The following is a 288,358-nucleotide window of genomic DNA, read 5'->3' on the forward strand; positions in this document are numbered from 1 at the left end:
CATATATCAGTAGCATCGCTCTAGGCGCGGGCGCACCAGACCCACATCGATCGCCGACATCCGAGCGCCACTGAGCGCCAGAGGGGACATATGACGGACATTCATTGTAAGGAAATTATTCTTTAGCTTTAGCTTGTAGCTACTTACTATTAATTAATATTTAATAGTTGTTAAATTAAATGTAAATTACCGTGTTAGCTTGATATTATTTATATATTTGTTTATTTATTTATTTATTTATTTGAAAACATAATATGCAGCATTACAGTTGAAACCAAATCACTGTACACATCAGATTATAGAATATGTAATGTATTTACACAATTTAGGAAAATCAGATCACAATTAACTTTCGTCCATCATGTTACAGTACCGCAGACACATCTGACACACAACCATCCATCGGCTTGCAAACATATCACATTCTGGTGCCCATGACAGAAGGTGATAGAAGCGAGTTCAACTGCCTTAGATCTCACAAATCTGGTGAGTTTTTATGTGCTACAGTGCGTGTACGAGTAATTGGTACTGCCAAAAGGTTGTGAGTTCGCGGTCTCAGGAGATTTTTGGACACAAATGGGCAGCGAGTCTAACAATTCTTCCTATCAGCTCAGGACAGTCTGTATCGCCACGTAAAATTCCGCATGCTGTCACTTAATTAGGCCACTGTGGCCGTATTTCAGGCAGCATGTTCTTTGTTGGAATTGCAAAATTTTGTAAAATACTTACCTATCCTAAATATTACCCGGTCTATCGTGAGACATCCTTTAACTTACTGGAATCGGATGTTGACATCCGACGTTATGGAATTCGGGTCGAGAATAATATTTCAATATTTAACCATCGCAAGCCAAGTGCCAAGTATTTTGATTACCTCCATTAATATTCCATTTAAATCTAGAACTGATATAAACAGAAAAACTGCGTATTATTCCGGTTACGAATGGTTTTCCAAATATGTACAATTATGAACGGTTCTGCATAGCAGAGCGGGAAAACTGAGCAGTTATCGTGGGGCTAAATACCGATATCTAAATACGTACAGTTGGATGGACTTGTTGATACACGGAAATCATATGTACCTACAAAGTAATAAAGAGAAAGCTATGGTCAAAAACAATTCAGAAAAAGTAATGCAGATTATACAATAAAAGTCAATGACCCGGGTAAAACATTACAATTTCTTATTTGAGTCTCAAGTACTGAAATAATAAACTGGAAAAGTGTGAGTCGGACTCGCCCACCAAGGGTTCCGGACTTTTTAGTATTTGTTGTTATAGAGGCAACAGAAATACATCATCTGCTCATCAAATTTCAACTGTCTTGGTTGGTTTTCAACTGTCTTATCACGGTTCATGAGATGCAGCCTGGTGACCGACAGACAGACGGACAGTGGAGTCTTAGTAATAAGGTCTCGTTTTTACCCTTTGGGTACGGAACCCTAAAAAAGTATACCGCTTGTAAGGGTGCAGCGTAAAAATTCATAGAGTTGGGTCAAGAAGTGAGATGATTCGTTCGAAAACATCTACCGTAAAACGGGGTGAGTAGGTTTCGCGGGGAGAGGTGGGTTATGAATGGGGAGAGAAGGTTTCAGAGGGGGGTGAGAAGGGATATTAAGGCTACTACTACAAAAATAATGTATTCAAATTTAAAATGGAGCTATAGTAATATGCATAATAAAAAAAATCGACCCAATAATCTTCCAAAATCACCTTTGTATGAAAACTCCTCTCACCCCAAATACGAGGCACTACGGGGTGAGGTGGGTTTTCCTCTTTATCGTCAAAGTTATGAAATGGAACTACCCAAAATAAAATAAAAACTAAAATACAAACGTCCGGAACACTTATTATATTCAGTTTTCATATGTAAAAATAAAATGTTATCGAGGTTTGAATTTCAGTTTTGACCCTACTCACCCCATTTTACGGTAATAACATTTTCACAATAAATGAATAATTTATAAAAAATATTGGTAATATAATTTATTATTTTTAGGTATTTCGAGCCTATCGTGCCCTACTTCTGGGCAAGGGGCTCCCCCCAATCTCTCCACTAATCTCTATCCAGTGTTGTGTCTGGCCACTCCTTCAAGAAGGAGTCTGTTCATCCCACCATCGCCGGCGGGGTCTGCCAGATCCTCGATTCGAAGTTTCGGGCCCCCACTCAGTTGTGATTTTTCCCTATATCGGCATTCGGCACACGTGAACAGCCCAGTCCCATCCTCCCGAGCTACATCGACGATTTGGGTCTTATAGCGCAGCGTGGTGTTCCAAACTCGATGCACCAATTTAACACCTAATATGCTACGCTCCATGGCTCGTTGGCAAACCCCGAGTTTTGACTTCTGAGCGTTAGTCAAAGTAAATGTGAAATAATTCATTATCTGATTTCTTCTTCTTCAATTTAAGAGGTATCCTCTTGTCGGTGGAGTATTTTCCATTTCTCCCTCTCATAAGCCATAGCTTTGACCTCTTGATACGACACGACACCAGCTTTTTCTTTTATTTGGTCTGCATAGCTACGTCTTGGTCTGCCCCTGCCTCTCTTTCCTTCTATCTTGCCTTCTATGATGGTTTTAAAGAAGTTGTCGTGCCGATATGCCGTAACAAATGTCCAATAATTTTCCCCGTCTGTTGTTGATGGTGTTCAATAGCATCCTCTTCTCTTAACAGATTTAACCGTTCATTTAATTTTTTTGCGTCGCAGTGTACAAGTAGCATGTAAACCTTTATTAAAATAGCCGACAAATCAAACAGGGTACGCGTTATGACGTAATTGTAGGCGAGCCGCGCCCGCGGCGACGCGACATCGCCCCACGGTGCGCTTGCGCAGCTCCTGTAGATTTAACCGACTCCAAAGAAAGAGCACGTTAGTATTTTTTTTTACAGATTTGCAGTTTTATACACTTTTTTACATTCCTGTACCTTTGCGGCGTACTGTTTACCTGTACCGTCTGCGCGCATCGATTTTGTCGCAGCGAATTCGTTGCGCGCTCGCGTTGAGATCGTTACTCGTTCGCTTTGAATTCTCGATTCCAACTCTCCCGGTAATCGTACTTAAGTTCTTACATTAGTTGCATGATTTATAATAAATATATATAAGAAAATATGGACCAACGTAAGCACACTCAAGTTGCAACCGATCAGCGACACTGAGAGGTTCTATGAATAAATTAACTGTCTCATGTGGAAATTACCTATTTCTCATTCTTTGCTTTCGACATGTCCGCGAAGGGGCTACTGAGGGCCTACCGCGAAACACGTTCGACGTGTTGCCTCCCTGTCACACTTACGTACGAATTTACAAGTGCGACAGAGAGGCAACACGTCGTACGTGGTTCGCGGTAGGCCCTCTGGTTACCTATTTACTGTGTTTACGCTTTCTTTGATTTTCAGATTGATTATACATAACTTTATACCTATCATTATCATACTGTTAAGATAAAAATAGTTTATTCAAGTAGGCATATTACAATGCGCTTATGGACGTCAAATAAAGCTACACCGGCTCCAACCCTACACCTCTGCCTCGAGAAGATTTAAATTCCCCCTCAATTGGAGGAGGGTATCCCAATATGGGACCGGCAAACTACTAAAATACTACTTACAATGCGTTTCGAATAGCATTGGGACTATCAAAAGTAGTCGAAACTCCACGTTCGCTACATTCCCTATCGGCCCCTGACTCTTACCAACGTCCCTAAAAAAAAACGCTGTAAATCATTGACTACTTACTCGCAAAGAGCAAAAACAAAGCCATTATTTAAGCAAAATCATGAAATTTGACTTTAATAAGACCGTCTTAAAATACCGATGCCTTTTTTCATTCTGCAGTACAATGACACATCACAGACGCACCGCCCGCGAGTCCCGCGACAAAGACTGTCCACTCCCGCGCAGATAAACGTCACAAGTGGATTTAAAAGGAAGATGTGAGCGGGTTTTCGGACCTTAAATATGAATAAATAAAATTTTCAAATTATATTTTTATATTTACCTATGGCTCATCCGACTATCGTAATCTAGGATCTATTGACAACTTTATTCTGAACAAGTTTCTAACTATTTGTCACGAAGTAGTTCAAAATACGAAAGTTCGCAAGAAATTTGGTTTTATAAAAATTTCTTAAGTTCTCACGTGTATTTTTGTAGGTACTTCCCAAAAGTTTATTAAGGCAATTTATGTAAGAAAGGAATTGGCCTCCGGGTCGGTTATTTTGCGGCACCACCAATTGACAACCACCAGAAATAAATCATTTAATTAACCAACGAAGTCGCTAGAATTTAATTCGGGAAAAAAATACTACTTTTTCACCACACCAGCTCGGAAAGGCTTACTTTGCACTTCAAAAACTGATAGCAAAGTTGCATTTTATTCACATGTGAGGCAAAGTAATCAAATGCAAATTTTGAGTTGTTTTCTTATGTTTGCTGGTAGAATTTACTTTTAAATTATGATTTTGGATGATAAATATTTAATAACATTCATTTGGATTTGATTTGGTTTGATTTTGTTTGATATTTTACATTTAATAATTGCTTCGGGTTGGTGTGGTGAATTTTTTTTTGTTTTATACATCTAAAAACCCATGAGAGTGTTCTTTTTGTGCTTTAAATATGTAAAATAGTGTGATACATACAGCTTTTATTTGGTAACATACTAAAAACTAATACGTGCCGACATAATTTAGCTTTTTAACCGACTTCAATTTCATAGAAGGAGGTTCTGTATTCGGTCGTGGCTATCTTTTTTTTTTTCTATGTACGTTCACCGATTACTCCGACATCCGATTTGAGTAATTATTTTTTTGTTTGAAAGGAGCTACCTCCAAGTTGGTCCCATATTAATTTGGTTCTGTTCTGATAATGGGATCCATAAGGAATTGAGGGAACTCCTCAATTTTTAAAGGCACATGCATGGTGATTTGGGTATTTTCTTAAGCAACTCGAGCATTTTCTCCCGAGAACCACCAATTTGATGAGGTAGACCTGATGATGATGATTGTTTTGATGACGATTTTTAATGTAGTATGTTCTGCGATTACTCGCCGCACCTGTGATCCGATTTGAGTAATTATTTTTTTTGTTTGGAAGAAGTTACCTCCAAGGTGTTTCCTTATTATTTTTGGTTCTGGTCTGATGATGGAATCCATGAGGAATTGAGGGAACTCCTCAATTTTTAAAGGCACGTGTAAAGTGATTTCGGTGTTTTCTGAAGTAACTCGGGCATTTGCTTCCGAAAACCACCAATTGGATGTAGTGCAACTGTAGCCTTACCATGAGTTTGACACTACCCCCGATCAGTAGCCTTACCACGAGTTTGACATTCGCTAACGTCTACGTAACTTACTTTTTATGCATCTCGCTCGCACTAACATGTTAGTACGAGCAAAGACATATGTAACTTCGTATAAGACGAATAAAGTCTAAGGAAAAAACGTGCCTCGGAATTCAAGTGACAGTCATTCTCGAATAGATGGCGCACACACCTTTAGCCTATCCTCGGCTAGATGGCGTGACGACACCGTTTCATATTTAACAATTTTAACACATAGATATCAGTGAATGAACATGGATCAAAATGATATAAAAATAATAAAATCATTTATTCATATACACGGTGTGGCCTGTAACACGAGCAAAGAATTAAAACATAGATTGTACTCCTCAAACGGTGACACTTTTGTTCAACAACTTTTAAAAATTATGAAGTATTTAGACTCCCTATTTTTCATACAAAATAAATATTGTCTTCAATGGACGCCATCGCCACGCCATATCATTGTGATTGACGTTGCTTGTCACGCCTTAAACATAACAAAATTCGCAATACATTGCGTCTTAGTATAAACTTTAAAGTGTAATAAAAATCAAACCACAAGTTATTTTTAAAAGTCGCTGAACAAATGTTGGTCAGTATGAGGAGTACAGCCTACAGTTTAATTTTTTGCTCATGTTACAGGCCACACCCGGTATATACATTTTTTGATAACTTTATACGTTTTCATTTTGAGTTTTAGTCGTGTGTCGATAGATGGCAGTAAATTTACAGTGACTACAAAATGTACAATGACAGGACCCCTCTATACTATCTATTCTTTTTGGTACGAGCGAGATGTAAGTTACACACACGCTAGCGAATATCTTCTTCCTCGCGTTATCCCGGCATTTTGCCACGGCTCATGAGAGCCTGGGGTCCGCTTGACAACTTGTCCCATGATTTGACGTAGGCACTAGTTTTTACGAAAGCGACTGCTATCTGACCTTCCAACCCAGAGGGGAATCTAGGCCTTATTGGGATTAGTCCGGTTTCCTCACGATGTTTTCCTTCACCGAAAAGCGACTGGCAAATATCAAATGATGTTCGTACATAAGTTCCGAAAACCCCATTGGTACGAGCCGGGGTTTGAACCCGCGACCTCCGGATTGAAAATCGCACGCTCTTATCGCTACCCAACTAGCAAAATCACGCTAACAACAGTCTCTAGACTACAATTTTGTCGCTCTTATATTGATTTTATATCATCGTATAAGCCCGGGTTTGGGCACAAAGCATAAGCGTATTTATTTTAATATCGTTCTAATATCAGTCTAATTGAATGTTGTTTCCATTCACAGTAATCTTTTTCAAAACTATATTAAGCTGCTTTAGGCTAATATCGCTTTTACGTAAGTATCTTGTAAGCCTACATAGGCTTATATTGGTCGAACGTAAGTATCTTGTAAGCCTACATAGGCTTATATTGGTCGAACGTTAGAATCTTGTAAGCCTAAATAAGCTTATTTTGGTTTGAAACATTATATTTGTGAAGTATAAATATACGGGTGAAATTAACTGCAACGTGACAAAAACATAATTATTAGTGTAAGTGTTTATCAAACTTTTTATGAATTATGTTTAAATATAATAACGTGCTGTTTATCATCGTCTGTTTATGTTTCAGGGTAAGTATTCACATGGGAAAATATTATTTATTGTAAAGTAGACCCTGTTTTACACTTCAAACTTCATGCGCCTACTCAAATATGGTATTTGAATATTTTTATAATTATTTTATTTCTTTATTTTGTATTGATAGTCAGCCATTGATGTAGGTGTATTTTTCAAGCGCACTATTAGAGTATTTTAAGCATTCTGAAAACAAATGATGTGGCCATGTTGAATAAATTACGGTTCCTTGCTTTACTTATACTAACAATAGTGTTCCCAAAAACGATTTAAGATCAAACCATCTTATATTGATCTTCTCTTTTGTGATATAAGTGTCTTGAACTTATATCACTCTAATATCTTACTAAAGTGCTGCTGTTGATCTTATTATAGCTTTAAATAAGATCAGAAAAGTACGTACTTACAGTGTTCTTATGCTATGTTGATATTAGTCTTACATTCTTACAATAGCATTTAGAAATCTAATATAAAATCAAATGAACTAAGAGAATGAGGATATAAGACCAGGTACTCTCAAGTTCAATGAGACTTCGTAAATGTTGTTGTAAGAGCAAGAGGCTTATAATAGTATTATGCTATGTTGATATTAGTCTTACATTCTTATAATAGCATTTAGAAAGTCTAATATAAGATCAAATGAACTAAGAGAATGTGGATATAAGACCAGGTACTCTCAAGTTCAATGAGACTTCGTAAATGTTGTTGTAAGAGCAAGAGGCTTATAATAGTATTATGCTATGTTGATATTAGTCTTACATTCTTATAATAGCATTTATAAAGTCTAATATAAGATCAAATGAACTCAGAGAATGTGGATATAAGACCACGTACTCTCAAGTTCAATGATACTTCGTAAATGTTGTTGTAAGAGCAAGAGGCTTATAATAGTATTATGCTATGTTGATATTAGCCTTACATTCTTATAATAGCATTTAGAAAGTCTAATGTAGGATCAAATGAACTTAGAGAATGTGGATATAAGACCAAGTACTCTCAAGTTCAATGAGACTTAGTAAATGTTATTGTAAGAGCGAGAGGCTCATAATAGTATTATGCCATGTTGATATTAGTCTTACATTCTTATAATAGCATTTAGAAAGTCTATTATAAGATCAAATGAACTTAGAGAATGTGGATATAAGACCAGGTACTCTCAAGTTCAATGAGACTTAGTAAATGTTATTGTAAGAGCGAGAGGCTTATAATGGTATTATAAAATGCTCTTATATACATATATAAGACTAGGTAATAAGACTAAACTTACTAAAGTGCGTATTAGCTTGTCTAAGACTAATATAAGAGCGATGATAAGTTCAAAACAAAAATAAGAGCGCTATAAGCTCACTACTCTTATAAAGTGCACAATCTGAGACTTTTTTGCTAGTTGGGTAGGCCACCAGCGCTTTTTTTCACACGCACACACTAGCACACGCTAGCGAATATATCAATGTCAAACTCGTGGTAAGCTGGTAAGGCTACTGAACGGGGGTTAGGGTTAGGAGTTAAGGGGTCGGGGAATGGCGGTTGAAGGGTTGGTGGTTCAGGGTCGAGGGGTTCCTGGATCAGGGGTTGATGCGTTGTGAGGTTGAGTGATCGGGGGTTGAGGGATTGGGTCAGTGGCGGGGCGGAGGATGTATTTAGTGTAGGTAGTGACAGAAATTATAATTTTCCAGACGGACTAGAGAAAATTCTTGATTACATATTTAATATTTATTAAAGTAATAGCTACACGAATTTAGTGTTAAACATGATCTTATTTTTCATTCATGCGTCGCGCTCTTAACAGTGCGTTAAAACTAAAAATGGAAAAGTAAAAACTTTTTACAAAAAAAAGAAAACCGACTTCAAAAAGGATGAAATAAAATATTATCCTATTGTAAGTCTATGCGTTACCAACTGATATGTTTGAAGTCGGTGCCAAGCCAAGTAGTAACAATACCTGGCTATAAATCCCATTAGAACTGTACTAATAACTATTATAAATGTGTAAGTAATTCTGTCTGCCTCTTTCAAAAATACGACGACAAAAAAACGCATTGGATTTACACTAATGTGCCGACAAACATGGTACGGACTGCGCCAAGAAGGTTTGATCGTGTGTTCTGAGGTGTGTTCTTAGGTCCAGTCGACGTCAATGATATGTTTACACTTTTGCACCTTACTCCTTTGTAATAAGGCGAAAAGTGTAAACATATTTTTAACGTCGACTGTACCTACAGAAAGTACGTTCATTGTCGTCTTGTAAGGCAATCCAACGTAGGTACCTACATCCTTATCGAAACGCACCAAAATCATGGTATGCTTCAAAATTTGGCTTGGCACCGACTTCAAACATATCAGTTGGTAACGCATAGACTTAAAAAAGGATAATATTTTATTTCATCCTTTATGAAGTCGGTTTTCTTTTTTTTGTAAAAAGTTTTTATATTTCCATTTTTTTATGAAAGTGTTGTTTAACTCTGTTATTTTGACTGGCAAAATCGCTGTTTTGCCTAAAATTTGTGTAACACAGTTCTCATTCCCCTTAAGTTACTTACGACGTTTTTCTTTTCTTGTCTGTGGTTTTAATTTATGCGCAAGACCGTGGCTCGCAAAGACGGAATTTTTCAAAATGCCACGCAACGTCCATCGGTGGAAAAAAAGGCTTATGCTTTACGCAAATTGCGGACAAACTTGCTTTGTTTAATGGAAATAAATGATAAAAGGTGGAATTGTAGACGTGAACGATTGGATACAAGATTGTTGTGTGGGTAAAGATGAACTTGAATAAGCATAGAGGTAGGAAGGCCTAGGTACCGATGGGTCGATGAGGTCCAGAAAGACCTGTGTGACATCCAAGCGGCTGAATGGCGTCAGATCGCACAGGACAGGGACGAATGGCGAAATCTAGTGTTGGAGGCCAAGATCCACTTCGGGTCGCTGAGCCTGCGAAGTAAGTAAGCATAGAGGTAGCTAAAATTTAATTTAGATAGGTACAATTTCTTCAGAAAAACATTATGTTTAATTTTAAATTACATACAGGGCGATCCAGGAGACGTGAGGAGGATGAACCCTTCGCATTCAGTAAATCGGCCTGATTCGAATCGAAGTTACAGCAAAAATTAGTTCTAACAAATATGGATTGGATACGATATAAAAGTGACATTTCTTCAAACCAAAACGACAGTTTTGACACTGACATGTGCGATCCATATCGTATCTAGAGCAAATTTTTGCCGTAGGTATATTCGAGTTCGAATCAGGCCGAAAAATTACGTAATCAACTGTTTTGTACCAGTATTAGAGAGATTAAGGTTAATGAATATTTTTTAGTATTGAAATGTTATTTAAATCCTCCTGTATACGTGCTTACCTATAACGCCACTGCGCAGAAAATATAGACAAAATAGGTACATAGGAAAAGTAAATACTCTTGGCATTAGGAAAAATACGCGCCTATGTCTTAACCATTCAAATAAAAACACTAATACCAACACTCATCCTTAAACCGCATAAAAACGCCGGAGAGAGTCATAAAAGTAAAAAAATACCAAGTATTTTCTAACAATTGAAACCGGTAATTCAATAATAGCGAGTACAAGTAGGAATACCAATAATGCGGCAACATGACAATGGCGTCAGAAATAGTTCCCAATGATTTTTGAGCGAGGCGAGGCAATCGTTCATGCAAGCCAGCGGCGTTAGCGGTCACATTTTTATCCCTTGTCACCATGCCTGTCACGTTCTAACAAGTATGTAGGTGCCAAAGTGACGGGCATAGTGACAGGCGATAAAAATGCTGCGCCCGCAGTACGGATATGATTGTCTTGTATAAGTGACAGTGTGATAAAAGTGTCCGCCACTTTCAATGCCGCGGTATTAAAAAGCGATGGTTATTTTATCACGTGGATAAAGCCGACCATAATACGCCTACAGGGGGCCTAGCCAAGATGACATATAGGTATATTATATATGTATATCTCCACCACCAAAAGTGATGGAAGTGGTACTTCGTTCATAACAATTGATTTGAACAGTTTGGTTTTATTTTTCCGTTTCAGTAATTATGATTATATTGATTATGTTGCATATTGTACGGTCAAGGAATTTAATTTCAGTAGATACCGTTTCATACCTTGTCACAGTGAAAATAGTTACTTATAGTATGACGTCCTTATCGACTTTCATATTGATTGTCACTGTGACAAGGTACGAATTGGTATGGAAATTAAATTATTTTTTTGTACCTACGCACGATTATTTTCTATAAAAACCATAATTCATATCATTCCATATTATGACTAGGCGTTATAAACATAACTTTATCTACGCTGCGCTTAGCCATCCAATAAATAAAAATAAAACCGTATCTAAATATATACGTATGAGAACTTAATATAATAATTATGTAATCAAACAAAAAAAATCATCAGAGGTTAAAAACTAAGTTTTCAACTTGCTAATTTTCTGTTTCTGGTGTAAAAATTCACAGTACTTAAATAACTTGTAGGTATCCTAACAGTTGCCAAGCGATCGAAACAGCAACCCAGTTGTCTCCGGATTTATGGCTCGTCACTTAGACAATAAATAGTGATTTTCGCGTTTGTCTTCGACGTGCAGACCTAGGACGTAAAGTTGCGCGGTTGGAAAATTGAACAGGTTTTACTTTGAGAACAGGGTATAGTTTGATCATAAGCTTTTTCTGCTGTTTCCATTTTATTTTTTAATTAAGTGTGGTAAAAATACACTTTACGTGTAGGTGAGCGAAAATCCATCGGGAAATTATCGTAGAAAAATAGCAACTATAACGCATCTAGGCAGAAATAAGTTGGTGAAATTAGTAGCTTGTGTGTGTGTGTAAAAGTCCGATCAGCGTTTAATAGCACGACAGGAGTAATGTGCGGTGCGCATCAGAAATAATTAATGAATACGTTAACACGTAAAAAAAAAACTGTATAAAACACGGCAAGCCTTGGCACTCATGGCGCTGGTTTTCAGCGGGGACCTGATTTACAACCTAAGTAAAATATACATAGATACCGACAATTGGGGTGAATAGGGATGGCTGGGGTGAATACGGACAAAACATAAAATGTGATTTACCTGACAAAACAAATTGGCTGTACCCATACAAATTGTATCATACAAAACCTACGATTATCTTCAATACGATTATAATTCAGCCGCATTCGAGGGAAGCCAGTATTGTCAAACTGGTTTAACTTGACAGACATTCAGACGTACTCTATGCATAACCACTGATGAAACTTACCGTCTCAATTCACGTCAGCCATCCCTATTCACCCCAGTTGACGGTATATACCTAATCACCATTGACTTAATCAAAGCCGTACTTTTAGCGATAAAATAATGCTACTACGCTTCAGACACGAAAATTTACTAGAAATTCAATTTTAAAACATCTCATCATACTAACCGCGTGCGTTTACGTTCTACGTCTCCACTCCCGCAAAGCACGTACCCATTGTACGGCGTATAAGGCTCAAGACGTCTCGATATTTTTATACCATACTCCTTTGTGCGAGAACAGGTATTTATAACTGTTATTTGTACCAACGGTTCCGCGTCGCAATTGAGACCGCAGTACGTTAGGTCCGTATTGTTTCCTGAATTTATGCGTTTGGTTAAAGTTATGGTTACTGATGAAAAATAAACTTGTCTTTGAAGTTACCGATTTAAAGACAGGAGTTACGAGAAGACATCTTTATTTCTTCGAGTAGAAACTGTGATAGCGCGGTCTACTTTTAAACTGCAGCCTGGCGTGGATCACTCCGCGATTTCATCGCGTCGCAACAAGTAGCTACAAGTACATCCGTCCCACACCAATTTTGGTGGCTAGCTATAAGCCGCGCGCTTGCGCTTGCGCCACCTGGCGGTCATATCTGTCCTAATCGTAACAGACGCGTTTTGTTAGAGAGTGAATCTTCTGTAGGTACCTAGTTTTTATTGTGTGCAGCGTAGGTTTGGTATAAACCTACCAAATAATTACAATACCTACTGGTAGGATTGACCTAATACTGCCAAGCAACCAATGAACAGCTTTCATGCTTTCTTATCAAACTGCACCAGAAGGGCTAAAATGGCCGGCTCTTTATCATTTGTCATCATGCCTGTCACGTTGGTTGTTCATAACTGTGTTCCCAGGACAGCACTATATTCTAATCACTGTTTTGTTATGTGCATGAAACTTTTTAACAAGCTACCAAAAACGTTAAGAGAACTACCTGTACATAAATTTAGAAATAAATTGATGAAGCTATTGACTGATAAAAGCTATTACAGTGTAAAAGATTTCTTCTCTGAAGATATACAGCCAGATTTGTAGTACATAGTTTTAAGATTTTTGCATGCTAGTACAATCTGTATAGTACAAATAGCAGAATAAGCAACCAATTGTCACTTACCACCTAAGACACTATTATACCTACTTATTCTTTGCAAATAAATACTTATACTTATACTTATACGTTCAACAAGTATGTAAGTGCGAAAGTGACGCATGACATGACAGGTGATAAAAACGCGACCATGATACTGCTGCAGGATTCGGCAGTGTGTTGACGCTTTTAAGATTTGATTTGGCACCGACTTCAAACATATCAGTTGCTTTGCTAGCATACAAAAGGGATAATATTTAATCTTATCCTTTTTAAAGTCTGCTTTACTTTTTCTAAAAGTTAAAAAAAAGTTAATTGTACTCTGAGATATGCAAAGATTGTAGGTACTCTTATCCCACAGTAATATAAACCGACAAATATAGTAAATATACCACTTTATCCCCCTAAGTAACATAGTTTATGAGTTATGAAATAGGAGATAGGGGAAAAGGGCATGGAATGAAATCGCATACTATGCTGTTTTGTTTAAAGGTGGCGACAATGCGTGATTAGGGCTAGTATACACTGGGCGGCTTTTTTATGAGAGAAAAATAGTTAAAAAAAACAGCTTATCACTACACCTTATAAAACAAAGTCCCCCGCCGCGTCTGTCTGTTTGGTTTGTGTGTTTGTATGTTCGCGATAAACTCAAAACTACTGAACGGATTTTCATACGGTTTTCACCTATCTAAAGAGTGATTCTTGAGGAAGGTTTAAGTGTATAATTTGCTAACCCGTGCGAAACCGGGGCGGGTCGCTAGTTTATAAGATACCTAAATCACACATTGCAAAACCTAAGACGTTTGCACTTAAGTCAATTCTACCATCCAACCAACAGCTCAACATTTGCAAATTCATGCACTTTGTCACTCTTGTGGATAAAATATAACTTTTTTATCAGATTTTAAAGAATAAAGAGAGCCTTTACGAGCTGGTTACGTTACGAGCAAAATTAGGTAATACAGCTCAGAACAATCCGCGCACTGATCCGAAGATAGATGCTTCGACTTCTGGATCACTGGTGTTAATAATGATTTAGGATTAATACAAAAAGCGAAAGTTTTAAATGTTAAAGTCTAATTAAGAATACACAAGAACAAGAATGCAACATTAACGTTGGTATTCGAGTTAAAGCCCTGTATTAGGCGAAATCATAATATATGTATAGTGAATATTTCACGCATTATAATGAACATGGCATTATCTAGTCAGGAACATTTCCTCATCGGCGCAATATTCACCTTTTATCCCCTTCTATCTATCTTATAATGAGAGGGATGCAGTATAGGTGAGAAAACACAAGATATTTAATGCGTTTGCTCTCGCTGTACTCTCGAAGTATCTAGTGATGTATTTCTGGGTACAATCCGGATTCATAAGAATTAAATATTGGGAAATTTATATATTAAAAAATGTATTGCACAAACAAAAATGTAAAAATGGCGGCCTTAATGCCTAAAGGCTTTCTCTACCAGTCAACCATTGGTGCAAACAGACATACCTATATGTTGGTGCAGGAGATATTCATAAATTACAAGGAGAAATTTAACCGTGAAGTCAAATATTATAGGTATGTAAACAAAATTTCTTGTGGAATTATACTTTATTGGGTACAAAAACATGTCAAAAAACAATAAATAATAACAACTTCAAATTACAATGAATCTATATACAAACTATTCTAAAATAAAACTACACTAAACTAAACTAAATAAAAAAGGCCCCTGCGGCAAGGTTCCAAAGAGGCTGACTAATACGTTACCCCGCTGAACTGCCAGACTGTGAACAAATTAAATTAGACTTACTACTAAAATATGATTAAATACTACTACTTATATGATAATACAAAAGACAATCTAACTAACATATATTATTACAGATACAAAATGGAGAACATGTTTGAAAAAAAAAATTCGTAATCGGGATTATTCCCTGGGCCCATCCCATCACTACTCGCATCGCAATATTTGAGAGTAATCCGCAAACAGGTAATAGTATCCAAGACGAGATAAAGAAAATATCAAGACTATTATAGCCCGTCGCATGCACGTCGCTCGCGAGTCGGATTAGGGAGGATACGACTTGAGAGATTTTTAAATGATGATTTCTTAATTTTTAATTTATTTTATTTATTTTGTATTTATTGGTTCACCAACAATTGTTTACACATTGTTAAATCATATAAAACACGTAACAATTAACTATGGACTCAATAACTAATATAATAGAGTAAACTAAAACTTACACCCACCTTTGTTACTTCTTCCAGAACGGCTGAGATGGCCGGCTCTTTATCATTTGTCACCCTATTTTTTATCTTTTATTTATGTACATAATTACTTATAGGTTGTATTTTCCCACTATTTCGCTGTATGCAGCCAGCATGGCTGTGAGCAGGATAACAGTCAAGATTTATATGTATAGCGCGTAATATTAATTTTCTGCTTTAACTTTATGTCAATTGCACCATTCTTCCAAGTTATTTGATAAATAGAAAATTAGGGCTCACGATAGTTCCCAATTATGTCACGTCGCGCGATTTTGCGTTTAGTTACATTACCCTGGATCTCACACTACAATAAATAAATAAGGGCAGGTCCACACTTCGCTACCCGCATCCCGCTGTATCTTTTGTACTTCGCATCCGCGGCTGTCACACGCCGTGCTGCGAATTAACGCCACGGTTGTTATTGAGCTTACCGAGGCACTGAGTCCAGTACTGAGCTGAACTAGGATAAGATTTAGTAAACAAAAAACGTTTTTGATACAAGCTTTTATCGCTGACTGTACTTTTCTTTCAACGGGCAACTAAATACTCATCAAGTCAATTTTAACAAACCCAAACACAGTTCCTATGGCCACCTCCTGTGTCCATCATCAAATTAGTTCAATGGTGCCATAATGTTATTGCACTATCACCCAACTTACATTATGTATGTGAAGTTTCAGCTGAGTCAAATAAAGGATGACTCACGTTAAGGATGACTCACGTTAGACCGGGCCGTGGCCGGGCCGGAGCTTCCGGAGCTTCGTTTTCTATGGAAAACATCACGTGATCACCGATCAGCCGTCATAGAAAATGACATGTCGGACGCCCCGGCCCGGTCTAGCGTGAGTCATCCCTTAGACCGGGCCGTGGCCGGATCTTCCGGAGCTTCGTTTTCTATGTAAAGCACCACGTGATCACCGATCAGTCGTTATAGAAAATGACACGTTGTGATTGTTGGGCGCCCCGGCCCGGTCTAGCGTGAGTCATCCCTAATGACAAGTGGGTCTAATTTAGTTTGCAAGATTTGACCCGAACATACGTACGTACAAACATTGCAATAAAAGCTTTGTAATGTAAATAATTCTCTTTTGTGATTTTAGAGGGCAGGCAGTATGAGCCTTTGGAAATAGTAAATTAATTAATCTTAGGTGATTTAAGTTACACAATTAGTCAGTTATCATCAAATATGATCATTCATCACATGCCCAAACCCCGAACATGCCCACTCCTAATATACGTCCTGGATGCAATACTAATAAATATAACCTGTTGGAGAAGGTCGAGGAGAACATTCACGATGGTGACCTTAAGGGCTGATTTAGACGATACGGGAACTCGCATGCGAGTTTCATACCATTGCGGGTTTTGATCGGTCGGTTGAATTGGACGTAACCAACAGTCCGCAATGTAACTAAAATCGCATGCGAGTTCGCGCACCGTCTAAAATTCTAAATCAGCTCTAAGGGTGGAACCCGCTTAATCTTCTACAACGACACTCTGACACCTAATACACCCGAAACCGCGGCCGCTCTACACTCCAAACACCCGCCAGGCCCTATTTTCGTGGACCCTCCATCTGACCCTTCGGCATGTCTCCAAGCCACTGACAAAGACATTTTAGCAGCTCTGCTATCGTTTCCAAAAGGCCTAGATAGAATTTCCCCTTAGCATCTGATTGACCTCACCAATCATGGCAGCGGTGTACTGGTGAGCACCTTGTCTCCAGCATGAGTTGAGTATTTTCTATCTATTTTTTTAGCTGTGCTAGTTTATGTACCTGTATTGTAATGTAACCTTTTCTCTGGTTTAGCTAATCGTTCGTCTCGTCCACTTCGGAATACGGGGCAGGGTAAAGTGGCGGCCTTTGCCCACGCCGCTTATTACTGCATCTTATGTTAGTGGGAATTTTTGCGTTCCTCTGGTATTCCAATTTTGAGTTTGAAATGAACTAGCCGCTTGCTATACAGTTAAATTGTGCTATGCTACAAGGAAGTAACGTATCTCGAGAGTGATGTCAGTGATGTCCTAAGAAAGTAATGGATGCTTTTATCAAGATGGTTTTGGATTGGTTGTCTATCTCGCATGTTGTATTGAACCGATTTGGGTCGGTAGGTACCTACCTACATCAGTCAGCATCAAAATCGGTTCAGTCAGTATCGGATGAGACCACGCGTCAAAAGTATAACAAAAAGCGATATCGATATGGCTCTAGGTAGGTATATGTAAAAAAACCGGCCAAATGCGAGTCGGACTCGCGCACGAAGGGTTCCGTACCATTACGCAAAAAACTGTAAAAAATCACGTTTGTTGTGTCGGAGGCCCACTTAAATATTTATTTTATTTTGTTTTTAGTATATTTGTTGTTATAGCGGCAACAGAAGTACCTACATAATATGTGAACATTTCAACTGTCTAGTTAGTCTTGTCATTCTAAAATCACGGTTCTCGAGTTACAGCCTGGTGACAGACAGACGAACAGCGGAGTCTTAGTATTAGTAATAGGGCCCCGTTTTTACTCTTTGGGTACGGAACCCTAACAATTAGGCTGTACCTAATAGATACATTTGAATGCAAAATGTTATCTCTACTCTATTTGAAAAAATATTTCAGGGTGGCAGATACTTTTGGCGCGACATCCGCTACTATTGAATGTGATACTTACTATACTATTTATTTCGTAAATGTCATGAAGGTGTAATATCTTGAAATGGATAGGTAGAACATAATTATAATTAGGTACTCGATTACCCGTTTAAGGTCTACGGTGCCACATACAGACACACATAGCGGTCAAATTTATAACAACAATTTTTGCGTCGGAGGTTAAAAATAGTTTCTAAAAAACTAGCCAATTATAGAACTTCAATATGCACAATACTCAGTAAATAAAATAAAGGCCCTTAAAGAGCCTATTCTTCAAGCCCCTCATTAATTGTTGGTCAATTAAAACGCGCCTGTCTGCCTTAATTCACGTTCCGTTAAATGAGACGCATAAATTAAACAATCGTTGAATGAAGCGATTGAACGTTAATGTCGACGACAATTCTCCTTTGTGACGGAAATGGGTGTGTGTTAGAGATACATTCATAATAGAGACTGGTTTTCTCATAAAATCGGTTACTTCTTAACCACCGATTCAAAAGAAGGGTGTTATAATTTTGATCGCTATGTCATCTATGTGGCACCGTAGGTCTTCAACGGGTAAACCGATTTGGATGCGTTTTTTTTTATGTAAAAGTCAGTTTTCTAGCATTGATTCTTAGACATATTTTACCAAACACCGAAAAAAATATAGTGGGCCACGAAAGGTTTTGGAATAAGGGATTAAATGAGCGGTTTTTTATTTTCAATTCAATATTTCTATTCAATTTTGTAGAAATTATTGTCTAGGTAATGTCAGTTTTTTAGGGTGAGGTTAGGGTAACTACTCAAGGGCCTAAATAAGTCCTTTATTAAATGTACCTCTTACAAAGGGACAAGTTATCGATAACCGCTTTAAAGAAATCACATGTCTGGACTTTAGTCAGGAAATTCCATTTTTCCCTTTAAGCCACTAATTTACTTCCATCCCATAGCAACCCTACTCCTAACCCTCCAGCCGACAGTTTCAAAGACTTTCTTAGTAGGTAGTCGATCCTTTCTCTATTACTTACTTGTCTATATACTTAGCGTTTGTCGATGGCCTTAGAAATACAGGTCCAAGGAAACGTTGGACCAGAATAATGGTTATGGGAGTAAGTGATGTAAAGTTGTGTGTAATTTAAGTGTGTCTGGTTTCCGGTATGCTTGAGACCTTAATGCAATTTAAAGATTGTTATTGTTATGAGGATTTTGAGATAATACAGGCCAACATTGTTTCTAATCGTCCTTAACTGCCCGATTCGAACTTTAAGATACGTCAATTAATACATCTAGAAACGATATGTAATATTAGATATGTCAGTGTCAAAAGTGACGTTTTTGTTTGAAGAAACGTCACATTTGACACTGACATATCTAATCCATATCGTTTCTAGATCTATTAATTGACTTATCTTAAAGTTCGAATAGGGTCGTCTTGTGCATAAAGTTGTTTTATTTCTTGTCTCTAAAGGTAACATTCGAATGGCGAATGCCTCATTCATTTTGATGTTTTAATTATGAAACTTGTAATTCCAAGTATAATGAAATATCAATTGATCATTACTGTTTTTCACTGAAATCTTAACATTTGATAATCACAATATTTCAAATAATAACATGAATATACCTATAACAAGTGTTTGCTAAAATGCAATTAGAGTCAAAATAACCCACAAGTATGTGAGTAATTTAATTTTCAGATAATAAAAACAACACAGTATAAAGTCGGTTAAAAAGGTGTTTAATTCGATTGAAAAATTGTCATAAGAATATACGAGTGTTTATTTAAATCATAAGTTAACAAGATCAATATTAATTTAATGCGTGAGTATTTAATAACGGAGCAAAGATTCTAAAAAAAACAACGACCAGCACTTACATCCTAATTCAACATTTAATGAAGATAACGACGAAGATGAAAATTAATAATCGCGTCGAAAAAAGGTAAAATAATGAAATTTAATCGCGTTGGACCCGTTAATTAATTAGGTGCACAAAACGCGAGAGTTTAAAGTGTTATACATATATATGAACTTAATCGCGCTAAAATAAGATTCAAGGAAAAAATACAAAAAATGCACTTTAATCGTAATTGAGTAGTTAATGAAGATAACGACAAAATTGAGGCAGTTTGAAGAATGTATAATTCACACGTACACCGGTAGTAGGGAGATGAGTGAGATGAGTGTAATCGGCGGCTGATAATGGCGGGAGATGCTGTGATCCATTTATCGCAGCATCCGATAATGTAGCGTCGGCAAAACAGCAAACGGCAAACGAAAAAAATATATACCAGGCGGCCAGGCCAAGGCGACAATCGATTGGCATATTGTTTGGGGCCAGGATGACATACTATGCTAAAAGTTACGTAGCTATTTCTGTACATATTTCTCTTTCGATTGGCGTTTTCTATCAACGATTGTCATCTTGGCTAGGCCCCTGGTCATCAGCAGATCCATTATATTTATTATTTACTGTTAGCAATAACTTCTACAGCTTCTACTTATACTAACCTAACCTAAGGGCTGATGTAGACGGCGCTCGAACTCGCATGCGATTTTAGTTACATTGCGGACTGTTGGTTACGTCCAATTCAACCGACCGATCAAAACCCGCAATGTAACTAATGAAACTCGCATGCGAGTTCTCGCATCGTCTAAATGAGCCCTAACCGTTCGACTCATTAAGTGAAGGAAACAACACCCTTAACAGAACCACTTTGTGAAATTGCAAATTACATGCTGACGCTACCGGCAATCTTCAGCAAGTAATCAACTCATAAATTTCTGACCACATTGAAAGTAAATGAATAAACGTCTTAATTATAATATAAAATAATATGCATTAATCTCGCCAGCTAATCAATTCTTGGATGGCTCGGTAAGATTTTAATTGATTTTGATTTATTTCATCGCACAGGAAGCGAGGGAACTAAATTGGACTATTTTAATTTAAGTAAGCACATTACTAATTGGTTTTGTAATTAAAAGTTATATTATATTTAGAAATTAGAAGTGCGTAAGAAAAAATAAGGCATATATTACACACAAGCTAAAATCTATTGGCAATTAAATAGCTTAATCGTCTCTTAAAAGCAGAAGCCAACGTTATAAAGTTCGATTGTAGAAAAACCACTAAATATTTTCAATAATTCATTTTGAATACCACCAATATCATCAGTTTTAGGTTCTGATTTGACCAAAATGGAATTTCACTTGAGACTATACGGTAAACTTGCAACAAAAAATCTTATTAGAATACTACTATTAATTGGTAAAATCATTCCATAGTGACGCAAAATCTTAGTAAAATGACTTAAATTTGAATGGGGAAATCACTCCACAGTGAGGCAAGCCAAACTATTATCAGTTTATCACTATCACTACACCTTATAAAACAAAGTCCCCCGCCGCGTCTGTCTGTTTGTGTGTTTGTTTGTTCGCAATAAACTCAAAAACTACTGAACGGATTTTCATGCGGTTTTCACCTATCAATAGAGTGATTCTTGAGGAAGGTTTAGCTGTATAATTTCTTAACCCGGCGGGGCGGGTCACTAGTTACAAATATAAACATGAAACCTGGTTGAAATATTTTTAATTATCAAATTATCTCCACGATAGCACACCGTTAAGCAGCATGAGCATTATTTACTTATTCTAATGTATCCAATTAAAAACATTCCCAGAACAACGTGTGCGTTTTTATGCGTGTGCGCATCCAGATCATTATACTTTTAATTAGGCCTCACGCTGCGTCGCTGATTGAAAAATCTCGTATGTGGCAGGCCTTATGTTGCTCCAAGATTTGTTACACACGTTACGCTTTTTGTTTTAAATATTGATGTTATAATGATGGATAAGACTAGACAGTGGCAGTTACGTTATATATCATTGTCTTAAGGCAATGCGTGACCATCCAAGATTCTCATTAAAGAGCAACACAAATAAAGCTTAATGAAAACTGACACTACGAACAAAAAAGCTATTATTGAACTACGAATAAAAACAATCGCGCTAATCACGCACACAGCCGCAGTTGTTTTACGCATACATAAATAAATAAATGAAGACAGGCAGGCAGGTGGAGTCACTGATTCTTCGCAGATAATTTGCCTAACTGGTTCTTACTCTGACACATTACATTACCACGGAACGGTTTTGCAGCGTTGGATTAGCACTGCGGCGAAACCATTGCTGCTTGCATCGGTGTTGATTATTAACAGTTTCTTTAGAAAACTGCAATGGATCTATTTTTTTGGGATTTTGCTTAAGCTATTTGTGTAGTATAATGAAAATGATATTCGCTGGTCAGTAGCCCCTCGTCCGGTGATAAGGGAGTCTCGCGACATTTAATTATTATGATTATGTATATTACAGGGAACATTGTGGCTCTTTGTTCACTGGAACATATTATGTAGGAGGTTTATAGTACAGGCTTTTGTAAAACACGAATGATAAGATTTACATAATGCTGTGGTTTAACAAGACCGCGCTATGTATTCGTGGGAAGCCGACGAGATGTATGAACTGTGTAGAATAAACGACTAATATAAAGCTTATAAAAGTTTAACACCAACATAATACATTAATTCTATTAAACAAATATTAAATATTATTAAGGTTACCTGGAAGAGATCCCTTAAGGGGATAAGTTCGCCTTTGTACACATTTATTGTATTCTCTCTGTGGTATGTACTTTGTTTTGTGTAATACAGTGTTTACTACTGTGTTTAATATTGCAATTTTCATTGTATAATGGACACAAAAAGGAAATATGAGCCAAAATATAAAAAGTCGTGGAGATTCTTAAGAATATCCTATCCAGCTATGGATATCTTTTGGCTGAATGAAGATGACTTTCGGTTTAAAAGTCGAACGCCTGAAACACTGCCATAGCTGAACCGATCGCTATTGTTAATTTTAAAACAGCACAGCCTTAACTAACAATGAGGCAAATTTCATTAACAACAGAACAGCGTTCCCACGTGTTTTAATAAATAAAGCATTATCTGCAATAATAACTCGGTTCGATTGAACTGAACAATGCGCGGGACGTGTGGGCGAGCTGCTGCGGTGTAGCTGGAGCTGGTATTACTCCCATCCCTTGTCGGTACACGTACGGTCACCACCGACACAATAATTAAGACTTCATTGTAGGACGTGATAACTATTTACATTTTCAGAGACGGTTTTGGCTGTCCTTACGTTATCACAATGCGAATTGCGAACTTCGCACACACCTTTGAATTTCTTCAGAGATTCAGATTCTCCATGCAGGGAGTTTGCGTTCACCGAAGAGCCACAGTCAAATATTGCCAAAAGTAGGCAGTAAATTCATAAGATTTATTGAGGCATTCAGCTTCTCGTTTGAGTCGTTTCAGTTAACAAACTTGATGTTCTTATTACGGTCAACTTAACTATTCTGGAAAAAAATCACGTTCCCGAATTTTAAACTAAAACACATGACAAGCAATTTCCAAAAATATTTAGCTCTGTGACTAGCAAAAGATCTGTCGCCCTCTTCTATGAGGTGAACGTACTGGTGCTCGATGCGGTCCCAGTACATGTCATCTTGGAACTTAAGTCATTGTCAATAGAGGTGACAGCAAGGTGCCATCTATTGGGCATTAGCATGTTGAGCACTAGTACGTTTACCTTATCTATTACAAGTAACGTAACCACTGTGGTATTATCCTCTCTCACCGAATAACCATCGCAAGAAGCCTATAACATTGGCTGATTTAATTGTGGCCAGCGTTAATTGGCCATTGTCCGGCCATATTGGCCGTCCGCTGCACCCTATTGTCTCCGTTATCGACTGATGCTATACTTGTAAGGATTGAGTTATCAAACTTGTTTAGCAGAATGGGTACTTTTAAATGTTTGTTTTACTTTATTTTGGTGTCCAGCTGGAACGACCTAGTCGCATAACTTACGGCCTTGTCGGATTAGCTTTTGATATAATATCTACTCAATTTTTTAACAACAGCTTTTCAATATAGGTATGCAACCTCTAAAAAACGGTGATCCAATAATTTCATTCATGTTTGATCAGTATTATAAATTTATAATCCGAGGTAAATGCCGTGGAAATTTAATCTCAACAATACTGGTACAAAATTAGGACAATATCATTGTTACATGCACCGGCAATGTACTGTTGTCGGCTAACTAGGCCATAGAGATTATCTGACACGTACAAGTTAATAGCGGGAAAGTTCACCTTTGCGGCCTTCTAATTATTTTAAGTTTGAATATTAGCCTGCGCCGGCGACTTCAATCGCATAAAACTCGTTTAAAATTTTCAAATATATGTCAGTCCCCCCTTTGGGGTTGAATTACAAATAAAAAATTCTTAATGGAGTTATACAACGTTTGAAAAATATATTAGACCTAATATTATTACTGTACTTCAATACTACTATCAAGCTGTGTGTTGTTTATCAATATCTAAGGAGCTGTTTTATGGAGCGAGCGAGCGAAGTTCTTATATTCAACTTGGTACACATCTGTCAGCAAGTGTCACGTCCGTTCATTTTGAAGTTTCTTATTTTCTCATAGTTTCCGCGATAACTTTATTAAAGATCTTTATAGAATTTCGCAAAGTTATGTAAAATGTAATTCTGTCCACTACCTGTTTTCTCGCAGCGAAGTTCGCTGAACTGAAAATGAAAAATGAAAAATGTTTATTGTGTTAAACAGTACAATTTGAATACAATTACACTTGAGTCCTCCTTGTAAGTATATGTATACCTGTATCAGGAGAACCCGCTCTGTATAAATGTATGTCGGTACATAATTTTAATTCAGCTTAATTATGCTATATTTTTATTAATAATTAAATATATTTTTTGTTTTTACTATCAACTATACGATAGGGTGTGTGTGTGTGTGTGTGTGTGTGTGTGTGTGTGTGTGTGTGTGTGTGTGTGTGTGTGTGTGTGTGTGTGTGTGTGTGTGTTGTGTGTGCTTCAGTTTATAAGTAATTCAGTTTCATTATAATTAAGGGATTCTAACCATCTTTTTACAGTCATTTTACATTTAGATAGCGGTAAGTGATAAATTGATAGTTTATTGTTGAACTGAAAATAATAATTAAAAAAACACTACCTATTGTTTGATTTCACGGAACCAACGTAGTTTAAATCCAACGGACTCTTTAGCCCATTATTCTTTCTTTTTAGCCAGTATTCTGTCAGTCAATAAATACATTTTTAATTCATTGTGTAAGAGCTTAATACTGTTTTGAAGATAACAAGTGCTAAGCCGCGTCGAGACACGTGCCATTATTGACAGGCTTCGGATCGTGTGATATCTGTCACAATATTGTTTAAGCATCCGTTTATAATCCGATTTAATCAAACATTGTTTGACTTCAAAGAATTAACCGTTGTCTTAATATCGCTTAAGTTAAAAAGGGCGTTCCAAAGGCTCTCTTTTACTCTAATTAAGGCGCAATTAGGGTGACAGAGAAGTTGCTCGTACGAACTTCAATTTTCGCGGTGCGGTGCAGAAAAGTGACGGTTACGTAAAGCTATTTTTTTAACCCTTCTGTTAAACCTGACCTACGCGGGCAAGGTGCTCAAATTATATGCACACACTCTTTATCATCATCATCATTATTCTTAAGAGCCTACTGGCTCTTGTCGGTGGAGTAACCGCCATTCCGTTCTCTCTGCCACTGTTTTGAGCTCCTGATACGTCACTACGTTGATTTTCTCTTTGGCCTGGTCCATATACTCATGTCTCGGTCTTCCTCTGCCTCTCTGCTTTTCTATTCTGCCTTCAATTATAGATTTCATGTAAGTAGCGTGACGTATCAGGTACACAATCTTATCCTCTCAATAAAAATAATTGTTCCCATCATTTTGATTTCATCACCCGTTTAGATATTTCATCTGCTGACTGTAATATGATTTTTCACCTTACGACATTCACATTACTTACACTAAACATACACGAATTAAATTTATACGACACCTTAGTTCAACCCTATTAAAAAAGAAAATGAGAGACAATTAACCCCTTGGGCAGGGTTGGCACAAATTCAAAGCTGACGGCCGCCTCCTAATGAGTTGTTAGAGCCGTGCCCGCTGAAAAACCGCACTGCCTGATTTCTAGGGATGGGGAAATGTCGATAAAACTTTAAAGGTTGTTAGGATATGTAAAAGAAATCAAATGATACGAATATATCAAAAATAATTTCGGGACTGGACGCTGAGGTTGTGATATTCGATCGGGCTCCTACAATGGGGTGGGCAACTGTCAAAAGTTTGCATAGATGGCGCCATCATAGCGTGTCCCTTTTTCTATGAGATTTATTGGGTTAAAGGGCTGGCATCTATGGCATAAAAAAAAACAAAAAATTGACACAATTCTAGGGATCAACAGGGCAAGCTATTTGTACATGGTTACACTCACTCACTCACAATCATAGCGGATTCCTAGAATAATGCGACTAAATTATTTGTCATCTTCTGATGTTTTTCAAATAGATTTTTATATTTTTGCAGTTCTCATTCAAATTCTGTAGTAGGTATAGACGACAAAAAAATAACAAAGCCTTTTAGGTAGGTACTGGTGTAGTAGATATCGGGCGATTGTTGAATATGCTTTTTTTGTACTTTAAACGATGTAACGTACGAGCTGTGAACGTCCACTGTCCCATCTGAAGTACAAAGGTTATTTTTCTAAGTTCTTCCTTCTATCGATACCTTATTTACCTAACCCCTGCCCATCCCTATCACGCGTCCATCGCTCGGATGCATAGTATTGCATAGTGCCACACGGCCGCAGTAATTGGTCTCCGCCGCTGATTTTTATCTTCAATTATTGAGTTTTCACGCCAATTAAAATATTATCTGGCTTCCGGTGGAAGCGTTTGTGCTAGCCGATCTACGGTCATTCGATTTTAAGTGCTTCATTTTATAGTGCAATGGCTTTCCCGCTTCTAGTTCGCTTTATGGGTTCTTTAAAAAAAACGATGTTTTCTATTACTTTAAGGTTGTATTTTGAAAATGTTATTAGTTAGTATAGTCGGTAGTGACCTAAGAAGCAGGAGGTCCCGGGTTCGATTATATAAGGGTATTTATTTGCGTGTTCCTCAAGAATATTTAATTTTGTTCCTGACTAATGGATGTTTTCTATGTAGGTATTTAAGTATTTATATGTATAGTAACAGCACCAGTCATGGGACATTTAAGAGGAAATTTGGAGTATTTATGCTATTTCCCTTGTACATGTAAATGGTCTTCCGCTTAGCGTGTTAAAAGATGAAAGTCCTATCCGCCTTTCATGTTTTAGGCGTGTTGTATCAAAGATACTGCAATGAGTTTCCACATAATTAACAAATTAAAACTATGCTTTTTTTCTCCAGTCATGGACACCAAAGCTCCAGTAATGGGCCCCCGGTAATGGACGTGGATCCAGTAATGGGCCCCCTATAATGGACATTGCTCTATCAGTATAAAATATTGAAATGGGGAATAAATTATGGCAAAAAAATAAATTTTTGGTATAAGCTTTTATCGCTGAATGTATTTTTCTTTCCACAGCCAATTATTATTGTATTAGATTCATCGAGACAGTTCTAATATACCCAAACACAATTAGTTAGGGTTTATTGCGATAAAGTTCCCATGGCCACCTCCTGTCTCCATCATCAGATCAAGTCCATGTTATCATAATATTGCATTATCATCCGATTTGCATACTTAATTACGTACTTACACAAAATTTCAACTGAATCGGAAATCGAAAAGTGGGTCAAATTCAGCTACCAAGATTTGACCCACACTAACTAACAAGGCAAGTTAAATAAAAGTTTGGAAAAACGATATTAATTTATCCTAAGTCCGAGAATACCTCCTGGTTGACATATTTCGTAACTACATTTTTTCATGGGGAAAACTCATTTATTGTAAAATAAGTGTTATAAAATGAATACAAAACTAAAATTAAGTACAACTAAAAACTAAAGCTAAAAACTAAAAATATTTATCAAAACTTTGCGCCCTTGGTAAGGTGCCCATCACGCAGGCAGCGTTCCTGCGCTGGATTGCTATGGCCAATCTTTGCGCGAGAAAGCTGCCCACGCGAGGGTCACCTGTGGCCTGCCTTAGGCGTTTGCTGAGCTCCTTGTGGAGCCCCCGAGCCCCCCTACCCCACGGACCTAGAGTCTCGACGCCGAAGGCTACAAATTCGTAGTGTGCGCCGAGACAACTATATTTATTAACCTTGGAACGTTCTCGGACGTCAGCCGCCGCCCCGGCCTGTTTACTGGTGGCTGAAATGTAGGACGCCGCCAGCGTGTCTGCGCAGGTGGCGTCCCACACCAGCGCGCGGCCCAACCGCCAGGGGATCAACGACATCCCGTCGGGGCGCTTGCCGTCATCCCTTGCGATCTGGGGCTCCAGAGCCGCAGGGACGTCGGCGCTGACGAGCGCTCTCCTCAGGATGTCGTTAAGCGCGGCATGACGGGATAGGCGGCCGGCGCCCGAGGAGCAGGCGAGTCCGTGGTGGCCAAGGCGATTAACAGGGGCCCCACAAGAGGCGCAGCTATGGTCTACACATACATCGGCCCCGACCCGGAGTCCGATGGCAATTCTTAGTGTGTTTGGCTCTATGAATGTGCCGGTGTGGGGTGATGGGTAGGCGTGTAGCCATTGTCCAGACTCTGGTCTGGACACAGCTAAGAGCCTTGCGCGGTCCCTTCCCGACGAACTGTCAACTAGGGATTTCATGACGGCGGTGCAGGCCAAGTTGTCCCAGGCCCTTTGCCTCTCGGGTCTAGGTGGCACATCTCGCAGTTTGGCTAGCCAGGCATTCCTGGCCTCATCCAAGCACGCGATCTCGCAGTTTGTTGTTTTAAGGATTTTACCTGCGAGATCAGACGTGCTATGGATTGAGGACAAGAATGCCGGCAGAGCAACACTCGATATTTTGCGTGTTCCTAAACCGCCAAACCTAATGGGCAAAGAAGCCTGGGTCCAAGCTGGTTCGTTAAAACGGACATTCAAAATCGATTCCAGTTGTGACTTTAGGAGACTATCGATAGGTTGGACTAAATTAGCGACTTTCCAGATAGGGCAGCAACGGAGCAAGTACGTAAATTTGGGAACCAACAAACAAAACTTTAAAATAAATAAGGCTGAATGGCTACTAATTTTGATTAAGCGGTCTGAATTAACACGAAATTTAGAAATAGATTTGGCCAAAACAGACGGAATAGCTTCATCGAAAATGGGGGAACCGAGAAGGTGGAGATTATCTTTTGATAAGATTTTAATGTTTGGGGCTAAACTTGAAAAACTTTGAAGTACCTGGGGTGCTAAAGAAGGTTCTAAGTTTTCGGAAATGTACAATTCACATTTGTCGAAGTTAAGTTTCAGGCCGATCTCGCTAAATTTCTGTATAACTAGGGATAAGTCTGCCAGGACCGATTGTGAGTCTCCGCCGATGGTGCCGTCGTCCAGGTACCAAACATTCAGTTTGGACGTGAGACTATGGATAGCTGAATTGATGGCCAGACTGAATATGGCGGGGCCCAGAGGATCGCCCTGCTGGCAACCCACGGCAGAGAGAATTTCGTTACCCTTGTGAACTAATTTGGACGGACTATGATAACATTGGAGTAAAAGGTTATAAATTTCAGGTACATGAATTTTGATTACACTAAGTAGGGTATCTCTGTTGACAGAGTTGAAGGCGTTTTTGACATCTATTTTTAAGAGAACCTCACATGAGTCTGTTTGGACAAATGTGCGTACGGCATGGACTGCGGCCTCACAGCCCCCGCGAGTGCCGAAACCAACCTGCACAGGCTCGAAGAGTTTTTGTAGTTTAGCACGAGTATGTCGCACGCACACTTTGGCTGCTAACCGCCGGAAAGTGGAACCAACAGCAATTGGGCGCACGCCACCGTCCTTCTTTGAAAGGGCTATGAGGTTGGCTCCATAAATAACGGCAGATAACGTAACTACATTTTACTTCTGTATTGTTTAAAACATGAAATTATGGCATGGCAAGCATCATTATGTCAATTGTCCCATCATAGGAGGTATGCAGTTTTACAGCTCCTATAATGGGATTGGGCCAAATACCACTATTTTTTTACATCTGTGGAGTCACAACATAGTGTGTTGTATACCTTATCTCATGGTAAATGCAATTAACAAAACACATTCTAGTTTTCATCAAGTATTAATTAATTAAAATTTAATAAATTAACTCACCTCTCTTAGCGAAGTTGTTAAGAATTTTTAGTGATATTTTTTTTCAGTGGCACGACTACTTTTGGGTTGACGCACATTTCTTAAAAAATAACCGAATTTAATAAAAATTCAAACATAATCAGCTCTAGGACTCTTATTTATGATAAAAATATATCCAGTGTTTATAAACTACTTTTATATACTTATTTTAGAGGAATTGTGTTTTTTTGTCCCATTACTGGTTCCGTGTCCATTATAGGGTATACTACTATATACATTTATATATTATATACCGTCGTCTATAGTCTGTATCTTTAGGTATTTAAATAAAAGTAAACAAAATCTACCCTCAAATAGCTCCTTAAGCCAGTTGAGGGTAGATGAAAACATTACATGATCAAATAATGTAGGTTAAAGTCAGGTCGTTCAGTGACTGATCCAGGCGGTTTATTTGGTTGCTTAGCCAATAAATGTTCTCACTGCCCGAAAATGTACAAATTGTTTGTTTACTTTTATTTAAATACCTAAAGATACAGAGTATAGTATCCACAAGCCAAGCCCATTGAGTTTACTGTGGGACTCATCTCCTTCTAAGTCGGTCCCTCACCGCTGAGGATCGTGACTCCGCTTGCTAATTTTTCCTATGGCAGCTCTCCACTTCATGGGACTCGTACTGTGGAATTATATTTATTTAATTAAAATTCTTATTCTAAATCTATGGCAAAGTGCATAAGTAAGTAGTAAATGTATGAGTATGAATACCTATAGAAGATTGCGACCAATAAATACAATGTAAGGTATCGAAAGGGGTTCAAATGTTGCACACTTTATCGATATCGACATTAAATTGAATGAGCATTTAATTGACTAGTTGGTTTAAATGTTATTTATTTCGATTACAATGTAGACTTTAATATAATGACGCGGCATTTCCATTAATAGTCTAGAATGCTATTTTAATTGATTCTGAGGGATTGATAGGCCATTCTTTGGCTGTCACATTGAGTCAGTCTTTTGTAAGTCTGTATTACTTCATGTGAACTTAGCTCTTTCATTGTATTTGTGTTATATTAAATTCTATCTATATACATCGTTGTCGGGTACAGTCAAAGAATTCAATTTCAGATTCATTTCGTATCTTGTCACAGTGACAATCAATATGAAAGTCGCTGGAGACTTCATACCATTGTCACTGTGACAAAGTTCAAATTGGGTAGGAAAATAAATTCTTTGACTAGATACAATACAGCCCAAGTTTTAATGAACTTAGGTGGGTACTATGAGACTATTTATTTATTGCATTAATTGTCATTACATAGCAAATGGGGATGGCTGGTCGAATTTTACAGAGATGGCGCCACCATAGGTTCTACTTGTCGATCCTACGATTAGTTTCAAATTCTTATTTTTTTTAGAATTTATGGCGTTTAAGCCAAATCTTATAGAACAAATCTATGCTGGTGCCATCTATAATAACCTTAGACAGTTGCCAACCCCATTGTTTAACTTTAATATCTTAGTTTGAGCGCAGGAAATAATAAAAAAGATAATATGTTAATAGGTTACAATGTAACATAGGTTAATATGTAAATGCCTGAATAAAAACATAGTTTTCAATTAATTCTATAAGTAACATTATCATCTTAATATTAATTTAAGGTGTAATTCTATGGTCCTTAAATGAATACTTAGATGATAATTTTACTTATATAATAATACACCTTCGAAACAATTCGGTTAATGCCATAGGGTACAGTCGAGTTCAAAAATATCTTTACAAGCCAGTCTTCCAGAAATATATGCATGGACACGACCTTATTGTCAGTGTCTTAGAGGCGTGTGAAAATATATTTTTTTTTGAACGTTGGCTTGTAAATATGTTTGTGACCTCGACTGTACCAACAGATATATAGGGGGGGTAAAAATGGTATCATTTACTTTTTTTCGAAAAACCATCAACTTTTGGGTTATTTAGACTCAGAATCACGAGTACTATTAAATGAGACAAAGAGAAAGTGTCCTCAGTTTTTCATAAAAATTTTGGGTGTCAGGTTCTAACGGTCCATGCAAAATATACTTATGTGAAAATGCGTTACAAAACTGAAATTTTTTTGGGACGCATTTTTTTCATCTTTAATCGATATAGTCCTATTCTGAGTAGAAATAACCCAAAAGTTGATGGGTTTTCGTAGAAAAGTAAATGGTACACTTTTAAGTGAAAATGCCCATATGACCAACGAAAACGACCGTTAAAGTAGGTTAACCACCCGACAAACACATTCGTAAACTCTCTCGCCAAATATTTCATCCAATTAAATGAGAAATTACAGAATTCGGCGTGAAGAAGAGCAATTGGGTATTTTATCGCGCGTTGACACGTTCCGTCCACCGCGACGCGACAAAATATTCCGCGCGTGCCGATATAATCGGCAGGAATATCGAATTCTATCGACTGCGGTACTAATGGAATAGATTAGCTTAGACAAAGAAACTCTTAGTTACGTAATAAGTTAGGTGCTGATAGGAATTTTTCAACATGTGGTAGAGTTAGACCAAGAAAAGTCTGCAGCGATTTTGATAGCCCACTCAGTGCAAGTGTTATTTATACGTCATAATTTCATAGAAGTGTGACGTTTAAATAACATCTGCATTGCGTGGTCTAACTCTAAGATATCACTAATGTTTGAGAATTCAGTAACCATAAAACAAATTACGCCTACTTTACGCATCTTACTATTATTTCGTCTAAGAATGAGATCCCTAATTGTTGTGAACTTTACTGAAAACTGAAACCGTTAGAAGACCTGATTCCCTGTTACCTAAGGCATTGACAGTGCCATATAGATAATTTTAATCCCTCTTAGGTACCTTAATTGATTGACATCATTGTACTAAGCAGGGGCAGTACTACTTTAAATTACAAAAAAAAAAAAATAGCCACCACCGAATACAGAACCTCCTCCTTCTATGAAATTGAAGTCGGTTAAAAATAGGAAACCAGCGCTTGGAACCAAATTCTAATTTGCTTTCTGGAACACAGTACCAGTTGATTTCGCAAATTAAGTGCCTACCTCTATAATACAAAAAAAAATAAAGCTCGCTAAGGGTAATACAACGGATCACCATTTGTTGTGCTGAATGTGTGAATCTTGGTGCCTAACGTGTGTTAAAATGTAAATTTTATTGTAGGGTTGACTATAGCGTTTTTTTTCCAATAACTAAAAAAGCAGATCGACTTCTGTCCGAGTTCCAATAGTACCCCCACCGCCCCCTAACATTCGAAGCTCGCGTGAACGATGCCATCTCCCAGCCCGGAATCGAATACATTATCTCGGGCGAAAGAATCCCCCCGCATAATTTGTCGATACCCGTGCGATATGGTAACGAGAAATGAGAACAAATAGTAGGGCTGTAGCAATGTGGAATTTGTATTGAGGTTTTTGTTTTGTAATATTGTTCGATTTAGTGTATTGTAGGAACTTGAAGAAGAATTTAAAACGTTTTAATGACAGTAGGTATTATTGCCCGTCCCAAAAAATACCTACATTTGTATTATTAAGGGGCCCACTGATTAACAGTCCGCCGGACGGTATCAGCCTGTCAGTTAGAACAAAATGTTGACAGTTCCGAACAACTGACAGGCCGATACGGTCCGGCGGACTGTTAATCAGTGGGCCCCTTTAGCGGTAACACGAAGTCGGGGCTTTTCTTCTTAAGCTTTGTAAAATAGGTTCATAAAAGCTGTCAGCTCAATGCGATTCTTCGTATCCATCACAATCGAATCTGTTTACGATTACCATTCGATTCAATCGAACTATCGAGTCCATCGACAAAGGTGTTAAGAATATATATCGTTTTGCATTTCTCAACCGCATTTGCCAATCAATTTTAGACTTTAACATTGTGGAAATAAGGTTGTCGTTTTGTAGGTTTTCGGGATTATAGAATAAGTTTGTAAGCGTGTTGTAACTATAAAACTGGTGAAAAGCGCTACTCTACTAAATATATCAGGATTATTCGAATAGAATACAATCAAATGGAATAAAGCAATGAAATCGGACGGTTTGTATAGATCTATATGGGTACTAAAGTGTACTTTTGATTGCATTAGAGAGTTCATAGAACCTGTGAGATTAACGGGCTTTCAATACAGCATAACAATTCTAAAAGATGTCAAATGGTAGGTATTTTGTATGTTCTGATCAGTAGATCAGTATTCAGTAGACAGTAAGTTTATTGTTACGAGAGAGGGTTTGAATTGAACCAACGACTAACAGTTTGGAAGCCACTCCTTCCATCGAAATCACAAGCACTTAGTTAAACTTGTCGACATACAGTTAAAAACTTTGGTCACAGTGTCAAATTGCAAGACTTTGATAGTCATAATAGATAAAACAATCCTGTCAGTAACAGAATAAAAAAACTATACCCATCCTTCTTTTTGAGGTTGGATCTAGCAAAAGGAAAAGACAATATGATATTCTCTGTCTATGTTCCACTGTTAGGCGACTCTTAAGGGGCCCACTGACATATTAGACTGTCAGTTGTTCGGAACTGTCACTTTTTGTATTTGACTGACAGGCTGATATCGTCCGGCGAACTGGTAATCTGTGGGCCCCTATACCAAACTACAATAAATAATACAAGATGTGCGAGAAGCTTTATCAAGATCCGGGTACCTTATGCAAAGTGGAGGGTAAGTAAATTGGTACTCTATCTTGAAATTAAGCAAACAAAAAACACTTTTCCCATAAGAACCAAAATTAATAAATCTCTGTCTATTCACCGACCGTATAGAACGACAAGAAATTGTAGAAATTAAAAAATGGCAACATCGTAGTTTTGTCCCTTTCAAAACAATCTAAGAAGAAAACGGGACGACACTAAATTGTTGGCAACAATTTGTTGCCACTATTTAGTTTCTACAATTTCTTGTCGGTCTATAAGTTCTCACAGAGAGTGACGTCATAAATATTTTCAAATTGTCATCATAAATATGTAGTATAATAAAAGATATCTTCGCGAATCAAACATTCTCTGCTACCTTTCGATCGAACTGTCGATGCTTATGTTATGTTAATGGAGGAATGCATTATGCAGCCATGAACCAAAATATTTTCTTGACTTTTTTATTCAAGTACAACTAATATCAGAAAGTTACCGAATCTATAACATATTTATAACAGACGAAATAAATTTACCACTGTGTTACCACTAAATCTCATCATCTATTAACCATCTTTCATTGAAATTTAACCGACTGATTAACATTTTCATTCGAAGCTGTCAAAGAAAACGTAGATTTTTATAAAACGTGATTTAAAAAATCATTGTTTGCCAAATGTTTGATGACAGGGCATTTTTAGTTTAATATTTTTACGTGATATTGTTATTTTGAGATGTACGAGTAAAGACTCACACGCTAGACCGGGCCGTGGTGGGGCCGAGGCGTCCAAGATGTCATTTTCTATGACGACTGATCGGTGATCACGTGGTGCTTTCCATAGAAAACGAAGCGCCGGAAGCTCCGGCCTGGCCCCGGCCCGGTCTAGCGTGAGTCATCCTTAAGTACCTATACCTATGTAGTCTGAAGTAATTTTTGTGCAACACTATTTTTTAAGAAGCAATTAATTAGATGCGAAGCTTTTCTGTTGCATAACGCCATCCTCAGTTCATCACTATTAACATAACATTAGAGTTAAGTATATTATAGTACTATCTAAGTATTTATGGGCTTCCTATACCCCAGTGTGGGAAACTCCGGATTACCATACGTTATAAATTGTGCCGAAACACGGGATGGCTAATTTGTTTAATTTAATCTGTTGATTATGATACTTTATGGTGTTACGTAACGGTGTTTCATAGTGTTAAAAGATGGTAGCTTATTTAATTGAGTGAAGTAGGTATTTTTTTATAGATATGGAGTAAGCACAAACCTTATGCTAAGATATTATTAAGTAAGCTATTAGTGTAGATTTTGTAAATCTTCACTTCGAACGAGGAGGCCGATTTTTAGGGTTCCATACCTCAAAAGGAAAAAACGGAACCCTTATTAGGGTTCCGTACCTCAAAAGGAAAAAACGGAACCCTTATAGGATCACTCGTGCGTCTGTCTGTCTGTCTGTCTGTCCGTCTGTCACAGCCGATTTTCTCCGGAACTACTGGACCAATCAAGTTGAAATTTGGTACACATATGTAAGTTTGTGATCCAAATACGGACATGTAACGTAAACAAATGAATTTTAAACATGGGGGCCACTTTTGGGGGGTGAATGAAAAAATGAAAAAAAAATAATTTTTCAAACTATATCATGTTACATATCAAATGAAAGAGCTTATTGTAAGGATCTCAAATATATTTTTTCTATAATTTTCGAATAAACAGTTTAGAAGTTATTCAAGAAAATAGGCAAAAAATGACCATTCCCCCCCCCCCCGCCCTTATCTCCGAAACTACTTAGTCTTAAATTAAAAAAAAAATACATAAAATAGGTCTATACCTATAGATGACAGGAAAACCTATTAGAAATGTACAGTCAAGCGTGAGTCGGACTTAATTACAGTTTTTGATCCGACCCCTACGGATTTTTTAAAGAGATTTCACTCACGTTTCACATAAAAAATACATTGTTAACAGTGCCGGATTACTTAGAGTAGTAGTTTTCTTAGAGTAATAATTTTCTGATAAGATAATCATTTTAAATATTTAACGGTCTTACCTACTTACGAGTAATTGTAAGGTCAAATAAAAATAATGTTTAAAAAAATATGTTAAATTGAGAGCTAGCTCAAAGTTTTTTGTACTCGTCAACTTTAATGGTTGAATTAATAAAGACTTCGTAGCCAATAAGCAAAACAACCACGTGCTTACGGCACCACGTTCAGGGGGGGCACCAAAATGCCAGGTTGAAAAAGGTGAACAAATTTTAAAATTAGGGACAGACACATCGTTTTTACCGCACGATTTTTTTAGCTGTCCAAAAGCTAATTTGCAAAAATAATGGCGCGTAATTCTTTGGGAAACAATCGGTCGCAGTAGAAGAGTCGTGATTACATGCATAGATTCGATTTCAACCCACTCTTTTGCGGTTCGGCGTTAGGTCTTATGCGAGGCCTTCTGCCTTACGGCAAAGTTGATCTTCTGCCTTAATTACACTTGGGCGTGGATCCAAATCCAAGCTTTCCTCTTTCGCAGCTGGGCCTACTGCCTTTCTCACACTTCGCCAATTCAATTCCAAGCTCTCTGCTTTCTTGCATATTTTATGCATGAAAACAACCTCGCTGAGACCCTTAAATATCGAGCCCTATGCGAAGCTAGGCTGATAGAAAACTGGCCCACCCCTTCTCTGTATGAAATCCTGGATTCGCGCCTGGTTGGGACTATAACTAAAATTGCGTTTTTATAACGAAACATTTTCGCGCTCGCTTCGCTCGCGTTTTCAATAACTTTATAAGGTATGATAAAGGTTACATTCGGGTGGCGACTGCAGCAACATTACTCTGTTGCAACGTTACTGCTGCAGTACTGTCAACTTCCGTGATAAAATTATGTGACTGATTTCCATACTAAAAGTAAAAATGTACAACTGTCTATCATATTGCGTTTTTATATCGAAAAATTTCCGCGCTCGCTTCGCTCGCGTTTCTATTACTTTTTAAGCTATGATAAAGGTGACATTCGGGTGGCGACTGCAACAGCATTAGGTACTCTGCTGCAACATTACTGCTGCGGCACTGTCAATTTTCGTGATAAAATGATGTGACTGATTTCCATTCTCAGCTGTAATGCGGCAATGAACTTCTCTCAATTTACCAAAAAATCAATGTAATCTTGATGACTAGGGAGAGGGGGCACCTAGAAATGCTTAGGGCATCAAAATATCTTAATCCGGCACTGATTGTTAAAAATTGTGTAATATACGGAACCCTTCCCAAGTAACACACAAGCAGGATAATAGAGTAAAATTATCATCTTATTCAAATTAAGATTGCATAAATTTTGTGTATAAGCGGTGGAAATTACTAAATTCGGAATAAGAAAATATGTGGGCCTAGTGGGGCCTAAATGCTGAATAAATTTTGCATAGTATCGGTTTTGCATATTAAAGCTGAATAATACTTATTTCTTACACAGTTAGTCAGACATTATTCAGCTTAAAGCATTTGTGGTTACTAAAAGCTGCATAATAGCAGCATTAGCAGCAATTAGCTGTATATATTTTGTGTCGTGAGATATTAAGCAGACAATATTAAGAAAAATGTGATAGTGGCTACTAAATGCTGAAAAGAAGCGTCGGTGAAGACTTTCAACTGTATAAAAGCGGTTGCAGTTTCTGTTTTAATGCTAGTTTTTGAATAAAGGTGGACGCTATTACTGGAAGCTGTAATGAAATCCACATATTATTTGTTATTCAGTAGCTGCATATATGGGTTAGTTATGGCTTTTATAGACATAACGTCTGAATAATAAATACTAAAACAACACTTATACTTAAGTTATAGCGATTTTAGTACACATATACTATCTTTTCTTGCTAAAAGCTGCAAAATGAACGCAATGAGCAGCGCTATTCAAACTACTGCTTAGTATCAACAAATGCGCGGTGGAGAGGGTTCCGTAGCTTTATAAGTTTATACACGGTCAACCGTGCTACTTGAGCCTGTTTGCTTTGAGCTTGAGCGTGTTTTTATTTTATTTTGAACGCATCTTGCGTATTTATTCTTTAATCCAACCATTATTTAAAAAATCGAGGTTTAGTTTTCTTAACAATTCTCTTCGATTGGTTATTTTACACAAGATGCATTGTCGTTTTAATGACGTAAAACAATTGCTAGCTACCATCGTAAACACTGTTAACTGACCATTTGCATACCTTACTGCAACGAGATAAAGTTTACCAATGGTCATTTAAGGTTGTTGCTAGTTTGCAAACAAGGTGACAAATGCTAGTTATTGATATTGTTGCATTAAAAACTTGTAGACTGGACTGGGTATGTGAAAAATAAAATAATCACCCCCATTAAAATATAGCGAAATCGGTTCTCCTGTCGATTTTGAACGGACTGTTTTTAGGTTTCAAGTGGGTCTACTCATACCCATCCCACACTATACTCGTACTCATACCTAAACAATACTGCCCGTACCAAACTATACTTGTACTCATACCCGTGATACCCGCTACTAATATACCCGCACCTTCGCACCTATACCATATTCATATTCATACCATACTCGTAACCACACCATACTCATACTATACACATCTTCGTACTCACTTCGTACATCTTTGCGTATACCTTTACCTACTACATATTTGTCGGAACTAGTGATGTGCCGGCGAGAAATTTCTCGTTCTCGAGAATTCCTTCCCCTGGAAATCCTCAGCGATTCTCGAGAAATTTCTCTTGGACGGAAATTTCTGAGAAAGTACATATAATCAAAACAATATCAAATTTCATATTTTTTTAATTTATAACTGTTAGTGATTAATAACTATGCGTAAGGTATTCGAACCAATTAGACGACACTAAATGCCAACTTCTCTTTGTTCTCGAGAAGTTTCCGAGAAATTTCTCGGGAACGTACTCCATAGAAGCTTTCCAGGAGAAAATTTCCGGATTGAATATTTAAGAAAAAAATACTGGTTATTTCGAGTATTATTGTTTAGAAGCTCAAATAGTCTGGATTTATGTTATATCTGTATATAACATAAATTGGCACTGTTGGCTTGATAAGTTGGTTTCTGCCACATGAAATGAACGTTTTAAGCGATAATTTAATTTTGTTCCCGAGCAATTTCTTGAAATTGTTCTCGACTACATTTGGCGTTCATGTAAAACAGCCAATCCATACCGATATTATTATACATAAATGCGAAATTGTGTCTGTCTGTTACCTCTTCACGCTTAAACCGCTGCTGGACCGATTTGGACAAAATTTGGTATGGAGATAGATTGGGCCCCGGGAAAGGATAGTTTTTATCAATCATCATCATCATCACGCAGACGAAGTCGCGGGCAGTTGTGCAATTATAATTCAAAAAATGTTTTGTTTTATAATTGCACAACTGCCCGCGACTTCGTCTGCGTGATGATGATGATGATTGATAAAAACTATCCTTTCTCGGGGCGCAATCTTTTAAATGAACGGTAAATATTGAATAAAACATATTTGAAATATTTGGCAGAGAATCATGGTCATGTCATGAACTATCTCAGGTACCTAGTTTATAAAACAAAAGAAAGCCGCCAAACTTTCCTGTACCCTGTACATAACGCTTATCGCCAATAATACTCCATTGTTTTATTTGCATGTGATTTTTTTTGAATAGGGAAGGGTACAAATGCTTTTTTCTCTCAGTGTCATCAATGCTTAGAAAGTGGGCGGTTGTGACAAATCAAATGTGTTAATAAATTAAAATTAAAAAGGTAAACTGTTTGAGTAAGTACTTTAGAACTTTGTCGGACGATGGATGTATCTAAGACGTGTGTTCATTTTGTGATGCAGTGTATAGATGCAAAAATATCACAAGATTTGGTACGGCATGTGATAAATTGCGAAAAAAGTCCGGTTGAAGTAAAACACGAATTAGGAAAGAAAGAACCTGAAGTGATTAATCAATCTGGAGTGTTTTGGATGAGCCCATATTACAGGGAATACATTTAATGAGGTAACCTTTAATGTGTTTTTCCAGTAGCTAATACATAATAAAATAGCTAATACAAAATTAAAGTACTTTCTCGGAAATTTCCTTTCGAGAGAAATTTGTCGAGAAGCTTCTCGCGATATTCTCTTGTTTCCGAAACTACTCGAGAACTGCCCATCACTCGTCGGAACTGATAACGGAAAAAATAACTGTGTAGTCTGCCGTGCCCCCAGATTTATCATATAACTTTAATATTATATCGCGTTTATAATATTAGTAGGAATAGGAAGTAGGATTGAATATTGCCCGTGTTACATACCTATAATGTTTCTCATCCAACTAGTGAGGATCTATGTGGTTTTTACCATTTGTGTATAGAACCCTAATATGCTTTAAGATTGCGAAAACAATTACTATTATACTGATGTTATTCAAAACTTGTTGTTCTAAAACCATTATTATCTAACATGTGGCTTAGTAACGCGAATAATGTGAATGCCTATTCAGAAATTTAGCACATAATAGCTGTGGCAGCAGCTTATATTCAGCACAATCGGACGCCATTACGGTTGCTCATATTCTAACCTCTAAAATTAAATAGGAATTTAAGATGAACTGAAAAACCCATTTATATTCATTTATAAAACTAGTTTTACCGTAGCATAACTTGTTAAAGTACATTTTCTATCACTAAAACATCTAAACACCGCAAAAAAATTACAAATTTAAAAGTGGAGTACTACATTTTCTATATTTACTTTCTAAACAGTGCATTATTTACGCGGCGCTTTAAAATTTTAAATAAAATGTATATATATATTAACAGTAAAGTCGCATGCGCAATGAAATTGATGTTATGTAAACATCAAATCAATATATGGGTAATGTCCTCCTTATTTTGTATTCACTTCAGACACTACACTTTGACACGAGTTCACAAATTAAAATGGAAGACAAATCATACACAAATAGCTGAATATATTTTCTGTAACAATGCACTTTTGAACCAAAAGCTGCATAACGTGTGACTAACTGAGTCATTCTATACAAAGCTGGATAACATTGGTTTAAAAGCGGTATAGAAGCTTTTGACAGCCTCTATACAAGTGTTATTCAGCGATTCAATGTGTGGGCACACACTTATACAGCTATTACCTTACTGTTATTCAATAATAAGCGGCGTGGGCTAGCCCACTTTGCGCCCAAACCTTCTGTATAACGTCTGTATAAGCGCTTATACAGACGTTATACAGCTACCTTATTCAGCATACAGTACGGAATGCTCTATTATTCAAACAATATTCAGCTACTTTTGTGTTACTTGGGTTGGAACGCGAGTCCGACTCGCACTTGGCCGGATTTTTTAATTTCGAGCGCACGATTTCGTCACTCGAAAATCTGTAAAAAACGGCGAATTGTTATTTTTGAAATACGAGCATTAGAAATTGGGAATGTAGTGGTATATACCACTCGTTTACAAATCTATTATAGTAGAATTTTAATGCAGTAGTGGAGATATTGAAGGAAGCCACGGGTGTTCTAACTCATTGGTACGAGCCAGGATTTGAACCCGCGGCCGCGACCTCCGGATTGTAAGACTGACGTCATATCCATTCGGCCACCTCTCCACTTAAAACCAAAATATTACTTTGCTAATCCGCGAAAAGATAACGTGCTAGTCAATCAGTGCTAACCCGTTATACCTACTTACTTGCGTATTTTTTACATGCAATTAATGTTCCCACCCTCCCACCGCAAAAATAAATACGCAAATAAATATAACAAACCACCACCAAAAGAACAATACTGGACACGTGTTTCACCTCTCTACGAGGCATCCTCAGGAGATGACGGTCCGACGCCCGGCAACGGAAACGGTTTCCGTAATATATTGGTTTTAATTAGTATGGATTTCCGCAAAGTAACGCCTGAATCTATTCACCACCTCTCTACTGTTTACGAGTATGTCATGAAATGTCATAAATTGTTTTAAAGTCCCAATAGTGAGCTTAAAGTTACGTAAACTACACATTTAAGAACCTATTTAATATGTGTATTTCATCAATTGCAGATTACCTTTCACGTACAACATATGCTATCAATCTAGTATTTCTTTTTATATGTAAACAAAATGATTTGTTTCACAAAACAAACCCTCCATAATAGCAGTATCTGCAGGAAATAGAACAATTGTCGGCGCTGGCGCAGCGCAGTCCGTAGCGCGGGAGCCGCGGTAATGTCTATGGTTAACTCTCAGGTTAGAGTGGACATGCCTTCAAACAAGCCAACAATTGTCTATTACCATCACAGAATGTTCGGCCCGATTGTACAGTTCGTTTTATTTAGCTTTTACAAAGGTACAATAATCTTGACGTGTATATTTATTGAAAAACACTTTTGAAAAATAAGTCACGGCAAATATTTAACAATTATGAATCATATAACATTATTTTGCTTTCATAAAAGTAATAGTTACTGATTTTTAAAAAGCGTTTTTCAGTTAGAAGACACGGCAAGATCGCGTAGTATTTTTATAAGGCTAAACAAAACGAACTATAACAATGCTTATAAGAAGTAACAGCGGTACGATACTGATCTTTCAGTGTCAAAAGTGACGTTTTTTGGTTGAAGAAATTTCACTTTTGACACTGACAGATCGGTATCGAACCGCTGTGACTTCTTATAAGCATTTTTCGAATCGGAGCGATTGATATAACCTTTGACATGTGAAATCGTGAGTGTAAACCTCGGTTGTGGCGTACAGAGCAGAAAAACTGGCAAAATTGTTTTTATATTTACATCGGCAACAGTTCATACAAGTGCCCAAACACCTGTCAAACTTAATCCTGAGAATCCCTCAGAGGGCTTCTTCCACGAAAAACGAAATATCGTTACCTGCCTCTCTATCGCTCGCGCTATGAGCGATAGAGAGGCAATAAAGCGATTTCGGCTCGGTTTTTCGCTCGGGCCTCTGTTGATCCTCCATATCCAGTCTTCCCATCGATTCGTGCGTAATTCAGTCGCGTACAAACATACAGTTGAACAATATAGTATAATAGAACAACGGACGGACGGACGGTCACGTGCGTCCGGCAATCAGTATAGATTGCCTTCGATTTGTGTGGCCTAGTGTTTGTTCTTAGACCTAGGCTTTAATCCCGAAAGGGCCAATGTGTATTACAATCTGATTGAATGGAGATTGATGCTTTTATTAAACAAATAAAGTACCGTAAAACCAGTAACTATAGTCCCAAAGCCCACAACTATGGTAGGTAAAAAATGAACTCTAATATCTTCGTTCAGGAGTGTCTAGGTATTTATGAAATAAAACTATTGAAATGGATTATATCGCGTATATTGAATTCATACTACATCCCATAGCATAGCATAGTTTTATTTCATGAGTAACTATGTATCGCGGTCTTAGAGAATATAACCAAACGGAGTGGTCATTAACAGGCGTTCCCCTCTGTTGAAAATAGGCGGCCAATGGTCAACAACATGTCAAACACATGTATGGACTGACGTATAACTGACATGGCAATTTTTACGTTACGTATACATTTGATGTGCCCCTCCCCCGCAAAAAACGGCAGACTATTTTGTACCGAAAATTATAGACATGGCGTCTCCGTATGGTTATATCCTCTAAGATCGCGGTAATCGAAGACAATATTATGTGTCTATTTACTTAGTAGAATTTTGTAGTTTTAGAGCAAACAATTGTATAAATAGGAGAAAAAACTGCAAAATAGCGGTAGCCTCCCAAGTAACACACAAGCAGGATAATAGAGTAAAATTATCATCTTATTCAAATTAAGATTGCATAAATTTTGTGTATATGCGGTGGAAATTACTAAATTCGGAATAAGAAAATATGTGGGCCTAGTGGGGCCTAAATGCTGAATAAATCTTGCATAGTATCGGTTTTGCATATTAAAGCTGGATAATACTTATTTCTTACACAGTTAGTCAGACATTATTCAGCTTAAAGCATTTGTGGTTACTAAAAGCTGCATAATAGCAGCATTAGCAGCAATTAGCTGTATATATTTTGTGTCGTGAGATATTAAGCAGACAATATTAAGAAAAATGTGATAGTGGCTACTAAATGCTGAAAAGAAGCGTCGGTGAAGACTTTCAACTGTATAAAAGCGGTTGCAGTTTCTGTTTTAATGCTAGTTTTTGAATAAAGGTGGACGCTATTACTGGAAGCTGTAATGAAATCCACATATTATTTGTTATTCAGTAGCTGCATATATGGGTTAGTTATGGCTTTTATAGACATAACGTCTGAATAATAAATACTAAAACAACACTTATACTTAAGTTATAGCGATTTTAGTACACATATACTATCTTTTCTTGCTAAAAGCTGCAAAATGAACGCAATGAGCAGCGCTATTCAAACTACTGCTTAGTATCAACAAATGCGCGGTGGAGAGGGTTCCGTAGCTTTATAAGTTTATACACGGTCAACAGTGCTACTTGAGCCTGTTTGCTTTGAGCTTGAGCGTGTTTTTATTTTATTTTGAACGCATCTTGCGTATTTATTCTTTAATCCAACCATTATTTAAAAAATCGAGGTTTAGTTTTCTTAACAATTCTCTTCGATTGGTTATTTTACACAAGATGCATTGTCGTTTTAATGACGTAAAACAATTGCTAGCTACCATCGTAAACACTGTTAACTGACCATTTGCATACCTTACTGCAACGAGATAAAGTTTACCAATGGCCATTTAAGGTTGTTGCTAGTTTGCAAACAAGGTGGCAAAACTTGGCGATATAAGAAAAACAAGAAGACTTTCGTAAATAATTAATATATTATATCGAACAACACCGGTAAGTAAACGTGAGCGACCGAACATCGTACTACTAGCGACACATGGCCAGTTTAGGAACTAAACATAAAAACTAAAGCGCTGTCTATGACAGCAGTCTAATCAGCCAATATCAAATTTCTATATTCAATACTCCCACTAAATTTGAAATGGCTAATGCTATTTAGTACAATTACTCACAGTACATATTTAACTAAAACAAAACTATAAACCATTAACAGAACAACTTCTTGACTGTAAACAAATAAAATTACAATACTGAAAGTATCTGATCTCTAATGTTCATAAACTGAACAGCCGGTAAAGCCTTGGTAAAAATGTCCGCAAGTTGTTCTGAACTAGGAACATATTTAATATCAATCAACTTTTGTTGGACCTTCTCACGAATGAAATTAAATTTTACATCTATGTGCTTACTTTTCTTATGAAACACTGGGTTATTTATCAGCTTTATAGCACTTTGATTGTCCATACACAAAGTTGTACAATTCATGTCAAAGTCTATGTCTTTAAAAAACTGCTTTAGCCATAAAAGATTTTTGGCTGCTTCACAACCAGCCAAAAATTCAGCTTCGCATGTCGATAAGGCCACACAGGGCTGCTTCTGACTAGCCCAAGAAATAGGCCCACCGTTTAACATGAACAAGTAACCCGTAGTTGACTTTCTAGTGTCTAAATCCCCGGCATAATCTGAGTCTGAATAACCAACTAAGTCTGACTGCTTTTCATATCTAATACAAACATCTTTTGTTTTTATAAGGTATTTGATTATTCTTTTTACTTGAGCTACATGCTGCAAACTAGGATTGTTAATATATCTACTTAAAACATTAACACCAAAGCATATGTCAGGCCTAGTTGCATTTGCCAAGAACAATAGCGAGCCAATAGCTTCACGATATGGAAAGTCAATCCTATCATTTTCAGTTTCATTTTTTTGAATAGGCACGTTAACATCAACAGGTGTATTGCATGCATTAGCAGTATTCATATTGAACTTACCTATTATCTGCTCGATATATCTTTTCTGATGGACACAGATAGCGCCATTGCTCTTGACTATTTCTAATCCTACATATTTGTTCAAATCAATTTCTTTAATTTGAAAACCTGTCTTCAAATGGCCAACAATCAGGTCCAAAACTCTAGTAGACTCAGACATAACCAGAGCGTCATCAACATACAAGATTAACAGTGCTTTCACTTTCTCAAAATTACCTACAAAAACACAACTATCTGCCTGTGATTGTTTGAAACCAAATTTCACTAAAAAATCTGTAAATTTCTTATTCCAGCATCTGGACGCTTGTTTCAGCCCATAGAGGGACTTCTCCAATTTGCATATCTTATTAGGTGCTGGTGCTTTAACACCTTCAGGCACTTCCATGAATATGTCCTCTTCTAGGACTCCATATAAGAATGCTGTTTTAACATCCAATTGTCTTATATTCCAATTCAATTGAGCAGCAATGCTTAGCAATATTCTAATAGATTCATATCTGGTGGTTGGTGAAAAAGTCTCATAGTAATCAAGACCTTCAATTTGTGTAAAGCCACGAGCGCAAAGGCGGGCTTTATATCTCTCTACTTCACCATCTTTATTTCTCTTAATGTTGAAAACCCATTTAGACGTTATGGTTCTATGATCTTCTCGGTCGACAAAACTCCAGGTGTTATTCTCACGATGGGATTCCAGCTCTTCAGATATAGCTTTCAGCCATTCTTTACACTCTGGGCTGTTGATAGCATCATTATAAGTCACTGGTACATCTAAACTACCTGACAGATTCACTTCAAAATTACAATCTCTCCTGGATCTCAAGTTTTATGGCATGTCATGGCTTAAATTTTCTTGTTCAATTTCATGAGGTGGCACATAAGTCTCATCCTGTTCATTAGCATCATCATAAGAGGTATCCACAGCATCATCAGCCTCAGCCTCTTCTGGTGCCACCCTTACTATCTCAACTTGTTCAGAATTATTTTCACTCTCTGCATCATCACCAAATCGAAGTGACACTTCAGCTTCACTTTTCTGAAAATTTGGTGTGTTATTTTCATCAAATATAACATTTCTTGACACAGTCACTCTTTTCGTTTCTGGATTATACATCCTGTAATTTGTGTGTTCATATCCCACTAACATCAATTTCCGACTTTTACTCTCTAGCTTCGTTCTTAATTGATCTGGTACATGAACATAACCCACACATCCAAACACTCTTACATGATCTAAACTTGGTTTCATATCAGTCCATAGTTCATAAGGTGTGACATTTGGGGTTTGACTTGAAGATGTGCGATTCAATATATATACAGCACAACTAACTGCTTCTGCCCAAAGATCAAGGGATATGTCACGAGCATATAGCATAGACCGAGCGTTCTGCATAATCGTTCTCATCTCACGTTCGGCCCTTCCATTCATTTCTGGTGTGTATGGTGCAGTCAATTCATGCACGATGCCTTCACTATCCAGATATTCTTTAAAAGCTTTATTCTTAAATTCACCGCCATTGTCAGTATGCAACACACGCACACTGTGCAAGAATCTATTCTTTATTATAGCATTGTACTTCTTGAAATATTCTAAAGCATCACTCTTGTTCTTAAGAAAGTACACATGTCTATAAGCTGTGGCAGCATCTTTGAATAATATGAAATATTTCATACCTTGTACTGAGGGCTCGCTCATGGGCCCACAGAGATCACTATAAACCATGTCACCTGGCTGCAGTGGACCTCTGCTGGACTTCTGGAATGGTCTCCGGGCTTGTTTTCCGTATGCACAACCCTCACACACAAAACTGTCACAATTAGTTAGGTCCACACCGTTTATCATATTATTCTTGCACATTTTCTGTATTTCTTTAATGTCCATGTGACCTAAACGCTCGTGCCACGTACGCAAGTCCGATTTTTGCACCAAGTTACACTGATTTAATACAGTCTTCACTTTCACTTCATATAAGTTATTTCCTTTTAAGGAAGCACACATAACTTTTTTACCGTCCAGATAAATAAACGCATCAGAGTCTTTTTTCACAATTTCATAACCTTGTCTTGTTATCACACCTTCAGAGATCAAATTTCGATGCATTTTAGGGGCATATAAAACACCTTTTAAGATACTGGTCTCCCACTGACCATCAACCCATTTATTCAACAAGATGTCTCCCTGTCCAGCAACTTCTACAACTTCCTTATTGCCCAATTTCAATGGGGAACCTCTGTACTCATGTATTTCTGTAAAATATTCCTTTTTGAAAGAAATATGGCCAGAAGCGCCACTGTCCAATAGCCACTTGTCATCTACATCGGGTTCTTTGCACTCACAGTGAGTAACATTGAAGGCTAACATGTCACCTTTTCGCTGACTTTTCTTCGGAGCTCGACATTCTTTTGCAAAGTGACCACGAACGCCACAGTTGTAACAAGGGTAACGATGCCCTTGTCCCTTACTTGAATCTTTCTTACTTGAACTAGGAGTTGAGTTAGAAGCGGTAACCTTTTTTTTTATCTGTTTTGAAACAAATAAAGCGGTTTCAACATTTTCTTCCACATTTAAGCTCGCCTCCTCGTCCAGTAGACGTGCAGTCAAGTTTATTATACTTTGTGACTTCGGATCAAGAGACATCCATGCTTGACGTAAAGATCTGAACTTCGGGGGAAGAGTACTCAAAATCTTCGTCATAATTGCAGTATCACTGATTGTCTCTCCACTCTCCTTGAGTTGTTTGGCCAAGCTTTCAACTTTAGCGATATGCTGAGCTATGCTATCCGTAGGGCTCATTTTGTATTGATAAAATCTCTCATGAATCATCATTTTCGTAAGCTCAGACTTTTGCTCATAGATAGATTCGAGTTTGGTCAATATTTCTAGTGCGGTCCCGCAATTTTCAATAAGCGCAATTTGGTTAAGATGCATGGCCGATGTCATGATAAACATCGCCATCCCATCATCTTTGTTCCATTTTGTGGCATTCGATTCTGGCTTAACCTCATTTATATCTAAACCTTTCGCTCGTAATGCGCACATAATTTGAAACTTCCATTGCTTGAAATTCGTTCCATCGAATTTTTCGACTTTTCCAGTAACCTCCATTTTTGTTCACACGCCGCCGTGTTTTGTTTTTTCTTCGAGGCACTTTTTCACTGAATTTACTTTACCGTATAACTATTTCTTTGTTTAACTATCACTCGCGTGAGCAGACAGCCCATAACCACTTGGCGATATAAGAAAAACAAGAAGACTTTCGTAAATAATTAATATATTATATCGAACAACACCGGTAAGTAAACGTGAGCGACCGAACATCGTACTACTAGCGACACATGGCCAGTTTAGGAACTAAACATAAAAACTAAAGCGCTGTCTATGACAGCAGTCTAATCAGCCAATATCAAATTTCTATATTCAATAGCAAATGCTAGTTATTGATATTGTTGCATTAAAAACTTGTAGACTGGACTGGGTATGTGAAAAATAAAATAATCACCCCCATTAAAATATAGCGAAATCGGTTCTCCTGTCGATTTTGAACGGACTGTTTTTAGGTTTCAAGTGGGTCTACTCATACCCATCCCACACTATACTCGTACTCATACCCAAACAATACTGCCCATACCAAACTATACTTGTACTCATACCCGTGATACCCGCTACTAATATACCCGCACCTTCGCACCTATACCATATTCATATTCATACCATACTCGTAACCACACCATACTCATACTATACACATCTTCGTACTCACTTCGTACATCTTTGCGTATACCTTTACCTACTACATATTTGTCGGAACTGATAACGGAAAAAATAACTGTGTAGTCTGCCGTGCCCCCAGATTTATCATATAACTTAAATATTATATCGCGTTTATAATATTAGTAGGAAGTAGGATTGAATATTGCCCGTGTTTATACCTATAATGTTTCTCATCAAACTAATGAGGATCTATGTGGTTTTTACCATTTGTGTATAGAACCCTAATATGCTTTAAGATTGCGAAAACAATTACTATTATACTGATGTTATTTAAAACTTGTTGTTCTAAAACCATTATTATCTAACATGTAGCTATTCAGAAATTTAGCACATAATAGCTGTGGCAGCAGCTTATATTCAGCACAGTCGGACGCCATTACGGTTGCTCATATTCTAACCTCTAAAATTAAATAGGAATTTAAAATGAACTGAAAAACCCATTTATATTCATTTATAAAACTAGTTTTATCGTAGCATAACTTGTTAAAGTACATTTTCTATCACTAAAACATCTAAACACCGCAAAAAAATTACAAATTTAAAAGTGGAGTACTACATTTTCTATATTTACTTTCTAAACAGTGCATTATTTACGCGGCGCTTTAAAATTTTAAATAAAATGTATATATATATTAACAGTAAAGTCGCATGCGCAATGAAATTGATGTTATGTAAACATCAAATCAATATATGGGTAATGTCCTCCTTATTTTGTATTCACTTCAGACACTACACTTTGACACGAGTTCACAAATTAAAATGGAAGACAAATCATACACAAATAGCTGAATATATTTTCTGTAACAATGCACTTTTGAACCAAAAGCTGCATACCGTGTGACTAACTGAGTCATTCTATACAAAGCTGGATAACTTTGGTTTAAAAGCGGTATAGAAGCTTTTGACAGCCTTATTGTTAGTGTTATTCCTTAGTGTTATTCAGTGATTCAATGTGTGGGCACACACTTATACAGCTATTACATTACTGTTATTCAGTAATAAGCGGCGTGGGCTAGCCCACTTTGCGCCCAAACCTTCTGTATAACGTCTGTATAAGCGCTTATACAGCTACCTTATTCAGCATACAGTACGGAATGCTCTATTATTCAAACAATATTCAGCTACTTTTGTGTTACTTGGGCTAAAGTACATAGCAGCAGTATAAGCAGTTATCCGCCTATATAGCACACTCTACCTCACCTACTAGTAAATGCACACAACCCGCCCAAGTTTTTAGGGTTCCGTACCCAAAGGGTAAAAACGGGACCCTATTACTAAGACTCCACTGTCCGTCTGACCGTCTGTCCGTCCGTCTGTTTGTCACCAGGCTGTATTTCACGAACCGTGATAGCTAGACAGTTGAAATTTTCACAGATCATTTATTTTTGTTGCCGCTATAACAACAAATACCTACTAAAAACAGAGACAGAACAGAAATAAAATTAATATTTAAGTGGGGCTCCCATACAACAAACGTGGTTTTTTTGCTGTTTTTTGCGTAATGGTACGGAACCTTTCGTGCGCGAGTCCGACTAGCATTTGGCCGGTTTTTTATAAAATCGCATTAACCATGCAAATGGTAAGGCTTACCCGTAAAGATCTCATTTCTCGTCCCATACATATGTTAATGCGAGCCATTGCTCACTAAATCGATTCCATTCGGTCAACCATTCGTTCAGCCATTCGTTCACCGGTCATCAATCAACTTGGCAAGATTGAACGAGGAGCCGGTAGGAACAATATTTATCTATGCTTTTAGTGTTTGCTTACTTAATCTGTAAAGTGTTTTATGATTTTTTTATAAACCATAAAATTTGCTGCAGTCATAAAACTACATCTTTTTAGGGTTCCGTACCCAAAGGGTAAAAAGTGTAAAAACGGGACTCTGTTACTAAGACTCCACTGTCCGTCTGTTCGCCAGTCTGTCCGTCTGGCTGTCTGTCACCAGGCTGTATCTCATGAACCGTGATGAGTTGAAATTTTCACAGATCATGTATTTCTGTTGCCGCTATAACAACAAATACTAAAAAGTACGGAACCCTCGGTGGGCGAGTCCGACTCGCACTTATCCGTGCTTATCTTTTTTTGCAGTCAAGGCAATCTTAAATACGATCTTTTTGACTGATTTTCAATCTTTTGAAGTTAGGTACACATTGACATCAATATCGATGACGTTTTGTATTGTTCTACCAATCAGTACTCTATTCAAATACTCAAATAATTGCCAAATACAGATGTAGTGCATAATTTTCCATCGTATTATCGCGGAAACGTTCGTATTTGTCATGCTAGTTCAGTCAACCTCAGTACTTTATGTACAGACTGACTGAAATAGCAAAACACGTTCGTACGTTTCCGTTAACATACGATGGAAAACAATGATGCACTACATCTGTAACCTAAGTGACCCACACACTGTAATAGGGTGGGTATTTGACTGTATTTAACATAAATTATTTTCACTTCTCATGCTCAAAAAGTGCACCTTTATGTCGTGCGTAGACGACATAAACGACGTAGACGCATTTTATGATCTAGAGCATAAAAGTAAAATTTTCTTCTAAGACTAAGGTAATCGGTCTCAACAGCCGAACGGTTAAAACATATTGCACAATTTTACTGAGCAATAAAATTGTGTAGATGACAAAACTTGATATATTATTTTATTTTTGCTTCAATTTATTAGAAATCCGTATTTTCTGTCATTAAATTTAGTAAATCACATAAAATAGGAGTCGATTATCGTTCAAAAATGCTCCGAAATGTTTGACTTGGCAGAAAACCAAGCGTCTGAAACTCTGATCACATGTTGAAAATTTAAAAAATAAAATTAAAAAGTTAGTTGGCGGGAATTGGTTATGTATTATGTTCTTTCGCTTTACGACAATTTCGTGGTGTAAATTGCCGTGAAAAATATAATTTTATTTTCCTCGCAATCGAAGTGAAAAGCAGAGTGTACAACAAGGGCATAAATGTCCATTTTTACCCTCGTCTACTATTTTTTGGTCTTCGGGTAAAAATGGGTCACTTTATGCCCTTGTTGTACAATCTACTATTACACCATGCATGAAATAAAGCACCAGAATATCAATAGAGAAACGTAGACAGCAATTATTTTTAGACACAATTTCTCTTTTAAAACCCGTGTAAAACTATAAAGAGTAGGTAATTTGATCGTTACGTCACATGCTATTTAGTGCATCATATGAATACCATAGAAGAAAAATCGTTTTGACAGTTCGAAAAAAGAAACTGATTTGACTAGTAGTCAACTACTCTATTTAAAATTCGAACAAGATATAAAACAATCCCGCTTTCTAACGGCCATCTAATCATCGCCAATTATTAGTCAGTCCAGTTACCCCCACATAGTATGGTTAATACATACATGATGAGGGTTATTAGGTAAGACGGCTCGGAGCGGTAGCAGCCATGTGCCAATCTTTTCCTGGCAAGGTAGGCTTACACCAGCATGTTCAATTATTTACTTTAATGGTTAGATATAAGGGATTAAAATTTTTATATGAATTTAGCCTCGATCTTTGTCAGCAGTAGGGTTGTATGTGACGGTACATACATGATGAAAGTTATTAGGTAAGACAGCTCGGAGCGGTAGCAGCCATGTGCCAATCTTTTCCTGGCAAGGTAGGCTTACACTAGCATGTTCAATTATTTACTTTAATGGTTATATAAGGGATTAAAATTTTTATATGAATTTAGCCTCGATCTTTGTCAGCAGTAGGGTTGTATGTGACGGTACATACATGATGAGGGTTATTAGGTAAGACGGCTCGGAGCGGTAGCAGCCATGTGCCAATCTTTTCCTGGCAAGGTAGGCTTACACTAGCATGTTCAATTATTTACTTTAATGGTTATATAAGGGATTCAAATTTTTATATGAATTTAGCCTCGATCTTTGTCAGCAGTAGGGTTGTATGTGACGGTACATACATGATGAAAGTTATTAGGTAAGACAGCTCGGAGCGGTAGTAGCGAGGTGCCAATCTTTTCCTGGCAAGGTAGGCTTACACTAGCATGTTCAATTATTTACTTTAATGGTTATATAAGGGATTAAAATTTTTATATGAATTTAGCCTCGATCTTTGTCAGCAGTAGGGTTGTATGTGACGGTACATACATGATGAGGGTTATTAGGTAAGACGGCTCGGAGCGGTAGCAGCCATGTGCCAATCTTTTCCTGGCAAGGTAGGCTTACACTAGCATGTTCAATTATTTACTTTAATGGTTATATAAGGGATTAAAATTTTTATATGAATTTAGCCTCGATCTTTGTCGGCAGTAGGGTTGTATGTGACGGTACATACATGATGAAAGTTATTAGGTAAGACAGCTCGGAGCGGTAGTAGCTATGTGCCAATCTTTTCCTGACAAGCTGGGCTTACACTGAATGGTTCTTGTTCATATATTTACTTGTGATTTGAGATTTTTATTGGCCTTTCCTTTGTCGGATCTTGAGACTAATAAATGTCTACAATATCAGTTGTATGTGCCGGTTAACACATACATGATGAGGGTTATTAGGTAAGACGGCTCGGAGCGGTAGTAGCGATGTGCCAATCTTTTCCTGGCAAGTTAGGCTTACACTAGCATGTTCAATTATTTCGTTCAAATGAATATAAGTTCGATATAGTACAGTCGACGTCAAAGATATGTTTACACTTTTGCACCTTACTCCTTTGAAATAAGGCGAAAAATGTAAAGATATCTTTGACGTCGACTGTACATCTATGGGATTTAGATTTTAATTAGATTTTAGTCTCAATTTGTGTCAAATATTGGGTAAGCGTGTTGATAAAGGATTAAGGTTTTTATTTGCCTTTTTATGTGCCCGATTTAGTGACTTAACTTTTGGTACCTTCAGGATCTATAATAGAATATTATATTCTGGTTAATACATTCTTGTTGCTGGAAAATAAAATGGCCCAACTATCAAAAAAAAAGTTCTAAAACTGTAGCTTGAGGGCAAATGAAAGTGAAATTGACAGTATTGAAAGTTTCATAATGATAAAAACATTAGATTATGTATAAGGGAGAAGTAGAAGTGGGAGTTGGAAGGGGTAGACCTCGGCGGACTTTCTCTGATCAGATCGAGGAAATCCTGAAGAAATTCCAAGTCAAGAGCACCCTAAACCGGCGAGCGTGTATGAGGAATGTTATGAAAGTGAAGGAAGCGAAATAGGTATGTCAGGATCGGAGCAAGTGCCTCTGCCTACCCCTCCGGGAAATAGGCGTGATTATATGTATGTTTATATGTATGTAAAAACATTAGCTTAAATCATGGAAGTATAACTTGATTCTTGAAGCATAAAAACCATTTATTAAGTATGCAAGGGCTTAACGTTTACGTAAATGTTGGTTTTATAGCGTTTCCCTACAAGAAACTGTCACGCGCAAAAAGCGCCCATGTAAGCCTGGCTGTGGCAATCTACTATTAAAAGGAGTCAACGCACCCGTATGTGTGGCCGCAGAACAGTGCAGAGGGTGCACTTTGCAGGATAGGTTGATTAAAAAAAAGTCCTCGTTTAAAGTATATACCTATATATAGGTAAGTAAATATTTAAATAGGTATTTTTAGTTAAAATATCTGTGTTAAATGTGTTTCTTTAATTTCTACAAAAATCTGTTTTTTTTTTAATAGAGAAAGAAAAACCTATTCACCAAAATAATTATAAATGTGAAATAATGCCAAGTTTGTTAACGGTTTAGCTATTAAAATAAGTGAGATCTATTTGACAGTTTTTAGGGTTCCGTACCCAAAGGGTAAAACGGGACCCTATTACTAAGACTTCGCTGTCCGTCCGCCCGTCCGTCCGTCCGTCTGTCACCAGGCTGTATCTCACGAACCGTGATAGCTAGACAGTTGAAATTTTCACAGATGATGTATTTCTGTTGCCGCTATAACAACAAATACTAAAAACAGAATAAAATAAAGATTTAAATGGGGCTCCCATACAACAAACGTGAGTTTTGACCAAAGTTAAGCAACGTCGGGAGTGGTCAGTACTTGGATGGGTGACCGTTTTTTTTTTTTTGCTTTTTTTTTGTTTTTTTTTTTATATGGTACGGAACCCTTCGTGCGCGAGTCCGACTCGCACTTGCCCGATTTTTTTTGGTTTTCTTTTGGTAAGCTAAATGTAATATGATTATTTTCACAGCTCTTGGATCTCAAACGAATAGTATAGTAAGTAGTTATAGAATAATATAGTAGTGTTAGTGTGACTACTCAAAACTCCAAATCAATTATTTTATAAAAGTTATTTGTTTTAACCGCTCGTGCTAATATTGATACCCGAGCAAGCGAAAGATTCCAAAATTGAACCACTAGCGAGTGGTTCGAAAAATGGAATCTTGTGCGTTGCGAGGGTTTCAAAGCGCGAGGGATAAACAAAATTTGCCCCCGAGTGAAACACAAAATTTTTAAACACACCAACCTGAAGTAAATATTAAATGTAAAATATTAAACAAAATCAAACCAAATCAAATCCAAAATGTTATTAAATATTTATCATCCAAAATCATCATTTAAAAGTCAATTCTACCAGCAAACATAAGAATACAACTTAAAATTTGCATTTGATTACTTTTCCTCATGTGACTAAAACACTTATTTACATGTGAATAAAATGCAACTTTGCTATTCCTAAAAAGCGGTGAATTCGGAGGTCGCCGTGGGCTCAAATACATCTGCAAAGAAATTCAAAGGTGTATGTGAAGTCCCCAATCCGCATTGGACGTGGGGACTACTTATTATAGCCCAAGCCCTCTCGCGCATGACAGGAGGCCGGTGCCCAGCAGTGGGACGTATATAGGCTGAAATTATTATTATTATCTTCCCTAATAGCACTTTCTGTCACCGTAATCTGTGGCGCAGGTATGTGGCATGTAACAACAGCTACTGTTTACCAGCTCAACCGGCTAACCACTATGAGCGACAACTTGCGGAACTGTATACAGAGTGGTTAATACCACCTAGGATTAAATACGGCTACGTTTATAGAGCTGTTAATACCATACAAAGTAATAAATGTTACATTTCTAAATAAATTAATGTGCTAAACTTCCAAACATGTCTACCAACATTTTACATGACAGCTACTCCATGTAAAAATGAATTGTTATACGGACCAACATTCGAGGCTAGAAGTAGTTTATATTTATAGTTATAGTTACCTAGTCTTATGGTGATGTTAATAAACGCGCTAAATGCCTAAATTTATGCACTTGCGCCATCCCTTTAACCCGGGGTTAACCAGTTAAACCGTTAACCCAGTGTCAAATTGTACTGGTAACCATGGTAACTCCAGGTTTAACCGGTTAACACCGGGTTAGTGTTTGGTGCAAGTGGCCCAGGGCTAAGGGGAGTTACCATGGTTACCAGTACAATTTGACACTGGGTTAACGGTTTAACCAGTTAACCCCGGGTTAGTGGGAAGGTGCAAGTGGCGTTAATAGAATCAATTAATCTTCGCACTCACTATAATAAGCTCCAAAGATGCGTAAACATAAATTGCACAGTAAACATAAACATGTGGAAACATAACAATAAACAAAGTTAACAGCACCAGCAAACATGGAGACAACGAGCGATAGCCATCGTTATGACAACTAGGGTTGCCATTTGTGGGGTTTTAGTGGGACAGGCTTATTCGTTTGTATTTAAATATGTCATTGTGTGACATTGTATGCCAAGAGACCCATTCCGATTTGTCTATGGGCATATTCACTTAACTGTGCGCCTTTAACGGCCGGTTAGCAATCGTTACAAAACTGACGGTCAATGTCAAATCCCATACATTTTGTCAGGAATGTAACGGTTAGACGTTACTGAAACACGACTTAAGTCGCGCTTTAAAGTGCAAGTTAAAATGAAAATGCCCCTATTCGTTACGGGTTTGATCATATATTGATACCACGTTTAAAATCGCTCGCGCTAAATGCGAAATTAAGTAAAAATTGAGCGTAAGATGCGCGTCAATCACCCACACGAGCGCCAAGGTCGTTCCAATCCATAATAAATTGCTAAATTAGGATCAACCTCCAGGGCATTACTGTTTAACTGTAAAAATTAAAAAATGAGCGATTTCGCGTAATTTTTATGAGGAAAGTGGAAATGTATATAGATAACAAATATTACAGCTCCTGTAAATAAAGAACCCGAATTCAAAATGCAGTGTAGTTTAATTTAGACTTAAATACACATACCTAATTCTAAGATTCGAAATAGCGGACACAATTAAGAACTATTTGCTGGTGTTTCTACACCACAGGAAACTAAATCAGTTGCTCCATGATTAATGGAAACATCCATTTGTGTGCTATGTCATTAAAATCCATTCGAATTATTTATCCCTTGTAAATCCCTAAATCATTGTCACCCTACCATAACAGTAGCAGTGCTCGAGAAGTAATGCGACTGCTTCTGCGGAAAATGTATGCAAAATGTCCATAAGGTGAGACTTTCGATTGAGCAAACGTATGGACATGTGTATGTATTATTTACATGTTTATGTATTACTTAGATGGAAGAATGGTTTATGGTGACAGGGTAATTGTAGAATACGGACGTAGAAACTGTATGGTCATGTTGTGATTGCGAAATTGACTGCAAAATGTCCGTATTGTAATTTAATAACTATGGAACTATAGTTACAGGCTGGCCAAAAATACGTTACATTTTTTTAAGGATGACTCACGCTAGACTGGGCCGTGCCTTGCAGACCAAGGCGTCCGACTTGTCATTAATTTTTTCTATGACGGCTGATCGGTGATTACATGGTGCTTTCCATAGAAAACTTAGCGCCGGAAGCTCCGAAAGGCCCGGTCTAGCGTGAGTCATGCTTTACACGTCTGTTATAAATTGTTATTAAATTTTAAACTAACACGAAACGTATTATCTTTAAAATATTCGGATCTATGATACACAAACGCAAACGTTTGTTAAAAATTGTCAACGATATATCGCGGAAAAAAAACTCAACGTGTTTTTGTAGAAACCCACAGTTGTGGACTGCCAACCATCTAAAAGTGGTGAAGATGGAATTGTGACAGTAGACGGTGACATTAATTTGCACAATAGGGTATTTGACTACTAGTCAGATCAGTTTTTTTTTCCAACTGTCAAAACGATTTTACTACTATGGAATTTATATGAAACACTAGCATGTGACGTCACAATCAAATTTACTACTCTTCATAGTTTTATACGGATTTAATTTAAATTGTGTCTACAAATAACTGGTGTCTACGTTTCTCTATTAATCTTCTGGTGCTTTATTTCATGCATCTCTTCTTCTTCTTACTCGCGTCATCCCGGCATTTTGCCACGGTTCATGGGAGCCTAGGGTCCGCTTGACAACTAATCCCAAGAATTGACTTAGGCACTAGTTTTTACGAAAGCGACTGCCATCTGACCTTCCAACCCAGAGGGGAAACTAGGCCTTATTGGGATTAGTCCGGTTTCCTCACGATGTTTTCCTTCACCGAAAAGCGACTGGTAAATATCAAATGATATTTCGTACATAAGTTCCGAAATACTCATTGGTACGAGCCGCGACCTCCGGATCTTTGAACCCGCGACCTCCGGATTGCAAGTCGCATGCTCTTACCGCTAGGCCACCAGCGCTCTATTATTTTATACCACGCTTTATTTCATGCATGGTGTAAAATAATTTAGTTTCAATACAGTCAAATGTAACCCTATTACGAATAAAAAATTGAGTCAACAACCCTACTCACTATCAATGCTCTCATACCAGAGCCTCTACCATCAGTTTTTACATTGACATAACGCTCACGTCTACGTAATTTACTTTCTGTACATATCGCTTGCACTATTGCTCGCATATGCGAGTACGAGCGAGATGCATAGAAAGTAAGTTACGTAAACGTGAGCGTTATGTCAATGTCAAAACTGGTGGTAGCCGTACTGCACTACCTGCAGTTATGTAAACCACTAAGTTCTGAAGCCTCGCAGCATTCGGACTGCAAGTTTCTGATCTTGATTTAATACCGTGAAGCTATCCAACTGTACCCTAAAAGCTGGTCCAAAAATTAATTTGAATATTCTATCTTTGTTCAGGTGTACGTAACTATTATTTGAATGACGTATTTCTAAGGCTAAATAATTTTTATGAAAAAATCAACAAAAAGAACATTGGTATATTCTTAATTTCATATTGAAATCGTAGACCATAGTTGTGTAGTAGTTGTAGTAATCACTTTATTGTACACAACGCAGGTTTACACAAATAAATTACAGTAATGGAAGTACAAAGGCGAACTTGTCTTTAGTTGTCTGGAATATAATTGGGTGGATTTGCGATATTGATTAGATACTCTTCTGGATATTAATTACCTACTCGCAATACCTACATTTCGTCCAACAACCAGAAATTATAAAAGAAAGCTCTGGGTCATAACCGCGAAAATCGAAGTTCGCAAATTGCGGGCATTTTTCTCTGTCACTCTTATTACGCCTTCATTGGAGTAAAAGAGAAAGATCCCCGCAATTTGCGAATTTCGGTTTTCGCGGTAGCCCCTCTGCTTAAGTTAAGCTAAAGCTTTTAGGAACCACGAGGCCCATTCTGTAAATCAAATACTTACCTTACTTACCTTTACTTCACTGTCGCAGTGACCCAAAAAGGATCTTGGCCTCTGAAGCCGACCACTGACTAACAGTCCACCGGACGATATCGGCCGGTCAGTTGTTCGGAGTTGTCAAAATTTTGTTCTAACTGACAGGCCGATATCGTCCGGCGGCCTGTTAGTCAGTGGTCGGCTTAATACAATCTGCCCTATTCTGCGCCACATCACGCCAGTTCGGTATTCCGAGGGTGGATCGGGGTTTTAGGATTTCGTCACTCCAGCGGTATCTGGGACGGACGTTTTCACCTGGGTCACATCCTTCTTCTCAAAACTAGATTATCTCTAATCTCCAGTGACCAGTCGTGTGGCTTTGATCTCGCCAATTTATATTAAGCACTACAATCAGCCTCTAGCTCTCTATTGGCACATTATCAAGACAAATTAATATCGAATCAAAATTGTTGTTTAAACTGTGAATGCCGCTCGGGGCTTGTCGTGTGACGTCACGTGTCCTGTTTGCTTTGCCGTTGTCGCGGTACAATAACCACTGGTTGCGTACCACCTATTAACTGCACCTATAGAGCTGTTAATACCACAGATAATTTATACTACTAATATCACAGTAATGTAATGTGCAATTAAACGAGTGTGCCATCACGTATATGAACAGATTCCATGAGTGCGGAAAAGGCTGGCTACAAATGAAAAGCGTGCCGCCAGCAGGCCCTTTTGGGGGGCCTTTTTGGGGGCCCTTGTGGGCACATTTCGACTCATTATTTCATGAGATAAATTATCTACCCTAATCTAATCATCAGGGTATTTCGTGCTATCCGCCCTGTCAAGAGCAACATTTTGCCTACTCAAAAGCTTTTTCGAAACTTAAATAATGTATGGAAATATTAACGTGACCTTTCGTAGTATCTGTCATCCCGATACAATTTTACTTTTCATTTGGCGTTTATAGTCTGTGTGAAAAGAGAAGAGTCGTGGAATGTAAGGGAGCCCATATTTCACGACTCTCTTTCCGCACAGACTCTATCAATATACGGTTGTCGCCTTGGCTAGGCCCCCAAGTGTTACCAGCTCTATATAAATGTAATCGATGGCAATTAGATTGTCAATGGACAAGTGTCGCGGACCCGTCGGGCTGCGGTTAAGAAACGCTGCTTATAATTATGAGATTGCAGCTTTCCTCGCGATTTGTCGCGCGACAGGTCGGGCGACATGTTTAGTTAGGAATCTGGCCGTATTGTTATTCAGGAGATAGGATTGTGTAAGGTTGAATCGGTGCCAAATAACGATTATATAGCTACAGACTTCCTGCTTTTTGTTTCTTCATTTTTTATTCTATATTCAGAGAAGCGCTGGTGGCCTAGCGGTAAGAGCGTGCGACTTTCAATCCGGAGGTTGCGGGTTCGAACCCCGGCTCGTACCAATGAGTTTTTCGGAACTTATGTACGAAATACTAGTCGCTTTTCGGTGAAGGAAAACATCGTGAGGAAACCGGACTAATCCCAATATGGCCTAGTTTACCCTCTGGGTTGAAAGGTCAGGTGGCAGTCGCTTTCGTAAAAACTAGTGCCTACGCCAATTCTCGGGATTAGTTGCCAAGCGGACCCCAGGCTCCCATGAGCCGTGGCAAAATGCCGGGATAACGCGAGGAAGATGATGATGATTCAGAGAAACAATAGGTATAAGTTTACAGCTGCAGGATGCCAAGACACTTATACTGTTAATACATAGTCAGTGTCATAAACAAACATACATATCTCAATAATCTTAAATTAAACATACATATGTATAACTAAGTTACATAGGTAGAGATTGCGAAAGACTGCAGGCAGATGCTGGATGCGGCAAGCTGAAGACAGGGCGCTTTGGCGCTCTTTAGGGGAGGGCTATGTCCAGCAGTGGACTAATATAGCCTGATGATGATGATGATGATGATAGGTAGAGATTAAAAAAAAATCCTGATATTAAGTAACATAATTGATCGACGAGATAACTGCCGCTTTTCGGATAACATCCTATACTCGCACCTAACGGAGTTACCAGTTCCGGGTTTGATTTTGGAGTATCCGTCTCCTAGAAGAGAAAAAGTGAGAATTATAACAGTTTTGAATGATTCACGGTTAGTTTCACTAGACTTATATCGACCGGGATATGGACCGTGATTACCTACCCGCTATCATCAGTTACCCGTGAACAAGATGCATGTAACTGCGTCGAAATATCGGGAGCTCTAAAACAATATAAAAGGTAATCACGGCTCATATAAGTCTAAAGTGAGAATTACTTCTATTTTATCAATTCTTATCTCCTGAATCATCTTCCGTTCGAACTCACGTCCTAAAGTGTCCTAACCCTAACCAGGCTTCTAACCACTACGCTTACCTGCTAATAATACTATTCTACCGCTACCGTTGATTATCAAACGGAAGCCATTTTAATCATACATAAACGACTTATTTCCACGTGAAAACTACCCCACTTACGACCTTTTAGCTTAAGATTCTAATGTGTAAGAAAGGGCGTAAGTGCCATATTTAAACATGTATACTTAAGACGTTTTATCGAAGGAAATTGGTGAACGTGCCTCGATGAGATAGCGATGGCTGATCTTCAAGAATGGACCAATTATCCTGTTTGCCTTAATAACTGGAAGCTACGCGTAAATCGGAACGGGATAGGAACAGGATATATTTTATCTGTGGTAACTTTGGTAAGGTGTTGAAGCAACTTCTAAAGCGCTGTAATTTTAAAAATGGCTAAACCTTGAATAATAAAATCATTAAATGTACAAATTACTCAAAAATATGTCCCATAGTTCTTAATTCGCTGACATACGAGCTATGGGACATATTTAATATTATCTACATACAGAATGTATACGTATTAGGCATATTTCGAAAATAATTCAAAACAACTAGTTTAATTTAGATGTAATCATTATAATAGTCGGTCTTGTTTCCCTTAATAGTGGTTGCGTGTCTAATCATATTAAAAGCTTATACCAGCTTAGTTAACTTTTGTCGTAAAAGACAAACAATCAAGATATTCTAGATTACTACTTTTACTATTCTAGTTATTCAGTTTCTAATCAACAGGAATTTTAGGGGCATATTTTAATAACAGGCAGAGAGTTCCTATATCGATAAATTAAATTATCGATGCTTCTCTCATATATACTCGGGCTCGCCTCCAGCTTTATGTGTAAGTGTATTTTTGGTATGACTTTGGAGTCGATGATAAAGTTTACACAAAGCATACCTATTTTAAATGATCGCTAGGTTAGAAAAAACAATGATGAGTGATGTTACAAAATTCTTTTAAAATAAAGAAGAAGGGAATTGCACTATATTTTGTTTTATGTTTATACTTTTAACAAAATTATATTTGTACAAACTAACCACAGAGGGTTCACTATAATATGTATAAGAGAAAAGCATCGATAATTTGATGTTGTTGATATAGGAACTCTCTACCTGACATTAAATTTTACTCCTGCAATTCTGATGTTAATTAATCAATTTTACTTGCTATTCTATTAGCCGGCCTAAGTACTTTCGTTGTTATTTTTTATATACCTTGTCACCTGGCCGCGTAGCCAAGATGCCGATCGCTTACGCTCCGAAGCGATCGAAACGCAACTGTCACTGTCGCACTAATATGGAAGAGTGATAGAGAGACATAATGCTTTTCGTTGTCGAAGCGATAGCGATTGTAACCTTGGCTAGGCCGGCTGGACACTCCGTTTCTGAAGAACCACAACCCCATAGATACTGTAGTCCCTCAAGAAAACTAAAACAAAAACAAAAACAATGAGAATATACACATATATTTTAAATATTATAGTTTTTAATAGAACAACACATTACACAACCCTATTGTTGAGAACACAACAACCCACGCATCCAATAAAGAAACTCTTATCTCACTCCTAATCTGGAAGCCAGTAGGAGTAGCGAAAATGACCACCATTTCAATAATCTACACAAATATTATCTAACAGCATAAATAACAATATATAAGTCAGAATGCGCGGAAACCTAACGTCACATAAATTTGTAACGCGTTCACCCGCGCTTAAAGACCGAGCCTCCGGCCTTGCTTCTAAACTGTTGTCTTCTCCCATCCCATCCACTTCTACTCTATTTTCATCTTTGACTACGTAACTATTAAGTTCAGTTTCGTTTGCAACGTTAACGTCTCCACATATTTCATACGTGCCTATTACTCCATTTCTATCGCCCTCAGTAATTTCAACTCATAAAGTTCGAAATTCATCTCACTATCTCACGTCTTTTGTTTTTAAAGCTACTGTAAACTAAGTTTAGCTTACAATGGAATCAGCAACTTGTAGCCCCAGGATAATAGTGTTTAAATTATTGCCTGGTAGCGTTATTCGCTTGGAATCATTCACTATCTGCGATCTGGCCGATTCTGACATACTTTAAGGGCTGCCTCACTGATTTTCCTCGCTTTAATGATTCATGATTTACGAGGACTTATGAGGAATTTGTTCCTTTGTTTATGTTTATATCTTGATGAGTGTGAAGGTTTAAAGTGAATTTCTTTGGCTCAAGGCGTTCCAATGAATGTTGAGTGAATTTATGCGAATGTGAAAATAATCATTGATGATTAAGGTGGTCGTAATTAATTTATTATGATATAAATCATTTGGGTGATAACAAACAAGGTTTTGAAGATCGTCTTAATTGTCTTGTCGTAAATTGCAGTATACTTTTCACGTGTGTGGCCTGTGTTTTGCAGAAAAATATTGTTGACGTTTATTACGGTACTTCATTCAAAAATATTGCTACAGGAGTGATAAGCAGTTTTATTTAAATATTTTTTTGTATGTGTCTTTATGTCTATAGAGTATAAGTGGTGGCTAAGGTGATCAAAAATGATGGTCAAATGATATTATCTGACGAACGGCTATAGTATAAAGTGGACGAAATTAGCACGGGTCCGAGTTATACAATTTACATGGGCTGAATGTGAAGATAATTAAATAAACCTATCTAGATATGTCTGTCTTTATGATATGTTTGAACGTGCGACTCTTTTTCATATATTAAAAAAAATATTAATAGAAAAAATATATATATTCATATGCGCAGGCCTTTTTCTTAGTCGTCCGCTGAGCACTTTTAAAATAGCATTAAAAATGCCATACACCTTCTACTATTGAAAGTATCTCATCCAAGTTAGCAGCCAGCCCTAATAAACGATAATTTCCTGCATTGTGTCCAACAAAGCTGCGCAAGCGATTGATTTGCATAGCAGAGCGTTTATTGCATTTTATTAGCGCTATTCCACCGTCTCCGCAGGGAGCCGGCGGTCCATACACACCGGCGCCTCGGGCGCCCCGGGGGTGAGGATATTGTGAAATGATTGTGAAAATGTTGGGGTCTATGTAAATTAGGTTACAAGTGAATGTGACAACGCTTTGAGTTTTGATGCTAGGAACAATATAAATGACAAGATTGTCGTTAGGTTACAGTTTACAGTTCTAGCGGTTGTAGTGTAGAGGACGAAGTTATCGCGTGATAATATGATAGAGTAAACGGTAGCTATTATATTAGCACCGCTTTACAGAAACATACGCATGCTTTGTCCTTCTATTTTGATTTATCAGACGCCAGCTGGTTCTCTCTGAAATAAATGAGGCATTTAGCTTGTCATGACTTTCTGGAAATGTGAAGGTTTAGTAATATATTTTTTCACTCTAAAACAAACATCTAACCCACTGGATGGATCCCGTTCCAACATACAAGAAGTTAAACTTAAACTTGAAAACGTCACTGTTGTTTACTACCAAAACCTGAAGTTATATAATAATCTTGTAACCGACTTAAGACTCGCATGTTTAACTGCTGTTTAGCGTGCCAAGACCACCTTTAAGGCACCTTTATAAGACAAAAGGCTGATTAAGTATACAATTCGAATGTACTTACGTCTGTATTCTACTGAGCGTTGCAAACTGCTATTGTCCCTGGCAACCCATTAAGGGTTATCTTAAGGCTTTATTTAAATTATTAAACGCGTTGAAACGTGAGTGCATAATATACTTTTTTAATGTCGAGTTAAGAGTCAAGGTGTTTAACATTGAAGATGGTAGTTGCTATTTTACTAATGCGTTTTAGCTTTTTGCCACTTGGACACACATTTTCCAGCAGGGAAAAGTTATTTGTGTGTTTTTATTTAACTATTGTGGAACATCAAAACTTTGATGATATATGTTGAATATAATGTGTTACTCTTTTCACCACAAAATAAGACACAATGACAAAAATTACCCCAAAACTAGGGCAAAGCAAGGTATTTTCTAGGCGTTATACATAGATAGAAAATTGTGTCTACCAGATTAGAACAGTTACATATTGTGGAAGTCATATTATGTTAGGTAGGTACCATGTAATAGTCGGTATTCTCGTAAATTTTTTGCTGGTCTTCGAATATAAGCTCTTGAATTATGAAAACATATAAAATTTGTCGGCTTTTACTATTGTTAAACATTTTTTAATTTACCTTATAGGTACCTACCATACGTTTAAATAACCATATAAACGCATTATTCTACCTGACGCAAACGAACAAAAACACTACCATTTTCCCTAATGTCAGCAAAAACAAAGTAACACAATATAAATTCGCTTTTAATAAGACATTAGTACAAGTAATTGTCCAAAGGTTTTTACCCGTTTAAGCACTTATCGCCGGTGATGTTCGCGATTCTGTTGCTAAGTAAAAAGGACGTATTTTCGTATAAATGGCACAGCGGTTACGTCGTTTTGGAGTTGTGATCAAGATCAGCACCTGTGGCTTGAATCATGCGTACGCGCCATTACTTTGGGAGGTAGATCATTTATAAGGTGCTACTATGAGAATTCGACTGTAAAGGCTGATGCAAAAAGGTCGTTTTTAAGGTTCCGTACCCAAAGGGTAAACCGGGACCCTATTACTAAGACTTCGCTGTCCGTCCGTCTGTCCGTCCGTCCGTCCGTCTGTCACCTGAATGTATCTCACGAACCGTGATAGCTAGACAGTTGAAATTTTCACAGATGATGTATTTCTGTTGCCGCTATAACAACAAATACTAAAAACAGAATAAAATAAAGATTTAAGTGGGGCTCCCATACAACAAACGTGATTTTTGACCGAAGTTAAGCAACGTCGGGCGGGGTCAGTACTTGGATGGGTGACCGTTTTTTTTGCCGTTTTTTGCATTATAGTACGGAACCCTACGTGCGCGAGTCCGACTCGCACTTGCCCGGTTTTATGTTTTGTTTGAAGGTTTGTACAGCCACCACATGGGATTGTTATGCCATTTAGTGTTCTTGCTAAATTGGAAATTTTGCAGCGTAAGTATTGAACAATTTAGCTGGGACTCTAAATGGCGCAACAATCGCGGAGCGTGATGGTACTGACAATCTCACCTTCCTTACGATATCACTTATAACTTGGATTTGACGAATTTGATCTTCAGATTTGATGGTTAATAAAAAAGCAATCTTAAGTTTTGTACATTTTTGTAAAATGTATCCTTTGTGAGATAAATAAATTTGTATCTTTAAAGTTCTAGCAATTATGCCAAGTAACATATAAATAGCATGTTACCGCAGAATGCTGAATTTATCTGGATGAATAAAAAACTTGACGACCACCTTGAATCTACAATATTTTGGAGAGTAGAGGCGATTTACACCGTGAAGTCTCCAAGTGTCAGGGTCAAAAACAAAACTGTGTTCGCGTCTTTCCTGTAGACATACTCAAGTGTTAAGGACTATTAAGGTTAATTTTCTTATTTAACCCTTATCCACGTGAAAAGGTCAAGAAAAATGTACAGTTCGCGCGAACAGTCGAAAACGCTAGTTTTCTCTCCTGTGGGCGATGGTTAACAGCTTGTGGGCATGTAAGTAATGATTTTATCACAGTTCTCTGAATAAAAGGAGGACCTTTTCACGTGGATAAGGGTTAAACAAGAAAATTAACCTTAATAGTCCTTAACTCTTGTGTATGTCTACAGGAAAGTCGCGAACACAGTTTTGTTTTTGACCCGTCAAGGTAGTATGAAGCTAGCTATCAGTAGCGGCTCGTGGGTATGTTTGCTAGGCAACTCGAACCAAAAACAACACCTACTTATTCTAACGAACCTAACATTAGGTACCATACTTCTTTTTTCTATATAGGTAGGTACCAAGAAATTTTAGGCAAGCCGGTGGGAATCGAGTTGTAAGGAGACGCCGCCGCTGCTAGCTAGAAACATCTTGGTTACCTACTTTTGAATACGGACCGTCGATGTGCTAAACTCACTTTAAATCGAGTTCCCGTAGTACCACTCTTAATTTCCCAACGATCGCCCCCGGTACAGATTCAAAATAACAATAATTTGGCAAATTTATTCCGATGATCACCTTTTGTTCCCAGTAATGAGCGGGTACACTCGGCCGAATTTAAAATACCATTAACTCCGTAATGTCTCGAGAAATTTATCGACAGCGCTTATACAGGACCGTCGTGGGACGTATTCGGATGTTTTCATTATTTTTTCGTTATATCGTCATTGTATTATATCATAAAATGGTAAACTGAATATTTAAGTCATAGTTTCTTGTTTTTTGACAAGTTAAGTTTTTAGATGGTACGATAATATGATTTGCTCTTTTAAATTTCGTTTGCTTTACATATTTATTTTAACTTAAAATGACCGTGACTTAATTTTTTTAAGGATAAATTTAGGTTAGTTTATTTAGATAGTTCGGTCTCGATATTTGATTTTCAAGTCATTTAGGGTACCTATTATGCTATGAAATGTCCAATGCATGGTATAATAATATACTCCGCCTGGTACTCCATTCCGAGATTCGCGTATGACCTACCTGACACGCGCCTACGTCATCATGCTGTTTACAGGTTCTCAAACTTTGAAATGTGGGAGAATTTTAACCAACGGTGAAAATTATTTTAACGGCATTAATTTTAAGTTATTCATGTAGAAACATAGTAAAATAAAACAAATCTAATGTATTAAATTAAACTTTATTTATCTATACAAGACAAACGTTTGAAAAACTAATTCACAGTTACACATTAATTACCAAGCTTACGGCGTGAAAAGTTTGGAAAACACTGCGACTGCTGACACTGAGCGAGAAGGAAATAACAATCAACACGCGTTCGACAAGGATGACGGTCAGGGCATGAAGTTATCTAGATCCGAATTGTCAAATGTGCACAGCGCTATCCTGTGTTGCCAGTACAGTGGAAACTGGATAAGTGGAACCTGGGTTAGTGGAAAACCTCTTTAAGTGGACCCAAGTTCTCGGTTCCAGTCCCTTGGCAACGAATTACCTCTATAAGTGGAATTTTGGGACCTCTATAAGCGGAATCCATTTTTTCGAAAATTTCTTATTTTTACCTCTGTAACTGGAAGCAGCCGTCTCCGAAACCTCTATGAGTGGAATAGCTCGGCGTTATAAAATTTGTATTTTTAATAAACCGTCACAAGGAGGGTAGTTTGTTTCGTTAACATTATGGTTCGTGTTTTAACTACGTATTTTGTATGAGATCACACATCGTTCAGTTTTTTTTGCATTAAAGTACAATCGGTACATTGATTTATTTAACCATACTGGTTTCTCTTGCATAAATAAATATTAGGAGTGATTTTGTTTTTGTAATTTTGAAAATTGTATACGAGTAGGTACTGTGGATTATTTACAGTATTGCTTTTTTTAAAGTCAGGATTACATACCTATTTTTGTTAATACATACATATCTACATACATATTTAATAAAAGATGATTATTTAAGTCTTGATCATACCATACGTGACCTCTATAAGCGACATTACTAGCATCCACAACCTCTGTTAGCGAGAGCCTCTGTAAGTGAGAAAATGTTTTATTTGAACCTGGTTTAGTGGAAAACTGGATAAATGGAAAACCTGGATAAGCGGAACTAAACAGCCGGTCCCTTGCGATTCCACTTATCCAGTTTCCACTGTAGTATAAACAGAATTACCCGAAAGTCTGAAATTTCTTTCGTGAATCGGAAAATATTGCTAACGAGTAATTAAAAATGACGTGTTATTGTAAAATTTAAGCTAAAATACATATAAATGAAAATTATAAAATTATAAAGAAATATTTTAACTTATTAACCATAGGTATAATGTACCCATGTAACATGTTATGTTGAAATAAAGTGGCAATGTTATTGTGACGTAGGCCCGTGTCACTCTGGGAATGGAAGACCATGTTTTATTAGACCATGGTCCAATGTAAAGATTTGGCTGTGCTCTTTTGAACAGTCTTTTCAATGATGTGTATAATAGGGTCATACACAGCTGTTTTTTCACATAGGTAGCTGTAATGAATGCACAAATTAATTTACAGTCTATACCAAGGCGCTTAATACATATTACATAATACATTATTATAGTGTAATGTGTACGAGTATATACCCAAAGTTAAAGACAATAAAACCTACTTTTCTGATTGAATTCTTATCCACAAAAAAGGGCACTTAGGTTTCTACACACAAACTGTGTATGACCCAAAATAATGTTGCGTGTAGGGTTGGCATACGTTCGGATTCGTCCGGACATGTCCGGATTTTGACCCTTTGTCCGGATTGAGTCCGGACGTGGCATGTGTCCGGATTTTTAGGAATGACCTTATAAAAATAAAATGCGCGCCCGGGGAGGGGGCTACGGGATCGCGCGAAGGGAAAGGGAAAAGTAGATCCACGATACAGTACACCGCAGAGAGCAGCGCGCCGCCGGGGCGTCGTTCAAGTTACGCCAAATCTCTGCTACAAGAAATGTCCGGATTTTTAGGGTGATGTCCGGATTTTTATCAGGACATTTAATTCTTCCATATGGCAACCCTAGTTGCGTGTAGGTATACAACTCAAGAACGATATCACAAACTGTCATTAATCAATCCCGAATACGGCCCTGCTCGATTAAGTGTCTATAATTTGTCGGGTTGCTTTGGTATTGTGCGTTGATTGTAGCGTTAAGATTTTACGGCTTTTTTGTTTTTTTTTTATCTGTAGTGGCCAGCAGGTTTTTAAAATGTTTAAGTAAAAATAAGTAGAGAGTATCAGAGATGGTCATAAGCGTTAGATAATATACAGGGCGAATCCAAATGGGACAGTATCTATGGGTTTAAATAGTTTTGGCGATGTATACTTAGTTTTCTTAGGGCCACTTGCACCATTTACTAACCCGGGGTTAACCCGTTAAATCTGGAGTTACCATGTTTACCAGTACAAGTTGACACTGGGTTAACGGTTTAACCGGTTAACCCCGGTTTAGTGGGATGGTGCAAGTGGCTCTTGGTTGTTTAGAATTGGCTTTGTAATTTTTGTGTAATTATTAATTACCCTTTCCTTAGTATTAAACATGTATTTCTCAGGAAGTGATTATTCTTGTAATCTTTTGAGAAATAAACATCTTAAGACGAAACAGGAGCTGAGTTTTAAATATTTTAGGTAAATATACCCGTCTCGCTAACGGAAGCGGCACCTAAAAGTAGGACAAGGCGAAAAATCCTGCGTAAAAATCTCAAAAATCGAGGTTTCGTACTCCTCTGTTTCCTCCTCCAAAACTTAACCAATCGTAACCAAATTTGGAAATCTAAATGATTATAAAATTATCTGTGTCGGACCGTTTTGCTTTTTTAGCTAATTGATATCAGTTTTGAATGCCACGCCTCTCATTGCGGCATAGTCAATTAGGCCATTTTGGCCATTTTTGAAGGGCTCTAGCGCCCTAAAAAACAAAAATATCAAAAAAAGCAAAACGGTCCGACACAGATATTGACAATATTAATCTGTGTTGAAAAAATCATTGCTCTAGCTTCAAAAACCACGGAGGAAAACGAGGAGTACGTTTGTATGGAGAAATGACCACTCCCGTTGGCTCTTAAACCTAAACCTTAAAAACTAGGACTTACTAAACTTATTTATGATTTTCGGAAGCTTATTTGTTAGCGCTGTGGGCCCGTGTCCCGAGCATTAAGTTTAAAAAAAACCACTACAGCATAGCGAAATCAACTTTAGCTGTCAAAATCGAGACAACATTTTTGAGACCAATGAACCGGTACTACAAAATACCTATAAGTACCAATGAATATGAGAAGGGCTCTGGTCAACATAACTACGTAATACTCCGTGGTCACTATACACGTTTTCATATAAATTCCATATTAGCAAATCGTATTGACAGTTCTAAATAAAACCGGGCAAGTGCGAGTCGGACTCGCGCACGAAGGGTTCCGTACCATAATGCAAAATAAAACAAAAAAAAAGCAAAAACAAAAACGGTCACCCATCCAAATACTGACCACTCCCGACGTTGCTTAACTTTGGTCAAAAATCACGTTTGTTGTATGGGAGCCCCATTTAAATCTTTATTTTATTCTGTTTTTAGTATTTGTTGTTATAGCGGCAACAGAAATACATCATCTGTGAAAATTTCAACTGTCTAGCTATCACGGTTCGTGAGATACAGCCTGGTGACAGACGGACGGACGGACGGACGGACGGACGGACGGACAGCGAAGTCTTAGTAATAGGGTCCCGTTTTACCCTTTGGGTACGGAACCCTAAAAAGAAGCTGATTTGACTAGTAGGAAAGTAGCCAATTGTCTATCTTTCTATTCTTTTCTCTATAATAATTAGTGATAATTCTAAAATCCCCCATTTTTAAGTATGATGCAATGTCCACCTGTTTGCGGTTTGTTTTATGTTTAATTCATGGTGATAGCAAACGCCATGGATGAACTTAATCAGTATCTATACATGGCTTAGATCAGACTGGCTAATTGTTGTAGGAAACGCTGTTAAAACGCTGATTTAGATTTTTATATAGCGATGACAAATGAGTTTCATGAAATGGATGAATTAGATGGAGCTTTTTCTGTTGAAATTTATTTTAATACACGAAAGTGTGTAATGCTCAAACAATCTTTTATAGTTTAAGGGCTAATATTTTCTCTCTTTTAGATGCTATGTCTAAGAATCTAACGGCGTTCGATTAGTATTATGTGAGCAAATCATTATCTGTTTTACATCTTCCGAAGATAAAAATGCTTTGAACTTTTCGTCCTCATGCAATAATATGTACTATGCATCAATAACATTTATATGTAGAGTCACGTAGAGTTTAGAGTTAATTTTTGTCTCTCGAAGTCTAAAAGTAATGTTTTGCTTTTTAATTAGAAATTTTCTTTCAGTCATTTTATTTAAAGTGGTTAGTGTAATTTCAGAGTGAAGTGTACAATCTTCTCCCACATAATCTGTACCATACGGTCACGGCTCGCCCATTATAATTCGATTTTATTATTATGGGAAACCGACTATTAATGCGTATACCTACGCATCATCTCCCATACCATACTAAGCGCGTTATAAGAGCATTCTTTACGACATTGTTGTTTAATTGCGATTTATAGGAAAAACATTGTTAATAGCTACGTGAAACTTTGGTATTAGCCAGTAATTGTCGTTATTTAGTAAGGTTAATAAAAATATGGTTATATAATTAGAATTTGAAGCGGGGAGATTAGGTTATTAAAGACGGTTTTGAGATTTGATGAGATTTCGTAATTTGATATTGAGTTTTGTACTTTTACGTATTTGAATTATACAAAACCAGTGCCGGATTAAGATATTTTGATGCCCTATGCATTTGTAGACCATGGCGCCCACTCTCCCTAGGGTCATCAAGATACATTGAATGTTCTTGGTAAATTGAGTGACGTTCATTCCCGCATTACTGCTGAGAATTAAATTTTCAATCCATCACATCATTATGTCACGGAAATTGACAGTGCTGCAGCAGTAACGTTGCAACAGTAATGGTGACATTCCATTTCTAACTGCAGCTGCAATACTGTCAATTTTACTATGGAAATTGACAATGACAGCGACGCGTTCAGTACCGGTAGTGCAGCTGCGGTTAGAAATGGAATGTTACCATAATGTTGCTGCAGTCGCCATCCGAATGTCACCATTGTCAAAGTTGGCTTAACCTTTAAAATGTTATTAAAAATGCGAGCGTAGCGAGCGCGAAAATTTTACGATAGAAAAAACGCAATTCTATAGACAATTGTACATTTTTACTAGTCCTAACCAGGCGCTGATCCAGGATTTCATACAGGGAAGGAATAGTTTTCTGTCAGCCTCTATTAGCTTCGCATCACAGAGAAGACTGGAAAGCTTAGGAGGCCTTTGTCGGAGACCCCGACAACCTGACTAATGAAAATTAAAAATCAATGATAAAGAAACAAAACAAAACTATAACTGAGTCAGTGATTAAGGCTAATTGTATTGTATTGAATAGCTTCGCATAGGGCTAGGTTGTTTTCATGCAGAGATGCAAGAAAGCAGAGCTTGGAATTGACCAATGGTGAAGTGTGGACGAGGCCGAAGGCCTAAGTAGTTCCGCATAAGGCTGGACGTCCGGAGGGTCCGTTTTGTAACAAAACTAAGCAGATTTTTGTGTTTAGGTACCAAAATCTTTTCTTTTGCAGAAGGAAAACAACTAAAGTCGGACAAGCTAATTCTGCACGGTATTTGCAATGGATAATTAAAGTCAAAAGGAAATGTCAGCGTTAATGTCAATTTTATATAAAAATCTATCGTAATGACACTCCTCCACTGCATGTATTCTATTTATATATTTTTTTGACGACCGGTCTGGCCTAGTGGGTAGTGACCCTGCCTATAAAGCCGATGGTCCCGGGTTCGAATCCTGGTAAGGGCATTTATTTGTATGATGATACAGATATTTGTTCCTGAGTCATGGTTGTTTTCTATGTATTTAAGTATTTATATATTATTATATATAGCGTTGTCTGAGTACCCACAACACAAGCTTTCTTGAGCTTACCGTGGGGCTTAGTCAATTTGTGTAAAAATGTCCTATAATATTTATTTATTTATTTATATAGGTGGAAAGTTAGCTTAAACGGCCTCTACCTGAATTGTTTTGTTTCTTCCTACAACTTCAAACCTGAATGGTTATTATGGTCATAGTTGCCAATACATATTTTATCACGAGAATAACGCCATCAGGTACGTCTACTTAAAGGATGACTCACGCTGGACCGAGCCGGAGCTTCCGGCGCATCGTTTTCTATGGAAAGCACCACGTGATCACCGATCAGCAATCATAGAAAATGACGTGTTGGACGCCTCGGCCCGGGCCCGGCCCGGTCTAGCGTGAGTCATCCTTAAAACTGTAAAATTAAAAATTTACAAACTGCACGAAATTCAAACAGCTGCCGAATTAAATATAAATTTCCAACCAAAAACAATTTTACAAACCAGTCTTACGAACAATCCGACATCAGTACAGTTATTACGTCTATCGGAGCGCGTGCGTCGAATACAAATGTTTATTATGCCGGGAAAAAGTAGCCATTGTACGCCCGGGGCGTCTCTTCTGAAGGAGTCGCGTCCGTGTAATGCACAGAGAAGTCTGTGGAGAAGCTTGTTTGGTATTTATATGTACCTGCTTAATAAATGTATTGTATGGTATCAAGAAAGAAGAAGGCACGCACGGCGCCTCGTAAGCCTCAGTGTGGTACCGCCGAACCGGGTAATTCTGGCTTGCGGTTTACTACACATAGTAAGGCGCTGTATGTATTGCATTACACCGCCACGGCTGCTGAAGTGGTGGAGTATGTAAACCAGAAGACCGGTTACACGCTGAGGGTGTGGTGCGCGTGCCGCGACCGCTGAAGGGGACCATCGAGTGCGCCGACTTCTGGCCGAAAGGTGTTCGGAGGTTCCGGGGCAAACTGCCGAATCCGACACAAGAGCAGCCGATGCAACAGAGCCACGCCGTTTTGTCGCCTAAATTGTGTTTAGTTTTAAGTTTATAAAATATATATGTATGTTAATCTGTAAGGTATTTGTAATATGGGCCTTGTTGCCTGATTAAAATTTCTAAATAAATAATAAATGGGTGTACAAATGTTTATTAGGCCTGGAAAAAGTAGCCATTGTACGCTCGGGGTGTCTCCGTCTGAAAGCGTTGAAGTGGATGTTGCTTAAAACATTTATATTTAACATAATGAAAAAGTAGGCCCATTTTACGCTTCGCTAAAAGAGTCGAGTCGATTGTCAATTCTCACCAGTGGTAAAAAACACGCATGAAAAAAAAAATCTGTCGTTAATAATCGATCCCCTATTAGGAATCTGTCGATTGATATGTAATTAATTATTACCATGCACAAATAATTATAATATAAACTATTTTTAAACATGATCAATCGGCTCCATATATTTTCTGAGCGCCTGTCGTCTCAGCGCGCTTTGGGCCAGCATTGTGGCACAAATGTGATCAAATTATAAAGAGTGGCGGTTGCCCGGGGCGCGCTCCTGCCTCCACAGCCGATTGCAGATATCACAGTCAGAGCAACTAGGGAACGCGTAAGCTCTTCAGCTTAACGCCGGTTCAATTCCGGCTGCGGCCACCGGTAGACTTGGCCACTCTTTCTTTAGTATATGATATCTATTTCAGTTTATAATCACAGTCAGAGCTATGAACAATGAAATAACGTGTCTAGACTGCCGCTAGTCTGACCAACCAAAATGTGATAAGATTTTCATCATAAGGCACTGATTCGAATACAGTTTTTATATTTCAAAACCCTGAAATGGCGTTGAAAAACTAGAATAAGTCATAATAAGATGTTTCATAAGCTTGCATTCAGTAAACGATTTACTTACATGTCAAAGTAAAAATTGCATTTTGGATACCTACTCTAGTTCACAAAAAAATATTCTTTGCGCGACTTTCCTCTTGGAAACAATCCAACTTAAGGATGACTTACGTTAGACCGGGCCGCGTCCGGGCCGGAGCTTCAGGGCCGGGGCATCGTTTTTATGGAAAGCATCACGTGATCGCCTTTCATTTATTTTTATTTATTTAAATATGAAACAAACGGTCATACAAAAAATATTGTTACAGTTTCTTCTCTTAATCTAAACCTATAGTTTCCATTTTTATTAAACATATATTTATATAGAAGCACGAAAAAGTACCTATCTTGGCTTAAGTTCAGCTGATTAGTAAGAGGTTACACTGAGTTTGCGAAGTTAGAAAACTAAGTATACATAAAACTCAATGAAGTACTTGTTCTACGTTTTCAACAACTATTGAATAAGTATCGACATACATGACATGACATATATTAATACTTAAAATTTTGACAAATCGCGTTAATTTACACACTAATAGTCCTGAATTTTTTTTTTATTGAGCTTATGGTACAGTGAAATATGTCTAAATTTTTTACAATATTATTATCATTATAGAGTGCACATGCTCGCTTAATAAACATATTTTTAGAATAGTTAGGTAGTTCTACTACGTGGGATGGAGAATAAATGTTTGAATCTATGACGACATCGGCGTTCTTTATTACCTGGGACTCTTATACATATGTCTTTTAACATGCTAGGGGCATCAATATGACTATTTATTATTTTATATAATAGAACAGAATCAACGCAGTCTCTTCGACACTCAAGCGACTGCATTTTATGACGGTTTAAGGATTCCACATAATCTTTGTATTCAATACCGCATTTAAAATCAAGGGCTTTTAGGAACTTTTTTTGCAATCTCTCTATCCTGTCAATATGAATGCTGTAATGGGGTTTCATGGCATAGAAAGGCAAGCGCCGGAAGCTCCGGCCCGGACACGGCCCGGTCTAACGTGAGTCATCCTTTAAATTGACGAGTCTGTCCCACCAGTCTGTTACTATCTCCTGGGCAGGCGCGAATAATCGCAACACGAGAATTATAAAGGTATTATCTCTGCTTTTATCGAGTTTTTCGGTTATGGGTTTATCATACGCCACCGAAGGCGTATGAACAGTCGACGTCAAAAATATGTTCACAATTTTGCATCTTACTCCGTTGTAATAAGGCGAAAAATGTAAACATATTTTTGACATGGATTGAACAATGGACTCAAAAAAAAAGATTTTATGTAAGAGTAGCAATTACGCTATGGTGTTATAAAGGGCTTGTTTTTGTTGTGGTTGTTTAAAGAAGGGATTTTTATTGTATTTGTTGGTACCGAAAGTATGATACACGAAAAATATTTGAAGAAGATCTTACACAGATCGACCTAGCCCCAAATTAAGCAAAGTTGTACGTGTACTATGGGCACTAGGCGACGATATACATATGTACTTATATAGATAAATACATACCTACCTACTTAGAGATAAATAGATAGATATGTCGTTGGGGATATCCTAACTAAAAATTTGATCATATTTATCATAATTTTATTTTTTCTAGAATGTTCTCGAATATTCGACAACGTTCCAGAATGTTCTGGACTGTTCTAGAAATGTCTAACCTCCGAGACCCGACACCTCACCAGGTACAATTTTTGTAGGTATATATCTATTTAAACATTATTGCACTTAATAGATAACATTCATATTTCTTTCTTCTTTGATATGAACCAAACGCATGTTAGCAATATAATCGTCATAATTATGCGTTGCATAATGATTTAGTGCTCGTAGATTTAAGGCCAACCACTAATTTATAACAATACCAGTGTTACATTATAATCGTAGACTACCACGTCCAGACTACGAGGCCAACGCACGTACACTGACATCGAAATTATATCAGAATGATGTCATTTAGTTATCGTGCGTCTCGCTCGCGCTAATGCTAGCAACAAATACGAGCGAAAGGCACGATAACTTAATGACACTTCATTGACTTAATGAGGATCGGCAATTGTGCCCTCTTATTAAATTAGTATGGTATATCCAATATGTGGTGGCCGCGATAATTACAGATACATGATTCGTACAAGATTATCATTATTTATTTTTATTTAAACTGCAATATACCTAGGTATCCATCATATAGTTAAAACCAAACACTTCACATAAGAATAACACAAAAATAAACACAAACTATAAAATAAAGTACACGTGCAGAATCTAAAAGGTAAATGATCAATCTTTGTAACTGTTGCCATAGACAACATAAAGTACCTAATGGTCACTGTATTCATTGGGCACACCTTACGCATATGTATGTCAGACGTTGAGTACGTTTACTTACGTATTACCAAAGAGAATTAGTATAGAGGGGTCCTGTCATAGTAAGTTTTGTAGTCACAGTAAATTTACTCCCATCTATCGACACACGACTAAAACTCAAAATGAAAACGTATAAAATTATCAAAAAAATTTATATATATGGATTAATTATTTTATTATTTTTATATCAATTTGACCCATGTTCATTCACTGATATCTATGTGTTAAAATTGTTAAATATGAAACGGTGTCGTCACACCATCTAGCCGAGGATAGGCTAAAGGTGTGTGCGCCATCTATCAGAGAATGACTTTTTCTTGATTTCCGAGGCACGTTTTTTCCTTAGACTTTATTCATCTTATACGAAGTTACATATGTCTTTGGTATTACTAGGTATATGTAGTATTTACAGTCTTATGGTCACATTCCATTTCTAACCGCAGCTGCACTACCGGTACTGAACGCGTCGCTGTCATTGTCAATTTCCATAGTAAAACTGACAGTAATGCAGCTGCGGTTAGAAATGGAATGTTACCATTACTCTAATGCAGGTGGTCTCCAAATACGAAAGCATTTATAGCAAATTAAATATATTAAGAACGGGTCACTCACGTATTTTAAGTCGAAGAACGCAAGCTCCTAATGACACTCCTCGGTACGGAGTGAAACATGTCGAGCGTTTTTCGACTTAAAATACGTGAGTGACCCGTCCTTAATATATTTAATATGTCTGTGTCTCACGGAAGTTTTGTCATTTATAGCAATTTTAGTAAATACAAAATTTACTAAAAACTATACACTAACTAACTATACCATGCTTAAATAAGCATTCAGGCTCAAAAGTATTAAGAACAATATATCACTATATAAATTGAAGGGATGTTTTGTGACACGGCACTTTGTATGGTTAGCTCAGTTTGACGTTTTTAGGATTGTCTCGAATATAGTGTAGTTTTGTTCTATGGCAAGGAAGTCTTTGATGTAGCAACAATATAAATGACAGGCATTCAGCCAATAAGAAACAAATTGAAGCTGATGGTGTTGCTACTTCAAATTAAATCCTAAATTTATGGAATAATATTAGTAAATATTTAAATCAAAAACTCAATTTATAAATACAAAATAGGTTGAAATATGTTTAAATAATTAAATATGATTTATTTCTTTAAGTTATACTTACATAAAAAATTATTCCATGAATTTCATTAGTTACTGTTATTTTGATTGTGTCATCCCAGGGACAGAATGACTTGAGATCATTTCCTGGCTGGTTTTCGCCCTGGATGGGCATCTTTTATACATAGAACAGTGAAGCGAAGTACATCATGCTCTGGTAGCATCGATCAGAGGCTTGGTTATGCGGTAGCCGCTGCATCCATGAGCTAGGGAGCTCATGCTGTTGTTATTTTTGCCACAAACAGTAAGTAGAATATGATAATATATAGATGTCCTCAGGTGCAACTCCTTGTTGAATCTTTGTTTGACCATTTCGCTTTGTTTCCAGTCTGCTGGTAAAACAATGTGGTTGGGAGGGAGTATCAGAGCTGTGAGATGAGTCCACTCTAGGAATTTCCAGCTGGTGAGAAACTTAGATCATATAATGTCTCTTAGGTTAGCAGAGCACATGCTTCTAGTTATTAATCTTGAATTGTTTCTTTCAGCTGACTGGGGGTTTTGTTTTTATGTTACTATGTATGTGAAATCAGTTCGCATATCAGAGTATGGAAGTCTGTCCATATTCCTAAAACTTCAAGTGTGTCTGGTGAGCAATTCGCCATAAGAATTTCGCTCTTCTGCTGGATGGAGGTGACGTCACCTTCAAACTGAGACCTTAGTCCTTCGGTGTTGCTCTGCGGTGTCGGGTCGGTGTCGCTGCTGCTGCAAATCGGCTCCGGCACAGCGGAGGATGACACGTCGGGCTTGAACTGGTGGAACAGTGTTATGAGGTTGGTGTATGTTTTCCTTCCACCCTAGAAGCATTTTCCAAATTTAAAGTTAAAGAATTTAGTAGAATCATATGTGATGGCAAATGATAATTTAGGGACTAACAAATTTAGATAGGTCTGCTTGTAAATCATTTTAGAACCATTTCTGGCACGACCCAGCTCTGTCGTCTGACATTATTAAAATAAGGTGCTTATGTTAGCTTAATGATTTACATGTAGAATAACTGCCCGTGTTCGAATTAGTAATAAATGATGTGTCACAAAATCTAACTTTCATTTCATATCCTTTATGGCCCTGAATAGCTGATGGAAATAAGTTTAGCACCTGCTTGAGCTTTTGGTAAGATTTAGTTTTTATTTAATTTAGTAACTTTAATTGTCCGTGAGTTTCCTCTGGGAGAGCCCCTGCCGGGCAAGGAATATTCACGTGACAGTTTACAACATAACTGACTACACTGGTTTGACCTGAAACGATTAACAATGTTCTTAAAAAAGTGTCAACCGCTCTAAGCAGTTTTGTTGTTTTTGTAAACATCCCTTCAATTATATCCTTACTTTAAGGCCTGCTAGGAATTTTCTAAAATATTATGCATTTAATAATGATAAGGCGTTTTTGTATTCGTATTGACCGCAATGAGTAAATTACTATTTTTATGGCACAAAATAAGCAAGCGTGCTGTGTGTAAATAAAAGTGTTTCGCAAAAATAAAATAATGATAAATAAAAAAATGAGAGAATAAACACTCTGCTGTTATTTGTAGCGCCGAGTTCTAAGTTCCAGGCACCATCTCAACCCAAGATGCGGCAAGCGATAACCAGTCTTCATTAGTTTCTTATCTTTGGATTTAGGTTATAATAAATATGTGATAGTTGCACGGATCTACGTTAGTGATGTCTCAGTTAATGTGGGAACTGAGGCAGTCAGCAACGCTAATAGAATAAGGGACGCCGTACAGTAAGCGGGGATTTTCACGTGTCTACTTTTACTTTTTTTTTTAAATCATTAAGTTTTGGGTTCTTTCTAATCAGAATCTCAAGGACTATTGATTTAAAAAGGAAAAAAAAGGGTCCCAAAAATAAAGTCAGTTTTGTGACGCATTTTCACAACCATTATTATTACAATTTTGTATGGACCGTCTGACTGACAGCCAAAATTTATTACAATAACTGAGGACATTTTTTTTCTTTGTTTTAATCAATAGTCCTCTTGATTCTGAACAAAACCACCCAAAAGTTGTTAGTTTTTCGAAAAAATAAATAAATGTAGGTAAGTAATAAATAATAAATATTATAGGACAAGTTTACACAGATCGACTTAGTCCCACAGTAAGCTCAATAAGGCTTGTGTTGTGGGTACTATACGACGATATATATAATATACACATATATATAAATACTTATATACTAACATAGAAAACATCTATAACTCAGGAACAAATATTTGTGATGAACACACAAATAAATGCCCTTACCAGGATTCGAACCCGGGACCTCCTGCTTCGCTGCTTCGTAGGCAGGGTCACTACCGACTAGGCTAGGAGGCCGTTAATTTAATAAAGTAAGTACCATTTTTTCTACAAACCTAAAGCACATTTTAAGATACTTACACAAAAATGGCGACGGAATAAAGAAAGCTAAATTCACCAGCGAAGGGAGACGCGAGACGTTGAAATTTTGTTTATAACTATCTCACTCATTTAATACATATAACTTATCATACAAGTACAATTAACAGAGACCATATCGCATGTGGTTCAATGGAAGCAGCGAACAACTAAAGAAGACCTAATAATGGTTTTGAACCAGTTTCCGATGTTTGATTACTTATTCTGCGACAGTGTACTCGTAAGATGCTAATCTGAATGAGGCCGAAGATGGACATAGGAACTCTGTAATACTGATTTATTCCACCAAACAGCAAGGAACCATTTCGACATGAAACACTTTGCGCACCGTAACTTTGTATTAAAACGAAGTACTTATTTGAGAAAACGCACATATAAATATTTCATCTGATTGACAACCAAAATTACAGCTCGCTCAATATATTTATTTAATTACACAAACGGGTCTACCGCGACATAATTTCATTGTTTTTACCTTAAATTCCGACGTTCCGTGACTCGTTCGTTCGTTGGTCTTTCCGTGACCACAGCTGGTGCAACTCTACTAAAACGTCGGAATTTAAGGTAAAAACAATGAAATTATATCGCGGTAGACCCGTTTGAGTAATTAAATATGTGTACAAAACGCGAGAGTTTAAAGTGTTATAGCTCGCTCAGTGTCCGCTGCCCCCACCCAAACCGGGCGCACTAACGGCCCACAATGATGTATTGTGGCTTCGAGTCAAAGGTTCTATACCATTAACATTTTATAATTTGTTTATCCGCTTGCTAAGTCGCCGATGCGCCGAGTTGATGGTGGACAAATGTTTGGTGAGATTTTTGGTAGCAAAGAAGCGTACATTTTGTCACAGGTGAACGAATGAAAATACATGAACCATACATAAATAAAAAACATACATAAATATATATATTTTTATGACATGTTTCCCTTTAATCAATTATATTTTAGTAATATCTTAAATTAAGCAAGTTTGTATTTAAATTTTTATGTTTCACAACTATATGAACCATGTTGCTTGAATAAAAATATATATTATAATAATAAATAATTTATTAACGTCAAAAAAATACGAATACCTACATGAAAAAAGATACAGAAGGACTCCAAAACGGGTTCCGCTCAGCATAATGCCACGGTTTGATTTTCAGCGAGGATCTGACTTACATACCTACTAATACAGGTAGGTATCAATAATTTAAAAGTTTAAAAATAATATTCCAGCTACTCACAACATTCACATTGTAAGTAAGTTGCATAAAACTTATTTGCTCATATCGAGTAAAATGTAGGTAAACTTACATTCACATGAACATTAAAAAATCAAATACCACGCAATATGTCAACCATGTACCTACAAAAAAGCAATACAATACAAAAAGCAAGCATATGGCATAGTCTAATAAAACATGGTCTTCTATTCCCACAGTGACACAGGCCTACGTCACAACAACATGGCCGCTATATATAGCGCTATCGCATATTATCATATAGCGCTGTCGCATGATGACGTAGGCTTGTGTCAGTTAGGTGACCTAGAAAAGACGGGAATGGAGTACCAGGCGGAGTATATTATTATACCATGGCATATGGGAGGTCAATTGTGGCAAAAATAAGATGTAATCGAAAATCCTCTAGTTACAATCACTATGGATTACAATGTAAGTAAAAATATTTACTTAAATTCTATTAATAAAAGTCTTGAATATTTTTAATGAAATATAATAATAAACTATTGTTGTCTTATTTTTACTCACGTCTCATTTTAAGCCCACATGACCTTATAAGAGTTTTCGTCAGCTAAACAATAGGTTTAAATATTTTTTTTTAAATATCGTAATGCAATGTTGGTCCAAACATTGTACCCAACAGGTATGCTAATGACCGTGGCCCATTGGCCCCAACATTTAATCAAACATAGTTTAAGGTCCACGAAACAATCAATTTGTCAAGCCGCGTTGGCTCTAATGCCTTTTTATTTATTAATATTTTATAACCTAATGCCGGTTTTGACAAGGCATTACACGAAGTCAAATTGTATGTCAGAACTATTAAGATACTTTGGTGTACCATCATTTAGAAAGCAAGATGTATTTACGATTATCATTCTTTTTCTGAACTTGGTTATAAGGTAAGTTCATTTTTAGAGTTCCGTTCCCAAAGGGTAAAAAAACCCTATTACTAAGACTCCGCTGTCCGTCTGTCTGTCACCAGGCTGTATCTGATGAACCGTGACAGTTGATATTTTCACAGATTATGTATTTCTGTTGCCGCTACAAATACTAAAAACAAAATAAAATAAATATTTAAGTGGGGCTCCCATACAATAAACGTGATTTTTTTGCCGTTTTTTGCGTAATGGTATTTAACCCTTCGTGCACGAGTCCGACTCGCACTTGGCCGGTTTTTGGTTCACACGTTCTTTATCTCTATTTGATACGTTCTAAATACGTATGGCAATTCAATTGCTTATTTACGTCACTTAAGATATCTTCTTGAGGGAGCAATATTTTTAGCAGTAGGCCAAATGACTTGGCTGAATGTCGATTAAATATAGGCTAAGATTGCCAATATGAACAGTATTTAGGTGAGAATATTCAACAGAACTACGTTTAACAATCAATATACAGGTATATTGAATGAAAATTTAACTTTTTACTTGTAATATATTTTATAAACTTGCTTTTTAAACTACTGACGCTTGCATGTGAAAAAATCGTAATCACACTTCACAAATAAACTCCCGAACACCAAAAGAAATCTTTTCACAATAAATTGCGTCAAAAATCCAGTTTCACTTCCCATTTATTTTAAAGTAGCATTTCTTTTAACACATTTAAATCGATTTAATACAGTCATCAAAGCGGCATCGAAAGAAAAAAATCGAGTACAATCGATGCGGGATCGGCTTAATCGATTCAGTAAAACAATTTCATCGGACGACATGCGACTGCATATGCAGATGGGATTCTCACGTTAAATATGTGCGATTCGATATATGAATGCGATTAATAACTATTTCTTGTACTGGCTATTGGATGTACCTACCTACATGTACGTACGTACATGGTTAGGATAAGTAATAAATAATAGTTGTCGTTTCGTTGCGATGATTTGGAATGAAAAAGACCTGACAAGTGCTAGTCGGATTCTCCCACCGAGGGTTCCGTAATTTTTAGTATTTGTTGTTATAGCGGCAACATAAATACCTACATCATCTGTGAAAATTTCAACTCTCTAGCTATCACGGTACATGAGATACAGCCTGGTGACAGACGGACGGACAGACGGACAGCGGAGTCTTAGTAATAGGGTCCCGTTTTTGCCCTTTGGGTACGGAACCCTAATAAATAGAGTAGTGCAAATAAGGTAGGAACAATAACGTATAATGTAGTGTCCCGCCGTGGTTGGGCCTGTCCCAATAGTTGACATGTTCGTCCTTTATTCAGAGCAATCGAGGTTAAAATGGGCTGTCCAATGTTAGGATTAGGCTGACAAACAGGTTAACCTTATTGGAATCTAAACAAAAGCTATGACACTATTAACAAATCATATTTTGAGAATATCGGTTACTTTAGTTAACATAAAAATCCATTTCATAAATAAAACTGTTTTCTTAAGGCGCTCTTATACTCGAGTTTTACGTTTTCAAGGGGGTGAAGCAGACGCGTGGTAGAGCGGGCAGGCGGGCGCCCCGCGCGGCGCACCGCACCATTCCCGCGCAGCACGTCTACGTCCTTATTCTGACGACATCGGTATTCTGAATTGTCAGTTCCGGGATTTTTTCCGGCAATTAATATTGAATAAGATTTATTAGCAAATTCGAATTTTGATGAGTACTTAATGAAATTAAAAATGGTAGGTAAGACGGTGAGTGTAAATAATTATTAATTATATATACAATATAAGTGTATACCGCGACAAACTGAGAATCTAATCAAATGATACCAAATTATTATGAGACAAATAATAGTTCTTACTAATAGACATTAAAAATGTAATAGAGCTAGACCAAGAAAAGTCTGCAACGATTTTGATTGCACACGCAGTGCAAGTGTTATTTTAAACGTCAAACTTCTATGAAACTATGTATAACACTTGCACTGCCTATGCTATCAAAATCGTTGCAGACTTGGTCTAACTCTAGCAGTCAATTTCGGGCAAGTAGGTAGTGAAAATAAGGAAGAATACTAGCAAAGCTAAGATAATTTAGCTATCTTCACAAAAATAATTATAACAATTTATAACTCTAACTGTAATTACTTACTATTTTTCTAATTTTGAATTGACGAGTAAAAGTCAAGCATTTAAAGATTGTAATGACAAAAAACACTTCTACTTCGACATTCGAGTTAGTTAATAACTCAAGAAAATAAAAAAAATCTGCGGAAATAATTCGTATAATTTTGAAAATTGGCACAGTTATACCTTGTGGTGTCCAGATAACCATACTTAATGTCCTCGAGCTTAGCGGGTGTGCTGAGGGTGTAGGGGGGAGGGGGGTGAAGGTACCTTTTTCATATTTTTGCTCATATCTCGAATATCTGTACGAATCGCATAGGTACAAAACAATAACAAAAGTTTTAACATAAAATTTCCTACAAATTTGGATCTTTTTATTTTTACGTTACGATCAATACTTTAGGGTTGTTAAAGTTAACAAAGAGATAAAAAGTTGATTTAAGAAAACGTTTCGTCGTTTCAAATATTGATCCTAGAGAAAAGTGTTATGTTTTTCGTAGAAAATTGTATGCCGATTATTTATTTACAAGAACATTAAGAACTTACTTTGCTATGAGCCTTATTTTACGAATCATTTACGAAAACCTAAAAATAGGGACCTGGAAATTGATTCTAATTAACTTACCCCCTTTAATACCTCTTTAAATATTGATCGTAGCGCAAAAGTGTAAGAACAAGAACCTTTTTTGTGGACAATTTTATGTTCAATATTTATGTATAATATTTTTTGCAACGGGCCACCGTTTACGAGTTATTTACGAAAAACTAAAAAAAAAGTGACCTGTGAACTGATTGTAATTAACTTTCTTCCTTTAATATCGTTTTAAATTTGATCTTAGAGAAAAAAAGTTCAAGATGTTTTTGGAGAAAATTTTATGTAAATTATTTATTAATTAAAACCTATTTTGATATGGGACACCGTTTACGAGTTATTTACAAAAAACTAAAAAGGGACTTTAAAGTTGATTATAATTAACTTACCCGCTGCTTTGTCTTTTTTAATATTGATCCTAGCGAAAAGTTCTACATGTTTAGTAGGAAATTTTATGTTTATTATTTATGTATAAGATGCAATGAGTCACACTTTTCAAATTATTAACGAAAACATACAAACAATGAACCTTAGAATTTATTATAATTAACTTTCCTTCTTTATTATCTTTTTGAATATTGATCCCTGCGAAAAGTGTACTGAATCTTTTTGGTACAAAATTTTGTGTAGATTATTAACGTTTTATAACTTTTTTTGATATTTACGAAAATCTAAAAAAGGGGACCTTAGAATTGATTATAATTGAATTTCCCGCGTTAATATCTCTTTGAATATTGATCCTAGCAAAAAATTGTACTAAATCTTTCTTGTAGGCAATTTTATGCAGATTACTTATGTAATAGAATATTTTTTGCTATGCGCCACCGTTTAAGAGTTATTTACGAAAAACTAAAAAAAGGGTCCTTTAATATCAAATATCTCACTTCCGGTCAAGAATTCGATCAAGCAACCAGCAAATTCGGATTCGGCGGGGTCTAATTAGGTTAAAAAACCCGGTTGCCAAAAAGTAATACGATTTGCCAAATGAAATCGATTTTATGAAAAATATGACCAGTCTAAAATATTTGAATCCTGTATATCTATGTTTAAAAATTATTCAATTTGATTAATTTTATAGCTTTTTAAAATATGTTTACACAATTTATCAATCGTGACTGAATTCCGGATTGGTTAGATGGGTGTGTGCCTTTGCTGCCCAACTTGCTATAAAATGACAATATGACGGACGAATGTCTGAAATGTCACCGTATTTAAGAATTATTTTGCTTTTCTTCGCAAGTATGTTGAAAAACATTGTGTGTATAACATATTTGCATATTTATACTGTGATTACCCATTTTATGAAACGTCCGCTAAACTAGCATAGGTCCGACGCTGACAGTGGTCACGGGCGTACTGGCGTGAGGAATGGGCGCAAGGTATTTCCGCGTAGGATGTAATTTAGTAGGCAAAATGTTGAATTCATCAAATGATGAATGAAAAAATTAACGTATCGATAAAAGGACAAGCAATAATGAAGATTTACTTAAAAGCTATCGACTGAAGTAAGTTTCATATACATTTTCGTCGTAGTACTTCTAACATAAGGAAATAAAGACAGTGTTAGGCATGTTTTCAACTTAAGATTCTATCGAGAAAATAATGAGCCGTCGTGTTTCTGACAAGCAATAACGTACTTCAAGGACTGAAGTTATACATACTAGAAAATAATGCATGAAATCCTTGTAAAAGTCTGTAAATATGGTGACAAAAAAGCGCATTTTACTACACACCGCGCCTTAAGCATCTCGTACCTACATTTAAATTTTGTCAAATAATGCTATTGGATAATTATACTTTTTAGTTAGGATCAAACATGCCAAAATAAATATTTTTATATGGGGCGCAGGAATGGAAGCCGCCATTTTAACGACTTCTGGCAATTACTATTTAATTGGTAGGCAAAACATATCAACAATTCAACATAAAAATCAAGTTCTTTTCACTGTCGAAAGAAAAGTGATTTGCAAAAGTGAGTACGCGTGTGTGTGTGTGTGTGTGTGTGTGTGTGTGTGTGTGTGTGTGTGTGTGCGTGAGTGCGTGCGTGCGTGCGTGCGTGCGTGCGTGTGTGTGTGTGTGGTACTCCTCACCTAACGTTTGAAATAAGAATCCTTTAGACTCAGCAACGTACCTGCAATCCCGATATACATATATATGATAATCCGTAATAGCTCCCGTATTCCATTCGATAGCAATTAGCAGAACAAAACGAAGCAATATTTACATGGCACGCTTCAATAAATCATCCGGTTCACTTTCCTAAATTGATATTGTAATCCGTTCCCGTTGTTTTGTTCCTTTGCGGGAATAAATGAAGACGTTGTGATGCGGGTTCGTTAAATTGCTATCTCCGTACCCTGTTCCGTTGTGGAGTCGGTGTTGGAATTTATATATTTTACATGTTCAGATTTAATGTATATTTTACCACATAGATTGTACATATCTGTTATATTGTAGTAGTTACTTATTTCAATATTATGAATATTTGCTGACTACATTTTTGAATATAGGTACTTTACTTAACATAGAATTCAAAACTTAAAACTCGCGACATAATTATATTGGTAGATGACACCATCTGACACCTGGACTGGGCTGGACATGTCTGCCGCATGCAGTCATGCATCCTGAAAGGTGGGCCAAAATGGTTTCCGTGTGGGACCCACGGAACAACAAAGATGGTGCTGGCCGGGGTGCAAGACTGCGCACATGCCGAAAAGGAGATGGCGGGACGACTTGGACGCATTTTATCCGGATTGCCGGGAAACTACCAACGACAGTTGTTGAGCGGAGGAAACGAGAGGAGGCCTTTGCCCAGCAGTGGGACACTAAATTAGGCTAACAAAAAAAATCGGGCAAGTGCGAGTCGGACTCGCGCACGAAGGGTTCCGTACCATATAAAAAAAAAAAACAAAAAAAAAAGCAAAAAAAAAACGGTCACCCATCCAAGTACTGACCACTCCCGACGTTGCTTAACTTTGGTCAAAAATCACGTTTGTTGTATGGGAGCCCCATTTAAATCTTTATTTTATTCTGTTTTTAGTATTTGTTGTTATAGTGGCAACAGAAATACATCATCTGTGAAAATTTCAACTGTCTAGCTATCACGGTTTGTGAGATACAGCCTGGTGACAGACGGACGGACGGACGGACGGACGGACGGACAGCGAAGTCTTAGTAATAGGGTCCCGTTTTACCCTTTGGGTACGGAACCCTAAAAAGATGACACCATATGGTGAGTTTCTGTACTTATAAAAACATAGGTATACAAGAAAAAGATATATTACAAATACTTTAAATAACGACGTGGGTAACTTAAGTTGGGGCACTGGTATATAAATTTCTCATAGAAACTAGCGGCCCGGTTCGAACTTTAAGATACGTCAATTGATAGATCTAGAAACGATATGGATTAGATATGTCAGTGTCATATGTGACGTTTCTTCAAACAAAAACGTCACTTTTGACACTGACACATCTAATCGATATCGTTTCTAGATCTATTAATTGACGTAAAGTTCGAATCGGGCAGTAGGTTAAAGTTACTATTAGGTATCTACTTGCCACATTAAAAAAAATGACAAAATATAGTTTTGAGTAGCCAATTGTAAATTATTCTCTCCGCACGCCTCTCCACATCTCCCCTATTCCCACTTATCGTATTCCCGATACAAAATGGAGAATCACGATGAACAGAAGCTGACTTATGTCCTCCACCGTGATATGTTCATCTCAACAATAAATACAGGAGGCCAATTATACAGTATCGGCGTTATGATGGAGGCCGTTGTTAGGGTGGGGGGGATATATAGCGCTGTTAGCGGTTGAGATAGCTGAGATAGGTTTATTGTATACTGGGTAGTCTTAAAGCCTGGGAACTCAAGGAAGACTACGAATAAACGATTATATGCTTTGAGCCCGTTGAGTTCTCCAGTGCTGAATGAAATAAGTTACCAGGGAAATAAGATAGGAAACAAATAAATAGAATATGCCCACTAATTGACTCTGTCCTGATAGTTGCTTTGTTCGATTTTTAGGGTTCCGTACCCAAAGGGTAAAAACGGGACCTTATTACTAAGACTCCACTGTCCATCTGTTTGTCTGTCACCAGGCTGTATTTCATGAAGCGTGTTAGCTAGACAGTTGAAATTTTCACAGATGATGTATTTCTGTTGCGGATATAAGGCCGTTTTTTGCGTAAATGATACGGAACCCTTCGTGCGCGAGTCCGATTCGCAATGGACTGGTTTTTATTCCAAGAGTAAGGTGACATTACGACATTACTGCGGCTGCGTTAATGCCACCGTTGTATCTCTCAATGTCCTAAATAAAATTAGTGACGTTCGGTGCCGGATTATTGTTGTAATTATGACGTTCCGTCACTCATTTTATCAATAAAATTGACGGCTTCAGCAACGACGCCGCAACAGTAATGCAGTTGACATCACCTTAATGCAGCTGCGGTTGACATCCGAACGTCACCTTAAATATAAAAGTAACAAAGTCTTAGAAAGAACATACATAGTCAACATTAATCCACATCAAGACTAAGCAACTTTTTCCACCCCGTTTAAGGCACGAAGACGCTCCAACAATAACAATAAAAACAATGTTCTTATTTAGCGCGCGCCATCTACCGGTAGCCCGACATGGCCGGCAAAAACGGGGCGATTGTGCGGTAACGCCGGTAACGAGCGACCGTTGTTCGAGCTTGGAGTTTTTGCTGCGTACGCGCATCCTGGTTTGCCATAAAGTCTGTTGGGATGCAGGGGTCCGTGATGAGGGTTCCCGGTTTTAGAGTCAGACCTAGGAAAGTTTGCAACGATTTTGATAGCCCATGTAGTGCAAATGATATTTATACGTCATAATTTGATAGAAGTTTGACGTTTAAAATAACACTTCCACTGCGTGGGCTATCAAAATCGCTGCAGACTTTTCTTAGTCTAACTCTAATTAGTTGGTCATTACGAGTAGTATCATAATATTACATACATGGGATGGAAAATTACTGCTCAATATTGGTAGAAATTGCGGATTTTTTTATGGGTAAATAGGGAAGTTAGTAGATTTCGTGTCGCTATGCGAAAGAGATCGTAGATCGTAGGGAGACCTTATAAAACTTTTTAGTAATGTATAATAATAATTATGTGAGTACGTAAAATTAGGTAAGTAATAATTTCACGCTCGATATCACAATATGTACCTACTATATTAGGGGAGACCGAGGTGAGTTGTGACAGAGGAGAGTTGTGACAATGTCGATTTTTTGGAATCTATTAACTAAAAACTAGGTCGCAATAGCGCGCGTTTATTAGTTCAAGTTGCGAGCTTACAAACGCACACTGTTGCGAGCTCACTAACAGTTATTAGATTCCAAAAAATCGACAATGTCACAACTCTCCTCTGTCACAACTCACCTCGGTCTCCCTTAGGTATGAAAACATCACAGTAAGACATTGAAGTAGGTAAAATGGGAGAAGAAAGGAATAAAAGTCAAATCGTCAACTCATCAATTTTCGTCATTTCAAAAGTTATTTGCCGGATTTACAAATTAAAACTAATAATCTCAATGAAGTGAATATTGAGCGTGGTATGTCAATAGGCCGTGGTATTATGAAATGGCACGGGACCCTCCACAAATTAGTAATATGAATCCTCTTTCCCCTCATCTCATAATTGACATCGATCATGCTTCTAATATGACGTCATATTTGGTATCAATCATGTGATAGTTACCTTAAACGGCTCTTATTATTTGTTTTATCTGTTATATTTAATCTTTTTATTGCGAGATTGATTTTTCAAATGTAACTTGAAACATAGTTGCGTTTCAGATATTCTTTGGTGGAAAGTTTGCACGAAATTAGGAAAAGATTGTTGCACGTAATACATAACTCTGTATAGTGAATTTTCGGCCAGAAAAACATTCATTTACGTTATAGCCAACCATACAATCACAAAAAATTGGGAAATTTGAAAACTAGTTGACGAATGGTGATCATCCTTAAAAATTAAAAGCCAATAAGTATTAAATGATGATGCCACGAAATGGGAAATGATTTTGATTATTACCTAACCCTCTGTGACGTACGTTATATTGATTAATTTGATTAACTAACGCTGTAAATACATAATATTGATTCTCGACTAGAAAAAATTTGATCAGTGTAGTCAACCAAAAATACTAAATTAATTGGCAAATTTACAAAAGTTGATCATTAATGATGACAATTTAATCATGAACATTTAAATTACTGTCCCTTTGGTGGTTGTAGGTCAGATTATTTAATTAAAAGCAAAATTATACATATACTCACTACATTTATAAAGTAATTCATAGGTATAAGTACTTTAATGATAATATTTCTATTACTTATAATTAGCTCATGAAAATTGAACATTACTTTTACGAGTAGTATCTACCGTGTAGGTATCTTTATCATGATAATAACCAGGTACATCTAAGTGAGCATCTCCGCTGGACTTAACATTTCTAAATAAGTAAAATTGCAAAGTAAAAGTTTAGAAACATCCTACATTAAATCTAATGGACTTCAATTATACCTTTTAAAGCTAATCAATGTTCAAATTGATTCAGAGAGACTGGTTCCTATTAATAAGCACTCATGTCTAAATCACAAACTTAAATGCGCATATCGGCAAAGTCCTGAACTAAGAACTCTTCATACATAATCAGATAAGTTTCAAGTAATCAACGCCACTCTTAACAGCAATGCTAACTTTGTACATTCATTAGCAGTTACATAGACGGATAACTTCAACCCACCTAATGCTATTGAAGTAAAAACACAATTTAAAATTCCCGCGTAGTTGGAAAAACAAATGTGTAACACTGATACATATCAAAGTGCGGTTGGTAATTGAAACTACATATTTGTACACAAAGTGAATTCAGAAGCTGATGTCCTACCTAAAATAGCAGAGAAGTACGTAAGGCAAAATGTGCCAAGTCACGAGCTGCAGCGCAAAGAGTATTAAATCACTACGTTTTAAGAGTCGGCACTCTCGAACAAGCCTTGAACCGAATTATGAACGTACATTGTGCCAACACAACAAATACAGGCTTACATAGCTCTCATCCAGGCCATAATTGTTAAGAAAAACACACAAAATACAAGGTCAATACTACCAACCCAAAAAAACAACGCTAGGGCTCGACACTTCCAGTACCTACTGTTTATCGATATCGATAAATGTGCGATACGTGCTGCTGTATTTACTGTACTACCCGTAACAGTACATTTTGAGAATCACGTGGATTAATAAAATAAAAAAAACATTATATAAACAATTTTATTTTACATGATAAAAATAACATAGTTTATTATTCAAGTAAGCATATTACAATATGCTGAATTCGCGCGCATTCTTTTTTAATCTGGTCCCTTTTTATTGAAGGCACTGGATGGAGAATGATTTCCACAAATGAACCTGTTTCCATTCAGCTTTTGAATAGGTAAATAAATACGCCAAATCCTCATTTCCTGTTAGCTTTGCCCATAATCGACATCTGAAATAAAGAGATTATCGATAAATTGGTCGTACACTATTCGTGTCTTAGGTCACTTAGTTTTTTACTCTTCATTCACAAAATATTTTCGTTTTGATCATGGATTGTACACGACTAAAACTAATTCGAACTAATTAAATTAGTAACTGTTAACGACTCAAAGTAAAAATGAAAATATTACATACAAACATCAGTTTACCGACCTGTTCGGATCAAGTGGAAATCTGGCCAAAAATACGTCAGTAGTTAGTCTTCTTACACGCCCACCACAAACTTCACATTTCCTTAAAGATTTGGGCCCCATTTAAATAACAGCTAAAGTTATTTTATCTAAATCACAATAAAACGTATTTCCACGTTCATGACAATTTAAAATGACGTTTTACTACCGATCATACCAACCTAAAGAAAAGTAAGTATAATACGTCTATGTTAAATTAAAGCAAGTATGGTATGTGCTACCAAAATGCAACAGCAGTTATTTTAATTCGATAAGATTATTTCTATGCCTCAATGTTGGTAACAAGTACGTTCCTAATTTATCATAGTATGGGGTGTCGATGGGCTGCTGCAGCGTTTTACGATTATCGCTTGTAAATATTTTGACATTGATAGACTAAATTACACCTACCCGAGACTCCTTTTGTATTGGAAATTTTGAGAGGTAGGTCTTACATATTTTCAAATAAGTAGGTAGTTTTCATTTTAAGTGTTATGAAACAACTCTGTTATAGGTAACATCTTTGTAAATAAACCTACCGTCCGGTAACCTAGAGTAGGCCAAGAAAGGTACGCTCGGCTAGTATGGCGGAATGGAAATAATTAGTAATAGCTGAAATTTTCGGTGTACGGGACAGATAATAAATCTAGTGATTACGTCGACACATAATCCAAATAAATATATTACATTTAGGTATTTAAAAAAAAATGTAAAAATATAAAAAATCACAGAAAATTTGTAAAAAATATTAATAACATTTTTTTAAATTATACTCATAGATAAATATTTGCTTTATGACATTAAGCATGAATCACACAAAAAATAACTCTGTATCCTACATTTAAAGTAAGTAACCTACGGTTATTATTAAATTCAGTATATTTCCGTCCTCAAAAATGGTAATAGGCTATTTTTTCTCTCATTATTTCCAAATTACAATAAGTACAAGCGTTGCAATTTAATCGTACACTAAATAATACCGTATGGTGGGTTTTATGGGGTTGTGCATTAATTGCCTGGTTAAAAATGGTAATAGATCAATATCATATGGGATTTTCATTATGAGTTCTCTTTCGTCGAATACTGTAAAAATCGACTTGAAATATGATTCGTAACACAAAAAACCATCAAAAACATTATCGTTGCTTTAAAGTTGCCGCGCACGAGCCAGCGAGCTGACGCGATTGGTCGTTGCATGGAGCGGGGCGACGGAACGATGAAACTTCCATCGCCCCGAGCGCGAATATTTAAAAAAGTATTTAGTATATTTACTATTTACTCGGTCAAAATATATGTACCAGTGAACGTAAAAAATATGGGAGACTAGATCCGAACTAATTATCAGCTTTAATCTGGGCAAGAGTGCTGTAAATAAGAAAGTAAATTTTACCTAATTGCAGGCTTTCCGTCTTTGCGTGCGCGTTAAATTTAATACAATAATAGGCCAATTATATAGGGCTATTATACTGACACACACCCAATTTGATAGCAGAAAAAGACGCGAAATTAAAATTTTCTTAGGGAAATCAAATCTTCGCGCCTATAAGTTTAAACCATTTAAGGTTCAATAGCGGTCATTTAAGTACCACCCCTCACCACTAAAATGTAATTATCAAAAACGACAGTTGCTAATGTTCCCTAAAGTAAGCATTTCTAGTTATTGCTGCAATACAGTGGTACCGGGCACCTTGCGACGCAAGGCCGAGCAGGAATCGCAAACCTTAAAATATTTGCACTAATTAATTGAGTTAGGATTTTGTTAGTACTCTTTAATTGAATAGCAAAAAATATAAGTTATGTATGAGAAATACCGTTTTTAGTCGATTATTAATTGAGTAATTATTGTTAAACTTATTTTTACCGTCGTGTGGTGTCGGTTAAAATTTCACTAGTAACATCATTTGGCGACTAGGGCAATAAAAGTCGACACCATAACCAACAAATTAACAAACAACAATAACCAACAAATTAACAAACAACAAAAATTTGCAGTAATATTCCAAAACTCGACTGAACGCAAGCGCACCGAACCGTGTCGCTCCCCTGACGCGACTCAGTGTCACAAAACGTAAGGCCGTGGTATTAACGTCAGCGGATAGCTGAGCGGCGAGCGGTGACTGCAGACGGCAATAAGGTGTTCAGTTAATGTTTTTATAATTTGAAATGACTTCGTTTTCATGTAGAAATAACCAAACAGACTTTAGAAGCATTTAATATTTTATTTGTGGCCGTATAAATTATGTTTTATTGGTAAATTAACTACAATTATTCATATTTGTGGATAAAACAATATACATACTATAATTAATACTAAATTAACATTAAATAAATACATTATTTATGACATAAAAATACATTGCGCGTATTTAACTACTTAGCACTGTTTAATTACGATACTTGTAAGCAAGTAGTAAAGTATATGGCTCCATCCTATCCTGTACCACGATATACAAGCGATAACATTTTTGCGACAGTTTTGTATAGATAATGGATTTGTCGCTAGAAAATTACGTTATCGAGATAAAAGTCAGGTCTCTGAGCGCTATTGAAACATTAAATGCTTTTTACTTATACATGTTTTAAATTTGCCGCGCTTTTTCTAGTCAAGCTGAATGTGTTTCACTATAGAATAGTAATCGAATTGGTTCAGATTTAACGTTTAATGCATATAAATAACATAATTAGTAAATAACATAATTTTGGACTAAGTACATTATACATGACATCAGGCTTTGGCGCACCGTGACCCTGAACGGCGCGGTAATGTGTTACGGCTGTTAAGTGAAGTCCAGACGGGATGATCAAATCGACCGATTTGATCAGAAATGAAATTGGGGTCAATCTCCAAATTAAGCAACAATTAAACAACTGTACCGATATTTGGAACCTCAGAATAATATACCCGGCCGGATACCGGATAGTAACTTTGCTTGATTTCAGAGTAAACAAATTGGATTTAAGAAACAGTCACTGTCATATTGTACATTACTCGTTTATTATTTCAAAACAATTTAAACATCCACTCACTTGCACGCGTAGGTACCTACTCATTTCGAACATAGAAATGAGTCCGCGCCAACGTTCACCACGAAACAGGTTAAAACCTGCACAATGCGCACCTAAAAACCGAAATGTAGATATTGTTAAATTTAGTTTGTAGTTAATTAGTTTTTTGGTGTAAGTGTATGAACCAAGGTCTGAAATAAATGATTTTTTATTTTTTTTATTGTTCCGCCGGCCGAAGATTCGGCGGTCGGATACCGAATATTTGGCCGACGGTCAGGCCGAATATCCGGTATCTGACCAAACAACTATCCATTGCATCATTTGCATCTCTAATTGAGAGTGGCAACACTGTCGTAGGTCGTATTGCCCTTTTCTAGCATATACGTCCCTCGCTCCTACACTCCCACCACACAGGCAGGTTGCTTTGTCAGTTATACAAGGCAAATTTTCAAGTCATTGGCTTGCTGTTTTTCCATCTGGAAGGTCGTGAAGCTAAACTGCTGGTGAGTTTTTGAATTTGTACCTCAGTTTAGCTGACTATATTGAAATAGTTATTTATTTTACAAGGGGGCAAAGTTGTTGTTTAACCGCTCGTGCTAATATTGATACTTGAGCAAGTAAAACATTCGAAACATGGAATCTTGAGCGTTGCGAGGGTTTCAAAGCACGAGGGTTAAACAAAATTTGCCCCAAGTGAAACACAAAATGTTTCACCATACCAACCCGAAGCAAATATTAAATGTAAAAATATCATACAAAATCAAATACAAATGAATGTTATTAAATATTTATGATTTAAAAGTCAATTCTACCAGCAAATATAAGAAAACAACTCAAAATTTGCATTTGATTCCTTTGCCTCACTTGTGAATAAAATGAAACTTTGCTCTCAGTTTTTGAAGCGCAAAGTAAGCCTTTCCGAGCTGGTGTGGTGAAAAACAGTTTCTAACGGCTTATGCCGCTCGAAATAAATAATTAAATTTTTCACGCCACTGTTCGGAAATGTGGCAATAGATGGTCTAAAACCAAGCTGGAAAGTAGGCAATAGCTGTAGCACCTGAACCACCACTACTACAATGTTTCATTGTTATCATCATCTGTCATTGGTGACAGTTCGCTACAGCAATGAGTATAATTTAAAACATAAAAATCAATAAAAGGTCTTTTTTGGCGCTACTTTTTCCTTCAAAAATAAATTTAGGTTATTTATAGGACCAATATCTTGTTAAAAAAAAAAGAAATGTCAAACTATTAATTCATTCAGTCAGTTCATTCGATTCACGCTTAAGGCGTTTTTTACTTTTGTAGCTGTTTGTGGTTTTTTAGCAAAAACGCTTCTAAGTTTAGAGTCGGTTTGAAGCAAACAACAGAAAAACGCCTCTTAAATGTGATAAAAAAGAAAAAAGGCGGGATCGGAAAATTCACACTGAATTGGATAGTACTATAAAATATAAGAAACACGTATCTACGCTCGCTATAAAAATGAGTTCTTCTAGTGAAGAAAATGATATTCTTACGCTGACGCCTACCGAAATTCAAGAGACAGCACAGGCAGTGGCTAGTAATTTGCTACCAGAGAAATCGCGGGCTAGTACTTATAGTTATGCAAATGTTTCCTTATTTCCTCGCAGTAGTCGTGAAAAGCACTATGTAATGCCTCGGCCGGAAACGCTAAAGATGGAGTCGTATTATTCGAGGGCCTCCACCAACGTGTCGGCCCTCAAACTCACTCGTCCATCTTTTAGCGGTTTTACGTCGTCTCCTACAATGTACTATAGTTGTCCGTTAAATTATCTAGCAAATAAAAACGATCCGGAATAGTGATGTGAAAGTGCAAGAGGATATTACAAAGAGAGATGCCTAAGAGTACCATACCATAATGAATACATGTGTCTTAGCTGTATATTGTATTGTTATAAATAATGTTAAAAATGCTTTATGTTGTTAATGTGTTCCAAATTGTGCCGTTTTGGCATTAGCTGTAAGGTGCAATTTGTTATTTGAAATAAATAAATAAATACAATAAATGTTAATTTTACAAAATGTACCTATCAAATTGTATACTTTACTAAATATCTCTCTCCTCACATGTGTTACAATAAAGGGTGTACGTACTACATAATTAATTAAACACTCATAATATAATTTTATATTACATACACATAATAAGTATATCATAGGATAATATCCTATACATATTATGTATAATCACATTGGTTTGGCGTCTTCCCACCACCAGGCGATAACAAACATGTTTCAATATTATTCGTAGGTTCCGAATATCGGTACAGCTGTTTAATGACAGCATTTACACAAAAATAAAACGCTAATTAAATAACTTATTATCATATCCGGAACTACAAATGCAACGGATAGTTGTTTGGCCGCATACAGGATACCGGATGTACGGCCTGACCATAGGCCGAATATTCGGTATTCAGCCGCCGAATATTCGGCCGGCGGAAATATACCTACATTCCGGTTTTTCAGGTGCGCATTGTGGAAGTTTTGACCTGTTTCGTAATGAACTTTCGCGCGGACTCATATAGGTCTATCACTAGGTACGAAATTAGTGCGCAAGCTAGTGAATGGAACGTTTAAATTGTTTTAAAATAATAATCGAGTACGATTATATTCCGATATCAAGCATATAGTTACTATCCGGTATCCGGCCGGATATTAAAATAAGGGCGAGATAGGATACCGGATAGTAACCGAATATCCGGTTCATCTCCATTCGGAACCTAAAGTTTTAATCCTGCATGGTGCAAACATGTATAAATTTGAGACAATGACTTGAAAATTTGTCTTGTATAACTGACAAAGCAACCTGCCTGTGCGGTAGGAGTGTGGGGGAGAGAGGGACGTATATGCTAGAAAAAGACAATACGACCTAGGGGCTGTCCATACATGACGTCATCTATTTTTGACGATTTTTGTCCCCCCCCCCCCCCCCCCCTAAAATCATCCAAAAATCATGCTTCGAATGACACCGTTTCCTCCTGCGTCATGCTACAATCATCCGATGTCCAGACCCGCCAAAATTTGAAATGACTTAAATTTATTAATAGCCCCCTACGACAGTGTTGCCACTCTCAATATTATTTATTCTTAGGTTCCGAATATGGTGCAAGGAGTAAGGTGCAAAAGTGTAAACATATATTTGACGTCGACTCTTATTATGCTATGTTATACTTATTATGGAACTTAGGAACATAAACTATGAATAGAAAGAGCACGAAATAGTCAATATAATACGTTTGTTGAAAAAAAAAGTCTACAGACGCTTAGGCGCGAAGGGTTATTGTCTCATAGAAAATTTGAATTTCGCGCCTTTTTCTACTGACAAAGTTGTTGGATAGACGTTAATATCAAATGAAAGAGTGGGCCTACACACTTCGCTGTGACAGAATGTGAAGGTGTCACCAAAACTGTCAAATGACTACGATAATAAGTATTCCTTTTATAATGCCACTCCACACTATGCCATTCTGAAATTAAATAAGACGATAGATAGTCATTCGCAATTTTTATTTTTGTAGTGGGTCATAATTGACGTATATAATTACGAATATAATTTGAACATCAACCAATATTAAAATAATATTGGAAATGATATCAGTTATTTTTAATCAGCTATCATTCACGCGCGCGTTCATTTTGCTCAGACTTGGCCGCACAAATATTTGGTGCGAGCGAGACGCCCGCGCACGTTCGAATTGGCCTGTCACTTGTAGCAACTTGTAGGTAAGTACATACTATCCACGCGTCCTTGGCACGAACTCCCGCCACCGCCCGCATTGAAACTGTCCCCGCGCGCCGCAAGGAAATGTAATCCTTAGCATTAGCGCAAAGAGTTCAAATTTGGTAGTTTCATTTAGCGAATTTGTTAAAATGCACATATTTATTACATTGACCATATTTTTGTGTGATTATGTATTGAATATCACTTTGAACGTTATCAGAACAAAGTCTGCAAGAAATTATATCTATAACCATTTTTTCTAGCATGTTTAAGGCGTAAATATATATACAAGTGATACAAATAATATTGATGTCGGATTCTCGGATAAATAGCTTAATGAGGTAGTTTTATGGTAATTCAATCAAAGACCTAATTATTACTTTTTTTTTATATCAAGTTACGACGTATATCCGTGAGGCCCCGCCATTTATTGAATGAGTTATTTTCCGTGTTAATATTTTGACTGATTCCATTGTCGACTCATTATAAATATTATTTTCGTCACGTTTACGAACTAAAAATACTATTACTATTTTTAACAAACAAGAACGGCTCTTTTTTTTAACTATTTTTTTTTACCTACTTCCGGACAGAAAGTTGGTTGGATTCGAAAATAAAGTATCTTAAAATGATCTAAAGAACAGGAATAAAAAAAGAATTGCCTATTACTAATTAATGTTTAACGTAACCGTATCTTTACTGGAAGTTCGACAGCAGATTACTAGTACTTAGGTATTATAAACAGCAAAAATATATCCACTATAAAACCTAAATCTCGAATTCAAGCCATCAATTAGTTAATGTAGGGATGCGGTTTTTGATACGCCACTTATTGTAGAGATTGCTGTAATCAATACTTTTCTCCAGATCCATCGTTCTTCACTATGCGAATATAATATATGCTTTGTGAAATTATTATAGGCCATGTATCACTTAATTAGATGTGAAAATTTCTTTTTTGGCAAAGATGGGAAGATGAATAATGCACCGATTGCACACCGCAAGTCAGAAAAAATATTATGAAAAACTCATACAATTCGTAATTTGCTGCAGACTGAAGCACGGCTGGCACAATAATATGGCATAAGCGGAAGCGGACCAAGACCCGCTACGTCTCATCCCTTCCACCGCCTCAGAGCACTAACAACTAGGCTCTCTGTCATCACATAGATCAAGCCTCGGTATGCGGCCGTTGCTCTGTCGCACCGTTTGGCAATACTGAACCCTCAGCGCAGAACGGGTTAACCGCCGTAATCACACGTATACACTTACTACCTTTCTTAATTATAAACTTTACTTAACTGGTAAGCGTGTATTTACTTATTTCAAAGGAAGACCTAGTTTAGAAGTAATTATTTCGTTCTGTTAGTTATTTTTAAATGAGCTTGAGCGGATGTTGTTAGTTTGTACTGGGTGCTAGAATGGATATGATTTGTTAGTAGTTTATAAAATACCTATTAAAAAAGTACCTGTAACATAAAGTACTGTGAGTCAAGCGGTGCTCTTTACAAACTCTCATCATCGCGAGGAGAGGGATTTTTCATCTATGAAATATTTTAACAAAAATTTTATCTTTTACCTCGAAGATAAATTTTGCGGTTTCAAAGCGTTATTGATGGTAAAGGGTAGGTAACCGACGTAACCGTAGCTTATTGACTCTTTAGAGTTATCACATGTGCGTTGCTAATTGCTTATAATAATAATTATTGCTTATTATATTGTTATTGCTTTGATCAGCGACGGAATATATACAGTAAATGTTAATGAATCGTTCACCACATTATTTAAGTAAACATTTTGGTAAGGACAAATTTATTTATCGACAATCGTGGAGACCCTACAATATTTAATTAACAAAGAAAACCTTTTTAACCGTTATGACAGCACTTTTAATATGAAGAAAATAAAATGTCACACTTAGCGAGATACGATTTTTCAAAAGTAACCAGACTGATGTCATTCAATTTGGCACTTGTAATGGATAAAACGAAGAGGGTGACCATAAATGGCGTAAATAAATTAAAACTTTATTTTAAACAGTATTAAAATTAATTAAAGTTAATCTCACAAATACTGGTACGGAACAGTTGCTTATAATTTACTGTATGCGTAGGCTTGATCCTGCTCACGTCTCATGAATCATTATACACGAAGCTCTCAGTATATTTTTGACTGAAAAAACGGATTAAATTAATGACCGACACTTATCTAACATATATCACTAAAAGTTATATCTTCTCTATACATGAATGTACCTCGCCCGCAACTTTTATTAACCCGCTACACAATTTCTCGGTATAAAAAAAATTGCGATTAGGCAATAAAAGTTGTCAATATGCGTGCCGTACGTCGAGTCGCTCACGGCACAATTCCCGTGGGGTTATTTTTGAGCTCTAATCAGACTTATATTGTTATTCTAGTTTTTTTTTTTTAAAGTTACATATTTACTTATTATTTAACAAAATATACAACTAAACCTATTACAAATTAAAACTTATACCTAAACACACTCGATCAATTAATAAATTGACTCTAAATTAAACTAAATTAAAACTAAGCTACATAAAGCCACAACCGAGAACTCAATCAAACAACCCGTCCCGCGCCCTTCCAGATGCAAAGGTGCCCATCACGCTCGCCGCGTTGCCACGCTGGACCGCGATAGACAGCCTCTGCATCAGGAATGACCCGGAACGAGGGTCATGACCTCCCTCCCTCAAACGTTGCCCCAACTCACTCAAAAAAAATTTGGCCTCGGCACACCAACACCCGGACGTCTCCACTGCCAAAGGGACAAAAAGATATTTTGTTAGCAGGGCCGAGTACTTATCGCGCTAAGTTCTAGTTTATTGGCTTAGATAAAGAGGTTCACTGGTGGCCACTGGTGGCCTAGCGGGGTTTGCTGGTGGCCTAGCATAAGAGCGTGCGACTTGCAATCCGAAGGTCGCGGGTTCAATTCCTGGCTCGTACCAATGAGTTTTTCGGAACTTATGTACGAAGTATCATCGTGAGGAAACCGGACTAATCCCAGGCCTACCTAGTTTACCCTCTGGGTTGGAAGGTCAGATGGCAGTCGCTTTCGTAAAAAACTAGTGCCTACGCCAATTCCTGGGATTAGTTGCCAAGCGGACCCGAGGCTCCCATGAGCCGTGGCAAAATGCCGGGACAACGCTAGGTAGAAGTTTGGCTTACCTACATATATAAATACATATATCTCGCACAATAGCCAGATATTAACGGTCTAGCTACCGTAAGTTGGCCATACTCTCAGCATTATCCGATACTGCCATTAGAAACTTAATAGCAAATAACCAATAAATTTATCGCGGTAGCCAATAAATCATAAAACGTATATGCTACTGGGGTTAAAACATCCGTTAGGGCCGACCTATACTGACACGTTTAGGCGCTACGTTGTAAAGTTACTTTGATAAACTATGATATTGCTTGGATTGGTGTGAATAAACACACGCGGGAAATAAAGTAATAATTAGACAGTGTTAACGGGTCATACAGTATGTAAACCTAACGCGGTACAAACCCCGGCTCGTCTCAAAGAGTTTTTCGGAACATTGTACGAAATATCATTTAATATTTACCAGTCGCATTTTGGTGAAGGAAAAAATCGCGAGGAAACCGGACTAATCCCAATAAGGCCTAGTTTACCCTCTGGGTTGGAATGTCATATGGCAGTCACTTTTGTAAAAAGTAGTGCCTACGCCAATTCTTGGGATTAGTTGCAAAGCGGACGCCAGGCTCCATTTAGCCGTGGCAAAATGCCGGGACAATGCGAGGAAGATGAAGACAGTATGTAAACCTACGAAAATCATATTTTAAAACCATGGTTGAAGAAAACCGTCATTGTACCTCAAATGGAAAGTTTTTTAGTAGCTTCCGGGTATGTTTTGTGGCATTAAATTATTTAATCAATTTCTGAAGTACCTACCTACTTTTTTCAGTCGGTTCATCATCATCATCATCATTTCAGCCTATATACGTCCCACTGCTGGGCACAGGCCTCCTCTCATACGCGAGAGGGCTTGGGCTATAGTCCCCACGCTAGCCCAATGCGGATTGGGGACTTCAGTCGGTTAAAGTCCTGTAATTTGCCTTTACCCTGATTTTCCGTGAATTGCAACTTTGATAACACGGTTTGCTTAAGATTAAATATGCTGTATTAAGTAGGTATACATCTAGTCCTTACTCACTCGCTCTCCTACACCTTTCACTCATACACGCACCCACACACACACACATATACACACCCTAAAATCATACAACTTATCACCCTCTCTCACACATCATTTTAACTAGGTTTAGTTACTGTGTCCCACTCTTTTGTAAGCCCCAAGATATAGGCTCAGCCTAGTTTGGGGCTTACCGGACACCTTTGTGCATGCGTATTTTATTATAAATAAAAATTATTCTTATTCTTATGTACCTACATACAAATGATGTAAAGGAGAAAAAATCTAATAGGTACAATTTTTTTACTTTTTGTGTTTTGTATGCGAATAAAACTTAAACTGTAAAAAAAAGTGACTTTGCTCTCACATAAACATAACCTACTTACGGCCCAATATCGTAATAAGACCAGTAAATCGTGTCGTATCTTAAGTCCTTTACAAAGGTCCGCGGCGGCATAAAAGAACAATATCCACTCACGAAACCAATCAGGCGGCACGACAAGCTCTTAAATGATAAATAAACCTTTATAAAGAATTAAAGCACAAAAGGAAAAGTGCGGAACGGTGGCCATTAGCATTTTGCTACTGATGGTTTCGTTTTGGATGTGATAATGATTAAAAATAAGTACTTTAAGACAGGAAATATAACTATTATTATGTTAGGACACAATTTATCTTCTCTTGTAATGATACAATTTCCATATAAGTTGATCGAATTAATTTAAAAAAGTAAACCCTAAGGTTAGATAACCATTTTGTGTCAAATGTACCGGGAAACTTGTTCTAAAAACACTTTTTTTAGCTGTACATTTATAAATCGCTGGTAGGGCAGCGGTAAGACATGCAACTTCCAGAAGGAAAAATGCTCATGGGTTCGAATCTCAAGTCACGTTTCAATGCTTCTGGTAACTTTTATATGAAATACCTTTGATATTCAATTTACCAATAAATTTTTGGTGCAGGAAAACATCGTGAGGAAACCAGAATAATCTCAATAAGGCCGAGTCTTCCATTAGATTGGAAGGTCAAAAGGCAAATGCTTTACTAAAAACTGGTGCCTATACTATTAGGCTTGAAATTAGGTTGCAAAGCAGAACGCAGGATATATTCGCTCGCCTGAAAAAAAGCGGACAACACTAAGATGACATACGAAATATAACTTCAAAATGTCCATCTTTCGCACCCGTAAGCCGTAGGCATTAGGCCTTTGTGCCAGACCAGTTTGCAAACCTGTCGGGCTTTCGCAAGCCATTCAGGTCGGCCTACAATGTCCGAGCGTGTAGCAGGTGCTTTACTATTTATAACCTCTGCAGGATTGTTTGCTATTTGTTATGTAACAACAGCATCCTTTTATGTTTGGGTTTAGGTAGTTACTTACTTTAGTTAAGGAATTGTGAATCTGAGAACCTACACATGTATCTACATAGTTATGTTATTTTACGTATGACAAGCATACATTAGATTATTACATACTTAACGTGCCTTCATCTAAGTATGTACTTCCTTTAACAATTTCGTGAGGCATAACAGTCATTAAAAACTTTCAACCTCATTTTGACCACTTTAGGGATTGAATTTCTCTGATCCCTCTGTTAGTGGAGCTCTACAACATTTCAATTAAATTAAATACTCATTTATTTCAGATCATATTAACAATCCATAGAATTTGTTAGTTTATCTTAAGCTACGTACCTAATAACTATAGTGTTATTATTTACATACAGCCGTATTCGAACAATGAGATACGTCAAATACTAGATATTGAAACGATATGGATTGGATGTGTCAGTGTCAAACAAATGTCAAAAGTGACGTTTTTGTTCGAAGAAACGTAAATTTTGACACTTGTTTGACACTGACATATCCAATCCATATCGTTTCAATATCTAGTATTTGACGTATCTCATTGTTCGAATACGGCTGATAATCACTTATTAACCTTCACTAAAAAGGAACTGCAGATAATACAGGTCGCCCAGTCAGAACCACCAGGTGCCTCCATATTCAACAGTCGTATCTATCGGATAATGTTACTGTCAGAAAGCTTTAAAGAATATGTCTCAAATTTCAAGTTCCTATCTTCAAAGGTTTAGGCTATGCGTTGTCTATGAGCCTTTCTATGTCGGAACAGTTTTATGCCTATAAATTGCTTATTTAAAATACGACATGTCTATTCGACCGGACAAATACACGGTGTGGCCTGTAATACGAGCAAATAATTAAAACATAGATTGTACTCCTCAAACGGTGACACTTTTGTTCTACAACTTTTAAAAAGTATGAAGTATTTAGACTCCCTATTTTTCATACAAAATAAATATTATTTTCAATGGACGCCATCGCCACGCCATATCATTGTGATTGACGTTGCTTGTCACGTCTTAAACATAACAAAATTCGCAATACATTGCGTCTTAGAATAAACTTTAAAGTGTATTAAAAATCAAACCCCAAGTTATTTTTACAAATCGCTGAACAAATGTTGGTCAGTATGAGGAATACAGCCTACAGTTTAATTTTTTGCTCATGTTACAGGCCACACCCGGTATATACTTCACACCAAAATACATAGCCATCCAAAGGGGGGAACGCAGCCAGCCTTATGGGAACCCTTCCACAGCGATCGGATCTGGGTGATCTAGCCTAATATGGTTAGGTCACCCATGTTATGTTTTATTTATTTTTTAGGTATTAGTTTTAGTTTTGTAGGTAGTTTTTATTTTAGGTTACTTTTTACTATAAGTTTGATATTAATTTATTTTGCCAAAATTAATTTACTATATTTCAAGGTTTACCAGATTTTAGGCACAAAATTGGTTAATAGTAGATTAATGACTTCTTAGTGGACAAAGTCGCAGGCATACGCTACTACTAAACTGACTGAATCAAATTTCATTTAACGTTCCTTCCAAAATCAATCAATCAACATGAACATGCAAATTTTGTATAACGCCAAACCAATCTCAAGTTTTCAACAATTCAATCATTCATGTCAATTTGTTTTATATGCACACCGATGAAGTTAATTAAAAGCCTGTAATAAATGTGTTTATTTTTAAAGTTGACCGGTAAATAAATGTTGAACATCGATCTTGGGCCCTAACCGCGTGTAAACGCTACCGAAATGAAATGCAGTACTAACATTAATGGCTTGAAAATAAAAGTCGACAAAGATTGTATTTATAGGCTTTAAAAGCCGGACAAGTGCGAATCGGACTCGCGCACGAAGGGTTCCGTACCATTACGCTAAAAAACGGCAAAGAATCACGTTTGTTGTAAGGGAGCCCCACTTATTTATTTTATTCTGTTTTTAGTATTTGTTGTTATAGCGGCAACAGAAATACATCATCTGTGAAAATTTCAACTGTCTAGCTATCACGGTTCATGAGATACAGCCTGGTGACAGACAGACGAACAGACGGACAGTGGAGTCTTAGTAATAGGGTCCAGTTTTTACCCTTTGGGTACAGAACCCTAAAAGAGGTAGAGTCGGACCACGATAACTCTGCATGGTATTTTAAATGATAAAGTGTGGAAATGTCATGATTAAGATCAAATTTCTATGAAAATATGTCGTTTATGATAACACTCCCTCACTTTGACATGTTCAATTCCATCCAAAGCGAGCTCGGACGGACTCTAGCATTAAACGTTAGTTGAATGTACTAAATACGCAAGTAAGTATAACGGGTTAGCACTGATTGACTAGCACGTTATATTTTCGCGGATTAGCAAAGTAATATTTTGGTTTTAGTTTTAACGGACTCTAGCATTTTGTTACGTAGGGGCTGTTCATAAATTACGTCATCGTTTTTTGACGTTTTTTACCCCCCCCCCCCCCCTTAAATCATACAAAAATCATGCTTCGAATGACCCCGTTTCCTCCTACGTCATGCTACCATCATCCGATATCCAGACCCCCCCCCCCTAATTTGAAATGACGTAATTTATGAATAGCCCCGTAGATAATTTGTAAGCTTTTAACATTCGTAATTAATTTTGGTCATATTGTCGCAATATTTTTGATCTAATACAATTAATTTCATAGGCGTAACTCTAAGAAAAATATACGGCTCGATTCGGGAAATGAATTAGAGATTATCTAGATACGATATAGTAAAGCTATGTCACGTTCCACGGCAAAAGGTACCTTATGGCGGCTGCCGCCGCGATTCGGGGAATGAATTAGAGATCGATTCACTAGATATGAAATAGTAAAGATATCTTTACTATATCGTATCTAGTTAATATCTAATTCATTTCCCGAATCGCGCCGTTTGTTGTAAAAATAAAGTCTAATAAAAAAAAAGTGTAATTAATTAATACTTATTAATACTCCACAACAGATAAATTATAAAATATGCTTTAGCAATTACATTTTCTCTACATCAACCTTATCTAAACATACTTGATACTTGAAGCGCACGCAATCTTAATACGCCCAGTTTGCATCAAACCAGTTAAGTTGACGACCCGTAGACAAGCCTAGCATTTCCACCGACAATCTAAAGTATTTTGCATTATTTTATTGTCAAACACATAGCTTAATACAAATTAAACTTAATGTATATGACAGTAAGATGCAGTTTCTAATAGGATGGGTGCAGATTGCATTTTGTTAAGATAACGTTTGCATTTGCAACTTGGGAGTTACTTTAAAGTAAAGGATACGGTATTTAATGTTTTTTTATTTATTTTGGTAGTAAGAGAGGTAAAATAGATAGTTGAAAATAATCTTGAATTGCAATAAAATGGTATGCATTTATTCCTCCATGTCATCGATATTAGAAATCTAAACTCTCTCGAAGTAGAACCAACATGAAAAACCTTTTTATGTTATTATGTTATCTTTACAAGAAAGCATGTTTATTTTTTAATTTTATTATTAAGGTTTTAAAATTCTGTTAGTCACATCCCGCGGCTATATTTCACTAGTGTCATTCTATGGAACTTGCTAACCATGTAAACAAAAGTCACTAGTAAATTCATCATTCAGAGACAATTTCAAAATGGCGGTTTGTTTACATACTTAGCAAGTTCCATAAAATGACGCTTTAGCTATTTTATATTAAACTATAGTGCTATGGTATGCAGGGAAACGATATAACTATATAATTACAACTGAAAATAAATGAAACTTAGACATGCTTTCGTGATTTTTATCTATATGATCGGCGGCGGCGTTTGCCAAAAAATCGGCGGCGGCGGCGTGTTTTCGGCGTGAAATCGGCGTGACCTTGACTTTCAGGTTTCTTAAAAAAAACATTAAGAGCCCATCAACGTGCACACTAGCGCCACTGCTAAATAATAGTGATTACCTATTTAAATTTAACGAAAGAAATTTAAAAAATGGGGCCGCTACGTACTGTATTTTGTATTTAAGTACCTTTTGAATACATCTAACTAGTTTTTATGTTGCTGGATTCGTCGATCTATGAGCTCAAAACAAAAACGGCCGTTTTAACTTAACCTGTTGAGATGCCCTTGCAAATATTCCGTGTGATTTTTTTGATATCTCTTGATTAAAACGTGTAAAAATTCAATGTAAAAACTACAGTTTAGCGTTAGGCCTTTCTTATAATTAGAAAACTTAAATCAACCGTTAAAACAATTGCGTATAGGCGTATTGTCAGCCTGATTGGTAAAGACATAAAACAGACAACAACACACTCGGTTTCAGACTTCAATTGAAAGTGAGATAATAAACATCCCACCCAAAACACAACTCAACAACAACGATTTAAGGTTTATTTTTCCTTATTAACGTTTTATCGGTTATCTCAAGGTAGGAAAGTGTTAAATCGCGGTGATTATTTTGATTGCGCGGTGGCTGGCGAGGAATCTCGTGTGCTTTAATTGCTTTTAGAGGAGATCTGTTAGTGCGATTGCGTCTGTCCATTAGTATCTGACCGGGAGCCTGGAATACTCCTTTGTCTTGTGGGTTTTTAGATTTTTTTGCAAGGCTTGGTTCAGGCTGTTCTGAATTTGCGTATTACTCAGTTGCGTTGCATGTTGATCGGATTCTGGATTTTCATATATGATAAGTTGCGTACCTAGTTATCGCTTTATATCAAATAGTTATTAAGCAAAAAAAAAAACTTACACATTGAGATTATTTATTTATTTATTTAAACTTTATTGCACAAAAGAAAAACTTATCGTACAAAAGGCGGACTTAATGCCAAAAGCATTCTCTACCAGTCAACCTTAAGGCAAAGCAGAGAGATTGTGGGCGGTGCAACTGCTACTACTACTAATAAAATTTAATATAAACCGCAAATAATCGCGATAATAATAATAAATAAATATGTTGAAATAATCGCGGTTCAAGCGTACGTATCCATTAAAACAAAATAAAATCAACGCGGTGTACTGTTGATGTTGATCAGATTAAAAGTTTTTAGGGTATTTTCGATTAAGTAAGACAAAAAAAAAAACAAAATTATATGATGTAGAGGTGCATACCTTGTCCCTCGGGATACACAATTGTCGTGAAGAATAGGGCAGAATAGGGCAGAGTGGCGCTCTCTTGTGTTAGAGGCTAAGATACTTTTTGGGTCACTGAGCCAGTGAAGTAAGTAAGAGGTCCATACTAAACGACATTAAAATAAATTTGTCTGTTACTTAGAAAACATCGACATCTATCAGCTGAAATTGAAATTATAAGTCTATTACTGTTTGTGCTTGTTTTCGTTGATCACATACTAAAAATTGTTCAGTATGACACCTACTCGTATATGTACATATATAGCTAAACTTTAAAAGAACACGCTGTATCAGTGTGTAGGTACATTAGCTCTGACGTGTTGCCTTTCAGTCGCACTTGTAAATTCGAACGTAAGTGTGACAAGGAGGCAACAACATGGTTCGCGGTAGGCCCTCTGAACGAATCCTAAAAGACAAGGTATATTTGTAAAGTGTCAAGATGTTTTAATCGAACATCGGCATTTGAGATAATTGAAATAAATAAATAGTTCATACATTTAATTGGAGTTATGCGTAATTATGTCTAAAAGGGTAATTTGTATTAATTAGCTTTTAAAGTAATTAAATGGCTATGTAGCTATGTAAAAAATAACGTGTGAAGGTAAAATAATGGTAAATACCTAGGTTGTTGATTATTTATCCGTCGCTAAAATCAATCAATGAGGTAAGTTTGTACTTACTTATTTTTAAGGTAGCTAAATAGGCAATTAAGTCGACTAATGCCTTTAGATATAAAATCTATAATAAGAACTTTCCATACAAAATATTGTTAAGCCTTGTAAAAATAAGCTTGCGTTACGTGCACATTTTTTTGCCCAAATCTTTTCGAAGAAAGATGTGCTCAGCAAATGAACGTTGATAGGCTGTTTACAATAATGATGATAACATCTAAACGTCTTATTTTGCTTGACATTTTACATATTATTTTCGCTTGACATTATATTATAATTAGTGCATGCTCCATCTCTTCTGATTTTATATTTGTATGCCAAATGGCAAAACATAGTGAAACATAAATTATTGTATAAGATCTTTATTTAACCTATGTTTACAAATAAATAAATTTTGATTTTGATTTTTGATTTTATCATCCAATATGGATAGGTAGTTACAATAAAAAAAAAACTCATTAGTTTCTGACTTCGTTGATTCGGAGACCTAAAACGAAACGACATCAATTAGACACGAAAATTCAACCATTATATATTCTGTTGCAATTTCGCCAATTGCAGACTTTAAGACTATCCCTACTTTCAGATTATCCCTACTTATGCGTGATTACTCAACTATTACCATCTATTTTATTCAACATTGATTGATAACGGTCACGCGCGCGCTTCCCGCGCATCAACAGCGTTTTTAAGCGCTCCATAATAAAATAATTAGTTTAACTGGTTTAAAATATGATTTGTGACTCGTAACTTATACTAAAACATACCTAACAACTTAGTGGATCAATAACAATAAGTGTAATAAAAAATATAAGTCGCAATAAAGTACAAAGCACAGAAAACCCGGTCCGTCTCAGTGAAACGTGTAAGTGTATTCAAAATCGCCCGCACTTACGCCCTTTAGTATACACAAGCTAGCTGCATAGTGACGGCGAGGGATTTCCAGGAATCGCCGCGAACTTTGGTGAACTTTATCGCTAGTGCAACATTCCTTTGGCAATTTGGCACCATGAGTACCTGTGACGAATGCCGAAGACCAGTGAAACTTGCTGAAAAGCTTGTATGTTGCAAATGCAGCTCACTATACCATTTCATTTGCGTGAACCTAACTGCATCTTATTTTAAAAAGAACTCAAAAACGAACTGGACGTGCGTAAAGTGCACCCCTACCGCCGCCGGACAGACGCCGCCTGTCAGGACCAGTTCACCTGATAACAGAGCTGCAGAGGAGCAACATAATCAACCGGAGGACATGAGTTCGCTGATATCAGAAATCCGCCTACTGCGTGACGACATGGCTGAACTTCAAAAAGATTTTGCAAGTCGCTTTGATTCTTTAACCGAAAAACTCCATGCCTATGACGCGCGCATTAGCCACCTAGAAGAAAAGGAAAAGGAGAACGTTCTACTTAAAGCCCAAGTTGCAGACCTCCAGAACCAACTGAATCAGCAAGTTCAACACACACTCAATTCGGAACTGGAAATTATAGGCCTCCCTGAGACCCAAAGTGAGAACCCGTACCACATGGTATTGACTACAGCCTCAAAGCTGGGAATGGCCCTCGAAATGGAGGATGTGAACTACGCGTCGCGAGCGGGACCGCCGCGCCGCAGCGGCGATAAGAGCAACACTCAACCACGATCGTTAGTAGTTTCCTTTGTGCGGAGGGCGAAGAGAGAAGAGTTTCTGAAAAATGCTAGAATCCGGCGCTCATCGCTTAATAGCAAGGATGTTGTTCCGGCAGAGCCCGAGAGGAAAATGTATGTAAATGAGCGGCTGACTAGTGACAGTAGGCATTTATTTCGAGACGCACGAGCTTGGGTCAAAGAGCATGGATACAAATACTGTTGGACACGCGGAGGGAAAATATATGTTAGAAAGCACGAAGACAGTGATGGAAGCCCAGCCATACAGATCAGATCGGATGCAGATCTTCAGAAATTGTCAGGAAAACGAGACGAATAACTTAAGTAAGATACCTTATATTTGGTGGTTTGTTGTAGCTGGTTTTCTCCCATTAATAAGATTGATATTACATTATTTATATCCAATATCAAAAATACTCTACTTGGAATCGAATATACATACACAATACACTATCCTAACACTTAATTATACAAATACACATATTTCAAAAACACATAACTTAAAACACACATCTAGACCTACAACACACATTATTCAGGGTAAATATTTATTACTTCTAAGGGACGACGCTCATAATACATCATGGCATTTTCTGCTCAGAGCACTACTATTCCTAATTTTCATTTTTTCTCTATGGCTGCGCTAGATTTCATGACTGAAATAGACAATTCTTTTAATATTGAATGCCATGAAATTCCAACTCCCGAAGAATGTAGTCCCTTTATCACGAAATATACATTTAAACTTCTTCATGTAAACATTAGGAGTATGCAACGGAACTTTGATAACTTCTTGTTGATATTTTTCAGATTAAACATTACTTTTGATGTAATTATCTTTAGTGAGTGCTGGATTAACGATAATTCTACGATTAAACAAATCGAAGGATATACATCATTCTGTACGAAAAAATACATAAATAAATCCGGCGGGGTAATAGCTTATGTTAATAACAAATGGTCACCAAACGTCTCGGAACCAGATATAATTGAAGCAAACTGTTTAAAGATAGAAGTTCCAAATATTTTTACTGTTCTAGGCTTATACCGGTCTCCGTCATTTCTTAATACTGATAATTTTATTTTGTCCCTAGATCAGCTCCTTAAATCTGTTAGTCGAAATCCCTGCCTTATATTGTCCGGTGATATAAACATTAACATTTTAGATGCCGCATCAGACGAAGAACATGTATCCAATTACTTGGAACTGCTTACTTGTTATGGGCTACTGCCGTACATAAACAAACCGACACATGGTAAAACCTGCATAGATCACATATTCGTAGAAAGCACATCTGAAGCTGAATCGGTCGTTTGTTCTACTGACCTCACTGATCACAGTTTGATTATGATAGGCATTAAAACACAACATCAGAAAAACGCAGCTCTGAAAAGATCAAAACTGAAAGTTGACTATGCAGGGCTTTATAAAAGTCTTGAATCTGTAGAATGGTCTCCCCTTGGAGACACTAAATCGGTCGACGACGCCGTGTCTGAATTTTCCACTATAATCTTAGATGCTATCTCCAAAAACTCTAAACTCGTCAAAATAAGCCGTTCCAAGTTTTGCATACATCCGTGGATGACTCCTGGACTCATTAGGTGCTCAAAACAGAGAGACAAACTCCATCTCATTTCCAAACAATTCCCGGAGGATGATAATAAAAAACTTATTTACGTAAGATACCGCAACTTTTTCAATAACCTTCTCAGAAAGATAAAAGCTGAATACCATAAAAAAGAACTGACAGCTCACCAAAAGTCTCCCAAAAAGTTGTGGCAAACCATTAATAAAATTACCCATCGCAATCCATCAGCACCCGCGGCTCAAGATCTGACCAAAATTGAAAACAATGAAAGGGATTCATTAAACATTTGCAATGAGTATTTTTCCTCAGTCGGGCAAAACCTTGCAAACAAAATACTCGTACAGGAGAATGAAACCGAAGAGTCTCTTGCAAATAAGCTCAAAATGAATTGGTCCCCATCGAACTCTTTATTCATGTCCCCAACAGATAAACAAGAAATCCTTTGCCTCATTCAAAAATTAAACCCTGACAGCTCCCCGGGGCTAGACAACATAAACAATAAAATTTTGAAAGCCATTGCCCCAGTGATTGCGGAACCGCTTGCTGCGATATTTAACTTGAGTATTGAGACTGGTGTTTTCCCTTCTGCTTGGAAAGTAGCAGCAGTGGTACCGATTCATAAAGGAAGCACAAAAGACATACCCAGTAACTATCGGCCAATATCTCTATTAGGATCTGTTTCAAAGCTCTTAGAGCGAATTGTTAGCAAAAGATTAGTGGCTTATCTAGAAACTAATTCTCTGCTAACAAATCGACAGTTCGGCTTCCGTAAAGGATTATCAACAGAAGATGCAGTGTCGACGCTAACAAAAACAATCTCAAAGCACTTGGACGAGGGGCGGGCCTGTGTCGGAATCTTTCTGGATTTAGCAAAGGCATTCGACACAGTTTCCGTTCCCATCCTGCTGAGAAAACTGGAAGCATATGGAATCCGCGGCAAAACATTACATTGGTTCTTCAGTTACCTGACTAATAGAAGCCAGTGCGTTAAAATCGGAGAGCACTTAAGTGATGTAAAACCAATATCGTTCGGTGTACCACAGGGCAGCATTTTAGGTCCCACCCTCTTTCTCTTATACATAAATGACATATCGAGTATCCCAGTAAAAAATGCCGACGTATTGTGTTACGCCGACGACACGGCTATAATTTTCCACGGCCCTTCTTGGGATACTGTCATTGACACTGCCGAAAACGGAATTTCTCTAGTATCCAAGTGGCTGAAGCAGAATCTTCTCACCCTGAACACATCAAAATCCAAGTTTCTTTGTTTCCATAAAACTTCTGCATCATCTCCAAGACTTCAGCGTAATCTTAAAATCCATAGACCTAATTGTCTTTCCCTTGTAACTCCAGCTCAACACTGCAATTGTGACTTCATGTCAAGAGCTAGTTCAATTAAATACCTCGGAATTTTAATAGATGATAAACTTAACTTCAGAGGGCATATGATTGCTGTCTCAGGAAGAGTAAGGAAACTGATATATACAATGAAAATACTCCGTGAGTCTGCTAACCTTTGCCTACTTAAAACAGTTTATTTGGCCCTTGGACAATCAGTAATAAACTACTGTATTCTGGCCTGGGGAGGCACCACATCGACAAACCTTTTAAAACTTGAAAGAGCACAAAGAGCAGTTCTAAAAGTAGCCCTGAGAAAGCCAATTAGATATCCCACTGTTAATTTATACCGTGAAGCTCAGGTACTCAGTGTCCGAAAGCTATATTTATTAAGAGTCGCGTTACATGTACACAAATCAGTCTTAAACTTGCCCAATAATACATTACTTAAATATCGAATATTCAAAATACCTATCACCTCAGTCAAGACTTCATTTTCTCACCGCTTTGCAATCTTCCTGTATCCCCGTATTTACAATCGCTTAATTAGGCTCTATAAATTTCAGGAAAACTCAGTAATTCAAACAAAAAAACTATTATTAAACTGTTTGATGCACCTATCCTACTCAGAGACTGAAAACCTCATAAGGATACCATATTGATACAAACCTTCATACTCATATGGACATAAACATACGCACTCAATCACACACATACACACACAACACATCCACATTCACAAGCACCCACACATACACACACACAATCATAAATTAGACTAGTGACTTAAATTTCTTTTTATTATGTTAAGTCATTCTTTTTCCTTCTCAGTTTGTTTTACGTTCCTTTCACAGTGTTCAGTATTACCTGCTGACTAGCTTTGTATACATTCTAAATGATAAAACTAGTGTAATTCAGTTTTGTAATAGTCTCACTGAAATACTTTATAATTATTACCTTTAAGGCTTGGCCACACACAGAGCGCGACGCAGCGCCGCGTCCGCGCCGCGTGATGCCGACGCGAAGCCTGGTCAAACAGGGCGCGCGCCGATCGCGCCGGCCTCACGCTCTCAACACGCCCTCAAGGCGCGCGTGAACGCGGCGCGGCCGCGCGGGAACGCGGCGCACCGCTCGCTGCCTACGTCCGATGCTACTGACGTGACCTTGCGCGACGCGGCGGGCCGCCGCGTTCGCTCGGCGCAGCGCTGCGCACGCGCCGCGCGGACGCAATGGGCCGCGCGGCGCGGGGCGCGACAGAAGCGGGGCGTGATACCGGCGGGACGCAGTCTGTTTGACGTCGGTAACCTGTTAGCATGTGCCGCGGTCGCGCGGCGTGGACGCGGCGCTGCGTCGCGCTCTGTATGTGGCCAAGCCTTTACTGTTATATATTTTTTAGATAGTATTCTAAAGTGTCAAGCTCCTCCACAGGACAGGCGTTGCCTAGTGTGGAGGTCAGTAAAAACTGTACCTTTGTGAATATTCATTAGAAAATAAACATTTTATTATTATTACTTTATTATTATTATAACATCAAATTATACAAATAATGAAATCATAATCAACATTTACAATACTGCATTGAAAACGGGGCTAAATGAATAAATTACCGTATCTGTTGTATCTCACCGAACAAACGAGTCTAAATAGGCGAGCGACGACGCGGACAAATTGACGGCCATATCGCACCTATACACGCCGCCCGGGGCGACTTGATACTTGATAATGTCGTTCATAACGTCAAAAAGTGTTCGCACTATCGCGCTTGAAGATTTATTGGGCGCTGTTCCGGACGAGATAGTTGACAGATTGCGATTAGATTCAAATTATTTGGTACGTATATTAAATGTGTAATACGCGTGTATTAAAGTAGCACACTTTGTATGGAAATAAATGACGTGATATGTTTTTATAGGAAAGAGATATTTTTTACAGTGGTCTCATAAATAGCTGTCAAGTCAACATTTTTACGGCATTAAATTACGTGCGAACGTAATTTTAATTATTCAGTGATGATTATTCCAAGATTTAGATAACAGACAAACAAGAGTTACTTTCACATATAAATATAATCTAGTAAGGATTCATCACAACATTTAGGTTTCGGGTCCATTGAGGTGTCGGGTTTGAACCCTGGTAAAGGCATTTACATACCTACTTATTATGTAACACATAAGTGTTCATCATATATATTTGTTCCTGAGTTATGGATGTTTTATATGAAATTGAGTATTTATCTATGTGCGGGTCTAGGTCGATTTCTGTAAGATTGTTCTATAATTTATTTATAGCAACGTTCAGCACAACATTCAATCAATTACCTAGTTCTCTTTACATACCCAGCACCAACTTTGCTTCTCTGTTTGGCCTAAAGGTTGACTGGTAGAAAAGCCGTGCGGAATTAAGTCCGCCTTCCGTAACTGTATATTTAAGACCGCGGCCGGCAAAACGTCCCACTTTGTCGCTTGCCATAAGGACGAGATTTGCATGTATCTTAATACAGATAACCTGACAAGGCGTCATTGTGCAATAAAGTTTAAATAAATAAATAAACATTCAATCAAAGTATCAAACCCTCGCGATCCCCACGTATTAAGTGCGGAAACAATAGGGGGATCATGCACAAGCGGCTCAATTGGCCGGTTGTAATTTCGCCCCATTGTCTATATTGCCCCCGCGTCTCCTGTCTCACGCGTCCCCCAGGGGACGTCGTTACGCTCTTTTTATGTCAGCGGAAAACCATTATTACTTAATTTATTGGGTTACTTGAGAATTATTGTAGCTTTAAAAGGTTTTTTTTTTAATTTTGACTTTTGTAAAATATTTTATTTTTCTTTTAGATATTTATGTACCTGTAAGATGTCGCTGTTTACTTATTTATTTTAGTCAAACCATAGGCATAAGAAAAAAAAAACATTTCAATGTACATATATACTAGTTATTTTTATGTAACAAGTTTTATTGCTTTTATGATATTTTATTCTATTCTATTCAATCAACGTAGGTAAGAAGAATGTAGTAACTAAGAGTGACACATGACACAATAGAGTCCAAAGTTTTGACCCCAGAGTCACGGCTTTCGGCTTTTCCGCTTCCTTTTTGAGGGCGCCTTAAGCCCAGGTCTTGCGGGCAGAAAGGTATTGGGTCCTATTGGGTTAACTTCTAATGCAGGTTAATATTAAAACTGACAAAATATCTAGGTCCTAAACAAGATGCACTTTATTCTGTACCAACAGTAAGCGAGATGCCAGGGATGCCTTCGCAAGCATTGCAGTAATAAAGTATGAAATGCTTCTGATTTAGTAGACCCGCCCCGGCTTCGCACGGGTTAACAAACACTTAAACCTTCCTCAAGAATCACTCTATTGATAGGTGAAAACCGCATGAAAATCCGTTCAGTAGTTTTTGAGTTTATCGCGAACATACAAACACAAACAGACAGACGCGGCGGAGGACTTTGTTTTATGAAGTGTAGTGATTAGCAATTTTCAAAATAACCCGCTTTCAAATGTTATCCCAATGCACCTTAGTGCAGTAGACAAAAGTGCAACCGTCAGGTTATACGGCAACGTCATATCAGTCACTAACCTAGCTCAGAACTAATTATAGTCTTAGGCCTACCTACCTCAATACGCTAGAGCTAAGCCTAGCTCAACATAATCCCGGATTATAATGACACGAGATAACTCCAGATACGCTATGAATATAATTGGTAACACTTCCAAGAACAAAAAAGCCTATGTTACACGTACTATGAATGTTGTTACGACTTTTTAATTTTGAGCTGTATGTAGGCACTTATAGGAACAAAATAGTGTAAAACATATGTGTTTCTTATATACTTATGACGTTTTGTGTTTGAGCTGTGAGTAGGCACTTAAGCTCCGAGGAGATGGACTTGTGATTTTGCTTTAATAAAGAGGTTATTATTGCTAGGTTTTATTGGAAATGGAACTGCTGTTTAGTTGCCATTTTGTTTATTAAATTAAATCGCCATGCCTGAATGATTTTATTAGAGTAGGTATACTTACAAATATAAATCATTTATTTTCATTAATATTTACAGTCAACACTTATGGTATTCAGGAAAAAGATTTGCGCACAGCCGCTAAACGAACTGAAATTAAATTTGGTTTAGAAATAGTTTCAGTTGGGGGAAAGGATACAGGAAAGTTATAATCACGAAAATAATCAACCATACAGACGAAAGCGCGGACAGAAACTAGTTTTATATCATGGTATAATAATATACTCCGCCTGGTACTCCATTCCCGTCTTTTCTAGGTCACCTAACTGACACGGGCCTACGTCATCATGCGACAGCGCTATATGATAATATGCGATAGCGCTATATATAGCGGCCATGTTGTTGTGACGTAGGCCCGTGTCACTCTGGGAATGGAAGACCATGTTTTATTAGACTATGGTTTTATATAATGTATTTTATTTTGATTATAGGTAAGTACTTATTGCATAAGTCCCTAGCAAAGTTTCATTTAGACGTAGTTTCATATAAAGTTTTAATTTTATTACATCAACGGATACCACACCCAGTTTTGATACGGTTTACCGGTAAAGGATATATCATTCATTCATGTGTTTGTAATTAATTTCCGATTACGCTAGAAACCTACCTATTTAACTTATGCAGACTTCAGAATTACTCTTATTAATTAAATATACATAGCTAAATTAAATTACCTTAAATCAGAAGAGATACCTCTTGCCTGATAAGAATCGTAACCGGTCATCTTTTTGTATTTTTTTAACGATATTTTCTGCTTTATATTATACAAATATGTAAGTTTTTCCGTATTCGTAAAAGAAACAACCACCTAAAGAACATCTTACTCGTAACACCCCGAACAAGATCAATCAATATACCTATATTTCAAAAATATTACCATTCAGTAGGTACGCAAGTATTAACACAAAAAAAGACAATAATAACTAAATATTATCTCTTACCTCCGAACATATGTTACCATAGCAAAACGTTACCAGTCACAATCGAAAGCCGAGATTGACAAATCAATCAAGGCACGAATCAACCCAAAGAACAATAACATGGACATACGTGAACAAACGTTTCCATAGCAACCATACGTACCAATAACAACCGGATAAATCCACGATTGACAATCGTCCGAACAAGCCTTAACGACTCAGGGTTGTCCACAATTGCTTCTACTAATTTAAAGGTGCGGTACCATATAAAGAGCATGGAGTGTTAAGAATCGCCTGTGATCGGCGTTTGTATGAGGCTTAAGAGTGCCTGACGAGCGGGTTAACCAAATAGGGTTGGCGATGTGGTGAAAAATTTGCTCTTCAACCCTTTAATTGGGTGTCGCCTTGTTTTACATACGGGTGACAGTGGTGGGACAGGTGGCGAGCAATTTTATTGTGTTTTTGAGATGTTTGCCTATTACAACAAGTGACTGGGATTCTAGGACTGCCAAAGTAATACAGTAAAAAAAAATATTTCTCCTATTTCATTCTTGCTTTTTACCTACTTTATTTATTGTAAAAGTATAAGTTCCAAACACTTTTAATGTCGCGCGAGTGACTAAAATTACGTGACGGTTTACCGTCTTTTTGGCTTCAATTTTGAATATTTTTTTCGGGTTTCATGTTCGTGTTGTCACGGCTAACGTAGCACAAGTTACAGCGTAATAAAGCATTTTTTTATCTAGGACAGGGGTCTCCAAACTTTTTTACCTGAGGGCCATATTGCGCCTCGGAATTTTCGCGCGGGCCACCGTCGGCGCCGAGGGGGGAGGGGGGTGTATGTGGTTGCTGCAGAACTGATACTGATAGGGCTGAACACCTGGAGCCTGGCTCCCGCGGGCCGGATTGGACCGCTATCGGCGGGCCGGATTGGAACGCTTCGCGGGCCGGATTTGGCCCGCGGGCCGGGGTTTGGCGAGCCCTGATCTAGGAGATCTATTTAATGGTCAACGTTTGACCTTCATGGCCAAAAATGGCCGTTGTCAATTCACATCTTATTTTAATACCATCTATACATAGTGTTGTTTGTACTTTCAAATTACATAATACATAGTTACTAGTCTTTTTGTTTACTACCTATTCTTACAATGACCACAGAGTGGCAGTCCAGCTTAAACGGGGATTTGGCAGACCACGTCGGCGATGGCGAGACGAGCTAGACTCCTTTTTTTTAAAGAATGGCCGAAGACTCTTCAAAACAGGGAGGAATGGAAAAAACGGGGGGAGGCCTTTGTAGTTGGACACAACAAGCTCTCAATAATAACTTATTCATAATCATATTATCCGCCAAACAGCATGTCTGTGTGTATCACACTTTACAGGGTTGTCACTGATTTGCGGCAGAGACATTTCTTTTAGCGCTGATGTGCCCTGATTGGGATATATGAGGTGTTCGCTTGGATTTTTTTTTCATTCTCATACTAATGAGCGATCGTTAGGGCTGCCATTTCATTGATTTTGTCGTTTTTCTAAAGCTCAATAGCAAGGTGTCAATAGGAAGTTGTCTATAGATTATTTTGCACAGCACAAGCGACTAGTACCTATAAAGAAAAATCAAGTGTGTAGTCAGTGTTTGAACTGGGATTCCAATCGGTAAGGTATTAAAAATATTAAAATATTAAATTTTATGGGTGCATTACATTTGTTATAATTACTTTTGATATATTATAGTTTGATATATCGTTATTTAGAATAACGTAATAAATGGCATACTACCGTACAATAAAATACTCTAGGAAAAAAAGTGGTTTAGGTTAGGTTTGTACTGCGGCCCCCGCAGAACGAAAACCGTGAAAAAGTTGGTTAGGTAGGTTAGAACTGCGGCCTCCCTAGAATGAAATAGCTAGCAAAAGCAGTAGTCTGCGTACTAGTTATAAAAAGTATGTAAAACTTTACGTTATCAGTAAATGAAATATGACAAAAAATGTTATACAATATATGTATTTATACTTGATAACATTGTATGAAGTATTACGTTATACAAAAATATAATATAACAAATGTCATTATAAAATATGTCTATATACTATTTGAAAATTATATTACATTAGGCATTATATCAATGACAGTTCAGATGAAATCACAATATAATAAAGGAAACGTATAATAAAAATTACATTATAACATACAATAATATATCAAGTGGCGTTATAACAAATGTATGATAGTTTTTTAATAATTATATTAAGCATTACACACCCAAATTTTATTATCTCTAAAATCGGCACGATGGTCTAAGACCACAACCATAGGTATTTCTTATCAGTAATCAGTTTTTTGTTTGCTAATACGGACAGAAACCATTCAAATACAAGTAAATCAATAAAATAACACATAAATGATCATTCCATAATAGTCAACAATAAGAACATTAAAAAAGTTATAAACAAGCAAACAAAAATGAAGAAATAAATACATTATCAAAAAGTTACAAGTAAATTGTAAATTGCTTGTATAAATAAAAAGAGATATCAAAATAGTTATGATTTGGTTCGGAATTACATACAATCCATACAATAAAATACCTACACATAATATCAGTTACGCTACCGGTAGTGGCAGTCCAAAATTAAACTTTAGTTTTTGATGTTTCTTCTATGACTCAATTTAATTCTCCAAAAAACTCCAAAAAGTTGCTCTAGTTCTAGAAAATTTCAGGGCAAGTTGGTTCGAAAATTTTCGATCCCTATACAAAAATATGCGAAACTTTACGATTTTACTCCAAGTGAAAATTTCGCAGTTTTGTACCTGTAAGTATAACAACAAGATAATTGCCTATACCATTCCATTTTATAAAAACACATTTCTATTTTCCCCACGTCTATTAAATCGATAAATTAGCATAAGGAAATAATCAGTCGGATTTGTTACAACGGTTACATTTGACGCGGTCCCGTTCAGAGAGGAAGCTGACTTCATGTGATCTATTAATTTTAGACTGGTGCACATAAAGATTAAATCTAGATAGTAATGTATTTTATAAAGATAAGTGTAGACTGGGATGCTGATTTGATGCAATTCTTTCACGTTTTCACGGATAAAACAGACATAAGGACCCATGCCGATGATAGGGTCGAGTGGAGAATACGAGGGGAGGCCTTTGCCCAGCAGTGGGAAACCGGCGAACTGCGAATAGGACTCGCGCACGAAGGGTTCCGTACCATTGCGCACGTAAAAATCACGTTTGTTGTATGGGACTTATATATTTATTTTATTTTGTTTTCAGTATTTGTTGTTATAGCGGCAACGGAAATACACCATCTGTGAAAATTTCAACTGTCTATCTATCACGTTTCTCGAGTTACAGCCTGGTTACAGACAGACAGACTGACGGACAGACGGACAGCGGAGTCTTAGTAATAGGGTCCCGTTTTTACCCTTTGGGTACGGAACCCTAAAAACAACAAAGTTATGGTATCAAATATATATTTTTTTAATTTAATTTATTTATTTGATTAATTAAAAATCAGCAAGTTTTTGGTCAAGCGGTGATATTCAAAACGCTGGATTATCTCCGTGATCTCACATTTAAAGTCGAAAAACCCACCAGTATGTTCCAGTCTTAAGCCCGGGAAATCACAGCATGACTGATAGAGTGATAAAGTCGACAGCTTCCTTCGCAGGTGCGTACGCGCATGGATCACTTACATCTAGACGACGCATGTGAGATGAATTATATTGCATTCATATTTACATAGACGCCAGCGTAATAGGTACTTAATTTAGTATGAGAGCGCAACCCTTTATGTCACTTGCGTCCACGTTTGCGATATGTATGTAAAAGTAAATTGTGTGTTTCAGCACTATTGCTGATGCGCTATTCTAGAAATAACATACTGCCCGATTCGAACTTTAAGATACGTCAAATAATAGATCTAGAAACGATATGGATTAGATGTGTCAGTGTCAAAAGTGACGTTTTTGTTTGAAGAAACGTCACATTTGACATGACACATCTAATCCATATCGTTTCTAGATCTATTAACTGACGTATCTTAAAGTTCGAATTGGGCCGATAGACTGTTCTTGAATACCTACAAGTGCGTGGAAAACTATAAAATGACGATTTTCATAAGACCTATTTTTTGGAAGGCCGTCAAAATGAAGATTATGTCACACCATAAATAAACCCAAATCTATTAACATCTCATACATCAGAATTCGCTTAGCAGTTTCGACACTGCGGTGGAACACACGAAAAAAACTTACCTACCCACACTGTTACAATCAGCTAAAATCAGACCCTTTCCTTTTGACTTTTTCGTAGTCGAGAAAAAATAGTGTAGCTTTTGTTTGGATATCTTCAGGGTTTTAATATTAGTTTTATAAAACGGTGTCTGTATGTAGTAGTCTGTGATACGTGCACATTGTAGGTACACGAGTGTGTCCGGCAACTTTCATATGGGAAATTACGAGGTAGGTGTGAACTCCAATATAGTAGGAAAGGCCGGTTTGGAACGAGACTTAGAAACTAATAACCCTTTGTGTGTATGGCAGTGGCCGTCAAGCGTATTCGCTGTGCAAGTTGAAGATAATTTCGCCTACTTTTCTTTCAAGTTCGCCAACCAGCGATATTATTTTACTCACAATTCAAGTGAAAAGCAGAGTGTATAAACTCAGGCATAAATATCCATTTTTATCCTCGACTAAGTATAATTGGTCTTCGCTGCGTTCGGATCAAATTGGACCAATTTTTGGTCCGACCAATAAATTTCCTCGGATAAAAATGGATCGCTTTATGTCCTTGTTGCACAATATACTATTTAATTGTCGTAGTGCCATATGCGTAGCTATGCGCCTCCTATTCTATCCTCATTGACAAGAGATTAGAAACTCACTACAAAGTCCGGTAATACGATTTCATACCTGTAATTTAATACGCTGGTCATTCTGGTGGCTAGATTATGCTTTAATTGACCTTTTAAGGTCACTAGAAAACAATTCTTGGTAACAATATGTACCTATGAAAAACAACAAGCTTTTACGAAGATTTTATAGCAAGACTAAGACTGTTATCTAGAAACTAGAAACTTAATTTACGGTCACTTTGCCAATACAATTTTGCAGCCGTGAGTAGTTTTTATGACACTGTAACCTAATGAGAATTAGATAATAAACTTAAGTGGTGTCCATACAAAGTGTAACAAAATACTGATGAATTCAACTTTATCTTTTAACGGTTAGGTGATGACTCATGATAGAACGGCTCGGGTCCGGGTCCAGGCGTACGACAGTTCGCTGCTCGGTGCTCGGTGATCACGTGATTCTATGGAAAACAATGTGTCGGACGTCACGGCCAGGACCCGGACCATTCTAACGTGAATAATCCTTGGATTAGGATAAGGATTTGTATCGTATTCGATCTTTATTTACAGGAAAATCTGCTTTTATTTTCAATGGGACAGGTCATGGTGATGGTCAGTGGTCATGGTGGTTGTCATGGTGATGGTGACTTTTTAAATAAATAAAAAAAAAAATGTTTATTGCCAAAAAAACGAAATCTTACAGTATAAGTACATTATAGCTTACAATAGACAATTATTAATACTAGCAAGTTTTACAAGTGCAGGACAGCCTTTCTTTTGGTACATAGGCAATGGGCACCAGTCTCAGGTTTTGCTAGATTGGTGGTATTATCCAGCCCTGATTTTCAGCCTGATCCCTCTGGTCGGAAGGCGTTTGGCGCGACTGTGTGTGCGTGTGTGTGTGCGTGCGTGCGTGTGTGTGTGTGTGTATTTTAGCAATAACACCGCCTGTTGTTTACCTCTGCGTGTATTTCTGTTTTCTTTTGTATTGTTTTCTTTTATTGAGGTGTGCAATAAAGAGTACCTATACTAGCGACCCACCCCGGCTTCGCACGGGCTAACAAACTATACATTTAAACCTTCCTCAAGAATCACTCTATTAATAGGTGAAAACCGCATGAAAATTGGTTCAGTCGTTTTTTAGTTTATCGCGAACAAACATACAAACACACAAACAGACAGACGCGGCGGAGGACTTTGTTTTATAAGGTGTAGTGATTTGTATTGTATTGTACGAGTATTGTAATAGGGTTAATGGTAACCTTTTTTTGAGCATTGCATAAAAGTTATTCCTCAAAATTGGGTGTGTAATGCTTAATATAATTATAAAAAAAATATCATCCATTTGTTATAACGCCATTTTATATATTATTTTATGTTATAATGTAATTTTTATTATACGTTTCCTTTGTTATATTGTGATTTCATCTAAACATTCATTGCTATAATGCCTATTGTAATATAATTTTTAAATAGTATATAGACATATTTTATAATGACATTTGTTATATTATATTTTTGTATAACGTAATACTTCATACAATTTTATCAAGTATAAATACATATATTGTATAACATTTATTGTCATATTTTATTTAATAATAAGATAATAACGTAAAGTTTTACATAATTTTTATAACTAGTACGCAGGCCTGCTTCTTTTACTAGCTATTTTATTCTAGGGAGGTCGCAGTTCTAACCTAACCTAACCAATTTTTTCACGGTTTTCGATTCTGCGGGGCCCGCAGTTCAAACCTAACCTAAACCACTTTTTTGCTAGGCATTTTATTCTAAGGAGGGTCAAAGTTCTAACCTAACCTAACCCTCTTTTTGCTAGGTAATTATTTGTTTGTGCGGAGTCGCAGTTCCAACCTAACCTAACCCATTTATGTCAAGCAACTATTATGCCACACATATAATTATGTGATGTCACTTGTTATAATAAATAATATGCTTTAGAGTATATAATCATTATGGCAATGTATATTATACCAAGAGTAAATATACCTTATGACCATTATACCAATTATAACATTATGTATACCGTTAACTAGATATTACGGTAGTATGCCATTTATTACGTTATTAAAAATAACGATATAACAAACTATAATATATGAAAAATAATTATAACAAATGTAATGCACTCCTCAAAATTAAACAGTTTTTTTGGCTCTCCTGAAAAATCGCATATTGTCCTCTAGACCCATTGAGCCTACGTTAGTCGATATTTTATGTACAATCAAAACGGTAACCGGCCATCTTTCTCGACATGCAAATACTAGTCTAACAGTCCAAGTCTAAATAGATAGCAAAAACGTTAGAAGTCCTAACAAAGGCGAATTTGAATCGAAGCAAAAACTGAAGAGGCGGCCACACCGGTGCGCCGTTGAGAAGTACTGTGCGGGGATATTCCCACATTGGTGTAGTTTACCAATGTTGTCGACACAGGTAGTACCGGATTAAGTGTGTGTTAGCGCTCCAACCTATTTGGTATAGCGCCGCATAAAAGCTGCCAGTCGGCCCGGATTCTACGTCAAACTACTTATTCGAATTTCGAATATAATATGTCATTTTGTCAATAATTCTTGTAATATAACAGAATAAATATTAAGTCAAAGTCGCTCAACGAGCTATGGAGAGGGCTATGCTCGGAGTTTCTCTACGTGATCGAATCAGAAATGAGGAGATCCGTAGACGAACTAAAGTCACCGACATAGCCCACCGGATTAGCAAGTTGAGGTGGCAATGGGCAGGCCACATTGCACGCAGAGAAGATGGCCGATGGGGTCGAAAAGTGCTCGAGTGGAGACCACGGACTAGCAAGCGCAGCGTAGGACGTCCACCCACAAGATGGACAGACGATCTTGTTAAGGTCGCCGGAAGACGCTGGATGCGGGTCGCTTCCAACCGGCACGTATGGAGGTCCAAGGGGGAGGCCTATGTTCAGCAGTGGACGTCTTATGGCTGAGATGATGATGATGATGATGAAATATTAAGTTATAGTTTACTAATTGATTTTTCATGATTTCAGTATCTACTGTCGGTCAAAATTTGTTCGGGTTGCTGGTGAACAGTGTGCCAGCTGAGTAGACGCTGACTCTGGCCAACATTAACTAACGTACCTACCTATCCATACTAAACAAATATAAATAGGTACCTAGCGATCTGAGCGAACTGACAGTTTATTACTAATATACAACAATTGGTACAAATACGTGTAGGCACTCGACGAAGACGTGTAGGCATGCGACACTAACTACGAGTATATTATCAATTGATTGATTGATTTAGTGCATGAATCCCTTAAACTTCGTCCACTTACTGGCTTTTCTTAGGTATCGCCTATAGTATTAGTATCGATAATTATGCGAATTAGGGATGTACCGACTAGTCGCCGACTAGTCGGGAAAGCCGACTATCCGGCCACATTTGTAGTCGGTGATTAGTCGGCGACTAGTCGGCAAAAATGGCCGATTAGTCGGCACTTTATTAGTGAAAGAAAAACAGAAAAAAAAGAAATCAACTGTCAATATTTACCATATTTTTTATGTTTATTTTACTAAAATACCTATTCAGGGTGCATCGAAAACTTTTGTTCATATAATTGACCGTTTAATCGTTATCGTATGTTGGTGGGCTAGTGTTTTCCTCTACAGGTCGATCTCAACTGATTCTCGCGTTCATGTGCAAGTTCGATAGTAATGTTTTTTTATTATTATTAAAAACTGAATAAATGGTGGAGCCATGAGGAACTATTAATGTTATTGCAAAAATTTAGAGACTTAGGGCACGTTGCACGTAAAGACGCTGACCACAGGGGATAGGTTCTTAACCGGCGACAACGTACGAGAAATAGAGCCTTGGAAATACCTTCTACAAGCTGTACTGACGGTCTGCTCAGGATCGCAAAATAAAAGAACTAAAGACAGAAATTGAACGAGGATTCTTGTGAAGGTCTTTGAACGTGTAGAGAACACCTTTTAGCCAAGCTAAATTATGATGAATAGCGCAACCCTTGAGCAAAACTATTGTTTTTCACCTGAACTTATACGAAACTAATGATCTGGCCGACTAGCCGACTAGTCATTCGAGCGCCGATTAGTCAGCTAGTCGGCTAGTCGGCCAAATCAATACTCGGTACATCACTAATGCGCATCAATCATTTACACTGGTGAGTGATACGGGAAAAATCCCACTTCGGTTATTATCGACAACTTACTTTACCACAACCAGAATATTTGTGTCATATGGGTAAATTTATGTCATAATCACCTAGATTTCTGTTATCTCGTCTCATTAGTCTAGGCATGGTATAATAATATACTCCGCCTGGTACTCCATTCCCGTCTTTTCTAGGTCACCTAACTGACACGGGCCTACGTCATCATGCGACAGCGCTATATGATAATATGCGATAGCGCTATATATAGCGGCCATGTTGTTGTGACGTAGGCCCGTGTCACTCTGGGAATGGAAGACCATGTTTTATTAGACTATGAGTCTAGGTAGTTATATATATTAGAGTATTTCATGTTATATAATTATTACTCTAGATATAGCTTTTAATTACTCCTCAGGTACCTATAGGTTAACTGGAAGAGATCCCTCTTAGAAATAAATTCGCCCTTGTACTATATTTATGTTCTGTCTGATGTACCTGTATTCCTCTCTTCCGTACAATAAAGTGTTACTTACATATTTACTTACTTATTAGTTTATCCGTTTGTATTGTCTTACATTAGTCTAGCTAGACTATACATTTTTATACATGTTTGTAATATCTTATTTCATTAAAAGCAGCGTGTGTGTCGACACCAATGTAAAACGAGAACGTCGTGGTTCCATCCCGATATCGGGATCGTCAGCGATCTATGTAGATCCGGCATTTACATACGGAACCTCCATTATTCCGCAAATTCGCGACGGCATATTTTAAATACAGTTCGATAGTGGGATTTGCACTATCTAATACTACAGGTGGCTTAGATATAAAACTTAAGGCAAGTTTGTTTGATACAAATATGGCTAAATTGTATGTCCATACAAATTTCGTAGTTTTTTAGGGTCGTACCCAAAGCGTAATAACGGAATCCTATTACTAAGACTTCGCTGTCCGTCTGTCCGTCTGTCTGTCATAAGGCTGTAACTCATGAACCCTAGCTATCACGGTTCATGAGTTACAGTTGAAATTTTATGAGATGATGTATTTCTGTTGCCGCTATAACAACAAATACGAAAAACAGAATAAATAAATATTTAGGAGGGGCTCCCATAGAACAAACGTGATTTTTTTACCTTTTTTTGCGTAATTGTACGGAACCCTTCGTGCGCCTTGCACTTGGCTGTTGGCACTTGTTTCTTAAATATTGTTGAAAACAAGTTTTTAAAGAAGAATAAATGTTGAAGTTTGAATTGTGCTTTATAATAAATGCATGGCAATAAATATATATGTCGCAGTAAGATAGATAAAGCCGTTATTGACCGAAGCGAAGCGAAGGTCTACGTTTTGACTCGGGCATTTTGCTTTCGTATGTCCGGATGTTCTCCTCTACAGGTCGCAATTCTTAACCGATTCTCATGAAATTTTGTGACCAGATTCTATGACTAAATAAAATTTTTTTGTCAATCCGGTTTTTGGAAATTTTTAAAAATGGCGGAATCGTGATACCTGTCGCCTAAACAAATAGTCGTATCGATATCATAAGAGTTTTTTCTTTTTGATATATGTTTATAGATTAAATGGCCAAAAATTCAGAAACTTTGTATCGCTGGTTTCGGCGGTATTTAGATATTTAGTTTTTACTTGAGAATGAGTAGCTAAATTTCGTCAGCTTTAGTAAGAACTATCATGGCGCATTTTGCAAACGTTCGCTTTTTTGTTTGCATAGGGAGGTCCCTGGTTCCATCCCCAGTAATTGTATGCTGCTACATAACTTTTTGTATTTTTTTATACTTAAATTTCGTATCAATTGTTGTTCTTTTTTTTTTTTTTTTGTAAAAATAAAAAAAAAATCGTATTTTTTATTTATCAAGCGCGGGCTAAGCGCATTCGTTTATTATTTGCAAGAGATGATGGCTTTTTGCGCATAAAGAAAATTTGATTCTTGAATATACGGCGCCATACCTTTGGCCTATGCTCGTCTAGGTGGCGACACCATTTTATATTTAACAATTTTTACTCATATCAGTAAAAGAACATGGGTCAAAATCATATGGCGTTCTAAAAATAAGAAAAATCATTTATCCATACATATATACATTTATTGATATATTTTTTTTCATTTTCATTTTAATCCTGTATCGAAAGATGGCAGTAAATTTACTGTGACTACAAAATGTAGTATGACAATAACCCTCTACTACATATAGGGACCGTGCGCGTTGGAGGGTCTGCCATCTTGTGGCCTGAATCGGAAACATGTACATTGCCAAAACAAGTTCTACCATCTACCGTTCTTGTAGGTACGTTTCCTTATGCATAGTAGGTTCTGTCATCTTGTGGGCTACATCGGAAGCATAAACGTCACATTTACGCCTCACGCCAAAAATCTGACGGCTCCTATGCTACCCCCTATAGTTCACGCACGCCCACTATAGGGACCGTGCGCGTTGGAGGGCCTGCCATCTTGTGGCCTGAATCGGAAACATATGTGCACATGTACATTGCCAAAGCAAGTGCTACCATCTACCGTTCTCGTAAGTACGTTTCCTTGTGCATAGTAGGTTCTGCCATCTCGTGGGCTACATCGGAATCATAAACTACTCATCTACGCTTCGCGCCAAAGATCTGACGACTCCTGTGCTGCCCCCTATAGTTCATGCACGTCCCCTATACACTTTATTCTCTTTAGATTAGATATTTAAATTCTTACTCGAGAATAAGTAACCAAATTTCGTCAGCTCATCTAAATGCTATCATAGGGCAGTTGGAAAGACGCTTACAAGCAAGGATATGGGATAGGTACCCGGTTCGATCCCCAGTAAATGCAATTTTTTTTATTTATTTTTTGCACTTAAACATCGTATTGCTGATTGATCAAGCGAGCGCGAAGCGCGAGGTAAGCGTATTCGTTTGAGTTTTTGTTTGAACATTTTTTTAGCGGTTTTAGTTCAAGGGCATGGCTGTTCCAGGAGTCAATTTCCACTTACGTTTATAGCATGGGCGGTCACCATCCATAAATCGGAGGGGTTAACATTGCCTAGGGTAGTGGTCGACCTTGGGCTCAGGGAACTAGCTGTAGGTTGCTCGTACGTTGCGCTTTCCCGGGCTCAAAAAGAATAGATAGTATAGAGGGGTCCTGTCATTGTAAATTTTGTAGTCACTGTAAATTTACTGCCATCTATCGACACACGACTAAAACTTAAAATGAAAACGCATAAAGTTATCAAATAATGTATATATATGGATAAATGATTTTATTATTTTTATATCATTTTGATCCATGTTCATTCACTGATATCTATGTGTTAAAATTGTTAAATATGAAACGGTGTCGTCACGCCATCTAGCTGAGGATAGGCTAAAGGTGTGTGCGACATCATCAAGTTGAAATTTGGTACACATATGTAAGTTTGTGACCCGAATAAGGACATGTAACGTAAACAAATGAATTTTAAACATGGGGGCCACTTTTGGGGGGTAAATGAAAAAATGAAAAAAAAAAATTTTCAAACTATATCATGTTACATATCAAATGAAAGAGCTTATTGTAAGGATTTCAAATAATTTTTTTTTATAATTTTCGAATCAACAGTTTAGAAGTTATTCAAGAAAATAGGCAAAAAATGACCATTCCCCCACCTTATCTCCGAAACTACTAGGTCTAAAATTTTGAAAAAAATACATAAAATAGGTCTATACCTATAGATGACAGGAAAACCTATTAGAAATGTACAGTCAAGCGTGAGTCGGACTTAATTACAGTTTTTGATCCGACCCCTACGGATTTTTTAAAGAGATTTCACTCACGTTTTACATAAAAAATACATTGTTAACAGTGCCGGATTACTTAGAGTAGTAGTTTTCTTAGAGTAATTGGTGATAATTTTCTGATAAGATAATCATTTTAAATATTTAACGCTCTTACCTACTTACGAGTAATTGTAAGGTCAAATTAAAAATAATGTTTAAAAAAAATGTTAAATTGAGAGCTAGCTTAAAGTTTTTTGTACTCGTCGACTTTAATGGTTGAATTAATAAAGACTTTGTAACCAATAAGCAAAACAAGCACGTGCTTACGGCACCACGTTCAGGGAGGGCACCAAAATGCCAGGTTGAAAAAGGTGAACAAATTTTAAAATTAGGGACAGACACATCGTTTTTACCACACGATTTTTTTAGCTGTCCAAAAGCTAATTTGCAAAAATAATGGCGCGTAATTCTTTGGGAAACAATCGGTAGCAGTAGAAGAGTCGTGATTACATGCATAGATTCGATTTCAACCCACTCTTTTGCGGTTCGGCGTTAGGTCTTATGCGAGGCCTTCTGCCTTACGGCAAAGTTGATCTTCTGCCTTAATTACACTTGGGCGTGGATCCAAATCCAAGCTTTCCTCTTTCGCAGCTGGGCCTACTGCCTTTCTCACACTTCGCCAATTCAATTCCAAGCTCTCTGCTTTCTTGCATATTTTATGCATGAAAACAACCTCGCTGAGACCCTTAAATATCGAGCCCTATGTGAAGCTAGGCTGATAGAAAACTGTCCCATCCCTTCTCTGTATGAAATCCTGGATTCGCGCCTGGTTGGGACTAAAATTAAAATTGCGTTTTTATATCGAAAAATTTTCGCGCTCGCTTCGCTCGCGTTTTCAATTACTTTATAAGGATATATGATAAAGGTGACATTCGGGTGGCGACTGCAGCAACATTACTCTGTTGCAACGTTACTGCTGCAGTACTGTCAACTTCCGTGATAAAATGATGTGACTGATTTCCATACTAAAAGTAAAAATGTACAACTGTCTATCATATTGCGTTTTTATATCGAAAAATTTCCGCGCTCGCTTCGCTCGCGTTTCTATTACTTTCTACGCTATGATAAAGGTGACATTCGGGTGGCGACTGCAACAGCATTAGGTACTCTGTTGCAACATTACTGCTGCGGCACTGTCAATTTTCGTGATAAAATGATGTGACTGATTTCCATTCTCAGCTGTAATGCGGCAATGAACTTCTCTCAATTTACCAAAAAATCAATGTAATCCTGATGACCCTAGGGAGAGGGGGCACCTAGAAATGCTTAGGGCATCAAAATATCTTAATCCGGCACTGATTGTTAAAAATTGTGTAATATACGGAACCCTTGGAACGCGAGTCCGACTCGCACTTGGCCGGTTTTTTTAATGCTAGTGGTAAAAATAACCAGGTTTTTTTCAAATAGGTAGGTTAGGGTTATTTTTTTTGATGACCCTAAAAACGAAACTGCTCCCAGAGATAGGTAGGTTAGGGTTATTTTGTTTTTTGATGACCCTAAAAACGAAACTGCTCCCAGAAATAGGTAGGTTAGGGTTATTTTTTTTTGATGACCCTAAAAACGAATCTGCTCCCAGAGATAGGTAGGTCTGAGTTATTGGCTGACAGCGTTTGGTTTTTTACTTGTAGTTTTTTAGATTATGCTTTAATTTTAGTGTTTTTGATATTTGTTGTATGTGAAATACCTACAAGTAACAAATATAATTACTACACTATTAACATGCAGTAACAAGAAAATATTATCCTAGATATTTAAAAGAAAGAAAACTATAAGGAAAAGATTAATTTAAAAATATTAAAAATAGGCGATTGCGGAAGAAAACCATTGGGAAAATATGGGAACGGAGTAATTGCTACCGAGAATGAATGATTTCGGGAAATTATGGGCAACGCAAAATATGAGAACGGAGTAATTGCCTCGAAGAAAAAATGATTTTCGGAAATTATGGGCCACACTCGCGAGTCCACGAAGCTTCTTAGTTGCAGTTTACAGGTAATGTTGGTTTCCTAACATAAGTAGAGTTAGACCAAGAAAAGTCTGCAGAGATTTTGACACTGGCACAAATAACATTGGCACTGTGTGTGCTGTCAAAATCTCTGCAGACTTTTCTTGGTCTAACTCTATCCACTTTTCTATACAATTAGTATGGCGACGTGTATACTTAAGGGGCATCGACCGTACACTGAGATCGGGATGATATTTTTATCATGTTATTTAGTAGTCATCGTGCGTCTCGCTTGCGCCAATACATGTACGGACAAGAACGAGTGAAATGCACGATAACTAAATGACATCAGTTAGATGTCTTTCTGATATCAGTGTAAGTTTGAATTGGCCTGTTAGCCAAAAATTGTTTCGTATGTCCATATGTTCTACTCTACAGGTCGCATATCTAAACCAATTCCCGAATTTTGTAAGCAATTGATAGTTAAGTTTTTATGGTCAAATTAGATTCTCTAAATTCTTCAAAACAACGGAACCATACATTTATTCAGTTTTAAACTCTGCTCGCGAGGTCTACAGCTCACAGAGCCACTAGTATAGTTATAACCCTAGGGATATAATTATATGACGTAACATAGTTATATGAAAGCGATTCATTACTATCTTACTAGATATATAACTATAATAGGAACGTCTTTAGTTTAGTGATATAGTTATATTACTGGATTAAGTTTAGTGAAATAATTGTAGGTAGGAGTGCGGCGGTGCGGCGGAGGTATAGTGATATCCCTAGGGATATAGTTATATACCGTATAGTACGTATTATAATCATATTATTTCAATTATTTCACTAAACATAATCCAGTAATATAACTATATCACTAAACTAAAGCCGTATTATAGTTATATATCTAGTAAGATAGTAATGAATCGCTTTCATATAACTATGTTACGTCATATAATTATATCCCTAGGGTTATAACTATATAACGGCTTTATCTATCTTACTGCGACATATACATAATTATGCACAAAAATGATTACAATGTCTCGGTACTCGGCTGTCTGATTTATTAAAAAAGAAAATATTTCAATATAAGTAAGTACCGACAATTTGAGTCGAAGATGTCGATTCGATAGCGACTGATTAATCGCTTCATTAATAAATCGGCTTTGATAAGATATAAAAAGGAATAAAGAATAATAAATAAACAGATGCGATCGAGTAAGATCCTTACTCGGCTTAGGTGAAACAATGTGGTTGGTTGTTTCGTTATCATATATAGAGATGTTATTACCATCGTTTTTAAGACGAAAGTGGACGATCGCCCCGAATCCGTTTTTAGGGTTCCGTACCCAAAGGGTTAAAACGGGACCCTATTACTAAGACACTGCTGTCCGTCCGTCTGTCTGTTGTAATTTTATAAATAGGTAATTCGCAACTCGTGTCGATTTAAAACACTCTTTTCCGTCATATTTTAAAATTCGCCACTCGTCGCGAATATCCTACGAGTATTTCGCACTTGTATCGTAATGGACGGTCAGCCAAGAAAGTGGTCTACCACTTTTCGGCTCTATCAATCAGGTGATAGAGTCGAAAAGTGGTAGACCACTTTCTTGGCTGACCGTACTATAATTTGGCACAATAGAAGTTACGCAGATCAGTCACCGAAATGAACTTCAAGACAAATCACATACAATATGTGGTGCATAATTATTTTCCATCGTATTTTCACGGAAACGTACGAACCGTCTTGCTTTTTCAGTCAGTCTCGGTACAAAAAGTACTAGATCGAATGAAGTAGCATGACAAATACGAACGTTTCCGAGAAAATACGACGGAAAACAGTTATGCACTACATCGTACCTTTTACTACGTCATTTCATACTATACTTGCCGCAATGTGTGGCGAGTCAAGTCATAATGCCATTTCTTTCACTCTTGGTTGGTCTTAACAAGGGTAAAGGAGATAGCATTATGATCTCAGTAGACAGTTGGTACTGCGGCAAATATAACAGTAATCTGTTTAATTTACATTTCTTAACTTTAATGTCCTCGTAATATGAATAATAACAGACATAAACCCGGCGATTTCCTATGTTTCGAAGGATACATTGTGATTGAATTACATTATAAAATAAATATAATGTTCTGAGGTTATATTTTCAATTTTAAATCTATCATCAATAGCAGTAAAATGTTGTAGTTATTCCCCAGCAGTGAATATTATCTAGGAAGCCAATACAGACTTCCATTGCGAGATAAAAATGATATCTAAAAGATGTCAGTCGCGCGTGCATCTCGCTCGCGCCAAGACATGGACGGAGAGCGAAATGCACGCGCGACCACAGTATAAATAATAGTACTACGTCGGTTGAGAATACGTTTGTACCATATCCATTTTTGGCAAAATCGTTTTTTAATTATTTCTAAAATAGCAAAAAATTAGCTATAATTGACAGTAATCGGTTTTTTTTTAAAACTATTTTTGAAAAATGTTGTGCCATATCCGCATTTTGCTATAGGATAATTCCACTCTTTTAACAGAAAATTATCACAAAAGTGTGACATATCCAAAATGATTGTGTCATATCATACATTATACATTGTACGTTTAACATTTACTCATCAAAAGCGAATATGGTAATATTATAAATGCTTTTATTTTATGATTACCACTATATTTACAATATTTGTATGGTTCTCTAAATAGTAAATATATGTGCCTAAATTATAAATGAGTTCAATATTTCCTAAATGTAAATGTTGCGAAAAATATTTTTTTTACTTCTTTTCGCTCTCCTGTAAACCAATGTAAGTGGCGTATTGGCACAAACGTATTCGCACCCGACGACTACCGTACAGAAAGGAAACATCCTACAAAACCGAACTTGGGTCAGCGGTTCAGGGTCGAATCATGCTGTCCCTTTCTAATATATGGCACTATCCCTTTCGGCTATTTAGGGTTGTCAAAATTCAAGCCATTATCTTATCTGTGGTCGTGCACGCAAAGGGACGGCAAGTTGTGTCCTAATAATTGCTCGGAGCAATGCTGAGCCGAACGGAGTCGAGTTTGTCCGAAGGGAGGAGTTTCGCACACTGACAACATTTAAATATCATTATGATGTTACAATTGAAGTTTGAATCGGCCTCTAGGAAATAAAACCCTTTGCCACGCCACATAATCTGCCGTAAAAGTAAAATAGCATGTTTAATGTTAACTGTCAGCCCATGCCAACAATGTCCATAAATCTTCATTATAGGTATTAGGTTAGTAATGTAAAGATGTTCTATGCGGATGTAGAACTGTCTAAAGTAAATGTGTGCATATCTAATGAAGAGTCATTCATATTCATACTTTCCCGCGCTACTAAACTATGTAATTAAGTCCGGATCACGCTTGACTGCACATTTCTAATAGGTTTTCCTGTCATCTATAGGTAAAGATCTATTATGTGTATTTTTCAAAATTTTAGACCCTTACTTAGTTTCGGAGATAAAGGGGGGGGGGACGGTCGGTCGGACAGACATACAGATGCACGAGTGATCCTATAAGGGTTCCGTTATTTCCTTTTGAGGTACAGAATCCTAAAAATGCTAAAAGGTGACTAAAACTTCGGTAAGGCTCCTTATTACATACCTAATACACAGAGAAAAGGTTAATTTAATTTAACCAAGCACGTATATCAAAATAGCTTTTTAACTTAAGAGTATGACAGTGGTTATGACTACTCTATACGAACATCTAAACTCCCAAAACCCAGGCTCCAAATGCGTCGCATACCTTAGTCGATTTTTGTACAAAATTGATTACCAACTTACGAGGCCCGATAGATCTCCACCTTGTTGATACGTGTTCTTAACGACCCTCCGGACGCCTTAGAATGTTTACAGAGAAACACTTTTTTTCTCTTAATAGCATAATTAACTTTTAAATTTACACTTTATATGGATTTGATACTATCGATACTTAAGAGTTTATTAAAGATTATTATTGTGGTATTTTCATAGATTCCGGTAAAATGAAAACAATTAACATTTATAAGTTTATCTAGAGATCAATAGTACCTAACGGTATAATTGGATTGAAGTATTTTTCAATATACTCCCAAAGAATTTAAATACAATTTAAATGGCCATTACGGGCTTCGACTATCCATCGCGTTTTTGTCACAATCCGTGCATGATTGGCGTTCTCAATTGTCAATTGACTGACCGGGTCTTAGAACAGGTGGCATTATTGTTTGTACGCCTATTTCCTGTAATCTGGGGATTGCATCTCTGTAGCCACGATCTGCAATGAAGATGTCCTGTGGCTGTAACCAATCACGCATTCCACGAAAACATTATCTAACTCATTCACGAGAATTCTGGCATCATTGTTGTTAGCATTGTTGTTAGAATTTATTAATTCTGACATTTCGCACGAGTTCTTTATGCCGTTCGGCATTTGAATTGGTCTCGGTACTTCATAGATAAGAGACGATAATTATCAATACTACGTAATTAAGTATATTTAAAATAGTCATATTTTAAAAACTAGTCATTAATTAATTTTGCAACTTCACACAGTTGAGCAGAGTATTAGAGGCTATATTTACACAAAATTTCAGCCAAATCGACCGAACGGCCATTACCGATCATTTTGTGCGGGGTTCTTTCTAGCAATAACCAGGCAACCTACCAGGCAAATTTGTATGGCAGCGGCTATGGCTATCTCTAGCTTGTGATTCTTAAAGTCAGTCAGTCAGTCAGATTCTTAAAGTTGTCAATAGAAATGACAGCAGGGTGTCATCTATTGGGCATTAGCATGTCGAACATTAGAACGTTTTCCTTACATATACATAGAGTACTTATATGTAATAAAAAAACTCTGTAGTGTAGTAACTACCAAAGTCAATCTTTTATAATCAACCCCGCACGAGTTTATTACAAAAACTTATTATTATCCCTTTGTAATGATATCCTAGGCCATTACTCAGGTCTAGCCTCAGAAAGTCAATTATTATCTAACACAGTAGCTCGTAATTCCCGGCCTGGACGAAATCATAAATAATTCCAGTTATATAACAGGTTTCATTAAGACTGCAGTAAATCAGGCTACCTGCGATGCGCCGGCGCGGGTAGCGTTGGGAAAACAAACATTGTTGCAGTGCGAATGAGGGAATTATACAAATTGTTTATGCGAGCGCAAATGAGAAAAAAAACGTAGCTTAAGGCCTATAGATATATAACGTAGCGTAGCTTAAACGTAGCGTGGTGGAGATAGGTGATTTATGTCTCCTGGAAAATCGGCCTGGAGACAAAACCTTGTGTTAATCGTATATAGGAAACGCCAACTGAAATTTAAATACCTAACGTATGGAAGTAGGTAGAAACGGCCCGATTCGAACCTTAAGATACGTCAGTTAATAGATCTAGAAACGATATGGATTAGATATGTCAGAAAGTCCAATTAGCGTTATTCATAAATGCTTTATATATAAGCTAGCCGGCGTATTATGGATAGATTTATCCATCTTTATCTGGATAAATAACTGTCACTTTTTAACACCGTGGGATGGAAAGTGACGGACACCGTTTTATCACGCTGTCACGTAGACAACAACGACCATCATATCATTCATATCCGTACTGAATTGGCTATGAATCGTTTGTCTTAATCTGTCATTTTGACTTTTGTATTTATAAGGCATAATACATAATTTAAGGGATAAAACATAATTTAACGAATTCAGGCTCGTATAGTTTTATGAATAAGGTAAGCCCTTACTCAATAAGGTCTCAACAGATACTAAAATCCTAAAGATCTTAATTGCAAACATTATGGCCAGGATAATATAATATAATTAAACGTCAAGCATTGATTGCAAATAGCTATAAAGCCCGCAAGATTACTTTCCAAGGCACCGCCGATCAGTACGGTTACCATCAGTTTGTCACTGACATAAACGCCGTCGAGAACGTAATTTACTTTCTATACATCTCGCTCGCACGCGCATATTAGTGCAAACGGGATGTATAGAAAGTAAATTACGTTCTCGACGGCGTTTATGTCAGTGGGAAATTGATGGTAACCGTACAGAAATCTTTCAGAATAGCTAAGTACTTCGCTAATTCTTCTCCACCAACTCGGAAGCCGATTTTGTTTCAAAATGTTGACATGATTTTCATCTTGATGCTCTGCCGGATACATTTAGTAGTTGCACTAACCACAGTTAACAGACTGATCAACGTCACGCAGCAGAGTTCTATGAAACTTCCCATATAATAGAATTTAGGGAACGCTTTTACGGAGGCGGTTTGGTGCAACCGACCCTTAGAATGGGCCAAAATAACGAGCGAATGAGCACGGATCACCCGAGGCAGAGGTGACCAAAAAAATGATGGCAAGGTGACTTGACCCCGTATACAATATGCCAATCGCTAACGCTACGTAGCGAACGAAACGCAACTGTCACTGTCACACTGTCGATGGCGAAGCGTAAGCGTTGTCACCTTGGCTATGCCGCCTGGCCTCATTTTGTGGCTACTGGCGGAAGCATGAAAAAGCCGTGACGAGTGGCGGAATGAATGAATGAAATCGTTTATTCACAATGAACATATGGTATTATAAGATCATAAATTACAAGCATTGCGATCCATGATACATTCAGTCTAGGCAGACGTGTGAAAACAGTTGTCAGTGATTAGATCACTCTGTCATTTAAAGTTTATGAAGACAAAGAACACAAGACAAGACAACACAAAGAAACAGAAGACAGGGGTCGTCTTTGACCAGCAGTGGGACACAATATAGGCTATAAAAATGGTTTCGTTTTATTTTGATATTGCCTTGTGTCCGTGCGCTGATTAGTGAGTGAGATTAGGAGTCGTTTCATAAGGCATCTCTCTCGAATTTATGGGAACGCGTGAGATGCCTGACGACACTACTCAATAACAAATAAGAATAATATTAAAACCATATCAATTTGTAAAAACAGAATTGGCTTCTCGTGTATAAACTCCTTTTATTACCACAATTACTCGACTTAAAATATTCCCTCAGAGGCTAATTACTGCTTAATTATAGGAGAAATTCATTATAGGAACTTTAGATTAAATTGGCTCAATAAGAAAGACTTTGAATATTTTGAAATTGTCAAGGGTAAGAGTTTGAGTTTATAAAGAGTCTTTAATATTTTCAAGCGTTTCGTTGTTTTTATGATATAAAGTATTATATATCACTGTTGTTTAAATATCGGTGAGATGTACTTGTACAAGAAAATTTACTGCTTGTCAAACAAAAAAACTGTACTAAATATGTTTAGAAACTTGACTATATGAATCTAGGTAAAGCCTTTGATAATGATGAAATGTAATGAAAGTTTTAGTCCGATTTTTTTAATTTGTTGCCGATTTGTATTTGAATAGTAGGTATTACATATATATTATCTTATGTAATTATCAGGGCAATTTTATTGATGTTAAAAATTATTCCATAATATTTTCGGGACTAGTTGTGATTTCGTATTTATTCCACCCAGAATGAGAAGCACTTCAGCCAATTTTTCTCCAAATCCAACGAAAAAAAATGGACAACAAAATAAAAATGGGAACTTATTTAATTTGCAGTCCGTACACGATGTCTAATCTTTTTAGCTATTTGTGTTCTGCGAGTGGATGCAGATATTAAAAGAATATATCTTCCAGTGTGCCTCAGGGCAAGGTATTTAGTATCACTATGTTTCTACTGAGAATGGTTCGCGTTCAAAACTAAGTGATGTGGGAATGATGTTGGGTAAAGTGGTTTCGTTTTCACCTTCAAATTATAAATTAAATAGTGTAGATTAATGATTAATTTGGCTGGAAGAAATTGCTCTCTAGTGATAAATAGTTTTGGTTTATAATAAAATTATTTTTTTTTAAATTATATTTTGTAATCTGAAAACTACCGCTGGACACCATGTACAAAAAAATCACAAGGACAATTTAAAAAAATTTAAAGTTATTATAAACCAAAACTATGTATGTAAAGAAAATGCACGGGATCCATAGGCTACGGTGACCGCTTACCCTCAGACGAGCCGTAATTATACTTGTACGTCATCGACGTATTATAGAAAATGTTTCCTAGGAAAAAATAATGTCTAGGCAAAAAGTGCGTAACATAAATCTAATAGACAAAGGAATTAATCAAATTAGACTTAAGATAATTCATAAAGGCGTGTAGAAAACAATAAATAATATGGGCACAACAATAAATAAAGGGTGTGACCCGTCTGATGTGACCTCAAGGGGTTAATCTCTTGGGGTTGCCCTATAAATCATGTTGCATTTGATTTGATTAGGGTTGTCACAGTGGACTATGTTTTTATTTTATTTTTGTTGAGTTAAACTAGGGTTAAAATAATGTCAATAGTTTTATATGATTGGTGGTATCTACTCGAATAGATATTGTCTTCAGACAAGGAAGACAAAATCTAATGAATAGAAATATCAAATTATATCAAAACATGGCAATGTGATGTGATTTCCACCGATAGTCATCAAATTGCTTAAATGTAATAGATACTCAATACGTACCTGAGCGTTTCTTTTATTTTTTTGCCATTTTTATATATTGTGACCTTTTTTGCCACTTTTGTGTTATTTCTACTTAGAATCACGAGCTCTTTCGATCCTAAGGGATAACAAAATGTCCCAGAGTTTTTTTCCTATTGTGTTACCATTTCCCCATGTACACTTTGTATGGCGGTAACAAAAAGGAAAGTTTGAAAAATGTATGGAAATTTTAGGACACTTTTTTTCTTCTATAAGGATGAAAAGGGCTCGCGATCCTGACTAGAAATAACACAAAAGTGGCAAAAAAAGGTCACAATATATAAAATGGCAAAAGATAAAAGAAACGCTCACCTATTAACTAAACTCTAGGTATGTAAGAAAAATAGATACACGGATTAAAAATATTTAGGAACATATAAAACATTATCATGTCATCCCTTAGCAACAAAGTAGCGACAACCCTAACAGCAATAACTCATGCAGCTGACACAGATGGCGCCGTCAAAATGGCCGCCATGATTTATCCGGCAGCATCGCTATGCAAATCGCTACTTGCTTCATAGATTTTTAATTGGACAACATTCGAGAAATAAAAGCTGGTTTGAGGTTAACGCACACATGTCAACTCGGTCGGTGACTCTACTATACTCTGTATCTTTAGGTATTTAAATAAAAGTAAACAAATAATTTGTACATTTTCGGGTAGTTATAACATTTATTGGTTAACCAATACAAAACCGCCTGGATCTGTCACTGAACGACCTGACCTTAATCTATCTGTTTTGATCATGTAATGTTTTCATCTACCCCCAACTGACTTAAGGAGCAATTTGAGGGTAGATTTTGTTTACTTTTATTTAAATACCTAAAGATACAGACTATAGGGATATCAACGAATAGAATAACTATAGAAATCTGAGTAGAGCTCACAAACGACCCCACGGGAATTGTGCCCTGAGCGACTCAACTATATGTACCGTAAAATCAGGTAACAATAGTCCTTAAGTACAAATATGTGACGTCCCACGGTCAAAGGTACCTTATGGCGGGTATGGAGTTATGCATACCCCAGTAATCTACAATAAATAAGCTATCGATAACACAAAAGATCAACCTTCTAGGTTGCGTAGTTACAGAGATATGATTTTTTGAAAATAATGTTGTGAAATGAGCAACTTTACGATAGAGAAGTTTTAAGTTTAGCCGCCTAAAAAACTATGTTCCTGAAGTAAGTTACATAGTTGACTACAAATAATAATACCTTATATATCTGAGATTAAAAAAATATTGCGACTTGTTCTGTAATGCAAATAGAAACTTTTGATATCGACTGATTTATGTGTATACTAACCAATCTCTTGAAAATAAAGTTTTATTTCATTTTCACGATTGATTGCAATGAGCTCTCAAGATTTAAATTTTATCTATTAGAAAACGTCACTGACAGACAGTTTAAGCAAAAAACAATACCGATTTAGAGGTGAAAATGTATTTTCTGACTTTTTCATATAAAATCACAAAATTGAATATTTTTACTTTTAATGTGACACACAATCAATTTTTCTGAGCACATATGAAAGAAATTCTGTCATTCAAATGAAATAAATCCTAAAACCCCAACTAAATACTATATTTAACCCCTTATGCCACTTTAAACTTACATAACAATAACAGTATTTGCTCCATACATTTACGAAAAGGTACCTTATGGAAATAAATCTAATAATACATCACTACAAAATATCAATCATATTACAGTTTATCTTTTATGAATAGAAAATATTAATTTACATTAAACTGCCCCAAATTTAATTAGTTCTTCGTCATAATAATCTCAAAAAAGACCAATAATTTGTATGTAATGAAAAGGTACCTTGTGATTAAGTTACATGATGAGGCATGATGATGATGGAACAGTTAGGATAAACTAATAATATTTTGGTAATGGTATAAATCGTCTATTTCTTATCAATAATATATTTCGGTTGCTATTGAAGATAAGCGGCATTGAGGTTCAATGACCTCAGATATTCCATAAGGTAATGCGTCGGGTATTGGCATTTTTCAGCAAACCAATGGCTGATTTACTGCATCCGACCAAACCAAATCAAGATTATTCTAGTTAAGAAAGACTTGACGAGAGTAACTTTGGTATAATAGCAGGCTACTTAGATTTGTGATGTCGGTCGATGTACGGTTATAATATTTGCGAGGCGCCCCAACCAGAACTGAAATTATCAAATTAGTTTTGCAGAATGCTAATACAGTTCTCTACCAAACTTCTTTTCCCGTATTGACTAGTTTTTTTGGGAATTTTCAATCTTTTTTCCATAAGGTACCTTTTCTACTAAACTCTGAGACGACATTACTAGGCTTATAACTAACTTATAACAAAAATAAAAACAGGTAAACAAACGTTACGCATTAAGGTTTCAGATCACACAATAAAAAAAAATTGAGCATTTTTTCACCTCTTTACAAAACATTTCATATCTCCGAAACTAGAAACCCTCATAAGGTACCTTTTCCCGTGGAACGTCACATATGATCCCGTTTTCATAACAAGCCTTTATGATTTGTACTCGTTACATTTATTTTGGAGCTTAGATATTAATCTTTCTATACCTATTATACGTATATACTCAACATAATTTGAAAAAAATATTTATTCATATTTTACTGGAACCTGAATTTGGACCATAGTTAAAATTACCAGATTTTACGGTACTGAGTGCATGTTGACAACGTCAAATTTTAATATGCCGCGCAAGAGGTTTCACAAATATAATTTTATTTTAACTAATCAAAACTTATGTATTAACCAGTCACAACTTTTTTGTTGCGGGAAATGGTGTATTGGGTTATATTCAAAGCTACGTCCAGGGTATATTTATGGAGAAGGGATAACTTTCAGTGATATGTGTCATAATTATGGTTCGTTTTTCGAAGTAAAAAATGTACTGAGAGCTTCATCTATATATACTCGTACTTCGTCCCTGAGGGATATACGTACAGACGTGTCTGTCGGATATGTATATGGCAGATGAGTTTGCTCAACGAATTAATTATATGTGGAGAATTATACTTGACAGATAACACATCGGTACCTGGTAATGTGTGCGATTACCTTTCAAAGAATTCACGATCCTTGTACACCAGTCTAGTGGGTATACAATTACATATTAAATTTATTTGGTTGGTAATAGTGTTCATCTCTACGTAACCAGTTTTATATACGTTTTACTATGCCTATTTTATGACTCATTTACATTTTTTACAGTATAGATAACCTCTCATATGTGTGTGGTGGTAAAAAAATGCAAATAAATTACAGAAAAATCGGTCAGGATCTTAATAAGTACACAGCGAAGAGGTTGAAGACTGCACTATTTTTACTATCAATTAAGTTTTTTTAATGATAGTTTACTTTGGGTTGCCACGATAAACAATTAGTGTTATTTATTAGGATACCATTCAAATGAAAAAAAAAACCCTAAATGCTAGAGTCGGTCTAAGCTACCTTCCAGTCGGTAGCTTAGACCGACTCTAGCATTTAGGGTTTTTTTCGTACAAAGTAAGGATTGTCATTATAAATGTTAACGTTGAGTGATTCTAGTTTAATTAACTATCGGCCTAGGCATCAAATTGGATGCCGGCATTTAATGAACAGCCTAGGCGTCCAATTAGCTGGCTAATTTAACCAATTCGCTGCGACATTAAGACATGACACGATCAAAAATACACTAATCCAATTGTTTGCCTCTTACGCCATTTACAAGCCCAACTGTCAATTTTCTGCTACTATCCCATTCCCTCTGTCAGTCGGTGCATAACTCATAAATTGAGCCTATTAATTGATATCATAAAGGGTTAGGGGTTACCCTCGTAAGGGTGGGGTGGATTCCGTTTGATCGGTTTTGTTTTATTGTTTAATGAGGGGATGTTTGGCGGTGTTCATGTAGAAACAAAAACGTTAAATCTTTTGACATGAACAATGTGAACATTCAAGTGATGTATTGATAGTCTTAGAGGATATAACCAAACGGAGACGTCTTGTCTGTAATTTTCGATACAAAACAGTCTGCCGATTTTTGCAGGGGAGGGGCAAGTCAAATATACCGGGTGTGGCCTGTAACACGAGCAAAAAATTAAAACATAGATTGTACTCCTCAAACGGTGACACTTTTGTTCAACAACTTTTAAAAATTATAAAGTATTTAGACTCCCTATTTTTCATACAAAATAAATATTATCTTTAATGGACGCCATCGCCACGCCATGTCATTGTGATTGACGTTGCTTGTCACGCCTTAAACGTAACAAAAATCGCAATACATTGCGACTTAGAATAAACTTTGAAGTGTATTAAAAATCAAACCACAACTTATTTTTAAAAGTCGCTGAACAAATGTTGGTCAGTATGAGTAGTACAGCCAACAGTTTAATTTTATGCTCATGTTACAGGCCACACCCGGTATGTGTAACGTAAAAATATCCATGTCAGATAAACGTCAGTCCATACAATGTGTATGACCATTGACCGCCTATTTTCGACAGAGGGGAACGCCATTTGGCTATATGCTCTAAGATTGATAGTATTTGCTAGTGTCATATACCTAGTGGTTTTTGTTGCTAGAAATTGTAATACAAAAATATCGAAGTGAGTAGTAGTTTTACATACAAAACCTGTTAAAATAATAAAATAAAAAACCGGGCAAGTGCGAGTCGGACTCGCGCACGAAGGGTTCCGTACCATAATGCAAAAAAAAAAACAAAAAAAAGCAAAAAAAAAAACGGTCACCCATCCAAATACTGACCACTCCCGACGTTGCTTAACTTTGGTCAAAAATCACGTTTGTTGTATGGGAGCCCCATTTAAATCTTTATTTTATTCTGTTTTTAGTATTTGTTGTTATAGCGGCAACAGAAATACATCATCTGTGAAAATTTCAACTGTCTAGCTATCACGGTTCGTGAGATACAGCCTGGTGACAGACGGACGGACGGACGGACGGACGGACGGACGGACGGACGGACGGACAGCGAAGTCTTAGTAATAGGGTCCCGTTTTACCCTTTGGGTACGGAACCCTAAAAAGAGTACACACGTTTTCATTATTAGGTACCTAGTGAGAAAAATTAACTTTCCATTATTGAGAACTTCAAACAATCGTACCTACCTACCAGATAAATATAGACAAAGACTAAATTTGGACCTGTCCTATTTAATAGATATGACGTAACTGGTGACCAAAGAGCTGGCGGCTACCACGCACGACGTATCTACATTGCGATCTTAGAGGATATAACCAACGGAGACGCTATGTCTAAAATTTTCGGTACAAAATAGTCTGCCGTTTTTTGCGGGGGAGGGGCACATCAAATGTATAGGTACGTCATGTCAGATAAACGTCAGTCCATACATATGGTTGACAAGTTGTTGACCATTGGTCGCCTATTTTCGACAGAGGGGAACGCCTGTTAATGGCGGCTCCATTGTTAATTACTCCGAGATTGCGATACAGCGAGGAAATGCCGCCAGCATCCTTGGTACAATGCCTCAGGGGCCTATTTTAGATTTAAGCTAGTTATTAATTTCGTTTAGTAGTACCACTGTATTATTGTATGTAAATAAATGATTTTTCATCGCATAGTAAAAAAAAATAGATATGTACATAAATCTACATTAATTTTTTTTTTTTTTGAAAAATGAAAAAATGTTTATTTGTTAACACAGAGGGTACAGGTGTAAAGGTTGAAGTCTTCTAGTAAGTATAAAATACTTGTGACAGAAGACTCCGCTCTTCCATAATATCTAGGGCTTAGAACTTAATTAACAAATATAGGTAATATACAATATTGTTATCTAAGAAAAAATAATATAATTAACTTATTATTGGGAATATTAACTAATTAGCTTCTGCTATTTCTAATACAATTTAATTAGTTTTGTTTTGTATAAATTATAATCTAGTACAAAATATCCTAAAAATGTGTGTGTGTGTGTGTGTGTGTGTGTGTGTGTGTGTGTGTGTGTGTTTGTGTGTGTGTGTGTGTGTGTGTCTGTGTGTGTGTGTGTGTGTGTGTGTGTGTGTGTGTGTGTGTGTGTGTGTGTGCGCGCGTGCGTGAGTGTGAGAGTGTGAGCAAATGTACGTCTAGTTTATATTTGGTGGGTATATAGTTATATGTTATATGTTATAGTTATGTGTTATAATAAGAGAGACTCAATTTCATCATAGCTTTGTGTTTTTAACCAATCTGTCACAACTTTTTTACATTTAAATAGCTGTAAAGGATAGATATCTAGTTTTTTATTAATTTTGTTATATAGGTGAGCTGAAACTTTACTGAACTGAATCTTGGCAAATCGTGATTTGGTAGGAGGTATCGGTGCTACATTTTGTTTACGCCTCCCTGTAGTTATGAGATTAGGGTTGTACGGTAAGGCCTTATGTAATTTTAAAATTGATTGTAGGACAAATAGTTTTCTAATGGAAAGTAATTCGGAAATTTTGTAAAGCTCATTAGTAGGGTATCTGTAAGGTTTGAAATACATGACCTTAATTAAGCTTCTCTGTCCTCTCTCTACTTCAAGGAATTTTGTTTTTGCTGCCCCTCCCCAAACAGCAATACAGTAGCACATTATAGATTGGGCTAGAGCAGTATATAGTTGGTTGAGTAAAGGTCTAGAAGCTACGTGTCTTAGAGTTTTAAAAATCCAGTTGAGTTTCCTAATTCTATTATTTACATATTCAATGTGTGAGTACCATGATAGGCGCTGGTCAATTATAATGCCAAGGTATTTAGTAGAGCTAACTTTTTCTATTTGCGTGCAATTACAATCATATTCAATTTGCAACACTATATAGGTGAAAGTACAGAATACGCACGTCCACGCCATACGCACTGCGTTCATAACCTCAAATGCGCGTGCGCACATAAGTTACGTACTGATTAGGCTCGTCTGCCAGAAATGGCTCGCGATTACTATTATTTTTCCTTAGCGAGTAAGGATTCCTGCTCGGGCTGAATATAACGACACCGCCATTTTCGTAGTGTAGAGTTGACAAGATAATAGAAATGTCTATAGGCAACGATCTAGAATAACTATAGGGGGCGTGCATGAACTATACGGGGCAGCATAGGAGCCGTCAGATTTTTGGCGCGAGGCATAAATGTGACGTTTATGCTTCCGATGTAGCCCACAAGATGGCAGAACCTACTATGCACAAGGAAACGTACGGACGAGACCGGTAGATGGTAGCACTTGCTTTGGCAATGTAGATGTGCACATATGTTTCCGGTTCAGGCCACAGTTCATGGCAGACCCTCCAACGCGGTCATGGTCCCCTTATTTATGGAGAAAGGATAACTGTCAGTGATACACTGTGTCAGATAAAGAGCTGTGGACTGTATTTGAAGTCAATAATGAACTAAGAGCTTCGTCTACCTAGTACCTACATACCGTCCCTGTCTACATAATTTAAGAGTACCTATAAATACCATAATAACCTACCAATGTTGTGTAAGTATTACCACGCCACCCAAGCTAACTACGGTTTGTTTTTCAAATTTCAGATTTTTTACACAGAATCGTTACTACCAAAGGTCTTGGCAATAGATATAAAAACATATCTTAAATAGCTCTTGCCATGTCGTCACGTTTTCGTATTTTTTACGGTTACATATCAGAATACCGAAAATCGATTTACCTAATGTTGAATCACCTATGCTCGTTTCACCTATTTTTTGAAATACCTAATGATCAATTAACCTAAGCTCATAACACCTAATGAACGAATTACCTATTGCACGTTTCACCTACAATTGGTTTACCGAAGCTCAGAATATCTATGCTCGATTTACCTAAAGTTGAAACACCTAATACTCGAAATACCTAAAGCTAATATACGTAATACACGAACCACCTAATGTTGATATACCTAATGCACGAAATACCTAAACTCGGTATACCTAATGATCGAATTGCCTAAAGTTAACATATCTACTGCATGAATTACCTAAAGTCGGTATACCTAATGATCGGATTACCTAAAGTTAACATACCTAATGAACGAAATACCTAAATTTGATACACCTAATGCACGAAATACCTGGCCCCTATTTCACCAACGTGACAGGTGCGACAATTCGACAAATCTCATTGTTGCTGACGTCACAGGCATCCATGGGCTACAGTTATCGCTTACCATCGGGCGGGCCGTATTCCTGTTTGTCACCATCATTGTATTATTAAAAAAAAAATTATTATATCGGCAAAAAACAGGTATTTCTCTTGCGATGTTTATGATGATAATGATGACAATTGTCACAAGATTTTAAAGAACTTTCGGTAATTCTTGACAGCAAATGAATTCTGTGTCGGAATTACGTGACAATTGTCGTATTTCTTGTGACAATTGTCATTAGCTTCGCAAAATAAGTACTTATTAACTGGCGATATATCGCCACCACGCCACTATAGTGCAGTTTTTTTTAAATTAACATGTTGGTGGCAAACAACCACACCGCCCGTCTGATGGTAAGCGGTTACCGTAGCCTATGGAGGCCTGTGACGTCAGTAACAGTGATGTCGACAATTGTCGGACCTGTCACGTTGGTGAAATAGGGGCCTGAAGTCGATGCACTTAATGAACGAAATATGTACCTAAAATCAAAAATATAATTATTGTTTAGTAGAATATACAACATATGGTATATTTTTTTTTGCCAAATCATTCAATTGGCTTACTATTTTTTATTATAATATAAGGTCTAGTCATTTGCCAGAGTCGAGATAGGTGCGACGACGAGCAAAGCGAGGAGGAGCGTGTTAGGTTAACTACGACCGTTAAACAGTGCCAAAACCGACTTTTATTCATCGTCATGATGTTAACTTACAAAAATTAAGTTTTTGATAAGATAAGATAAGATAACTAATTTTGTATTACACTTACGAAATCATTCTACTACCTATAAAGTAGCGTTTCAAAAAGTGTATTTTTAAGTTGTTATCCAAACAAACAGTTTCTACTGTAAGGTTGGGAAATCACACGATTTATTGGGTGGAGTTGCCACTTGATCATTCGGCAAAATGATATGAATTTTGTACTAGGTATAGAGACTTTAGGTATTCCGTGCATTAGGCATATCGAAATTAGGTAATTCGTTCAGGAAGTATATCAACTTTAGGTATTTCGTGCGATAGGTTTAACATTTTTAGGTATTTCGTCCATTAGGTAAATCAAGTTTAGGTAAATCGTTCATTAGGTATATCAGCTTTAGGTGTAACGTCCATTAGGTATATCAGCTAAAGGTGATTCCTGCATTAGGTATAATAACTTTAGGTGAAACGTGCAGTAGGTAAAACGTGCATTAGGTATATCGTGCATTAGGTGTTTCGTCCATTAGGTTATTTGAGCTTAGGTATTATAAACTTAGGTCAGTCAATGTTTAGGTAAAATTATCGATAGGTAATTTAAAAATAGGTGAATCAAGCATAGGTGATTCAACATTAGGTAAATCAGTTTTCGGTATTCTGATATGTAACCTTTTTTACTGTGTTAGTGTAAACTAAGCAACTAGGTAGTTTTAATATAATTAAATTAATTTACAGCAATTATTCCATACCATAAATAAATAAAAAATACAGATTTAGTTTTTTTTTTAATTATAGGCAGCTTTTTTAAACAATGAGTAATAAATTTAAGTAGCTAGGACACATGCCTATTCTATAACATTCCAAAGGCAACAATATAACCTCTGCGGACCAATCAGGAAACGCGCACATGTCAATCACCAATTACAGCGCAGTTTGTCTCGCGCCACTCGCGGCCGATTGCTGAATTACAATTGAATTCGAATTCGAATTGTGCCGTTCGATTCTTTCGATGTCCGTTATCTTTTTAAAGTGTCTCCTTATACGTTTATTCGACTGAATTGTTTTAAACTAAAGTGTTGACTTAAATAGGTCCGCAAAAAATAATCTGTATATTTCAAAGGAACTAAAACCACCTTCATCTAAACTAAACTGTGTCATTGACAAGTCAATTAGAGTTTGGAGAAGTTATGTAGGTTCTTGGCTGATTTATAGGTATAACACTTTAAACTCTCGCGTTTTGTACACATATTTAATCCTATATATTATATATTTTGTCTTTCCGTGACCACAGCTGGTGCAACTCAGCTGAAATGTCGGAATTAAAGGTAAAAACAATGAAATTATATCGCGGTAGACCCGTTTGTGCAATTAAATATGTGATTTATAGGTATTCAAATGATTACCTGCCTACTCGTATATTTTTTTAAGTGTCATACAAATCCACTGCCAAAAAGCTACCATACAATCGAACGGTTGTAACTTTAAAACGACGTGCTACATATAATAAAAATTGTTATAAAAAGAAAATAGAGCGACTAGTTCTCATTCTCATTCTCTCAATCCGAAAATTATTGTTTTTTTTATTTAATACGAGTATTTTTTAAAGTTTTTCGTTCTTTTTTGATAACGTCGAGGTTTTTCGCACTTACCATACCTACTGATTAAAAAAAACTTTAAACCCCAGTCATGCTGAAAGTACCTAAAGAAGGGGTGGAAAGACTTCATTATACTTAGATTTCCATTTTAATTATACAATCACATGCCATGGGGTTATCCATCATGGGATTTGAACAAGGCCCCAAGGTCTGTGACAACAGATTGAACTATAAGTTTAGTCAGGTTAGAACTCATCTCTGGTACAGATTAGGAAATTTAAAATAGTTCACTGATTAAACGCTCTACGCCTTTGGGGCCAATGTCACTAATGTAACTTTTTGATGATCATAATTGAGTCTGTTTTCTTGAGACTGCATATTATTTATTTAAATAATTGTATTAAAATCATTAAAAAAGTCATAAATTATATTAAATGTCGAAGTAAAATTTGATTGAGTCTCCAAGACTTTGAACAGCTTCAACAGGCTTCACACCTTACTTCAGGGGGCTTACCGCGAAAACTGAAATTCGGAAATTGCGGGGATCTTTCTCTTTTACTCCAATGAGGGCGTAATAAGAGTGACAGAGAAAGATGCCCGCAATTTGCCAACTTCGATTTTCGCGGTTATAGCCCTGAATAGCCATATCGGCATCTGCCAGCCGAATGCACGGAAATGCATCTTATTCATGAAATATATATTGTATTTCAGATTTTGTTGGTTTATATGTGTAATATTTTTGTTAAATAGTCGAGAATGGAGCGCTACTATCTTTCTTTCCTTTATCAAATGCTTATTTACTGAAACCAAAATATTATTTTGCTAATCCGCGAAAAGATAACGTGCTAGTCAATCAGTGCTAACCCGTTATACTTACTTGCGTATTTTTACATGCAATTAATATTCCCACCCTCCCACCGCAAAAATAAATACGCAAATAAATATAACAAACCACCACCAAAAGAATAAACCTCGACACGTGTTTCGCCTCTCTACGAGGCATCCTCAGGAGTTGTTGACGGTCTGACGCCCGGCAACGGAATGACCTGTCTAGAATGGTCGGCCATATTTATACCTTGACCACTCCCCCCCTACCGTGCAAGTGTGAGTGAGATGGAAAAATTCGTAATAACGGCGATGACGCAACATTCAATTGTTCGTTAAGAATCATGCCCCTATTGTTGTACCTAATTATTTCCAGTTGTTCCAGAACACCCAAACGCAATCCCTTTTCGCAAACATGTAAAATATCAAAAGAATGATTCTCAGATAAAGTGTGACCTGTATCTAATAAGTGCTTTGCAAAATTGGACTTCTCTGGATGGTTATGTCTATATGACGCAACATGCTCTTTATACCTAGTAGTGAAACTACGGCCCGTTTGCCCCACATACACTTTATTGCAATCGTCACAGGTAAGCTTATAAACTCCAGACTTTTTCCCATACTCGATCGATTTTTCTGATTCTCGATTTCTTTATATTTATTTGCGTATTTATTTTTGCGGTGGGAGGGTGGGAATATTAATTGCATGTAAAAATACGCAAGTAAGTATAACGGGTTAGCACTGATTGACTAGCACGTTATCTTTTCGCGGATTAGCAAAATAATATTTTGGTTTTAATTAGTATGGATTTCCGCAAAGTAACGCCTGATTCTATTCGCTTATTTACTGATCAAAGCAAAAACTAATAACTAAAAAATATATAAAAAAACCGGTCAAGTGCGAGTCGAACTCGCGTCCCAAGGGTTCCGTACTGCACACATTTTCGAACGAGCGAGCAAAGCGAAGTTCTTAAGTACATTCAACTGTTCATTCAATTGTTCCACACACGGCTGTGTCCCTAAAACACGCTTGGGGCACGCCCCGGCTTTTCCGTGTTTTTTAACTGAGCTATCAAAGGATAGTTACGCATTAAATTTTGTTCAAGTATTGTGTTAAGCATAGTGCCTAAATTTTTTTGCATTGGTTTTGCGTATCTCTGTTATTTCAAGATAACAGGGCTATAACCGCGAAAATCGAAGTTCGCAAATTGCTGGCATTTCTCTCTGTCACTCTAATTACGGTTTCATTGGAGTAAAAGAGAAATCTCCGCAATTTGGGAACTTCGGTGATCGCGGTAGACCTCTGATATACGGCACTACAGCCTTCTCATTTGGCTACTCGTACTTACACCAATTATTGGTTATTATTATTTGTTCTGTTTGAGCACTAACCTCCTACACTACAGCTCATCCTTCGACCTTACGTGGAGGCGCACCTCTCCCGGATGCTCCAGGCCTTCGACCTTCGCACTAGCTGTCCACACCACGTTTCACGTAAACAATTGCGGTTGTGGCCCTGATAGAGCTTATCCGCAATTCTTATTCTTAAGTCCGGTTCACGCTTAATTGCAGTTAGTTAGCAGCATATACGTTTTTCCAGTAATCTATAGGTATCGGGCCCAATCGCTTAGCAAAAGATAGAACAAAATCGACGATCTCCTTTACAGGAAGCATGCACATGCACAAAGGCTGTCCAGTTGTCCACACCACGTTTCACGTAAACCATTACGGCTGTGTCCCTAAAACAGCCCAACCGCGTTTTTTTTCTTAAGTCCGACTCACGCTTGACTGTAGATTTCTAATAGGTTTTCCTGTCATCTGGAGATAAAGAACTATTATGTGTATTTTTTTCAAAATTTTAGACCCAGTAGTATCGGAGTCGGCTCGCCAAATTAAAAACTGAGGATGGTAGAATCGTTTCATCCAGACCCGAGCTCCTGGGTGAGATAGAGAGCTTTTATGGACAGCTATACACATCGACTAAAAGTCCCGAAGTTGGTCTGGCGGAAGACTCTAGAGCTAGACTGACCCGACATTATACCGAAGACATCCCGGACATCAGCCTGTACGAGATTAGAATGGCTCTTAAACAGCTCAAAAACAACAAGGCACCCGGTGAAGACGGAATCACAGCCGAACTTCTGAAGGCGGGTGGTAAACCGGTCCTTATGGCCCTTCAGAAGTTGTTCGACTCCGTCTTACTCGAAGGGAGAACGCCTAAGGCATGGAACAGAGGTGTGGTGGTGTTGTTCTTCAAAAAGGGTGACAATGCCCTACTCAAGAACTACCGACCCATCTCACTTCTGAGCCATGTCTATAAACTGTTTTCAAGAGTCATTACGAACCGTCTCGCACGCAGGCTAGATGACTTCCAGCCTCCTGAGCAAGCCGGTTTCCGAAGAGGCTTTAGTACCGTAGACCACATCCATACGCTCCGTCAGGTAATACAGAAGACTAAGGAGTATAACCTGCCTCTCTGCTTAGCGTTTCTGGACTACGAGAAAGCCTTCGATTCGATCGAAACCTGGGCTGTACTACAATCTCTCCAAAGGTGCCAAGTGGATTACCGCTATATCGAAGTGCTGAAGTGTTTGTATGAGAACGCCACTATGTCAGTCCGACTCCAGGACCGGAACTCGAAACCTATTCCGTTGCAGCGGGGAGTCGGGCAAGGGGATGTTATTTCTCCTAAACTGTTTACCGCTGCATTGGAGGATGTTTTCAAGACTTTGGACTGGAGAAGGCTTGGCATCAACATAAACGGCGAGTACATCACTCACCTTCGGTTTGCGGACGATATAGTAATCTTGGCTGAGACTACGGAGGATTTGAGTATGATGCTCGATGACCTCAGTAAAGCTTCCGAGCGAGTTGGTCTGAGGATGAACATGGACAAGACGAAGATCATGTCCAATGCCCGTGTAGAACCAACTCCTGTTACAATCGGAGACTTTACACTTGAAGTTGTAGACGATTATGTATACCTAGGACAAACTGTCCAGTTAGGTAGGTCCAACTTCGAGAAAGAGGTTAATCGACGAATCCGACTCGGTTGGGCAGCGTTTGGGAAGCTACGGCACATCTTTTTGTCCAATATTCCGCAGTGTCTCAAGACGAAAGTCTTCGACCAGTGTGTGTTGCCAGTGATGACATATGGAACTGAAACGTGGCCGCTTACTGTGTGCCTCATAAGAAGGCTCAAAGTCACCCAAAGGGCAATGGAGAGGGCTATGCTTGGAGTCTCTCTGCGTGATCGCATCAGAAATGAGGCCATCCGCAGCAGAACCAAAGTAACCGATATAGCCCTCCGAATCGCTAAACTTAAGTGGCAGTGGGCGGGGCACATTGCCCGTAGAACCGATGGCCGTTGGGGCGGAAAGGTTCTCGAGTGGCGACCACGTACCGGAAGGCGCAACGTGGGTAGACCCCCCACAAGGTGGACTGACGACCTGGTAAAGGTCGCGGGAGTCCGCTGGATGCGGGTGGCGCAAGACCGGTCATTGTGGCACTCTTTGGGGGAGGCCTATGTCCAGCAGTGGATGTCCTCTGGCTGATATGATGATGATGATGATAATGAGTATCGGAGTTAGAAGGGGGGGGGGGTTATTTTTTGCCTATTTTCTTAAATAACTTCTAAACTATTTCATATAAAATTATAGAAAAAATATATTTGAGATCCTCAAAATAAGCCCTTTCATTTAATATGTAACACGATATGGTTTGCAAAACTTTATTTTTTAATTTCCTCATATTCCCCCTAAAAGTGCCCCCTATGCTTAAAATTCATTTGTTTTTATTACATGTCCGTCTTTGGGTCACAGACTTTCATATGTGTACCAAATTTCAACTTCATTGGTCCAGTAGTTTTTGAGCAAATAGGCTGTGACAGACGGACGGACAGACAGACGCACGAGTGATCCTATAAGGGTTCCGTTTTTTCCTTTTGAGTTACGGAACCCTAAAAATAGGAAAAAAATGGTTTGGTTATGCTGTGAGTAATTTCAGTCAAACTAAGTGCACTATCTGTTTTCACCCCTCTGTACTAACTCACCCCTATAATGCATTATTAAACAGCTATGACCCCCCTCGCATTACGGGAATCATATCTAATTTGCTTGTTTTAATTCGGTTTTAATTTGGACAAAGTGTATCGCTCAATTATTTAGGAAGGGGTGTTTTGTGACTCGAGAGATGTAGGGTTAATTACAGATGTTACTTTACTGTAACATGATACCTATTATATTATTATAAACAAAATTATCTGTGTCTTATACCGGGTGTGGCCTGTAACACGAGCAAATAATTAAAACATAGATTGTACTCCTCAAACGGTGACACTTTTGTTCAACAACTTTTAAAAATTATGAAGTGTTTAGACTCCCTATGTTTCATACAAAATAAATATTATCTTCAATGGACGCCATCGCCACGCCATATCATTGTGATTGACGTTGCTTGTCACGCCTTAAACATAACAAAATTCGCAATACATTGCGTCTTAGAATAAACTTTAAAGTGTATTAAAAATCAAACCACAAGTTATTTTTAAAAGTAGCTGAACAAATGTTGGTCAGTATGAGGAGTACAGCCTACAGTTCAATTTTTTGCTCATATTACAGGCCACACCCGGTATGTGGGAAATATTGCTTTAAAAATCATGAAATAAAAAAAGTTCATAAAGGGAGGTTCTACGAAAAAAGATAAATAGGAGACCTCATTTGATATTTATGTTTGAAATTAATTTTGAAATATAGTTGGTAAACCAATTTGTCAGTCAGTAAGAACCAGGAAAACTATATACTCATCCTTTTCTTTTGGGTGCTAGTACTAGTGTTGTTGAAGTGATGTCTATTGTTGAAATGAGACAGTCCTTTGACAAACTATAATTTATGATATTTAAATTTACTTTTTTTATTAACCTCCTAAGGCCCAAGTTCCTACCTATAGTACTTCTTCAGTTCGTTGAAATTTAAATCCTATTCAATTGGAACAGAGTCGCTTTTGCTTTGTATCGTTCCATTTTCCAACAACGCAAAATCAACTCTATTTCCTACACCATAGGTTCAAATTTCAGTGGCAAATTTTGGATTTTACATTTGTATAGCTGGGAGGTTATATTTGTATAAAAAAAACACGGCTCTGCCCGCCTAGACCCCTACAAAAAAGTCTACCATTCCATTACAATTAGAATCTTTATTTTGACAAATCATAATATGTTTTTCACCTCAGCAGCTCGAACAAGGGTACTTTGCTTCTTAAAAACAGTGAGCAAAATGCGATTTTGCTCACTGAGTCATTTTGTCTCACTCAGTGAGAAAAATCGCATTTTGCTCACTGAGTGAGACACACTTAGTGAGCAAAATGCGATTTTGCTCACTGAGTGAGACAAAATGACATTCAAGTGACCTTTATAGTCAAATATCATTTCAACATGCGGGGTCTAATACAAGTTCGATATACTTGGGTTCTATTATCTCTGTCCCTCTAGGTATGTTCTCACTGCTTAGGGTGAAAAATTTTGTGTACTACACGAGATCAAAGTTATTTACATCTCGTGCGCTTTTGAATCCCTTACTACGCTCAAGATTCTAAATTAGATTCACTCGCTACGCTCGTGAATCTATTATAGAATCTTTCGCTTGCACGGGACTCAAAATAAGCACTCGAAGAAATATCAAACTTTGATCTCTTGTTGTACAAATAACTATTGTCTTGTTGGCGAGTTTTGATGTCCAATAAAAAGTAAAACTAACTAAATATCTGATTGGCTTAAGTCTTTAAGTGGATGTATCGTGCAACACATACCCAAGACTAATTATATCCTGTAACACATAACAGTGACACGCCTACAAGATACCAGCCTAATAGGCAGTAATTCCTATTTCATATGCTAATGTTGGCCAACTTGGTTATTTCCGTCGCCTATTATTTTGGAGATAATTAAGAGTTGTACGTGCTTTGTTTACAATTTAATTTAATTAACTGCATTGCTTGTTTTTGTTCGTTCACATATTCTATTCAATATAGATCCTTTTAATCCCTTTTCACGAACACAAAATGTGTTAAATAAAAAAAAGTGACAGATTAAAGAACAAACGTATTTTACCGCCATTAAACATTTTACAGTAGTTTATAAATAAATATACAATATTTAATATGTACTATATACATAGATAGATTCTTTGAAATAAATGTTATAATTATAATATACAATATAATTATTTTGTTCTGTAATTTTAATAGTTATTTGTTTTACAAGGGGGCAAAGTTGTTGCTTAACCGCTCGTGCTAATATTGATACCCGAGCAAGCGAAAGATTCCAAAATTGAACCACGAGCGTAGCGAGTGGTTCGAAAAATGGAATCTTGAGCGTAGCAAGGGTTTCAAAGCACGAGGGTTAAACAAAATTTGCCCCCGAGTGAAACACAAAAATTTTCACCACACCGAACCGAAGCAAATATTAAATGTAAAATATCAAACAAAATCAAACCAAATCGAATCCAAATGAATGTTATTAAATATTTAGGTATCATCCAAAATCATAATTTAAAAGTCAATTCTACCATCAAACATAGGAAATCAACTCAAACTTTGCCTCACATGTGAATAAAATGCAACTTTGCTGTCAGTTTTTGAAGTGCAAAGTAAGCCTTTCCGAGCTGGTGTGGTGAAAATTAATTAACACAGTTTTAATCGTAAAATCTGGTAGCTTATTAAACTACTACCCTGTCAGCCGAAAGAGAACAGCCGGACATAACACCGTTTTTTATTTACTAGTATTATAACAATCTGTGCCCAAACTAAAACAGACACGCATCGCTAAACGCTTTGCGGTCCATCGGTCAAAAAATAAAAACATGCCGCATGTTGATAAAAACCGGGCAAGTGCGAGTCGGACTCGCGCACGAAGGGTTCCGTACCATAATGCAAAAAACGGCAAAAAAAACAGTCACCCATCCAAGTACTGACCACGCCCGACGTTGTTTAACTTCGGTCAAAAATCACGTTTGTTGTATGGGAGCCCCGCTTAAATCTTTATTTTATTCTGTTTGTAGTATTTTTTGTTGTTATAGCGGCAACAGAAATACATCATCTGTGAAAATTTCAACTGTCTAGCTATCACGGTTCGTGAGATACAGCCTGGTGACAGACGGACGGACGGACGGACGGACAGCGGAGTCTTAGTAATAGGGTCCCGTTTTACCCTTTGGGTACGGAACCCTAAAAACACACCAGAATAGATACACAAATTAATAATTTATTAGCCTGCTTTTGAATACCACCAAAATCAAACGTTTTTACCACTCGTCAGTGCATAATATATCTAACTCAAACTTCGCAAATAAGCCAAAGCCCTCAATATAAAATAGTTAACAGGATTCTCTTTAACCGCACCTCTCAGGGTTGCCAATAATTACCAACTGTTTCTACAAACTGACCAACATAACTTTACCGTCCCCAAAACTGTCTAGAACCCTATCTATTCAATTATAGGGTTTAAAATTGCGGTTACCCTTTTCAAATGTGTGTAAATATAAACGGGTTGCCCTGTAATGAGAAGCCGTCCGTCTCATCCATCAGTGGATGCCAATTACAAACGATCACGCGTTAGACCACGTTGCCAACCCTATTCGGGTTTTTTAGAAGCGTGTGAAAACCGAAATTAATTATTGTCCCGGTTTGTGTCACGAAGCCGTTTTAGGGTCAGTTTTTATTAGGTATTTTCTATTTACTATCTTAATTAGGTAAAATTAGAAATTTGTTCGTGACAGAAACGTGCCCGAGAGGTCGGTGACTCGAACCCTGCTCGTATTTCTTAAAATTGTTATCATTTAATATTTACTTAAGGGGCCCACTGATTAACAGTCCGCCGGACGGTGTTGGCCTGTCAAGGGGCCCACTGATTAGCAGTCCGCTGGACGGTATCGGCCTGTCAGTTAGAACAAAATTTTGACAGTTCCGAACAACTGACAGGCCGATACCGTCCGGCGGACTGCAGTTAATCAGTGCCATCAGTGGGCCCCTTTACAAGTGGCTCTTAGGTAAATAAATCATTGTGATAAAATTTAACTAAAGGATGACCCACGCTAGACCGGGCCGTGCCCGGGCCGAGGCGTCCGACATGTCATTATCTATGACGGCTGATCACGTGGTACTTTCCATAGAAAACGAAGCGCCGGAAGCTCCGGCCCGGCCCCGGCCCGGTCTATCGTGAGTCATCCTTTATTCCAATTTATACGAATGAAACTGGAAGAAAATGGGGGAGGCATTTGCCCAGCAAACCCGTAGAGTTAGCAATTTCCTTATTATACATGTATTTTGTACTGGAAGGTTAAATTATACCTAATAATAACGCAACACGGCGAAGCACGTTCGACGTGTTGCCTCCCTGTCACACTTACGTACGAATTTACAAGTGCGACAGAGGCAACACGTCGAACGTGGTTCGCGGTAGGCCCACAGGTGTCAGTTTCTTTCATTTCAATGTCTAAGCTAATTCTTGGGATTATTTTGGACCGTGGGCTCGAACAGGATGTATTCGAGAAAGCGCTATGATGAGGAAAAGATACGTGGTATTCGATCATAAGAAAAAGCGACAATTTCAAAGGCAATCAACCAGCATTTATACCAATTAATGGGTGATTTACCCCACAATAAAACACATAACTCTAATCTGATAATGCCAATTTCGTAAATCACAGATTGATTGCGGATTTCCACATCTAATAAAAACTTTAAATAAAAGGAAATTCCTTGTTGGAAATTCCCTTGCACAATCGTTCTTGTTATAAAATAGAAATGACTGGGCAATTATTGCGTCGGCCGACAATGAAAGTGGTCGACATTTCTTAGATTCCTAGTAGTAAAGACAACTTGACTGACCTTTGATAGATCTTATTGGGTAGGAATAAGGTTTATTTTAGGAAAGTGAATTGCGATGGTGCGCGGGTTTGCGTAATGAGAGAGAAAAAGTCACTTTGCGGTTGATTAGTTTCCTACATTGTTTGTAAAAGGGACAAATGTGTATGACAGTGCAATATTAAAATAGTTTTCTAAAATTACATCCAACACCATTTATTTTGTCCTGGATCTATACATAGAATATCTTAGGCCTGTTTTAGAGTCTTCAATAAAATGTTACTAATGTTGGGACTTACCTACATACATACATTAAAATCATCATCATCATCATCGTCAAATTAAAATCTTTTTAATATAGATAATTAGCATTGAAAGGAATGGACTCTCCTTATAGGACTGTGCCCAGAAGAGGGATACAAAAAAGGCATTAAGTATTTAAAGTCTTTTTTTTGTATCACTGCCTTTCACATTAGTCATTATTTCATGACCCAGTGTCAAAATTTGGATTCCTCGGCCTACACAATTTTTAATACAAGCATTAATTTGATGTATAGGTGTGTACATACTATGTAAGTACAAAACATTTCTCTCTAACACCCAACACCAAATTATGCTAAACTAACAATGTCGATGCAAGAGTTCTCACGTACAAAACTGACCATATATCACAATGCACCTTTGACCGGACCAGTTTAAGTCTGATCTGTGATCCCATATAGTTACGAAGAATCAAGTGGTCATGTTATATTGGATGAACTAAACGACGAGATATTTGTGAATGGGTAGGCAGGTCATACATATATCACAATGGGACTGTGGACATAACTCTTATTGAGTCGACATTCGGATGTCACCATATTGTTTAGGGATAAGGAAGTGGTCATAGGATCACTGTGTTTGCGGGGGCGTAAGCGGTTTTTGAAGTATACATATACGTGAATTTCTGCACTATGACTTTTAATACGCTTTCTAGTGAACATACCGCTGCCCAGTATATTTTTTCTTGTATTGTGACCCAAGATTCGCTTTTTTTTGGTATACGTAGTGTGTAGTAGTAGGTACCTAATTAATCATTATCAACTTCTTGCAGAACACTACTTCCAGAAAACGTTCATCATTATTATAAAGATGCCTAAGGCTCAGGACAAAGGCCTTTTTCATGGAGTCCCATCAGAATCTGTTCCTCCAACTGTTTTTTTAGATCTTGGCCAGTTCGTTGGTCCACATTTTGGTCGGGAAACGTCTAACAGAATCTGTTCCTTCAACAGTTTCCTTAGATCGTGCGTGACCAGTTCGTTAGTCCACATTTTTGTCGGCAAATTTTATTGTTGTCATCATCACAAGCATATAGCTATACATTCCAACGCTGGGCACAAGTCTGCTCTCATTATACCCACCTACTAGAAAATTTAGAACAATATAATACATCTAAGATCAAGGCATTCACATACCTACGACTTTGAATTTCTTCGCAGATGTTTTACTTTACCGAAAAGCAACTGTGAAATTTACACTAGGGGTCTGGTTTAAATTTCATTCGATAGCAAGACGTGACGTACGTGTTTGCGTTAAGTGGGATTTTGAGTTTCCAAAAGGTCCCGCTTGGCGCGCTGTTCAAAATCCCGTTACATAACACTAGGTGGCACTAGGTTAACCGCTTAACCCCGGGTTATTGGGATGGTGCAAGTGGGCCTCAGGGTTCTGGTAAGAGTTTGAACACGGTTTGAACTCACGATTCTAGATTTGGTTTGACTCGCTATTTCTATGCCACTATGTCCACACCCTCAGGGTCGCAAGTCATCACATACGGCGTTATTCACCTGAATTTTATCTCAATTGTAATCTTGTTAAGCGCCTGTGTTAATGCCGTACAAGATATACCACACTATACATTCAATTTCAACATGCTGATTTACTAGGTGCCACCAGAGTCTAGTAAATAATGAAGACTGACAACCCCCATACAGCACCGTGTGAATCGTCAATGTTGTAGATGACATTTTATATACAGTTACAAGATATATACAGTGGTAATACTAAACGAAATTAATAACTAGCTTAAATTTAAAACAGGCCCTTGAGGCATTGTACCAAGGATGCTGGCGTTGTATCGCAATGCTGATGCGTTGTGCGAGTTAGCCGCCAGCTCTTCGGTCACCATGCAGTTACGTCAACCAGACGCTTCGCGATTTCTGTGAACAATATTATTTTTACATTTTAGTTTCTTTGCGTATGAAAACTGCCACCCTAGTGCTATTTATAATTTTAAAACGTTAAATTGGACTTGACTAACCGCAGCTGTAGCCAGAAAAATAGATATAAAGCGTAAATAAAGCACTATGACTAGTATGAGCCCTTAGAAAAGGTTTAAAAACTATAAAACTAGATGGCGCCATTAAAAAAAATATGTCTCAAATTCTTTAAATATGCTTTAATTATAATATTTTTGTGTTTGACCGCGGCCAGAATAGTCGAAGTTCTAAAAGCATTAGATGACAGATTTTATACGTATAAAGCTGAAATGAAACATTAGTAAAAAGGCGCACGCGAGGAACGCTGGTATGGAGGTTGTTCCTCTTGAATATTTACTAGTCCCTGGTACCATTGACACTGTTAACTGACAATTCGTAAACCTTATTACCGAGATATAAGGCTCAAAGTTGGTTAAATAAGTGTAGCTTCGTACGAGACGAACGTGATAGAATTATAGTATGCAGAGGTTGTGTTGATGGATCAATTAAAATGTATAATCGTTGGTTAGAGTTGTTTATAGTTTTGAATGTATGGTCATTTTGTAATCGATGAAAGTTGGTAATAAATTAAATTAAAGGTGACCATAATTTTTGAGAAAGCATGTTCATTGTTTTAAAGTATCTATCTGTCATACTCTTAAAGTATCCGGCAGACGTGTCGACATAACATCTCTAATATATTTTGTCCTATACGGGGTACCTACTTTAAATGTTGTCAGAAAGTCAGTCTTTCATAGATGAGTAGGTAACTAGGTACATGTTAGTCGTCGGGGATAATTTTAAAATTTATTTACAATATTTAATTTATACGCGATTTAGCAAATAATAAAACTACAAATTAATGTACCTATTTGACGACCGGTCTGGCCTAGTGGGTAGTGACCCTGCATATGAAGCCGATGGTCCCGGGTTCGAATCCTGGTAAGGGCATTTATTTCTATGATGATACATATATTTGTTCCTGAGTCATGGTTGTTTTCTATGTATTTATTTTAAGTATTTATATATTATATATATCGTTGTCTGAGTACCCACAACATATGCCTTCTTGAGCTTACCGTCGCTTAGTCAATTTGTGTAAGTAATTCAATTCAATTTCAATTTTTGTAATGTTTATTTATTTATTTCTTATTTTGTGAACTGTACTTACCAAGTACTTAGAAACGATCACAGTATCAAGCATCGAAAGTACAGTTCATCGTTATCTCAGGTCAAACATAATTACTAGGTAACCTACACGCGAAAAGCGAAGTCGTGTGTTAATCACACTGACCATTTATCATTGCCGCACCTACACACACGAGTACACTCAAGAGCAGTCAAAAAGGGTCACTTTTGTATGAAAATTTTCTTATAAGACGACCCGTTTTCACTGCTGTTAAAGAGTACCATACATGTAGGTATTATGGTGAGGTTGATATGTAAATAGCGTGAGATAGTTGTTAGTGACTGAAAATGGAAAATTTATTCAAATTGAATGTCCAGGCATCAAGTCTAGAGTCCAATTCAGATTTAATCATTTGTTATGGTTTTGATACGCTTGGCTACCGATGTACTACTTCTTTTTCTTCTACCTAGCGTTATCCCGGCCTTTGCCAGGGTCCGATTTCCTACTTGCTTTCCTCCACTTTGCGCGACCCTGGGCGTCGTCTCGTGTGAGCCCGTTCACGCTCATATCTGCTTTCACGAGCCATCGCTTTTTTGGTCTGCCTTGGGGTCGGGGGCCATCCAAGGCTAGGTTAAGGCATATGTTTCCTACGTAGTCAGCTGGCCTGCGACAAACGTGGCCGAACCACCGAAGGCGACTTTTTTGAAGCTTTTCTGGTAAGTACGTCACGGACTGCGAGGCTGCCACGGATGTACTTGTTACGGATGCGTTCAGCGCGCGTAACACCACACATCCACTGCAGCATCTTCATCTCTGTAACGCGAAGCTCCTGAACGTGCCTTCCAAGAACCGGCCACGTCTCCGCGCCATAAAGTAGGACTGGACGGATAATGCACTTATACCTACACTAGCCCTTTGAGTCTGCTTCGAGTCTGACCGATGCTCGATACATAACACTCAAACATAAATATAAGTATTTCATTTAAATAGACCATTTGTCCAATACAGTTTCCGCCATTCCAAGACTTGTGTCCATTGTCACACAAATCCACCCCAACGATTACCGCAAACAATCCAAAGCATTACTCAAGCTATCTGTCAACGGCTTAATGGCACTGAAACATTTTCCCAACAAAAAAAGAGGAAACACACATCCAAAGTATCCAAACACACCACTTCCGTAAAAAAAAAAAAACAAAAGTAGGGAAAAGATTTCTTGTCAAGTATTCGAGCCTTTGCCTTACTATCCCGGAGCACTTAAAATCCAACCCTATTACTTCGAAGTTAAGGTTGAAATTGGGTTAGAAGTGAGCTGGCGCTTGAGGTGTTTTAGCTTAAATAGGCTTAAAGGAAACCATTATTTTCGGAGGGTTATTCCGGCATTTGTATCGTGGAATTTGAAGAAGTTCGACAGTTTGTTTTCGAGTGCATTTCGTCATTAATCAATGTTTTGTTCGCCCGTTTTATTATTTCTCCGTGTTTTACCTGTTTTCCCTCGGTGTTCCCTTTGACAGTTCGCTTGTAATTGATTGTGGAATACTTTTACTTTTCTTGTTGTTTGAGTTATTTTGGTGATTTATTTGTTCTGCTATTTGGGTTATGGATTATGAAAGAGTTAGAGACAAACTTAGTAATTTATTCTCAATTCTTTATTCGTTCATCACAGGTACATAAATAGGTGATAAGTGTGATAACTTAGTATTCTAAGGAACAGCTATGATGTGACTTTTGGCGTAAATATTATTCATTTTGTTTTTATTTGATACGTATAGATTAATTCAGAAAAGCTGGCGCGAGGTTTGTGCTGAACTGACAATATTTTCATTACCTACATGGTATTGAGTGATTTCCTATACCAGTCAACTTTTTACTCATAAAAAAATATGGGTAGGTACCTAATAAAAAGTAGACGTAATAGTGTGATTCTATCAGCCTTTTTGACCTAATTTATTAATTCCTGAACGTAAAAAGTATATTAAACTTTATATAACAAATAAAATGTTAGTCTTCAATATAGATAATGACTGCTTCTAGTATCCAAAATTCAGGGAAGCGAAGTTATTACGTAGCGGAGTCCGCTGGTATTGAGTGATTTTCTATATCCGCCCGCTTTCCTTTATGCCCGTGCAATTTTATCCGGCACTGACGTTATGAAGCTGCACGACAGATTAATATGGACCTGAGGATTAAAATTAACTTATCAAGACATGGTAACTTTGAATAATTTTACGGATTAGACTCACTTGTATTAAGTCACTCGCGCGACATGTTTCGGAGAGCTTAGGGCTCCTTTGTCAAGCACTAACAATGCGAGCAGCGTTCACGACGGCCGTGTATCGTGTGTGTGTGTGTGTAAAATTATTCAATGTTAGTATGTCTCACAACAGTTTAAATTCGATTATCGTAAATTTTCTAGTATTTTTGGTGCAGCGGAGTGGTGTTAACGGAATTGGTATAAGATAATTCCAACTGAAATGGTAAATTAAGGTTAATATTGACGTAATTAACGCTAATTAATCATTAGAGTTGAAATTGTTTACACCAATTCCGTGAACACCACTCCGCTGCACCGAAAATGCTATAAAATTTACGATGGCTGCTTATCAAAATACTGTCAGGTCAAAAACTTTTTAGTAGGTACGAGTTAAGGTATTTTTTTTAGAATCTGTCTTTCCTGTGGACACTTTGAAATATGCGTATTTTACCATGTACCCAAATTGTTAACTTTTATATTGTTCATAAGGTCCATAGGAAAGACACCCGTTTTTCGGAACGTTTGTGATCCTAGACATCAAGCCCATCTATCAGGCACTTACCATGTACCTATAAGTACCTACATATAACCAGAATATTGTATGTGGGTAGTAGGGGTACCTAATGATTATCCGATAAACTTTTAGCAGATCATCGATTCGCCGACAACGATTCGCCGAACATCGTTGCGCAGAGTCATTTATTATATTTGTCAATGTAACTTCTGGTCAAATAACGTTACGTAGACTCTTGGTTCACATACCGTTCAGTTTGCTTCTGTGTAAATTCGCAGAACTATTATTGAACGATTTCCATTTGGCAGAGTAATCGTTTCGTTTAAGCAATGTTTAGTCGAATAACGTTTCACATTTTACATATAAGTCGTTATTTTCGAAACAAAAGAATGAAATAAAATATTATCATTTTTTAAGTAAATGCGTTAAGTATATGTATATAAAGTTACGAAGAAGTTAGCGAATATGTAGTGTCAAACTCGTGGTAAGGCTACAGTTGCACTTCATGAAATTGGTGGATTTCAGGAGGAAATGCTTGAGTTACTTTAGAAAATACCGAAATCATAATAATGCCTTTAAAAATTGAGGGGTTCCGTCAATTCCTCATGGATTACAACATCGGATCAGAACCAAAATTATTATGGGAATACCTCGCAGGTAACTTTTTTCAAACAAAAAAAGAATAACTCAAATCGGACCATGGGTGCTGGAGTAATCGCTAAACATACTACTTTAAAAAAATCATCATCATTATCATCAACAATCATCATCATCAGGTGCACTTCATCAATAATTGAAATCTCACCTTATTTTATATTTTTTTTTAGCATTAGAGAGAAGGTAAGCGACGTTGACATGTCTTTTAATTGAAAAACGCTTTTTAAAAATCAGTAACTAAGTATTACTTATGAAAGCAGAAGAATATAAATGATCGTATTAGATTCGTGAATGTTAGATGTTTGCCATGACTTATTTTTAAAAAGAGTTTTTCAATTAAAAGACACGTCAAGATTGTTTACCTTTTTTCTAATGCTAAAAAAACGAACATTCAATATTAATGTCAAATGAACATTCGACCTATTGTGTTTCGACCAATGGTTTCTCGGGTAATTATGACAGTTACTAAATGATTATTCTACGAATAGTAAATATGCGTATCAATGTTCTGCTTATTGACTACTCTCGCAAACGACTATTATGCGTAACGAGATTCGGCGAATCGTTACTCTGCCAAACAACCCGTCTGCGAATCGTTGTCGGCGAAACAAAAATCGGCGTATTTTTTTTCGGAATATCAATAGGGCACCGTGGGTAGTAGCGGTATTTCTTTCGTATATTTTACACCAAAAGTGCATCATAAATATCATAATCAATCAATAGGTAAATGTTATACCAAAAGTTCATAATAAAATATTCCCTGGTCGTATCCACGTTACCAAAAAATATGATCGGACATCATTTTCTTGGCTCTTTAGAGAAAATGCAGCTGACTGCCAGTCTGTAAGTTCCATTAATACATTTTTATTAATATCAAAGGGGCCTATCTCTTTGAGGGCCCTATTAAGCAATTACAGGACGTCTTTTAATATGCTCCTAACAAGTAATTTATTAAAAACGTCGCTGATAGTTTCTTTAAAATCCTTTGATGAAGGATGGCAACGTTGAATGGAAGTAGTTGTCGTATACAGAAGTTCGAAATGCAAGTATGTCCGATTTTCTAAGATTAAGTTCGATCGAAAACGGACAGGCTATACCAAAAGTGGCAGGAATGCCATAAGCATTGTCACGTTCTGACTTAGTTATAAATATTTCACTTTTTGTATTTTTTTAACTTTATGGTGCAATAAAGGATATTTACTTACTTACTTACTTATATGGAAATGACGTATAGTAAAATAATCAATTGAATGTAATTAATTTTTCTATTAATAATACTAATATTCTGTATTACATTTTATTTTATTTTAATTTGACGTTATGAGATATTCATGCTTAGCCGTATTGACATTGTTTTTTTTCATTTTATATTATTAAACATTGTTAAAAAAAATTGTTAATTAATAGATTGTTTATAATGGTTTTTAAATTGTGTATTGCTTGACATTTATATAACTATAATCAAATTGTTATTTTCCTGCTTGACGATAATAATATGAATTCGTATAGATTAGTGTAAAATAATTTATATTGTTATCTCATATTATGAAATAAATAAATCTAAATCTATACAATAAGTAGGTATTTGTTCTTTCATTGCTTTGACTTTGGTGAGTCAATCTGCAATTCAATAAATTAATAAATTTGATATTTAGCGATATAATGCACCAGTGTATTTTAAATACTTACATTATCTTAATGCCTTTTATCTGGTGACACAGTACGGTGCTAATACTAATGTTTCGTAATGTTATATTTTTTACAATATACCGGGTGTGGCCTGTAACATGAGCAAAAAATTAAACTGTAGGCTGTACTCCTCATACTGACCAACATTAGTTCAGCGACTTTTAAAAATAACTTGGGGTTTGATTTTTAATACACTTTAAAGTTTATTCTAAGACGCAATGTATTGCGAATTTTGTTATGTTTAAAGCGTGACAAGCAACGTCAATCACAATGATATGGCGTGGCGATGGCGTCCATTGAAAATAATATTTATTTTGTATGAAAAATAGGGAGTCTAAATACTTCATAAGTTTTAAAAGTTGTAGAACAAAAGTGTCACCGTTTGAGGAGTACAATCTATGTTTTAATTCTTTGCTCGTGTTACAGGCCACACCGTGTATAAGTAAGGATTATTTGAACGTGCTAAGTAGTTTAATAATTACCTCCTATAATGTTCTGGATATAAATTACTAGGTATACTTACCTACTTATAAAGAAAAAGGAAAAATGTACGATATCTTAACACGTTCACCGCTGAGCTACTGTCGTAGCCGATAACATGGGTTTTCCAGTATGTAGCGGAAATGCTTCATAGAGGCAAAACGACAACGCGTCGTGATTAGCGCTGAATGAGTTAAGCCCTATTTATACGATTCAAGAACTTGCATGCGATTATTGTTGCGGTATTTAGTCGTTCGACTGAATTTTATTTCATTTAATTTCATTTATTTGCATAATCAAGTTTTCATTGTACTTAGGAAATGTATCGAATATAAGAAGAAGAATAATAAATAATATTTATTTGAAAAAACCTTGTTCATAAATATCCTATGGCCCCACACTAGGCTATGCCTGTGACGTGGCAACTGGATTCACAGCTCGTAGGCTAAAGGTTACGAAAGAACTAATCTAATAAGCAATATATTGCATGCAAGTTCTTGAACCGTCTAAGGGCTTTAGAGTCTCAACTTTCTGTCATTACTATAAAAGTGGCTTTGCCTGGAGAGTCATAAATTGACAAGCCGACTCCAATAGGGGTCCAAGCTCCAATTTAACACGACACGGAGTGACTCCAATTATTTCTATTTTTAAAAGAAATTTGCCTTGGAAAATATATTTGAAATTGAAGCTTTGAAGTATCAAAACGAGCTATATGAAAGTTAAACGATCGATTATTTTTAAATACCTATGTTAGATTCTGGATAGTATTTATTTATATGCTACATTTTTTTATACAAATAGCACACAAAGTATCCATTATGTTATGAATCTCATATTTGGGATTGTTAATTTTTATAAATTTAAGAGACGTTTACCTACTTAATAATTGCGTTTTTTATATATACTTAGTAAAGAGTACAAATATTTATTTTATTACGTTTAAGACTTACAGGACCGTATAAGCATTATAAACAATTTTAAAAACGTCATTGCTAAGAGATTATTAGAGCGTAAGAAGGTAGGGGGTAATAAATGTATTATTTTTTTTGCATTTATTCTCAAATCTTGGTTATAGGTATAGGTACCTATTCAAACTTTTGAAAAAAAAACCCAATAATCAAAAGTAGCGCTGCCCATTACCAACGTAATATAAGCCCACGACAACCAAACTAAATAGGCAGCTACCAAACCTACCACATTACCGATCTCAAATTTATGATCGCACACGGTAATTAACTCTGGCATGACAATAAAACCTCCAAAAGGCAGGAATGAGCAGAACTACTGGAGATAATGATCTGTTCATCCATAGTTCTGAAGACAAGTCTGTAATGTGAGATGGTTTATGCTTTGCTGGCGGGACATACGGCCGGGAAGTGCGGCCAGCAAAGTCTAGTCGTATTCTGTTTATAGCGCCGTACGCCTGCCGCCCGCACCTCCCCCGCCGCCCTTAGTCGTCCTACCCCGTCGCCCCCGTACCGCGCAGACGAGTACTCATTTAAGCGGTCGGTCTATAGCTTTTACTGTCTGTGATCGTAAATTAAAATACTCCCTTATTCATAAAACTTTACAGGCCTGATTGAGTTAGGTAAATTATGTTTTATCTCTTTCTTACAAATACATAAGTCAAAATAACAGATAAAGACAAACGATTATTAGTTAATTGAGGCTTGTGGCGCGTTTATGAATAAGGGGGTTAAAGTCATAAACACTATTTTTAGAACGTTTAACTACAAGACTTGCTATGAAATCCTGATCCCAAAGCTGATTAAACGAAGACTCTTCAAGGTAAGAAAAACCGGCCAGGTGCGAGTCGGACTCGCCCACTGAGGTTTCCGTACCAGTTTTACAAAATTTTTATTTTATTTTTTTCTATTCCCTTTGGTCAACTCATGCTCCTTTGAATTTTAATCATCAAAACAGTTTGGCTCCCAACAAGTAACTCGACCACAACCGCCTATAAATCCCCGGTACTCCATGATAGTTAGGTTCTACAACAGTTAAACATATTTAGGTAATTCCTGTATTTAAGAAACTATTATCTCTTTAAATTTCGAAGTGTACCCTTCGGTCTACTCATGCTCCTTTGAATTTTAATCATCAAAACAGTTGTTTACCGCCTATAAATCCCTGGGTACTCCATATTAATTAGGTTGCACAACAGTTACCTAAACATAATTATTAAAATCCTGCCGGTTGTAGTAAAAAAAACTTGAAAAGATCTGTTTCAATTCTGCATCCTACCCTTTATTCAACTCATACTCCTTTGAATTTTAATCATCAAAACGGTTGTTATTTGTCTGTATATTTTTCTCAGCAGTATGTCTCATCTCTCCCAACACGTAACTCGACCACAACCGCCTATAAATCCCTCGGTACTCCATATTAATTAGGTTGCGTGCGCCTGCTACCGTGTCACGGAGATTTATAACGGCCGGGCCATTTAAATATTATGAAAAATCGTACATCGCGTGATGAATGATTGATTTTGATTCTATGGGATGTTTGTTTGCATACGCGAATGACTATAGGAGGTGCATAATATTATGGTTTTAGTGCAGCGACAATGTGACACAAATAAGAGAGAAACGCGTATCAATATTTAGTTCAGTAAGGAGTCAAGACACATAGTCTGTGATCGATGCGGCAAGAAATGCCGATAGGCCATTGATCTATACAGGGATCGCAGTCGATGTAGGCTGTAGACTAAGTACCTCCTCAAAATGCCTCTTTAGTCGCTGCAATTGTCATCTGCAAAGATGCAGTGAGCAATGATGAGTCTTTTTGATAAGATCTAGGTATAGTAGGTATCTAGAAATAGGCAATCCTAGAAGGCGTACCTTCTGTTAGGTACTGTTTGATGTGCAGACTACATTGTTGGAAGGTATGTCAAAATCAATGTTGATATTTATATTTTCTGCAGCAAGACGGCGAGCAGCAATGCTGCGTTGGGATGTTGTTGCAATTAGAATGTTAACTTTAAAAAGTAATCGCACGTTTCAAATATTTTGACAATGAACAATAGCTCTTGGCTGTAACGACCTACTTTAAGAAGTGAGATCGTAATTTTAAATGTGGTAGGACATTAGATTTTAATGATTTATTCTATTGCCAGTTCTCTATTATGAAAGACATCTTGGGCAAGATTAGAAACGCCAAACGAAAATAAAATAAAATATGTAGGTATCATAATGACAGACGTCAAGTGACTCCATACATTATTTAAATTTCGATTGGCGTTTTCTAGCAACGATTGTCATCTTGACTAGGCCCCCTGCTGTTCAATTCACAGCCAATGTGGGCATAACAAACAGTTGGCGTGATGTCAGGTTGTTCAGTTATATGGCGTGTCGAGTTAGCTCAAGCTACAAGCAGAGAACGCTTAAAATATATGAGTTATTTAAATTTGCAAGTTGTATTGGCCAAGGTTCAAAGGTTCAAAGGCTCAATACAGTCCATTCTAAAAACAATGAAGTAGCGAAAAGTGTGGTCGAGTGCAGAATAGCAAGACATACCTAGGTATTTTTTGTTAATCTTATACCTCTAAATGAGCAATTCTTGTTTATTTATATATTTCGGGGATCTCGGAAACGGCTCTAACGATTTTGATGAAATTTGATATATAGGGGTTTTCGGGGGTGAAAAATCGTTTTAGCTAGGTCTTATCTCCGGAAAAACGCGCATTTTTTAGTTTGTATATGTTTCCCGAGCAAAGCTCGGTCTCCCAGCTATTAAAAATATGTAGTTGATAACTAAATCATTTAATGGATTAAAGATTTTTTTTTAAGTGTGCAATAATGTTGGTTGAAATAATTTTTCTACACATTTCATAATGTAGTAAAAAAACTGGAAAAGTGCGAGTCGGACTCGCCCACCGAGGGTTTCGTTGTTTTTACTATTTGTTGTGACAGCGGCAACAGAAATACATCATCTGTGAAAATTTCAACTGTCTAACTATCACGGTTCATGAGATACAGCCTGGTGACAGACAGACGGACGGACGGACAGTGGAGTCTTAGTAATAGCTCCGTTTTTATCCATTGGGTACGGAACTCTAAATATCGCGGGTTCCAACCTCGGTTGTACTGTACATATAGGTACTCGAACAGCAAGAAATATCGTTTTCCAAAAAAAATGCAAAAAGATGAATAAAATCTGTCAGGTTATTTATCAGACACAGAGGTTAAACAAGATTCAACTCGCCTACGCGACATAGAGATTAAAATTCCAATTTTCTCTCCCATGATCTAAGTTCTCAGTAAACAAGTTTACTGGTTCTAATAGAAACGGATAGTGCATTACTTAGACATATACAATCAAAAACGGCCGCGGGCTCTTCGGTAGCAGTTTCACATCACGCGAACCTATTTAAATATGGCGGCCAGGGAGGATAGACTTGGCGTTTCATTTAAAACGCTGCGGTTAGATTGACTGTACGGTAAAAGTCCTTTTAGTGGAAGGAATTTGAAAAAGGTGTTAAGTCACATTGAGCGAAGATTCATAGAATATTTGCAAATTTATAACGCGATGGTAAAGTTGTCACAATGATTTTATAGTCAGGGTTGTATCAAAACACCTAAAATACCCTACTTTGTGTGACATAAAAACGCGTGATAAGTATATATTATGGGTCTCTATTGATTCCCAAATAGTTTTAAGTCATAATAATGTATTGTTTGTCTGAATTTTCGTTAGTCATAATTGGTTTTCCTCAGAAACGCGTAACTTTTCAGGATTGCCATAAAACAAACCTAACCTAACCTAACCTATCTACAGAATAACCTTACGAAAATCCTGAAAAGTTCACGGTTTCAGTTTTATGACTAACGATAATATGACAAACAATACATTATGACTTAAAACTTTATGGGAAACAAAGGGACCCCATATATTATACTTACACTTAAGGATATTGAAAAGGTTCGTTTTGTATAGAATTGTGTTTGTTTTATTTTGTTTTCATTTGGAACTCTTTAATTACATTTATATTATTATTTTTTCATTGCTCTCAATGAATTATTTTCTGGTAATCTACCGAAAACATCAAAATCGTTCAGCCTTTTTTATCGGCAAAAATATAAGAAAACCAAAATTGAATAATTTGAGTTAAATCTTTTATGTGATTTTTGAAAAGTTAAGATATAACAAGTTACTTTTTAATGGTGTTTTAAGAAAACGTCCCTATATTTTGTTATTTGACAAAGAATAAAAAATAATAAACTTACCTTACCTACCACTTTATTTAATAAAATAAAAGGTCTGTTACCTCCGCACAGTGAATAAAGTGATGTACGCTAGATTGAAATTTATTGTATCCTGTATTTAAGATCGTTTAATAACAGGTTTCTATTCCCTCATTGTTTTATTTCTTTAAGCCAATCGCGTATCTCGGTTAAGTACTTTATCCGGACACATAAACAATGTAGCGTTATGTTGGCTACGCCATCGCCATGGACAAATACAGTAAGGTAAAGGCACCCAATACTGTGGTATTTTGAAATTTTTGGAATGAGTTCAAAAAATTAAGGATATCCAAGCTTCTTAACGACCGAGATTTTTTTTTTTCATTGAAGACTGTTCATTAAGGGGTCCATTATCATCAGTCCTAATACTGAAACCGTTAACTTTTCAGGATTTTCGTAAGGTCTTCTATAGATACGTTAGGTTTGTTTTATGGCAATCGGACCCGGGTATGTCCTTAAACTACGTCCAAGACCACCGGTGGACGGGCAGCAGCGTCCCTCAAATTCGGTGTACTCGACTGCGATCGTCAACCCGGCCAAGCGTGGCGATTATGGCATTCACCCCCCATCAAGGGGGAGGTCTATGTTCAGCAGTGGACGTCTTATGGCTGAGATGATGATGATGATGAATCCTGAAAAGTTACGCGTTCCTGAACCAAACAAATTATGACTAACGAAAATGCGGACAAACAATACATTATGAAATAAAACTTTTTGGGGAACAATAGAGACCTGTTTAGTAAACTTTAAATTGATTTACCATCTTGTAATTCTGCGCAATGTGTAAGCTGCGTAGCCGAATAAGCGTCACGTATAGCGAATATTATCTATCAAAACGGTAGGTAGTAGCTAGTCGAAGCAATTAGTTGCAAAACTGTAGAGTTTCGTACCATAATGGCCCCAGCAAATCTCTTCACGCTGCGCGGTGGGAACATTACTTATTCAAATTTAATCGCGCTATAACTTTTCGCGACTATGGGAATTGGGGTTCATTTAGAGACTGTATAAATAGATTGTTTTTTTTATTACTATATAAATTCACATGAGGATAGGATTTTAGATGATTTATTATAATGTTTGTCAATAGATTTGTTAAGGATATCGAAAGACACAATAAAGCACAAATGCAAACAATATTTAAATTTAATCTGACTATAATTTTAAGTTGAATATTTAAGCGTCACAGTTAAACATTATTTTGTCTCAACTTCAATAACAAACTACTCAATAGGTAATAGACATACTAAACAAATAGACACCCCATCCCTACTGCGAAACACCATTAAATATCTCCATCGATAAAATCGGTATCTATTCGAGGACAATCTCTCAGCGTGAATAATTACTCTCACGGTGCAAATATATGGATATATACGTATATATGCGAATATATGCAAGTGTGGAGAGGTGTTTATGTTAATTAGAGTGGTTCATGCCACTGCTGCGCGGGAGTAGGGATGGTGGCACTGGGCTGGTTAAACTACGGTTTGATCCATTGTTGTTGTTTTTTTGTAAATATATTTTAATAATTAGGTCTGTAAACTATAACAATGCGGCCGCCTTTAAATCTAACTTGACAGTTGACAAGTCATGGTATAAAAATGTGGGCCTACAAAATTACTTTACTTCGCATCGCATGTTTGACTTAGAATAATGTCATGTAGGTACCTAGGCCTTAGTTGAGGCCTAGATCCGGTTGATGTCGCTGCGTAAAGCGTCACGTTTTATCTGTACAAATACTGTTACATTCCCTCATTAATTGACGTCCTTAGCGTAAGTACGCTTATTATTGAAACTGAGCTACTCCGAGTACTCTGAGTAGCCTACTCGTATATCACTGTCCCTGATCGTGATTAGGCCCCGTAGACAACATGCCAATCGCTAACGCTACGTAACGAACGAAATGCAACTGTCACTCACACTATGGCAGAGTGATAGGGAGACACAAAGCCTTGGCTACTTAGTCACCTTGGCTAGGCCGCCAGGTCATCCTTGAACCCAGAACGAAATAACTCAGCTCGGCGTCGTACACCTTAGGCTTTATTTTCAGGTTAACCGTCAGTTAACCACCACCCAGTACCACCAGCCCTGGTCAGGGTATCCTCGACCCCAAGACTAACGTCTCGCCCGGCGTCGCTCGCATTGTGCTTTATTTGTATTCGCTAATGTATACAATCTCTAATTACACGCAACGCCTCCAGCCGATAGCTAGGGTTGTCAATTGATAGAATATTTATGCTGTTGTGTTTCTAGTGAGTAAGGTTGCCAGAGCTGCCTATAATATAAGCCTCACATACCCGTTATTCAGCACCCGTTTTCTTCCTAAATATTTACGCAAAACTGACGTGCAGTCACGTCATCGCGGGAGATACGAGGTATTCCTTTTACAAAATGGCGGTCGGGAGTTGCGAGGTTTTCTATTTTGCTTTTTAAACGTAAACGGTTTATTTTTGGTATATAAGAGTTTTGCCGTTAGATGCGTTCAGAATAGTAAAGTGTCAAAACATGATTTAAAAAAAATGGAGTTACGAGGTATGCGATTTAGGCCGATGAATATGATTTTGAATAGAACAATATAGTTTTGAATTTAAAATAAAATGTACATCCAGCATGATCAGTTTATTAATGAATTCCATTCATATAAATTATGTGTTCATGTTAATGCTCTCGTGCAGAAACGTAATACTTTCTGTACCCTTTTTAGAACAACAATGACCTTCTTTCAGAGCATGAGAAATGAAAACGAATTAACTAACTTTATTCAATATTTGACTCGTTGCTATAGTTAATATTAATTGTTACTAACCATTATGGGCCATTGTTGTCTTTTAATAAATAAATTAAATTAAATTAAATTATAGTTTTTTAGCATATAGAAAGAAGGTTTAAGCGATCTTGACATGTCTTTTAATTGAAAAACGCTTTTTAAAGATCAATAACTATTACTTATGAAAGCAGAAGAATATAAATGATCGTATTAGATTCATAATTGTTACATATTTGCCGTAACTTATTTTTAAAAAGTGTTTTTCAATTAAAAGACACGTCAAGATTGTTTATTTCTATTTCTAATGCTAAAAAAACGAACTACTTACAGTCTCGGGTACTTATTCTTTAGTAAATGACATTTACTACATTTATGGAGTTGGGCGGGACATGTTGCTAGGCAGAGTGATGGCAGGTGGACCAAAATGTTGACGGATTGGTGGCCGCTTTCGGATGAAAGAAGCGCCTGGCGTCCGTCCGCTAGCTCGTTGGGTGGATGACATTCGGAAAATCGCGGGGCACTTTTGGATGAGACTAGCCCAGAACCGGCATAAGTGGCGTACACGAAGAGAGGCCTATGCTCAGCAGTGGGCGACTGAAGGCTAGAATGATGATGATGATGATGAAATGACATTTAATTTCAGTTTGTACGTCAATGTTGTTTGACATCCCTAGCTGCCCAGCCGTTAGAAGCGGGTTCCGTAGGTGTTTCCATCCCTAATTAGGGACCCTAGGTGTTGGTATCCCTGTTCGTTCTATTCTGGAACTGCACCTTTTGTTCAATTAAAAACCACCTCTAATTTGTTTAAAGAATAGACTCACGATTCCGTTGTACCATTACCTTAATTGTAAATTAACTCTTATTGCTATAGTAATAAGGTTGCAATTGGAAGCGAAGGGAGGACAAGAAAAGTTCCTTGGTAATTAATCCTAATTTACAAAACATTTTGTCGCGTAAGCTTGTTCAGTTAGTATAACTTTGACCTTAAAAATAGTGATGTACCGACTATTGATTTGGCCGACTAGCCGACTAGCCGACTAATCGGCCATCCGAGCGCCGATTAGTCGGCTAGTCGGCCGGATCATTAGTTTCGTCTAAGTTCGGTTCAGATGCACTTAAAACAACCGTTTTACCCCTTTTTCGCGCTATTCTTCATATTATAAATAGTAACGCCTAAAAATGAAATAAATAAAAAAAACAACGGGTTGCCCTCCGGGAGTGCCGACAGAAGTGAAAACTCAATAACTAGTCCAAAATGTTTGCAGCACTATGTATAATTGACCCATCCTCCTTTCTATTGAAAAACTTTAGTTCCGTAATTGCTGGCCAGTGAGCTTAAATTTGTAGCGTTAATTGTTTAAAATTCGAATAGAAATTGTAAAGTTACCTTGCAGACCTCGCATCTAAATATATTTGGTCATGATATTTTGAGTTTTATTCACCAGTACTAGAGTTCACTTTTATTAGCGATTTCATCAAGATGAGACTTTATTGAATTATTGAATTATATTGGAGTGATATAAAGTTAGAATGTAACTGTGAGATCCTCGTATTTCAGCCCGTACAAGATTAGAACATTGAGCTTTATTGCTTAATATAAAAGTCCAGTTTTAAATAATTGACCTGATTATGATACGTTATGACTAAAGTTCTTTGGTGAATAACATTGTCCGTCACACATGACATAAGTCACGCAAGCGCCCTGCGCCGCCTACATGAAACAGCCGGCTCAGGTATACATTTTCGCCGTGCGGTAGAAAGAGAGGAGAGACGCCTTCGCGTTACGCGTTACGCTGTCCCGAGTTTATCATTTTTTCCCCACCTCAAAAAGTGCTCAGCGCCGCTAAAGAAGTTTTCACTTCAAAAATCCTAAGGCTATATTTCATATCACAACCGGACGGACAATCGGACAAGAAAGAGATCAAGCGGTCAATAATTCTAACAAAAGTTTTCGTGAGCACCCTAAATAGGAATTTGGGTAAAATAGGTGAAAAGCTTATGGTAAATATTTGCTGTTTATTTCTTTTTGCCCTGTTTTCCTGTCACTTATAAAGTGCCGACTAATCGGCCATTTTTGCCGACTAGTCGCCGACTAATCGCCGACTAATCGCCGACTAATCGCCGACTACAAATGAGGCCGGATAGTCGGCTTTCCCGACTAGTCGGTACATCCCTACTTAAAATCTGTCTTCACTGCATTGTAATCCGATATAGCCGTACCGGGGAAGAGCATTGGTAGCTTAGCGGTAAGGGAGTGCGACTTTGAATCCGGAGGTCGTAGAGGAACTATGACGTATAAAGGATGACTCACGCTAGACCAGACCGGGCCCGAGCCGAGGCTTTCGACATGTCATTTTCTATGACGGCTGATCGGTGATTATGTGATGCTTTTCATAGAAAGGAAGCGCCGGAAGCTCCGGCCCGGTCTAGCGTGAGTCATCCTTAAACTGAAAATAAATGTCATTTACTTTTAAAATACAAAACGTTGGCCCGACTATAAGTTTTCTTCTTCCTAGCGTTGTCCGGACTTTTTATCGTGGTCCATGGGACCCTGAGGTCCACTTGGCAACCCAGAGGGAAACCTAACACTTTTTTGGGATTAGTCCAGTTTCCTCACGATGTTTTCCTTCACCGAAAAGCCACGCTTAAGTACCTATCAATGACATTTCGTCCATAACTTCCTAAACACTCATTGGTACGAGCCGGGTTTGAGCTTGCATTAAGAATTTAAAACGTATTAAATAGTATTAAGAACGGGTCACTCACGTATTTTAAGTCGAAAAACGCTCGCTTCGCTCACGGAAGTTTTGTTATTAAAATTTAAAACGTATCAATAGTCCTTATATGGGCATTGTTGTTTTGACATTGACATAGTAATTTATCTAATAGACCCATCCATAAAAGATGACATCACCTAACGCACATACAACTAACAATGCATCCATTTACTATAATTATCATTACACAACAACTACGTCGACCAATCGTAATAATGATACTTTTAGTTAACAGTGCCACGAATTGTAATCACGCAGACGTGCGTGACGTTATTTTTTATGTTCTATTGTTTTTCAAATGACGCGCTCCTATTGGCCGAGAGAATCTAAGGAGGTGTCGGCCGCTTTGTGATTGGTGGATAGTTGAGTGCGAAAATGATGGCTGTTCAGATTGGTGTGACAAGATGTATTGTTGAATAAATTAGTTTGTGTGGAACTGGTTTTTTAATTTACCGTTAGTAATTATGATTTGTTGGCACGATTGGCTAACTTGTATTAAGTGATGCGCGAGAGTCGATGAAAGGTTTTGAGGGGGGAGGGGGAGAGATCTTATTTTGAAACGATTCTCATGATCGGTCGTGCTGATTGGTTCATGCGAAATGAAGTGACGGCTCGATTCGGGAAATGAATAAAAGATTAACTATTTACGATATAGTAAAGGTATTATTATCTTTACTATATCGTATCTAGTTAATCTCTAATTCATTTCCCGAATAGTGCCGTGAAAGTCGTGCGTGAGATGTTCGCCAATCACGACGAGTCAAGACGGTCGTCAAGGTCGTGTCAAAACTAGTTCAAAACCGTAACAAGTTTAAAAAATTAAATCGGATTCTAGAGTTAGACCAAGAAAAGTCTGCATTTTGATAGCCCACGCAGTGCAAGTGTTATTTATACGTCATAATTTCATACAAGTTTGACGTTTAAAATTACACCTGCACTGCGCTATCAAAATCACTGCAGACTTTTCTCGGTCTGACTCTAACTTCTTATTACAGAGGGCCTACCGCGAACCACGTTCGACGTGTTGCCTCCCTGTCACACTTACATACGAACTTACAAGTGCGACAGAGGCAACACGTCGAACGTGGTTAGCGGTAGACCCTCAGGTTGGCGACTAATCGACTACGTTTTATTACTTGTTACAATATCAACTATACATTATTTACAGTGTACCTACTTTAATAAAATAAACAGTAAATCATGGAGTAGGCCTTGCGTGCGGTACTTAGATGGTTTATCTGGTAAACATTCTTGTAACATTTGTAATTGTAATTAGTTTTGTCTGATAATGATTTAATACATCGACGATTGAATGGTAATTCAGTTTGACAGTAATTAATTTCTGAAGTTAATGAAAATGAATGTAACTCTTGCAGTGTTTAGTATCACAACATTTTGATCGTATGTACCTATTTATTAAATATTTTTGTTTCAGATACCTATTTTGTTTGCCTATAAGAGTGTTCCACTGACGGACAACAGCCTCTTTCTCACCATTTGGTAGGTACTATCTAATGCACACTATATTATTATAAATATAAAACCATATTTTTATATTTACTAGGTATATTTATTTCTACGAGGAATTCCGATAGCTGTAGGTAATCGATAAGTTAAATCTTTGAAATTTTCAACAAATTTGCAATTTAGTTATTATTAATTAGTTATAGGTAAGTATATGCATATTATTGTTTATTTCAGTGTAATTGTGTCTGTAATTTTTTTTTCATGGGTGATCCTTGCCTGTCACTAAACGTTTTTTTTTATTATTTGAATAGGTAGCTATACAGATTAGAGTTACAATTACAAGAACTTACAAATAGTGTTTATTTATGTTATTATTGCATTTTGGTAAGTAAGTACACAACATTAAATAAATAAACATTATGGGACAATCTTACTCAAATTACGAAAGATCGGAAAATAAAAATAAACGAAAACAATCAAAACTAAAACTGTCTTGTTTTTTGAAGTCGGTTCAAGAAGCTTACTAACGGATCGCTACAGGCAAAGTTTATAAGCTACTAAACTCATACTTTGTAGTGGCAGTGGTATTAAATGGCCATCATGGGCGATGTCACGCTCCGAGAGGAAGCTATTTGTAATATAAATAAAATAATTACAAGCGCTGGCCGAGTCGGATGCGGCATCACTCATGCGAGGCGATTATGGGGTAGTAGAATGGAATACAGTAGGTATTTAGGTATGTATTTAAAAACATGATAACAGTTGGATTAATTCGTATTTGATTTTAAACATTTATTTACATACAATATATATACAGTGGTACTACTAAACGAAATTAATAACTAGCTTAAATCTAAAATAGGCCCTTGAGACATTGTACCAAGGATGCTGGCGGCATTTCCTCGCTGTATCGCAATGCTGATACGTTGTGCGAGGTAGCCGCCAGCTCTTCGGTCACCAGTTACTTCAACCAGACGCTTCGCGATTTCTGCGAACAACTTATGCGCGCTGGTACCCCATGGACCTAGAGTTTCAACTCCAAATGGTACAAAATGGTACTCTCTACCGAGGCTCTTATATTTGTTACGTTTTAGAATTTCGGCGCTTTCCGCCGCTCCGCCCGCTTTTACAGTAGTCCGTTGGAGGTGGGACGGTGCCAGTGTGTCTACGCAGGTATTTTATTTTAAAAGAGATTATAATAAATATACGTCGGTAATCGTGGGCGTGTCATGATGAGAGAACACATTCGATCCTTCAATCGTGGACGACGTGAGTATTTAATGAAAGACGAGATCCATCTTACAGTTTTTACTTGACAAGACAAATTAAATGAGAAGAATTAAAATCACAAAAAAACGAGCTAAACATACTCGTAGCGTGTATATTTTACGAAAAGAAAAGTAATAAATTGAAGACGCAAATGCGCTTAAGCATCACGCCGTGTCAAGGCCGCAAAGAGAGAAACTGTCGGATTATCTGCGCCTTGTCCAAGACCACCGCTTTCTGCATCTAACCCTTAATCCAGCCACCTAGCGAGGGTCTCTCAAGGTGTTGGTCGAGTTCCGATAGTAGTTCGCTAAAACGACTAACGAAACAATGATCGTCGAGTCAACATCCCACATGGCGGCTATTTCGTGAGCCAAGTCTTGGTAAAGCACTGGACTTATCCTTCCCGGCTTTCACGAGATCATGGTGGATGGTGACGTCGACAAGCACGGCCCGGCGCTGCAATCGACCTATTAGCACTATGTCGGGCTTATTGGCTACAAAAGGTCCTGTCAGCGATGATAGATCGATCCCAATAGAGCGTGACGTGACCATTTTCGAGAACTGGCGCAGGTAGTGTAGTATGGCAGTGCACGATCCACAAAGCCGTACAGGAGAGCTAGTTGCTGGTGAATAATCTTAGCTACGAGATTATGTCTGTACTCGCTGTTAGCAAGATGACAAGAACGGGAGATAATATGCCTTATTATTTCGATGGGCCTGCTGTATCTGTGTTATATACGTAAAGCCAAGTCTAGAAACTTGCTGAGTGGTCTCGCTACTAGATTCAGATAGTAGAATGAAGACGCATGCGTGCAATCACTCCGTAATAGTTAGGGAGGCGAATAGGGGAATTTTCGGCAATACTCGAGCGTGGCAGTTTAAGATATGAGAGATACCTTAGACCTAATAGAACAACCTTGTAAAGTATTTAGCTCTATATGTAGTGACGCGCGCCTAGGATAGACGATCAGATTAGTAAAAAAAAATGGATAGTCTGAAATACTCGAGCGCCTCAGATTAAGATATTGGGGGTTGATTTTAGTGTTTAAAGACTAAATTTAACTAATCTGACGATAAGTCCTTGACGCCGCCGAGTTATAGGGTCGCGAACTTGTAAAAAAAAAACGTTAATCCGGCATTCTCGGGCGCGATTTTTTTATTTTTTATTTTGAAGAATATAATCTAAAACTTACTAAAAATACAAAATCTGCCGGTTTCCGCATGACCGGAAGTGTGGAGGAGCCATTTCGTCTTCCTAAGAACGCGTTGCGGCATATAAGTCGCGAACGATACATTTTACAAAAAAAAAGTTTAAATAAACAAAAAAGGTAATTTTATTTTACACAAAAAAGGTCTCTTTACATTTTTGTCCAAAGTTAAAACTTTTTGACTTGAAGCATCATAAAAACTCAACCAAAACACCTTTTTCGGTCAGATTAAGAGAACCCACCAACATTTTTGTCAGATTAAAAAAATATGCTTTCAGGATACCGAGATAAACCTCCCCTATGAAAATCTGACGCGCTCGAGTATTTCAAAAAAACTTTATTTTTTTGCATTTTCAAAAATTCATCGTAACTTATCGTCACGCCGAAATCGTCAGTTTTTTTAAAGGAAGCTTCCTTGGGGCCTACTTAACACCCCTTCCGAAAATCTGACGCGCTCGAGTAAATTTTTTTTTTTTGCATTTTTGACTACTTTATATGCCTACCCCCACCACGCAAACCGGCAGATTAGTATACCGTTGTTATCAGAGGCACTCGGGGCATACGTAGTATGAATATCTGACGCGCTCGAGAATGCCCAAGTAACTGTTTTTTTTAACATTTTTGAAAAACCGTACACGCCAAACCCACCGCTAAAATGGTTTTTGCCATACGAGCTTTTCTTTTCGAAATTATTTTATCTTTCGATTTTGATAGGTCTCGACGGCGCCGTTGAATTACGCCATTTAGCTACCTCGCCTCCCTAACTATAATGGCACAAGTGCAGGCGAGCATTAGTTTAATCGAATTGTTGGAAATCTTTAAGCAGATAATTAAGTTTATAATTACTGATGTTAGCGGAAGGCAAAATAATACAAGTTGGTATAGATTATTAAACCCCGTAATCTATTTTGCAGTTCATTGAAAGCCTTGGCCAAAATACGTAGGGTGATTGCGTCAGTTTACCGTCCAGTGTCAGTGTGAGTTTCCGTCCACTTCACGGATTAGTAAATAATACATTACATATTTAAATTGCTAGTTGCGAAATATATTTTTTATGTAGATAGATCGTAAGGTTTAGATAGTAAGGATTGCAATAAGTCCAAATTTGTGCAGCAATGAAGGTTTATATTCAAATTTCGTCAAGTGGACGAAAACTAGAGCCGTACGAAAACTAGCGCAATGACCCTACCTGCCCTAAATTCGTCTTTAGCACATACATAGATAACGTCGCCTTATCTTTAAATCATAATTCCCCTATAAATTGTATAATCATGGGATTCGTGGGCGTAATCAACAGTTTTATTATTAGTTTCTTCACTACCTAGGTAGGTACTCCTAAAATGTAAGAACGTTTCTTATTTAGAAAACTAAACAGTGTAAACATTATCCACTTACCTAATTAATAATAATTATTGTTACAGCAAAATTAATTACAGAATAGAAACCACGGAGCGAAAGGATCAGATAAAGTGTAAAATTGAATTGTCAATAATTGCATACTGTAAGGGTCATGGCTTGCCCTTTCCAGTGCCATTGATTTAGTGGTTTAGTGAGTGATAATGATGATTAATATTAAAATTCACATTTTAGTTGTGTTTTCGAATAACGGACTAACTATATAAGATTATTATTAAAAAAAATACATGAAATGAGGTTGGCAAATTCTTTTAAACATAAGTATAGTCAATTCCTCAATATTGTTAACCATGCCATAATTTCCTGTCTTTAAAAAAATAAAAATAAATTAGAATAGTTCACTGTTTAAAACTAGCACACTCACGTAAATAAATTAAAACTAAACTTATACCTACATACAAACTAAATTTAATATAAAACACCTCACCAAAATTGACCAAAATTTGCCGTTTTGATATTATTAGGAATTAACCTTTACAGTAAAGAATCACAATTTTTCATGTCATAATTATGTTATATGTCAGAAATAGTGCATAGCGAGGAAGATTACTTTTATTTATTTATGTAAGTATGTATGTATGTTGTGTTGTATGTTTGAGTCAATGTACCTAACGTTAATGTACTTTAAAATTCATGATATCAGATTTGTGACCCTAGGCGACCGTTAAAAGTGGAGAATAAATAAAAATAGGTTCTCCATTTTAGATATTTAACTAGCACCTGACCATCACCAGATTTTATCTACCGTCGTTAGATTTTATCTCCATTCAATACGGTGTATAAATGTTCAGTTTAACTGTTCATCGATGCTTAGTACCAGACGTACCAGTAGTTTCTTTCAGATTTGACGACAGCTACCTGATAGGTAGAAAATATCCTAAAACTCTAGTTTTCACACGCGACTTATCCGTGTAGACCGAGGGCTAAGGGCTAGGCGCAAATTTCTTCAGTCACGCATCCCGGGCGATAACTCGTATTATAAGTGTTTAGGTGATGTGTAGGTAATGATTGTAATGAACCCTCGTGAACGTCAGCTACCGCTGCGTTAGTTGATTGAGGAACGGCATACAGCCAGCCCCCAAGGAAAGAGAAAGCGTGGCCGTCCCAAACAAACCTGGCGGCGTACGGTGTTAGACGAGGCGAAGAAGATCGGGAAGTCTTGGAGCGAAATGAAGCGAGAAGCTCAAGATCGATCTACATGGAGAGTTACTGTGGACGCCCTCTGCCCCATCTAGGGGACATAGGATCTTAAGTCAAGTCAAGTCATACAGCCAGCCAACCAATAGTCATCCCAATTGAAATTTATAGGGTCACTACGATTATGTTTTGTTTTACCTTTATAGGTAGTCAATTTCACAAAGTTAATTTGATACTCTTTGCTAAATATATTTTAAATTTTACTAATTTATTAGTTTTTGCTTAACAGCGCCTTTCGACTCTCGTATAGACCCGCACACTCAGTTTCTTCGGTCACGTCTCGAGACAACAATGACTCCATAGAGCGTCTAGTGGTGGGGTAGAGCAAACGGAACAAGACCGCGTAAAAGGCCACCTATGCGATGGATTAATCAAATTAAATCTGCCATGGAAAGACCCCTGAAGGCATTTGCCAGAATGACCTCCAACCGAGGAAAATGGCGAGAAATCGTACGGCGAGCAACATCTGTGTCTGATGTCAGCAGTTGACCACGACACTCTGCAAAGAGTATAACGACTAAGAAGAAGATTAGCTTTTGTCCCATTATAAACATGATTATGTATACATTTTTAATTAGAAAAGCCCCGGTAGATAAATAAGGCATGTAACAATGCGATATTACGCTTGGCCAACAATGAATGGAGCGCGGGCGACGCCCCGGGCGCGCACCTGTATATCGTGCACGCGATCTTAGGGCGCGTTCTATTACATTTTTTTTAAGTGAAAACTTCTTTAGCGGCGGTGTGCACTTTTTGTGATGGGGAAAAAATTTTAAACTCGCGACAGCGTAAGACGTAAGACGCTTCGTAAGACGGACACGTGACCTGATAAAAAAACTGTTACAATGTCATTGAGTTTTCACTTCTGCCGGCACTCCCGGAGTGCAACCCGTTGTTTTTCGTACTTTAGTTCGTTTTTTTAGCATTAGAAAAAAGGTAAACAATATTGATGTGTCTTTTAATTGAAAAACACGTTTTAAAAATAAGTCACGGCAAATATGTAACAATTATGAATCTAATACGACCATTTATGTTCTTCTGCTTTCATAAGTAATAGTAACTGATTTTTAAAAAGCGTTTTCAATTATAAGACATGTCAAGATCGCTTACCTTCTTTCTAATGCTAAAAAAAAACGAACTATAACTATTGACTTACTTGATATAGTGTCGTATCCTAAGTTCTAGTTAACTAACCTAACCACTACCACCTAAGCACTCCTACTGCTAGCTTTACACTCATCTAAGGTTAGATGAAAGAGATCCCTTATAGGGATAAGTTCGCCTGTGTACTGCATTTCTGTAAATTTAAAGTGAACCTGTTTTTGTACAATAAAGTGATTAGGAACTTTATGACTTGACTCTCTCGTCACCGCTTACCTTTCTTTTGAATACTGGAAGGTTTACAAGCAATGAATAACAAGTTCAGATGCTGAGTCATCTCTCTACTCTCCACCCTATCTACATATATTTCTTCGTTTCCATGATTGTGGGATACTATTACAATTACTCTTCAATTTACAAAATCGGGAGATTTCGTATAAACGCCTGTAGACGTTTGCAGACATCTTTGACAGAATCGGTTCTGCATTTTATCACCACATCTAACCCTGGATTTCACGGCTTGCATGTCATTGACGAGTTGGTTTAGTAAAATGTGGTGACGTTTTCTGTTATTGTCATTATTTATGAGGAAGTACTGTAAAGTACTAGCTAAACAGCTAGATGTCGCTGGTCAACACTTTTCCCTTACGAACTTTTCTCTCGTGAACGCATCCTTACGCTTCCACGTCGCCTGTGATTACCTGCGAACGGCGGCCGCTTAAACGATTCCTTTTTTAAAACCCACCGTTCCTGTTCCACAACCTGCGCCACCAGCCCTTCCTCATTTTCGATTTGAAATGGACAATGGAAAACGCGACTTTTTTTACTCTTGCCACCCAAATTAGGCCACTCAAGTCATGTCGTCCAAAGACCAGTAGTCGTACGCCGACCTTAAAAACTTACACTCCGAATTTGGGAAAAGAACAATTCCTTGGCAAACTTTTTTACTTTTTTTACGAGCAAATTGTGGGGCCGCGTCTGTTAATTCCTTCGGCCACTTTGTTCCCTGCCTCCGAAATTGATAAACACTTATCTCATTTACTCCGACTGTATGAAACAGGTTGTAAATTAAATAGATTATGCGTTCGCCGTAAAAAAGGGTCTTTAACTGTTTTTTTTTTATGTCGTATCCCTCGGATTTTAGCCTTTACAGTCCTAAAGCGGTTATGTAAATTATAATATGACAATTGATGATTATTGTTCCATGTAATTACATTTTTTATTTCAGGAGCATTTTTATAAAGCAGCAATTACTGATTGAGCGCTCGGCGTGCGGATAAGAATCTTACTGGCGATTTTTCATAAACAATAGCAGTTTTAATATCGCAATAAGAACAAGAGTGTAAGCTATTGATAATGCAAAAAATGTAATAATAAATTACCGGGCAGTGGGTAATAAAGCGCGATTGGCTCCAGGCGACTCGCGGAGCTACCAGTGCCCGTGATACAATATAAAAAACTGGAATAAAAAAACTTAAAAATAATACGCTTAATATCAAAGAAGGTGTACTCCGTTAATGCATTCGGTGCCTTTAGGCTGTACGTCAGGCCAGACATTGTTTTCTGGAATGCGAGTTTAAAATGGCGTTATTTTATTCGAAATTCAAATTTTGATTTCGAGGAATCGGTCCGTCGAGTGTCCGTCCGATGACATAATTAGCGGTTTTTTGGTTGTTTCGTTGTGAATCGGTTCAGGATGTTGACATTTGATAAGTTTTTTTTAAAGCGGTTTTAATGGTTTCGTTTAACTGGAAGCTGTGAAATGTAATGCAATAAAATATGAACAATATAATTTTCGAGCAAAAGCTTTAAGTCTTATTTAAATCTTGATATAAAAAAAAGATTGCTAAATATTATTAACCTTTCATAAATGCTGCAAATGTGATGTTTATAAAGTAAGTTGAATACCTATAGATGTGCACTTATTAATGCCTTTACAAATTAATTGTTAAAAGGGAATTATACTTTATGCTTTATTGTTAGACTAGCTTTTGCCCGCGGCTTCGCACGCGCAGTATGGTTTTTTTAATAATCTATGTACTTTAATGGTTTTAGGTATTTTGAATGTAAACAAACCGTTTAAGATGATAATTATTTTAAAAACGATGTTTGTGTACTGTTCAATTATTAGAAGGTATTTGTAATCTTATAATTTTGTAGCTCAAAAAATTTACTTTAAGGGATTGAATTCTCAAAAGTCTGGATCACGTGTGGCTGTAATCCAGCGTGTATGTTACAACCGTCTATGCTATCTTCGTAATAAGCATTCCCCACCAGGGGCCATAGTTCACGTCGGCTACGTTATATTTTAATTTTGATCCCATTTTTGTAATTTTTGTAATTAGCGTCCCACAAAACCATGGAAATGATACCCATATTGATATATTTTGAAATTTCAACCCCATTGCACCCCCACCAGGGGGATGATTGTTCACTTCGGCTACGTTAATTTTAATTTTGATGCCATTTTTGTTATTAGCGGCTCAAAATACTATGAAAACGATACCCATATTGATATTTTGAGATATCAACCCTATTGGGGACTTTTCCCCCTCTTAGGGGTTCAATTTTCAAAAAACCTGAAACACGTGTTTACTCATTTATCTTTAGGAATACTCCTGTGAAATTTGGAATAAAATAGTCTAACTTATCTTGTTTCCCCATACAAACTTTGGACCCCCATTTCACTCCTTTAGGGGATGAATATTGAAAAATCCTTTCTTAGTGGATACCTAGACCTTATAAGGAATCTAGTTGCCAAATTTGGACTTTCTAGTCCCAGCGGTTTGGGCTGTGCGTTGATTTAAGTCAGTCAGTCAGTCAGTCAGTCGGTCAGGTCTTTCACATTTATATATTTAGATTATATATTTATTTTGATCCCATTTTTGTAATTTTTGTAATTAGCGTCCCACAAAACCATGGAAATTATACCCGTATTTATATTTTGAAATTTCAACCCCATTGCACCGCCACCAGGGGATGATTGTTCACTTCGGCTACGTTAATTTTAATTTTGATGCCATTTTTGTTATTAGCGTCTCAAAATACAATGAAAACGATACCCATATTGATATTTTGAGATATCAACCCTATTGGGGACTTTTCCCCCTCTTAGGGGTTCAATTTTCAAAAAAACCTGAAACACGTGTTTACTCATTTATCTTTAGGAATACTCCTGTGAAATTTGGAATAAAATAGTCTAACTAATCCCACAAAACCATGGAAATGATACCCATATTGATATTTTGAAATTTCAACCCCATTGCACCCCCACCAGGGGATGATTGTTCACTTCGGCTACGTTAATTTTAATTTTGATGCCATTTTTGTTATTAGTGTCTCAAAATACAATGAAAACGATACCCATATTGATATTTTGAGATATCAACCCTATTGGGGACTTTTCCCCCTCTTAGGGGTTCAATTTTCAAAAAACCTGAAACACGTGTTTACTCATTTATCTTTAGGAATACTCCTGTGAAATTTGGAATAAAATAGTCTAACTAATCCCACAAAACCTTGGAAATGATACCCATATTGATATTTTGAAATTTCAACCCCATTGCACCCCCACCAGGGGATGATTGTTCACTTCGGCTACGTTAATTTTAATTTTGATGCCATTTTTGTTATTAGCGTCTCAAAATACTATGAAAACGATACCCATATTGATATTTTGAGATATCAACCCTATTGGGGACTTTTCCCCCTCTTAGGGGTTCAATTTTCAAAAAACCTGAAACACGTGTTTACTTATTTATCTTTAGGAATACTCCTGTGAAATTTGGAATAAAATAGTCTAACTTATCTTGTTTCCCCATACAAACTTTGGACCCCCATTTCACTCCTTTAGGGGATGAATATTGAAAAATCCTTTCTTAGTGGACACCTAGACCTTATAAGGAATCTAGTTGCCAAATTTGGACTTTCTAGTCCCAGCGGTTTGGGCTGTGCGTTGATTTAAATCAGTCAGTCAGTCAGGTCTTTCACGTTTATATATTTAGATTATATATTTAGATGATGGGTGGATAAATTGACAATAGACTAAATAGGAAACAATCATTTACTTATGAAAAAGCATGCAATTTACACACGCGGTTATTTATTTACATAGGGGCTGTCCATAAATTACGTCATCGATTTTTGACGATTTTGGACCCCCCCCCCCTATAATCATCCAAAAATCATGCTTCAAATGACCCCATTTCCTCCTACTTCATGCTACCGTCATCCGATGTCCAGACCCCCCCCCCCCTAATTTGACATGACGTAATTTATGAATAGCCCCATAGCGCTACGCGCAAAAAAAAACACAACCGCGAAACACAAGTGTAAATTCATATTAAATTTGCATACATGATCATTTACTGCCCCAGCCTGCTGGTTGTATTATAATCATACTTCTTACTTATCTAAATTGTTTAAGGTTACAATTAGTTTCCATGTTTATGTATAGTTTATATTCAGTTTAACTTATTTCATTGTATTTATTTGACACTTACGATTGTAGGTTATATTCCTTCAACCAATTAACACTGCCATACGATACCGACTACAAGTCCATTTCGTCGGATATATTTTATAAATATACAGGGTGTCTCTGACCATGGGGCTTTAAATCCAGGGCTTGATTCTACTCGCTAAACTGAGCTACTTTTATTATGGCACCAACCCCGAAACCCCGAAAAAAAAATTCACTTTTTCATACATTTTGGCTGATCACATGTCGACGTTTTCTATGGAAAAGCCAACAAATTTTCCCCGATTTTAGGGTTGGTCCCATAGTAAAAGTAGCTCAGATTAGCGAGTAAAATCAAGCCCTGGATTTAAAGCCCCATGGTCAGAGACAGACTGTATATCACTTGCGACCTTTATGTTTTGAGTTTATATGCGCTTACGCATGTCCCGTTGTTGTCAATTATTTTCGGTGCACCTGCTTTTGTTTTGTATGGACATATTAACTTGGAGTCATTGTGTGTATGTCTTTATGTAAAAAAGCGCTAACTGGTTGTCAATTGTAGCAGGTGAAATTAAATAAAGTCGCAAGGGATTTATTTTAAGGAGTAACACTCTTAGTAGCAAATAATATCATCTCATCTACTCAAAGGTTGACTGGAAGAGATACCTCAAGCACACCTAGGTACATACAAATATGTACATGCAGGGTTGATAAGCTAATAGACTGTACAAGCTTCAAAAGTGCATAAGTACCCGCTTTGTGAATAAACTCCACTTTTGCAACTGTGTGTACAGTCAGCGCAAGATAGTTGCTCCTGCAAACATATTTCTATGCAGGGGGAATCAGTTATCTCTGCAGCTGACTGTACTTTACGTTCTTGTCAATTTCTCAGTTTCACAAAATGTTTATTCAACTGTTTTGTTATTTTTCAGAGGTCAAGCGCAAGAGGGCGCGCTATTTGTCGCGCGGTAACGAGCGACAATGCGCGCCGGTCGCGCGCCCCCCGCCGCGCGCGGCATTTGTTCTGCGCGAGGCGGAGGCACACCGAGGCTGCCTTCGTTTGTATAACATATGTATATGTTTTTTGGTGTAACGCGTAATGTATGTAAGATTACGTATAATATATATACAGTGTGGAAAGATAAGTCGGGCCCTGGAGGGAAACTACCTTAAGTCCTTAAGCTGGCCCATTTTACTTAAAGGAGACATTTCTTTATTTTTAAAAAGAAACAAAACTGCATTCAAAGATTTTCTAAAACTCGCTTGCCTCGCCCGGGACTCGAACCGACTAAAAATTCCAAAAAATAAAAACTCGCAATTTTATTCTACAAGTCGATACAGTTAATGTTAATGATAACATTTCTCCAAGAAACATTTTACAGTCGTCTGTCGTACAAAATATCCATAAAATCTAATATTTGGTACTCAAGATTTTTTAAGACAAGCCAATTTGAAGAAAAAAAAGAAAAATACTTTGAATGCAGTTTGGTTTCTTTTTAAAAATAAAGGAATGTCTTTTTAAGTAAAATGAGCCAGCTTAAGGATTTAAGGTAGTTTCCCTCCAGGGCCGGACTTATCTTTCCACCCTGTATAGCGTCAACGCGCGAACGGCACTGAAAGCGCCTTTGTGTTCGCATTATAAACCGACAGCCGATGGATCGGACACGAGCGTTACATGACTTTGATCAGCTAAAACACACAGGAAACCTGGCCTTAATGGGAGTTATATAGCTGTTTTAATTTGGCAGTAGGAAATATGCCTCAATGCTAGTCAGATCAGTGCTATAATATTCAATATAGCGCCATTTCATTTTAAAACAACACTAGAATATTTAAGTTTATGTTACTTAGGTCAAGTGTGTCCCGCACCTCCAGCCACTCCACGTACCATCGTTACGGCTAACTAAGCAGCCAACTATTGGTTATCCATAACACTTATTGTGTATTCTTTTGACAAATGCCTCGGCCGGCCCTCGTTAATACCGCCTCGCCGCATGCTGATTATTTCTCATACAGATTTATTGTCTTATTATAATACTATTTGGTTACGCGGGTATCGGTTCGGTTATCGATGTTTGTAATACGAAACTTACGGAATAAGATAGTTTGTAGGTTTGTTGCTAGTTTACTTAAAATTAATAAATTATTTACTTACTACTAAAACTATATAAAATATTTACAACATTTTAATTTGCATGCAGTGTACTTAATTTTATTGTACAGTAAGCTATTAGATATGAAGTAATTAATAATTGTATGAATACTTCAGTGCAACAGGTAGATACTGGTAACCATTAAAATAAAATAAATATAAAAATGGGTTGTATCTAAACACCAGTAAAAAGTAGGTGTCATGCATTTAGATTTTTTTTGGTAAATAAATTGGAAGTTATCTGAAAAGGACTCAAGTCTACAAACAACTCGGGTCTCTAAAAGATTGAGGACTCGAGCTCGAAAATTTTAAGAGTCTGAAAAACTGAGCTGTGTCATAAAGCAGAGAAGTCTTGAACAACACTATTTCTGATGCCATATGTAATAGCGCATATGGAATCTTCACTTGTACATAGTTTGACACGCACTTGTTCTGTAAAACTAAATAAATAAAACATGGTGTAAAATATAACAACTATGCTCTGCCTCTATTTTTTCCATACATTCAAACATGAGTTATTTTAACAATAGCGCCTGACGCAACCTAAAGCATGTTGATTGCCCATGTATAAATTCAAAGGACATGCCCATATCCAGCCTTCCAATTTCTTCAATTTTCATAGAATATCGTCAATGCACTTGACAGTGGTATCACGCGCGATCGCCGGATCGATCTGCCGACCGATCCGACGATCGCATTGTGGTGCAGATGAATAGATCGTCCACCTCTATTGTAAGTTAATGCACTTGGACAAGACTTGCTTTGATGAGATACACACGGGTAGAAAGAGTATCAAGCATAGTCTAATAAAACATGGTCTTCTCTTCCCAGAGTGACACAAGTCTACGTCACAATAACATTGCCCCTTTGTATAGCGCTATTGCATACTATTATATAGCGCTGTCGCATGATGACGTAGGCTTGTGTCAGTCTCGTGGTCGGAAGAGAGTAACCAGGCGGAGTATATTATTATACCATGGTATTAAGTAACGTTGTTGACATACTTGACTATTCGTATCCCTCCTCCTTGCTTCGTTCTCCTCAGTGTTGAGGGTAGTGACCTCCTACACATGATTCCGGATGGCAGATTTCCAGGCTTTCCGACCCCTTCCGACTTCTAAGGCATCATGGACCTTGACAAAACTACTACTGACTATTCGTATATAAGTGCTCAAAGGGACTACTTATAATATAGATAGAGGATAATTTCGAATAAAATAAAAATACCTGTCATGAAACTAAAGTTAATGTCAGAATTGATCAATTCATGAAATGCAATTTTAAATTGATAAGTTCATGATATGGTATGGCTAGGTTAGGTTTGAATTTTTATGATATCCCCAACCGATTATTTAATGAAATGATTCCCACATCATGAATTGCCCTCGAAAAACTGCTACTAATATTTTAATAAAACCTATGAAATGGTTGACGGAGTCTTTATTTCGAGTCTTTCTGAGTTGTGCTTAAAAAGATCTAATAAAGGGCTTGACTCGAGACTTCAAAGACTCGGAAGTTTTTTTAGTTCAGTCTCGTACACAAGCTGAGTTTTTTTAAATTTACGACTCAAAAGACTCGAGTTCCTACTAACACTAGAAGTTACCTACTGTAAACTGAGTAAGGAATTGTTGTGATTCTTGATTTGCTAATTTGTGCAAAAAATATTAGCCATTCCAGTGGTATGTGTGTCCCAACCCACCTTACGAGAATGGTGATGCAGCTTCAACAGGAAGCCTTACCTTTTGTTCTCTAAATGATAAAAACGTCAAGAATCCGCGGCGTATTGTCTGCGACCGGTTCCCTGTACTTCTATAGTTTAGTTATTTTTATTTATTTTCATTGTTTGCTTATTGTTACGTGCGGTGGGTAGCGAATAAAGTTTTCAACGCGAATTTAGTGCTTTATCTTTTGGCTTGCAATTATGGATGTTTTGCGAATATGTGTGATTTTGAGGGTTTGTTGATATTAAGTTCTCTGCCCGGGTCTCTATTGTTTCCCATAAAGTTTTAGGGCATTGTTTGTTCGCATTTTCGTTAGTCATAATTTGGCTATTCGCGTAACTTTTCAGGATTGCCATAAAACAAACCTAACCTAACGTATTTATAGGATAACCTTAAGAAAATCCTGAAAAATTTACGGTTTCAGAATTATTACTAATGATAATCTGACAATCATTACATTATGACTTTATTTGACTTTCAATAATTATGTCAAATAAAGGGATCCGTCTCTGCCCACCACACCGTATCATACCAAGACCGCAGTAGGAACATGTCAGGCAAAAAAAAATCTTTGTAGGTATTTATTGAAAACAACTCTTCAGTTTGAATGCATGCGTTTTCACTTCATTTAGGAAAGTGCCGAATTTCGAACATTTAATTCTGTTACGAAAATTAACCGTGTAAATTGTATTGTATTGTATGTATTGTACTTAATTCATACACAAATAAGTCTTTAGTATGATATAGCTAGCACCAACATTTGTTCAGCAACATTTAAAAATAACTTGTGGTTTGATTTTTAATACACTTTGAAGTTTATTCTAAGACGCAATGTATTGCGAATTTTGTTATGTTTAAGGCGTGACAAGCAACGTCAATCAGAAATTATATGGCATGGCGATGGCGTCCATTGAAGATAATATTTATTTTGTATGAAAAATAGGAAGTCTAAATATTTCATAATTTTTAAAAGTTGTTGAACAAAAGTGTCACCGTTTGAGGAGTACAATCTATGTTTTAATTATTTGCTCGTGTTACAGGCCACACCCGGTATAACTTATAGAAATGGCGTAATTGTCAAAACACAATGGAATTAATTAACTTTTGACTAATTACAGGTCCTTAACGAGTACATTTTTTTTGCAATTCACTTATAATGCAAAATAGTAAAAAGGCACCCAATGAACGCGGTATTTATGGAGGTTGTTAGTCTTGAATATTTACTAGTCTATATTAAGGTGTCGTGTTTCGGAGGTTCCGGGGCAAACTGCCGAATCCGACACAAGAGCAGCCGATGCAACGGAGCCACGCCGTTTTGTCGACTAAATAGTGTTTAGTTTTAAGTTTATAAAATACATATGTATGTTAGTTTGTAAGGTATTTGTAATATGGGACTTGTTGCCTGAATTAAAATTCTAAATAAATAAATTACTAGTACTTACTAAATATAAGATCCCCACCAGTTTGCAAATGTCGCTCGCTGTCACGTCTCAATTTCCTCACAATAAAGACGAACAGCCAGCAAGTTGTTAATATAATTTTAATTGCACAATAATATCGGCTGTTCGATCTTAATTATCATTCATTCATTCATTCATCAGCACGGCAAGGGCATGTTATATGCCAGAGCTTTCATTCGATATGAAAATACTGAATTGATAAGTCATTCGATTCTGATATCTACTAAGTTGCTTTTATAGATATGAAACAACAAAACATGTGAGTATGCAAACGTACAGTCAGCAGCATAAATATAGCTAACCCTTGCAATAATAGCGAACACTACTTTTAGCCCGATTCGAACTAGGATAGTTACGTCAAATATTACTGCTAGACTATACGATATGGATTAGATATGTCAGTGTCAAAAGTGACGTTTTTGTTTGAAGAAACGTTCATTTGACACTGACATATCTAATCCATATCGTAGGTATCTAGCCGTAATATTTGATAGAGCGATAGAGTGATAGAGCTCTAATGCCGCTTCTCGATTCAATTTGCAAGCCTCATTTCTTACCCATCGGCTACAACCCATTATTTCGTACTTGCAGAATTAATCATAAGTCATAAAATTATCCAAAGCCTTTTACAAAATCTAGTACAGGCCGACGAAAATACCGATCGATACCCTAAAAATTGTGTCACAAAAGCAATGCCCCATTACTGGCCAGACACGATCGATCGACCTAAGGTTCACGGGGTAATTGTGACATGGACCGTGAGAATATTCAATTAAGCGACCGAGCTTAATTGCAACTTGATAAAGTTAAGTTCGCTCTAAGTGAACTATCTTGCAAACTAAGTTAACTGACCATTATCTTTGCCTTTGTGCCTCGGTAGCACTGGACGCGCTTAATTGGGGGTTGAAGGGTGATAGAATAGGGCAGATGCGACTTGATATTTTAAAATATTAAAATGGACAAATCACATCTTGTGAGGGATGAGAGTTTTTCGATATTCGGTTGATTAATAAGTAACACACTAGTATGAGATTCATAATTATGACTAAATACCTACCCTTTAAGTTTTTTTGGAGTAAGATTTAAGATAGTGGTCACAATGACCTGCGTATAAACCGTGTTTTTATTTTACGGTGATATTCTTTAATACATAGGTTGTGTGGGAACTACCTTTCTCAATCTTCTTCTATGGCGCCGAATCCTGGACAATAAGGCAGAAAGAAAGAGCGAAAATTGACGCATTTGAGATGTGGTGTTGGAGACGTATGCTGCGAATTCCCTGGACCGCACGCCGGACCAACGTGTCTATACTCAAGGAGCTTGGAATAACCACAAGGCTGTCCACTATCTGCTATCAGAGAATCCTTATGTATTTCGGACACGTCGCTCATAGAGGTCCGGATAGCTTAGAAAAGCTGATGGTAGTTGGTAAGGTCGAAGGGGAACGAGGACGCGGTCGATCGCCTTCCCGGTGGTCAGACTTGATAAAAACCATCACCGGCTTGCCAATACCTGAAGCTATTAAGACCGCCGAGGACAGGAACACTTGGGAAAGCATGGTACATCGCGCAGGAAACTCTTCAAACTAGACACGACCTTCAGCAATGAAGACGCCGACTAAGAAGAAGTGGGAACTACCGTGCCATCAAACTGCTATCACACAGTTTTAAGATTTAGGAACGAGTTCTGGACCAAAGACTTCGCAAACTAACATCAGTGACAGAAAATCAGTGCGGCTTTGTCACCGGAAAATCAACAACCGACGCAATCCACACCATCCGTATTTTAATGGAAGCCTACAGGGACAACAAGAAAGACTTACACATGGTCTTTATAGACCTGGAAAAAGCGTTCGACCGAATCCCGAGACCTCTGATATGGCAGGCGTTACGGTATCAGAGGGTCCCCGAATGTTACATACGGATGATAGTTGACATGTACAGGAACGCCACCACAAAAGTAAGATGTCCAGCGGGAATGGGTGATGAGTTGCACGTAAATGTTGGAGTTCACCAAGGGTCAGCTCTCAGCCCGCTTTTATTCAACCTCGTTATGGACTACCTCACATCTAATATCCAGAAACCAACACATTGGAACCTTCTATACGCAGACGATATTGTCCTCATCGACGAAGAGCCAAGAACACTCCAAAGAACGCTGGAAAGCTGGAGGTCAGCCCTAGAAAAAGCGGGATTGAGAATAAGCAGAGAGAAAACTGAATATATGCACTGCAATTTTGCCAACGGACAAGCCCAACACACCCTACACCTGCAAAATACTGCGCTTAAAACTGTGCAAAACTTTAAGTACCTAGGCAGTGTAATAACCAAGGACGGCTACATTGACAACAACGTAGCGCATCGTAAAAGTACGGGCTGGCAAAAGTGGAGGGAGCTTACAGGAGTACTCTGTGACCCGAGGATGCCCTTCCGCGTAAAGGGTAAAGTGTACAAAACCGCTGTCAGACCAGCAATGTTATATGGCGCAGAATGCTGGCCTCTCAAGAAGCAACAATCCGACCAACTTCACGTCGCTGAAATGCGAATGCTTAGGTGGTCTGCAGGAGTGACACTCATGGACAAAGTGCCGAACCGTTACATAAGAGGCTCGTTCAAAATAAGACCCATACAGGACAAGCTAACGGAAACACGACTCCGATGGTACGGTCATGTCATGAGAAGGCCGGAGGACCACATGACTAGAAAGGTGCTAGAGTGTAGTATGAAAGGACCGAAAAAGAGTGGACGACCCCGACTTACATGGATGTCCGTAGTTAAGAAAGACCTAGAGAATAAGAATATAGATCCAACGACGACCCGGAACAGATATAACTGGAGAAACTTGATTAGGAGAGCCGACCCCACATAAAAGTGGGATAAGGCCGGAAGAAGAAGAAGACATATACTTAATATGTATTTACATTTTTACTCACTTTTCAGGATCACTAATATCACTATAAATGAAACAATTTATCTTCTATTCCCGGAATTGTAATTTATTGGATCAGACTTGTGTCTAAACTGTGTAAACTGCTCCTGTACTTATAATTTTAACCTGTATCAAATTTGTGGCCGAATTATTTGAAAATGTTTTTAAACTTTAAGAACAAAAATGAGAATTTAGAGCCTACCTACGACCTATCTTTCTATTTCCCAGCGTGCCCGGACGTCTCATCCACTGCACGGCCCGGAAGCATGTCCGGCCGGTAATCGAGTTATTGTCGCGCTACAATGCGGCAATCAGCGGCGGCCGCAGCCGGCGCCGGGCCCGTACTTTCCAGGTGCCGGACCGATAGTTATGCAGTTATATGCCCATAGCACTTGTAGTGGTAATTTTTTGGTAAGTGGCCTTTTTGAAAAAAGGTATTTTCTACTGGACTTAACTTGATAGAATAGGGCCAGGTACTTACTTTTCAGGAAAATTTGGGGTCCTTGAAGTAGTAAAACATATTTTTCATTTTTAAAAGTAAAAAAATTACAAAAAAATTTTTTCGTTAACTTTAACCTGTCGATGCCACTTTTTTGAGAATCACTCGGATACGGTTTTCCTTTTCTAGTATTCAATATTATATAAAATCATTTATCATCAATTACAATCTTAGATAAATACGAGATATCACAGACACAGCAAGTAAAGGTTAAACATAAAAGAAAATCAACAAGTTAAGCATCCATTGATTTTTTAACATAAGGTAATCGTACTAGTGCTCGACATGCTAATGCCCAATATGACACCTTGCTGTCACCTCTATTGACAATGACTTAAGTTTCAAGATGACATGTACTGGGATCGCGTCGAGCATCAGTATGTTTATCTTATGTACTATGAAACTTATTGGAACAGTCCGCAACAGCAGGTGAGAAATGATCTACAAACTCACTTATTTCCTTTTGCATATTTAGCTACTACTTCTGCTGCTGAGTGTACGATCGAGCCTTCGAACCAAAGACATATGTAACTTCGTATAAGACGAATAAAGTCTAAGGAAAAAACGTGCCTCAGATTTCAAGTAAAAGTCATTCTCGAATAGATGGCGCACACACCTTTAGCCTATCCTCGGCTAGATGGCGTGACGACACCGTTTCATATTTAACAATTTTGACACATAGATATCAGTGAATGAACATGGATCAAAATATTCAAAATGATATAAAAATAACAAAATCATTTTATCCATATATATACATTTTTTGATAACTTTATACGTTTTCATTTTGAGTTTTAGTCGTGTGTCGATAGATGGCAGTAAATTTACAGTGACTACAAAATTTACAATGACAGGACCCCGCTATACTATCTATTCTTTTTGCTTCGAACTAAATACACCCTCCGTTTTCGTGAACGCACTTACCGCTCTACCCGCGTAAGTACATTTACTTATAAAAAATCTAAAATACGCCCTGACATTAAAACCAACTTCATAAGCATTTCCATTTACCACCCACCGCGCATCATGTATCAATTAAATTTAATGCCACATACGCCAACAATTAATGTCCATTACAGATAACAGATTCCACTCTAATCAGGTATTGGTTGACATTTAATTCGGAATAGCGAAGTATTTTTCCCAGGCCTCGTCTGAAAGCACTTACACGGTAGTCTGTCAGTTAAACTGTCATTCAAGTAGATAATATGCAACAAATTGGCACTATTGCCACGTGTAAGCTTTGAACAGAAAAGCCGCATCGACGGCGTGTGCGCAAGTTATAAGCTTACAGAGTTTACTGCTGCAGTTGCTCTCTGGATGTTACCGGTGACAGTCCATTTCCAACGACAGCAGCACTACCATTCATTTTACTATGGAAATTGACAATAACACCGACGCCATTTGTACTAGTAGTGCAGCTGCGGTCAGAAATGGAATGTTACCCTTAAGAGCGTTTTCACACTGTCCGATTTGATATTGAAATAAACACCCAAGCAACATGAATACATTTATTTATTTATCCACGTAACCATAATACAAGGAATAAACCGATCGTATTAAGTTATGTGGACCATATTAACTTAATACAACCGTGAAGGTATGATACAATTATACTCACATCAAGAATATACTGTATAAACAAGTACTCCGTCGCTAGTGGCTGTTAGATAGCAAGTGGCCGCTCCCGCCTTATGCTTGCCCTTTTACGATGTTGGGGTTGACAGTTTCGGATGTAGATCACGCGCAGTGTTGCCAGGATCGTCGACGTGGTTTTGCCAGAATGCTGCGGCGACAACAATATCGGATATAACCACAAAGAAGTAAAAAAAATATATCGCTTTTTTATATTTATTTACCGAATGTTTCAATACTTTGTTCAAAAGACAAACCAAACCGAACCTTAAACCAAAAAAGACAGACGTGATGTCAAATGGGGTACGATTAGTGATGTGCCGTTCCCGGGAAAATTCCCTTGGTGGGAAATTTCCCGGAAACGTTCCCGGAAAATTTCCCATATGAAGGGAAAGTAGGGGAATTTTGAAATGGCGCATAGATATACAATATGCGCATGATACTATTTTATTATCAGAAATTCAGTCAACACTTAGCATCTTAAACTTTTTTTAAAAACATTGTAAACTGTATCTCATCCACCTACGAAAATTCCCTATACTCCCGGGAAATTTCCTATTCTTCCCGAGAAATTTCCCATTCTTCCTGGGAACTTTCCCATGGTTGCTGGGAATGATTTCTCGGCCACAATATTTTTTTTACAATAATACGCCATTATTCAACAAAATCGATACAAATCATCACAGTTTCATCATCATCATCAGAATTTAAGAGCTATGCTCTTGTCGGTGGAGTAATCGCCACTCTTCTTTTTTCTGGGCCAGCCTTTTAACTCCCTCGTACGACACGACAGAAACTCTATCTTTTATTTGGCTGAGATATGTGAGCCTGGGCCTTCCTCTGCGTCTTTTCCCCTCAATCTTGCCCTCCAGGATGTTTAAAAAGAATCTGTCGTGCCGTATCAGGTGGCCAACCATCTTGCCCCTTCTGTTAGCTACTGTGTCTAACAGGCATCTTTTCTCTCCTGCCATGCTCAGAACCTCCTCGTTCGTCTTCCTTTCTGTCCAGCTAATCCTTAGCATCCTCCGCCAACACCACATTTCAAAGGCCTCTAATCGCTCTCTGTCCCGTTGTGTCAGTGTCCACGTCTCACACGCATATAAAGCAATGCTCCAGATATACACCTTAACTAAGCGTTTTTTCACATTCTTCGAGATGTGTGCTTTCACACACACACACACACACACAGCATCACAGTTTAATTAGGGTCAAAATAAGTTAGGTACTAATAAGAATAGTGGAGTTCCGTAAGCTTTTTACCAAGAAATTCTTCTACATACGAGTGTTAAGGACGGGTTTTTGTGAATGTTTTTGCAATACATTATCAAAATATCTAATAAAAAAAAATCTGTAGCCATAACTTTTTGGAGATTAAAAAAAAATTATAAGTATCTATTTGTATGGAGAAATTTTTGAAATGATCTGACTTCGCATTCAGGTACATCGGGTGCTTAAAGTGATGCCATATATTTTTTTGAAACATCCAAAGTGTCGAATGTTGTAAGCAAATCCACTTTCCAAGTTTTTTTTGGGAAGCCCCTTTGCATTTTACGGTTTCTGGCTACTTTATTTTACTAAACGCAGTTACTTGTCGTTATAGCTAGCTTTAATTAAAATTGTAATACACTTAATCTTTTTCAATATTCCCCTGTTTGGGGAATTTTCCCGGGAACACCGGGAAATTTCCCAGGAATTTCCCATATGGGAATATTCCTTGTTCCCGGGAAATTCCCACGGCACATCACTAGGTACGATCTAGCAGCTGCTATGAGCGGAGAAAAGAAACGTGCGGAAACCAACCAAAGCATTGTTTGTCTTCTCCGCTCCTTTGGATTACTACCATTGGTTGATTCCTTACATCTCTCATCTCCGCCTCAGTAGAAAGACAGCCTTAAGTCCTGACTGGCTTACGGCCCGGCCACGACTTTGCGCGACCGGCTTCGGCTAAGGCGAAAACCATAGGTGGGAACGAAAGGTCCTATCGCTGTGACTCCAACCTATGGTCGTCGCCTTAGCCGAGTCGTGGCCAGGCAACGCTAAGAAATCGCTCGCCGCTTATGCCATAAACACACCGGTCGCATCGACATCGGACGGCAGAATGGCCCCGCGACAACACCTGTTCGGATGTTCGTCAGGCCTTTGCGCTCGCCGCACCGATTGTCAACCGACGCCCTTAGTGCGCCGCGTGCTTTAATCGAATGATGACCATTTACAATTGTAGTTTTTGTAAATGCTTGTAAACTGTGTGTAAAGTTAGCTTTCTGCGGTTTCAGTGTGGATTCAAAAGCGGTAAAAGGAATTCGTATGGATATCTAATTATAGGGAGATATATTTAGCTATAAGTGAATGGTTTAAGCATTTGTAGAAGAGACTATTTGCTTAAAACGATCTAAGTAGGTACTTACATATTACAAAGTACGTTTTTAAAGAATATATGAACTTGAAGGCATCCTTCATAATTATTATTTAAAGGTCAGAAAAATAGCTTTCAAGGTCAAGGACTTGAGAAGAGTATTTTGCCGCTATTAACATATATAGGGTTTGCACGACGGATCCGAAATGTATGGGAGGATCCGCGGATCCGGATCCAGATCCGGATAATTTCATACATTTCGGATCCGGATTGCAAACCCTAAACATATAAAAACATCAGCCGGCCCTTATTTAATGCAAAGTGAAATGTACATTTCAATGGCCTATCCTATGCGTATGAGGCATGGGCGTACCCATGGTCTAATAAAACATGGTCTTCCATTCCCAGAGTGACACGGGCCTACGTCACAATAACATTGCCACTTTATTTCAACATAACATGTTACATGGGTACATTATACCTATGGTTAATAAGTTAAAATATTTCATTATAATTTTATAATTTTCATTTATATGTATTTTAGCTTAAATTTTACAATAACACGTCATTTTTAATTACTCGTTAGCAATATCTTCCGATTCACGAAAGAAATTTCAGACTTTCGGGTAATTCTGTTTATACTACTGGCAACACAGGATAGCGCTGTGCACATTTGACAATTCGGATCTAGATAACTTCATGCCCTGACCGTCATCCTTGTCGAACGCGTGTTAATTGTTATTTCCTTCTCGCTCAGTGTCAGCAGTCGCAGTGTTTTCCAAACTTTTCACGCCGTAAGCTTGGTAATTAATTTGTAACTGTGAATTAGTTTTTCAAACGTTTGTCTTGTATAGATAAATAAAGTTTAATTTAATACATTAGATTTGTTTTATTTTACTATGTTTCTACATGGATAACTTAAAATTAATGCCGTTAAAATAATTTTCACCGTTGGTTAAAATTCTCCCACATTTCAAAGTTTGAGAACCTGTAAACAGCATGATGACGTAGGCGCGTGTCAGTTAGGTCATACGCGAATCTCGGAATGGAGTACCAGGCGGAGTATATTATTATACCATGGGCGTACCCAGCATTTTTAAGGGGTGGGGCAGAAGTAAGTTACGTACCTAGCTGGGTACATTGTAACAGGGTACATAAATTGTGCCTAAAAATTCTTAGCTTCTGGTCAGAGACCAGGGTGGGGCAACCGTGCCCCACCGTGGGTACGCCTATGGTATGAGGACTAAAGATAGGCAGTCTAAATCACCTAGTTAATCAAGATTATATATATATATAGAAAATGCAAAATGCTGGTACTTAGGTAAGTACTTATCTAAAAAATTATCAACACTACACGAATCAATATGTGAATTTAACATCCTAATTCCCTATGGTTGATACCTGAACCTTTTTTTTTTTTTTTACGTTGGGGAAATGCGTTTACGCATGCCACCTGGTCAGGGGGAACCAGGGGGGATGACGGGCTAACCAGTGGAGGACTACCGTCTAAAACCACCAACGAGTGCCAACTCCGCTTTAGATGGGGTGCCGCAGGGTCGCTATCAGCATTCGACCACGTGCGCCCCAGCGGGCGGCCTGCAGGCCGTGGGAATTTTGGGTGCCAGTTGGTCAGCACCCCAGTCCTGTGAGCTTTTAACCGCAGGGACTCCCCCGGGGCCCTGCGCAGCCCACTACGGCGGAGGCAGCAGGCGCGCATAGCGCCTGGCTCTGCCCCCAGCCCGTATGATAACCTAACCTACAAACTGCACAGCAAAAAAACCGGGCAAGTGCGAGTCGGACTCGCGCACGAAGGGTTCCGTACCATAATGCAAAAAAAAAAACGGAAAAAAAGCAAAAAAAACGGTCACCCATCCAAGTACTGACCACTCCCGACGTTGCTTAACTTTGGTGAAAAATCACGTTTGTTGTATGGGAGCCCCATTTAAATATTTATTTTATTCTGTTTTTATATAGTATTTGTTGTTATAGCGGCAACAGAAATACATCATCTGTGAAAATTTCAACTGTCTAGCTATCACGGTTCGTGAGATACAGCCTGGTGACAGACGGACGGACGGACGGACGGACAGTGAAGTCTTAGTAATAGGGTCCCGTTTTACCCTTTGGGTACGGAACCCTAAAAAAGGAATTACACAGCAAAACAGCAAATTACGTTGTGGAAATTAGGGACGATTTCCTATTCATATTATATTACTAGGTGCCAAGTAACGGATCTGTGTCGAGCATAGGGACAGTTACGTTCCTATTTAATGTTAACCTCTCCCCCATATAAACCACTTATAATATATTATACCTAATAGGAGTGTAATAGGTAATAGCGCATGGACAAAATAATTGAATAGACCACACACAATGATCCATATACAAAACATTCAATTTACTATACGTCTTTTCATATTTGATTTATTTCTGTCGTATTTTGTGACCATAATAAAACACCTTACACGGAGCGCAAAAGCTCCTTAAAAAGGTCTTAAGCGCCATACTTTCTCTTATAAACATACGACATTTTATATAGTCATAAACGCATTTCGTGTAAATACTTAGAACTCTAGATACTCTAGGGTCTCGCAATCTAAGGACCAATTAAGGTAAACGGGTACGGACTACGGAGGTCGTAAATAGGCATTTAGACAAGAATTGTGTGAGATTATTGTTCTTCTTATTCCGTTAAAATATGTGTTTTGATAACACATGTATTAAACTTAACATGAAATAAAAAATTAAAAGAGTGAATCTAAGTAAATACCTAATCATTCTCTAACTTTGACCTGCATTTGACTTAAGATCCTACTACATATATTATATTATTACCACCAAGGAAAAAAAAATGGTGCAAAAATTTGTGTTTATATTTGCCTACTCTCATCAATTTACACATTGGTAACTCGTGGCATTTAGGTAGCACTTAAAAGATTAGTGATAAACACATCGGTAACTCGTGGCATTTAGGTAGCACTTAAAAGATTAGTGATGAACACACATCGGTAACTCGTGGCATTTAGGTAGCAGGCACAGACTAGTGATGTGACAATGTTCTTCCTATACGAGAAAAAGAAACCACTAAAAAACGGAAATTAATTAAACTAATCTTTTAAGTGCTACCTAAATGCCACGAGTTACCGATGTATACTCATCATCACTAGATTTTACGTCCCACACATATCTTTTCTCATTATACAAGCTTGGGGCTGAAGCCCTCTAGCCCAATACGCAACGGGAAGTTCTTACGTAGGTACACTTGAAATGTTTCGTGACTTTATCTAGATTTCCTCGCGATCATTTTTATTTGTCTACTTTAGCTAGGCCATAAAATATTAAAACTAAAAATAGTTATTTTAGTTATATCTCAACTATCTCAAGTATTCGAAGCCGGACGGAAGCCCGATAATCTTAGGCCCCTCGCCCACGGCGACTTTTTGTAGCAATGCAGTAGTGATGCTGTCGCGCGTTCGCATAGATACAGTCGCGATGCGGTCGCTAGCTGTGTGCCCTCGCCAATATAACACGATTCAGTCGCGATGCAAACGCGATACCGTCGCGCTTCTGTCTCGAAGCTAACGCAATACCGTCGCGCTTCTGTCGCGATGCAAACGCGATTCAGTAAAGCTAGTATGTCGTCCGACACGATCGCGCGTTTGCATCGACACAGTCGCGATGTTGTAGCGCGTTGCAAATGCGACTAACGCGCGTTAGTAGCGATGCTGTAGCGCGTTAGTAGCGATGCTGTAGCGCGTTGGCATAGCTTCTGTAGCGCGTTGCAAATGCGACTAACGCGCGTTAGTATTAGCGATGCTGTCGCGCGTTTACGAAACGCGCGACAGCATCGCTACAAAAAGTCGCCGTGGGCGAGGGGCCTTAAACAAAATATCCACATAGCTTCGTAATCAGGTAAAATACTTACAATTTTGAAATATTTTTACGACGAATTAAATTTATTAAAGGCAATTAATTTTATAATAAAATATAAAATTGCTGGACACTAATTTTTCTAGAAGCCTTTAAGGCTTGAATGCCTCTAAGATTGAGAGATAAAGAAATAGCTTGATGACTGATTAAAATTATAACTCTAATTTATTGCTAGCTTTAACGACTTTTGTCTAGATAAGAGTCCCATAATAGTTATTTACGATGCAAGTGCGAAAATAGGAAACTGGCAACGTGTGGCGTTGAGTTGGCGGTGGCAGTGGCGGATTTGCAGTCTTTGCCGCCCTAGGCCTCAGGCCCTGTAGCCGCCCCTTTCTCAGCACCCATCATATTGACTACATTTTTAAGTTATTTCTTGTTATCATCAGCGAATTTTTTGTCACAATTTGCCGGACCTACTTGGCCTTAGGGCAAATACGCCACTGGGCGGTGGCCTCCCTACAAATAGTGCCAGGCGATCGTGTAGATGTAATAAGCGCTATGCGTTTACTGTGTAATAAGCGCTATGCGTTTACTGTGTAATAAGCGCTATGCGTTTACTGTGTAATAAGCGCTATGCGTTTACTGTGTAATAAACGCTATCCGTTTACTGTGTAATAAGCGCTATGCGTTTACTGTGTTGTATTTCTATTTAAAGATAGCCGATTAAACCTTCCAACCGCTAACTTATTGTCAAGATACCGCACATTAAGACGATATTTGTCATTGTTTTTTTACTCCCCCAGATTGAGGCATCACGTACCTATAGATTACGGTCATCTATCAATAGTGTAGTGGCCTGTACAATTTAAAGTAATATTGTAGATATATCAAACGTCACAGGCGGTAGATACGGGAAGAAAAAATATGGGTGTAATATCTTAAAATTCGCTCGCTTTTTATTTATGTTGTTGGTAATGGTTTTATGTTTTCGGATGGTACTGATAAAAATGTTGTCTTAGTATGACTCATATAAGTAGACGAACTCTGGGCGGATTTAAACATTGTTACGTCATATTATAACTGTAGGTACATACCTACTGAATATTTTAGGGAAGATGAAAGTATGGGCAAAATATTTAATAACTCGTATTATGACAAACTTGTGTACCTAATCTTGTCTGAAAAGTGGACGTTTGCAGAAAGAAATACTTAGAAAATAAATGACAGGTACTCGAAAACCAAAACTATTTGGCCACTCTCAATAAATAAATAAAATAAATATTGGGGACATTTTACACAGATCGACCTAGCCCCAAACTAAGCATAGCTTGTACTATGGGTATACTAGACGACGATATAAACATACTTATATAGATAAATACATACTTACTCGTATATATGTACATAGAAAACACCCATGACTCAGGAACAAATATCTGTGTTCATCACACAAATAAATGCAAGGGCATTTACCGGGATTCGAACCCAGGACCATCGGCTTCGCAGGCAGGGTCACTACCCACTAGGCCAGACCGGTCGTCAATATTAATGTAATCAAGGCCTCACATATTCAAATCAATCAGTAGCTTAGGAAGCAAGTTGTGCTAAAAAATTAGGCCTCATGTCTAAGGATCGTGATCGTGACCACTATAAACCACTCTATGTTGTAGTGCTGCCATCTTGGCAGATTTAAATAATTAACACCACAACAAACAATTGTAAAACATTACTCACTCCTTTACGTCACTCGGACAAAAATATGCAAGACACGGCGCAAAGAACATTGAATTAAATGTCACTCCATAACGGGCACTATTTTCTCGCTCAATACATTGGCATGTTCATTTTCACGTACACACAGCCGGGGCCGAATGTATAGCAATGGTAGCAGTTGATACCCTTATTACAAGGGGATAAGGTGGTAATTTGTATATGTGTTTATTGTAGAGTAATGTCACAGTAATGAAAGGGAGGCTGACGGAACAATGTGATGTTGTATTTCACATTAACATTATGTTCACAAGCTGAGCGTTGTCCGCTATTGTCCACTTACGTTTGGATCGGCCGAGGCCGGGGTTATATGGGACGAGTTGTAAGCATTGTAACTACTGTGACTGTGATATTTCGGCACAGTTACACATGCGAGGCTTAACCTTTTGGACGCCAATGACCGATATATCCGCACCGCAGGTTCAACGCCAAAGACCGATTAATCGGTCACATACCACAAGAGCAACATAGACCGACGTGCATATTCATATTCATATTCATGTAGCATAGCGTCGAAAAGGTTAAGACGGGGAATAAAGTCAGGAAATTAGAAGGAAGTAAAAGATATATGCCGCGCCGCGCCAAACCTGCGACGGAAGATATGGTCGTCGTCGTACGGGTTTTTACCTATCTAAACTCCTGTAAAGATATACATATTTATATTTAAAATTGTGCTTATGGAGAAGGGATAACTTTTAATAATATGTCATATATGTCAGATAAATGTCAGTTTCTCGAAATCGAAAATGTACTGAGAGCTTCGTCGATATATCTGCGTCCCAACCACTGGCGAGGTTTTACCACGGGCTACACACCAACTTACATTTCATGAAAACCGCACTGCCTCCATGTAAACCGCTCCCGTCCTCATTGTAGCGGCACAACCATTGAAAGGGCTACCTATTGTTATTCCATTTTATAAGACAATACCCAAAGGTTTCACGGAGTCTTTTATTTGTCTTGCGGCCCTTTGAGCGCGCCGCGGCGGCGTCTTTAGCTCGACGATTCATTAAATGACTTCTTGTTGCTCATTGACTGGGTTATTGTGTGAATTGAACTCATTCATTTGTTTTTCATTGAGTTTAGATGCGCTTGCGTCTATGGGTTGTTGCACCAAACCGTCTGTCACTGTAAAGCGTTCGCAAAATTTTATTGTATGGGAAGTTTCATACTACACTGCTGATTGGCGTTAATCAGCCCGTTAAATGTGGTTGGTGTACTTGCTCTATGTCTAGTGTCACTTTCAAAGATGCTTATGAACGTCAAATTTAATACTTAATACTTTATACTTTTATTTAATACTTGAAATAATAAAACTGTTTTTTTATTTTAACGCTAGTTAAGGCATTTTAAAAGCCGAACATTATGTAGGTATGCATAATTTCGAATTCAAGGTTCCATAGTTCTGTGTTTCTTCCTCCAAAAACAAACGTGCTGTTATAACAATATTAATTCATTTCATTTATTTTAATGTATAATTATTGGTACAATAAAGAATATTTACTTACTTATTATCCATTCAATCAGCACTAACAGCTAAACCTTACGTGCCATTTGGGATTATAATATTACTTAGCGCCACTTGCACCATCGCACTAACCCGGGGTTAACCGGTTAAACCGTTAACCCAGTGTCAAATTGGACTGGCAACCATGGTAACTCCAGGTTTAACCGGTTAACCCCCGGTTACTGGGATATGCACGTTTTTGGTGAAGAAATGTCACTTTTGATACTGACAGATCTGTATCATTATCGGAATGAGGTCGAATATCTAAAACTCGAATTGGCCTGTCAGACGTTTTAACTAAGAAAACTCTTTTTGTTTTGTGTCGGGCAGTGGGTTCGATGCTCGGCCGCTCATTTACGAGGATTAACAATAAAAACGAAATTTGATCATTGTCGTTAAGGCGCAGTCAATATCAAGAAGTTTCCAAATATTCATTCCATCATCGCAACTCAAAATAATTATATTCTGCGCCACTTGCACTATTCCACTAACCCGAGGTTAACCGGTCAAACCGTTAGTTAACCCAGTGTCAAATTGTACTGGTAACAATGGTAACTCCAGGTTTAACCGGTTAACTTTGGGTTAGTGGGATGGTGCAAATCCCAAGGCCCTTAGCCCTACTTGCACCATCCCACTAACCCAAAGTTAACCGGTTAAACCGTTAACCCAGTGTCGAAGTTTACTGGTGACCATTGTAACTCTAGGTTTAACCGGTTAAGTTCGGGTTAGTGGGATGGTGCCAGTGGCCGTTAGTGAAATACCTAACTCATTTCTCGAACTAAACCTACCACTATATCGCATGATATAGGTAAGGATTATAACACTGCGTTTTTGTATTAAGTCGGGTATTTATACTTAATGCAATAAAGTTTTTTTTAAATCTCTGATACATTGATGGCAATCCATTTACATGCGGTAAAATAATTCGGACACATTAATAAATAAATCTGGCTATGAAATCAATAAGTCAAGATTTTTAAATCATTAAGTCAAGATTTTTAAACACTATGTCAAGATTTTTACTTCCTAGATTTGTCGCTATCCATATAGTCGTAAAATCATATTTAATCCAATCATCATTAAAACCAGATAGGTACTGTACTCGTAAAAGAAAATTGGTATTAGGACTCATTTCAGTTTTATAATTCAAAATGCTGCACAAATGTAATGTACTAATGCAATTCGTTTATCATGATAAGTTCTCTTTTTATGTTTCTTTAATTATTTGGCCTGGTCATGGGTAATTTGATTAGATTCCGATTCTATTACTGTTATAAAATATGCGAAGTTCTTTTACGTTAGTTACTCATTATTAACCAAAAACGATTAAGGATGACTCACGTTAGACCGGGCCGTGTCCGGGCCGGAGCTTCCGGCGCTTACTTTTCTATGACATGACAGGCGATCACGTGATGCTTTCCATTGAAAACGATGCGACGACACGGCCCGGTCTAACGTGAGTCATCCTATCGCGGTTACCTATGGTTGAAATTTGGCACAAGCCTACTCCGTACCTTTTTTCTTCAATTCGTCAGGATATACGTTTTTTTTTGCATTAGGTAATTTTTTTATCAGGCCAGATTCTGATTATGGGATCCTGGAGAAATGGAGGGAACTATTTCAATATTATGGGCATAGTCATAGTGATTTGAGTAAGTACCTACTTAATTTTTATACAATCCCGAGCATTTCCCTAAGGAAAACGACTTTAGGTCTGCTGGCGAATACCATAAAATCGCAACTGTTAAAAATAAATACATTTCCATGTAGCCTTTTTAAATAATTCGGGAACATCGGTATCCTTTGAAATTTTGAAGACAGTAAAAAATATAGGTAAATAAAACAGCTTCTCCTTAATACCGCACTTATCAGATCTCCGTCGGGGGTCAATAAATCCCTTATTTTATGTTCTATCCATTGTTATCCTCATTAACTCTTTGTCTCATTAGCTGTCCTATATTATACCTTATTTTTAGGGTTCCGTACCCAAAGGGTAAAAACGGGACCCTATTACCAAAGACATATGTAACTTCGTATAAGACGAATAAAGTCTAAGGAAACAACGTGCCTCGGAATTCAAGTAAAAGTCATTCTCAAATAGATGCCGCCCACACCTTTAGCCTATCCTCGGCTAGATGGCGTGACGACACCGTTTCATATTTAACAATTTTAACACATAGATATCAGTGAATGAACATGGATCAAATTGATATAAAAATAATAAAATCATTTATCCATATATATACATTTTTTGATAACTTTATACGTTTTCATTTTGAGTTTTAGTCGTGTGTCGATAGATGGCAGTAAATTTACAGTGACTACAAAATTTACAATGACAGGACCCCTCTATACTATCTATTCTTTTTGCTATTACTGAGACTCCATCCGTCTGTCTGTCACCAGGCTACAGCCGATGTATGAGATACATCTCATGAACCGTGATAGCTAGGCAGTTGAAATGTTCACAGATGATGTATTGTATTTATGTTGCCGCTATAACAACAAATACTAAAAACAGAATAAAATAAATATATAAGTTAGGCTCCCATACAGCAAACGTGATTTGATTGCCGTTTTTTGCGTAATAGTACGGAACCCTTCGTGCGCGAGTCCGACTCGCATTTGGCCGGTTTTTATGCCGATGACAGCGTGGATTAACATTTTATTGGGTAAGGTTACACAGGTTTTTATTTTGTGATTTTGTTACCGCGTTGTAATAATAATACAGTATGAGGTTGGTTGGTTGTGGAACAGTGAGTTGTAATATTTTTTTGAAAACCATTTTTAGGGTCCGTACCCAAACGGGTAAAAACGGGAGCCTATTACTAAGACTCCGCTGTCCGTCTGTATGTCCGTCTGTCCGTCTGTCTGTCACCAGACTGTATCTCATGAACCGTGATAGCTAGGCAGTTGAAATTTTCGCTTCTATAAGACGACCTCGCAGTCTTAATGAAATTGTAGAGGTAATATCAACTTCATATTGAATATCAGAACATTAGCAAGACAAACCTTAAGTACTTGCAAACCTGGATTCTTGGTATCAAAACTATAGACGTCAATATAGTCAGTATAGTCGTCAGAGCGAGATAGCAACGCGAAGGCGGGATAAAAGGCTCTTATCGTGACAAACGGGTGCAATAAAAAGTGCGATGTTGGCAGTAGCCAATATGAGAAATGTTGATGCATTGTGAATATTTTCATAGAGTTGATACAACGTCACAGAATAAATAATCTGCTGAGGATCTGGATGCCCTGACACCCGACGTAGTTCCATGGCTTAACAACCTCAAAGCTGTACACTGATTGCCTAAGGGATCATCCATTAATTACATCACACGTTTAGGGGGAGGGAGGGGGTCAAGAAAATAGAATAGAATAGAATGACATGTCGTGACAAGGGGGAGGAGGAGTCACAAACTTTGTGACGTCACTTTAACTTCATCAGGAACCGAAAATTTATTTAAATTATTTTATATGCTAATATACATTTAAATAACAAGTTTTTGAAACGATAATCGTTTTTTTTCTTTATTTTTATTTCTGAATCAGTTTTGGGTTATAAAATTACTAATATTTCTTTTGTCAAAAATATTTTGATAAAATATTAAATAAATATTTGCCGATTTCGTTGAAGAAATGTGACGTCACACCAGGGGGGAGGGGTTTGCCAAATGTGACCAAGTGTGACAAGGAGGGGGGGAGGGGTAAAAAACCTTAGAAATTCGTGTGACGTAATTAATGCATGAAGTAATCATGCATGACATACGATTAAATAAACAGAATAAATAATAGTACTTAAACGCGTCTATTACGACAGATATGACCGCAAGGTGGCGCAAACGCGAGCAGGCGTCTACGTCTCTTCTTTAGCGGTGCGCGGCAACTACTACTGCTAGACACCAAAATTGGTGCGGGCCGCATGGACCTACTTGTAGCGACGCGACGAAATCGCGGAGTGAGCCACGCCTGACAACGTGATCAAGAATTTAGAGAAAAATAAAAAGTCTCCATTGGTTCGGTAATGTACAGACGCTTTTTGTATAAGTAGGTACCTTTTGTATGTACAGCGAGTTGCAAAAATGCATGGTAATTATTTGACTGAATTCCATTCACATAGTGGACTTTTGCAGCTGAGTGTACAACGTCAAACAAAAGTGACTTTTATTGAAATCGTAAGTTCGTACCAGAGTAATCCCCATAAGGCCTACTTTTTCCAGTTGTTTGCTGGTCAGACTACTGCATTCATCAAAAACTAGCACCTTACGACAATTTCTTGGGATTAAAACACAGAGTGGATCCCGGATTCCTTATTGAACGGGTACATAAATTCTAGGAAAGTGTTAAGAAGGTATTCCGATGTACCTACTTTAATTTGAACAGTAGTGACAAAATAAAATCATCAGCTCTATATACATACAATTTCAATCGTCTGATGTACGCCGACCGGCGAGGTTGATAAGGCCCGGACAAATACAAATTGATAAACAAAAAGACACCTTTACACAGAGATTGTATATGTTTATTGTGGAACGGGAGTGGGAAATAATAACGAAGATATCATTGCTTCTGGTAATGGGTTCAGGTTAATAATAGCCAGATAGTAACAGCTAGAAATTGTTAAGTAAGGATTTTTATTTTTATCCACATAAGATTTAAGGGCCATTTTATTTAAAGTTGTCCCCTACACTTTTTTTAAATTTGGAATTTTTTATGTTATTTCTACTCAGAATCATGAGCAATACAAAAAAGCAAAACTCAGAATCATGAGCTCTTTTGATTCTAATAGGAGAAAAAAAGTGTACCATTTTTTCCATACATTTTTCGATCTTTCCATTCCGTGACCGCCATACAAAGTCTATGAAAAACGATAACGGAATGGAAATAAAAACCTTGGGACACTTTCTTTCTCCTATTAGGATAGAAAGAGCTCCTGATTCTGAGTAGAAATAACATAAAAAATCCCAAATTTGAAAAAAAGTGTAGGGGACAACTTTAAATAAAATGGCCCTTAAATCTTATGTGGATACAAATAAAAATCCTTACTAAACAATTTCTAGCTGTTATTATCAGGCTATTATTAACCTGAACCCATTACCAGAAGCAATGATATCTTCGTTATTATTTCCCACTCCCGTTCCACAATAAACATATACAATCTCTGTGTAAAGGTGTCTTTTTGTTTATCAATTTGTATTTGTCCGGGCCTTATCAACCTCGCCGGTCGGCGTACATCAGACGATTGACGACTTTAAATAAAATGGCCCTTAAGGCAATTTATACGCTTATGAATCTGGGACTTCCTATTTTCTATATAAATATTGGGTCCTTACCTATGAAATTGGCGTTTTTGTTCATAGATATAAGTCTGATCCTAGTTTTTTTTTTTACAAAAGTACATACACAATTACAATAAAACTACAGTGCACTCAATAAACAACGATTTTACATACAATTAATTGTTATTTTTTATTGTTAAGTGTTCAGAATTAAGCCTTGAAAATAGGTCTTTTCATGTGCTGTCGGTTCGAGTATTAAAATTACTTATATTTTTCTAATGGTACCAATTTTCAAGAAATAGAGATATTGAAAACATACCTTAAAGGTGTCAAAAATTACTGGAAAAATTTTGTTTGGTTTGAATTAGCCATCAAAAAAATATCCGCAAAATTAATTGTATGGAAATTCGTGTTTCGTTGAAATTCTCCGAACAAAACGCCAATTTCATAGGTAATGACCTAATAAATAAAATAAAAATAAAAAAGTTATATGTAACCTTAGTTTGTAAACTTTAGTTAGTAATGAGTTGGAATAAAAGGCTTTTTTTTCTATATAACATATATTATAGATATTTGTACAACTGTATTTGTAGATAGCAACACCGATAGACACCAGTAACACCCGAGGGGTAGCAAGTGCGTTGCCGGCCTTTAAGATGAAGTTTTGAAAGTCGTAACGGGTAATGCCTACAATACAATGATCGATCTACGAGGAAAAAACCGGGCAAGTGCGAGTCGGACTCGCGCACGAAGGGTTCCGTACCATAATGCAAAAAAAACGAAAAAAAAAAGCAAAAAAAAAACGGTCACCCATCCAAGTACTGACCACTCCCGACGTTGCTTAACTTTGGTCAAAAATCACGTTTGTTGTATGGGAGCCCCATTTAAATCTTTATATTATTCTGTTTTTAGTATTTGTTGTTATAGCGGCAACAGAAATACATCATCTGTGAAAATTTCAACTGTCTAGCTATCACGGTTCGTGAGATACAGCCTGGTGACAGACGGACGGACGGACGGACGGACGGACGGACGGACGGACGGACGGACGGACGGACAGCGACGTCTTAGTAATAGGGTCCCGTTTTACCCTTTGGGTACGGAACCCTAAAAAGGAAAAAATTAAGGTACTTACTTCGTTCTTATTAGTTTCATTTCCTAAGGCCCGGCGACCACTATCAGCATACCATGACCAGTGTGGAGACACTCCTCCTTTCGGGCAAACTCGGCTCCGTTCGGCTCAGCATTGCTCCGAGCAATTATTAGGGTTGGCACCACTTGACGTCCTTTTGCCTGCACGACCACAAATAAGATAATGACTTGAATTTTGACAACCCTAAATAGCCGAAAGGGATAGTGCCATACGTTAGAAAGGGTTAGCAGGATTCGTCCCTGAATCGCTGTCAAACTTCGGTTTTGTAGGAAGTGTCCTTTCTGTACGGTAGTAGGTACCTACTATTATTTATTATGTGGCACGGCGGCAAGAGATGTTTTGTGTTTTAGATAGGAGTAGAGGGGTTGGCAACACTGGCCGGGACCAAACGTCAAAATTAGCTTTGTGTATTTAAATAAGTAATATAATTATTATAATGGAATAATTAACAAGTTATGGTGATAAATAGAACCTTCACATTGCAATTAAAGTGCTGTATTGTTATCTAAAGTGTTACATTAACATAAGAAGAAATATATTGACGACAAAAAACAAGGAAACTGTCAACGATGTAACGTTCCAGATTTAAAAATTACACCGTATTTGCCTGTATTTCACCGAAGATTTTTACAGATGAGTATTGTTTTCATAATTTATAAGCCTAGTCTTTAGTTTATTTGTCCAGGAATTTTAATTGTCATTACTTGCTGTTGCTACCTTTATACGTTTTGAGGAGAACTTTGTTTAAAACATAACAGGATTTTAACCTATTTAAATATCTTAATTCATTTTAAATCACCTCAAGAACAATAAAATCATACCCTGCGGGAAGCAGTTAACTTACAAAACAGTGAATTATAAAGTTTATTGTATAAAATCTAAGAAGCTTAACACTTATAAATCAAGTCAGTGTACAGTAAAGGGCCATAAAGTTTGCACATCGGAATTTCGGCTTCGTAGAGCGTTGTCTCTTTCATTCTCGTTGCCTCCAATATTCTCTTTCTAAATACCGATGTGCAAACTTTATGGCCCTTTACTGTATTCATGTTAACATTTTTTAAATCACTTTATTCTGTTAGAAGCATTGAAATTCATTCATCTTTTTTGCTCAGACCTCATACACTATGAATATGTTTACAGCACAAACTACTAAGATGACTACACGTAGGGATGTCCTGGTTGCTAAAATGCAGCAATTACAGAAAGAATTGAAAACAGCCGATGAATTGAACAAAAGACTCCTTCAAGAACAGGAAGAGAGTGCAGAGCAATTTGAGCAAGTTATTAGAACAAACACAACCCTCAAGGCTCAGCTCGCTAACCAGGACGTTGAGTTCGAAGACATGCAGGGTCAGCGGGATGAACTTCAAACTGCCGTTGATCAGTTCAAGAATTGTCAGGAGATACATGAGCAGGCATTACAACGCATCCAGGACTTAGAACAGCAGCTGGAGGAGTCAGAATCAAAACATAGTTGCAAGTATTGTTCCGGCCACTCCGGACAGCCAGATAATAATTTAAGTATTTTTGCTGAAATTAATAGTTTTGATGTAGATTTAGTTGATGATAGCATAGGGTTCTCCCCAATGGTAGAAACAGTAGATTTAAAAAGTTCTGTGCACATTGAAGGCAGTAGTGATATTAAAGTCGCACTGAAAGGATCCAAAAAAATTAAAAAATATTTAAAACTTAGTAGATTCATAAAGAAATCTAAACTTTTGCTAAAACGCCATAATTCAATATTCAAAACAATACAATCCAAATGTAACAGTGTCGCCTTAAGCGATGAACTTCTAAACTGCCAATACCAACTAGACCAGGCAGTAGAAGAATTGAATAATCGCTCCGATGAATTACAAAAATTAGAATTAAAGTTGAAAAACTTAAACAATAGAGACGAACTGTCAAGTAAAGCGTTACAGGAATACATAGCCTTTATGAATAATGTTCTAGAACCGGGGAGAGGCTACACTCTGCGTATGGACTCGCCGCGGCCACCGACCCGCCCCGCCGCGCCGGACTCGCCCGCGCTGCGCTCCGCGCTGGCCGCGCCGGGCTCGCCCGCGCTGCGCGCGCTGTTCGCGTCGCGCGCCGCCCGCGCGCCCGAGCTGCGCGGCGACGCCGCGCCCGCCGCCAGCCTCGGGGACCCGGCGCCCCCGCCGCCATCGTCACCGCCGAGCCTCGTCGAGCAGGTTGCATCGGGGCCGCGCCTCGCTGAGCCGACTCCATCGCTGCCGTGCCGCGTCGAGCCGGCTCCTTCACCGCCGAGCCTAGTCAAGCTGGCTCTATCGCTGCTGACCTATGTCGAGCCTGCGCCGTCCCCGCCTCGCCCTGTCTCGCCAGCGCCATCATCGCCTCGCCTCCCCTCGCCGCCGCGCCGCCCGCGCGCGCCCGGGCGCCGCACCGTGCTGTACTCGGACGAGGTGGGCGCCGGCCTCGGCGTGCTGCTGGCGCAGCGCTTGTCGCAGGGCGTCATCAACGACTGTCACCCGGGGGCCTCTGTCGATCGTCTGATCGAATGTATTTCTGCGGGCGAGTTTGACCACGACTCGACGCTTGTAGTTTTATTAGGGAATAGTGTAGACTGTACTAAGCGAGATATCTTAAAATTATCCGCTACGCTGTCGGCGATTGACCGGGGAGAGGTTGCTAAAATAATTATCTGTGCGCTCCCTTATAGAATGTCGAGCAAGGTCAATAAGAGGGTATTTCATTACAATTCTTTATTGTATAACCTTTCCTTGTACAGTAGTACGATTTCGTATTTTGATACGAATAAATTTATAGAAGATTTTGTTATGCCCCATAAAAGAACCTACCTACCGAGAAGATGTCTAGTAGAGTGTGCTAACCTGTTAGCATATAATATTGAAGACCCCGTCGTGGCTAGCACGGCGTCTAATAGCCTTAAGTCACGTAGTATTATACGCCTTGGTAGCGTAGGGTTTGAAATGGAGCCGCCTGGTGATTTGAATTTAAACTAACCGCTACGACAACGTGTGCACCAGCCGGCTCCGTTCCTATTGATCACTGTGATGCTAGTGTGTTTGGTAAAACCAATTTATTGAACTTAGTTCATCAAAATATCCAAGGATTTACCTGTAAGGAACACGAAATTGATTTGTTTATACAGTACTCGAATATTGACATTCTCTGTATAACTGAGCACTGGCTTAAAGGTCATGAATTTATGTTTAATTTCAATAATCATAGTATAGTAAGTTCATTTTTTAGGAGATCTTGCAATCGCGGCGGGTCATTGATAATGGTAAAACATAATTTAAAAAGTAAGGAGCGTAAAGACATTGTTGACATGTCTGTGGAACGCCTTATAGAACTTTCTTGTGTTGAATTGGAACAATTTATAATTATATGCGTGTACAGGCCCCCATCGGCAGACTATAACTTATTCGAATCAGTCATAGATGAAGTACTTAGTAGTGTTTTTGGAAGTCATAAAAATATAATTGTATGCGGTGATTTCAATATTAATTTGCTAGAAAATTCGCCATTATGTGGAAGGTTACTAAATACTTTCAAATCCTTCAATTTAGTCAATTTATTTTGTGAGCCCACTTGAGTCACAGCAACCAGTGCTACATGTATAGATAACATCTTTAGTAATAATGACGCGATTAGTAAATCTGTTATTAACAACCTAAGTTCTGACCACTGTGGACTAAAAGCTTCTTTCAGCGGGAAAACTGAAGAAATTCCTCAAGACACTTTGTGCAGGCCGATTTCCGAAAGTCGCCTAGGTTTATTCAATCGTAATATTACTAAACAATTATGTTGTCTTTCATGTACCCAGGAAAACCCTGACTGTTTGAGTTCCGAGTTGTTTAATTGTATTAAAAAGGAATTTGATGCCTGTTTCATTCAGAAAAAGGTGCAAGGCAAGGCCAAGACTAAATTTAGCGACTGGGCTACACCGGATATTCACGAGAAAAGACGCCGGCTCTACGACTTATATGATTTAAAGGCAACTGATAAAAGACCGGAATTTCTGGAGTACGTCAAGAATTATTCTAAATCTTTTAAGATGTTGTGTGTCGCCGCTAAAGTCGATTATTTGTCGAAAAAGATCCTAAATTCCAGCGATAAAGTCAAAACTGTATGGCAAGTTATCAGCAATGAAACTGGAAAACGCAAACTGAAGGATCCGCACTACAACCTACGAATTGCTGACACTTTAGTAAGTTCTGACCGTGAAGTGGCAGATCATTTTGAGCGGTTTTTCTCGAATATCCCGGTAGAAACAACAAGATCCCTTAATTCATCGCCAGACGTCGCTGAAGAAATTTTGAAGACAAATGTGGCAGAATGTACAGAAATCTTCAAATTTTCGTATGTCTCTCCGAATATAGTTCTTAAGACTTTTAGGTCTTTAAATTTAAAGAAAACAGAAGATCTTTGGGGCCTGTCTGTCAAAGTATTAGATTCCATTATTGAGTCAATTACACCATACTTAGCTGAGATTTTCAACAGATGCATTGATGCTGGAATTTTTCCAGATATTATGAAACATAGCAAAATTATCCCTCTGTTTAAATCAGGAACAAGAACAGATCCCACGAACTTTAGACCGATTTCAATACTACCGGCATTAAGCAAAGTGTTCGAGAAACTTATTCTAATTCAACTATTGTCACATTTCAACAGAAACAAACTGCTTGATAGCAATCAATTTGGTTTCACCAAAGGTCGATCAACTACTGACGCCGGTGCGGTACTTCTAAAACACATCTTTGATGCCTGGGAAAAAGCTCAAGATGCTGTTGGAATTTTCTGTGATCTGTCAAAGGCATTTGATTGCGTTGATCACGAAAATTTAAAGAGAAAATTAAGCCGCTATGGGATAAAAGCTAGTGCCCTTGACCTGGTCTCATCGTACCTTTCGGATAGAACTCAGCGAGTAGTTATTAATGGAACTCAATCGGCGGGGTCCCCGGTAGCCCTCGGAGTGCCTCAAGGTTCAATTCTTGGTCCCTTCCTGTTTTTGGTATACATTAATGACTTACCAAAAGTTGTGCAAGATAGACATGATATAGTGTTATTTGCAGATGACACTTCCCTTATATTTAAAGTGGACAGAAAGGAAAATAGCTTCGAGAGCATTAATGACGCGCTATCAACCATAGTAAACTGGTTTACGGCAAACAATTTGCTTTTGAACGCCAAGAAAACCAAATGCATCAAGTTTACGCTACCTAACGTCAAGCAGGTAAATAACAGCAAGATTAAAATAAAAGGTGATACGCTGGAATTTGAGGATCGAACTGTTTTCCTGGGAGTCACTCTAGACTCCAAACTGCAATGGCATGCACATATAGGCACTCTAGCCGGAAAACTTAGTTCAGCAGCCTATGCAGTGAGGAGAATCAAACAGCTAACAAACGTAGAGACGGCCAGGCTGGTATACTTTAGTTACTTCCATAGTGTTATGTCTTATGGAATTCTGTTGTGGGGAAAAGCGGCAGATATTCAGACAATATTTGTGCTGCAAAAACGAGCTGTACGTTCCATCTATGGACTGGGCGCTCGAGTATCCCTAAGAGAGAAATTCAAAGAAGTTAACATTCTTACCGTTGCATCTCAATACATACTAGAGAATATTATGTATGTTCGGAAAAACATCCACGAATTCAAGGTTAACAGTGATATCCATAACTATAACACTAGAAACAAACATAAGCTTGCTGTGCCCGCCCACCGCCTCCGTAAGGTTAGTACGTCTTTCGTCGGGAACTGTACACGTTTTTATAACAAAGTCCCCACTGATGTAGTGAATTTACCACTTCACAAATTTAAGTCGCACATTAAGCGCTCCTTGTTAAGTAAGGCGTACTACACTGTAAATGATTTTATAAACGATAGAGATGCCTTTAAGCAGGTAGCTTAATTTCATTAGTATAATAAGAGCTAAATAAATATAGTTTTTTTTTACATTGTGAATTAAATATGCTAGTGTCCAGTAGAATTGACACATGAGACAATGATGTTCTCGCTTGATTAAATTGTTTAATTTAATTTTAGTTTTGGACACTTGGAGACCTTATACATCTCTAAGTATTTATTTATTTATTTTATTTTTATTTTTGATTTTACATACCTATATTTTTAATGTTTCTGACACTTAGAGACCTTTACATCTCTAAGTCAACTTAGGCTAGTAATTATGTGAAGCTATACTGTCTTTTTATGTAACATACGAGCACAAAATGCCGTGTCTTACTGTTACATGTTATTACTATTTTAATATTATTATAGGCCGGAAGCTTGAACATGTCATGCTCGCTTAAAAGTCTTTACTTACGGTGGCGTCGTTGATCGGGTCGCCACTTTCCCGAATGAAGGTTGAGGGAGGCGATGGCTGAGATACGCGTCATACTCGTGAACGGGTGCTGTTTGTGGAGACTGGTCTGTTTAAGCTAACACAAGCTATTATACTTAGTAACTTTATTTTTATTAATTAATTACAGTGAGACGCCTCATTCTGCTCTCGTATGTTTCTTTTCTCTTAATGAATGTATTAATTATACAGGATATTGACTCTTGGAGACCCTATACATCTCTAAGGATAACTTGATAAACTATATAATCTTATAGTTCTGACACCTAGAGACATTTACACCTCTAAATATTATAGATTTTTTTTTGTGTTTTGTATCTGTATTTTTTATGTAATTCGACATTAAGAGACCATATACATCTCTTAGTAATTGTAATACGTTAGATTGAATTGTTAGTTTTATTTTATAAAATTGTTGATGTTATTATTTTTGCTTATATGTAAATTCAATGATGACGTGTAAAAGTGCCCTTGTGGCCTATTTGCTGAATAAATGTTGATGTTTGATGTTTGATGTTTGATGATAGGTGTTCTTAGCATTTCTGGGCACCTTGGTTTACTTACTGTCGTCTTCCCAGCGATACCTGGGTCGACACACCGGACGGCCACCTGTCGGTCGACCCCAGAACACCCTCTTGACAGCCCGATCCTCTCCCATTCTGAGTATGTAACCGAACCAGCAAAGTCTCAAATTCATACACGTATTAACTTCAACTCTCACATCCCATTCGACTCACCAGCGGCACTTTTGCCTCTTATTGCCCCCTTTCAACATTCGCAAAGACACCCGACATGCGCTAATTCGCCATCCACCAATTGTATTGCTACCTTAACAACACAGAATCGAGCGGCCATCTAGAATTCCTTACCTCACCCGCTTCAAAACGTCTTAAGTTATTCTAAATTTAGTACCCACTTAACTCACCTTTTATAGACTCTGCTGTCTTCAGAATAAGGTATACGCTTAGTCAGTTGAATGGATATGTAGATAAGATGTTTTGTGTTAGTAGAAGAGATTTGTATGAGTTCACAGCTCAGCTAGTTAAGCTGCCCATTGATCCGTCCGTCTGTGTGCCGACAATGGGAGTATGGGAGCAATGGCGCCTTCGCTTGTAGTGATAGATGATTTTGAATTGTAATTGGGTGGTGAGAATGTTGGGGTGTTGGACATAATTGGTATAAGGTTTAGTTAAACTCAAGGAAAAAGGTGTTAGGTTTAAGGAAACGTATGTATTGTATTGTATTGTATTGTATTGTAGTCGGGCGATTTCCCGCAACTCGACGACTGGCGCATTTTGCGTGATAGGGGGTGGGCTAGTCCTGCCAGCCCCAGCTACTCGAGGAATCCTATTAGACCTTTGATGTTGAGTAGGACCTCGGGGAGGTCTCTCGGGGATCCGAGATGTTTTGCCCTGTATGGGGCCACTCCGCTGCATTCCAACACCAGGTGAGAGGCTGTTTCTTCTCTCCACGCATCCACGGCATAGGGGACTTTCAATGACACCTGTTATAAAAAGATGTTTGTTAAATAGTCTATGACCTGTTATGACACTGGTTACCAGGAAACGTGCCTATGTGTTTCGGAGATTCCGTAGCAAACTCTCGAATCTGACTCAAGAGCAGACGATTCAACGTATTAGCCACGCCGCCGCCGTTCTGCCGGCTTAAAAGTATTTAGTTTTACTGTATCTAGTTTTGTTCTATGGGACTTGGCTTAACACCTTGGCGCGGACACATAGTCACACCGTTTGACACCTCAATTTGGTATGGAAATTTTAGGACTGTTATAGCATTCTTGTCACCATAAATATATTCATTAGGGGTTATAGTTATATGACACGTAATTCTATGGAAGTCGAATGATATAAAATCAAGAGAAGGAGAAGAAGAATTGAAATAAAATAAAATATACTCGTATGTTTTTGCGAATTCTTCCTATCGAGCTGACTTGAACATAGTCAAGTTATGCTTGAAGAACGCTCTTGCAAATATAATTATAGTTTCCGTGTGATTTTCATAGTATTTGCCTTTGTAAAAACGTGTAACGATACAATATAAAACTATAAGTACAATTTTGCCCCTCTTAAAGGTTTGTAATAGGTAAATGATTGCAGAAACACCTATGTAATACATATCTGTCAGGTCTTGCAGAAGAATGCCGAAGCAATTAATTATTGAATTAATTTAATTAAGCAATTACCTTTTTCTTTATCTTAAAAAAGAGCGTCTGTAAATAACGCGTGCCGACCATTATTTTACCACCCTGTAATTGCTCGCTATCGAAAAATGTTTTAATTGAACCAAACTATTTATAACCGTGCTAATTGATTTAACACAAAAATGTGCAATACATTCCATTTCGTTAAAATTTCTTAAGCAATTCCATAGATTTTATGGCTATCAAAACCTTGGTACAGGTTTGATTAGTGCATACGAACACATCGTGTATAGGTACTACGAACGTTTCCGAGAAAATACGATGGAAAACAATTATGCACAACAGCTGTAGGTATACAATTTTCTTTTATCAGAATTATGCTTTTTTTTCATACTCAAAATATTGGATACACCGAACTTGAATTAAGCTAGGTAATAGTCTAAGATAGCAATTAATTTTTTTTGTTGAAGACTAGGAAGACCTGATTATACCTTTTTATATTTTGATTGGCGTACCACAATTACATATAAAGTCGTGTTTAATCATTCAAACAATTAATCCTATAAAAACTCCACATTGTCAGATAACAATCGTAAAACAGGCACTTTACGCCAAGCTCAAATATATAAACTACTCATTCTCTTTTCACGCTTTAGAACCCACCCACCAATGACAACGTGTGAAAACAATTAAGCCAATTAATACGTAGATATCTATCCCCCAGTAACAGTATGGGTAACCAACCGCAACTAAATGAACATTTATATCAAAATTAGGTGCAAATTGTATAAATTTTCATGCAATTAGTTGCATGCTAGCACGTCCCATTCCGAAATCAGCTTCACGCACTGATGCTCTTCTGTTTATTTTGCCGTTCCCAAATAATAATATCCACTCTTATTCCTAACATTTAAGAGCCATTTTGGAAGTAACAGTTTATTTGCTAAGTACAAAAATAATTTTGTAATAAAACATGCGCTAGAAAAGTTGATCAAAAACATACGGCAGTCAATATCGCTTCTACTCTGTACAAAATAAGGTGGGTTGTAGATTTTTTTCTTTTTATGGGACGGCAAAGTTATCGTGGTAGAAGATTGCACGTCGAGCACGCGCTTAGGTTTTTTATTGTACGTCAACGGCAAAGGTAAGTCTACGATTTTGTACCTTAATCCAGTTTAATAAGGCGAAAAGTGTATAGATATATATGGTGTGATTGTAAGGGTTAACGGGGCATGTAAAGCGTGATGATTGTTGTTGATTGGTCGAACAAAAACTGTTGTTTGTACGATAAATTAAGTTAATTCTTACGTTTTTGTGTGGGGTGTCGCGGTCCGATGCGTCTGCGGTGTTGTTTGATATTTGAGGTAACTAAGTTGATAATTAATGGGGTTTTATATGTCAATTTCTTTGTGAAATATTTTGATCATCCGATCAGGATAAAAATTTAAGTTCCGAATTATATGAGTTAATAACACAAAATCAAAGTAATCAAGATATAAAGTTAGAACAGTTAGAATGATAAAAGATAAAAATACAATATTTTTGAGGAAAACTTTGAAGCATGACTTTATTATAGGTTTATTACAATAATTATATGAGTTGAAACAATTACTTAATCTAAAATGTTTTTGGCAAAAAATAATTTTTTGGTACAAGCTTTTATCGCTGACTGTACTTTTCATACCACAGGCCACTAATACTCATTAAGACAATTTCTATAAACACAATTAGGTTGCCATCGAGACAATTCTAAAAACCCCAAACACAATTAGGTTGTGTTGTTTCATCACAGAGTTCCGAATTTTAGAGCGGCCGATATTTGTCCGTCTTTCATCATGCGCAATGTCATTTCAAAAAATCATTTAATCATGCGAAATAAACCCTATTTGTACACTTTTTTCTTCTGCCAAACTATCACAACTGCGATATATACGTAGGTATATATAATGTATTCCTTATCCCAGTAAAGAAAGTAAGGATTGTACTAAACAAATCATTAGGGCCTAATTTGACAAAGCGCACCAGCACCGTCTGCGCTTGCGTCGCGTCGTGCTTATCACTCTAATTGGTCGGATCACGGTACACGGCCTCTGGCGGACGGATTGGTAATTAAATTACTACGTGCTTGTTCAAAACAATCCGGAATACGGAAACGTACTATTCTATCCACTATACATGTATGACCAGAATAAGGAAGAGTAAAATAACAGTAAGTATTAGGTACGATTTAGGTATGTAGTATAAGTATGGGTTATGTTATTTATGATGCTACCAGCTGTATTAGTGAAAAATATCGACTACCTGTCATTAAATTTTGCCTCCTAAAATCCGATGCATCACACATACAATACTACATTTTTGTTAAAAATTAAATAGGTAAGTATATAACCGTCACTTGCACCATCCCACTAACCTGCGGTTAAGTGGTCAAACCGTCGCTGACCCAGTGTCAAATTATACTGGTAACCATGGTAACTCCAGGTTTAACCGGTTAAACCCGGGTCAGTGGAATGGCGCAAGTGGCGCTAAGTATTAAAGATATTTTCGTTATAAAATATTGATTATTGACGTATAGATATTATCAAAAGCACATCAAATGGAACGCAATCCGACTTGTATAAAACTGTCATTCACGGTTTTAATGGTTTACTCAAATTACCTCACTTTAAAATAAAACTTACCTGTAATGTTAACATGCATGAAACTAAAAGGTTTTATTTTGTATGAAATCCGTTTGGACATGTATGTTATGTACCTATATCGAAACTGAGATAAGGAGGTGTACCTATACAAACTTAATACTTAAGTACTTACCTTTTAAAATAAAATAACTAAACCAGGGTTTTTTTTAGGAGGTGTATACTGTTTGTAACATGTTACGAATTAGATCTAGATTTGTTATAGATATGATCTGAAGTGACGTTTTTGGTTAATAATCAATGCCGCCTTTGTCATAATGTCATAATAGATCATTGTCCATAAAAAATCTAGATCAAATTCATAACCCGTTGCTAATTCGGCGAGCAGCAGCTTGAAGACTGGTAAGTCAACAAAAAATTATATATACCCTATATAATATTAATTGATTATAATACTTGAACAAAAAATATCATTAACAAATTAGTAAGTAAACACCACACATCAATAAAAAAGCCGCAATAATTTATAACATTTCTTTCTAAGCATCATGACTCATAAACTTAAAACAAAGTGACCTAACCGCACATTACCAAAAATCAAACACGGCTACATCAATTTCATTAATCTAAATTAGATATATCCCCGTCACCACTCGGCCCACAGATAACTCACCGAAATAAGTGGCTACAGTAAACATAAAAGCAAAGAAAAAAGCCGACGCACCAAACTCAATTATCTATACGGCTGTATACGACCAATTGTCCAAAACTTCGGAAAGCTAGGCCAATAAAATTAATCCAACATCTGACGCCATTACGTATTGTGAAGCTGTTTAAACCGCTAACAGAGCATTCACTTCACTTGAACTACTGAAAATAAGATCCAGTGTTAAGGATGTCTTTAAAAGACTTAAGTATAATGTCTGCGTATTTGTCTGTTACATCATAGTTCCTAAATTAATAAACCAATTAGAGTGGGCATTTTTTTATACAATATGTAATTCTTATCTATGTTAAGCGAAAATGTGTTTGACTTTTTATTAGGTACTAGTACCTAATACTGTATTTTAACCGATTACCGTGGCGATTGTAATCCTATAAAAGTTGCTAAATTTTGTTTCTGAATTGTTAAATATGCTATGTAGGTTCTATTAAAAAATAAGTAGGTAATCAACAGGAAATAATATATTATCTTGCATGAAGCATCTCGTGCGCTAAGATATTCTTTAGCTTTCTCACCACGGGCCCGACAGGTGCCTTAAAGGTTTGTGCAAGCGAGTGGTCGCTTGCACCAAACCAAGCGATCGTAATAGCAGCCCTGGACCGTATTAATCTCGACGCGTTGATTAGTAAAACTATAAAAGAGGAAGTAACACAGGAATGCGGTTAATGATAAGCTGAAACTCGATTTTATGGGCGTCGTTAAAGTGACCGACAATTGTCTAATTGTTGCGTCGTGGGAAGAATGGGTGAAAGTCTGGTAGCAGAAGCGATTTCAGGATGCTTGTGGATTGGAGCAATTGTGATGAACGCAGCTGATACGGCGAAAAGCATCTTTAAGGATGACTCACGTTAGAACGGGCCGTGTCCGGGCCAGAGCTTTCGGCGCTTACTTTTCTATGACATGACAGGTGATCACGTGATGCTTCCATAGAAAACGATGCGCCGGAAGCTCCGGCCCGGACACGGCCCGGTCTAACGTTAGTCATCCTTCAGTCTATTTCGTTTAGTCTGTAAAGGGAGCATTCCTTGATATTGTCTACCGTTTGACACCTACAAACGCGAATTTTCCGAAGATTTGCAGGTATAAGAGTTTCCTTTTCTATGACAAATGGTCAAACATATGCACAGAAAAATAATCGCCTGCTTTAAATGCCTAAAAGAAGTCGCAACACAGGAAATTAAATAGGTTTGTACGGGACATTCCGTGGAATGCTCCAAAGCCTTTTCGATTTCGATTATTATCTTTCTTATGTAAGAAGTAGTAAGATAGCTCAATATCGTCTTTCTATAAACCGAATAAGTATTTGTAATAATTTTAGTGTTTAATTAACGTGACAGGCATGGTGACAAATGATAAAGAGTCAGCCATCTTAGCCCTTCTGTTCACATAATTTCCCGAGAATCGGTTGAGAATTGCGACCTGTAGAGGAGAACATCCGGACATTCGAAAGCATTTTTTGCTAAGCTAAAACAGACGTTCGCTAACGCCTCGGTCGAGTTTTCCTTAGTGATAACAAGGTACCTAGGTACACAGTACAGTACCGCAAGTATCAGAATGACAGAAATGTCATCAGACATAGCTCTCGAGAATGGGGTATTATAACGGCGTTTGCATAATACAGAGCTATAAGCGCCCAAAGCCTATAGTCTGCTCTTACTTGTCAGTAAATAAGAACAAAGAAAACTATATGCATCCCTTTTTTGGGTGCTAGTACTAGCGTAAGACAAATACAGCAAGATTCTCTCTGTCTATGTTTGGAATGAGACAGACCTGCCGGCGTATTATGGATGGTTTTATCCATCTTTATTCACGTGATAAAATAACTGTCACTTTTTAACACCGTGGGATAGAAAGTGACGGACACCGTTTTATCACGCTGTCACGTAGACAATTGAACGACCATCATATCCGTACTGGGCCTAACACACAATCATGTGGGCCTAGCTATAGGGTTTCATGGAACTGGTCCCTGGTTGTTCACTCATTTCCCGCCATCTTGATTTTAAAAACAGGTGAAAGTCTACACACCTCTTTATACTCGTAGCGTCAGTCACATGTAGGGTTGCCAGATGGTCGGGATTTGGCGGGATTCTCCCGATTTTTAGCATGTGTTCCCGATTCCCGACAAAGTGAAAATTGTCCCGAAAAACAGCTTCACGTTATAAAATAATAATTTCAATTTCCGAACTGTCGTCGAGCCGCTCGCCGTCGCGAATTTTTTTTTGTTTGCTCAAGATCTCAAAGAATTTATACTATTATTATATAAAAACGTCTATGGGCAGAACAGCTGACGTAGTGCCAATAATGTAAAATATCGTTGTTTTTAATACAATTACTTGAATTTGAATGGGTTTTTTTTCCCGACTTAAGTACCAAAATCCCGAAAAAAATATATTTTTTCCCGATAATAGCGCTTTTCGATCTGGCAACCCTAGTCACATGTCAAATTCCAATTCGTAATCGTTACAACGAATCGCTTTTAACTTGCTTCCAAATTCAAAAACAATTTGCTTTTTATTGTGTCAAGAGGCAACGTTGTTTTTTTCTAAATTAACGTTTAATGGTACCGTTTTAACGAAGAGAAATCGGAACGTAATAAATTAACCTTAGATGTTAATAATACCTATAGGTTTAGGATTTTGAGTATTACAAACAGTTGCAAAACGTCTAAAGAGGAGGCTGACATAAAATTGTAGTTTTTATAATACGAGTATATTGAATTTTTACGCGGTTTAATGAATGGCAAATGCCATGAAAATATTCACATGAAAACTAGGTACCTATAGATGTAGTAAAGACAACCTCAAACCGAAAGTTGGCTTGATAGAACAAAATCACGAATACATGTCTGTACAGGGGGAGGCCTATAGTTCGTTTTTTTTAGCAAGAAAGAACTTGAAGAAAGGTAAGCGATCTTGACATGTCTTTTACTTGAAAAACGCTTTTTAAAAATCAGTAACTATTACTTATGAAAGCAGAAGAATACAAATGATCGTATTAGATTCATAATTGTTTCATATTTGCCGTAACTTATTTTAAAAATGTGTTTTTCAATTAAAAGACACATCAAGATTGTTTACCTTATTTCTAATGCTAAAAAAAACGAACTATACGTTCAGCAGTGGACGTCTTATGGCTGAGATGATGATGATGATGTCTGTTCTTCATTTATGTTAGGTTGTATATCGCTACCTTGCACATAATAGCAGTATACATATTTTTAGTATGAGAGTGATTCTCAAGAAAGTGGCATCGACAGGTTAAAGTTAATGAAAATTGTTTTTTGTATGTATTTTACTTTTAAGAATAAAAATATGTTTTACCACTTCAAGTACCCCAAATTTTCAAAAGGGAACGGAAAATGAAGAAGTTATTTTCAAGACATACAATAACCTATACATTGAACACAGGTTAAAGTTAAGCAGGTTACAGTGAAAAATACATTCATTTTTATTTTTTCCCTTGAACGGATAATAATACGAATGTCTCACTTTTAGCAAAGATGAATAAACCTTCATACAATATTAAAATGATATTATTACATTAGGCCCCATACCAAATTCGTAAAATAATCGAGACAAGTTAAAGTTAACATTCCGTTACAAAACCCCAGATTTCTGCCTTTAACCACTTGTCTCTACGAAACTACGACACTTGGGTCATAATGGTACCCTACGGTGGTTAGCTTGATACTTACCTAATATTGTGCCTTAGTTATGATCTATATATTTTTTTCTGTGTATGAGTCAGATGCAATACCGCGCATGTACAGGTTAACAGTGAAAATATTCTTGGACAAACTTCGTGCGTGAATATTGTTGTAAAAAATATATATATTATTATATAGCATGATATTTTATTTACATAAATTGGTGCTTATAAAATTTAAAGAACTAAAACTGGAAGAGCGATGCTTTTGGACAAGACAGGTTACAGTGAAAAGTGCTACTCTTTATTTTTATAAATATAAGTATTAAATTTACTTGGCCTCGATAAACATTGTTTTAGTTTATCTATATACATTTTTGTTTCATATGAAAAAGAGCAAATAAACATACATTCAATTCAAAAACTCGATGACAGGCCACTATTTTGAGAATCACTCATGAAAGAAGTGGTATTTACACCTGAGATTACTCTTTTTAAAATAATTTATAACCATCATCAGACATTGCCAAAACCATGAAACAATTGCCGATTAAGCCCGCCACCTTTTACAGTTACGAAAGAGATAAGTACAGAATAAAGACATTCAACCTCATTACAAGATCGCGTAATTTACCATACATGTTTAGTCTTTCAGTTTGGGAAAACACTTCTCTGTACCATGCATTTTATGAAGCGCTTTGATTTGTTTTGTTATAACATTGTAATATCAATTAGTAGGATGTTTATGATAATTGATACACCTAAACGATCCGATAGAAACTTCTGTAATTACAGCAAAAAATGAGGAACGCATTTCTGTTTGAAGAAAGAAAAGACACCTTTTCTATACATACCCAAGGCAGGATTTATAGCCTATACCAGTTCTCGCTATTTTACATCTCGATATCCTGTGATCCTTAAAGTGCTTCATCGCGCTCCAGCGCTATGAATATATAAAATTAAATACCCTTTATTACTGAGTATATTTAAGTAGGTACAGTCACCTGCAATAATATGTTACACAACGAAGGCCGGAAAAATATCTGATACGATCTTAACTGTAGAGCCATATCATATATTATTGCGGCCTTCAGAGAGTAAAATATTATTGCAGATGACTGTACAAACATCGAACAATAGAATAAATATGTTTTTGAATAATAAAACTAATCGCTAAATCACTTTTATTTTTAAATACTAGGTCTCTACTCTTTAATGAATCCTTATCCATCGTAGCTATTATCTAGAATGGTCCCGCTGTTTTCTTTATGTCGTCTTCCCAGATGCAGAGCTGTGGGCCTTTCTATCCGATATATCCTTTGGGGTACCAGTTTGTAATTTCTCTTCTTGCTGTATGACCACCAATCTCTATTATTTACATATCTCTGTCCGCAGCAACCGAAACGCCGAAACAATAAAATTGCCGCCCCTCCCACCGCGCTCGCGCATAAATCAACAAAAACACAATTATAGGAAATTACACACATCAGTAATTAAAACAGTTATTCATATAGTGTCAATTACTAACAAATATTGAGGAGACCACCTACTGGTTTTGTTTTGAGTCGATTTGGGTTACTTCGGGTGATATATCGCGTACCTGTAGGTATATGATTTGTGGGGTCTAGTTTCTCTCGTGTGTGGTTAAGGTTAGAAACTGAGTTTTTCGTTTTAAAATAGGTAGGTATGTTAAAAACACTTGTTTTAAATCATCATCATCATCATCATAATTTAAGAGCAAGGCTCGTGTCGGTGGAGTAGGTATGCGCCAGTTTTCGCGGTCTTCGGCCAGGTTCTAAGGTCCCTGTAAGACACGAAAATTGCTTTTGCTTTATTAGTTTTGTTTTGTTTTAAGTATATTCATATTATTGTAAATATCGTCGGTGCGAACAAAAAAATCGCCATGTATTTTTTAGCTACTTTTCAGGAGACAAATAAAACTGTTTATTTTCCTGTTTGTAATATATTTGTTGCACCTGTATTATTTTTCTGGTAGATCAATGGTTTTTACATGATACTTGTAAATAAACAGTTTTTTATCGTAAATTTTTACAATATTAATTATTTAAACCAGAATTTTGCTACATAGCGACTTAAATTTGGTTCACTTAAAATCGTCATGTGTAAAGCGATTTGTTGCCAAAGTAACGTAGTACGAGAAATGATACATAGCTGATTTTAGGGTCAATAAATCGCCATGTGCAACATAATCGCCATCACCCTCGACGGAAAACAAGGCATTTAATTTCGTTATGTGATAAAAAAATCACATAGCTATTTTTTTGTACAAATTTTGTTAGTTATTTTCAAAACTAATAAAGATATAAAAAAAATATTTATATAGGTCGACGGGAAATTGAAAGAGGAATTAAAATATCCCAAAATCAAAAAATCGTAAAAAAAACACATAGCGATTTTTTATTCGCACCGACGATTATATGTTTTAATGTCAATTTGTTAGTTTTAAGTACTTAAATGAATGTCTGCTAAATGTGGTCAAAAATGTCACTGATTTTTATATTTTTTTTTACAACTACTCAGTTGTAAAAAAAAAAAAAAAAAATATTTCCTCTTTCGATCTGTCAAAGACATTGAAATTTTAACTACTTTTATTTAGACGCATTTATCCACAAATTCAAATAAGTTCTCGTAAATTAAACTGTATTTATGACTTAATGGTTTTTTGACATTAAATATATTGAATTGAATCGAACCTGATATTTGGCAAAAGATTATTACTACTCTTCATTAAACGATTTCATCCATTCTTTAATATGAACATATATATTGTCTATGGGAATCCACGGAACGTCCGGTAGAGACCTTTGACTTAAATGTTAGATTTAATCTAATGATTAAATTAATAGATTTTGATTTATTGAAAACAATGCGATGAGAGATAGGAATCAAAGTTATCATATAACCAATTTGGATGGCTATTTTGAATGATGTTGAGTTTCAATATCGAGTTTTTGTGGGAATGAGCATTTTAAAATGTGAAATGTAATTAATATGATGTGTATAATTATTATAGACATAATTCTCAACTATATTCCTGTTGAAACTGGATACAAAACATACCTACGACAAATTGTCCAAATGCCAATGAAATTAATTACCTGGTAAGATAGCATTTTTGTAAGCCAGTAAAATTAAATTAATATTCTACGCAAATTATAAATCTTCGAAAGCTGGCTCTTAGTTTACAGAATAAATATATCCATTAATTAATATATTTTTTCAATCCTTAGCCATATTTTGCGAAGTGAATCCTTACTTATATTATAAATGCCAAAGTCACTCTGTTTGTTACCTGTTCACGCTAACACCGCTAAACCGATTTAGATGAAACTTGACAACTGAGTTACTCGAAACTTTAGCATTTTACAAGTAAAATTCCACGTAAGCTGACTTCGTGTGTGTTAAGTTTGATGTCCAAATTTCCTAAAAGATGGCGCTGTTACAAACGCAAACTAGGTAACGGTGGTTCATCGTAGAATATACATATATAACTGTCAAATATGAGAATAAATTAATGGCATTTTTAACTTGGGTTACTTAGGCCCGCTTACACCATTCCACTAACCCGAGATTAATCGGTTAAGGGCCACTTGCACCATCCCACTAACCCGAGGTTAACGGGTTAAACCTGCGGGCTCAGCACGGTTCCATTTTTATCGACTATCACTATGCGCGTCCCTTTCGCACTTACATACTTGTTAGAACGTGACAGGCATGGTGACAAGGGATAAAAACGCGACCGTGCTAAGCCGCCTGGAGTTACTATGGTTACCAGTGCAATTTGACACTGAGTTAACGGTTTAACCGGCTAACCCCGGGTTAGTGGGATGGTGCAAGTGGCGCTAAGCCGTTAATCCAGTGTCAAATTGTACTGGTAACCATGGTAATTCTGCCTTCGATTTCGTGTATTTTGTTAAATAATATCTCCACTACTAGGCGTTTAAATTCTACTAATAGAATTGACATCGAGTGGTCAATACCACTAGATTCCAAATTTCGATCGCTCGTATTTCAAAAATAGCATTTCGCCGTTTTCCACCGATTTTCTCTGCTACTCCTACTGAAATTTCCATAAGTGCATCTCTTTCGGTCGTTTGACCCCTCCCCCGTGTTATCTCTATGTTATTGTACCTCTATGGGTTGGTCGGTCAAACTGTTTAGCAGATGGCGCGAGCATATACAGTGTGTAAGTCTAATACGGGCGAATCTCTTAACGGTGGTTAGTATAGGACAAAGTAAAGGTAATTAGATAACATTTACTTAAAGTTGCAACAATAATTTTGTCCATACAAAATAATTCAGCCCGCAATGTAATGCAAACACACTCACGTTAAACGCTCGTTGACAGTTACTTTCAAAAACTCCTATTGCGTATGTAATGTCATTAACTGTCATGAGTGGGTAAATAATAAATAAGTATGATGTTTTTTATCTGACGAAATGACTACCTAGTTTAAAATCAAATTACATCAAAAAATCTTATTAAAGCAATCATTTATTTTAATAACGACCCATTGAAATTACAACTGAAATGTACTGAAGTTGCTGAAATACTTCTAAAGAAAACCAACTAAAAAAGAAAACTAAAAAACACAATTTACAACAATAGAAATTCTGAGAAACCTGAGTTTAGTTTTGCCGGTTTCGCCGCAATTACCTATTCTCGATGTGCCTTCCTTGTATTTCAGAACAGGTTTCGCAACGACGTTTGATTGACTCCATAAAATAACAACTCGTATTAAGAGCGCTATTACATTTCGGCGTTGAGCGAGTTTAGGTATTTTACGCGCTGCGGCAGGCCGTGCGAGCTCAGTATGCCGATCCCTTCTACCACACTCGCACTACAATGATGGATTAAACATTCTTGATCCTTCGCGAAGCATATTGAAATCAACCATAACAACACTAACTCACTAACTGTACTTAACTTTTAAAGTTCTAAAACTGTTATTTGGTAAGTACGAAAATACTAAATGCAGTGCAAATGTACATAGGGGCTGTTTATAAATTACGTCATCTATTTTTGACGATTTTTGACCCCCCCCCACCCCTCAAATCATCCAAAAATCAAGCTTCGGATGAATCTGTTTCCTCCTACGTCATGTTACCATCATCCGATGTCCAGACCCCCCCCCCCCCACTCTTCCCATTTGAAACGACGTAATTTATGAATAGCCCCATACTCGTACTTATGAAGGTATATTACTCGAAAGAAATTATAGGTACCTACTCGCTTATTTACATGTTTCGTCATTGCATTTGGTACCTATAGGTTGTAAAGTTTGTATCAACGAGGGTTTAAAAACGAACTGGTACTGAGGATCTGATGATGATTAAGGTGGTCACGGATACCAATCAACCATGTAGTAACATGATTAGGCTCGTTTGATTCGTCTCAACAAGATCTTTGACACTGAAGATACACAGGGTCTGATGATGGAGCTGGAAGGTGGCCACGGGTACCAGTCTATCATGTAACTAAACAACTTCGTGTTTGGGCTCGTTTGATTCGTCTCTACAAGATCTTTGACACAAGACAGTACTCAGGGTCTGATGATGGAGCTGGAAGGTACCATTACCAATCAACCATGCAACTAAACCACATCGTGTTTAGGATCGTTTGATTCGTCTCAACAAGATCTTTGACACTAGGTGATACTCAGAGTCTGATGATGGAGCTGGAAGGTGGTCACCGGTACCAATCAACCATGCAACTAAACCACTTCGTGTTTAGGCTCGTTTTATTCGTTTGAACAAGATCTTTGACACAAGATAGTACTCAGGGTCTGATGTTGGAGCCGGAAGGTGGTCACCGGTACCAATCAACCATGCAACTAAACCACTTCGTGTTTAGGCACGTTTTATTCATCTCAACAAGATCTTTGACACAAGGTAGTACTCAGGGTCTGATGATGGAGCGCGAAGGTGGCGACGGGTACCTGTCTATCATCATCAGCTCCATCATCAGACCCTGAGTAGTATCTTGTGTCAAACATCTTATTGCGACGAATCAAACGAGCCCAAACACGAAGTGGTTCAGTTACATGGTAGACTGGTACCCGTGGCCACAGTCCAGCTCCATCATCAGACCCTGACTACTAACTTGTGTCAAAGATCTTGTTGCGACGAATCGAACGAAGCCAAACACGAAGTGGTTTAGTTGCATGGTTGATTGGTACCGGTGACCACCTTCCGGATCCATCATCAGACCCTCAGTACTACCTTGTGTCAAAGATCTTGTTGCGACAAATCAAACGAGCCCAAACACGAAGTGGTTCAGTTACATGGTAGACTGGTACCCGTGGCCACAGTCCAGCTCCATCATCAGACCCTGAGTACTAACTTGTGTCAAAGATCTTGTTGCGACGAATCGAACGAAGCCAAACACGAAGTGGTTTAGTTGCATGGTTGATTGGTACCGGTGACCACCTTCCAGCTCCATCATCAGACTCTGAGTATCACCTAGTGTCAAAGATCTTGTTGAGACGAATCAAACGATCCTAAACACGATGTGGTTTAGTTGCATGGTTGATTGGTAATGGTACCTTCCAGCTCCATCATCAGACCCTGAGTACTGTCTTGTGTCAAAGATCTTGTTGAGACGAATCAAACGAGCCCAAACACGAATTTGTTTAGTTACATGGTAGACTGGTACCCGTGGCCACCTTCCAGCTCCATCATCAGATCCTGAGTACTATCTTGTGTCCAAGGTCTTATTGAGACGAATCAAACGAGCCTAAACACGAAGTGGTTTAGTTGCATGGTTGATTGGTACCGGTGACCACCTTCCGGCTCCATCATCAGACCCTGAGTACTATCTTAAGTCAAAGATCTTGTTGAGACGAATAAAACGAGCCTAAACACGAAGTGGTTTAGTTGCATTGTTGATTGGTACTGGTGACCACCTTCCGGCTCCATCATCAGACCCTGAGTACTATCTTAAGTCAAAGATCTTGTTGAGCCGAATCAAACGAGCCCAAACACGAAGTGGTTTAGTTGCATGGTTGATTTTGGTACCGGTGACCACCTTCCGGCTCCATCATCAGACCCTGAGTACTATCTTGTGTCAAAGATCTTGTTGAGATGAATAAAACGACCCTAAACACGAAGTGGTTTAGTTGCATGGTTGATTGGTACCGGTGACCACCTTCCGGCTCCATCATCAGACCCTGAGTACTATCTTGAGTCAAATAAATACATATAGAATGTCAGGTCGTTTCAAATATTTTTAATCCTGTCCGGTAGTTTATTAAACTGTACCATTATAAATTATAATACTATAAAAACAGTGCTAGGATCAAAGTCTCTCGTTGCGGTTTACACGCACACAGTATAGCGTTTTACACGGCGCCCGCCGCACACAATGATAAAAAACCTCGTCGTCGCCGTTGAAAATGTGCGGAGCCGACCGACACATGTCCTGCCTCTACAAGCTCTGCCGCGGCACTGAACTGGCGCAGCGCGCGTCATCGGTAATATAGAGTAGTTTTCAAAAAATTGCCAAAAAATTATAGTAGAATTTCATAAACACTAATGTATACCAACAGTATAAGCAAACGTTGCAGATTGCTTGAGTATGAAAATGACTTCGATATTAAGTAGATTTTCGTAGGAATTGACACTTGTTTCGGAGAGAAAATCGAGTTCGTTTTACTTTGATTTTCTCTTTCTCAAAGGTATGTAGGAAAAATATAGTTTGATATGCCTAAAGTACAGGGTATTAGTAATACAAAATAGCCAGGTTTAGCAGAGTAAAATTCTCAACATTTCCAAATAAGAGCTCGCCATTCAGTGCTTCACGGGGTTTTTCGGAAACGACCATCAGAAAAAAAATCATTACTAATTTAATAAGTCCTTTTTCTAATATTTACAACGATATTTATAAAGATAAGAAGACGCTTTTACTGGAACAAGTACTCATTGTTTCTAATAATGAGCGCAAAGTCCTGAATTTCGTCGACTAGTATCATCAATTTTGCATTATTTTGACTTTTCTTGTAAGAGCGCTCTTAAATCGTCTTCCTGCATCCCTTGTACTACTTTCAGGATTAAGTGCAAAATGGCGAAGGATTCGGTCTTGCAATGGAACTGGAAGCTCATTTCATTACCAAAATTATTTCGAGACGGTGTTTAGACGGTTTAGTTAATAAACCGTCTAAACACCACAAAACTTGGTACATTGTGTGAAAACGTGGCAAACTCTTTGGTGGAATTGCAAGTTTCTTATTTTATTTCAACTCTGATTTGACAATGTCAGTCTTTCGATTCAAAAGTAATCGTATGTTATAAAAATGCCTCGTTTAACAACTTTTACTGCTCCTGAATTAATGGACATGATTTTAATTTACAGTGAAACACTACAAAATGGTCATCGAGCGCTAGCTGTGTACAGAGAGCGATTCCCTCATCGGGTTGTACCAAGAAACGCTCGAGTAATTGTAAACGCGATACAGCGAGCTCGCGAAGGATTGCCCGTAACTGGAAGGGTGGAGGGAGCAGCTATTCACGATGAGCTTCCAGTTCCATTGCAAGACCGAATCCTTCGCCATTTTGCACTTAATCCTGAAAGTAGTACAAGGGATGCAGGAAGACGATTTAATACGAGTTGTTATTTTATGGAGTCAATCAAACGTCGTTGCGAAACCTGTTCTGAAATACAAGGAAGGCACATCGAGAATAGGTAATTGCGGCGAAACCGGCAAAACTAAACTCAGGTTTCTCAGAATTTCTATTGTTGTAAATTGTGTTTTTTAGTTTTCTTTTTTAGTTGGTTTTCTTTAGAAGTATTTCAGCAACTTCAGTACATTTCAGTTGTAATTTCAATGGGTCGTTATTAAAATAAATGATTGCTTTAATAAGATTTTTTGATGTAATTTGATTTTAAACTAGGTAGTCATTTCGTCAGATAAAAAACATCATACTTATTTATTATTTACCCACTCATGACAGTTAATGACATTACATACGCAATAGGAGTTTTTGAAAGTAACTGTCAACGAGCGTTTAACGTGAGTGTGTTTGCATTACATTGCGGGCTGAATTATTTTGTATGGACAAAATTATTGTTGCAACTTTAAGTAAATGTTATCTAATTACCTTTACTTTGTCCTATACTAACCACCGTTAAGAGATTCGCCCGTATTAGACTTACACACTGTATATGCTCGCGCCATCTGCTAAACAGTTTGACCGACCAACCCATAGAGGTACAATAACATAGAGATAACACGGGGGAGGGGTCAAACGACCGAAAGAGATGCACTTATGGAAATTTCAGTAGGAGTAGCAGAGAAAATCGGTGGAAAACGGCGAAATGCTATTTTTGAAATACGAGCGATCGAAATTTGGAATCTAGTGGTATTGACCACTCGATGTCAATTCTATTAGTAGAATTTAAACGCCTAGTAGTGGAGATATTATTTAACAAAATACACGAAATCGAAGGCAGAATTACCATGGTTACCAGTACAATTTGACACTGGATTAACGGCTTAGCGCCACTTGCACCATCCCACTAACCCGGGGTTAGCCGGTTAAACCGTTAACTCAGTGTCAAATTGCACTGGTAACCATAGTAACTCCAGGCGGCTTAGCACGGTCGCGTTTTTATCCCTTGTCACCATGCCTGTCACGTTCTAACAAGTATGTAAGTGCGAAAGGGACGCGCATAGTGATAGTCGATAAAAATGGAACCGTGCTGAGCCCGCAGGTTTAACCCGTTAACCTCGGGTTAGTGGGATGGTGCAAGTGGCCCTTAACCGATTAATCTCGGGTTAGTGGAATGGTGTAAGCGGGCCTAAGTAACCCAAGTTAAAAATGCCATTAATTTATTCTCATATTTGACAGTTATATATGTATATTCTACGATGAACCACCGTTACCTAGTTTGCGTTTGTAACAGCGCCATCTTTTAGGAAATTTGGACATCAAACTTAACACACACGAAGTCAGCTTACGTGGAATTTTACTTGTAAAATGCTAAAGTTTCGAGTAACTCAGTTGTCAAGTTTCATCTAAATCGGTTTAGCGGTGTTAGCGTGAACAGGTAACAAACAGAGTGACTTTGGCATTTATAATATAAGTAAGGATTCACTTCGCAAAATATGGCTAAGGATTGAAAAAATATATTAATTAATGGATATATTTATTCTGTAAACTAAGAGCCAGCTTTCGAAGATTTATAATTTGCGTAGAATATTAATTTAATTTTACTGGCTTACAAAAATGCTATCTTACCAGGTAATTAATTTCATTGGCATTTGGACAATTTGTCGTAGGTATGTTTTGTATCCAGTTTCAACAGGAATATAGTTGAGAATTATGTCTATAATAATTATACACATCATATTAATTACATTTCACATTTTAAAATGCTCATTCCCACAAAAACTCGATATTGAAACTCAACATCATTCAAAATAGCCATCCAAATTGGTTATATGATAACTTTGATTCCTATCTCTCATCGCATTGTTTTCAATAAATCAAAATCTATTAATTTAATCATTAGATTAAATCTAACATTTAAGTCAAAGGTCTCTACCGGACGTTCCGTGGATTCCCATAGACAATATATATGTTCATATTAAAGAATGGATGAAATCGTTTAATGAAGAGTAGTAATGATCTTTTGCCAAATATCAGGTTCGATTCAATTCAATATATTTAATGTCAAAAAACCATTAAGTCATAAATACAGTTTAATTTACGAGAACTTATTTGAATTTGTGGATAAATGCGTCTAAATAAAAGTAGTTAAAATTTCAATGTCTTTGACAGATCGAAAGAGGAAATATTTTTTTTTTTTTTTACAACTGAGTAGTTGTAGTTATTGATTTTTAAAAAGCGCTTTTCAATTAAAAGACGTGTCAAGATCGCTTACCTTCTTTGAAGTTCTTTCTAATGCTAAAAAAAACGAACTACAGTGTGTAAGTCTAATACGGGCGAATCTCTTAACGGTGGTTAGTATAGGACAAAGTATAAATGATCGTATTAGATTCATAATTGTTACACATTTGCCGTAACTTATTTTTAAAATGTGTTTTTCAATTAAAAGACACGTCAAGATTGTTTACCTTATTTCTAATGCTAAAAAAAACGAACTATAGTTTGCTCTGCCAATCCGTGTCAACTTGTTGTTTTTTTTAATGGAATTTTACGCCCTGGATGCCAGCCCTTTAAGCAAAATCTCATAAAAAAGGGGCAAGCTATGATGGCGCCATCTATGCAAACCTTTGACAGCCAACTCCATTCGAAATTTTGTTTAAAAAAAAATCCGCCACACGCAATTTTTTTTTTAAATTGGATTTTAAATATAATTATTTACTTTTTTTACCTTTTTAAGTGAAAAAAAAACTTTTAGTAAATTTTAACTTATTAACTTAGTAGCAGGTCCCAGAATGCAATCTTCCTCATTGAAATTTAGCTTATAATTTTCCGGCTTAAAATGATAGGGGTTCCATTTTTACCATTTTGGAACCCAAAAACACAACAAACAGCTTATAGCTTCTTAGTTCGTTTTTTTAGCATTAGAAATAAGGTAAGTAAACAATCTTGATGTGTATTTTTATTGAAAAACACATTTTAAAAATAAGTTACGGCAAATATGTAACAATTATGAATCTAATACGATTATTTATATTCTTCTGCTTTCATATCATCACCCAATTGACCCAATAAACTCTTGTTGTACCAATGTCTCGCTAGATGTCGCTGTACTACGGAGAAACTAGCGAACGATGTTACTCTACGGAATATACTAGTTGTACAGAGACGATACATAAATTGCAGAGTTGTCATATGGTAATTAATTTTTGGAATACGATGCCATGTTGACGGGCATCGTAATTGAGTCAGACCACAGAATAAATAATAGTACAGTCACCTGCTATAATATGTTACACAACGAAGGCCGCAATAATATGTGACACGATCTAATTTGTAGAGCCATAAGAGCGTGTCACATATTTTGGGCATTTTGGCGGCCTTCAAAGAGTAACATATTATTGCAGGTGACTGTACTAGGTACAAAAGACTCACTCTCTAACAAAACGCGCCTGTCACGATCAGGACAGATATGGCCGCTAGGTGGCGACAGCGCCACACGCGGCTTATGGCTTGCCACCAAAATTGGGGTGGAACGGATGTACTTGTAGCTACCTGTAGCAAAGCGACACAATCGCGGAGTGAGCCACGCCTGGTCAGACCAAGAAAGTCTGCAGCGGATTAGATAGCCCACGCAGTAAAAGTGTTATTTTGAATGTCAAACTTCTATGAAATTATGACGTGTTAATAACATTTGCACTGCGTGGGCTATCAAATACGCTGCAGAATTTTCTTGGTCCGACTCTATAATGAAAGCTGTGTCACAGAATAAATAATAGTATAGTCGTTCGATTTGTAGCTGGCCCCGAATACTAGGTACAGAAGTTTCACTCTCTAATAAAACGCATCTATTACGAGTATTACGACAGATGTGACCGATAGGTGGCGCAGGCGTACGTTCCGTAGCGGTGCGCGGCTCCTACTACTGCTAGACACCAACATTGGTGTAGCCAGACGTGGCTCACTCCGCGATTTCGTCGCTTTACAACAGGTAGCTACAAGTACATCCGTTCCACCCCAATTTTGGTGGCTAGCCATAAGCCGCGTGTGGCGCTGTCGCCACCTAGCGGCCATATCTGTCCTGATCGTAACACGCCATGTCAATCGTTCAGATGTTATTTAAAAATCGAATTAGACTCTTAAACCACATAGAGTCAGGCCAATTTAACTCTGCAGCGCCTTTGATAGCGCAGACCGTTTAAAACGTCATAATTCCATAGAAATCTGACATTTAACACTAGCACAGTCTGTGATATCAAAATTGCTGCAGAGTTAGCTTGGTCTGACTCCATAATAATTATTTAACACTATTATATTATAACGAATGAAGCGCGTTGTTGTCCAAATCATTCACAAGATGTCGCTGTACCGACTGGAAAATAGCGAATGACTTAACATCATAAAATGTACTACTCGATTCCGATAACTACTGTGAGGCAGACGAATTTTTGGAAACGACAATTCTGACGTCGTTTTAGTTATGCTGTTGTAAAATGTTATATTGTGTGACAAGTAGACATGCGCAAAATGTATCACTGAAAAGAAAAGATTGATATCCATCTTTCGTACGCTGTGAAGTACTTCACTCCATGGTCTAATAAAACATGGTCTTCTATTCCCAGAGTGACACGGGCCTACGTCACAATAACATTGCCACTTTATTTCAACATAACATGTTACATGGGTACATTATACCTATGGTTAATAAGTTAAAATATTTCTTTATAATATTATAATTTTCATTTATATGTATTTTATCTTAAATTTTACAATAACACGTCATTTTTAATTATTCGTTAGCAATATCTTCCGATTCACGAAAGAAATTTCACACGTTCGGGTAATTCTGTTTACATTACTGGCAACACAGGATAGCGCTGTCACATTTGACAATTCGGATCTAGATAACTTCATGCCCTGACCGTCATCCTTGTCGAACGCGTGTTAATTGTTATTTCCTTCTCGCTCAGTGTCAGCAGTCGCAGTGTTTTCCAAACTTTTCACGTCATAAGCTTGGTAATTAATGTGTAACTGTGAATTAGTTTTTCAAACGTTTGTCTTGTATAGATAAATAAAGTTTAATTTAATACATTAGATTTGTTTTATTTTACTATGTTTCTACATGAATAACTTAAAATTAATGCCGTTAAAATAATTTTCACCGTTGGTTAAAATTCTCCCACATTTTAAAGTTTGAGAACCTGTAAACAGCATGATGACGTAGGCCCGTGTCAGTTAGGTCATACGCGAATCTCGGAATAGAGTACCAGGCGGAGTATATTATTATACCATGCTTCACTCTTTTAGTTCACTAGTTCAGTTTAGTTCAGTAGCTCAACAGAGCCTCTACCATCAGTTTTAACATTGACATAACGCTCACGTCTACGTAATTTACTTTCTGTACATCTCGCTTGCACTATTGCTCGCATATGCGAGTACGAGCGAGATGCATAGAAAGTAAGTTACGTAAACGTGAGCGTTATGTCAATGTCAAAACTGGTGGTAGCCGTACAGATCCATCTATGTATATCAAAAGTATTGGTTTCATTTCTCTCATTCGCGGATATATTGAGTTATTCTACTCAAGAATTTGATAGATAATTTCATTCAATATGAATCACTCAAGCAAAATAATTTATGAATCAAAGGTTTAACATGGCGTCCTTGTCACTCTTTAAGCGAATGAGCAAGTAAATGAACATATTTTTAAACTGAACTGCTGAAGTAAAGAACTAAATGAATCCGCGCTGAACTAGTGAATGAAAGAGTGACATCAAGTGAAGTAGGTACTTCATTTGAATCTTTCATTCGCGAACTACTCATGTCTATTCGAGCCGGACAGTCAGCTCCTTCGTAAAGGTTTCATAATGCGGTGTGTAGTCTGTATACATAGTCCAATGCCGCGCAAACCCGGTACATTCCGGCTCCTCTACACGATGGGCCAACGCCGGCCACTCCAAGGGACGCAGCCATGCGATAGAATGAGATAGCAATATTGCCTGACTGTATTACTATTGCCTGCTTGTAAGTACCAGTGGCGGCGAGTCAAACATATCCACAGGCAAGACGGGGCTAATTTGGATAACATATTTCCTTTACAACTCTGCTTAAACGTCCAAAAACGGGCAAGCCGGTGGGAATCGGCTTTCATAGACATGCCGCCACTGGTGTTGTAAGTGTTGTAACCCAGCGTCGAGGCCTTCACACCAAATATTTGTAGACTGTGTTATTGTAAACAGGGTGGCCAAAAACTAAGTGAAAGGAAGGTTTTGGGATTATACTAAGCAACTATAATTAAGAGACCAACCCCGAAAAAAAAAATTACTCCCATAGAGAATGAACCAGCCAAAATGTATGAAACAGCCATTTTTTTTTACATACTGGTTTTACTGAACCTTCGTTTCTTGTCCTCGCTATGCGTTGAAAATGCCACCGCGCATTGTAACACAATGCCTGATGATCTAACGCGCACAACAACGCTTTTTGCCCACAAATGGCGCCAAATACGATCGCAAATGAGTCGATGTAGATGTAAATGTGTTGCTAATGTGTTTAGCTGTTTTTGTGTCATTGTGACGGGATCGATTAAGGATATGGGACTCGCGCTCACGTGGTTATACGACAGCTGATTTTAATTTCGTAACTTCAAAGAAAATTTATTTCACAAATGCTCCGGATCATGAATTTCCTTTAAACGGGAAGGGTTCCTGTGCTGAAATTTTCTCAAGAGCTTTCTTAAAGCGTAGGCAACGCCCTTGTGACACCAAAAAGCCCAGATGTAGGTAAGGTCCACTAATCGTCAATTTCTGATTAATTAGAAAACATTATTATTAAATAATTAACAAATTAATGATTTAAATATATTTAGTCTAACAATATGATGACATTTTGATTTCATTTAACTGTGTAGGTTGTACTGGATAAAAGAGTTATTTATATCATTAGAAGCCTCAGAAAAAAAAACCATTAAAAACTATTATCATGTTATGTAAAAAATTACGTTTTCATAAAGTAATTTTTTTTTTTTTAAATTAAAATAAATTCCCTTCTCTTACTCATACAGTTCTGTCACGAGCTCCATAAATCTTTTTCAATGCCATTTCTAAATACACCGATAAAAACCTAATGATACATCGGTGCACACAAGGCATCGTGCCTTAAGAAGGGGAATATTACAATTTGTAATACAATGCTCGAACAGGTCTACTCACAAAGCATTTTGATACTTGGTTTAATCTCTGTATTATATCTTGACCCTATCTCGGTATAGAAGTTTTCTAGGCGACAACATTTCCATCTTCACCACTTAGATGATTGGCAGTGGTCAACTGAGCGTTTCTCCAGAAACTTCCCGCCTCGCATAGCTAATCGGGGTGGTATACTCCATCAGTCCAATCTCACACTCTCTCATTAAGCAAAATGTGAGACAAAATACCTACACATTGGAGAGGTGGAATATTTACCACCCTAAGATGAAGAATGAACTGTCGCCCGCGGTATTTCCGGGCCTATACGACCTTCAAACCTGTAAGAAAAGAGTGTACTCCCATGTTAAAGGTCTGCTGCGCATTTGTAACCCGTCTGGTGTTGCAGGTGTCAATGGCTGACGGTAATTGCCAGCCAGACCATCAAGCGATTCGTCTGATTCCTCCTATACCTATCATAAAAAAAAGACTAGTGATTTTATAGTAGATTATCTGAGTTATGGAACTAAAACAACAGCTTGCAGCCAATCCTTCAGCCATCCGGAGCATTCAACCAACCTGAAGGTCTACCGCGAACGACGTTCGACGTGTTGCCTCTGTCGCACTTGTAAATTCGTACGTAAGTGTGACGGGAAGGCAACACATTGAACGTCATCCGCGGTAGGCCCTTCTGTAACTTCTAACCAACCTCAGTTAAAATAAGAGACCAGCCTTATATTGGTCTGTCTGTATAAAGTCAGGTTCACGATTCGTGAATGCAAGGCAGGTCAGCAAAAACTAGGCTCAGGACTGGGCTGTTGAGAGCATGCTTGAATCCTGATTGTATTCAATGAGGTTAAAAACTAAAAGCGCATTGCAGAAAATGCCTTAAATCCAAAAAAGGATGGGAAAGTAGGAAAAACTCAGAAGAAAAACAAACGTAATTTTTTAGGGTTCCGTACCAAAACGGGACACTATTACTATGACTCCACTGTCCGTCTGTCTGTCACCAGGCTGTATCTCATGAACCGTGATTGCTAGACAGTTGAAATTTTCACAGATTATGTATATCTGTTGCCGCTATAACAACAAATACTAAAAAAGTACGGAACCCTCGCTAGGCGACCCCGACTCGCACTTGACCGGTTTTAATTTTAAACCACCTTTTTGAGCAAGTAAGCACATTAGGGTAACGCGGGTATACCTTACTATTGAAGACTGGTCCGGCTTAATCGGTAGTGACCCTGCCTGTGAAGCTGATGGTCGTCGGTTCGAATCCCGGTAAGAGCATTATGAAAATTGCATACAAGTTTTTGCTAGTCTAAACCTCGCTTAAAAGCTTGTACAAATTTAGCAAGTGTTAACTACAACGAGGACATAGTGTTATTTTCTTGAGAAGAATTCATTTACAATTAGAAGGGAAGTTGTTTAGTCAAAGGAATAGAACTGTACCTTAATAGAAAGCTAACCACACAAACCATTTAAACAAATGGCAGTAAGTCAGCGAATACAAATGGTATGAGTACTTATGGGTACATCATTAGTTAAAGACGAATTATGCGTTCAATGCTCAGGTCAATATACTAGCTTGCATATACAGCAAATGGTTCAACTACGTAAATAGAAAGGCTTTCAATATAGTTATATTGCTATAACTACCCGCCCCGGCTTCGCACGGGTTACACAAAACCTTAACAAATTATACACTTAAACCTTCCTCAAGAATCACTATAATTGAAAAGTGAAAACCGCATGAAAATTCGTTCAGTAGTTTTTGAGTTCATCGCGAACGTACAGGCTGATAGACCGGGGGACTTTGTTTTACGAGGTGTATAGATTTGAGAATGATATTCAGTCGAATATCATTATACGCTGCACTTTTTACGAAGATTCCTACGGGTACATCAAGCGGACTGCTCTTGCCCGTATCTAGGCAGCATCTGCCAATGTAAGGACTATTTTGAATTGATGGAATCTTAAACGGACTAGGCTATAGGATGAAAACGATTATCCAGACTGTTGTATGGTATACAAAAAGGATAGGAACTAGGGATGTACCGACTAGTCGCCGACTAGTCGGGAAAGCCGACTATCCGGCCACATTTGTAGTCGGCGATTAGTCGGCGACTAGTCGGCAAAAATGGCCGATTAGTCGGCACTTTATTAGTGAAAGAATACCATATGTTTTATGTTTATTTTACTAAAATACCTATTCAGGATGCATACGAAACCTTTTGTTCATGTAAATAATTGACCGTTTGATGGTTATCGTATGTTGGTGGGCTGGTGTTTTCCTCTACAGGTCGATCTCAACTGATTCTCGTGTAATTTCATGTGCAAGTCGATTTTTTTAAATTATTATTTAGTTTTTGTTTTTTTTTTTTAATGGTAGAGCCATGACTGGCCATGAGGAACTATTCATGTTATTGCACAATTTAGAGACTTAGACAGGGCACGTTGCTCGTAAAGACGCTGACCACAGGGGATAGGTTCTTAACTGGCGACTACGTACGGGAAATAGAGCCTTGAAAATACCTCCTACAAGCTGTACTGACGGTCTGCTCAGGGTCGTAAAATAAAAGAACTAAAGACAGAAATTGAACGAGGATTTTTGTGATAGGTCTTTGAACCTGTAGAGAACACCTTTTAGCCAAGCTAATATGATGAATAGCGCAACCAAAGGAGCAAAACAATTGTTTTTCACCTGAACTTATACGAAACTAATGATCTGGCCGACTAGCCGACTAGTCGGCCGACTAATCGGCCATTCGAGCGCCGATTAGTCGGCTAGTCGGCTAGTCGGCCAAATCAATAGTCGGTACATCACTAATAGGAACATATTATCATTAATAAAAAAACAGTTATGTACTAAAGCGATACCGTTAGCAATAAGCGTTACGTAACCAGCGCATGCGCCTGAGTTTCCCTCATTGCGTATGCGATAAAGATGGTTTTCCTGTTCCATACAGGTTTCTATTACACACAAGCCAATCACACGTGAGATTAAATATATTTGTGGCTTCTCTCGGAAAGTTAATAAAAATGATTAAACAGTGTATTTGATATTTTGAGAGGTGATAATAGTTGGTTATTGATGCTTGAAATAAGTTTACTAATAGCAATCATTTTAACAGCGACGGGTCTTAAGTCTTTGCAAGAGGAATTGCGGATTTTCCATTTTTAATCAACTTCAAAAAGAGGAGGGATCATCACTAACATTTAAAAAAATCTCCCGATTATTCCAGGATTACAATATCAGTGGCCTATTTTATAAAGCTACAAGTTACAATTTACAAGCGGAAGTCTCGTTCTAACACATAGGGTTAGAAAGAGACTTCCGCTTGTAAATTGTAACTTGTAGCTTTATAAAATAGGCCACTGATCTTTACGTTTACCATCAGTTTGTCACTGACATAAACGCCGTCGAGAACGTAATTTACTTTCTATACATCTCGCTCGCACTCGCATATTAGTGCAAACGGGATGTATAGAAAGTAAATTACGTTCTCGACGGCGTTTACGTCAGTGACAAACTGATGGTAACCGTACTTAACCCTATGACAAATGGGACTGACTGTAAATAAAAAAAGGCAAAAAAACGGCAAGGTGCTGGAAATTTGCAAGATTTCTTGCACACAAAAAAAAGTAAAAAAAAAAACTTTAATAAAATTAGTTTAATTTACCCTGTCTGCACGGCTGTTAATTATATTTTATAGGCAGTCCGTAGCACTTATTAAGGTCTAGATAAATAGATAACCTTAATAGTTTTAGAAACAATTAGCCCTAGAGCCCTAACCCATGCTGATTCCGGTTATTAATATGATGTGGTTTTGTTATGGATATGATGTGTCAGTGTCAAATATGACGTTTCTGGTTGAACAAATGACAGTTTTGAAATTGACAGATCATAACCGTAAGAAATCCAGATCAAATTCATAATACGCCTCCTAGCATAGGTCTCTGTACTTTTAAAATCCTACTACACATTAATGTACATGTACAGTTGTAATACATTTTAGTAGGTGGACTTGCAAGTCTTCCGAGCTTTAGATATAAAAAACATCTTCTCACGCTAACGTACCGTAAAAAAATCACACTGATTAGATTCCAATAGTATTTTATTGTCGCTGACCAGTCCAGCACAATGTCCGTAAGAGAGAGAAGCGAGCGAGACAGCACACTGGGCCTTGCAAGGTGATCAGTCGCGGAGCGGCCGCACGACAGGTCGACGCATGCGCCTGCGCTGGTTGAATGACTGTGTGCAAGTGTTGTGTAAGTGTTGTGTTGGGTTTGTGCAGTGTGTGTGCGCGGGACTGAAGGTATGTCCTACACACTTGCTTGTTAAGGATGGGAGAGTATGTTGAATGACAGTAGCTGTTTACCCACAAACTTGAGTTGATTTTGAAAATGGACACTGATATCTGAAAAAGCCTGATTAGGTGCTTACACAGGTTAGAAACTTTTCATGAAATCTTACTTATTTAGTAACTATTTTACTGGATGTACTAGTTACCTACTACTTAATTTAAGCTACCAATTGTTAGGCTATACGTTTAATTTTAATTATAACATAACAGGTATCAATCAGCTGATGATATTAAGTTTTTTGTCGGCAAAAAAACATGACGGGTAAAAAAGTGCGCGCGCTTTTTTTTACGCTTATTCGATGCATACTTACAACCTGCATTGACACACCATAGATACAGGTGCCATGGCGTGCAATGATCGATTATTTTACGTATAATCCTTATTCGTTTTATTGATAGTATTATGATTAACCTCTCGTCTATGTATGATAAAGATCCTGAGCAGATTTTTGTCATATTTTTGCATTTATCTCGACAACGATTTTTCTGCTTTATTATAAACTAGCGACTCGCCCCGGCTTCGCACGGGTTAACAAATTATACACCTAATTCCTCAAAAATCACTCTATTGATAGGTGAAAACCGCATGAGAATCCGTTCAGTAGTTTTTGAGTTTATCGCGAAAAAACATACAGACAGACGCGGCGGGGGACATTGTTTTATAAGGTGTAGTGCTTGTAATATAGCACTAACCAAGGTTTAACATAACCCATGAGTTTTGACGACCACATACATAATATTAGATAAAAGGTTAACTAGGAGTATAACTATGTTTTAATTAGTTATCCAATATCAACATGGACTTTCATTGTAAGTAATAAGTACAGTTATCATAATAAAACTTTAAGATTAGGAGCCCGTTTTCAACAGTATTTGTCTGACTCTAAGAACGCCGCTTATTTTTGCTACCTTTTCTTATATGAAAAAGTGTTTTATACTGATAAATATCATAGATCAAGTACTTTCAAAAGACTGTACACCAAAAGAAGTTAAATCTTCAAACGAAACAATCGTTTCACGCTAGAGACACCTGTTATCAGAAAAATGAAACATATTCTCTATAAGCATTATCCTAATAATTAACCTAATAAAAAGAGTAACGTGTGTATGTGTAGATTTAACGTGTGGTTGCTATACAATACCCATCACAATAAAACCGCAGTGATCGGTCTAATAGCTTCGATCGACTATAAAGGATTGAACAACAATATGTGGTATTATCTATGAAAAGGGACCTTATTGTCGATGGCGCTTACGACACTAACATCGATGAGCACTAAACGTAGTAGTTTAAAATTGGTGATTCTGGCCCATTTTAGTTATTTTGATTTCCAATTTAGCAATTAAGTTTCTTTGATTACCACCACCATATTTACAGACTTTTACAAGGATTTCATGCATTATTTTCTAGTATGTATAAGTCCTTGAACTACGTTATTGCTTGTCAGAAACACGACGGCTCATTATTTTCTCGATAGAATCTTAAGTTGAAAACATGCCTAACACTGTCTTTATTTCCTTAATTCCTTATGTTAGAAGTACTAGGACGAAAATGTATATGAAACTTACTTCAGTCGATAGCTTTTAAGTAAATCTTCATTATTGCTTGTCCTTTTATCGATACGTTAATTTTTTCATTCATCATTTGATGAATTCAACATTTTGCCTACTAAATTACACCCTACGCGGCAATACCTTGCGCCTATTCCTCACGCCAGTACGCCCGTGACCACTGTCAGCGTCGGACCTGTGCTAGTTTAGCGGACGTTTCATAAAATGGGTAATCACAATATAAATATGCAAATATGTTATACACACAATGTTTTTCAACATACTTACGAAGAAAAGCAAAATAATTCTTAAATACGGTGACATTTCAGACATTCGTCCGTCATATTGTCATTTTATAACAAGTTGGGCAGCAAAGGCACACACCCATCTAACCAATCCGGAATTCAGTCACGATTGATAAATTGTGTAAACATATTTTAAAAGGCTATAAAATTAATCAAATTGAATAATTTAGACTGATCACATTTGTGTAAAAATCGATTTCTACTGGCAAAACATATTACTTTTTGGCAACCGGGTTTTTTAACCTAATTAGACCCCGCTGAATCCGAATTTGCCGGTTGCTTGATCGAATTCTTGACTGGAAGTGAGATATGTGATATTAAAGGTCCCTTTTTTTAGTTTTTCGTAAATAACTCGTAAACGGTGGCCAATATAAAAAAATGAACTAATAATCTACACAAAATTTTCAATAAAAAAGATTCAGTACATTTTTAGCAGGGATCAATATTTAAAAAGATAATAAAGAGGGAAAGTTAATTATAATAAATTCTAAGGTTCCTTGTTTTTATTTTTTCGTTAATAATTTGAAAAGTATGACTCATAGCAAAAACAAATCTTACACATAAATCATCATCATCATCATCATCTCAGCCATAAGACGTCCACTGCTGAACATAGGCCTCCCCCTTGGACCTCCATACGGGCCGGTTGGAAGCGACCCGCATCCAGCGTCTTCCGGCGACCTTAACAAGATCGTCTGTCCATCTTGTGGGTGGACGTCCTACGCTGCGCTTGCTAGTCCGTGGTCTCTACTCGAGCACATTTCGACCCCATCGGCCATCTTCTCTGCGTGCAATGTGGCCTGCCCATTGCCACTTCAGCTTGCTAATCCGGTGGGCTATGTCGGTGACTTTAGTTCGTCTACGGATCTCCTCATTTCTGATTCGATCACGTAGAGAAACTCCGAGCATAGCCCTCTCCATAGCTCGTTGAGCGACTTTGAGTTTTGAGATGAGGCCGGTAGTGAAAGACCACGTTTCGGAGCCGTAAGTCATCACTGGTAACACACATTGATTAAAGACTTTCGTCTTGAGGCACTGAGGTATGTCGGACGAAAAGACATTACGTAGTTTCCCGAACGCTGCCCAACCGAGTTGGATTCGGCGGTTGACCTCTTTCTCGAAGTTGGACTTACCTAATTGGACTACTTGTCCTAGGTAGATGTACGAGTCAACAACTTCGAGTACCGAGTTCCCAACAGAGACTGGGATGGGCACAACATTGGCATTTGACATAAGTTTCGTCTTGTCCATGTTCATTTTCAAGCCCACCCGTTGTGAAACTCGGTTGAGGTCATCGAGCATCATGCTGAGTTCCTCCATCGACTTTGCCATGACTACGATATCGTCGGCAAACCGAAGGTGAGTGATGTATTCGCCGTTGATGTTGATGCCAAGTCCTTCCCATTCCAGGAGCTTGAAGGCGTCTTCCATTACGGCAGTAAACAGTTTCGGAGAGATAACGTCTCCCTGCCTTACGCCTCTTTGCAATGGAATCGCCCTCGTGCTCTGCTCCTGTACTCGGACCGACATGGTGGCGTTATTATACAAACACTTCAACACTTCGATGTACCGCTAGTCAATATGGCATCGCTGAAGAGACTCAAGCACCGCCCATGTTTCCACCGAATCGAAGGCTTTCTCATAGTCCACAAACGCTAAGCATAATGGCAAGTTATACTCTTCGGTCTTCTGTATAACTTGCCGCAGCGTATGGATGTGGTCTATGGTACTATAGCCTTTTCGGAAACCGGCTTGTTCGGGAGGCTGGAAGTCATCAAGTCTGTGTTCGAGACGGTTCGTGATGACCCTTGAAAACAGCTTATAGACATGGCTCAGAAGCGTGATGGGTCTGTAGTTCTTCAATAGGTTGTTATCACCTTTTTTGAAGAACAACACCACCTCGCCTCTATTCCATGTTTCAGGCGTTATGCCCTCGGACAAGGCGGAATTAAAGAGCTTCTGGAGGACTTTAAGTACCGGTGTTCCACCCGCTCTCAGAAGCTCTGAAGTGATTTCGTCTTTGCCCGGCGCCTTGTTGTTCTTAAGCTGCTTCAGGGCCATCCTAATCTCGTACAGACTGATGTCCGGGATATCTTCGGTATAATGTCGGGACAGCTTGGCTCTTGGATCTCCTACCAAGCTGTCAACGGGCTTTGCGATCGAAGTGTATAACTGTCCATAGAACCTCTCGATCTCACCTAAAACCTCCGCTTTGCTCGACGCTATGCTGCCATCTTCCCGTTTCAGCTTTGTCAGCTGGCTTTGCCCAATAGACCCTTGCTTTGCTTGCGTTGCTTTGTCCTTTGCGAACACTTTGGAGCCTTGGTTTCGCTCAATAGTCTCTTTAATACGGTTAGTATTAAAGAGACGCAGATCATGTCGCAAGGACTTAGATATACGTCTATTGAGCTGCCTATATGACTCCGCGTCATCGGGAGACTGCAACTGTAGCGAGCGTCGTTCAGCCATGAGGTTTAAGGTTTGCTCGGTCAATTTCTGAGGTCTATCTTTACGGCGGGGTCTAAAAAACTTAGACCCTACTGTGTGGACAGTTTCCACTAGCCCGTCGTTGATTTCGTCCACTGAAGCCAAGTTCTCTAGGCAAGCAAAGCGGTTAGAGAGCTCGAGTTGAAAGCTTTCGGGGTTTTGAACATGGGCTCGAGTAGGTCGGAGCGTAGACTTCATCAGGCTGGACCTTTCAAGTTTAATATTGATATTCAGTGTGCCTCTTACGATTCGGTGATCACTACCGGTCTTTACCCTGTTGATCACACATAAATAATAAACATAAAATTTCCTACAAGAAACATGTAGAACACTTTTCGCTAGGATCAATATTTAAAAAGACAAAGCAGCCGGTAAGTTAATTACAATCAATTTTAAAGTCCCTTTTTAGTTTTTTGTAAATAACTCGTAAACGGTGTTCCATAGCAAAATAGGTTTTATGAATAAATAATCTACATAAAATTTCCTGCAAAAAACATCTGAACACTTTTCTCTAGGATCAATATTTAAAACGATATTAAAGGAAGAAAGTTCATTACAATCAATTCACATGTCACTTTTTTTAGTTTTTAGGGTCCCGTACCTCAAAAGGAAAAAACGGAACTCTTATAGGATCACTCGTGCGACTGTCTGTCTGTCTGTCCGTCTGTCACAGCCCATTTTCTTCAAAAGTACTGGACCAATTAAGTTGAAATTTGGTACACACATGTAAATTCGTGACCCAAAGACGGACATCTTACGTAAACAAATGAATTTTAAACATGGAGGCCACTTTTTAGCCAAGGGGGGTTAGTTAACATTAAGAACCTATTTTGCTATGGGCCACCGTTTACGAGTCATTTACGAAAAACTTAAAATAGGGACCTGGAAATTGATTATAATTAACTTACCCCCTTTAATACCTCATTAAATATTGATCGTAGCGAAAAAGTGTACAAAACCTTTTTTGTGGACAATTTTATGTTCAATATTTATGTATAATATTTTTTGCAACTGCCCCCGTTGCAACCGTTTACGAGTTATTTACGAAAAACTAAAAAGGGACTTTAAAATTGATTATAATTGACTTACCGGATGCTTTGTCTTTTTAAATATTGATCCTAGCGAAAAGTGTTCTACACCCATGCATCCGAGTATTTATGTGTTTTGGCTAGTCTGGGGTTTATGCCTGCAATTGATAAACCTACGAGGAACAATAGCTGTTTGGATCACTTCTTTGTAAGGTCAGTGAGGAATTTTGCGTCAGTGGTCTGTGTCTCTGACATTACAGACCATGACCTAGTTATGATCGGTATCTCAATCCCCAATAAGGTTAATATTACAAAGCCATCCAAAACTGTGATCAGCCAGGATTTTGAAGCCATCGGAGCGGCGCTTAAAGAAGAAAACTGGCACACAGTCACTAGTAAAACATCAGCTAATGAAGCCGCAGAAGCCTTTTACTCCATATTGTCTAACCTAATTTCAAAACATTCTTCATGCAGATCAGTTAGTAATTCAAAATTTATTATAAAACCCTGGATGACTCCAGGCTTGATTAAATGCTCTAGAGTTAAGGACAAACTACATATCAATCACAGGAAACACCCCCATAATGAAATAGCCAAAATAACTTATACTAGATATAGAAATTTTTATATAAGCATTTTACGAAAAACCAAGGATGATTATAACCGGAAACAACTTTTGGATAATAAAAAACACCCGAGGAAACTTTGGAGAATTATTAGAGACATATCTCACCTAAATCGGGATAGGCATACACCCCATGAACTAGCCACCATCAAGCCTAATTTTTCTGACTCCCTAAATCACACCAATGAATTCTTCTCCTCAGTGGGCAAAAACCTAGCAAATGTTATACTCTCTGAAAAAAACAAGAGTGAGGCCACACTTGCGACTGAAATAGCCTTAACAAACTCCCCTCTTCGATCAATGTTCTTAAATCCTACCGACGATACTGAAGTAGAAAAATTAATCATGTCCTTAAACCCTGATTGCGCGTCCGGCATTGATAAACTAAACACTCGTATTTTAAAAATCCTAAAAAACTATATCGTCAAACCACTTGTACATATTTTTAACCTCAGCATTTCATCGGGTTCTTTTCCGGAGTGCTAGAAAGTAGCTGCAGTAGTTCCCGTTCATAAAGGAGGTGACAAGAGCCTCCCCGGGAATTATCGCCCTATTTCTCTTCTCAGCAGTCTGTCTAAAATACTGGAAAAGATTATTAATAATCAACTAATCAACTTCCTTGAATCAGAACACCTACTCTCTCAAAGACAATATGGCTTTCGGAAAAAGAGATCTTCTGAACAAGCCGCCACCTTACTGGTTAACCTTGTCTCGTCCTATCTTGACAGAGGAGAATCCTGCGTGGGAATCTTCCTAGATCTGGCCAAGGCGTTTGACACTGTCTCAATCCCGATTTTGCTAAGGAAGCTTGAACTGTTAGGCATTCGCGGTATCGCATGGAACTGGTTCCAAAGCTACCTTACAAACCGGAAGCAGTGTGTAAGACTCGGTACTTTAGTCAGTGATTCAGCCCCGATAACCTTCGGTGTGCCACAGGGAAGCGTCCTCGGTCCCACTCTATTTCTGATCTACCTCAATGACTTAATCTCTCTACCCGTCAGTCAGGCAGAAATTATCTGCTACGCAGACGACACTGCTCTGCTGTTTCACGATGTCTCCTGGGCTCGTTGCTTCGCGGTAGCAGAGACAGGTTTGACTGTGATTGCCAAGTGGCTCGCTGACAACCTGCTTTCACTTAATATTTCAAAAACAAAATACTTATGTTTTCATAAAACGGCCTCTTCTGCCCCCAGCTCGCGACCAGATCTCAAGCTTTCTTGTGGCAGTGCAGAGGATGACCCAGCTATTCACTCGAGTAGAGTTTTCGATGTGGTTAGTAATTGTACCACCGTAAAGTACCTGGGCATTACGCTTGATGAAAATCTTAATTTCAAAAAGCACATCGAATTGTTGTCTGCTAGAGTCCGAAAGGTTGTATTCATTATGAAGCTGCTACGAAATTCTGCTACGAGGGAGTTGCTTAAGCTTGTATACACTTCGATTTGTGAATCCATCCTATCATACTGCATTGGTGTGTGGGGTGGCTCCACTAGCTCTGCACTACTGCCTCTCGAAAGGACCCAAAGGTTTGTGCTCAAGGTCATGCTCGGGAAACCCGGGTTGTTTCCGACTGTTTCCCTTTATAAAGACGCGGATGTTCTTAGTGTCAGGCAATTATTAATCCTACGAGTTGCAACTCACGTGCATCAAAAAACTATAAACTCTGAAGAATATATTACCCTAATCCGTAATCGAGTCTTTAGAATTCCTACGCCCATCGTAAAAACCACATTCGCGAGGCGTTTTCCTAACTTCCTGCATCCGTATATTTACAATTCAGTAGTAAAGGCATGCAACATATCTGAAAAGTCTCCTCTTGAAGCAAAACTCATAATTAAGAACTGGTTGAAAGATCTTAACTATATTCGAACTGAGATGCTGTTGAAGGTCATCACCTAATCCCTCACATGATAACCATCTCTGTAGCCTTACGCCTTACACACACTCGCACACACACACGCAAACACACACACACACATACACACGCACCATTTTTCATTCCTTTTTTCTTTCTTTGAATTTCATAATTTCCTTAATTATTAGTTTATTAGATTAGTTTCTTCTTAACCTTTTGCTTACAAATTGAAAACTCGGCTGCCACGTCACAGGCATAGCCTAGTGTGGGGCCACAGGATATATATATATATTGTCAACAAGGTTATTTCAAATAAATATTATTCTTATTATTCTTCTCTTTATTCAATTAGGGTCTTAGGTTAGGATTTTACAATGTGAGTATAAAAGTAAAATATAAAAACACTTACAAAACATAACAAAAATATATAAACACATTATAAAAAACCTAACCTAGGGTGCCGCCGGCAGCGGGGCAGGGTCCAAGCTGCCGGTGGTCAGGGCCGCAGAGTGAGGAATCGACGTACTATACGCGCCGTGTCCAAAATTACCGCCTTCTGCATCTGACCCTTGATCCAACCACCCAGCGAGAGTCTCTCTAGGTGTTGGTCGAGACTCTTCGCTATGAGACCGTTCGCTGACACGACTATAGGAACAATGATCGTCGAGTCAACATCCCACATAGCGGTTATCTCGTGGGCTAAGTCTAGGTACTTGCTGGACTTGTCCTTCTCGGCCTTCACGAGATTCTCATCATGGGGGATGGTGACGTCGATTATTATTATTCTTATTCTTATGTTTCTTGTAGGAAATTTTATGTTTATTATTTGTGTAAAATTTGTTTTTGCTATGAGTCATACTTTTCAAATTATTAACGAAAAAATAAAAACAAGGAACCTTAGAATTTATTATAATTAACTTTCCCTCTTTATTATCTTTTTAAATATTGATCCCTGCTAAAAATGTACTAAATCTTTTTTTATTGAAAATGTTGTGTCGATTATTAACGTTTAACATTTTTTTTTATATTGGCCACCGTTTACGAGTTATTTACGAAAAACTAAAAAAAGAGACCTTCAAAAATTGATTATAATTAACTTTCCCGCCTTAATATCTCTTTGAATATTGATCCTAGCGAACAATTGTACGGAATCTTTCTTGTAGGCAATTTTATGCAGATTACTTATGTTTAAGAAAATTTTTGCTATGCGCCACCGTTTAAGAGTTATTTACGAAAAACTAAAAAAAAGGGACCTTTAATATCAACTATCTCACTTCCAGTCAAGAATTCGATCAATCAAACGGCAATTTCGGATTCAGCGGGGTCTAATTAGGTTAAAAAACCCGGTTGCCCGGTTAATATGTTTTGCCAGTCGAAATCGATTTTTACAAAAACATGATCAGTCAAGTATACACTCATATTGTATACATATAATTAATAATTATTTAGGTACACTCACCGACCTCACCGTCTTACCTACCATTTTTAGGGTTCCCTACCCAAAGGGTAAAACGGAACCCTATTAGTAAGACTCCGCTGTCCGTCCGTTCGTCCGTCCGTCTGTCAGCAGGCTGTATCTCACGAACCGTAATAGCTAGACAGTTGAAATTTTCACAGATGATGTATTTCTGTTGCCACTATAACAACAAATACTAAAAAGTACGGAACCCTCGGTGGGCTCAGTGGGCGAGTCCGACTCGCGCTTATCCGGTTTTTAATTTCATTAAGTACTCATCAAAATTCGAATTTACTAATAAATCTTTTTCAATATTAATTGCCGAACTAAAAATCCCGGAACTGACGATTCAGAATACCGATGTCGTCAGAATAAGGACGTAGACGTGCTGCGCGGGAATGGTGCGGTGCGCCGCGCGGGGCGCCTGCCTGCCCGTTCTACCACTCGTCTGCTTCACCCCCTTGAAAACGTAAAACTCGAGTATAAGAGCGCCTTAAATATTCTATACACTTTTTCGCTAGGATCAATCTTCTTCTCCTTCAACCTAGCGTTTTAGCTAAGCGTCCGGTCTTCAGCATCCTCTGGTGTGAGTAGATTTTAAGTAGATTACTTATGTATCAGAACATTTTTTGGTACAGGCCACCGTTTACGAGCTATTTACAAAAAATATTAACAATTGATCATATTTAACTTTTTACCTTAAATATTTTTTTAAATACTGATCCTAGCGAAAAAGTGTATAGAATATTTAATGTAGACAATTTTACGCAGATTACTTATGTATCAGAACATTTTTGCTACAGGTCACCGTTTACGAGTTATTTATAAAAAACTACAAAGGGACCTTTAAACCCGATGACTGATAAGTTCATCAGCGTCACATAACATAAATTGACCTCCGCATTGGATAGACAGCAACATTGAATGTTCCAGTAATCAAAGAAACTTAATTGCTAAATTGGAAATCAAAATAACTAAACTGGGCCAGAATCCCCAATTTTAAACTACTACGTTTTGTGCTCATCGATGTTAGTGTCGTAAGCGCCATCGACAATAAGGTCCCTTTTCATAGATAATACCACATATAGTCAGATTTATGACTATTAAAAATTTAAAACCTATAGTTAAATTTCCTCATTAGCTTAACATGTAAGTTGTATTTCGTAAACCATTGTATTATAACTATTTTATTACGAAAAGCCAAAGCGTTAAGGATTTAATTGGCATAACTTTAAATTCATATACGGATTTAGGTTCTATTTAGACTTTTCAGTTCCCAAAAATTTAAAACCAACCAAATTAAATAATGTATAAAATTAGGTGCTTACGTCGAGATCGGTTTTAGGCGAGTCACAATATAAAAAACTTACTTCATATACAAAAACATTATTTATATATGTATAACAATTGAATTATATTATTACTGAAAACAATTAGTAGCATGTTTTATTCGCTTTAACAGTTTTTGAGCCGCACAAATACACATGTCTGTGTTCCGGTTGTTTAGCGCCAATTCAAACAAATATACTTAATCCTAATATTAAACATGTATTATATTACATAGGTAACATTATAAGAGACTAACAAAAAAGATTACTCACCATAAAGTCTAAAAATCTAAGCGATATCGACATCAAATCACATTCAACATGATATTTAAGTTTGTAATATTACAAGCCGGTTATCGCTACATACACCTCAACCATGTTGACTTCACAAGCCTAGTAACAATGGCAGATATTCCTACTACATAATAATTACCTACTACCCCTACTACATAATATTACTACGTATAGGTATAAAAGCGTCATTTTTTCTGCCTGTATGTTACCTCTTCGAGCTTTAACCACTGGGTACAGAATGGCCCTTAGATAATTACATCCGATAATTATTATGTTATGAGAAAGACACATGAAAATCGTGTTATCAATGGAATAATTCCCATCCGTCTGTTTAACTCTTCTTCTTCTTCCTCGCGTTATCCCGGCATTTTTGCCACGGCTCATAGGAGCCTGGGGTCCGCTTGACAACTAATCCCATGATTTGACGTAGGCACTAGTTTTTACGAAAGCGACTGCCATCTGACCTTCCAACCCAGAGGGGAAACTAGGCCTTATTGGGATTAGTCCGGTTTCCTCACGATGTTTTCCTTGACCGAAAAGCGACTGACAAATATCAAATGATCTGTCTGTTTAACTGGGGACTGAAAAATCGGCTCTAAGTAGGATAATTTGTAACATGGCGAATTGAAGACAATCATTCGTACTTTACACAAGCACTGTCGCAGGCAGAAGCTAGTCTTTGAGTATTTAGTGATTGGAGACGCCATGGCTGTCATTTTCTGTACAAAACAGTCTGCCGAATTTTGCGGGGGCCCACGTCAAACGTATGGCTATTTGTACATGATTTGTACATAACGTATAAATAGCCATGTCAGATAAACGTCAGTCCATACAAAAAATTACACAATTGTGCAAGGTTTTCGGTAGAGGGGTAAGCTCTTTAAAGGCGACTCCGGTTATTAAATGCTCTAAGAAGCTAGTGTTTGATATATTATTTTCTTCATTCGTGCTTCTCCGTATGAGACAAAAGGTTTCGTTACAACCCGCCCGTCAACCGTGACAGTTCCGTAACTGCTTATTGGACCAGAAATGTAACGAAAGCTGTCACACTAATCGATTATTAGTATAGGTACTAAAATGTATTCTGTTTATACATAGGTGCCTACAATGTTAATTATACGCCTTACGCTTAAATAAATAAATAGGTAAGTGAATAGAATTCATTTTTAGTTTAGGGTGGCCGGTGGTCAGTTACTGGGGAATTACCCTACTTACTTATTGTAGCAAGCTTTAAATCGTTATTTACTTAGTATTTAGAAAGATAGATTCAACATCAGGAGGCCTTGCTAAGATGAGAACCGTTAGAAAACGCAAATCGAAACTTACATAATGTATGGATCTCTCTGTCATCCCGATTTTAATTTTTTTAGTTTGGCGTTTTAGCCACCTTCAAAACTATTACATATGTGTTCCTATGGAGGTACGAGTATATAGTAAGAGATGATCATGTCCGTCTCATTACATTTTCGTGAATTTTTAATTATTTAAAATCTGAGCGGGCGCGGCGGCCGCAGCTGCTGAGGGGGCAAAATGCCGCAAATATATAGCTCTCACCGACCGGCATATATTTGCGGCATTTGCAGTCGAAACTCTGGGACCGTGGTGCCCAGGGGCCCATAAACTAGTTCGGCAAATTTCAAAAAAAATATTCGAGGTCACCGGGGACCGTAGGGCTGGCTCGTTCCTCGCCCAGCGGATCGGCATAGCCATCCAAAGGGGGAACGCAGCCAGCCTTATGGGAACCCTTCCACAGGGTTCGGACCTGGGTGATCTAGCCTAATATATACATATTGGGCTAGGTCACCCACATAATGTTTTATTCATTTTTTTAGGTGTTAGTTTTAGTTTTGTAGGTAGTTTTAATTTTAAGGTTAATTTTAATTGTAAGTTTGTTATTAATTATGTTTATGGTTTTAATAAATTACCATCTTACAAATAAAAAACACAGCTATATTCAATAAGTGTGAATAAACGGTTTAAAATCTTTAATATATGAAGTTATAATTATATAAAAAGTTATTAAATCATTACAACACTATAGTAGTTACAATAACGTATAAATAAATCTTATTTATGTTTGTCTCTTATTTACGAGTATAATATTGCCTTTGCCCAGCAGTGGGACATTCTAGGCTCATAAAAATATACATAAATATATGATTGTATAGTTTATTCAAATGTACTACGAGCCTATGTCTCAGAATACTAGAAGAACAGGTGCGTTAGTGTTATAGCCTTGCCTAGGTCAAAAGTCAACGTATTCAATATTAGACTTATTTAAATATTGAGAAACTAAGAACATTGACATACAATTAATAAAGATGTTTTTATGGCAGTATGTTTTTACGATGTCATGTTTTGTATTCTGATTTATTTGCGAAGTCAGTGGATCTTCTTAAATTAATCTTCTTAAAATTATTTAGTACATTGATATAATATTATATTTTATTATATCTTATTGAATATAATATTATATTTTATGGAACTAGACTACCACTGACTGACTAGACTGAAATATTTAATTTCCACGATGGAAAACGGATCAAAGAAAGATTACTGTAAAAGACAATTCTTCTTCCTTGCGTTGTCCCGGCATTTTGCCACGGCTCATGGGAGCCTGGGGTCCGCTTGACAACTAATCCCATGATTTGCTAGTGATAATGTAAAAGACAATTACGAGTATTATTTTTTATACACCTCAAATAACAACAGCTACTGATTTTTATTTTAACCAATGGACCTTAAAACACATATCATGTTCAATTTCAATATATATAAATACTTAACACTAAATTCTGCCCGGTCAATAAATGATACAATTTAAAACAGTGTTGAAAGCGATACGCGTTGCGTTGAAGTCTTTCGTATTAAGGGGTCCACTGATTAACAGTCCGCCGGACGGTATCGGCCTGTCAGTTAGAACAAAATTTTCACAGTTCCGAACAACTGACAGGCCGATGCCGTCCGGCGGACTGTTAACCAGTGAGCCCCTTTAGGTAGCCGCTAGCCGTCGGCAACGGATTCCGAGCCGGTAGCTATGAAGTGTTACGCTTTATTGCAGTTTCATGTTATATTGTAATTATAATATTTAAAACTTTCGCGTTTTGAACACATATTATCTCACATTTATAGACGGGTTAATCGCGAATTTATTTTATTACGTTGGTAAGTAAAGGCAATGAATTAAATTCGCGATAGTTGTCTATAAATGTGAGTTAATATTTATTGTACTTGTTTAAAATAAACGAGAATTTATTTTGTGTGTATATAAAATTGTAACAAAAAGTTTATTTAAATTAATAGTAGTACATAACATTTAAAACTTTCGCGTTTTGAACACATATTAAAACATAAGTATTTAAAACGGGGGTCGATCGCGAATTTAATTTGCTAGCTTTGTAACATCGGAAATAAAGGTAGCAAAATAAAATTCCCGAGGGTTTAGTTACTGGATTATTACAGCAATTAAAGTAATATCAAAATTAGTAACCAAACTTTTTTTATTCGTCTCTCTAAATTTGTCCATTAGTGTATGTTTTACGTGTCATCGTCACCTCATGCGTCAGACTGTGAAAATCGTTTATGGCGTGTTAAGTAGAATACGAAACATACTACCCCTTTTAGTCGGTCAATGGTATTTTCGTAACTCTAAAGATACATCTGTAGCCCAGTATAATTCGCTGGACAGTTTCATTAGAAGCAACGAAACGTAGATTTTTATATTGTTGTAGTTTTTTCGTCAGATTGTGACTAAAATTTGTGGATATGTAGAGTTTTTTATTCTGTACAATAAAAGCGCAATTTGACTGTACCTATGTCCTAAAAAGTCTTCCTCTGAGTTACGAAAACGTGTATGGTGTTTTCGTAACTGAAGATACATCTATAGCCCAGTAGATATAATTCGCTGGACAGTTTCATTGAGCGGGGCGGGGCGAGTAATCAATGAAGCCGGTAATTAAACGCAGCTAGCAATTACACCGCTAAGCCATTGTAGCGCTTTGTTTACTACTTCCTGGCTTTTAGAGAACAATATTGTTCTTCGATTAACTTTAAAAACATAGTTTCAAATGAAAAATTATAACATACGATGAATTTAAATAAATACATAAAAAAAATTACATAAGTAATAAGTTTTGATGCGACTCGCTGGCCGGATTCCGTTGAAAGTCAAACTTTACAAGTTTTAGGTCAGTTTAGATCAAAATTATTGGTTGTTTTGTTCCTGACCACTTTGTCACGCTTCAATTTTTGTTTTTTATCTAATAAATAAAAAATGGAGTGCTTTGCATGTCTTTCAAGCTGTAGACTAGGTATAATTCTCTTGAGAAAAATTAAAAACTAAATTTCACTCTGTACAAAAAGCTCCACTCCGTCATATGTTTTGGGGACGATAAACAAGACAACGAAAATTATTTAGACTCTTTTAACAATTTTTAACTATGAGATATTCTGTACAATTTGGAAATAGCAAGTCTGTATAGAGAAATGGAGAGATGTCAATTAAGTAAAAACTTTAAAATAGTTATAAACCCACAAAAAAAAATTTCGGTTACGTGTTATTTTTGGCACCTATTGATTTCCTTAATGAATTGCATGAATATCGACAAGTTACTAAAAACTAGGGCATTAAATTAAAATAACTTATTTATTTATTTATAGTCGTGTTTGCAAGTTCATCCAAACAATAACTTCACTTGTAAACCAACTCAACTATAAGTTTACATTTTTTTATCGTCTTTATCTACAAAGGTTTCAATTTACCTTTCGATTACCGCAAAAAGTCGATGCGCCTTCCGTGCGAAGCGAACGGGTGCGCACACGCAACCCTATAACATATTTAAAAAGGACGTATGCGCCGTACTTTGTTTACTGACATACGCCCTTTTTGGAAACGAAACGCAAGTGTTTGAGATTGTCTTTAAAATCTCCTATCTACAACATACCCGACGTTCCAAATTTAACCGTAACAGGAAGACAATAGAGTTGGAATTTTCATAAAAAGAAAGGTGTGTTGTGAGTTTTTAATAACTGCGATTTTTTTTTTTCTTCGTATTTGTTTGTCAAGATGAAATAAACTGTTGTTTGTGGGGATGAGTTGAAATAATGAATGCGGGGTTGTTTGAAATGTTTTTTAATAAGCTGGTGAGTAATGGCAATACTAGTATTTCAAAGGGATACAGAAACGCACGTTTTATAAGGGTATTATTTAACTTAAGTAAGCTAAACTACCCAGTGATTGGCCTGAAATGTAGACATGAACCTCTATTATTCTAGAAAAGTTATGACATAACTTAATACTTATGATGACTGATACCTTAAATAAGGTTGTAATAATATAATACGGGCAAGAAATTGGGATTGATTTTAGTTATAAATAGCTTACTATTTATCATCCTACATCCTACCAAACTACATTTCTCCTTAAATTAACTAGTAGAACAGAAAATATACGATAGAAAATAATCTTGCACCCAATGTCGTTGTCAACACTAATGCCGAAACTTTAAAAATACCTTGTTGACTATAAAATAATAAGAAGAGGTATCAGTTTCCTACAACTCGAATATCCATTCAAAAACTATTCATAACTCAAGCAACCACACAGCAACATAACATGCACTTACAATTTTTCTCAATCTGAATAATCCTATAGCCCTTGTAAGACAAAGTATTAATTACCGTCCTAGGCCGTAAATCATGGGAATATCATGTTATTTACGGCCCATCGCGGCCGTAAAGCGGTCGTTAATATTTGATTGCCTCGCGGAAACAATGGATATAAACAAATTGGTACAAGGGTTTTGTTTACGGGGTGAGAGAGAGCATTTTCTTTGAGAAATACATTTAACTAAATTTAGAAGTGCAAAAACCCACTTTGTCGCTGTTCATAAGGACGCTTTGATAGGTTATACGTATAAAGATACAAGCAAATCTCGTCCTTATGGTAAGCGACGTCTCGAAGTCTAGACTTCGACACAAAGTTTGGTAGACTTCGTGTCAAGTCAAAGTTCAAAGAAGGGAACTGGTAACACAGCGGCCGAACCATTTGGAGCCACTTTTGACCCCTACGTTACTCAAAATCTATTAATTCTACCTTCATGATAAGTTCTACTAAAGCACCCAAACTTCTACACTCCCGGCCATGCAAACTCGCCACCTTGTCTATAATAATTTATACACACAGACCCGTTTTTATTGCTATTAACTGCCGTATCCGAACTTCAAGATATTTACAAGAGACGACACGTACTAGATCCATTCTAGATACGTTATAGTTTAGATATCAACTAGTTCTCTTTTGCAGCGCAATTCGGGCAACAAATGTCACTTTTACGTCAGATAGAGTATATAAGATATATATTAGATGTGAATTGGATCTCTAAGTCATATCCTGTGGAAATCGTTCAAGAGTATCTGCAGAATCGCGCAAATGTGAAATTTGGCAGGTTAGATCTTAAACATATCGTTATCGTATCTTGGTGATGTCTAAAATGTATCTAATAGATGTCTATTTCAAAATCCGAATCGGGCCGTAAATCAATTAGCTACTTAAAAATGCCAACCAGGATCCACTAGACGCGCGTTAGCCAACAATCAAGGCATTTTGCAAGATCTGTGGACGCGGCCTTATAAGGAGCGAGTTCATCTAAAAAGTGGAACGCTGCCTTTAGATCGCTATGTACTAAGATATATAACATTGAACAGTGTTGACAGGCCAGCATAAGTTAAAGCTTTGAGTGCTTTAGATGTTAGATAAAAGAAGTCCAACTGGGTTACGTAATTTAGTAACTACCTACCTAATGTCGGTTGACATAAAATATATTATTGATAAATTGTATTGTTGCTTCGTGAACTCATAATTAACTACACAATTTTAACTCGAGAAGCATCGTTAAGACCTCAGACTAAGCACTATAAAAGTTTCCGGGGAATTGTGGACCTCCTCATTTTTTTTTTAAAGTCTGTTAAAAAAAATCATCAAACTATGACCTGTTGCTTTATCCCTCATTGTCTCGTAACAACAATAGATACCTATAGGTATTAATAGAGTCAGACCAAGAAAAGTCTGCACCAATTTTGATAGCCCACGTAGTGCAAGTGTTAATTTAAACGTCAAACTTCTATCAAAATTTTACGTATAAATAACATGTGTGGGCTATCAAAATCGCTGCAGACTTTTCTAGGTCTGACTCAATTCTAAAACCTTTTAGCTTTAAATTGTAAAATTAAAAAAGTAGGTATGGTCAAGGTGAAAAATGTGTTACCGCATACATCATTTACTCTATTGTTAATGATATAAAATGTAAATGAGTTAACTGGTTAATATTGGATATTGTATCTTTAGTTTTAGTAGATTTATGTGTACTTATTGTAATAATCTATATGTGTTAAAGCTAATAAAGTTTTAAATGAGTTAACATAATTATATGAACTGTCAACTGTACTTTTGTTACATTGATATTTTTTTATGTTCTCTGGATAGGTTCACGCATACATTATTACGAAACTATAGGATGTAACATTATACAGACTTGCTGCATAAAAGTTGAGTACCAATAGATTGGTGAATGGTCAAATAGCGAAAGCATATGTATATGTATTGAAGAACGGAATCAAAGCGGTTTTTAATTATTTTAAAGTCTATGGTGAGTGTCTCATAGCGCCGTTACACTGTATAGTTGTTATAAAACTTGTAAAAGGTAGTTTGCGGACCGTTTAGTTGTTAAATTGTTATCATTTTGTATTCTAAAGATCAATTTTATCATAACTGCGTCTTATAAGATGCGAAGTCGGTCAAAAGAACGTCGGATCATAAATTGATTTAGTTTTAGTGGCTGACCACGCGAAGTTTTCATGCAAGGTACGTCAATAATTATTATACTGCCCTCTTAAGCTAAAAAGCCGTATTTGCATTCAGTTTTCATACAAATTGACTGCAAATACGGCTTTTTAGCTTAGGAGGGCAGTATAGAGCTTATAAGCTATATTTAATAAGGGATATTTTTCTGCCAAGGTTGTGCAAAGTTAGCTTGGTTAAAGTCTAGATCATTTCTCTCTTTTAATTCAAATGTAAGAAATATAGAAAAATTAATGTCAACTATTTTGACACAGGTCAAAATGACAGTTATCGGAAACGAAGCTGAAGTAGGTAGGTATCCTTAAATATAACTTAAAGGAATTAAAGAACTCCAGATAAACCGATCCTACTGGACGATTTTCTATTATTTAATGATCTTTTAACATCATTATTTTAGTAATTAGGTAGATATTGTTCACCAAAAGCTATCATAATTTATTTTAGTAATAAAATTGGTCAAATTATTCTCAAAATATTCTTAAATATGTACCTAATGACAATGATTAGAAATATTTTTCTTAAAGTTCTCCATAAGGTAAACGTACTGGTGCTCGACGCGGTCGCAGTACCTACATGTCATCTTGAAACTTAAGTCATTGGCGATAGAGGTGACAGCAAGGTGTCATCTATTGGGTATTATTTCAAGAGGAGGTCATTCAACTTGGCTACTTGCTACGAAAAAATTGTCATATCATAATAAGTCATAATACAGTAGGTATGTATCTGAACGAAAAGCAATTACTCAAACCCGTTAATGTTTAGGTCATACTGAGCAACTTTTACTATGGGAGTATGGAACCAACCCCGAACACGGAAAAAATATTGGATGTTTCATACATTTTGCTGGTCTGATATTGAAATTTCCTATGGGAGAGTCAATTTTGTTTTCGCGATTTCGGGCTTGGTCCCATAGTAAAAGTTGCTCAGTATGACCTAAACATTAACGGTTTGAGTAATTGCTTTTCGTTCAGATATATACTGACCATACTGTATATCACGTCATAAGTAAAAAATTAAAAAAATCTGATAGGTACCTCTGACGACGTGACGATCATAACTAGTTTTTTGCAACCTACGATTTCAATTTATCCAGATCCCATTTAATAAGGTTTCACTAAACACATGTGTCTTTACGAAGTTAGAATACTCACTGCCGTATACGAACTTCAAGATATTCATAAGAGACGACACGTACTAGATCCATTCTAGATACGTTATAGTTTAGATATCAACTAGTTCTCTTTTGCAGCGCAATTCGGGCAACCAATGTCACTTTTACGTTAGATAGTGTAAGATATCTATTAGATGTGAATTGGATTTCTAAGTCATATCCTGTGGAAATCGTTCAACAGTATCTCCAGAATCGCGTAAATGTCAAATTTGACAGGTTAGCTCTTAAACATATCGTTATCGTATCTTGGTGATGTATAAAAGATGTCTAATAGATGTCTATTTCAAAATCCGAATCGGGCCCTTAGAATGCGTATCTGATCTTTGCAATTATAAGCAGGGTTCTAACGTAATGTAGACGGTTTATCACGTAAGTAGTTGTGCTTATTATGGACCGAACGTTTCTAATGTGTCGAGAGAAGGTGTTTACACACTGCGTTTACGCAGTATATTGCATACTTAATAATATACTTTCATCCTCGTAAAATATTGTTTATGCTGCGTTAAATTTATTTTTTTGCTCTACGAAATTCAAGAACTTAAAATACCTTTATGGCAAAAATTTCATTATTGATTCGAGCTTTTATCGCCGTGTTTTTCTTTCCACAGGTAACTAAATTAATACTCATTGAAATAATTCTAAAAACCAACACAATTTGGTTGCGTGGTTTTGTCAAATATTTTTTTTGGATTATACCTATTATCCTAGCAATAGCAGCAATAGATGTGTTCTCAGCTTTAATCTCGGAATGGACCCGCGGACTCCGCGTTTTGTAACACCGACACTTGATAAAAGTGGCTCTTGTCTTCAAACTGGTTTCCTTTTGAAATCGAACTTAGCCGAACGGATGCAAAAATGTAGGCGACTGTACTGTGCAGATTGCTAAAGGGTGCGGAGTTACCTAAGTTAACTCTACGTGGTTAAAATCTTTAAAAAGTTATGCTAGTGTTTCTTACAAAACGTTCTGATTTGAAGCTTAGAAGCGGTATCATGGTCGCATTTTTATCACCTGTCATGCCATGCGTCACTTTCGCGCTTACATATTTGTTAGAACGTGACAGGCATGGTGACAAATGATAAAGAGCCGACCATCTTAGCCTTACAGTTATAACTTATAGTTAAATAATTATAAGTGTTTTTATCGTTAAATTACATTCAAAGACGCTGAAAACCGGTCACTTAACTAACCTAAAAGAGATAGTTAAACTTAATTATGTACATAGGTACTTAGCAAATAATATTGCCGAGGTTCAATGGCAGAACGCAAGAAGATACCAATACCCAACAGTGGATGAAGAAGAGACAAATCTCAAACAAAGAACAAAAACCAGGTTCCAAAATGTCAAGGCACTTAGGGCACCCCACCCCACAATAGCAACTTTTGAGTATCTGCAACCTGTCAGCGCTAAGGAAAATGGCTTCGCTGCGCAGTTGCGCCAACGCTGCGTCGCGCAGCAGCCATAGAGTTGACCAGACGGCGATGCTGGGGAGACGCCAGTGTGGAGTGGCCATAAATAAGTTAAATTTCTGGTTTTATTGTTTACTTTTTATATAAAATGTTCTGTCTTTAATATTTTGACCTTTTTGACAATAACATACGAGTACAAGTAAAGCAGATAATTACCAAGAAAATATAATATTGTACACAATAGACACATGCAATCGTGACTAGTAAATATACTCCCAACTGAACTTTGGTGGACTTTAAAGTCTTGGCAATAGGGTTCATCAATTGTCAGCAAATATTACTATTCGCTTAATATACCCGTTTATTGTACACATTGTGTTGCAATGGCCCATTGTGCAGGAACCTTGTAATGTGTTTATCTAGCTTCTATCAATGAATCTACAATATTTATCTCGGTGGTCAGTGTTTGCGATGCATAAATACATTTATGTCAGTTAGACATGGCGAAGGCATGGTATAGTTATACAAGAATTGTCCAAAGCAGTATTACAACTATAAACAAACGTTCAAGACAAGCGAGCGATTGGCCGCCATCTTTAATTTATTTTTAACAGACAGAAAGGAAAAACAAAAAAAAAGTCTTGTGTTTTTTTGACAAGTTCAAGATGACAATCGTACATCAAAAAACGCCAAACGAAAAAAAAATCTATTGGGATGACAGATCGCTACGAAACTCACGTGACTATTTCCATACATTATTTAAGTTTCGATTGGCGTTATCTATTAACGATTGTCATTTTGGCTAGGCCCCAATATCTGTCCTCGATATGGCCTGACCATAAGTATATCATGCACTACCTTATTCACACTTTGGTGCTTCGAATATGTCACACATATTTTCAGTAGTGACTTGTTAAGTATAATGTCACTCGCCCAAGTATAAAGCCGAACAGTCTATCATATCACCCATACCAATGCTGGCTGGGTACAGAGGGCCTACCGGGAACCATGTTGGACGCGTTGCCTCTCTGTTGCATTTGTAAACTCGTAAGCAAGTGGGACAGGGAGGCTACACGTCGAACGTGGTTTGCGGTAGGCCTTCAGGCTTCGTACAAGAAGTTTTGGCAGGCGATAAATGAGTGCGGTCTGGGTATGTTTTTTCCAATAATGTTCAAGTTGTTTATATCGTTTACATATCCAACGTCCAACTTCCCTATAAGCGTTACTGCTCTAGTTAAGTTACTGTCTACAAACAATATTTGTACTGTAGCAATAGTTAGAACATGTGTACACGACACCTTGTAACGTGACATACAGATTGAGTAGTTCAGCCCAGCGGGGTACCTCATTCGCCCTTCTTACAAACCGGAGATTTGTCTAAAGATTACAGTTAGCTTACTAGTTTTACTAAGATTAATACGTGGTAAGATTTTAGATTGGAAATTAATATTAATTTTTTTGAAATACTACTTCTATGTAGGTATAATTTATTTGACTTAATCTCCATAGCGGTCATTCGCGGTAGAGTTTAAATTTTTAAGATGTTCAATTTATTTTGAAGAGTTCTAAAGTAACCTTTAATAATTCGAACTATGTAACATGCAATTCAGTTATGTATGCCGGGTCAGTTTGTATGAAAATTTCAAGAAAAAAGTAAATATTTCATTGCTCTTGAATTTAATGGACATAACTTACACACAAAAGGCCTTGGCGTGTCATGTTTATTATGTAGTTAAGTATGTATATATAATGCTTAGTACTATACATAATATAATTATATATCATCATCATCATCTCAGCCATAAGACGTCCACTGCTGAACATAGGCCTCCCCCTTGGACCTCCATACGTGCCGGTTGGAAGCGACCCGCATCCAGCGTCTTCCGGCGACCTTAACAAGATCGTCTCTCCATCTTGTGGGTGGACGTCCTACGCTGCGCTTGCTAGTCCGTGGTCTCCACTCGAGCACTTTTCGACCCCACGACTCGACTCGACTTTTAATTATATATAATACTAAGTAACTATGTAACCGTGTAACTAAGTAACCGTGATCTGGGTGCTGGCAGAATCATCAGTGCTTCACCCGAAAGAGTGGAGCGTATTGCTGAGCCAGAACCCGTTTGTTTTGCTGCAACGCACACAGCACTTTTACCTATTGATACATCTTGTTCCTGATTTTAGTTTTAGTTTGATATTGTTATTGTTTCTGTTTTTTCTATCAATGTGTGTATTGTGGCAAGCTAATAAATGGTTTTATCTATCTATCTATCTATGTATGCATGGAAACGTTAAACTCCTATAATATGTCGTCACGGAAACAGTAATACTCGTAACAGTTGAAGATGGACGGAGATGAGTGATGACGTGATACTTACTATGTAAAGTGTCATTCTATGGAACTTGCTAACTATGTAAACATACCGCCATATTGAAATTGTCTCTGAATGATGAATTTACTAGTGACGTTTTTTACCTACATACTCGTAGTTAGCAAGTTCCATAGAATGACACTTTATGCGTAAAGCCTTTATTTTTGTCCTTTTAAAATAAATAATCGCTTGCAAAACAGGGCTCTAGGATACCTATGGTAATTGGTAACTAATAACCAATGAAATACAAAACGTTAAACCCTTCAATATCCGTGAGGAAACGGTAATAACACGCCATTACCCGTTCTCCGTTCATCACTGACTCGGACTGACGGCCCGGTAGGGTGCACTATTAACGTTTTGATGGGTATACCGTTTTGTGCCGTGTTAGCGTGTTGGCTTGTCAAACGGGCAGTTTCTTGTTAATGTGTAATAGCTTGTTAGAGTCAGACCAAGATAAGTCAGCAGCGATTTTGTAGCTTCTTTTCGCCATCGCCCTATGCGACAACATTACCATCCTCACCACTTGGATGCTTGGCAGGCCTCATCTGCGCGTTTCTCCAGAAACTTCCTAGCTGCCATGCACAGCTAAACTGTGGAATGAACTATCGCCTGCGGTATTTCCGAACCGATACGACGAAGGTTTGAAACCTTCATGAAAAGAGCGTACTCCCATATTAAAGGCCGGCAACGCACTTACAACCCTTCTGGTGTTGCGGTTTTCCATGGGCGGCGGTAATCGCTTACCATCAGGTGATCCGTCAGCTCGTTTGCCTCCTATAGGTACCTATCATAAAAAAAACTTCTATGAAATTATGAGGCGTTTACTTAACACTTGCACAGTCTGGGCCATCACAATCGCTGCAAACTTAGGTTAGTCTGATTCTAATATGTAGCGTTGTCTATTGTGAATCTACACCGACATGTAGACAAATTTTCAAAAACAGAGAAACGAGTTGTTCAACTAACCGATTAAAGTCTAGCTGAGACGTCATAATTCAGTAAGTATGAGCTCAAAATGTGAAAATTTACATGTTTTAATATTTAGTTTATTTATAGACACTTTAGTTTGTCGATTTCACGATCATTCTCGAAACTGTTTGTGTTGTGTGTGTGTTTGTGTGTGTGTGTGTTGACTGCGAAGTGAACATGTTGCGTATATTACAACTTTTACTAGGTACCCAAAATCGGCCGTCACAATAGGTCACTGCTTGGTCGAAGTGGCACTCACTGACCCACATAGGGAATGCTCCCGGGAATTCCCGGTACCGAAAGTACCGGGAAATCCCGGGAAATTTCAACTTTTCGGGTACCGGTTCTGGTATTGAAAATACCGGTTCTTCGGTACTTTTCAGTACTGAAAAATTTGTTAAGTAAAGCACATTAAATGAATTTAAAATTTGGCTCGTAATCTCCGTGTAGTAGGTACGCAAGCGTTTAAAAAAAGGTTATTTTAATTGTCCTTAACGTGCAGCCAGACCCACAACCAGGACCCAGTACAAGAGATAACTACTTACAGACTACTTCGAATCTGAAGGTAAACCCAAAAGTAACAAAAAAGACATAATTTGTCGCATGTCCTTTTAAACTGCGGAGTTCCTTTTAAACTGTTTATCACATCTTTGGATTTGAAATAGCTGTTTGAAAAATCTATCCAATCCCTGCCAGGTCAATCCCTGCCAAAATCTCCCAGCACAATCAGAAAAAAAACTTCTATGAAATTATGAGGCGTTTACTTAACACTTGCACAGTCTGGGCCATCACAATCGCTGCAAACTTAGGTTAGTCTGATTCTAATATGTAGCGTTGTCTATTGTGAATCTACACCGAAATGTAGACAAATTTTCAAAAACAGAGAAACGGGTTGTTCAACTAACCGATTAAAGTCTAGCTGAGACGTCATAATTCAGTAAGTATGAGCTCAAAATGTGAAAATTTAGATCATCGTATTTTCAATGCAAGGCTTAAAGCGTTTCTTTTAAGGAAGTCCTATTATTCTGTCCAGGACTTTATTAATGATAATAATCTTTATTGACTAAACCTATATTATACTTAACATTTCAATAATTATTCTGACATACCATATCTGTAAATATTATATAATAATATTATTAAGTCTTGTAAAATAATAGTTATAGCTGCATGATATAATTTAAGTTTTATTTTTAATTTTAATTATAATTTATATTCATATACAATGTAAATTGTGACTGAATAAATGAAATGAAATGAAATGAAAAATTTTACTCCAGGTATATGACACAAAAAGAGAATACCTTCGTCAAGAACTACGAATTTATAATTTTTCTTGATTAGTGAAAGGTTACACAACTGTACATAAGATTACAAAACTGTTGTTTGGTCTTAACAGTCGTTAATTTTCTTTTCCACCTGTTGATTATTTAAATTATAGTTTATGACATGTTTTCATCTTGATCTTGGACAGAGAAAGTGTACGAAAATTATTGAAGAAAGTAAGAAAAATTTACACTTTTTGCTAGTGTTGATATTCGCCATTTCGTTATTTTCTAGGTTGTGTTTAACACTTATTTAAACTGTACTACATAAAATTGATTCTTAATTCTCTGTTTTACTTAAGAAATTCATATTTAACAAAAATACAAAAGGAAATACTTAGTACCGAGTAGTACCGAAGTACCGGGAAATCCCGGTTCTTTCCCAATACCGGAATTCTTAGTCCCGGTTCTGGGAACAGTACCGGTACCGCATTCCCAGCCCACAACACTCCAATAATACTAAACCCCAAAATCGCATCACAAAACAATTCGCGATTTCCTTATTTCCCATACATAATTTAGGGCCTTGACATCTAACTGACCATACTACACCCTATTGTGTTCATATATCATTGATACTTACGAAAGGTTAGATAACTGTGTTGATGATGGTAGGTATTAGAATTTATATACGCATTTATTACGTAGCCTAGTTTATCTCTATTTAACCTCCATGCTTGATTTATGACATTTTATGAGGTAGCTGTAGTACTGATTAAATTACTGTAGTATTATTTGTCATTTCTCATATCCCTATAGTCTGTAAGCGTA

General features: G+C 37.3%; 1 protein-coding gene across 1 annotated transcript; it reads left to right on the forward strand.

Annotated features, from left to right (window-relative positions):
- The first annotated feature begins 227,045 nt into the window (after positions 1–227,045).
- On the forward strand, positions 227,046–229,263 carry LOC134795224 (neurofilament medium polypeptide-like). The gene is made up of 2 exons (XM_063767056.1): positions 227,046–228,416; positions 229,243–229,263. The coding sequence occupies exons 1-2, from the start codon at positions 227,046–227,048 to the stop codon at positions 229,261–229,263; spliced, it is 1,392 nt and encodes a 463-aa protein (XP_063623126.1).
- Positions 229,264–288,358: the final 59,095 nt, after the last annotated feature.

This window comes from Cydia splendana, chromosome 11, assembly GCF_910591565.1.
Source record: "Cydia splendana chromosome 11, ilCydSple1.2, whole genome shotgun sequence".
NCBI lineage: Eukaryota > Metazoa > Arthropoda > Insecta > Lepidoptera > Tortricidae > Cydia > Cydia splendana.

Bases quoted from the DNA above. Each gene is read 5' to 3' on its own strand.
- LOC134795224 (XM_063767056.1), top strand. From the start codon at position 227,046: ATGCAGCAATTACAGAAAGAATTGAAAACAGCCGATGAATTGAACAAA. The intron at 228,417-229,242 runs GTAGTTTTATTA...ATGCGTGTACAG, and splicing joins TTGACCACGACTCGACGCTT to GCCCCCATCGGCAGACTATA.